The 239,292-nt window shown below is 45.3% G+C and overlaps 1 protein-coding gene across 1 annotated transcript; it reads left to right on the top strand.

Annotated features, from left to right (window-relative positions):
* The first annotated feature begins 16,814 nt into the window (after nucleotides 1-16,814).
* On the top strand, nucleotides 16,815-175,726 carry SFRP4 (secreted frizzled related protein 4). Its single transcript, XM_077269252.1, has 6 exons — nucleotides 16,815-17,360; nucleotides 91,923-92,003; nucleotides 92,193-92,258; nucleotides 150,971-151,169; nucleotides 165,527-165,590; nucleotides 175,025-175,726. Exons 1-6 carry the CDS (start codon nucleotides 16,919-16,921, stop codon nucleotides 175,202-175,204), a joined length of 1,032 nt encoding a protein of 343 aa, XP_077125367.1. The 5' UTR covers nucleotides 16,815-16,918; the 3' UTR covers nucleotides 175,205-175,726.
* Nucleotides 175,727-239,292: the final 63,566 nt, after the last annotated feature.

The raw sequence follows: 239,292 nt of genomic DNA, 5'->3' as shown, positions 1-239,292 counted from the left end.
ATTAATCTTTATCTGCACATTGTGGAATATATATTTACATTCAATATAACTTTTTTGTCAGTGGTGCAATCCCTCCTAGGGCTGTAGTTTGATGTGTCTCCTATATAGGTGCCTCCATTTTCTCAATTTTTGCTTTAATATATACAGCTCTGGCAAAAATTAAGCGACAACTGCAAATTGTTCAGTTTGTCTGATTTTTCATGCTATCCACCATGTTTCACACTGCTTGTTGCGCAAAAATTTAAGCAGTTCTTCTTTGTTTGATGGCTTGTGACTATCCATCATCCTCTTGATTACATTCCAGAGGTTTTCAATGGCGTTCAGGTGGAGAGATTGGGCTGCCCAAGACAGGGTTTTGATGTGGTGGTCTCTTTTATTTTTTGCCACAGCTGTATATATACCGTATATAGTCGAGTATAAGCTGACCTGAGTATAAGCCGAGACCCCTAATTTTGCCACAAAAAACTGGGAAAACTTAACCCCTTCACCCCCAAGGGTGGTTTGCACGTTAATGACCGGGCCAATTTTTACAATTCTGACCACTGTCCCTTTATGAGGTTATAACTCTGGAACGCTTCAACGGATCTTGGCGATTCAGACATTGTTTTCTCGTGACATATTGTACTTCATGATAGTGGTAAAATTTCTTTGATATAACTTGCGTTTATTTGTGAAAAAAACGAATATTTGGCGAAAATTTTGAAAATTTTGCAATTTTAAATCACAGACATATGTCACGCAAAATACTTAATAAGTAACATTTCCCACATGTCTACTTTACATCAGCACAATTTTGGAACCCAAATTTTTTTTTGTGACGGAGTTATAAGGGTTAAAAGTTGACCAGCAATTTCTCATTTTTACAACACCATTTTTTTTTAGGGACCACATCTCATTTGAAGTCATTTTGAGGGGTCTATATGATAGAAAATACCCAAGTGTGACACCATTCTAAAAACTGCACCCCTCAAGGTACTCAAAACCACTTTCAAAAAGTTTATTAACCCTTCAGGTGTTTCACAGGAATTTTTGGAATGTTTAAATAAAAATAAACATTTAACTTTTTTTCACACAAAATTTATTTCAGCTCCAATTTGTTTTATTTTACCAAGGGTAACAGGAGAAAATAGACCCCAAAATTTGTTGTACAATTTGTCCTGAGTATGCTGATACCCCATATGTGGGGGTAAACCACTGTTTGGGCGCATGGCAGAGCTCGGAAGGAAAGGAGCACCATTTGACTTTTCAATGCAAAATTGACTGGAATTGAGTTGGGACACCATGTTGCATTTGGAGAGCCCCTGATGTGCCTAAACATTGAAACCCCCAACAAGTGACACAATTTTGGAAAGTAGACCCCCTAAGGATCTTATCTAGATGTGTGGTGAGCACTTTGACACACCAAGTGCTTCACAGAAGTTTATAATGCAGAGCCGTAAAAATAAAAAATCATATTTTTTCACAAAAATGAAATTTTCGCCCCCAATTTTTATTTTCCCAAGGGTAAGAGAAGAAATTGGACCCGAAAAATTGTTGTGCAATTTGTCCTGAGTACGCTGATACCCCATATGTGGGGGTAAACCACTGTTTGGGCGCAGGGCAGAGCTCAGAAGGGAAGGAGCGCCATTTGACTTTTCAATGCAAAATTGACTGAAATTGAGATGGGACGCCATGTTGCATTTGGAGAGCCCCTGATGTGCCTAAACATTGAAACCCTGTACAAGTGACACCATTTTGGAAAGTAGACCCCTTAAGGAACTTATCTAGATGTGTGTTGAGCACTTTGACCTAACAAGTGCTTCACAACAGAAGTTTATAATGCAGAGCCGTAAAAATAAAAAATCATATTTTTTCACAAAAATGATCTTTTCGCCCCAATTTTTTTTATTTCCCCAAGGGTAAGAGAAGAAATTAGACCACAAAAATTGTTGTGCAATTTCTCCTGAGTACGACGATACCCCATATGTGGGAGTAAACCACTGTTTGGGCGCATAGCAGAGCTCGGAAGGGAAGGAGCGCTATTTTACTTTTCAATGCAAAATTGACTGGAATTAAGATGGGATGCCATGTTGCGTTTGGAGAGCCCCTGATGTGCCTAAACATTAAAAAACCCCACAAGTGACACCATTTTGGAAAGTAGACCCCCTTAGGAACTTATCTAGATGTGTTTTGAGAGCTTTGAACCCCCAAGTGTTTCACTACAGTTTATAACGCAGAGCCGTGAAAATAAAAATTCTTTTTTTTTTCACAAAAATGATTTTTAGCCCCCAGTTTTGTATTTTCACAAGGGTATCAGGACAAATTGGACCCCAAAAGTTGTTGTCCAATTTGTCCTGAGTACGCTGATACCCCATATGTGGGGGGGAACCACTGTTTGGGCGCATGACAGAGCTCGGAAGGGAAGGAGCGCCATTTGGAATGCAGACTTAAATGGATTGGTCTGCAGGCGTCACGTTGCATTTGCAGAGCCCCTGATGTACCCAAACAGTACAATCCCCCCACAAGTGTCCCCAACTTATCTAGATGTGTTGTGAGAACTTTGAACCCCCAAGTGTTTCACTACAGTTTACAACGCAGAGCCGTGAAAATAAAAAATCTTTTTTTTCCCACAAAATTTATTTTTTGGCCCCCAGTTTTGTATTTTCCCAAGGGTAGCAGGAGAACTTGGACCCCAAAAGATGATGTCCAATTTGTCCTGAGTAGGGTTGAGCGAAACGGGTCGTTCATTTTCATAAGTCGCCGACTTTTGGCAAAGTCGGCGTCTCATGAAACCCGATCCGATCCCAGTGTGGGTCGGCCACGTGGAACGCGAACTTGGCGCCAAAGTCGCGTTTCGAATGACGCCTTCCCCGCCATTTTTTTGAGCCAATTAATTGTGGGCAGCGTGATGACATAGGTTCCGGCTCCTGCGGCATCATAGTGCTATGTTACGTTTTCGGACGTAGTAATTTCCGGAGTCAAAAAATAACATATGCCTTGCACGGAGGGGAGAGAGAGAGAGAGAGAGAGAGAGAGAGAGAGAGAGAGAGAGAGAGAATAAAAAAAATAAAATAATTTCATTGACATACATTGGGTTTCGTGTTCCGGGTCCGGAACCCGACTTTACAGTAGAATCGGCCGATTCCATACGATCCGACATCCGAGAAGGTCGGGTTTCACAAAACCCACCTCGATCCTAAAAAAGCTAAGGTCGCTCAACCCTAGTCCTGAGTACGCTGATACCCCATATGTTGGGGTAAACCCCTGTTTGGGCACACGGGAGAGCTCTGAAGGGAAGGAGCTGGAATTGAGATCGGATGCCATGTCCCGTTTGGAGAGCCCCTGATGTGCCTAAACAGTGGAAACCCTCCAATTATAACTGAAACCCTAATCCAAACACACCCCTTACCCTAATCCCAACAGTAACCCTAACCACTCCTCTAACCCAGACACACCCAACCCTATTCCCAACCGTAAATGTAATCCAAACCCTAACCCTATCTTTAGCCCCAACCCTAACTGTAGCCCCAACCCTAGCCCCAACCCTAGCCCTAACCCTAGCCCTAACCCTAGCAATAACCCTAGCCCTATCACTAGCCCTAACACTAGCCGTAACACTAGCCCTAACCCTAGCCCTAACCCTAGCCCCAACCCTAGCCCTAACCCTAGCCCTAACCCTAGCCCCAACCCTAGCCCTAACCCTAACCCTAGCCCCAACCCTAGCCCCAACCCTAACCCTAACCCTAGCCCTAACCCTTGCCCTAACCCTAATTCTAGCCCTAACCCTAGCCCTAACTCTAGTCCTAACTCTAGTCCTAACCCTAGTCCTAACTCTAGCCCTAACCCTAACCCTAATGGGAAAATGGAAATAAATACATTTTTTTATTTTTTTATTTTTCCCTAACTAAGGGGGTGATGAAGGGGGGTTTGATTTACTTTTATAGTGGGTTTTTTAGCGGATTTTTATGATTGGCAGCCGTCACACACTGAAAGACGCTTTTCATTGCAAAAAATATTTTTTGCGTTACCACATTTTGAGAGCTGCAATTTTTCCATATTTGAGTCCACAGAGTCATGTGAGATCTTGTTTTTTGTGGGACGAGTTGATGTTTTTATTGGTAACATTTTCGGACACGTGACATTTTTTGATCGCTTTTTATTCCGATTTTTGTGAGGCAGAGTGATCAAAAACCAGCTATTCATGAATTTCTTTTGGGGGAGGCGTTTATACCGTTCCGCGTTTGGTAAAATTGATAAAGCAGTTTTATTCGTCGGGTTAGTACGATTACAGCGATATCTCATTTATATCTTTTTTTATGTTTTGGCGCTTTTATACGATAAAAACTATTTTATAGAAAAAATAATTATTTTGGTATCGCTTTATTCTCAGGACTATAACTTTTTTATTTTTTTGCTGATGATGCTGTATGGCGGCTTGTTTTTTGCGGGACAAGATGACGTTTTCAGCGGTACCATGGTTATTTATATCAGTCTTTTTGATCACGTGTTATTCCACTTTTGTTCGGCGGTATGATAATAAAGCGTTGTTTTTTGCCTCGTTTTTTTTTTTTTTTTTTTACGGTGTTTACTGAAGGGGTTAACTAGTGGGGCAGTTTTATAGGTTGGGTCGTTACGGATGCGGCGATACTAAATATGTGTACTTTTATTGTTTTTTTTTATTTTATTTAGCTAAAGAAATGTATTTATGGGAATAATATATATATATTTTTTTCTTTATTTAGGATATTTTTTTTTTACACACATGTGGGGAATTTTTTTTTTACTTTTTTACTTTGTCCCAGGGGGGGACATCACAGATCATTGATCTGGCAGTGTGCACAGCACTCTGCCAGATCTGCGATCTGCTGTGCAGGGCTGCAGGCTTACCAAGTGTCTGCTCTGAGCAGACACTCGGTAAGCCACCTCCCTCCCTGCAGGACCCGGATGCCGCGGCCATCTTGGATCCGGGACCTGCGGCGAGGAGGGAGGTAGGAGACCCTCGGAGCAACGCGATCACATCGCGTTGCTCCGGGGGTCTCAGGGAAGCCCGCAGGGAGCCCCCTCCCTGCGCGATGCTTCCCTATACCGCCGGTACACCGCGATCATGTTTGATCGCGGTGTGCCGGGGGTTAATGTGCCGGGGGCGGTCTGTGACCGCTCCTGGCACATAGTGCCGGATGTCAGCTGCGATATGCAGCTGACACCCGGCCGCGATCGGCCGCGCTCCCCCCGTGAGCGCGGCCGATCGCGTATGACGTACTATCCCGTCGGTGGTCATACGGGCCCACCCCACCTCGACGGGATAGTACGTCAGATGTCAGGAAGGGGTTAATGACTCGAGTATAAGCCTAGGGTGGGAAATGCAGCAGCTACTGGTAAATTTCAAAAATAAAAATAGATACCAATAAAAGTAAAATTAATTGAGACATCGGTAGGTTAAATGTTTTTGAATATCCATATTGAATCAGGAGCCCCATATAATGTTCCACACAAAATACACCCCATATAATGCTCCATAAAGTTTATGATGGGCCCCATAAGATGCTCCATACAAAATACACCCCATATAATGCTCCATAAAGTTTATGATGAGCCCCATAAGATGCTTCATACAAAAATATGCCCCATATAATGCTACACAAAGGATGATTGTGGCCCATAAGATTCTCCATAGAAACATTTGCCCCATACAATGCTGCATAAAGGTTGATTATGACCCCATAAGATGCTCCATCGAAACATTTGCCCCATATAATACTGCACAAAGGTTGATTATGGTCCCATAAGATTCTCCATAGAAACATTTGCCCCATATAATGCTGCACAAAGGTTGATTATGGCCCCATAAGATGCTCCATAGAAAAATTTGCCCCATATAATGCTGCACAAAGGTTGTTTATGGCCCCATAAGATGCTCCATATAAAAATTTGCCCCATATAATGCTGCACAAAGGTTGATTATGGCCCCATAAGATGCTCCATAGAATATTATGGCCCATATGCTGAGCAGGCTGTGTCACCGGCACTTGAGATATTCACCTGTACCCTTTCCACCACCGTGCACCGCTGTGTCTTCCAGGTCTCTGCAGCGATGACGTGGTTAGTGCTCGCCCTCTGACCTGAACATCACAGCCAGAGGATGTGGAAGATGGAGCCCGGCGATGGAACGGGGACAAGTGAATATCGCAATGCTCACCCTCCTCCGTCATACTCACCCTCCCGGTGTGGTCCCTGGCAGTTTTACTGATGCGATGGTCTCTGGCGCCGGCAGATTGTTCCTGTGTTCAGTGGTCAAAAGCTCCTCCCCTATGGGAGTGGAGTCACATCCATATTCATTACTTTAATGAGCGGTACCACGTGACCGCTGAACACAGGAAGAGCTGCCGGCGTCAAAGACTATTGGAGAAGCAGGGACATGCAGAGATCGCTCCAGGAGCAGGTGAGTATGAAGTGACAGCTGTCATTCCCCCACCGACCCCCTGGGACAATGACTCAAGTATAAGCACGTTCGGCCTAAAAAAAAAGGGCTGAAAATCTCAGTTTATACTCGAGTAGATACGGTACATATATTTGGCTCAGACTAGCCCATAGGGGAACAGGTGTATCTCTTGGTGGGCTCCTGTTCATCCCTGTGGGCACCCTCATCCTCCTATTTGAGTGGCACAATTCACTACATACAGACAAAGGCAGCATCTCATCATTTATTTAACAAACTGCTTAGTGTATTAGTATATAAATTTGTGGACAGGGGTAATGTAATGCTTGCAGCTGAACAGTTAGCCCCCCCAGAGTCAATATTACTGGTGAGACCTTGGTACTGCAATCTGCCCTGACACTGTATATATTGTGAGGGGAATGATATAAGAGAGTCATTACGTGTCCACCAGGATGCGCATAGAAGCATGCTAAACCCTCTGGAGAGCATTGTAATTATAGCCGCTTATTACATATGACTAGTGTTGAGCATTCCGATACTGCAAATATCGGGTATCGGCCGATATTCGCTGTATCGGAATTTCGATACCGAGTTCCGATATTTTTGTGATATCGGAAATCGGAATCGGAAGTTCCTATAAGTTCCCAGGCGTGTGCGGTGTGTATGGTTCCCAGGGTCTGGAGGAGAGGAGACTCTCCTTCAGGCCCTGGGATCCATATTCATGTAAAAAATAAAGAATAAAAATAAAAAATATGGATATACTCACCCCTCCGACGGACCCTGGCTCTCAGCGGTGCAAGCGTCTGCCTCCGTTCCTAAGAATGCAGTGAGTGTAGGACGTGCGATGACGTCGCTGTCTTGTGATTGGTCGCGTGACCGGCGCGTGACCGCGACGTCATCTCAGGTACTTCACTCACTGCATTCTTAGGAACAGAGGCAGACGCTTGCAACCGGTGAGAGCCAGGGGCCGTCGGAGGGGTGAGTATATCCATATTTTTTTTTTTTATTCTTTATTTTTTACATGAATATGGATCCCAGGGCCTGAAGGAGAGTTTCCTCTCCTTCAGACCCTGGGAACCATCCAGGATAGCTTCCAATATTTGTGTCCCATTGACTTGTATTGGTATCGGGTATCGGTATCTGCGATATCCGATATTTTTTGGATACCGGCCGATCCAATCCGATACCGGCCGATCCAATCCGATACCGATACTTTTGAATATCGGAAGGTATCGCTCAACACTACATATGACATACAGTGAAGGAAATAATTATTGGATCCCTTGCTGATTTTGTAAGTTTGCACACTGACAAATACATGAACAGTCTATAATTTTAAGTGTAGGTTAATTGTAACATTGAGAGATAGAATATCAAAAACAAAATCCAGAAAATCACATTGTATAAATTATATAAATTTATTTTCATTTTGCAGTGAGAAATAATTATTTGATCCCCTACCAGCCCTTAAGAGTTTTGGCTCCTACAGACCAGTTAGACACTCCTAATCAACTTCTTACCTGCATTAAAGACAGCTGTCTTACATAGTCACCTTTATAAAGGACTGAAATCCACAGACTCAATTAATCAGTCAGATTCTAATCTCTACAACATGGGCAAGACCAAAGAGCTTTCTAAGGATGACAGGGACAAGATCACAGATCTGCACAAAGCTGGAAAGGGCTACAAAACCATACGTAAGACGCTGGGTGAGAAGAAGACATCTGGGGCACCATGCAAAATCACATCTTGTGAGGTATCCGTGATCGTGAAGGTGAGAGATCAGCCTAAATCTACAAGGGGGAAATTGTTAATGATCTCAAGGCAGCTGGGACCACAGTCACCAAGAAAACCATTGCTAACACATTACGCCGTAAAGGTTTAAACTCCTGCAGTTCTCGCAAGGTCTCCTGCTCAAAAAGGCACTTGTGCAGGCCTGTCTGAACTTTGCCAATGAACATTTGGATGATTCTGTGAGTGACTGTGAGAAGGTGCTGTGGTCAGATGAGACAAAAATTGAGCTGTTTGGCATTAACTCAACTCGCCATGCTGGCAAGAAGAGAATTACTGCCTATGACCCAAAGAACACCATCCCCACTGTCAAGCATGGAGGTGGAAACATTATGTTTTGGGAATGCTTTTCTGCTAAGGGCACAGGACTACTTCACCGCATCTATGGGAGAATGCGTGGAGCCATGTATTGTAAAATCCTGAGTGACAACCTCCTTCCCTCCACCAGGACATTAAAAATGGGTCGCAGCTGGGTCTTCCAGCAAAACAATGACCAAAAGCATACAGCCAAGGCAACAAAGGAATGGCTCAAAAAGAAGCACATTTAGGTCATGGAGTGGCCTAGCCAGTCTCCAGACCTTAATCCCATAGAACACTTATGGAGGGAGTGGAAGCTCGAAGTTGCCAAGAGACAGCCTCAAAATCTTAATGATTTAGAGATGATCTGCAAAGAGAAGTGGACCAAAATCCCTCCTGACATGAGCGCAAACCTCATAATCAACTACAAAAATTTCTGACTACTGTGCTTGCCAACAAGGGTTTTGCCACCAAGTATTAAGTCTTGTTTGCCTAAGGGATCAAATACTTATTTCTCACTGCAAAATGCAAATAAATTTATATAATATATACAAAGTGATTTTCTTGATTTTATTTTTGATAATCTAATTCTCAATATTAAAATTAACCTAGCCTTAAAATTATAGACTGTTCATGTCTTTGTCAGTGGGCAAACTTACAAAATCAGCAAAGGATCAAATTATTATTTCCTTCACTGTATATAAATTAGATACTTATTTAAATTAAATACCGTATATACTCGAGTATAAGCCAAGATTTTCAGCCAAAAAAAATGGGCTGAAAGTGCCACTCTCAGCTTATACTCGAGTCATGGTCGGCGGGTGAGGGGGAGCGATGACTGCCAAATACTCACCTGCTCCCGGTGCTCCTGACGCGGTCCCTGCATGTCCCACAGTCTTCGTGCATGGCAGCTTCTTCCCCTGTTCAGCGGTCACTGGTACCACTCATTAAAGTAATGAATATGGACTCCACTCCCATAGGGGTGGAGCCACATATTCATTACTGTAATGAGCGGTACCATGTGACCACTCACTACAGGAAGAAGCTGCCACGCCTGGAGACCGTGCATGGAACCCTCCGGTATAGATAGGCTCAGTCTGTGTGCTTGTAAGGCACTATAAGGATAAAGTAAATTGCTATGAAGGTCCCAAGATTGCGGTATGGTAGGTGCTCAGTGAGCGGTGAAGTGCCTTGCTTACCTAGTGATTTCCTGTACCGGACGCGGCATCCACCGAAATCACTAGGTAAGCAAGGCACTTCACCGCTCACTGAGCACCTACCATACCGCAATCTTGGGACCTTCATAGCAATTTACTTTATCCTTATAGTGCCTTACAAGCACAAAGACTGAGCCTATCTATACCGGATAACCAAAGGGGTATGTTCACTCTTATTTTCCTCCTAAGGTGTTACCACATAATCCTATAGCCTGAGACCTTTTATACATATTCATAGGTAATTTGCCCAAAAAGATCCGTTCACTTGTCATCTCTTTGAGAGATGGTAGGTTTTCGGCTTCCTTCCCTCACTTAATGCACAAAGCATAAATTACCTCTCACCACTAACGGTCACCATCAAAAAGCCTCCTCCACACTACTAGTGCATGATTATTAGAACGTTCTTCCATATTGCATCTCACAATGGACCGATATGGTCAATTCTGTAGCAATTATATGTCTATTTACTTAAACATATTATTAGACCATTGATTATATGAGTTTATTGTATATACTTTATTTATTTTGTTATTATTTATCATCTTGTTTAGTACATTGAAGAAGGTCTATGACCGAAACGTCTGGTGTATGTACTCTCTTATTAAAATCACATTTGCATCGTATCACGTGTGTGCCAAGTTGTTCTACAAGGATATACAGTTTGGGCACCTACTTGCGCATCACTCCCAATAGTAGTGCCTACGGCTATCTACCTCAAACAGGAGATAGGCTGCAAGCATCTCCCATAACAGTAAACAGGGTGCAAGTGACTGGTCTGCGGGACTCAGGGAGTTTGGTAACTCTAGTGAGAACTACCATTCCCCATCCGCTGATTCCTGGAAAAAGGGTGGGCGTCCGCTGCATATATGGTGACGCTAAGGACTATCCTGTGGCCCAAGTGGTCTTCAACACAAACTGTGGCACAGAGTCCCATGAGGTCAGTGTGGTCAAGGACATATTGCACCCTATTATAATAATGTGGCATTTTGTATTATTTTGGGACTTGCGGAGAAAAGGGAGAATGTCTGGCTGTCCAGACAACAGTCAGGTTGCTCCCAAAGAAACCTTGTCGCAGGCGAGAATTACAGGTTTCCATTTTGTGTACTTGTTGGCGATGAGGATGAGGCAGCATGTACTGAGGCCAACTTCCCTGAACTGGAGGTGTCCGGGGAAAACTTTGGAACCACCCAACTCAGGGACCTAACTCTTAATGGGGAATTTGAAAATATTACTGTATTAAATGGAGCCGAGGCCAACAATTGGTTCCCTCCTTTTGCTGTAATTGGGGATCTGCATTATAGAATAACCAAGCCAAGCGGTAAGGTAATAGAGCAGTTACTGGTGTCAGAGCCCCATAGATGCAGGGTATTAGACATGGCTCATTCCCATGTGTTGGGTGGTCCCCTGGGTTCAGATAAGACCCAGGAGAGCATTCTGCAGAGAGTCTACTGGCCTGGGTGTTAACGAGAAATACTGAGCTACTGTTGTTCCTGCTCCACGTGCCATCTGACCCCCCCAGTGGCCCACTTCCGCTGTCCTCTGGTACCGTTGCCCATCATCGATGTCTCATTCGAACGAATAGTGATGGACCTGGTTGGATCCCTAGTAAAGTCTGCAAGAGTATTTTAATGTTATTTGGGAGCTCCATAGGGTACACACCCATATTAGTCCTGATTGACAAACCCAGGACTATTTTTTGCATACTATGGTATCTGTATCTGAGATTTTGTATCCTAGTGCTGAAACCAGATGGGGAATGGCGATTTTGCATTGACTATGGGCAGCTGAACGAGGTTTCTCAGACCGATGCCTACCCGATGCCCCGGGTTGATGAATTAATTGATAGGCTAGGGCCGGCTCTGTACATTACTACCCTTGACCTCACAAAAGGGTATTGGCAAATCCCCATGTCCCAGGGCCCCAACGAGAAGACTGCGTTCTCTACACCAAATGCATGCTTCCAATACACAAGAATGTCGTTCGGGTTACAAGGCTCTTCAGCAACATTCCAGAGAGCCATGGACCAGATCCTAGCTCCGCACAAGAGGTATGCAGCGGTCTACCTGGACGATATTGTAATCTTCAGCCAGGATTGGGAAAGCCATCTGAGAAAGGTCCAGGACGTATTTGATGCTCTATGGAAGGTGGGGTTTTCCACAAACCCGAAGAAGTGTGCCTTGGGAATGGAGGAAGCGATATACTTGGGCTATGTTGCAGGCAGGGGCGAAATAAAGCCCCAGATAAACAAAGTTGAGGAGATCCAGGGCTGGCAACAACTACTCTCAAAGAAGCAGGTCACGGCATTCCTGGCATTGTGGGCTATTACCATCAGTTTATCCCAAACTTTGCTATGGTAGCTGCCTCTCTGACAGACCTACTTAAAGGGACAAAGTCGGCTACGGCTAAGTGGTCTCCAGAAGCTGAGACGGCCTTCCAGGAACTGAAGCTGGCCCTTTGTAAACAGCCGGTGCTGATAGCACCCGATTTAAAGATGGACACGTCCAGGCCGAAGTGTCGGATGTTAGGCTGGGTGCTGTATTATCTCAAGAGGTGAACGGGGAAGAGCACCCCATAATGTATCTTAGCCGGAAGTTGTCATCTTGTGAGAAAAACTATTTCATAGTGGAAAAGGAATGTTTAGCCATCAAGTGGGCCTTGGCCTCTCTAAGGTACTATCTCTTAGGCAGGAGAATCAGACTAGTGTCAGACCATGCCCCACTGAAGTGGATGAGGGAAAAGAAAGGGAACAATGCCCGAGTGACCAGGTGGTTCCTAGCACTTCAGGATTTTAACTTCCATGTGGAGCATAGGCCAGGGAAACTGGATGGCAATGTTGACACTATGTCGAAGATCCACTGTTTATTGGCAGAAGGTTTGGGCAGAGGGGGAGAGTATGTAAGATAGCTGCCAGACATGTCCTTGAAGTGAGATATGTGTCATTGCGGCTATTAGCTGTGGTGATGTGAGCTTAGAAGTAGGCTCCAGCACCTATAGTGCTGAGAGAGTTATTAGGCCGTTCCAGGGACTGGTTTTATGAGCAGTCATAAGAGATGGGTGGGAATAACTGTTCACCTATCCCAACCCTAGGGGCGTGGTTTGGCTAATAAAATGGAGGCCAAATGTCTCATTCAGTATATGTGGCTGGAGGAGTGGAGACTTTCAGTGTGTGTTCTAAAGACACTGATCTGATTGGGCGAATCCGCAGTACTATGTTTAGTACTACTGTTTATTTTTCTGCTTGCTTTTCACTTTGTGCCGGAAAAGGCTGTTCGTTTGTTTTCTATCCAGAGTGGTTTATGCCATTTTAATAAACTTGCTTGGACATTTCAGCAATACCTCTTCTAGTGCCTACCTGAACTGCAGCCGAGTGAGTACAGAACCCTACAAATGTTAGTACTTATTTAATTTAATTTGTTACCATAGTGTTGTATATTAATACCTTCATGTTTTTAATATACAGATATATCTTGAAAAAGGCCATGATGAGCTGAATCATCGATTCATTCTTATCTGAATTCATTTGGGTCTAATTCATTTTGTTTTGCTTTATCATTAATAAATTCCTATTTTGAGTGCCAAAATGTTCAATTCATTTAATCTACTGAACAATTTAATTCAGAGCACCACTGACACAGTGAGCATCCCATTGCCAATTATATACAGTTATATGAAAAAGTTTGGGCACCCCTATTAATCTTAAGCTTAGTGTTTTATAAAAATTGTTTTTTTGCAACAGCTATTTCAGTTTCATATATCTAATGTTTCTGCCTTGAAATGAGGTTTATTGTACTAACAGAAAATGTGCAATCTGCATTCAAACTAAATTTGACAGGTGCATAAGTATGGGCACACCTTTTTAAATACTCCTACTTACTTTTTACTGACTTACTAACACACTTTTTTTGGTTTTGTAACCTCATTGAGCTTTGAACTTCATAGCCAGGTGTATGCAATCATGAGAAAAGCTACATAAAGTGGCCACTTGCAAGTTGTTCTCCTGTTTGAATCTCCTCTGAAGAGTGGCATCATGGGCTCCTCAAAACAACTGTCAAATGATCTGAAAACAAAGATTATTCAACATAGTTGTTCAGGGGAAGGATACAAAAAGCTGTCTCAGAGAACTTACCTGTCAAATTTCCACTGTGAGGAACATAGTAAGGAAATGGAAGAACACAAGTACAGTTCTTGTTAAGGCCAGAAGTGGCAGGCCAAGAAAAACATCATAGGCAGAGAAGAAGAATGGTGAGATCATTCAAGGACAATCCTCAGACCACCTCCAGAGAGCTGCAGCATCAACTTGCTGCAGATGGTGTCACTGTGCATCGGTCAACTATACAACGCACTTTGCACAAGGAGAAGCTGTATGGGAGAGTAATGCGAAAGAAGCCGTTTCTGCAAGCACGCCACAAACAGAGTTGGCAGAGGTATTCAAAAGCACATTTGGAAAAGCCAATTTCTTTTTGGAAGAAGGTCCCGTGGACTGATGAAACCAAGATTGAGTTGTTTGGTCATACAAAAAGGCGTTATGCATGGCGGCCAAAAAACACAGCATTCCAAGAAAAACACTTGCTACCCACAGTAAAATTTGGTGGAGGTTCCATCATGCTTTGGGGCTGTGTGGCCAATGCCGGCACCGGGAATCTTGTTAAAGTTGAGGGACGCATGGATTCCTCTCAGTATCAGCAGATTCTTGACAATAATGTTCATGAATCAGTGACAAAGTTGAAGTTACGCAGGGGATGGATCTTTCAGCAAGACAAAGATCCAAAACACCGCTCCAAATCTACTCAGGCATTCATGCAGAGGAACAATTACACTGTTCTGGAATGGCCATCCCAGTCCCCAGACCTGGATATCATTGAACATCTGTGGCATAATTTGAAGAGGGCTGTCCATGCTCGGCAACCATCAAACTTAACTGAACTGGAATTGTTTTGTAAAGAGGAATGGTCAAAAATACCTTCATCCAGGATCCAGGAACTCATTAAAAGCTACAGGAAGCGACTAGAGGCTGTTATTTTTGCAAAAGGAGGATCTACTAAATATTAATGTCACTTTTCTGGTGAGGTGCCCATACTTATGCACCTGTCAAATTTTGTTTGAATGCAGATTGCATATTTTCTGTTAGTACAATAAACCTCATTTCAAGGCAGAAACATTACTGTGTCAAACAGTTATTAGATATATGAAACTGAAATAGCTGTTGCAAAAAACCGCTCCGGCGGTGAGCCCGCATCAAAGCCGGGACATGTCAGCTGTTTTGAACAGCTGACATGTGCCCGCAATAGCGGCGGGTGAATTGCGATTTAACTAGTTAAATGCCACTGTCAAACGCAGACAGCGGCATTTAATTAATGCTTCCCGCCGCGTGGCCAGAAATGCGCTCATCGCCGACCCCTGTCACATGACCGGGGGTCAGCGATGCTTCTGCATTGTAACCATAGAGGTCCTTGAGACCTCTATGGTTACTGATCCCCGCTAGCTGTGAGCGCCACCCTGTGGTCGGCACTCATAGCACACCTGCATTTCTGCTGCATAGCAGCAATCTGATGATCACTGCTATGTAGCAGAGCCGATCAAGTTGTGCCAGCTTCTAGCCTCCCATGGAGGCTATTGAAGCATGGCAAAAGTTCAAAAAAAAGTAAAATAAAATGTGAAAAAAATAAAAAAATATAAAAGTTTAAATCACCCCCCTTTCGCCCCATTCAAAATAAAACAATAAAAAAAAAAATCAAACCGACACATATTTGGTATCGCCGCTGTCAGAATCGCCCGATCTATCAATAAAAAAAAGGATTAACCTGATCGCTAAATGGCGTAGCGAGAAAAAAATTCAAAACGCCAGAATTAAGTTTTTTGGTTGCCGCGACATTGCATTAAAATGCAATAATGGGCGACCAAAAGAAGGTATCTGCACAAAAGTGGTATCATTAAAAACATCAGCTTGGAACACAAAAAAATAAGCCCTCAACCAACCCCAGATCACGAAAAATGGAGACACTACGGGTATCAGAAAATGGCGCCATTTTTTTTTTTTTTTTTAGCAAAGTTTGGAATTTTTTTTCACCACTTAGATAAAAAATAACCTAGTCATGTTTGATGTCTATGAACTCGTAATGACCTGGAGAATCATTATATCAGGTCAGTTTTAGCATTTAGTGAACCTAGCAAAAAAGCCAAACAAAAAACAAGTGTGGGATTGCACTTTTTTTTGCAATTTCACCGCACTTGGAATTTTTTTCCCGTTTTCTAGTACATGACATGGTAAAACCAATGGTGTTGTTCAAAAGTACAACACTTCCCGCAAAAAATAAGCCCTCACATGGCCAAATTGATGGAAAAATAAAAAAGTTATGGCTCTGGGAAGGAGGGCAGCGAAAAACGAACTTGGAAAAACAGAAAATCCCAAGGTCATGAAGGGGTTAAACTGGTGCAATACATTTCATTGACATTTTTATGTAAATTAGGATCACTGCAACCTTTACAGCACACTGTAAAATACGCAAGTTTTGAAAGGTAAATGTGCGGCTTGTGAACATAACTTTACAATTACACCTATTTGTTAAAAAATGTCCTGCGGCGACCGGGTGTATTTGATGCACATGCTTTAGCTATTCATCTAGATTTCACTATTTCTGTGTGATAGAATAAGGTGCAACAAGGGCATAACAGCAGCTGTAAGTCCCTCTAGTGTTACTTGAAGGAACTGTACACTGTTCCCTGTGTGGAGTCTAGGGGACAAGGAAAGGACTCAGGAGCTGATCTTGGATCTCTGTCATTAAAGAATGGTTTTATTGTTTTATTTTTTTTAGCCCTCCTGCTGCTGCTGCTGCTGCTACAAGAGCGGGAATAAGTGAAACAGACACTGATTTCTTTGCTCAATGCAAAATTTCACCACCAGAAAAGTTGGGAGGAGGAGACTGTAATTGAACTTGGAAATGAAGTGAAATGTAGTGATGTCGTCCAGGGATGGAAGGAAAAGGATGATGTAACGGAGTCTGGCAAATAAATGAATTATGCAGCCATGTAAGAAATAGATGTGCAGCACGTCACTTGTGGCCCTGCTATAAAGGTGGTTATCTCCAGTGCAGTGTGGCCAGCTGGTGGGAAGAAGTTCTCCACTTCTAATCTACTGCTGAGAACAGCCTGACATCACAAAAGGCAACCTGGCTGTAAGTGCACTAGATCCTCTTCCATCATGATGCTACTGCTTATAACTGCCCTCTGTTTAATAGTGATGGGCACTGGGGTCCATCCAGCTCCTTGTGAGACTGTCAGAATTCCCCTGTGTAAAGATATGCCTTGGAATATTACCAGGATGCCCAACCACCTCCACCACAGCACCCAGGAGAATGCTATACTGGCTATTGAACAGTACCAAGAACTGGTAGACATCAACTGCAGTCCTGTGCTAAGCTTCTTTCTTTGTGCCATGTATGCACCTATCTGCACCCTGGAGTTCCTTCATGATCCTATTAAACCATGCAAGTCGGTATGCCAAAGAGCCAAGGATGGATGTGAACCCATCATGAAGAGATACAATCACAGCTGGCCAGAGAACCTGGCATGTGATGACCTACCGGTATACGATCGTGGTGTGTGTATTGCTCCTGAAGCCATAGTCACTGATATTCCAGAAGGTAAGTGACCTACAAATTCCTCATATGAAAAGCTACAAATCATCGCTTTCACTTCTTTTAGTTATTGCCTGCACTAAACAAAATACAGTTTGTATCAAATATTTTAGATGCACTGTGTATTGGTTTATGTATACATTTTTCGCAGTTATTGTTTTGGACAACACACGGAGCCATAGAGCTTCGTTGAGCTATTCACGGTTCCAAGTGTAAAGTCTGTGAGACTTGGAGCATGTTCTTTTCCAATCCGATTTTGAGGCTCTGAATAGGACATACATATGGGTCTGTGTATTGTGCTGGGAAGAAAATATCACACAGCACACCAACACCTCACATATGTGTGAATGAAGCCTTATACTAAGGCCGGGGACACACTTAACGTATAAAAAAACGGTCCGTTTTTCACGGCCGAGAATCGCACAAATGTTTCAAAAACAGTGATCCGTGTGCAGTGCGAGGATGCGATTTCCTCGCATCAAATGATCCGTGTGACATCCGTGTGACATCCGTATGGCATCCGTATGCCGAGATTTTCTCGCAAGCTTGACATCTAATGGATTTATGTGCTCAAATGTTCGGGAAAACATATATACAGTATATATATATATATATATATATATATATATATATATATATATATATATATATATATATATATATATATATATATATATGTCATTGAGACACATATATATATATTCTGTATTTAGATTTCATTCAGCGCGATATCTGTGAAAAGCCGGCAATTCAATTGCCGGCTTTGCATTTCTCCTGCACAAACCCGACAGGATATGAGACATGGTTTACATACAGTAAACCATCTCATATCCCCATTTTTTTTGCATATTCCACACTACTAATGTTAGTAGTGTGTATGTGCAAAATTTCAGCACTGTAGCTGCTAAAATAAAGGGTTAAATGGCGGAAAAAATTGGCGTAGGTCATTGACCTACATTTCCTTCAGTCGCGGTGATGCGCCCCCTGGTGGATGTCCTCATATGACCTGGAGCGTGGGAAAAAGTTCCCAGGCTGCAGTTCATGAGAACATCCAGCAGGGGCGCATCACCGCGACTGAATGTAAGTACAGATCCTGCTTTCCTTTCAGCACCCGGGGATTACAGGCACCAGCGAGTGGTTTATCGCAGCTCTGCCTGTAATATTAGTTAACCCCTTCAGATGGATTACTTCGTGGGACGTGATAGGACATCAGAGAGGGTATGTATATTGTGTGTTTATTGTTTTGCCAAGCGAGGGTCTGAAAATGGAATGAGAGAGCAATAAATTATTAAAACAACCGCTGTGTTTATTTCATTAAAATACTTTTTAATCATGTGTGTGTGTGTTTTTTAACCCTTTCAAACAATTGGATTAATAATGGATAGGTGACATAATTGACGCCTCTCCATTATTAATCTGGCTTAATGTCACCTTCCAATAGCAAGGTGGCATTAACCCTTCATTACCCCATAGCCCACCGCTACAGGGAGTGGGAAGAGAGTGGCCAAGTGCCAGAATAGGCGCATCTTCCAGATGTGCCTTCTCTGGGGTGGCTGGGGGCAGATGTTTGTAGCCAGGGGCGGGCCAATAACCATGGACCCTCTCCTGGCTATTAATATCTGCCCTCAGTCACTGGCTTTACCATTCTGGCGGAGAAAATTGCGCGGGAGCCCACGCCAATTTTTTCCGCCATTTAACCCTTTATTTTAGCAGCTACAGTGCTGAAATTTTGCACATACACACTACTAACATTAGTAGTGTGGAATATGCAAAAAAAATGGGGATATGAGATGGTTTACTGTATGTAAACCATGTCTCATATCCTGTCGGGTTTGTGAAGGAGAAATGCAAAGCCGGCAATTGAATTACCGGCTTTTCTATAGAACACCGCTGCGTATTTCTCGCAATGCACACGCATGGTCCGTGTGTAATCCGATTTTTTCTCGCACCCATAGACTTTCATTGGCGAGTCTCGGCCGAGATACGCTGACAATCGCAGCCTGCTGCGAGTTCCCTTGGATCCGAAATACGGTGGAGAAAATATCGAATGATGGGAGCTGAACCATAGATTAACATTGGGCCGAGTGCTATGCGATTTTTTATCGCATAGCACTCGTCCGTATTACGGTCTAGTGTGACCCCGGCCTAAATCTCTAAATCTGTGACATGCTGTTGATGTGTAATATGGTGCAGGGTTGAGTATGTCACCACGGAACAGACAGACCAACTGTTGAGGGGGATTTAATAACAGGGACAATATTCTCCTCATAGGGAGAAAACAGTAGAATATAAACTGAAAAGATAACGGTGCAAAATATAGGGGAAGCAGTATAGCAGTAGTAAACAGAATTTTCTTGGGAAAACATTTATCAGTCTGATGAGGGCTTGCTTGTAGGGTCGTCTTCTCCAACGTAGGCACTGAGAAACAGCGGCACTTGTCGTCCCTCTGTTATTCGTGAGCTGTGTAGTCTCTAGGAACCCGCAGCCTGGGGGTTTCGGGAGTTAATGTGATAGACAGATGGGATGCTAGGCAAACGGGGTCCCCTCGGCTCTGAGTCTTTAGCTTTAACAGCACAGCCTATCCTGGGAGAACGATGCTCAGGCTATTATTAAGTCTCTTAACAGGAATCAGGGGCTCTGCACTGATACCGTGGGTACCAGGGGTCACAGTCTCTGCACGGGCCACTGTCTCTGCACGGGTGTCAAGGCGCCCTTCTCCAGTCACAGCAGAGTCTGCTTTCATGTACTCACAAGTTGCAGTCTTTCTGGGCAATCTCCCTGCATTTTTCCTCTGACAGGGAGCCCGGAGCGCAGCTGCATCCTGCCCTGACCACGGCATACGCTGCTCTCCCACTTGCACGCGCGCCTTTCCCGCTCTCTGCCCGGCTTCCTTCCTGTCCCGGTCTTTTTGTCTGCCCCCCGGGGAACTTGTAGCACAGCTCAATGGTTCCAGGCACGGAGCAAAGTAGGTAACCGCCCTCGGACTCTTCTTGTGTTCCACCTCCTTACAGATGGATCAGGCTGCAAGTTCAATCTGTCAGGTTTCACTCAAAGGTTGCTGACATCTTTAAATGCTTTTTTTTACGTACATTTTTACAAATACAATATCTTTGCAGTTTGTTTTACTAAATAAAATAAGTTTGGCTTTTACAGCTAATCTAAGCTCAAATGTAAAAGAAAAAAACTCCGAAATGAAATTGGATTTGAATTTAGGATTTAGCACAGATCTTGTTAGTGCAGTCTGAATTGTAGTGTATACGGAGGGATGCTGCAAAAGACAAAGGGTAGAACATTTAAACAAAAATCAAATCCTTTTTCTTTTTTTTACATTTATTCAATATAACAAGCAAAAGTATTTAATTGTATCCTCAACTTTTAAAAACCTATTGGTAACATCATATGCACAGAATCCCTTAGATGCAGCATTCAATCATTACGGTGGCATGTAAAAGGGATGTCCGGGCCTTTAACATTGACCTATCCTCATGATAGATCATCAGTATCTGATCGGTGGGGATGCAACACCCATCATTCCTGGAACTGCTCAGTTGTGGAGTTGCACATCACATCTCTGTCAACGGAATAGTGGCCATGGTCAGTACCTGATCACGGCCACTATACAGTCAACAGAGCAGCGCTGTGCAGCACGCAACTCAGCGGTTCCTGCCTCTGACAGTGGGAGCAGCTGATTGGTGGTGATTTGACACCCAGAACTCCTGCCAATCAGACATTGATGATTTATCCTAAGTCCCAGACAATCACTTTAAGGCTACTTTCTCATTAGTGTCGTTCGACGCACGTCGCAATACGTTGTTATGTAGACAAAACGCATCCTGCAAAGTTGCCCACAGGATGCGTTTTTTCTCCATAGACTTTCATTAGCGACGCATTGCGACGGAGTGCCACACTTCGCAACAGTCGTGGGACGGTTGCGTCGTGTTTTGGTGGACCGTCGGCACAAAAAAACGTTACATGTAAAGTTTTTTTGTGTGTCGTGTCTGCCATTTTCGACTGCGCATGCGCAGTCGAAACTCCGCCCCCTCCTTCCCAGACATAACAATGGGGCAGCGGAAGCGTCGAAAGACTGCTTCCGCTGCCCACGTCGGGCATTACTTTCACAACGCGCGTCGGCACGTCGGGCCGGCGCATAGCGACAGCCCCGTGCCGACGCTAGTGTGAAAGAAGCCTTAGCAGTTAGAAACAGGAGTGTGTGTCATTTCCATTGTCCATTGCCCCTAACTTGCCATGTGTTAACAGGATGACAATGATGTTGGCAGCCTTGCGGCATGGTGCTTTGAGGCATCAGGCTGCTGTGGCCATGGTTGGAGCATGGTGCCACATTTTTAAGGCTATAAGAAGTTAGGGACCACCTGACAGGTTCACCGTGACGTGGTGTAAATGGGGTTTCACCTAACATCTATGTGCATGCCCCAAAACACCTTACATAGGAACCCCTTAGTGTGTGTACATAGTTGCTTTACTGTTGTGAAGACCTTCGGACTTAGCACTGGCATCATTTATGCAGCACTGGACCCCTTTAACTTTTTCACAAAGAAATCATATGGCTTTGCAAAAATGAAGTTTTGTTTACTGAAACTAGAACAAAAAGTTGTGTGAAAAATTATTTTTAGTACAAAGATAACACAAGTAAAAACAAAATGAAGTTTTTACATGAAGGCCTTTATTAAGGAAAAAAGAAATCCAAACCTACAAGGCCCTGTGTGAAAAAGCGATTACCCCCTAAATCTAATAACAGGTTAGGCCACCCTTACCTGCACTAACTGCAATCAATCATTTGCAAAACCTTGAGTCTTCTACAATGCTCTGGAGGAATTTTAGCCCATTCATCTTTGCAGAATTGTTGTAAATCACCACATCGGTTCCCAAACATGAACCACCTTTTTAAGGTCATGCCACAGCATCTTAATCGGATTAAAGTCAGGACTTTGACTAGGCAACTCCAAAATCTAAATTTAGTGTTTGTTAAGCCATTTAGAGGTGGACTTGCTGGTGTGTTTTGAATCATTGTCCTGCTGCATAACCCAAGTGCGTTTCAGCTTGAGGTCAGGAAAAAGATGGTCGGACATTCTCCTCCAGGAGTTTTTGGTATATAGCAGAATTCATAGTACCTTTTACCACAGGAAGTCTTCTGGGTCCTGAAGCAGCAAAACAGTCCCAGACCATCACACTAACACCACCATATTTTACTGTTGGTATGATGTTCCTTTTCTGAAAAACTGTGTTACTTCTATGCCAGATATAATTGGACATACACCTTCCAAAAAAAGTTTAACTTTTGTCTCGTCAATCCACAGAGTATTGTATTGTCCCAAAACTCTTGGGGATCATCAAGATGTTCTCTGGCAAAACTGAGACCAGCCTTTATCCTCTTATTGCTCAGCAGTGGTTTTCGTCTTGGAGCTCTGCCATGTTGTCCGTTTTTGCCTAGTCTCTTTCTTATGGTGAATACTAACTTAACTGAGGCAAGTGAGGCCTGCAGTTTTTTAGCTGTTGTTGTGAGGTCTTTTGTGACCTCTTGAATGAGTCATCGCTGACCTCTTGGAGTAATTTTGGTCGCCCGGCCACTCCTGGAATGGTTCACCACTGTTCCATGTTTTCTCCATTTATGGATAATGGCTCCCACTGTGGTTTGCTGGAGTCCCACAGCTTTAGAAATGGTGTTATAACCTTTTCCAAACTGATAGATCTCAATCACTTTGTTTCTCATTTGTTCCAAAATTTCTTTGGACCGTGGCAGGATGTCTAGCTTTTGAGGTCTTTTGGTCTTCTTCACTTTGTCCTATTTAAGTGATTTCTTCATTGAGAACAGGTGTGGCAATAATCAGGTCTGCGTGTGACTTGGGAATTTGAACTCTGCTCCCCAAAGATGTGATAAACTACAGTTAATTTAAGTTTTAGTGGGGGGCAATCACTTTTTCACACAGGGCTCTGTAGATTTATATTTCTTTTTAACTTAATAATAAAGACCTTCTTTTAAAAACTGCATTTTGTTTTTACTTGTGTTATATTTGTCTAATATTTTAATTTGTGAAACATTTAAGTATGACAAACATGCAAAAGAATAGGAAATGAGGAACAGGGCAACACTTTTTCACACAACTGTATATAGCAGGAACAATGCTTGTCTTTTTCTTCTGTACAATACAGGGTGCAATCTTTTTGGTTTTGGATGGCGGCACATTATTTGTGAAGAACGTTACTTATGCATAACAAGCTTCGCTGGAGGCCTTGATCTTCCTGATACAGGGACACACGGGTCAATGTGTTATGCTGTGCCTACTTCACTCTAGCTGCATTCTTGTGAACACTAGCTACCACTTTACCGATGTGACCAGCCTGACCAAACTTGTATTCCTTCATGCTGATCTCCAGGTCAGGGCTCATTTCCACTGGCGAGGAAAACGGACGAGTGCAATCCGATAAAAAATCGGATTGCACTCGGACCAATGTTATTCAATAGGTGTCTTTTCATTTGCGATTTTTTTTCCTCTGCCGAAATCGGACTGAGAAAAAAATCGCAGCATGCTGCGATTTGCTGCGAGTCTCGGACGAGACTCGCCAATGCAAGTCAATGGGTGCGAGAAAAAAATCGCACAGCACTCGCACCATGCGAGTTCTGTCCGATTTTTACGCACCGGTGTCCTTTGAAAAGCCGGCAATTCAGCGCGGTGTACAGTAAAATCACACTGACAGGTTAGAATAGACTAGATATATACACATAGTATGTGTATATATACATATATATATGTCAGTGAGACACCTATATATGTATATTTATATTTAATGCAGCGCTAGATAGCATAAAAGCCGCTAATTCAATTGCCGGCTTTTGCTCTCTCCTTCACAAACCCGACAGGATATGAGACATGGTTTACATACAGTAAACCATCTCATATCCCCTTTTTTTTGCATATTCCACACTACTAATGTTAGTAGTGTGTATGTGCAAAATTTGGCCGCTGTAGCTGCTCAAATAAAGGGTTAAATGGCGGAAAAAATTGGTGTGGGCTCCCGCACAATTTTCTCCGCCAGAGTGGTTAAGCCAGTGACTGAGGGCAGATATTAATAGCCAGGAGAGGGTCCATGGTTATTGGCCCCCCCGTGGCTAAAAACATCTGCCCCCAGCCACCCCAGAAAAGGCACATCTGGAAGATGCGCCTATTCTGGCACTTGGCCACTCTCTTCCCACTCCCTGTAGCGGTGGGATATGGGGTAATGAAGGGTTAATGCCACCTTGCTATTGTAAGGTGACATTAAGCCAGATTAATAATGGAGAGGCGTCAATGATGACACCTATCCATTATTAATCCAATTGTTTGAAAGGGTTAAAAAACACACACACACACACACATGATTTAAAAGTATTTTAATGAAATAAACACAGCGGTTGTTTTAATATTTTATTGCTCTCTCAATCCATTTGCTGACCCTCGCTTGGCAAAACAATAAATGCACAAGATACATACCCTCTGTTGAACCGTCACGTCCCACGAGGTAATCCATCTGAAGGGGTTAAAATAATTTACAAGCAGGAGCCCTGCAAATGCAGCTGTGTGCTCGTGCTTGTAATTCCCCGGAGAATGAAGGAAATGTAGGTCATTGACCTACGTTTCCTTCAGTTGCGGTGATGCGCCCCCTGGTGGATGTCCTCATATGACCTGGAGTGTGGGAAAAAGTTCCCAGGCTGCAGTTCATGAGAACATCCAGCAGGGGCGCATCACCGCGACTGAATGTAAGTATAGATCATTCTGCTTTCCTTTCAGCACCCGGGGGATTACAGGCACGAGCGAGTGGTTTATCACAGCTCATGCCTGTAATATTAGTTAACCCCTTCAGATGGATTACCTCGTGGGACGTGATAGGACATCAGAAGGTATGTATATTGTGTGTTTATTATTTTGCCAAGCGAGGGTGTTGCTGATGGATTGAGAGAGCAATAAATTATTAAAACAACCTGTTTGTTTCTTTCATTAAAATACTTTTTAATCATGTGTGTGTGTTTGTTAACCCTTTCAGACAAATGGATTAATAATGGATAGGTGTCATAATTGACGCCTCTCCATTATTTATCTGGCTTAATGTCACCTTACAATAGCAAGGTGGCATTAACCCTTCATTACCCCATATCCCACTGCTACAGGGAGTGGGAAGAGAGTGGCCAAGTGCCAGAATAGGCGCATCTTCCAGATGTGCCTTTTCTGGTGTGGCTGGGGGCAGATGTTTTTAGCCACGGGGGGGCCAATAACCATGGACCCTCTCCTGGCTATTAATATCTGCCCTCAGTCACTGGCTTTACCACTCTGGCGGAGAAAATTGCGCGGGAGCCCACGCCAATTTTTTCCGCCATTTAACCCTTTATTTTAGCAGCTACAGCGCAGAAATTTTGCACATACACACTACTAACATTAGTAGTGTGGAATATGCAAAAAAAATGGGGATATGAGATGGTTTACTGTATGTAAACCATGTCTCATATCCTGTCGGGTTTGTGAAGGAGAAGGAAAAAGCCGGCAATTGAATTAGAGGCTTTTAAGCTATCTAGCGCTGCATTAAATTTAAATATACATATATAGGTGTCTCACTGACATGTATATATGTATATATACACATTCTATGTGCATATATCTACTCTATTCTAACCTGTCAGTGTGATTTTACTGTACACGGCGCTGATTTGCCGGCTTTTCAAAGGACACTGGTGCGTAAAAATCGGACAGCAATACGGATGTCATACTGATGTCATACGGATGATGCGATTAAAAATCGCATTGCACTCGCATTGCACTCGCATGACCCTCGCATGACAATCGCATACGTTACATCAGTTTTTTCGGTCCAGATTACGGACCGATTTGTCTCTCGCCAGTGGAAATGAGCCCTCAGACTAACACTGTGATCTTCTTTAACTCTGCCAAACTAAGTGCCCCAACTTGCCTGCTTAGATGATACTGTAACCACTGTCTGATTACTTGTTGAATAACTTGCTCCCTTGCAAAGGGGGTAGCTAGAGATTCAGCGCTTGAGGAAGGGAAACATCTGAGTGACATAAAATACCCCAAAATGACACCATACTAAAAACTTTACCATCAAAATGCTCAGAACCACATTAAAGAAGGTGCTTCACAGGAAGTAAAGCATAGTGGAAGGAAAAAAATGAACATTTTACTTTTTTCACAAAAATATTACTTGAGCCCATTTTTTATTTTTTTTTCACAAAAAAACCAGGAGAAAATTAACTACAAAATGCATGTTTTTTCTCCTGAGCATGCTGATACCTGATATGTGAGGGAAAACGTCTGTTTGTGCACATGGCAGGGCTCGGAAGAGAAGGAGCACCATTTGACTTTTTGAATGTAAAAATGACTGGAGTCAAGAGAGAATGCCATGTCATATTTGGAGAGCCCCTGATGTGCGTAAACAGTGGAAACCACTAGTGATGACCGAATAGTGAAATATTCGGATTCGGGAAAATCTGCACAAATAATTTCTAATATCCGTGTATTCATACTGAACAACGAATCCAATGCAAGTAAATGGGAAAGCCAAATATTTTTCTGCTGGACCCAACAAACAGGTCAGGGGGAGTAGGAAAAAAGCAGAAATTGATGGGAAAGAGCTAAAATTAAATGGGAGCAGCATGGAGAAGATGCCTGCATGCCTTTCTGATTCACATATGCAGACCTCTCAACCGCCCCAGATCCAGTGGGGGCAGTCCTGATTTTGACAGTCTCCCCTGCGGTCACGGGTGGTACATTAGTTTTCCTGCACTGCAATGTCAGCCTCAGCCTCATCGGGACTGCCCTGCTGGATCCGGGACGGTTGGGAGGTCTGCTCATCCCTCCTCCCGCAGAGCACCACACCACATATATGGCTGTTCTGTGCACACAGGACCTGTGTTGAGGTCACAGGAGGGGAGGAGTCAGGGGTCACATTATCGGGGCCTCCGTGTATGCATGCAGGACTCTGCTGGTTGTCATGGTGCTGGATGAGGGTAAGTTTATGTGTGGAGCCAGGAGGTGTTTACAGTGTGGATGTAGCAGAGCCGTGTGTGTACGAGGTGTATGGAGCGGAGCCGTGTGTGTACGAGGTGTACGGAGAGGAGCCACGTGTGCAAGGTGTATGAAGCAGAGTCTTGTGTGTGTGCGAGGTGTACTGAGCGGAGCCACGTGTGTACGGACCGCAGCCGTGTGTGTGTGTACGAGGTGTACAGAGCGAAGCAGCATGTGTACGAGGTGTACAAAGTGCTTCCGCGCGTGTATGAGGTGTGCGGAGCACAGCCGCGTGTGTACGAGGTGTACGGAGTGCAGCCATGTGTGTTGTGAATTAGACTTTTTGGCTCCCTCTTGTGGTCACTAGTGGTATGACTCTGGGATTGTCTTTTTTCTGTTTGGCACTCACCTGGGTCTTTAGTCCAGGGGTGTCGCTATATTAACTTCCTGGATCCTTAGTCCAGTGCCTGGCATCGTTGTAATCAGATCCTTCTGTTGCTCCTGTCTGCTGGTCCTGGCTCTTGCAAAATTAAGCTAAGTCTTGCTTCTTTGTTTTTTGAGTTACTTGCTTGCTACTATTTTTGTCCAGCTTGTACTAAATGTGATTTCTGACCTTGCTGGAAGCTCTAGGGGGCTGGTGTTCTCCCCCCGGCCGTTAGACGGTTCGGGGGTTCTTGAATATCCAGCGTGGATATTTTAATAGGGTTTTTGCTGACCATATAAGTCATCTTACTATATTCTGCTATTAGCTAGTTGGCCTCTCTTTGCTAAATACCTAGCTCATTCTTATGTTTGTCTTTTCCTCTTACCTCACCGTTATTATTTGTTGGGGGCTTGTATCCAACTTTTGGGGTCTTTTTCTCTGGAGGCAAGAAAGGTCTTTCTTTTCCCTTCTAGGGTTAGTTAGTTCTCCGGCTGGCGCGAGACGTCTAGAACCAACGTAGGCACGTTCCCCGGCTACTTCTATTTGTGGTGCTAGGATTAGATATATGGTCAGCCCAGTTACCACTGCCCTAGGAGCTGTTTTTTTGTGTTTGCAGACTTGGTATTGATTCCTGAGACCCTCTGCCATTGGGGTCATAACAGTATGCAAGGCCAACATTGAATGTTTTATGCATTGCAGAAGTGGGATATAAGAAAGGAAATTCTGAATTTTTTTTTTTTTTCCTCTCTTCCTCCCCTTTACCTCTGAGTGGCTTGAGCTTGCTGCAGACATGAATGTCCAGACCTTGATTACAAGTGTGGACCAGCTTGCTGCTCGTGTGCAAAGCATACAAGATTTTGTTACCAGTAGTCCTACAGTGCCTACAAGTAGTATTCAACCCCCTGCAGATTTAGCAGGTTTAAAAAGATGCAAATAAGTTAGAGCCTTCAAACTTCAAACAAGAGCAGGATTTATTAACAGATGCATAAATCTTACAAACCAAAAAGTTTTGTTGCTCAGTTAAATTTTTATAAATTTTAAACATAAAAGTGTGGGTCAATTATTATTCAACCCCTAGGTTTAATATTTTGTGGAATAACCTTTGTTTGCAATTACAGCTAATAATCATCTTTTATAAGACCTGATCAGGCCGGCACAGGTCTCTGGAGTTATCTTGGCCCACTCCTCCATGCAGATCTTCTCCAAGTTATCTAGGTTATTTGGGTGTCTCATGTGGACTTTAATCTTGAGCTCCTTCCACAAGTTTTCAATTGTGTTAAGGTCAGGAGACTGACTAGGCCACTGCAACACCTTGATTTTTTGCCTCTTGAACCAGGCCTTGGTTTTCTTGGCTGTGTGCTTTGGGTCATTGTCTTGATGGAAGATGAAATGACGACCCATCTTAAGATCCTTAATGGAGGAGCGGAGGTTCTTGGCCAAAATCTCCAGGTAGGCCGTGCTATCCATCCTCCCATGGATGCGGAACAGATGGCCAGGCCCCTTGGCTGAGAAACAGCCCCACAGCATGATGCTGCCACCACCATGCTTGACTGTAGGGATGGTATTCTTGGGGTCGTATGCAGTGCCATCCAGTCTCCAAACGTCACGTGTGTGGTTGGCACCAAAGATCTCAATCTTGGTCTCATCAGACCAGAGAACCTTGAACCAGTCAGTCTCAGAGTCCTCCAAGTGATCATGAGCAAACTGTAGACGAGCCTTGACATGACGCTTTGAAAGTAAAGGTACCTTACGGGCTCGTCTGGAATGGAGACCATTGCGGTGGAGTACGTTACTTATGGTATTGACTGAAACCAATGTCCCCACTGCCATGAGATCTTCCCGGAGCTCCTTCCTTGTTGTCCTTGGGTTAGCCTTGACTCTTCGGACAAGCATGGCCTCGGCACGGGAGGAAACTTTCAAAGGCTGTCCAGGCCGTGGAAGGCTAACAGTAGTTCCATAAGCCTTCCACTTCCGGATGATGCTCCCAACAGTGGAGACAGGTAGGCCCAACTCCTTGGAAAGGGTTTTGTACCCCTTGCCAGCCTTGTGACCCTCCACGATCTTGTCTCTAATGGCCTTGGAATGCTCCTTTGTCTTTCCCATGTTGACCATGTTTGAGTGCTGTTCACAAGTTTGGGGAGGGTCTTAAATAGTCAGAAAAGGCTGGAAAAAGAGATAATTAATCCAAACATGTGAAGCTCATTGTTCTTTGTGCCTGAACTACTTCTTAATACTTTAGGGGAACCAAACAGAATTCTGGTGGGTTGAGGGGTTGAATAATAACTGACCCTCTGAAAAGACTTTTCACAATTTAAAAAAAAAATAAACAAAGAAATAACATTCTTTTTTGCTGCAGTGCATTTCACACTTCCAGGCTGATCTACAGTCCAAATGTCACAATGCCAAGTTAATTCCAAATGTGTAAACCTGCTAAATCTGCAGGGGGTTGAATACTACTTGTAGGCACTGTATGTCTGAACCTAAAATACCTATTCCTGAACTGTTTTCTGGAGACCGATTTAAGTTTAGGAATTTCAGGGATAATTGTAAATTGTTTCTATCTCTGAGACCCCGTTCATCTGGAGACTCAGTTCAGCAAGTTAAAATTGTTATCTCTTTTTTACGGGGCAACCCTCAGGATTGGGCTTTCTCGCTAGCGCCAGGAGATCCGGCATTGGCAAATATTGATGCGTTTTTTTTTTCTGGCGCTCGGATTGCTTTACGAGGAACCCAATCTTGAGGTTCAGGCAGAAAAAGCCTTGCTGGCTATTTCTCTGGGCCAGGATGAAGCTGAAGTGTATTGCCAAAAATTTCGGAAATGGTCCGTGCTTACTCAGTGGAATGAGTGTGCTCTGGCCGCAAACTTCAGAAATGGCCTTTCTGAAGCCATTAAGAATGTGATGGTGGGTTTCTCCATTCCTACAAGTCTGAATGATTCCATGGCGCTGGCTATTCAAATTGACCGGCGTTTGCGGGAGCGCAAAACCGCTAATCCTCTGGTGGTGTTGTCTAAACAAACACCTGATTTGATGCAATGTGATAGAATTCAGACCAGAAATGAGCGGAAAAATCATAGACGTCAGAATGGGTTGTGTTTTTACTGTGGTGATTCTACACATGTTATATCAGCATGCTCTAAACGCCTAACAAGGGTTGTTAGTCCTGTCGCCATTGGTAATTTGCAACCTAAATTTATTTTGTCTGTGACTTTAATTTGCTCATTGTCCTCTTACCCTGTTATGGCGTTTGTGGATTCAGGTGCTGCCCTGAGTCTTATGGATCTGTCATTTGCCAAGCGCTGTGGTTTTGTTCTTGAGCCGTTGGTTAATCCTATCCCTCTGAGGGGTATTGATGCTACGCCATTGGCGGAAAATAAACCGCAGTTTTGGACACAGGTAACCATGTGCATGACTCCTGAACATCGGGAGGTGATTCGTTTTCTTGTTCTGCATAAAATGCATGATTTGGTCGTTTTGGGTTTGCCATGGTTACAGACTCATAATCCAGTCTTGGATTGGAAGGCAATGTCTGTGTCAAGTTGGGGCTGTCAGGGTATTCATGGTGATTCCCCGCCGGTGTCTATTGCTTCCTCTACTCCTTCGGAATTTCCTGAGTATTTGTCTGATTATCAGGATGTGTTCAGCGAGTCCAGGTCCAGTGTTCTGCCTCCTCATAGGGACTGTGACTGTGCCATAGATTTGATTCCAGGTAGCAAATTTCCTAAGGGTAGACTATTTAATCTGTCTGTACCTGAGCATACCGCAATGCGTTCGTATATCAAGGAATCTCTGGAGAAGGGGCATATCCGTCCTTCCTCTTCCCCTCTTGGTGCGGGATTCTTTTTTGTGGCCAAGAAGGACGGATCTTTGAGACCTTGTATTGACTATCGGCTTTTGAATAAAATCACTGTTAAATTTCAGTATCCTTTGCCTTTGTTGTCAGACTTGTTTGCCCGAATTAAAGGTGCCAAGTGGTTCACCAAGATAGATCTTCGTGGTGCGTACAACCTTGTGCGCATTAAGCGAGGAGATGAATGGAAAACCGCGTTTAATACGCCCGAAGGTCATTTTGAGTACTTGGTGATGCCTTTTGGGCTCTCTAATGCTCCTTCAGTGTTTCAGTCCTTTATGCATGATATTTTCCGGAAGTATCTGGATAAATTTATGATCGTTTATCTGGATGATATTCTGTTTTTTTCTGATGACTGGGACTCGCATGTAGAGCAGGTCAGGATGGTGTTTCAGGTTTTGCGTGAGAATGCTTTATTTGTTAAGGGCTCAAAGTGTCTCTTTGGAGTACAGAAGGTTCCCTTTTTGGGGTTTATTTTTTCCCCTTCTGCGGTGGAGATGGACCCAGTCAAGGTCCGTGCTATTCATGATTGGACTCAACCCACGTCAGTTAAGAGTCTTCAGAAGTTCTTGGGTTTTGCTAACTTCTACCGTCGTTTTATTGCTAATTTTTCTAGCATTGCTAAACCTTTGACGGATATGACCAAGAAAGGTTCTGACGTTGCTAACTGGGCTCCTGCAGCCGTGGAGGCTTTCCAGGAGTTGAAGAGCCGGTTTACTTCGGCGCCTGTTTTGTGCCAGCCTGGTGTCTCACTTCCCTTTCAGGTTGAAGTGGATGCTTCTGAGATTGGGGCAGGGGCCGTTTTGTCGCAGAGAGGCCCTGGTTGCTCTGTGATGAGACCTTGTGCCTTTTTCTCGAGGAAGCTTTCGCCTGCTGAGCGGAATTATGATGTTGGCAATCGGGAGTTGTTGGCCATGAAGTGGGCATTTGAGGAGTGGCGTCATTGGCTCGAGGGTGCTAAGCATCGTGTGGTGGTCTTGACTGATCACAAAAATTTGATGTATCTCGAGTCTGCTAAACACCTGAATCCTAGACAGGCCCGCTGGTCATTGTTTTTCTCCCGTTTTGACTTTGTGGTCTCGTATTTACCAGGTTCAAAGAATGTGAAGGCTGATGCTCTTTCAAGGAGCTTTGTGCCTGACTCTCCGGGAGTCGCAGAACCAGTTGGTATTCTTAAAGAGGGAGTTATCTTGTCAGCCATTTCTCCGGATTTGCGACGTGTGTTGCAGAGATTTCAGGCTGGTAGACCTGACTCTTGTCCACCTGACAGACTGTTTGTTCCTGATAAGTGGACCAGCAGAGTCATTTCCGAGGTTCATTCCTCGGTGTTGGCAGGGCATCCGGGAATTTTTGGCACCAGAGATGTGGTGGCTAGGTGCTTTTGGTGGCCTTCCTTGTCACGGGATGTGCGGTCGTTTGTGCAGTCCTGTGGGACTTGTGCTCGAGCTAAGCCTTGCTGTTCGCGTGCCAGCGGGTTGCTCTTGCCCTTGCCTGTCCCGAAGAGGCCTTGGACACACATTTCCATGGATTTCATTTCAGATCTCCCGGTGTCTCAGGGCATGTCTGTCATCTGGGTGGTATGTGATCGCTTTTCTAAGATGGTCCATTTGGTACCTTTTCCTAAGCTGCCTTCCTCTTCCGATCTGGTTCCTGTGTTCTTTCAGAATGTGGTTCATTTGCACGGCATTCCTGAGAATATTGTGTCTGACAGAGGATCCCAGTTTGTTTCCAGGTTCTGGCGATCCTTTTGTGCTAGGATGGGCATTGAGTTGTCGTTTTCGTCTGCCTTTCATCCTCAGACTAATGGACAAACGGAGCGAACTAATCAGACTCTGGAGGCTTATTTGAGGTGTTTTGTTTCTGCGGATCAGGATGATTGGGTGACCTTCTTGCCGTTGGCTGAGTTTGCCCTTAATAATCGGGCTAGTTCCGCTACATTGGTTTCGCCATTTTTCTGCAACTCTGGTTTCCATCCTCGTTTTTCCTCGGGACATGTGGAGCCTTCTGACGGTCCTGGGGTAGATTCTGTGGTGGATAGGTTGCAGCAGATCTGGAATCATGTGGTGGACAACTTAAAGTTGTCACAAGAGAAGGCTCAGCGTTTTGCCAACCGCCGCCGCGGTGTGGGTCCCTGACTTCGTGTTGGGGATTTGGTATGGCTGTCTTCTCGATTTGTTCCTATGAAGGTCTCCTCTCCTAAATTTAAGCCTCGCTTCATCGGTCCTTACAAGATATTGGAAATCCTTAATCCTGTGTCCTTTTGCTTGGATCTTCCTGTGTCGTTTGCCATTCACAACGTGTTCCATAGGTCTTTGTTGCGGCGGTACGTTGTACCTGTGGTTCCTTCTGTTGAGCCTCCTGCTCCGGTGTTGGTTGAGGGCGAGTTGGAGTACGTGGTGGAGAAGATCTTGGATTCTCGTCTCTCCAGGCGGAGGCTTCAGTATCTGGTCAAGTGGAAGGGCTATGGTCAGGAGGATAATTCCTGGGTGGTTGCCTCTGATGTGCATGCGGCTGATTTAGTTCGTGCCTTTCACGCTGCTCATCCTGATCGCCCTGGTGGTCTTGGTGAGGGTTCGGTGACCCCTCCTTAAGGGGGGGGTACTGTTGTGAATTAGACTTTTTGGCTCCCTCTTGTGGTCACTAGTGGTATGACTCTGGGATTGTCTTTTTTCTGTTTGGCACTCACCTGGGTCGTTAGTCCAGGGGTGTCGCTATATTAACTTCCTGGATCCTTAGTCCAGTGCCTGGCATCGTTGTAATCAGATCCTTCTGTTGCTCCTGTCTGCTGGTCCTGGCTCTTGCAAAATTAAGCTAAGTCTTGCTTCTTTGTTTTTTGAGTTACTTGCTTGCTACTATTTTTGTCCAGCTTGTACTAAATGTGATTTCTGACCTTGCTGGAAGCTCTAGGGGGCTGGTGTTCTCCCCCCGGCCGTTAGACGGTTCGGGGGTTCTTGAATATCCAGCGTGGATATTTTAATAGGGTTTTTGCTGACCATATAAGTCATCTTACTATATTCTGCTATTAGCTAGTGGGCCTCTCTTTGCTAAATACCTAGCTCATTCTTATGTTTGTCTTTTCCTCTTACCTCACCGTTATTATTTGTTGGGGGCTTGTAACCAACTTTTGGGGTCTTTTTCTCTGGAGGCAAGAAAGGTCTTTCTTTTCCCTTCTAGGGTTAGGTAGTTCTCCGGCTGGCGCGAGACGTCTAGAACCAACGTAGGCACGTTCCCCGGCTACTTCTATTTGTGGTGCTAGGATTAGATATATGGTCAGCCCAGTTACCACTGCCCTAGGAGCTGGTTTTTTGTGTTTGCAGACTTGGTATTGATTCCTGAGACCCTCTGCCATTGGGGTCATAACACGTGTGTGTACGAGGTGTACGGGGCGCAGCCGCATGTGTACGAGGTGCATGGAGTGCAGACACATGTGTACAAGGTGTATATATAAACCTATAAGAACACACTAGGTTGCGGGATAAAGTGAGAAGTATAAATATGTCCGAAAATCCACAACCAAGCGGTAGAGGTATCAAAAACAATTTTATTAAAGTGTCAAATACACAGAATTGTAATAAATACACTTGGACAAAAGAAGGTGATTGGAAAAAGACAGGCAACAACACCAGCATAGAAGATGTAAACTAAATGCTGGGAAAAGACACAAAAAAATCCAGGCATCCTAACTACACCAACACGCCGGAATATGCCCATAGGTCAAATGATGAAAAAAGATACACAGATGGGCAGCCCTCCAGGAGAACATCACAACATGAAATAATATATAGTAAACCCATAGAGGTAGCCCATCAGAATAAAATATCTTGTAAGAGATGTATAACTGTATTCAAAAAGATACAGGGCATGGAGATGTACATGTCACCGGCACACCCAAGTCCTAGGAAAAATACATGCATGCTGCTAATGATACTATAACATTACCTTGGGACATGCCGGTGACAAAACGCCGGCGTGGTGGGAGCAGGAAAGGGCCTCAAGTGTGTACAAGGTGTACTGAGCACAGCCGTGTGTGTACGAGGTGTACGGACAGCAGCCGCATGTGCACGAGGTGTACGGAGCAGAGTCGCATGTTTACGAGGTGTACGGAGCGCAGCCGGATATGTACTAGGTGTACAGAGCACGGCCATGTGTGTACAAGGTGTACGGAGCGGAGCCGTGTGTGCAAGGTGTATGGAGCGAAGTTATGTGTGCACTAAGTGTACGAAGCGGTGCCGCGTGTGTACGAAGCGGACGCTATGTCATGTCGGACGCTATTCACACTAGGGCGTGCGACAGACAGCGGTAATTCCACATTCGTCCACTATACGTTCTGTTGCGCTGGCTAGACTTTATCCAGGTTGTCCGGGATTAATCTAGGTGGTAATCGGGTTGGAGGCTGCGTCACGCCCGTGGCCTTTAAATAGTCATTCTGGACTTTGGGCGTCGCCGATTATAGCTTGTGTCTTGTGCCTGGTGATCTCAGTCTGGAGTAGTGGTCTAGGAGAAGAAATATCATATCTGGTGGTGTATTATCCTTTGTCATATTTCTCCTTCCTATATTTGTATTTGTTTTGCCCTGTGCACATTTTAGTGTTTTCCTGTGTGTCTGCGGCGTGGTGCGTTTTTAGTTTTCCCTGTCTGTGCTTTCTGTAGGGGTTGGTGTGCGGTCTAATCACTGGGTGGCGGGTGGAGGTTTCAGCATAGGACTGAAACAGGAGTCAGGGTCAGGCCTGGTGGCCCAGACAAGCACACCAGTGTAAATTCTGGGAGAGGGACAGACAAGGTTTTCCCTAGTCTGAGGGATATCGCAGGGGCCCGGGTAATCAGCTGTAGTCTACCCAGTACCCGTATGACTAGCTGTGTCGGATCGGAGCAGATATTGCTCCTCGCTCTGACTGGCACAGGAGACACGGAGAGGTCTTTATCTGTGGCGTACCAGAGCTGCAGCAATGTGAGCAGTCAGCGGTTCAGCGCGGCTGGATGACATCATACTGCACTGCGGGAGTGCGTGTGTGTGTGTTTGTGTGTAGTGATGGAGAAGGCAATGATGGGGTGGGGTAACCATATGTGGCCATTATACTGTATGCAGTATCATGTGGGGCCATGATACTGTACCCAGCATCACGTGGGGCCATTATACTGTACCCAGCATCATGTGGGGCCATTATACTGTACAAAGCATCATGTGAGGCCATAATACAGTATGCAGCATCATGTGGGCCCATGATACTGTATGGAGCATCACATGGGGCCAGTATACTGTACGCAGCATCATTTGGGGCCTTTATACTGTACGCAGCATCATGTGGGGCCATTATGCAGTATGGAGCACTGTGTGGCCATTATACAGTATTGAGCATCATGTGTGGCCATTATACAGTATGGAGCACTATGTATGGCCATTATACAGTATGGAGCATCATGTGTGGCAATTATACATTATGGGGCACTATGTGTGGCCATTATACAGTATGGAGCATCATGTGTGGCCATTATACAGTATGGAGCACTATGTGTCACCATTATACAGTATGGAGCATCATGTGTGACCATTATACAGTATGGAGCACTGTGTGGCCATTATACAGTATTAAGCATCATGTGTGGCCGTTATACAGTATGAAGCACTATGTGTGGCCAATATACAGTATTGAGCATCATGTGTGGCCATTATACAGTATAGAGCATAATGTGTGGCCATTATACAGTATTGAGCATCATGTGTGGCCATTATACAGTCTAGAGCATAATATGTGGCCATTATACAGTATGGAGCACTGTGTGGCCATTATACAGTATTGAGCATCATGTGTGGCCATTATACAGTATGGAGCACTGTGTGTCCATTATACAGTATGGGCACTATGTGTGTGCATTATACAGTATGGAGCATCATGTGTGGCCATTATACAGTATGGAGCACTATGTGTACCCATTATACAGTATGGAGCACTGTGTGGCCATTGTACAGTATGGAGCATCATGTGTGGCCATTATACAGTATGGAGCACTGTATGGCCATTATACTGTATGAAGCACTGTGTGGCCATATTTTTTTGTTTATAATTATTGTTTATGAAACAGTGTGATCAGCAGTTCTAAATGGGTGTGGTTGGGGTGTGGATATGGGTGTGACTAGTTGTGAAATGGGTGTGGTAAGAGGTGTGGCCTAAAATTTGCTGCGTCGCGCTGTGCGCGCCACAAACTTTGTCCCTCTTTCCCTTCTTCAAAAGTTGGGAGGTATGCATATGGTATCTGGGAATTATGTTGTCAGACTATTGTGCCGGTTTTACGGATTTTTAAAAGACCTACCAAACTAATCCCAAAAAATGTTTTAAAAGGAAAAATGCTAAGAAACTTTTTTCATTCATAATTACATGTATGTAACACTAAATAAAGATTGGAAAAAAATAAAAAACAATGATACCTCCCCTTTAGCATTTGTTCACAAGGAGCATTTGGCTTTAGTTTTTCTTTCAACATGTGTGAGGGCTCTCACTCCTACATTCAGGGCCATATTTGCCACTAGGCACTTGAGGGCACGTGCCTAGGGCAGGGCAATGCGGGGGGTGGCACCTGAGCAAGGTTTTTTTTTTAAAATTTAAGTCCTGGGTCACCTCGCGACCGACCGCCCCCCAGCCCCCCGTGCCCACCCGCCCGCCTGCCTGCCGGCCTGCCTGCCTCCCACCACCCTCCTTGAAGACGTCATACTCACCCTGCCTGCCCTAGCGATGCCTGGTCTCAGAGCCTGCAGCTCGTCCTGAGTGAGCGGTCATGTGGTACCGCTCATTAAGGTCATGAATATGGGCATATTCATGACCTTAATGTACCACATGACCTCTAACGCAGGAAGAAGGTGCTGCGTCGGGAGTCAGGAGAGAGCCAGAGGGATATTCGGCATGGCCGCGCGGTGTGGGAAAGGTGAGTATGAGGGACGGGGGGGGACGGGGGGATGAAGGAGGACGGGGAGCCGAGCCATGCAAGATGGGAGCTGGAGCGGGGGGTTGAGAGATGAGCCATGCATACAGGGGAGGAATATGAGCCATGCTTACAGGGGGGGAATATGGGCCATGCAAACAGGAGAGGGGGGACTATGAGCCATGCATAAAGGAGGGGGGGGATATGAGCCATGCAAACAGGAGGGGGGGAATATGAGCCATGCATACAGGAGGGGGGGAATATGAGCCATGCATACAGGAGGGGGGAATATGAGCCATGCAAACAGGAGGGGGGAATATGAGCCATGCATACAGGAGGGGGGAATATGAGCAATGCATAAAAGGGAATATGAGCCATGCAAACAGGAGGGGGGAATATGAGCCATGCATACAGGAGGGGGATATGAGCCATACAGGAGAGGGGGAATATGAGCCATGCAAAGAGGAGGGGGGAATATGAGCCATGCATACAGGAGGGGGGAATATGAGCCATGCACACAGGAGGGGGGAATATGAGCCATGCATACAGGTGGGGGAATATGAGCCATGCATATGGGATGGGAGGGGGATGAGCCATGCATACAGATGGGGGGAATATGATCCATGCACGGAGGGGGGAATATGAGCCATGCACACAGGAGGAGGAAATATGAGCCATGCATACAGGAGGGAGGGGAATATGAGCCATGCATACAGGAGGGGGAATATGAGCCATGCATACAGGAGGGGGGAATATGAGCCATGAATACAGGAGGGGGGAATATGAGCCATGCATACAGGGGGGAATATGAGCCATGCACACAGTAGAGGGGAATATGAGCCATGCATACAGGTGGGGGAATATGAGCCATGCATATGGGATGGGAGCGGGATGAGCCATGCATACAGATGGGGGGAATATGATCCATGCACGGAGGGGGGAATAAGAGCCATGAATATGGGATGGGAGGGAGATGAGCCATGCATACAGGAGGGGGGATATGAGCCATGCATATGGGATGGGAGGGAGATGAGCCATGCATACAGGAGGGGGATATGAGCCATGCATACAGGATGGGGGGAGATGAGCCATGCATACAAGATGAGAGGGGGCATTATACAGTATTGAGTATCATGTGGGGTCATTATACAGTATGGAGCATCATGTGTGGCCATTATACAGTATGGAGCATCATGTGTGGCCATTATACAGTATAGAGCATCATGTGTGGCCATTATACAGTATGGATCACCATGTGTGACCATTATACAGTATAGAGCATCATGTGTGGCCATTAAACAGTATAAAGCATCATGTGTGGCCATTATACAGTATTGAGCATCATGTGTGGTCATTATACAGTATGGAGCATCATGTGTGGCCATTATACAGTATGCAGCACCATGTGTGACCATTATACAGTATAGAGCATCATGTGTGGTCATTATACAGTATTGAGCATCATGTGTGGCCATTATACAGTATTGAGCATCATGTGGGTCATTAAACAGTATGGATCATCATGTGTGGCTATTATACAGTATGGAGCATCATGTGTGGCCATTATACAGTATGGAGCATCATGTGTGGCCATTCTACAGTATGGAGCATCATGTGTGGCCATTATACAGTATTGAGCATCATGTGGTGCCATTATACAGTACTGAACATCATGTGGGGTCATTATACAGTATGGAGAACCAAACAAGAACTAATTTTAAACAATATCTTTATTTAAACGTATTTAGGATAAACATACCAACACAACCCCTTAAAAAACCCTTCTGCATAAGACAGGGTTAACTATCTGGTCTGCATATATACGGGCAGAGGGATGGGGTAGCTATCTGAGATCTAAACCTACACGTCCCTATGGTGCCCCCTACCTAACTGCGGAGGTTGGCACCCTCTTGAACGCAATATGGCGCCCCCGCTCCTCGACGGCTGACCCTCAATGCCCTATGGGTCCCTAGTGCACAGTGCGTTGTGGACACCTCACACCTGCCCACTCCTAGGGCCAAATATTGTAGACAGTTACCAGATATGATATTTCCACCAAATAACACAATGACAGATAAACTCACTGCCTCTCAAGGCTCAATCAAATACACATGACACACTTAGCCGTCTGTTCTAAGCCTCCTTCACTGGCTATCGCACCCTTAAGCGTCCCTATCAACTTTGCCCTGCCTCACAGCGGAGGTTGGCACCCTCTTGATCGCAAAATGGCGCCCCCGCTCCTCGGCGGCTGTCCCCAGGATGCCCTAAACAGGTCCCTAAAGATAATTGGGCCCGCTGAGGGGAAAGTGCCTATGGGGCTGTGCTGGTGGACTACAATATAAGCATTAAATTATCATATCAGCAGGAGATACATAGTGAATCAGAACATGCTATATGTCAACTCTGTTATTAAATTATTCACACAAGGCCAAGAGAGATGCAGTCTTATCTATGTACTAAAGACACATATATACAGTAATATCATTGTTATTTTAGAATATATATATGGTGAAAAAATCAAAATAATAATAGTTAAAAATCTGTTGCACTTATCTGTGCCCAGATCTCGCCTCTACGCGTTTCCCCCCCATGATATGGTTCCTCAGGAGGCACATGGGAAAAAAACCGTGTGTGACCACATCGGTGATATGCTGTGCCTGGTTGCAGGTGCCATTCTACAGTATGGAGCATCATGTGTGGCCATTATACAGTATGGAGCATCATGTGTGGCCATTATACAGTATGGAGCATCATGTTGTGCCATTATACAGTATGGAGCATCATGTGAGGTCATTATACAGTATGGCGCATCGTGTGTTGCCATTATACAGTATGGAGCATCATGTGTGGCCATTATACAGTGTTGAGCATCATGTGGGGCCATTATACAGTATTGAGCATCATGTGGGGCCATTATACAGTATTGAACATCATGTGGGGTCATTATACAGTATGGAACATCATGTCTGGCCATTATACAGTATGGAGCATCATGTGTGGCCATTATACAGTATGGAGCATCATGTGTGGCCATTATACAGTATGGAGCATCGTGTGTTGCCATTATACAGTATGGAGCATCATGTGTGGCCATTATACAGTATGGAGCATCATGTGGGGTCATTATACAGTATGGAGCATCATGTGTGGCCATTATACAGTATTGAGCATCATGTGTGGCCATTATACAGTATGGAGCATCATGTGGGGTCATTATACAGTATGGAGCATCATGTGTGGCCATTATACAGTATTGAGCATCATGTGTGGCCATTATACAGTATTGAGCATCATGTGGGGTCATTATACAGTATGGAGCATCATGTGTGGCCATTATACAGTATTGAGTATCATGTGGGGTCATTATACAGTATGGAGCATCATGTGTGACCATTATACAGTATGGAACACCATGTGTGACCATTATACAGTATAGAGCATCATGTTTGGTCATTATACAGTATTGAGCATCATGTGTGGCCATTATACAGTATGGAGCATCATGTGTGGCCATTATACAGTATGGAGCATCATGTGTGGCCATTATACAGTATGGAGCATCATGTGTGGCCATTATACAGTATGGAGCATCATGTTGGGCCATTATACAGTATGGAGCATAATGTGGGGTCATTATACAGTATGGAGCATCGTGTGTTGCCATTATACAGTATGGAGCATCATGTGTGGCCATTACACAGTATTGAGCATCATGTGGGGTCATTATACAGTATTGAGCATCATGTGGGGTCATTATACAGTATGGAGCATCATGTGTGGCCATTATACAGTATTGAGCATCATGTGTGGCCATTATACAGTATTGAGCATCATGTGGGGTCATTATACAGTATGGAACATCATATGTGGCCATTTTACAGTATGGAGCATAATGTGTGGCCATTATACAGTATGGAGCATCATGTGTGGCCATTCTACAGTATGAAGCATCATGTGTGGCCATTATACAGTATTGAGCATCATGTGGGGCCATTATACAGTATTGAACATCATGTGGGGTCATTATACAGTATGAAGCATCATGTCTGGCCATTATACAATATGGAGCATCATATGTGGCCATTATACAGTATGGAGCATCATGTGTGGCCATTATACAGTATGGAGCATCATTTGGGGCCATTTTACAGTATGGAGCATCATGTGGGGTCATTATACAGTATGGAGCATCGTGTGTTGCCATTATACAGTATGGAGCATCGTGTGTTGCCATTATACAGTATGGAGCATCGTGTGTGGCCATTATACAGTATGGAGCATCATGTGTGGCCATTATACAGTATGGAGCATCATGTGGGGTCATTATACAGTATGGAGCATCGTGTGTTGCCATTATACAGTATGGAGCATCGTGTGTTGCCATTATACAGTATGGAGCATCATGTGTGGCCATTATACAGTATGGAGCATCATGTGTGGCCATTATACAGTATGGAGCATCATGTGGGGCCATTATACAGTATGGAGCATCATGTGGGGCCATTATACAGTATTGAGCATCATTTGTGGCCATTATACACTATGGAGCATCATGTGTGGCCATTATACAGTATTGAGCATCATGTGAGATCATGATACAGTATGGAGAACTGGTGTGGCAATTATACAGTATGGAGCACTGTGTGGCCATATTTTTTTTTGCTTATAATTATTGTATATAAAACAGTGTGATCAGCAGTGCTAAATGGGTGTGGTTGGGATGTGGATATGGGTGTGACTAGTTGTGAAATGGGTGCGGTCAGAGGCATGGCCTAAAATTTGCCGTGGCGCACTACGCGAGCCGCCAACTTTATACCTCTTTCCCTTCTTCAAAAGTTGAGAGGTATGGTACCGCATTTGCCAGATCACGGCAAGTGCCGCAAATCTCATAGGGAATGAGTGAGCCCGAACGCAGTGTTGCCGTAAGTGAGCCGTTACGCGGCAGATACGGAAAAACTGCCGGATCTGCTGCAAAAGGCTACTTTCACATCAGCGATTTCTGCCAAAGTCACTGCCGATAGTGTCATACTCACCAAAGTGGGCGGCAGCACTAAAAGTGCCTAGGGCAGCAGAAAGTCTAAATACGGCCCTGCCTACATTTGGGAGGTCCCTCCTTCATTCAAAAAAGTTAGCAAGATAGTGGAATACATATTCCCCATCATTTTACAATGCCATTTCAAACATGCCTATTTGAATTTTAGGCTTTGCCTGTCACAACCACACCACCATGTCTACTGCCATGTCATTATGCGGACCTCACTTTTAATTTTCAGAGGGCCACCATGTGCTGTGAAACCTGCATTTTGTTAGGTAGACAGTTGTTTTTTGCCATCGGATCTCAATGGAACCACTGTCATAGCGGGTGAAGCCGCTGTAAGGTAAAAACGATACAGGAGTTGGGGGAGCTGTATGATCAGTGTCAGTAAATTGGATTCTAGCAGACACCAAATCATTAGAATTAAATTCTGAATACAGTGTATGCAAGCGAGTTATGGTCAGTCTGTCAGGCCTGAAACCCATGTCAGGAACATGTACAAGCCCCATTTTACTTGGAAGCAGCCTCCTCAAGGGAAAGAGACAGGAGTGCCATTGACCAATCTGCACAAGACCAAGCACTTCTAGAAACTACCCAACCAGGCAGAATGTATCTTTTGCATGGTTTTGAGCAGCAATGGAGTAATTACAGGATATGTCCCAGAGAGTGTCGAGGTCTGTGGAGTGTATTATACAGGTGATAGGCAGTGCTACAGAGTTCAGGTAAAGGCCTTAGCATGGCAATGACCTTGTTCCAATATGTGTAAGGCTGCAGCCTGAATAGTTCTGTGGAGAGTATTAACCCAGTCTCTTAGACGTGTTTAATATGTACAGAAACTGGTTATACAGCACCATCATTTCTTTGTAAGTGTAAGGAGGTTGCTTTCCCTGCTCCTTGCCTGGAACCACTTAGTCAGACAGCTGGGTTGTTGGGGGGAAGACTTTCTGCCCTGGACAGAGGGGACCAGGTGACTGCTGGGAAGAGAGTGGGGTGTGGTCAGAAAAGAGTGGGAGAGCAGAGAGAAGGCAGCGCGCCATAGAGAGGGCAGGCTGCAGCGCCGTGCTCCCCTAAAGGTAGTGCTCCCCGTGAGGGCACTGAGGCTGAGATACCCACCAGAGTGAAGGCTGGATGTGAGGGTGTAGACTCGGAAGCCTCCTGAATCAGAGACAGTGACTTGGGTGCAGCCCTGGTGACCGCAGTGACAAGCAAAGATCCCTGAGTGTGATAAGTAACTGCCCAGTGTGTGTGTGACATCATTACTACAGAGAGACTGTCAGCCTGGTGCACAGAGACTCACAGCAAAGTGGCTGTGTGATTTCCTGCTTGCAGCTTCACTGGGAGAAAAGTCTTAACCCTGGAGTTTCCAGTAAACAGAGAAGAAACTTCTATTCCCTGGTCCCCGCAGTATCAGTACAGAGACTGTGATTCTTGGTGAGAGACTTAACAGTGTGGAGCCCCGGATTCCTGGCTGTGCTGTAAAAGCTAAAGACTTCATCTTGTGAGTACATGAAAGCGGACTCTGCTGGTGACTGTACCCACACTGGAATTAGGACCCTTCAGTCAGGACCTCCCTGGACTGATAAGTTACAAGAACACTCATTAACCCTTTTGTTCTCGCTTAACTGTTTACTGTTTGATTTACCTCTATTAACCCCCTGTTTACTCCCTGCGAGGAGAATCTTACTCCTGTTAATAAATTCCCCTCAACAGTTGGTCTGTCTGTTCCGTGGTGACATACGCAACCCTTCACCCTATTACACTAGGACCCAAATTTAGAAAATGTAAGGAAGCAGCACATTAATAAAGAGGCAGAAGTCTCATTTAGGAGCCTGGAAAAGTCAGCAATGGCCTTGGGCCAGCACTGTATAATGTAAAGTGCTAACGAATATGTATTCCCTATCTAACTAACAATTAGGACAACTGAATGCTGGTCTGGGTCAACAAACTGGACTTGGTTGCTGACTGTTGTGTCTGTACAACTGCAGGTTGTTGACAGAAGGCATCAGCGTCTCCTTCCTGGACAGCAGAGTGGGAATTATGTAATACAGGGGAAGGGCCCTTGGTTTCACCGTCAGACACTGATTTTGTATCCAGGCGTTCTGCCCACCTACTGGGGTGCTGTGTATATGAAGAGTATATGGCATATGCTATTAGAGGTATTATGTTGAATTTCCCTTTACTAAGGGATGTGTGGGTAAGATTTTTGAACTAGCAGCATATATATAGAGCATGCTTCATTTCGCATATTATAATTCTGTGTAAGGCTGAAACCTAAAGAATTTTGTGTAGCATATTAAGGTAGATGTACCAAAAAGTCCAAGTGCAAAACCAAAAATCAACATCAGTCTACCAGATGCATGCTTAAAGAGACCGTGAGAAGGGCAACACAATAAACAAATTATAATAATAGGATATATAGAGATTGAGAGTAGAAATTTGACCATTGCACAAGGTTTCCAAAAATTAACTCAAGGGGTCTGTATCATACACACTGAAAGACGCTGTGATGGGGACATCACAATATACTTTACAGTTATTACAAGAGGTATATAAAAAAATCATAATTTTCTTTTGGTTTAATAAATTGTGTGTCTTTATCTAGCAGTTGTACGACTGGCGCAAAGCCTGCAGAGATACGCAAACATGATTATTTATGTCAAATTTTTGTGAGTCTGCTTTTACCATGTGTAATAAAGCTGATATCTTTAAAAAAAATTCCACACATTGCTATTGAATTTGTACATAACACGTCTGTGAGGGTATTTGTCAAAAATAAAGACAGGATTTTTTTTTCCATAAGCATAAATCATTCAATATGAGAAAGGGTGAAGTTAAGGGATGTGAATGTGATTGTGCCTGCCAAGGATGTGTTACAGATCAGAAGGAGAATGGCTCTTGTTCTAGTCAAAATGTGGTCAACGTGCTAAACCACTGACGAACCCAGACAAGTGTGAGGATGTTGTGGGTTGGATGGCAGACAAAGGCTCCAGTGTGTTGACAAGCAGCACCACAAAGTCTTTCACAAGGTCCAGTCTCAGTAGGCAAGAGGCTGGGCCTCTGAATCCTCAACCTGATCCTCCTTCCTCCCACCATCAAGAGTCCCAGGAGACATATGACCCCCAACTCTGGCCACTCTGAGGAACTGTTTACATTCCCTTGTATTTTATCAGGCCTCTCAATGTGCACCATTAAAGAGGGTCATTAGGAGGTGGAATGCAGTGATGCCCAAACATTTGAGCACCCACGGCCAGGAGAAAGCCACGTTGGGAAGGTCATTTCATGTCTGAAGAGGTGGAGGATAATCATGACGCATAGTTGCCATCAAGCGAGCCTAAAATCACAACTCAGGAGGAGGATCAGATTGAGGAATTGGAAAGATGACGTCGTCGATGATGAGGCCACTGATGCAACCTGGCACCATGGCACAACTAGCGAGCACAGCAGTGCAGACAGGGATGGATGCATAGCACAAAAACAGGCAAGAAGAGGTAGTGGTTTGATCAGAGGGAGAACGTGGTCAACTGTTCCACAGGGCCCCCAGCATTTGGCTAGGTAACAGGAAAAGGGTGCGTTGTTCCCCTGTATGGCAGTTATTGTCTGAAATTCCTTCAGACAAAACAACTGTAATTTGCAGCATATGCCAAATCAAGCTAAGAAAAGGCAAGAAAAATTGCCAACCTGAGAACCACCAGCATGCAAAAGCACATGGCAACCAAGCAACCCAGTAGGTGGGCGGAACACCTGGGTACAAAATGTTTGTCTGATGGTGAAACCACTGCCCCTTCCCCTGTGTTATGGTCTTCCCATTCTGTTGTACATGAAGCAGGTGCTAATGCCTCCTGCCCACAACCTGCAGTTACACATACACAACAGTCAGCAACTACATCCAGCTCATTGTCCCTGCTCAGCGTTCACATGTCCCTGCCCCAGACGTTTAACAGAAAACCAAAATATCCACCCACCCACAGGCCAAAATGCTGAACATCTACATTGCCAGATTGGTAGCCCTGGAAATGTCGTTTCGACCTGTGGGTACTCAGTCTTTCCGCAACCTCTTGACGGTGACAACCCCTTGGTACTCGATTCCCATCCGACACTATTGCTGTCAACACGTTACATAAGCAAGTGTTACACAATATCAGCCATGCTCTGGCCAATGCAGTCACAGGGAAGGTCTACTTTACCACAGACACATGGACAAGTTCTTGTGGACAGGGATGATACATTTCCATTAGGCACACTGGCTGAATCTGGTGGAGTCTGGAACAGAGCCAGAGGCTGGGACATCACACATCTTACCCACACCAAGAATAGCAGGCCCAACTTCCATCAGGGTTTCAGTCTACTCGTATTACAGTTCCTGTCTCTCTTCCTCCTCCTCCTCACCAAAACTAGCCTCTCCATCACTCCCCGGCTGGGAGGTGACGAAGCGGCAGCTCACTGTGCTAAAGTTCATCTGTTTAGGTGATAAAGCTCACAAGGCAGCCAAGCTGCTGAAGGGAATAAAAGAACAGACCGATCACTGGCTCTCCCTGCTGAACCTCTAACCAGACCTGGTTGTGTGTGATAATAGATGTAACTTGGTGGAGGCTTTAAAGCTCGGCAAGCTGGTAAACTTGCCAGACCTTGCCAAAGTACAGCTTGTCAGCGCACATTTCCAAAAGTCATCTCAGGCTTTTGCCAGACTAGCTTTGCTGCAGCAGCCCTTTAATTTGCCTCATCACCAACTGATTTGTGACCTGCCCACAAGCTGTAATTTCACCTTTCATAATAATAATAAATAATAATTATATTGCTATAGCGCCAACATATTCCACAGCCCTTTACATTTTAGAGAGGACTTGTACAGATACCAAAAGGAATGAGAGTTCTGCTCACAAGCTTACAATCTATGAGGAAATAGGGGAGACACAAAATGTGGATGGTAACAATTACTTTCATTGTTTTGACCAGCCATAATGTAATACATCGGGTGTTCATGTAATGCTTCATGAACCGGTTACCAACCAGTATGTGCAAAAGTAGAGACACAGAGGGCTATTAAATGCATAAAGTGTGTGAGAACATGATACAAAGATCCTGGTTATGAAGAAAATTTAGAATGGGCAACATAGGGACAGTTAGATAAATGTGCTGAGGCGGTAGGCGGTTCATATATTGGCAAGGATAAGTGAGCAGCAGAGAGTAGCATCTGAATTCCAGCATCTCAATGCCCATCAGAGTAACACTCAGCCCCAACACATAACAATTGCTGAGTGGGTGTGGATCGATGACATATGTGAGGTTCTTCAAAAATTTGAGTACTGCATTAAGATGGTGAGCTTTCATGATGCTATTGTCAGCATAACCATCCGCAGTTCTGTCTATTAAAACGTTCACTGCAGAATCTCAAAGAGGAACCTTTAAATGCTGAGCAGGTGGTTATAGAGCAAGATTTTACAGTGGCTGATACCACACAGCAAAGCCTCACACATTATTCTCAAGCTACATTGTGTGATGATGAGGAACAGGCGGTGGAGGAACAGGAGTTTTGGTTTGTGCTACAGAGGGGACTCCCAATCCCAGCTGCATGCCTGTCCAGCGTGGATGGCCTGAGAGGGGGGAGGAGACTGTGTGCCGTGAGGAGGAGAGGATGGTTAGTGTTCTTCCTGGTGAGGACACTGAACTTGTGACTCTTTGTAGTCACACATGGCAGGGTTCATGTCCAGATGCCTTTCCCAAGACCCTCGCATGAAAAACATTTTGCCCAACATGAAATACTAGCTGTGCACCTTTCTTGACCCATGGTACAAGGAGAAATTTCCTTCTCTCATGTTGGAGGCAGACATGCCATTCTCAGTGCATTCATGCCAAAGGGCCATTGTGGAAGACTTGCTAAAAAGATTACCCTCAGACAACACTGCTGGCAGAGGTACTGGCTCTTTTCAACCACAAGGATTAGAGGGCAGGGCCACACACACAGGTGCAACTCAGGGTGGGAAATGTCCACCAACCATTTTTATGAGACGGTCATATCAGCAGGACCTATTTGTGGTTGTAACTGTGACAAGGAGGAAGAAGTTGACCAAGATGGTGAAGGACTACCTAAGTGACCATACCAGCATCCTTCCTTATTCTTCAGTGCCCTTTAACTATTGGTTGTCCAAGCTCCACATTTGGCCCAACCTCTCCTTGTGCACCTTGTAGGTGTCTATTGTCTGAGTGGGTTTTTAGATTGGCTGGTGCAATCATAACGGATAGGCGCACATGCCTGTCAATGGAAAATGCAGACAAGCTGAGTCTTCTAATATTGAACAAGGACTGGATTTCCTCCAACTTTGTAAGCCCTACGGATGACAGCAACATAATGTAAAAAGCAGCCCCAAATTTTTTTGGGGAAGTTGTCTTAACATCCATTCCTTACCATCCAAACCTATTTTGTTCAGGAAATCACCTCCTCCTCCCCTTCCTCCTGCTTCTGCAGCAAGTACTTTGTGGTCATGAATGTATACCCCACATGGTTAATGTTTTGTACTTTGTGAAAAATTGGCATGTAGGGAGTACAAGTTCTACCATTGTGAAGCTTAATAATTATTGTTGGCGTGATGTGCGCCCACACTGCTTAGGTGTTCATGCACTTTCTTCTCCTCTTTTTTTATTCCTCTTGTATATTTGTCACTTACTGCTGGTGCGCATGTGCGCCTGCCCCTGGCGGCTGGGCTCCGGTGACGGCGTCTTTTCTGGCTTTGCTATTCCTGTGCATGGAGTCCCGGTCACATGTTTTTGTGGGCGATGCTTCGTGCGTGGACTGGCTGATCCGGTGACACCCTCATTGGCCCCTGCTTCCGGGAGTGTCGGCGTCCACATGCGCCGCACATATGCAGCTATTTGATTCTTACCCTATGATAGGGCAGTGCGGTGTATATAAGGTCCTGGCTACCTTTGGATGCCATCCCCGGAAGAAGGCACAGCGCCAAAATGCACGTTGGGGACAGTGGCACCTTTGAGCTCCAGGTACCGCTCAGGTATGTTTACAGGTCATCCTAGTTCACAAGCTTCTTTTTGCTCCTCTTTCAGCTGCAGCATACAGCCTCACTGTGTTTATTATGTTTTGGTCCTGGTACGTTCTGAGACTTTACAATGATTGGTACAATGCATAATGTGTATACATACCAGTTGGAGCTCTTAGAGTTTTTTCTTATACATATCTGAGGGTATCTGCCTCTTTTCAGGTGCCGCCTTTTTTGGCCCATTTTTGTCACATCCCTATTAAGTTTTTTCTGTCTGTTACTTTTATATAATTATGAATACAATTTTATTATTGGTTGTTTTGGTGCTCATTTCCATATATGATTTCTATGTAATATTAGCACTTACCTGTTTGATTCGTTTTACACCCCCCTTTTTGCGTAGTAGGTGTGAGCCTTTTATTATTGGTTTTTAATATTGAACAAGGACTGGATTTCCTCCAACTTTGTAAGCCCTATGGATGACAGCAACAAAATGTAAAAGCAGTCCCAAATTTTTTGGGGGAAGTTGTCTTAACATCCATTCCTTACCATCCAAACCTATTTTGTTTAGGAAATCACCTCCTCCACTTCCTCCTGCTTCTGCAGCAAGTACTTCATGGTCATGAATGTATACCCCACATGGCTAATGTTTTGTACTTTGTGAAAAATTGGCATATAGGGAGTACAAGTTCCACCATTGCACTGTCGATTGCCTTACTGACACACTCCAACAGCAAAGTAATGAAAATTGCCACTGCTAAATTGTCATGTAAGATTATCTCTACCCAAATTGCACCAGTAGCACAACTGCTAGGTAAAGATGCACTATTTTTTAAACCAATAGAAAATTAGGATTTTTATTTAGATCGCCTTGATGACACACTCCAAATGCAGAGTAATAAAGATCATTGCCACTGCTACATTGTCACGTAAGATTATCTCTACCCGGATTGTGCTAGTCACACAACTGCTAGATAAAGATAAGCTATTTATTAAACCAATAGAAAATTAGGATTGTTTTTGCGATCGCCTTGCTGACAGACTCTAAATGCGAAGTAATGAGGATTATTGCCACTTCTAAATTGACACGTAACATTATCTGTATCTAGATTGTGCCAGTCGCACAACTGCTAGACTCCACCTGTGGAGTAATGAAAATTATTACCATTGTTAAATTGTGATATTTGATTATCTCTGCACGGATTGCAGCAGTTGCTTCGTCAAAGCTCAGGCGAAACGCGCGTCGGGCGGGTGCGGGCTGCCACAGGACCTCATATATGGTTAAGTATCTTATTTCCTTATTTAGCCTTTTACTTTTTACTCTTAAGTTTGCTTTATGGGCCTCTGTATCTACAATTACTGGAGTACATCACTGACTCATATTATGTTACATGCCAATTGCATTTTGCTGGTGCATGGATAATTTCATTATGCTGTGACTATACTCTATTAGACATTATGTTGTCATATGAATAAATCAAACTATACCAGTATATTGATAGATATATTTGGTGATATATGAACAAGAAATTTGACACTTAACCTTAACATATAGATATTCATTTATTGATTTAACTAGTCCTTTAATATACACATGAGAAACATAGCATATTCAATTTATTACTTACTATTGTTGTAATTGGATATTATATTGTCCGGACTGGTTTTAAGATTTACCATCATTGGTCTTTGTGCGGCTTCGCACCTTTTTTCCACCTGTTTGTTCTTGTTTTCCCTTTTGTATATGTTATATGGAATTTTATGATTGTTAATAAAGAAACTTGTTTAATATTATTTTGAGTTGTGCATTATGTTGTAGGTTTAAATTTTCAGCTCTTAAAAGAGCTGTTTGGAATGAATAACGCTTACTATAAGCTTCTATCACTCTCCCTACACTCCTTTCACTCTTTCTATGCTCAAACTGCGCTCTCCCTCCAGCTGCAATGTGCGTAAGATGGCGCCGGCAGCCTTTAAATATCTCCTATGATGCTGGGAGGTCAGCCAAACACAGTAATGCCACTTCAAATAAAGCGCCAAACATGCTTGGTGGGTCACTCGAGTATACTGAGGCAAATACCTAAGTATTCGCCAAGTAGCAAATAGCCCGAATACCGTACTATTCATATGTGCCGAATGTATTCGTTCATCACTAGCAACCACCCACAAGTTACCCCATTTTGGAAGCTGGACTCCTCAAGAAATGTATCTACGTGTAATTTCTCCTGCGTACATGGATACTCCATATGTGGTCGAAAACTGCTTTTGAGGCACAGTGCAAAGTTCAGAAGGGAAGAGGCGCCATATTAGAGTTCAGATTTTGCTGGAATGGTGTAAGGGTGCCATGTCACATTGGCAAAGCCCCTGAGTTGCCAGAACAGCAGAACCCCCCTTAGGTTACCTCATTTTACAAGCTAAAGCCTCCCAATGAATTCATCTATGCGAGCAGTGAGCATGTTGACACCATATGTGCCTCACAGAATTTTATACCATTTGGGCGAGGAAAGAATAATTACATATTTACCACTAAAATGATGTTTTAGCCCCAAGTTTTTAATTTTTATGAGGGCAAATAGGAACAAATTGACCTCAACTTGTTGTGAAATATTTCCTGAGTTGGTCAATATCTTACATGTAATCTGGAAGTACTTTTCAGGCACAGTGCAAAGCTCAGAAGGGAAGGAGCACCATATTATAATGCAGATTTTACTGTTATGTTTTGCGAGTGCCATGATCCACTGAGAGAGCCCCTGAGCTGCCAGAACACCAGACCTCCACATAAGTGACCCCATTTTATAAACTGCACCTTCCAATTAAATCATCTACAGGTGCAGTGATCATATTGACACCACAGGTGTGTCACAGAATTTTATACTATTGGGTAGTGAAGTAAAAATATATTTTTCCCACAAAAATGTTTTAGCCCCTGATTTTGCATTGTCATCCAGGAAAATCTGGAAAAATGGCACCAAAATTTGTCATACAGTTTCTGCTAAACATAGAAATACCCCATATGTGGCTGCACAGTCTTGCTTAGTCACATGGCAAGACTCAGGAGGGATGGAGCACTGTTTGCCTTCTGGAGCATAGGTTTTCCTAAAATAGTTTGCAGACACCATATGCAGAACCTATAAGTGCTAGAGGAGCAGAACTCCCTACCCTCCCTCAAGTGACCCCATTTTGGAAATATAACCCTTTGGGACTTTATATACTGGTGTAGTGATGTTTTGACTCCAGAAACAAGCAGCAGTGGATGTTGCTGAGTGAAAATTGTAAATCTGCTAATGTAGTGCCCATACATTGTAGTGCCCAGTACATTTCAGTACCAAGTACATTATGCCCAGCTCGTGCTTCTGGAAGCATGCACCCATAAATTAGGCGGGCTCTCATAGTTACTAGTGTTGAGCGATACCGTCCGATACTTGAAAGTATCGGTATCGGAAAGTATCGGCCGATACCGGCAAAGTATCGGATCTGATCCGATACCGATACCCGATACCAATACAAGTCAATGGGACTCAAGTATCGGAAGGTATCCCTGATGGTTCCCAGGGTCTGAAGGAGAGGAAACTCTCCTTCAGGCCCTGGGATCCATATTAATGTGTAAAATAAAGAATTAAAATAAAAAATATTGATATACTCACCTCTCCGACGCAGCCTGGACCTTACCGCTGTGAACCGGCATCTTTCTTTGCTTAAAATGAGCGCGTTCAGCACCTTCCATGATGTCACGGCTTCTGATTGGTCGCGTGCCGCTCATGTGACCGCCACGCGACCAATCAGAAGCCGTGACGTCATCCCTCAGGTCCTAAATTCCTAGAAGGGAATTTAGGACCTGAGGGATGACGTCGCGGCTTGTGATTGGTCGCGTGGCGGTCACATGAGCGACACGCGACCAATCAGAAGCCATGACGTCATGGAAGGTGCTGAACGCGCTCATTTTAAACAAAGAAGGCTGCCGGTTACCAGCGGTGATGTCCAGGGGCCTCCGGACAAGTGAGTATATCAAAATTTTTTTTTTAAATTCTTTATTTTACACATTCATATGGATCCCAGGGCCTGAAGGAGAGTTTCCTCTCCTTCAGACCCTGGGAACCATACACTGGACACTTCTGATTCCGATTCCCGATACCACAAAAGTATCGGATCTCGGTATCGGAATTCCGATACCGCAAGTATCGGCCGATACCCGATACTTGCGGTATTGGAATGCTCAACACTAATAGCTGCAGAAATGCCAAACATGTGGATGCTAAATGTGGTTTAGGCACACTGGGGCTCAGAATTGAGGCATTTGGATTTAGGAGCCATTTATCTTTCCCAGAGCCTTTGCTCCACCAGTATCGTGGAATCCCCCTTTATTTCCATTAACAGATGACTGGAGACTTGCTTTTTTTGTGGATTGATTTGAAACTTTTATTGGGAACATTTTATATAACATTTTGGATCATGTATACCCTGTGCTCTACGCTGAGCACTTTCATCAGAGTTTCAATCTAAAGCTTCGATTAATGTAATTCAGATGAAACCCCTGAGGGATTAATTCACTGTAATTAGGCAGCAGAGCTATTCTAGACTCCATCTGGCCTCTGCTAAGCTTTGTCCTTCTTTTCAGAAGAGCACAAATCTGTGGTTTACCTCACTTTTATGTTCAATTCAAAAGACTAACTTTGCCAGATCATAGGCCTGACGACGCCCACAGTGCCTCCATCTGCCTCATCAGAGGGAATCTTCTGCCATGGGTTACGTCTGAATCATGTATTTCAAAGATTTACAGGGAAATCACGTGTGTAAGAGCTTAGTGTGGAGCCCAGAATAAATGTGAGCCAAGCCTTACTGCTACCTTTGGGAGGCAGAATGAACAAATAAACAGCAGATGGAGAAGTGGTTTTATTTTGTTTTTTTATTCCTCACGTGATATAAGTGATCAGATGACTTTATTCTTCTGGTCGATGTGATTACAGCGATACTAAATTTATATGTCGTTTTTTATGTTTGGCTGCTATCACACACTAAAAGACGCTTATTTTTGCATCGCCATATTTGAGAGCTATAATTTTTCCATATTTGTGGAGACAGAGTAATGCGAGAGCTTGTTTTTTGCTGGACTAGTTGACGTTTTTATTGGTACCATTTTCGTTCACATAATGTTTTTGATCGCTTTCTATTCTGATGTTTGGAAAGCAGAATTAACAAAGCAAGCAATTCATGAATAGTTTTTTATGCCATTTTGTGTGTGGTAAAATTGATAAGGAAATGTTATTATTCAGGTCAGTACAGATAGGGCGAAACCACATTTTTTTAAATGTTTTGTTGCTTTTACGGAATAAAAACTATTTTCTAGAAAAAATAATTATTTTTGTATTGCTTTATTCTGAGAGCTATAACATTTTTATTTTACGCTGTTGGAGTTATACGGCTGCCTGTTTTTTGTGGGACAAGATGACGTTTTTCTCTATACCATTTTTATTTACATTTGTCTTTTTGATTGTGTTTTATTCAACTTTTTGTTTTTGAAAAAGCATAGTGTTTTGCCTCTTTTTTAATTTTTTTTATGTTGTTCACTGAAGGGGTTAACTATTGTAGCAGTTTTTTAGGTCAGGTTCCATAGAGGCGCCGCAGATGTGTTCGTTTTTTAATAAAAATATGTATTTATGGTTATAATGTTCTTTTTTTAAATATGTGATCTGTTTCCCTCCTCTCTGGTCTTCTAAAGCACATGCTGACATAGGGGATTATTCTGCACATGCTGTGTCCTAAATGAGCTCCATGTTGTTGCCATAAATAAATAATTACCCCTCACTGTGCTACATGCACAAGAAATGAAATGATCCCTGCACTGTACCTTTAATGATGCATAGCATCCACACTATCCTCTATAACATATTACATGCACACATCTCCCCGTATCAACTATGACCGCTCCACCCCGCACACCATCCCCCATATGTATTGTGAGTGCCACACTGTTCTCTTATATATACTTTGAATTCCATACTGTCCACCCTATATACCAGAGGTGTCAAACTGCATTCCTCGAGGGCCGCCAACAGGTCATGTTTTCAGGATTCCCTGTATTGCACAGGTGATAATTTAATCACCTGCACAGAATGATTCCAGCACCTTGTGGAATGCTAAGGAAATCCTAAAAACATGACCTGTTGGTGGCCCTCGAGGAATGCAGTTTGACACCTCTGCTATATACCATAACCACAATGTCCTCCCTTATGAATTATACACACCACTCTATCCTCTCTTATGAGCTATACCCGCCACACTGTCTACCCTTACTAACTTTGCCTCTACATTGTCTCTGGAGTGCCCGCCGGGGCCGTGAGGATACTTGGTACCGGGCCGGTTCTTAAAGGGATGTGTGTGTCATCTTAAACAGGTAACTTCTTCTTCCCTTTATGGAAGGCACTTCGTACTTAAACGTTACATAACCAAAATAATACAACTTGGAATATACTATTACTCTCTATAAAACATTAACCCCTTTACCCCCAAGGGTGGTTTGCACGTTAATGACCGGGCCAATTTTTACAATTGTGACCACTGTCCTTTTATGAGGTTATAACTCTGGAACGCTTCAACGGATCTTGGCGATTCTGACATTGTTTTCTCATGACATATTGTACTTCATGATAGTGGTAAAATTTCTTCGATATAACTTGTGTTTATTTGTGAAAAAAAAGTAAATTTGGCGAAAATTTTGAAAATTTCACAATTTTCCAAATTGGAATTTTTATGCCCTTAAGTCACAGAGATATGTCACACAAAATACTTAATAGGTAACATTTCCCACATGTCTACTTTACATCAGCACAATTTAGGAACCAAAATTTTTTTTTGTTAGGGAGTTATAAGAGTTAAAAGTTGACCAGCAATTTCTCCTTTTTACAACACCATTTTTTTTTAGGGACCACATCTCATTTGAAGTCATTTTGAGGGGTCTATATGATAGAAAATACCCAAATGTGACACCTTTCTAAAAACTGCACCCCTCAAGGTGCTCAAAACCACATTCAAGAAGTTTATTAACCATTCAGGTGTTTCACAGGAATTTTTGGAATGTTTAAATAAAAATTAACATTTAACTTTTTTTTACACAAAATTTATTTCAGCTCCAATTTGTTTTATTTTAAGGGTAACAGGAGAAAATGGACCCCAAAAGTTGTTGTACAATTTGTGCTGAGTACGCTGATACCCCATATGTGGGGATAAACCGCTGTTTGGGCGCATGGCAGAGCTCAGAAGGGAAGGAGCGCCATTTGTCTTTTCAATGCAAAATTGACTGGAATTGAGATGGAACGCCATGCTTGCGTTTGGAGAGCCCCTGATGTGCCTAAACATTGAAACCCCCCACAATTGACACCATTTTGGAAAGTAGACACCCTAAGCAACTTATCTAGATGTGTGGTGAGCACTTTGACACACCAAGTGCTTCACAGAAGTTTATAATGCAGAGCCGTAAAAATAAAAAATCGTATTTTTTCACAAATTATATTTTTGCCCCCAATTTTTTATTTTCCCAAGGGTAAGAGAAGAAATTGGACCCCAAAAGTTGTTGAGCAATTTGTCCTGAGTACGCTGATACCTGATATGTGGGGGTATACGACTGTTTGGGCGCATGGCAGAGCTCGGAAGGGAAGGAGCGCCGTTTGACTTTTCAATGCAAAATTGACTGGAATTGAGATGGGACACCATGTCGCGTTTGGAGAGCCCCTGATGTGCCTAAACATTAAACCCCCCAAGTGACACCATTTTGGAAAGTAGACCCCCCTAAGGAACTTATCTAGATGTGTTTTAAGAGCTTTGATCCCCCAAGTGTTTCACTACAGTTTATAACGCAGAACCGTGAAAATAAAAATTATTTTTTTTTCACAAAAATGATTATTAGCCCCCAGTTTTGTATTTTCACAAGGGTAACAGGATAAATTGGACCCCAAAGGTTGTTGTCCAATTTATCCTGAGTACGCTGATACCCCATATGTGGGGATAAACCACTGTTTGGGCGCATGGCAGAGCTCAGAAGGGAAGGAGCGCCATTTGTCTTTTCAATGCAAAATTGACTGGAATTGAGATGGAACGCCATGCTTGCGTTTGGAGAGCCCCTGATGTGCCTAAACATTGAAACCCCCCACAAGTGACACCATTTTGGAAAGTAGACACCCTAAGGAACTTATCTAGATGTGTGGTGAGCACTTTGACACACCAAGTGCTTCACAGAAGTTTATAATGCAGAGCCGTAAAAATAAAAAATCGTATTTTTTCACAAATTATATTTTTGCCCCCAATTTTTTATTTTCCCAAGGGTAAGAGAAGAAATTGGACCCCAAAAGTTGTTGAGCAATTTGTCCTGAGTACGCCGATACCCCATATGGGGGGATAAACCACTGTTTGGGCGCATAGCAGAGCTCAGAAGGGAAGGAGCGCCATTTGACTTTTCAAAGCAAAATTGACTGGAATTAAGATGGGACGCCATGTTGCGTTTGGAGAGCCCCTGATGTGCCTAAACATTGAAACCCCCCACAAGTGACACCATTTTGGAAAGTAGACCCCTTAAGGAACTTATCTAGATGTGTGGTGAGCACTTTGACCCAACAAGTGCTTCACAGAAGTTTATAATGCAGAGCCGTACAAATAAAAAATCATATTTTTTCACAAAAATTATATTTTCGCCCCCAATTTTTTATTTTCCCAAGGGTAAGAGAAGAAATTGGACCCCAAAAGTTGTTGTGCAATTTGTCCTGAGTACGCTGATACCTGACATGTGGGGGTATACGACTGTTTGGGCGCATGGCAGAGCTCGGAAGGGAAGGAGCGCCGTTTGACTTTTCAATGCAAAATTGACTGGAATTGAGATGGGACACCATGTCGCGTTTGGAGAGTCCATGATGTGCCTAAACATTAAACCCCCCAAGTGACACCATTTTGGAAAGTAGACCCCCCTAAGGAACTTATCTAGATGTGTTTTAAGAGCTTTGATCCCCCAAGTGTTTCACTACAGTTTATAACGCAGAACCGTGAAAATAAAAATTATTTTTTTTTCACAAAAATGATTATTAGCCCCCAGTTTTGTATTTTCACAAGGGTAACAGGATAAATTGGACCCCAAAGGTTGTTGTCCAATTTATCCTGAGTACGCTGATACCCCATATGTGGGAGAGAACCACTGTCTGGGCGCATGGCAGAGCTCGGGAGGGAAGGAGCACCATTTGGAATGCAGACTTAGATGGATTGGTCTGCAGGCATCACGTTGCATTTGCAGAGCCCCTGATGTACCCAAACAGGAGAAACCCCCCACAAGTGACCCCATATTGGAAACTAGACCTCCCAAGGAACTTATCTAGATGTGTTGTGAGAACTTTGAACCCCCAAGTGTTTCACTACAGTTTATAACGCAGAGCCGTGAAAATAAAAATTCTTTTTTTTTCCACAAAAATTATATTTTAGCCCCCAGTTTTGTATTTTTCCAAGGGTATCAGTTGAAATTGGACCCCAAAAGTTGTTGACCAATTTGTCCTGAGTACGCTGATACCCCATATGTGGGGGGCAACCACCGTTTGAGCGCATGGCAGAGCTCGGAAGGGAAGGAGCGTCATTTGGAATGCAGACTTAAATGGATTGGTCTGCAGGCGTCACGTTGCATTTGCAGAGCCCCTGATGTACCCAAACAGTAGAAACCCCCAAAAGTGACCCCATATTGGAAACTAGACCTCCCAAGGAACTTATCTAGATGTGCTGTGAGAACTTTGAACCCCCAAGTGTTTCACTACAGTTTACAACGCAGAGCCGTGAAAATAAAAATAAAAATTTCCCACAAAAATGATTTTTACCCCCCCAAATTTATATTTTCCCAAGGATAACAAGAGAACTTGGACCCCAAAAGTTGTTGTCCAATTTGTCCCGAGTACGCTGATGCCCCATATGTTGGGGTATACCCGTTTGGGCACACGGGAAAGCTCAGAAGGGATGGAGCACTGTTTTACCTTTTCAATGCAGAATTGGCTGGAATTGAGATCGGACGCCATGTCGCGTTTGGAGAGCCCCTGATGTGCCTAAAGAGTGGAAACTCCCCAATTCTAACTGAAACCCTAATCCAAGCACACCCCTAACCCTAATCCCAATGGTAACCCTAACCACACCCCTAACCCTGACACACCCCTAACTCTAATCCCAACCCTAATCCCAACCGTAAATATAATCCAAACCCTAACCCTAACTTTAGCCCCAACCCTAACCCTAACTTTAGCCCCAACCCTAACCCTAACTTTAGCTCCAACCCTAGCCCTAACCCTAGCCCTAACCCTAACCCTAGCCGTAACTCTAGCCCTAACACTAGCCCTAACCCTAGCCCTAACCCTAACCCTAACCCTAGCCCTAACCCTAACCCTAACCCTAGCCCTAACCCTGGCCCTAACCCTAGCCTTAAACCTAATGGGAAAATGGAAATAAATACATTTTTTTAATTTTATTATTTTTCCCTAACTAAGGGGGTGATGAAGGGGGGTTTGATTTACTTTTATAGCATTTTTTATAGCGGATTTTTATGATTTGCAGCCGTCACACACTAAAAGATGCTTTTTATAGCAAAATAGTTTTTGCGTCTCCACATTTTGAGACCTATAATTTTTCCATATTTTGGTCCACAGAGTCATGTGAGGTCTTGTTTTTTGCGGGACGAGTTGACATTTTTATTGGTAACATTTTCGGACACGTGACAGTTTTTGATCACTTTTTATTCTGATTTTTGTGAGGCAGAATGACAAAAAACCAGCTATTCATGAATTTCTTTTGGGGGAGGCGTTTATACCGTTCCACGTTTGGTAAAATTGATAAAGCAGTTTTATTCTTCAGGTCAGTACGATTACAGCGATACCTCATTTATATCTTTTTTTATGTTTTGGCGCTTTTATACGATAAAAATTATTTTATAGAATAAATAATTATTTTGGCATCGCTTTATTCTGAGGACTATAAGTTTTTTATTTTTTCTTTGATGATGCTGTATGGTGGCTCGTTTTTTGCGGGACAAGATGTCGTTTTCATCGGTACCATGGTTATTTATATCCGTCTTTTTGATCGCGTGTTATTCCACTTTTTGTTCAGCGGTATGATAATAAAGCATTGTTATTTGCCTCGTTTTTTCTTTTTTCCTACGGTGTTCACTGAAGGGGTTAACTAGTGGGACAGTTTTATAGGTTGGGTCGTTACGGACGCGGCGATACTAAATATGTGTACTTTTATTGTTTTTTTTTTATTTAGATAAAGAAATGTATTTATGGGAATAATATATATTTTTTCTTTATTTAGGAATTTTGTTTTTTTTTTTTACACATGTGGACATTTTTTTTTTTACATTTTTACTTTGTCCCAGGGGGGGACATCACAGATCGCTGATCTGACAGTTTGCACAGCACTCTGTCAGATCGGCGATCTGACTTACAGTGCTGCAGGCTTACCAAGCGCTTGCTCTGAGCAGGCACTCGGTAAGCCACCTCCCTCCCTGCAGGACCCGGATGCCGCGGCCATTTTGGATCCGGGGACTGCAGGGAGAGGAGGTAAGAGACCCTTGGAGCAACGCGATCACATCGCGTTGCTCCGGGGGTCTCAGGAAAGCACGCAGGGAGCCCCCTCCCTGCGCAATGCTTCCCTGTACCGCCGGCACACCGCGACCATGTTTGATCATGGTGTGCCGGGGGTTAATGTGCCGGGGGCGGTCCGTGACCACTCCTGGCACATAGTGCCGGATGTCAGCTGCGATAGTCAGCTGACACCCAGCTGCGCTCCCCCCGTGAGCGCGGCCGATCGCGCTGGACGTACTATCCCGTCGGTGGTCATACGGGCCCACCCCACCTCGACGGGATAGTACATCCAATGTCAGAAAGGGGTTAATATTACTCTGAATAAGATATTGGCATTTTTCTCAATAAACAGCAGTTACTTCTTATAATTTATAAAGCATTCTCTACTAAGTGCAGCAAAACATTTCCTATCAAATACTATAAAATAGAACATTATTTCATATAACAACAAGTAAATTAATATTACAATATTCGATCAAGTTACTTTCCATCAGATATAGCAGCAAACCAGTTCAACAGATTTTTAGTGAGATCCCATGCTGGGTGTCCTTCTCACTATTCTTAGTGCAATATGGGGGACCCGTCTCAAACCCCCAACTTGGGCATGACTACAAGGCAAAGCTGGTCTCCACGTCAGACTACTTCTTCAGCCACGCCAGACGGTTTTTGTTCTTTGGTCAGTTGTATAAAATAGAGTCCCATACACACTCTACTGAGGTAGATGTAAAACCCATAAGGAGCACATTATGATGTGCTAACTATGTACAATAAAATATCTTGGATCATTCACCGTTCATGACCTCACTGTCTTTTTAAACTTTAATAACGTTAATAAACATACCAAACCAGGTAACTGCAAAAATAAGAAAAAAGAGCAGCACATTTAGCACATAGAGAGTCCGGGTGCAAAGAGAGCTCCCACAAGCATATACCAAACCTTGTATGTAGTAGTCCAAAAAACAGGAGCAGCACACCGCTATTTGTGAATAAGAAGCTGTTTTATTTAGCCCATGATGGCGACATTTCGGTTCAATATAGTGAACCTTTCTCAAGTCAGCTTGACACTGACACCGGTTTTGATAACTGGTACAGTGAAAGAGTGGGAAATAAGAAAAAAATGTTTTCTTTAATTCTTTTTTCATACTGGTGCAAACACCCATAGACTTTATTGGGTGCTTTTGCTCTGATTTACGGAGCCACTCACAGTAAGCTGTGAGTCTTTTTCTCATGCCAAATTGAAAAAACTCAAAATATGGACTGCCCCATAGTATAACAATGGTATAAGTGCTGTTCGATAAAATATTGCATAGCCCTTGGCCGTTGTTAGGGCTGGCGGAACTTACCGAGTAAATATAGAGATGTTATTTGGTGCGTTCGCAGCCCGGGGTCCACCGTGCAGGAAAATAACCTGCTGCTGGCAAACGGCAGCACTATATGGTGGTAGAAGCGATCTCTGTTGCTTCACAGAGTCGCTATAAAGAAAGGACTGTGTCCTGTTAAACTCCACAGGAATACACAGTAACTGCTGAGCAGATAGCAGCTTGTGGTCACGCAGTCAAGGAAGCAAACATACAATCTCCTCACCAGAGGAGCCGGTATTCTATGTGGCTTATTTCAGCCGGGGCCCTGAAACCATACACACAATCTCCTCATCAGAGGTGCCGGTATTCTAAGTGGCTTATTTCAGCCGGGTCCCTGAATCCACACAAGCGTGACCACATTGGCACAAAACTCATAACATGCATTGATACTAGCGCATGGCCGTGCGGCCATGCAAACCTTATATAGCTGCAGCAAGTACAAGACCTTCCTAGAAGGACCAATGAGAGGCTGCCACAGAGCCTGAGCACCTTCAGGACCTTCCTGGAGAACCAATGGGCTTTGCTGCAGTATCCAAGCATGTGACCCTCGATCTCCAATGAGAGATCTTATCCTGGGCATGCTCAGAAGGAGAAAAGCAGGACTTAGTCCCAAAAGCATCTGCTCGCTGCTGCCCAGCACTGGCTTCAATGTCAGAAGCTGGAAAAGCAGCAGTAACCCTTTGCACAGAGTCAGACTGAGCGAGACGCTGGGACCGACGTCTCAGCTGAGCAGGCTCCACTGTGGCAGGAGAAGAATGGGAGACCGCAGCGGAGATGGCCTGAGATTCCCCCTGTGCAGAGGCAGGAACTCGACCCCCAACATCTACCCCGCCACGCTCGAAGGCAGCAATGACCTGCGGAGCCTGAATGTGCTCAGCAGGCCCCCAGGACCTGTCCTCAGGACCATAACCCTTCCAGTCCACCAAATAAAATTTTTTGCCACGTACCACCTTGCACCCCAAAATAGCATTCACCTCGTAATCGTCCGTAGACGAACCCGATGTCCTGGCAGATGACTCGGAAACAGAGACATGTGTACGGGTTTCACGAGGGTCACCTGAAAGGTGTCGGTGATACCCAGGCGTGGTGGAAGGGCTAAACGGTAGACCACAGGGTTAACCTGTTCGAGGACCTTGAAAGGGCCCAAGTAGCGAGGTGCAAACTTAGTGGACTCAACTCGCAGCCTGATGTTACGGTACCTGCGGATGCTGACCATAGTTAAGGAGGAATGGGGTTTGTCCAGTGGAGTCGGCTACGGCGTTGTTCAGCGCAAACTCCGCCCATGGTAGCAGGGAAGCCCAGTCATCCTGCCTGGCTGAGACAAAATGTCGCAGATATGTGACCAAGGTCTGGTTGGCCCTCTCTACCAACCCATTCGTCTCAGGATGATATGCGGAAGAGATTCAACTCGATGCTGAGAAGACGACAAAGCTCTCTCCAGAACCGAGATGCAAACTGGGGACCCCGGTCACTGACAATTTTGTCCGGCATACCGTGTAGGCGGAAGATGTGTTTTATGAACAACGCTGCCAAGGCCCGTGCAGAAGGTAGCCGTGGAAGCGGCACCAAATGCACCATTTTAGAAAAATGATTGGTGATAACCCAAATGATGGTACAGCCACGAGACTTGGGCAAACCCACCACAAAGTCCATCCCGACCATCTCCCAGGGCCTGTCTGCCACTGCCAAGGGATAGAGTAACCCAGCTGGCCGTTGTCGAGGAGACATATTTTTGGCGCAGGAGACACACGCCCGAATATAATCTCACGGACCATATGTGGCCACCAGTACGTCCTCGCCAGCAGCTCAGATGTCCTCTTTGTCCCAAAGTGTCCACCCACCCTGGATGAATGAGCCCAAGAGAGAACCTCCGGTCGCAAATTACTGTGTACAAAAGTCTTGCCCGGAGGCATAGACTCTAGCGAAACCGGAGCTACGGTTCTCAAGCTCTCAGAAGGGACAATAAGCCGAGGCTCCCCTTCCTCCTCCTCAGATGACACAACGGAGCGAGAGACGGCGTCAGCACGAATGTTCTTCTCCCCAGCGAGATAATGGAGGGTGAAGTGGAACCGGGAGAAGAACAAGGACCATCTGGCCTGACGAGAATTTAGCCGCTGGGCTGTTTGTAAATAAACCAAATTTTTGTGTCCGTGAAGACCTGGAAGGTAAAGCGAGCCCCCTCCAAAAGATGTCTCCACTCCGAGAAGGCTAACTTCATTGCTAGCAACTCCCTGTCCCCGATGGAATAATTCCTCTCCGCTGGTGTGAAGGTCTTGGAGAAGAAGAAGCAAGGATGCTTCCGACCTTGAGCATCCTTTTGGAAGAGGACTGCTCCTGCACCAATGGATGAGGCATCCACCTCCATTATAAACGGCTTATCAACATCGGGACGATGTAGGATGGGAGCGCTAGCAAAATGAGACTTAATAGAAGAAAAAGCCTTGGAGACCCCTTCAGACCACAATTTGGGATTTGCTCTCTTCTTGGTGAGGGCTACCAAGGGAGCTACCAAAGTTGAGAAGTGGGGAATGAACTGACGATAGTAATTTATGAACCCCATAAAGCGCTGCACCGCTTTAAGAGAATGGGGTTCTTGCCAGTCCATCACAGCCTGTAGTTTGGCAGGATCCATAGCTAATCCCTGGGCGGAGATGATATAGCCCAGGAAAGGTAAAGACTCCTGCTCAAACATACACTTCTCCAACTTTGCATAGAGGGAGTTTGCCCGTAAGAGGTCGAAGACTCTGAAAACATCTCTCCGGTGGGAGTCAATATCTGGAGAGAAGATGAGAATATCATCCAGAGAGACTACGACCGAGGTGGAGAGCATATCCTGGAAGATATCGTTGACAAAGTCTTGGAAAACGGCTGGGGCATTACGGAGCCCGAAGGGCATCACCAGATTCTCATAGTGCCCATCCCTGGTATTAAACGCCATCTTCCATTCATCCCCCTCACGGATGCGAATCAGGTTATAAGCACCCCTCAGATCTAATTTGGTAAATACCCTTGCTCCCCGTAGCCTATCAAAGAGCTCAGAAATCAGGGTCAACGGGTATTTATTCTTAACGGTGATGGCATTAAGACCCCTGTAATCTATGCAAGGACGTAATTCTCCGTTCTTCTTCTGCACGAAGAAGAACCCCGCCCCTGCAGGTGACACTGACTTCCTAATGAACCCTCTTGCCAAATTCTCCTGGATGTATTGGGACATAGCCTCCGTTTCCGGGAGAGAGAGGGGATAGACCCATCCCCGAGGAGGTTCTGCTCCAGGCAAGAGATCAATATGACAGTCATAGGGATGGTGAGGCGGAAGGGTCTCCGCAGCCTTTTTGGAGAAGTCTGCATAGGACCAATAGCACCTGGGAAGGGAAGAGAGATCTGCGGGTATCTCAGTAGAGGAAACCTGAACGCACTCCCTCACACATCTTCCCTTACATGAATCACTCCAACCCAATATCCTCCCAGAGGTTCACTCAATATGTGGGGAGTGGGAACGGAGCCAGGGTATTCCCAGCAGAATCTCGTCCATTCTCTCGGGAAGAACAAGAAGGGAAATAATCTCCTGTTGGGAAGGGGACATAGATAACTTGAAAGGGACAGTCTGGTGTGTGATTTGTGAGGGAAGTGTCGACCCATTCAATACTCTAACAGTCACCGGTTTGGCGAGCATCACCAGAGGTATTGCATGGCGCAGGGCAAAAGCAGAGGACATGAAATTCCCCTCTGTTCCAGAGTCCACACAAAGCTCGACTGTTAGAGAGGATGAGCCTAACATGATTGTCCCTTTGAAGGATAGCTTGAAGGAAAACGCCGCTGTGTCTAGTGAACCTCCTCCAATGGTTACTAGATGCGATCGTTTACCCGACCGCCGTGGACATTTATTTGCATAATGTCCTTGTTGTTGGCAATTTCTACAAACCACGGGTACTCGAGTGGTCTGAGACTTAGGTCCCGCTCGAGAAACCTCCATGGCCTCATGGGAGTCGGACGCCTGAACGGAAGATTCTAGAGGTCTGGCGAAGGTGGGAGCCAGCCGAAACCTCTGCCTACACTGGGTCCGCTCTAACCTCCGCTCGTTAAAACAGAGGTCGATGTGGGTAGATATAGTAATGAGCAAAAGGGGGGAAAAAAACACTCCGCACTGCTGTTATAAGTTAGACCCTTAAGTCTCCCTTGTATTATTGCCAATTGCCGCTTCAGCCTAAAAAATGGAGCAATTCTACCGGGGTGCTGCTTTATAATAGTCCATAAATAGTATCAAAAAAGAAAAAAGATGAAGCGCACTCACCGGTGGTGAATCCAAGTCTTTATTCCAAGTCTTTATTCGGACATAACTTAATGTGCTGCAGGGAGGGTGGTGAACACACGGACGACAGCTGTTTCGTGCTCAATGCACTTCAACAGGTCCTGTGACGGGAGGAAGTGAGGTTGGTTTTTTACCTGTGAGATCTTCATTACCCCTCCTTCTTTCTCGCACATCACTGTGGCTAAATAGCCACAACGGAAAACATGTGAAATAACAAGTGCAATAACAAAATACATATAAAATGATTAAAAATGATAAAAAATCATAGCACAATATAACCAAATATTTACAGAAGTTAAACATCTAAACTTATTACAAAAAAACGGACATATCAATTTTTTCGTTGAAACCAAGTGGACCTGATGCATCCGCACGCAGGATCCACTTGGCTTCCTGTCTAAGCAAGATACGATGAAGGTTTCCTCCCTGCTGAGGTAAAGAAACTTTTTCCAAACCTGCGAAACATAATACCTGTGAATTCCCTGCATGTTCCTCTTTCATATGTTTGATAAGGCGGGGTACCCCCTTACCCGTGCGTATTGAGTTGAAATGTTCTCTAATACGCACGAATAACGGGCGAATTGTTTTCCCCACATAAAAAAATCCACATGGACAGAACATAACGTAAACCACATGCGTGGTTCTGCATAAAATGAAAGAACGCACGGTGTGAACTATCGGACCTATTTTGATAAATTTACCTGTTAAGTGGAAACTGCAAAAATTGCAGTGTCCACACTTGTAATTACCGTTAGGAATTCCAGTCTCTAACCAATTATTATGTGGAGATGTAATCCTATTACGTACCAGGCAATCCCTAATATTCTTGCTACGGCGGCAAGCGAACAACGGACCCCTTTCTGCTATCTCTTTTAAATCAGAATCTTGACCCAGAATCTGCCAGTTTTTTCTAATCGCTGAAACCAAAGCCTTAAGAGAAATATGGGAATGTACGGACGTGGTGGTCCGTGGAGCCGACAAGGGTGGTAATATTGTGTTACTCACAAGGGATTATTACATGAAAGAGGCAAAAAAACAATTATCTGATACTGACACGTATGAGGCTTTAAAAGGAGATCCTACATTTAAGATCCAAACCTCACTACATTCCTTCTTAAGAGATTATGTGGAGAAAGGTATTTTATCCAAAAAACAAGCGGAAAAATTATTCCCGGAATTTCCGAGGAAGCCTCACTGGTATCATATTCCAAAATTACACAAATCCCTAGTAGAGCCCCCCGGACGCCCCATTGTGTCCGGGGTAGGTTCTATTACAGAACCTTTGTCGGCTTACACGGACTGGCTACTACGCCCATTGTTAAAAGATGTTCCTTCATTTATAAGAGACACAAAGGATTTTTTGAAAACCTTAAAAGGATTTGATTGGCAAGAAAGTTTTTCTCTCGCCTCAATAGATATTGAGAGCTTATATACCAGGATTCCACAAGACCTAGGTATAGAGGCCATAAAAGAGGTGTTGAATTATACCCCCACAGATAAAGGTACAGTCTCTTTTATACTTGAAGGGTTAACATTCATTTTGAAAAATAATACATTCCAGTTCGACCACACATGGTACAGACAGATAGAGGGTACTGCCATGGGTACACCAGTCGCATGTACCCTGGCTAACCTCTTTCTGTCTGTATTTGAGAAACGTTACATCTACTCTTCTAGTAACCCGTTTTTAAAGCATATCAAATTCTATGTGAGGTTCGTGGATGACATGTTCATGGTGTGGGACGGTGACCACACGTCCTTTACACAATTTGTGGAACATCTGGGGCAATCGAACAACATGAACATGAAATTCACCTCTAATTTTGGGGGAGCTGAATTGATTTTCTTGGATGTGGGTTTGAAGGTTAGTCCAGAGGGATTAAAAACTGAAGTACATCGCAAGCCATTTGCATCAAATTCCCTCTTACATTTTGACAGTGCTCATCCTTCATACACCAAACTGGCTTTACCATATAGCCAATTTTTAAGGGTCAAAAGAATAAATAACAGCGTGACAGGCTTTCAAAAACAATCTGAGGAATTATATCGCAGGTTCGAAAGGAGAGGTTATCCTCAAATGGTTCTTAATGAAGCCCTAAAAAAAGCAACAGAGATGACTTTTTATAAAAAGAAAAAAGAAAAAGAACAGAAAAAATTCGTTTTTTGCTTTAAATTTGGTCCAATGGATACACAAATTAGAACCGCGATTAGAAAAAACTGGCAGATTCTGGGTCAAGATTCTGATTTAATAGAGATAGCAGAAAGGGGTCCGTTGTTCGCTTGCCGCCGTGGCAAGAATATTAGGGATTGCCTGGTACGTAATAGGATTTATCAAAATAGGTCCGATAGTTCACACCATGCGTTCTTTCATTTTATGCAGAACCACGCATGTGGTTTACGTTATGTTCTGTCCATGTGGATTTTTTTATGTGGGGAAAACAATTCGCCCGTTATTCGTGCGTATTAGAGAACATTTCAACTCAATACGCACGGGTAAGGGGGTACCCCGCCTTATCAAACATATGAAAGAGGAACATGCAGGGAATTCACAGGTATTATGTTTCACAGGTTTGGAAAAAGTTTCTTTACCTCAGCAGGGAGGAAACCTTCATCGTATCTTGCTTAGACAGGAAGCCAAGTGGATCCTGCGTGCGGATGCATCAGGTCCACTTGGTTTCAACGAAAAAATTGATATGTCCGTTTTTTTGTAATAAGTTTAGATGTTTAACTTCTGTAAATATTTGGTTATATTGTGCTATGATTTTTAATCATTTTTAATCATTTTATATGTATTTTGTTATTGCACTTGTTATTTCACATGTTTTCCGTTGTGGCTATTTAGCCACAGTGATGTGCGAGAAAGAAGGAGGGGTAATGAAGATCTCACAGGTAAAAAACCAACCTCACTTCCTCCCGTCACAGGACCTGTTGAAGTGCATTGAGCACGAAACAGCTGTCGTCCGTGTGTTCACCACCCTCCCTGCAGCACATTAAGTTATGTCCGAATAAAGACTTGGAATAAAGACTTGGATTCACCACCGGTGAGTGCGCTTCATCTTTTTTCTTTTTAGATATAGTAATGAGCTCCTCCAGTGTGGCGGAAATCTCCCTGGTGGCCAAGGCGTCCTTCTCATGGTCTGCCAGTCCTTTCCGGAACACCGGAATAAGGACTTTATCCGGCCACTTCAGCTCAGAGACCAGAGTCCGGAATTGGACGGCGAACTGGCTGACTATGGATGAACCCTGTGCTATTGCCAGCAATTGGAGCGCAGTATCGTGGTTGACACGAGGTCCCAAAAAGACCTGCTTCAGAGCGTCCAGGAAGAGAGGAGCTCTCTGCACCACACGATCATTACGCTCCCATAGTGGCGTTGCCCACTCCAATGCCCTGCCCGACAAAAGGGATAAAATAAATCCCACTTTCGCCCGTTCCATAGGAAAATGTGCAGCCAGGAGCTCAAGATGTATGGAGCACTGACTCACGAATCCCTGACATAGCTTACTGTCACCAGCAAACTTGTCTGGAAGCGGGAGATGGGATAAAGTCGAAGCAGGGGTGGCAGAGGACAAACTGGCTGCAGCTACACTGGCAGCCTATTCTGACTCATGGATATGTAGAACGCAGTGGTGCCTGGATAGGCCTTTATTTTGGGCGCTTCCGTATTGACCTGTACTCACGTTCATACCGATTTATCAGATAGCTTAACTCAGCCACGATCTCATGTAAGAAGACTCCAGGAAAAGAGGATTGCTTTAACTGAAATTCTTGTATTATGATGAAAGTAGCAGATAAAAAGGAATATTCAACAGAGGACATGTAGTAGGATGCATACAGATAGAGGAATGATGACAAAATGGAGAATAAGGGCGTGAACAACATACATCACAGGACTACAGGGAGAGAGTTGGGACAAAATACAGGGAAAGGCAAACTTCTGCCTAGAAAGAGGGATTGAACACAAGCAATGCAAATATTAAATGATTTCTCAAGTCGAGGGACATGACACTCCCCGTCTGAAATCCTTGGATTTCACGATGTCCGCAATTCTTCGAAGTCGTTCGAACCTGAAAAAACAAGAGGAAGAAAACATGCATGCAATAATAAACATCAAAGATTTTAAAGTCCAAACTCGTTGTTGTCGACACGTAGATGAAACCAAAAGATAAGTCCAAATATATTAAACCCATCTTCAGATTGGGGAAGCCGCAAACATGCCAACTCTTCCACCAACCCAGAATCCAATGAGAATGTTAACAGTTCAATAAACTGGGGAATGAAGAGGAATGCTCCCCGCCGTGAGCAACGTCCAGGAGCATGTTCAGTTCATGTGATGTCCTCCTTTCGTAGAAGCAGCACGAGTTCAGTGACCGGGCGGAAGAAGGTTCGGGTAGAGCCCCCTTTTGTCACCTTAACTTCTACCTTACGAGTCTTTCCGTCCTCACTGGGTAAGACCTTGGTAATAAGTCCCATTGGCCAGTCATTACGATGAGCCTCTTTATCCTTTAAGAGAACAAGGTCTCCTTCTTGGAGATTGGGACTGGGAGTCTGCCATTTGTGACGGTTTTGAAGCAAGTGCAAATATTCGGTCTTCCAGCGATGCCAAAACACATTAGCCAGGTGTTGAACTTGTCTCCACTGACGTTTGTAAATGTCCTTGTTATTGAAATTCCCAGGTGGGACTGTAGTGGCTCCAATCTTCTGTGTAAGGAGTGTAGCTGGAGTAAGTATCGTTGGAGCATCGGGGTCGGATGACACTGGAACCAAAGGTCTAGCATTTATTATGGCTGACACTTCTGCGAGGAAAGTGACCAGAACTTCATGAGTAAGAGGAAGTTTATGGTCCAGCAACATGGAGTCAAGGATCCTACGTGCAACTCCAATCATGCGTTCCCAAGACCCACCCATGTGTGAAGAGTGTGGAGGATTGAATACGCAAGTGCATCCATTGTCGGACAAGAAGTTGTCAAACTGCAGTTCCTTGCAGGCTCCTACAAAGTTTGCGCCACAGTCTGACCGGAGTTGCTTGGCAGGTCCCCGGATGGAAAAGAATCTTCTTAGGGCATTGATGAAGCTGGAGGTATCCATAGATTCAATTACCTCGATGTGAACTGCACGGATACTGAGACAGGTGAATAGGACAGCCCACCGCTTACTGTTCGCGGCTCCTCCACGGGTTTTCCTGGTAACAACCGACCATGGCCCGAAGACGTCTTCACCAACATATGAGAACGGTTGGTCCATGCTTAGTCGATCTGCTGGGAGGTTCGCCATTTGTTGATGTTGGTGTTTTCCTCGTAACCTTCGATACTTGACACATCTATGGAGAACTGAGGAGACGCACCTCTTCATTCCCATGATCCACAAGCCAGCAGACCTGATGGCACCTTCAGTAAGATGTCTGCCTTGGTGCTGTACTCGTTCGTGATAATGCCGAATCAACAGAGTAGTGACGTGATGTCGACCTGGAATGATGATAGGGTTCTGCTCCTTATCGTATAGGTTTGATTTACTTAAACGTCCACCCACTCTTAGAAACTTGAGATGATCGACTACTGGTGGCGCAGGTTCAGCATGATTTCTGTCAAAGATGTTCTGCATAAAGTCAATGAAATGCTTCTCCATCTCTGGTTTCCTCTTTAGGGTACGCTTTAAGGATGAGAACCTCGCAGTTGCTTGCTGCAGGTTGTTCGGCATCCTCGATCTTGGGAAACGAAAGGGTAAAGGAGCTACCCAACTGTTGGAGTCATCTTGAACAAATTCTTTATCCAAAACCTTTATGAATTCTTTATCTTCCCTTGTGGGTGCCAACTTGTTGTCATTACTTGTGGAAACGAACACTGATGACCCGAGGTTTTCATCCCAGGGCTGGTGCGTGTTCATGTTGTTGAAGGATTCCTGTTGCCACTTGGTGTTGCTCACTTTCTCTTTCACCCAGTAGTGATGTGGGCATGGTTGGAAATGGGTGCTGCGACCATTTGACAAGATGTGTGTCTTGTAAGAGGAGATGTTGTTAGGTCTCTTCATCTTGTGTATGCAAACATTGCCTATGATTACCCAGCCTAGATCTAAGCGTTGGGCAAATGGTGCATCGTGTGGTCCGTTAATTTGCTGACGTACCTTGTGCAGCCGGAGAATGTCTCTGCCCAGCAGAATCAGGATATCTGCATTGTTGTTGAGGGCTGGTATCTTGTTTGCTATCCTCTTGAGATGTTGGTGATGAAGAGCAGCCTCTGGCGTTGGGATCTCTTCTCGATTGGACGGAATCTGGTTGCACTCGACCAGTGTAGGTAACGGTATCTCGACGGTGTTCTCGAGAGATGTCGCTGTAAGACCACTGGCCCTTCTCCCATAAACCTCTGTAACACCACTGCAGGTACCTAAGGTGTAAGGGTAGGCATTTCCCTTTAAGTTAAACATATCAAAGAGTTCTGACCTTGCAAGTGATCGGTTGCTCTGATCATCCAGAAGGACGTACACCTTCACGGCTTTCTCTGGGTGACCGTTGGGATATACGTTCACCAGGCAAATCTTCGCACAGGACTTGTCCCAGAGGTCTTCTCCGCAGACTTCTGTACATGAAGAAGATATTGTGGTATGGCTTGCAGTTTGAGCTGCGTCCTCCCCGCCATGGCTCGTGGTGGGGGAAGGAGTAAGTGTAGAGTCAGGACGGAATGGGTGGAGTGCTTGTACGTGGTCCAAACTGTCACACTCCATGCACTTAATTGTAGTTTTACAGTCTTTAGCAAGGTGTTCAGTAGAATCACAACATCTGTTGCATACCCCGAACTTCTTTAGAAGCTCCTTGCGTTCTTGGAGCGGTTTCTTCCTGAAGCCGATGCACTTTTTTAAGGGATGTGGCTTCTTGTGATGGGACACTCACGATTTGGGTTCTCTATCTTTTCACCCTTGTTACTCTTGTCTGTGGGTGATGTTGGTAAGGGAAGAATATCCGTCTTCTTCACTGACACTGGACCCCTGCGGTTTCTGTCATTCGAGCGTGCGCTCACGTATTTAGAAGGAGGTGAAGCTGGGCCACTGGATTCTTCGTAGGAAAAGCTTGGGTCGTTCTTACGCTCTGCCACATCTTTTATAAACTCACAGAAGTAGGAGAACGGAGGAAATGACACTTGATGGTCTTTCTTGTATTTTGACCCTAGTGTAGTCCACTTTTCTTGTACATTGTACGGTAGCTTGGAGATAATGGGATTTACTCCACGAGCAGTGTCCAGATAGCTGAGGCCAGGTAGGTGGGTGTCTGCCTTGGCCAGATGGAGCTCTAACAGCAAGTCACTGAGCTCCAGGAACTTTGAACTGTCTTTGTTTGATATCTTTGGAAAACTCTGTAGTCGCTTGAACAGTGCGTCCTCTATGGCTTCTGGACTGCCAAAGTTTTTCTCTAGTCTTTCCCATGCAGCCATGAGACCAGCCGTTGGATTACTGATATGTACAGATCTGAGTCTCTTGACACGCTCGGTGGATTGTGGTCCTAGCCATCTGATTAGCAGGTCCAGCTCTTCGGCAGCAGTGATGCCGAGGTCACTAGTTACGGTTCTAAAGGCATTTTTCCAACCTCTGTAATTTTCAGGTTGGTCGTCAAACCTTGTGAGACCGGTTTTAGTAAGTTCGCGGCGAATCATGTACCTTGCAAAGTCGGACATGTCTGTTCTTTCTGACTTAGGATGCACGAATGTAGGTTGAGCGGTGTTGTACATAGGAGTGGAGACGTCTTGGCCTTGAAACATGGGTAAGTATGGAGTGGCATATGCATTTAGTCCAGCAACCGGTTTGGTGGGTATAGTCTCTGCTACATGCGGAGCTGGCACTGTGCGGTTGTCGAGAGTATAATGACCTGCCGGTATATTGGGTTGCGTGTAGATAATAGCCTGTGGAGTTTGATGAGATGCATGGTCTTGGCGCATACTGGAATACGAAGGAAGTTCAAGTTTGGGAGCATTGTACTGACCTTGAGTGTAGGGTTCTGTAAGTGGATCGGCATCCTGGTGTCCTGGAGAAGCATGAACGCCATCAGGAGTGTTAGTGATGATCTGCGGTTCACCATTTTGGCTTAGCACGTAGTCTCTTGTGCGTTCAATAGGGTCCTCCGCCTCCACTTCACACAAACTGATGTTGTCTCTTTGACTCCCACTGATAGCTCGTTCCAGGATCCTTAGCTCTGCCATGGCTGTTGCGTGCTCACATTCCTTCTCCAGAACTTCCTTGCGTGCTGCATCCGCATCCATTTCTGCTCTCTTTTGTGCTGTGGCTGCATCCATTTCTGCTCTCTTTTGTGCTGTGGCTGCATCCATTTCTGCTCTCCTTTGCGCAAAGGCAGCTTGTATCTTAGACATTTCTGCCTTAGCACGTGCTCTTATAAGCTGCTCGCTGAGGGTGGAATATTTTGAAGAACTTGACCTAGATGAGCGTTTAGAGTGCTTGGACGATTTGGATGAGCGTGTTGATGCATCTGGTGTTCGTGCAATTTTAGCCTCTATCTTGGTTTTAATGTCACGTACGGTGCAGTCCCTTTCAGAATTAAGCTGCTGGAAACTTTGCAATTCGTTTAAAGTCTCTGGCAGATTCAGTTTTTTCAGGAGAGTAATGTATTGGTCAGTCTTCTCCATATACATTTGGTATGCTGTGCATAATTGTTCTAGAACTCCCTCTAGTGGTAACTCATGAGAAGCAGGCCTTGATACAGTGTCTATGTGACTCAGCACTTTCTCCCACAGTGAAGACACATCACTATATACAACACATTTTTCAGTCTCTAAATTCTCCATGACTTTCCATGTAGGTTTGACTGTACGTTTTTCCCTTTCACTAGCTGGTGGATGGGGATCTGGGTCTCTTTCCTGTGTTTGTAAGTCTGGTAGGGACATTGTATTCCTTGCTTCAGACATGATTTGATTGCAGGCAGGAAGAGTGGATGATGAGGGTTATACTTCTCACTGTTTATCTGCGGTGTGTGCTTCTATGCACGCTGGGGTCTGGCTGGAAACTGGGTTACTATCTATCTGGGAAATGTCCTTTTCCACTGAGGTTCAGCACAGACCTTGAGTTACTGTCTCTGAAGGCAGGCTATTCCTTTTTACTATTCTGACTCATGGATATGTAGAACGCAGTGGTGCCTGGATAGGCCTTTATTTTGGGCGCTTCCGTATTGACCTGTACTCACGTTCATAGGAATATTCAATAGAGGACATGTAGTAGGATGCATACAGATAGAGGAATGATGACAAAATGGAGAATAAGGGCGTGAACAACATACATCACAGGACTACAGGGAGAGAGTTGGGACAAAATACAGGGAAAGGCAAACTTCTGCCTAGAAAGAGGGACTGAACACAAGCAATGCAAATATTAAATGATTTCTCAAGTCGTGGGACATGACACAGCCTGAGCAGCGACTGCGGTAACATCTACAGCTGAGGTTGTGCGCTCAAGAGCCGCCAACCTACTCTCCAGCTGCTGGATGTGTAAGGAGTTAAAAGCACCAGAAGAGTCTGGGGGCGGTTACCTTCTCGGCTCTGTGCCCGGAACCTTTGAGCTATGCCGCAGGTTCCCTAGGGGAGAGACTTGTAGACTGGGACAGGAGGGAAGAAGCAGCCTGAGAGCAGGAAAGGGACGCATGCAGGGGAGAGAGCAGCTTGCAGAGCAGCGTGCAGAGCCGGGTGCAGCTGCGCTCCAGAAGAGAGAGAGAAAGAGACTGCCCAGAAAGACTGCATCTTGTAGAGACTGCCCAGAAAGACTGCATCTTGTAGAGACTGCCCAGAAAGACTGCATCCAGTGAGTACTTAAAGCGGACTCTGCTGTGACTTTATGGGGGCGCTTTAAGACCCGTTGAGAGACTACTACACCCTGGCCCCTGACTCCTGGTACAGAGACTTAACAGTGCAGAGCCCCTGTTTTCCTGGTACAGAGACTTAACAGTGCAGAGCCCCTTGTTTTCCTGGTACAGAGACAACCGTGCGGAGCCCTGATTTTCTGGCTGTGCTATAAAAGTTAAAGACTCAGAGCCTGTGCATACCACATTAACTCCCGAAACCCCAGGCAGCAGGCTCTCAGAGACTACTCTGCTCACGGACCACAGAGGGACGACAAGTGCCACTGATTCTCGGCGCCTACGTTGGAGAAGACGACCCTCCAAGCAAGTCCTCATGAGACTGATAAGTGTTCTTTTCTCAAGAAATCCTGCTTAATTCTGTTTTATTGTTTAACTCCCGTATCCTTGCATTGTTTTATTGCTAGTTATTTTCCATTGCTTCCTCCCTGCGAGGAGAACCTAATTCCTGTTATTAAACCCCTCAACTGTTGGTCTGCATGTTCCGTGGTGACATACTCAGTACCTGCACGTTATTACATTTGGCGTAGTCGGCAGGATGTCACACGGTAGTGCGGATAGGGCAGACCAAGCAGCGGGGGAAGTTCCCAGGTCTAGCATTTCCCTGGGAGCCATGTTGAATAATTTGCCAAGGTTCACTGGGAACAATGTAATGTTGTAGAGTTGGACAGAGCGTATCCGGGGAATGATGCGGATGCACCCCATGACACCAGCCCTGGAGGCAGAAATTGCATTGATGGCTCTGGAGGGGGAGGCGCAGGATTCTGTCATGCATAGGTCCCACCGGGAGAGAGATACCCTGGACAAAGTGCTGCGCATACTTGAGGAAACGCATGGGGACCCCACTGACGTAGGGGAACTTCGCATGCGACTGTTTCACCGGGTACAACGGGAGGGGGAGACCGTGACCCAATTCATGAACGCCCTACAAGAGCTTCACACTGCTATCAGACGAAAGGACGGTGTAGGGGTAGGGTCAGTTGATGTGGTGCTCAGAGATCAGCTAGTGACAGGACTGCGTGACGCAATGATGAAACAGGCACTGCGAGAGCGCATGCGAGTAAAGCCAGACATGACTTTCTCTGAGGTTGGCAGTGAGGCGCGTGTGCGAGAACAAGAACAGGGAGTGACGGGGCTGGTAGGAAGGGTGCAGAGCGGGGAGGTAACCACCACCGCAGGCAATATTCCCCAGTGGGTGGAGGACCTGAGAATGGAGATTAGACAGGTCCATGAAGAAATGGCGGCCTCCAGAAGAACTCTGGCAGAGGGGCCCGGCCCTCTGGTGCGAGACAGAGAAGCTGCCCCCCGAAGGGAGGGTGAAACTACCAGGAGGAGAAGCCCTCTTACATGCTACACTGTCATGATTCTCAATGGCGAGAGAACATAGCCCAGCATATATGAGAACTAGCTCTTGGAAGATGGAAACTATACTGACCATGAACTAAACCTGCCGCACAACTAGAAGTGGCCGGGTAGCATGCCTACGTTTTTTTATCCCTAGATGCCCAGCGCCAGCCGGAGAACTACCTAATCCTAGCAGAGGAAAAGACAGTCCTGGCTCACCTCTAGAGAAATTTTCCCAAAAGGCAGACAGAGGCCCCCACATATATTGGCGGTGATTTAAGATGAAATGACAAACGTAGTATGAAAATAGGTTTAGCAAAATCGAGGTCCGCTTACTAGATAGCATGAAGACAGAAAGGGCACTTTCATGGTCAGCAGAAAACCCTATCAAAACACCATCCAGAAATTACTTTAAGACTCTAGCATTAACTCATAACACCAGAGTGGCAATTTCCGCTCACAAGAGCTTTCCAGACACAGTAACGAAACAGCAGCTGTGAACAGGAACAAAATGCAAAAACACACAAGGACAAAAGTCCAACTTAGCTGGGAGTTGTCTAGTAGCAGGAACATGCACAGAAAGGCTACTGATTACATTGTTGACCGGCATGAAACTGACAGAGGAGCAAGGTTATATAGCGACTCCCACATCCTGATAGGAGCAGGTGAACAGAGGGGATGATGCACACAAGTTAAATTCCACAAGTGGCCACCGGGGGAGCCCAGAATCCAATTTCACAACAGTACCCCCCCCTCAAGGAGGGGGCACCGAACCCTCACCAGAACCACCAGGGCGATCAGGATGAGCCCTATGAAAGGCACGGACAAGATCGGAGGCATGAACATCAGAGGCAGTGACCCAAGAATTATCCTCCTGACCGTATCCCTTCCATTTGACCAGATACTGGAGTTTCCGTCTGGAAACACGAGAGTCCAAGATCTTTTCCACAACGTACTCCAACTCACCCTCAACCAACACCGGAGCAGGAGGCTCAACGGAAGGCACAGCTGGTACCTCATACCTGCGCAACAATGACCGATGAAAAACATTATGAATCGAAAAGGATGCAGGGAGGTCCAAACGGAAGGACACAGGGTTAAGAATCTCCAATATCTTGTACGGGCCGATGAACCGAGGCTTAAACTTAGGAGAAGAAACCCTCATAGGGACAAAACGAGAAGACAACCACACCAAGTCCCCAACACAAAGCCGAGGACCAACACGACGACGGCGGTTGGCAAAAAGCTGAGTCTTCTCCTGGGACAACTTCAAATTGTCCACCACCTGCCCCCAAATCTGATGCAACCTCTCCACCACAGCATCCACTCCAGGACAATCCGAAGATTCCACTTGACCGGAGGAAAATCGAGGATGAAACCCCGAATTACAGAAAAACGGGGACACCAAGGTGGCAGAGCTGGCCCGATTATTGAGGGCGAACTCCGCCAAAGGCAAAAAAGCAACCCAATCATCCTGATCCGCAGACACAAAACACCTCAAATATGTCTCCAAGGTCTGATTAGTCCGCTCGGTCTGGCCATTAGTCTGAGGATGGAAAGCAGACGAAAAAGACAAATCTATGCCCATCCTAGCACAGAATGCCCGCCAAAATCTAGACACGAATTGGGTCCCTCTGTCAGAAACGATATTCTCCGGAATACCATGCAAACGAACAACATTTTGAAAAAACAGAGGAACCAACTCGGAAGAAGAAGGCAACTTAGGCAAGGGAACCAGATGGACCATCTTAGAGAAACGGTCACACACCACCCAGATGACAGACATCTTCTGAGAAACAGGCAGATCCGAAATAAAATCCATCGAGATGTGCGTCCAAGGCCTCTTCGGGATAGGCAAGGGTAACAACAATCCACTAGCCCGAGAACAACAAGGCTTGGCCCGAGCACAAACGTCACAAGACTGCACAAAGCCTCGCACATCTCGTGACAGGGAAGGCCACCAGAAGGACCTTGCCACCAAATCCCTGGTACCAAAGATTCCAGGATGACCTGCCAACGCAGAAGAATGAACCTCAGAGATGACTCTACTGGTCCAATCATCAGGAACAAACAGTCTACCAGGTGGGCAACGATCAGGTCTATCCGCCTGAAACTCCTGCAAGGCCCGCCGCAGGTCTGGAGAAACGGCAGACAATATCACTCCATCTTTAAGGATACCTGTGGGCTCAGAATTACCAGGGGAGTCAGGCTCAAAACTCCTAGAAAGGGCATCCGCCTTAACATTCTTAGAACCCGGTAGGTAAGACACCACAAAATTAAACCGAGAGAAAAACAACGACCAGCGCGCTTGTCTAGGATTCAGGCGCCTGGCAGACTCAAGGTAAATTAAATTTTTGTGGTCAGTCAATACCACCACCTGATGTCTGGCCCCCTCAAGCCAGTGACGCCACTCCTCAAAAGCCCACTTCATGGCCAAAAGCTCCCGATTCCCAATATCATAATTCCGCTCGGCGGGCGAAAATTTACGGGAAAAAAAAGCACAAGGTCTCATCACGGAGCAGTCGGAACTTCTCTGCGACAACACCGCCCCAGCTCCGATTTCAGAAGCGTCGACCTCAACCTGAAAAGGAAGAGCAACATCAGGCTGACGCAACACTGGGGCGGAAGAAAAGCGGCGCTTGAGCTCCCGAAAGGCCTCCACAGCATCAGGGGACCAATCAGCAACATCAGCACCCTTCTGACACAAGGAATTAGACCGCAAAACCTGAAAAACCCTCCTGACCTGCTGGACATGAGAGTCCCAGTCATCCGAAAAAATCAGAATATCATCCAAATACACAATCATAAATTTATCCAAATAATCGCGGAAAATGTCATGCATAAAGGACTGGAAGACTGAAGGGGCATTTGAAAGACCAAAAGGCATCACCAAATACTCAAAATGGCCCTCGGGCGTATTAAATGCGGTTTTCCACTCATCCCCCTGCTTGATTCGCACCAAATTATACGCCCCACGGAGATCAATCTTAGAGAACCACTTGGCCCCCTTTATACGAGCAAACAAATCAGTAAGCAGTGGTAACGGATATTGATATTTAACCGTGATTTTATTCAAAAGTCGATAATCAATACACGGCCTCAAAGAGCCGTCTTTCTTAGACACAAAGAAAAAACCGGCTCCTAAGGGAGATGACGAAGGACGAATATGTCCCTTTTCCAAGGACTCCTTTATATATTCTCGCATAGCAGCGTGTTCAGGCACAGACAGATTAAATAAACGACCCTTAGGGTATTTACTACCCGGGATCAAGTCTATGGCACAATCGCACTCCCGGTGCGGAGGTAGTGAACCAACCTTGGGTTCTTCAAAAACGTCACGAAAGTCAGACAAGAATTCAGGAATCTCAGAGGGAATAGATGATGAAATGGAAACCAAAGGTACGTCCCCATGAGTTCCTTTACATCCCCAGCTTAACACAGACATAGCTCTCCAGTCGAGGACTGGGTTATGAGATTGCAGCCATGGCAATCCCAGCACCAAAACATCATGTAGATTATACAGCACCAGAAAGCGAATAACCTCCTGGTGATCCGGATTAACACGCATAGTCACTTGTGTCCAGTATTGTGGTTTATTACTAGCCAATGGGGTGGAGTCAATCCCTTTCAGAGGTATCGGAGCCTCCAATGGCTCCAAATCATACCCACAGCGTTTGGCAAAGGACCAATCCATAAGACTCAAAGCAGCGCCAGAGTCGACATAGGCGTCCGCGGTAATAGATGACAAAGAACAAATCAGGGTCACAGATAGAATAAACTTAGACTGTAAAGTGCTAATTGAAACAGACTTGTCAGGCTTCTTAGTACGCTTAAAGCATGCTGATATAACATGAGTTGAATCACCACAATAGAAGCACAACCCATTTTTTCGTCTAAAATTCTGCCGCTCGCTTCTGGACAGAATTCTATCACATTGCATATTTTCTGGCGTTTTCTCAGTAGACACCGCCAAATGGTGCACAGGTTTGCGCTCCCGCAGACGCCTATCGATCTGAATAGCCATCGTCATGGACTCATTCAGACTCGCAGGCACAGGGAACCCCACCATAACATCCTTAATGGCATCAGAGAGACCTTCTCTGAAAATCGCCGCCAGGGCGCACTCATTCCACTGAGTAAGCACAGACCATTTGCGGAATTTTTGGCAGTATATTTCAGCTTCATCTTGCCCCTGAGACAAGGACATCAAGGCCTTTTCCGCCTGAAGCTCTAAATGAGGTTCCTCATAAAGCAACCCCAAGGCCAGAAAAAACGCATCCACATTGAGCAACGCAGGATCCCCTGGTGCCAATGCAAAAGCCCAGTCTTGAGGGTCGCCCCGGAGCAAGGAAATTACAATCCTGACCTGCTGTGCAGGGTCTCCGGCAGAGCGAGACTTCAGGGACAAAAACAATTTGCAATTATTTTTAAAATTTTGAAAGTGAGATCTATTCCCCGAGAAGAATTCAGGCAAAGGAATTCTAGGCTCAGACATAGGTGCATGAACAACAAAATCTTGCAAATTTTGTACCTTTGTGGCGAGATTATTCAAACCTGTAGCTACACTCTGAAGATCCATTTGAAACAGGTGAACACAGAGCCATTCAAGGATTAGAAGGAGAGGAAGAGAGGAAGGCTGCAGTATAGGCAGACTAGCAAGTGATTCAATTAAGAGCACACTCAGAACTAGAGGGAAAAAAAAAAAAAAAAAAAAAAAATTGTAGCAGACTTCTTTTTTCTCTCCTTTCTCAGCCAGTAATTTAACCCTTTTTTGGGCCGGTCAAACTGTCATGATTCTCAATGGCGAGAGAACATAGCCCAGCATATATGAGAACTAGCTCTTGGAAGATGGAAACTATACTGACCATGAACTAAACCTGCCGCACAACTAGAAGTGGCCGGGTAGCATGCCTACGTTTTTTTATCCCTAGATGCCCAGCGCCAGCCGGAGAACTACCTAATCCTAGCAGAGGAAAAGACAGTCCTGGCTCACCTCTAGAGAAATTTTCCCAAAAGGCAGACAGAGGCCCCCACATATATTGGCGGTGATTTAAGATGAAATGACAAACGTAGTATGAAAATAGGTTTAGCAAAATCGAGGTCCGCTTACTAGATAGCATGAAGACAGAAAGGGCACTTTCATGGTCAGCAGAAAACCCTATCAAAACACCATCCAGAAATTACTTTAAGACTCTAGCATTAACTCAGAACACCAGAGTGGCAATTTCCGCTCACAAGAGCTTTCCAGACACAGTAACGAAACAGCAGCTGTGAACAGGAACAAAATGCAAAAACACACAAGGACAAAAGTCCAACTTAGCTGGGAGTTGTCTAGTAGCAGGAACATGCACAGAAAGGCTACTGATTACATTGTTGACCGGCATGAAACTGACAGAGGAGCAAGGTTATATAGCGACTCCCACATCCTGATAGGAGCAGGTGAACAGAGGGGATGATGCACACAAGTTAAATTCCACAAGTGGCCACCGGGGGAGCCCAGAATCCAATTTCACAACACTACACTTGTGGAGAGTCCGGCCACATAGCTCGATGGTGTCCCCGGCGGAGCCGACCATCCCCGCATCCTCCTTTAAACTAGGTGGCTCTGGGCTTGAGGGGCGCCGCTCAGAGCGTGAAGAACAGATAAGGAGGAGTAAAAGTCCCCACAGCCTTGTTTCCACGTGCCCTCTGGTCTGGGCAGAAATCAATGGAAGAGCAGTGCGATGCTTGATAGACACCGGCTCGCAAGTGACCACCATGCCTGAGAGATATTTCCACCATCACTTCACAGAGGCGCTACGGCCCGAATGGGGTCCTGTGATCAAACTTATGGCGGCCAATCACTTGCCCATCCCGGTCGCAGGGGTGGTATGGATGAACATAGAGGTCTGCGGAAAAGACCTCGGGACGAGAGGAGTGGCATTGGTGGATGGAGAGGTAGTTAAAGACCATACCGTGACCCTGGGCATGAATGTGTTAAAAGACCTCGGAAGCCTCGTTTTCAACGAGTCCCCGGAACAGTTCCTACAACAATGGAGCGACCAAACTCCCCAGAGAAGGGTCTTCCAACAACTGATACGGACCGCCCAGGTCCGGGAAGCATACAGCGACGGAAAGGAACTCGGCAAAGTCGTCGTCCCCGCCTCAGTCAATCGAGTGTTGCCCCCTGGACAGACAGTGCTTCCCCTGCCTGTATGAGCTGGCATCCCGCTGGAGGGAGTCGAAGTCCAAATTGAGCCCAGCAGAGCCGACCAGCTGCCGTCAGGAATATTGGTCCACGGTCCCTGGCTACCGTGCGGGATGGAACTGTCCTTGTGCACTGCATCAATTTGGGGGAGACAGATATAACTTTGCCCCCTAGAAGCAAAGTCGCTCAAGTCCTGGGCCTTCCAGACGAATTGGTCCCCACTGAGGCAGTACAGCTGACAGCAAGGCCAGAAGATCCGTGGCTGGTGACCGTCAAGGCGGAGGCAGCTCCGGACCCCAGGTTAATGCAAGAAGGGCGCCAGATACTGGAACGCATGAGGGCGGAGCTCTCGGAACTTACTCCGCAGCAGGTACCTCAGGTAGAAGCTGTATTGGGGAAATTTCAGGATGCGTTCGCCAAAGATGAAGATGACTTTGGACGTACCACGGCCATTACCCACGAGATACCCACCGGGGATGCGGTGCCAATCCTGGAACGGTACCGCCAAATACCTCCACAGATGTACCAGGAGGTGAAGGGAATGCTGTCACACATGCTGAAGAAGGGAGTTATACGTGAGAGTCAGAGCCCGTGGGCTGCCCCTATCGTCTTGGTGAGAAAGAAAGACGGGTCCCTGCGGTTCTGTGTGGACTATCGGCGGCTCAATGCTTGCACAGTGCGGGACTCGTACCCACTGCCCAGGATAGAGGAGTCCCTGACGGCACTAGGGAATGCCAGATATTTCTCCACGTTAGACTTGGCCAGCGGCTACTGGCAGGTGCCCATGTCTGAGCAAGACCGAGCCAAGACGGCCTTCATCCTTCCGATGGGACTGTATGAGTTTGACCGAATGCCCTTCGGCCTAGCAAACGCCCCAGGAACATTTCAGCGACTCATGGAGAGATGTCTGAGAGACCTGAACTTTGAAGCCACTTTGATCTACTTGGATGATATCATCATCTTTGCCCCCACCTTTGAGGAGCATCTGCAGAGATTAGAGCAAGTTCTGAGTCGGCTACAGAAGTATGGCTTGAAAGTGAAACCCCAGAAATGTCACCTCTTCCGTACCGAGATTGAATACTTGGGACATGTTGTCTCCGCTGAAGGGGTGAGGCCTTCCCAGGAGAAGATCGCTGCGGTACAAGAGTGGCCAACTCCAAAAACGGTGAAAGATGTGCGTGCATTCCTGGGACTCACGGGATACTTCAGACGCTTTGTAAAAGACTTTACCCGCCTTGCTAATCCACTCCAGGAGTTGTTGAGGGGAGTGCCCTCTTGCGCCAAAAACAGGAACATACAGTGGGGGAAGCATCAGGAGGAGGCATTCTTGGCTTTGAAGAAGGCATTGACGGAGGCCCCCGTGCTGGCCTACGCTGACTTCACACAACCGTTCATCTTGCACACTGACAGGAGCCTGCAGGGCCTCGGGGCTGTACTGTCGCAGATGCAGGACGGGAAAGAGCGCGTCATCGCATACGCCAGTCGGTCTCTGCATAACTCAGAAAGGAATCCAGAAAATTACAGTTCATTCAAGCTGGAGTTGTTGGCGCTGGTGTGGGCAATGACTGAGAAGTTCGCGGAATATCTGGCTGGCTCAGAAGTTCATGTACGCACCGATAACAATCCGTTGGCCCATCTCGAGAATGCCAAGTTAGGCGCCTCTAGAACAACGTTGGGTAGCCCGAATGGCCAAGTTCCGATACAGAATTTCGTATAAAAGAGGAGCTGAGAATGTACATGCGGATGCCCTCTCTCGAGTAAACTATCGCAAACCAGCACCCAGCCAGGATGAAGAACTGGAAGATGTAGAGGTTCCAGGTTTTGGAAAGACTGCCAGGACGGTGGCAGCGGCGCGGGAAATTGAACAGGAAGAGGCCTGTGTGAATTTGCTGGAGCAGCCCCGCGATGAGTGGGTCCGAGTACAACAGGAGGATCCGGAGCTAGCTCAGTTGAGAAGGTGGGTCGTGTCTGAACAAATGCCCAATCGACGTGAGAGGAGGTCCATGTCACCTGAAGTACTGAAGATGCTACGCCAGTGGGAGAGGCTCGAGTTGCGGGATGGTATCCTGTACCGGAAGGTATTCCTGCAAACAGAACTCAGTCTTGTATGGCAGACAGTGATTCTCTCGTCCATGATAGACCAGGTGGCTAAGGAAGCACATGAGAAAGGAGCACACTTTGGGCCAGAAAAGACTTTCCAGTGGTTACAGCGCCTATTTTATCACCCCCACTTAAGGAACACTGTGGATAAAGTATGTCGGCAATGCAGAAGTTGTGAGCTGGTCAAACCACCAGAACAAAGAGCTCCCACAGAGACGGTGAGGTCTTCTGGCCCCATGGACCTACTGGCAATAGATTACTTGACAATTGGACCAGCACATCAAGGCTATGAGCATTGTTTAGTGATGATACACCACTTTACTAAATTTGCCGTAGTGACGCCCACGCGGGACCAAACTGCCGAGTCTGCGGCTCACGCAATCTGCAAACACTTCATTCAGGTGTACGGGTGTCCCAAGCGCATCCATTCTGATCAAGGGGCCTGCTTCCTCGGAAGAGTGATGGAGGAGCTGCACCAGCTGTACAAAATAGATAAGTCCCGGACCACCCCTTATCATCCACAGGGGAATGGGGCTTGTGAAAGATTTAACCGCACTCTGATTCAAATGCTGAGGACTCTGGAGGAGGACCAGAAGGCGAAGTGGACTGAGTCCGTCCCTGAATTGGTGTGGGCATATAACAATCGTAAACACAGCACTACCGGATTCACCCCCTACTCTCTGTTCTTTGGCCGACCCGGGAAGGGACTGGCAGAGCTGGCGCTGGAACCCGAGGAGGACTACCCACGGACGGGGGTGTACTCCTGGGTTCAAGAACATCATCGTCGGCTGCGGACAATTCAACGTCTAGTGCAGGACCGGCTACAAGAATTGAAGCATCCCCAGGTAGCTCCTAAAAAGGGGACAGCCCTGTGGCCTGGAGACCGAGTCTTAGTGAGGGAAAAGCGCCCACACAACAAACTGGAGTACCGATGGGAGAAAAGGCCGTACCGAGTGAAGCGGCGGCTCGGCAACGGGGGTCCCGTTTATGAGGTCCAGCCCGAAACGGAAGAAGGGACTCCCACCCGCACGCTGCACAGGAATATGTTGCGTCCATGTTTGTCTCGAGATCCTGAATCAGTCCAATTGGCTCCAGCACCCCCACCGGCTGCGCCAGTGATCAATGTAGATGTGGAAGATGAGGAAGACTTCGAATCTCCTCCAGTGAACCCAGGAACAGGGCTGGTGCCAGATTCTACCAACGTATCGGAGGAAGCCTCGACTCCTCCCACAGCAGCTGACACCACCGCCCCTGCTGGTTTTAGACGCTCTGAACGTTCAACGGCTGGTGTACCCCCTGTTTGCTACAATCAAGATGAGTTCATCTGGCAGCAGATTGTGCAAGGACTAGAAGATTGCCAACAGGAGCTCCTGAAGATCTCGCCTGTGGAATGGCGAGCAGAAAGAGGGGGGGAATGTAAGGAGTTAAAAGCACCGGAAGAGTCTGGGGGCGGTTACCTTCTCGGCTCTGTGCCCGGAACCTTTGAGCTGTGCCGCAGGTTCCCTAGGGGAGAGACTTGTAGACTGGGACAGGAGGGAAGAAGCAGCCTGAGAGCAGGAAAGGGACGCATGCAGGGGAGAGAGCAGCTTGCAGAGCAGCGTGCAGAGCCGGGTGCAGCTGCACTCCAGAAGAGAGAGAGAAAGAGACTGCCCAGAAAGACTGCATCTTGTAGAGACTGCCCAGAAAGACTGCATCTTGTAGAGACTGCCCAGAAAGACTGCATCCAGTGAGTACTTAAAGCGGACTCTGCTGTGACTTTAGGGGAGCGCTTTGAGACCCGTTGAGAGACTACTACACCCTGGCCCCTGACTCCTGGTACAGAGACTTAACAGTGCAGAGCCCCTGTTTTCCTGGTACAGAGACTTAACAGTGCAGAGCCCCTTGTTTTCCTGGTACAGAGACAACCGTGCGGAGCCCTGATTTTCTGGCTGTGCTATAAAAGTTAAAGACTCAGAGCCTGTGCATACCACATTAACTCCCGAAACCCCAGGCAGCAGGCTCTCAGAGACTACTCTGCTCACGGACCATAGAGGGATGACAAGTGCCACTGATTCTCAGTGCCTACGTTGGAGAAGACGACCCTCCAAGCAAGTCCTCATGAGACTGATAAGTGTTCTTTTCTCAAGAAATCCTGCTTAATTCTGTTTTATTGTTTAACTCCCGTATCCTTGCATTGTTTTATTGCTAGTTATTTTCCATTGCTTCCTCCCTGCGAGGAGAACCTAATTCCTGTTATTAAACCCCTCAACTGTTGGTCTGCCTGTTCCGTGGTGACATACTCAGTACCTGCACGTTATTACAGATGTACTGCTGTAGTAGCTGATCGTCCGCCATTTACCAGCCAGACCCTGGCGCTAGTATACTGTTAGGGCTGGCGGAACGCACCGAGTAAATATAGAGATGTTATTTGGTGCGTTCGCAGCCCGGGGTCCACCATGCAGGAAAGTAACCTGCTGCTGGAAAACGGCAGCACTATATGGTGGTAGAAGCGATCTCTGTTGCTTCACAGAGTCGCTATAAAGAAAGGACTGTGTCCTGTTAAACTCCACAGGAATACACAGTAACTGCTGAGCAGATAGCAGCTTGTGGTCACGCAGTCAAGGAGGCAAACATACAATCTCCTCACCGGAGGAGCCGGTATTCTGGGTGGCTTATTTCAGCCGGGGCCCTGAAACCATACACACAATCTCCTCACCAGAGGTGTCGGTATTCTAAGTGGCTTATTTCAGCCGGGTCCCTGAATCCACAAAAGCATGACCACATTGGCGCAAAACTCATAACATGCATTGATACTAGCGCATGGCCGTGCGGCCATGCGAACCTTATATAGCTGTAGCAAGTACAAGACCTTCCTAGAAGGACCAATGAGAGGCTGCCACAGAGCCTGAGCACCTTCAGGACCTTCCTGGAGAACCAATGGGCTTTGCTGCAGTATCCAAGCATGTGACCCTCGATCTCCAATGAGAGATCTTACCCTGGGCATGCTCAGAAGGAGAAAAGCAGGACTTAGTCCCAAAAGCGTCTGCTCGCCGCTGCCCAGCACTGGCTTCAATGGCAGAAGCTGGAAAAGCAGCAGTAACCCTTTGCACAGAGTCAGACTGAGCGAGACGCTGGGACCAATGTCTCCGCTGAGCAGGCTCCACTGTGGCAGGAGAAGAATGGGAGACCGCAGCGGAGATTGCCCGAGATTCCCCCTGTGCAGAGGCGGGAACTCAACCCCCAACAGCCGTGTTATATGCTAATGTGAGCGAGCGCTAATATTTACTATTTGTGCTAGTATTGTGAATTAGTTTTGTAAATGAATTATATCATATTACTATATAAGACAGTAAATATGCAAATTGCCTCTTCTGAGAAAAAGAGGACTTAACTCTGTAGCGCCACCTGTTGGAAGTAGCGATCCTACAAGTCACAATCAACCCTCTAACGAGTCGTGCAATATGACTTAGGATAGAGCCCGAAACACCGTGTGCAAATTGAGATACTGATTTGTCTTTTATCCTAAGTCATATTGCACGACTCGTTAGAGGGTTGATTGTGACTTGTAGGATCGCTACTTCCAACAGGTGGCGCTATAGAGTTAAGTCCTCTTTTTCTCAGAAGAGGCAATTTGCATATTTAATTTCCCAGAGGAGCATTGTACGGCAAATAAGCCTCCTTACCTTGACAAGCCAGAGATGGTATGTCACTCTCCATAAGGAGAAACGATACCCCTTAGACCCCAGTCCAGAGCCTCTCACCTAGCCAAATCAGTTCTCATGCTTCGCACTGGCGAGGGCCAACAGCCCGAAACACCGTGTCTGCGAATTGAGATACTGATTTGGCTTTTATCCTAAGTCATATTGCACGACTCGTTAGAGGGTTGATTGTGACTTGTAGGATCGCTACTTCCAACAGGTGGCGCTATAGAGTTAAGTCCTCTTTTTCTCAGAAGAGGCAATTTGCATATATTAGACAGGTCAGTAGTTGTCTCAGAAAAAAGCATTATTTATTTTTATTTATTTATTTAACTCACTTATATTGCGCCATTAATTCCACAGCACTTTACAGACATCATCATCGCTGTCCCTATTGGGTCTCATAATCTAAATTCTCTATCAGTATGGCTTTGCCTTTTTATATTTATTGCCATATGAAACATAAAACCCAGAGTCATATGGTTAAGTTCATCTGTACAGAATTTCAGTTGCGCAAGTCAAATCACTTAACCTTCTGTATATTTGCAAGTGTGTGATAATAAGAGGTAATGAGCGGAAATTGCTTCAGCACCTGTTTAAATAACTGGACTCGTGAAAAAGGGAAGTTGTTTGGACCATCGGTTATTTTTTGTTTGGTTTGGCCACCACAGACACATCACATTAGATCTTTCTATGCACTGGAATCATTTCTATAGTTGTGAAACTTAATTAAAAGGAAAAAAAATCCTTAATAAAGCAATAAAGTAATAGAGCCATCAAAAGCACACGTTTATTTAATACTGCTCAAAGCATTTATACTGCAGATGTGGAGAGACCGTCTTATCCGGTTCAAGAGGTGTATTTAAAGACTCAAGTTTCTTCTGGTGTGTTTGGCACAGTGCTGGTATTTTCATTGGCTAATCTTGTCTTGTTCTTTTTAGATATAAAGTGGACAGAGTTTACACAAGATGTCATAATCCCAGAAAAACCAAGGGTGAATCATTGCAAAAGTTTAAACATGGGTAAAGTCTGTATTTTCTTATGATAACAGATCCTGTACAATATCTTGCCCTCTGGAGGACGTACAGTGCTATTTTGTTGCTTTTTAAAAAAATAAAAAATACTTTTTTTGGTGTTATTTCCTTCTTTTGGATTTAGCTGGTCAAATTTTATCTTTTTTACTGTAAGGATTTGTTTGCTTTCTTTTACAGATCACTGCAAATGTAAACCAGTCAAACCTAGCCTGAATATGTATTTGTCCAAAAATTACAGCTATGGTAAGTGACAGCAATGTATTGTGCTTATAGCAGCAAAACAAAGACTTTATTTTACACCGTCCGATTTTCTGCATATATAAGAAGTCGGTCAGTGCATGTTTTCTTTCTTTTCTTTTGCACAATGATCGCAAGGGTGTAAAGCTGTAGAACTGTACAGTTGTAGTGTTAAAAGAGCTGTACATGCTGTGAATGAGCAATAAGGTTCAATTCACAACGTGCTATATAATCCTGTGCAGCCTATAGAGTTCAATGGCTTAGAGGGAGCCAGTCATCATAACCACAAACTCTGTTTACCTAAATCTTCAGGTAAATCCCATTGAAATCATGCCTGCCTTAATGGTGCAGCGCTACAGGGAGAAAATGAACTTCTATACCTCCTGTGGATACTCACTTATATTGATAAAGGAGGTACAAGGAGCAATTACAGTCACTGGTCACTATACAGTGAGCCCGCCTCTACTCACCGGTACTTTGACGGCCTGTGTGTGCAGCGAGTATGTGCAGAGCAGTCAAAGTGACCCTGACAGTTTAGGTTACGTGCAACCGTTGAGTATTTGGTAACTTTTTTACCTCAGTATTTGTAAGCCAAAACCAGGAGTGGTGCACGTGGTTCTATTATACCTTTCCTCTGACTGTTCCACTTCTGGTTTTGGCTTACAAATACTGAGGTAAAAAACTCACCAAATACTCAATGTGTGCACATGGCCTAAAGAGACGGTCAAAAAACTATTATACAGTATTTGCGATAGATTAGTCCCATGCACCACTCCATGCACATTTGGTGCAACCCTCCAAAAGGTTGTAGCAATACAGAAAAATCCAGCAACCAGGGCACCAGGCATCCTAGTTTCTGTACAAATAAAGTTACCAAAATGAGGACATCTGGTGCCTCGGTTCCTGGATTTCTCGGTGCAAAAAAACTATTATTGTTTTTATTATTAATATTTTGTGATCAGGCAGATCATTCTGTTGCTAGAGAATGACTGGAATTTCCCGTACAGGTGCCTACGGGAGAAAGTTACTTTCCTAGGCCTGTAGTTCAGGCCAAACATAGGACCATGAATTTTATAAGCAGGGCAGTGGCCTTGATATAACTATCCATTTGCGTTTCAGGGTCTGATAGCGATGAGTCAATAAAATGTATGTCACATTTTTAGAACCTTTGTGAACCCAATGAATTTGCTTGATGCAGATTGTCTAAAATGACCTCCATTTAATGCAATACACAGCACATGAAGCTATATTATAAGATAGGGCCTGGATCCCCCCAGGACTTTTTCGGGTAACCCTTTATGCACTCAGCACCTTTTGAGTGCAATACAACTGTATCCAGCGGATTAGGGATGATTAAAGGAATTGCCGTTGCTTTTCCTTCATTTGACCGCATTTGCCACAGCGTCCCTTGGGCATGGGCTATTTTGCTTTCTATCTTATAATATAGCTTCATGTGCTGTGATAGGACCTAGGTTAATTTTCATCACCCTACCAATTTATAACTTGATAACTTGGTTATTTATATATGTCATTTAGTGATTACCTTTGTGTGTACAGAGTGGTGATATGTGGTTGTGGACAGCTGGCAGCATAGGATATTATTGTGCACTATGTTAATTTATTCATTGTAATGCTTGCCAGTCTACTTTGTGTCCAATCAAATACCTCTGTACGTGTTGACACTAAAGGTTATATTCTACTGCCGGATCAGTTTGTACTTATATGGATGTTTGTACCTTTGTACAAATATATTTATTGTTTCCTGGGGGATCTCAGTCAGGTTCTTTGGCCTTGTTTGGCCTTTTTAAATGGTTTTAAATTGTGTGTTTTTTCTTTTTGCCCCTGTATTTTGTATTGTTTATAATAAAGTATATTATGACTGGTTGATCCCACTGGTGTGCATATCTTTTTTTCTTCTTTATTTTCTGTTTTTTTATATGCACGTGGTTGATCCCTGCCTAAACAATCTGTTGCGGTGCCCGCTCTCTCTCCTTTGTTTGTATGGCAGAGCCACAGGGCTGGCAGGAACGGCAGAGACACAGTGCAGGTAGGTGTGTATGAAGGAACAGGTAGCGACCTGTTCACACAGGAGGTGCAGGAACGGATATGTAGTATGCAGGAACAGGTAGGGACCTGTTCACACTGGAGGTACAGGTACGGATATGTAGTATGAAGGAACAGGTAGGGACCTGTTCACACAGGAGGTGCAGGTAAGGAAAAAACTGAAATGAATGAAGTATGAAGGAACAGGTTGGGACCTGTTCACGCAGGAGATGCAGGAACGGAAATGGAGCGCCCCCATGGGGCCGTGGGGTACTCGGTACTGGGTCCTGCGGTTCACAGGGGGATGTCACGGTGGCTGACCCGGTCCATGGCCCTGGGACGTCCATGTAAAAGGGTAAGGTCTTTAAAGGGGAAATGTTCATGATGCCACCTGTGGTATTCGGTTAGGGTGACCGACGCTGCTTTAAGGGGTCCACTGGGGTGATGTTATGGCAGCTAGATGGTATACCTTCTCACAGGTGAAGTATGTCCTCAGGGCTTCCCAGTATGTAGATGGTGGATGGTGAATGGTGAGAGGCACAGAGAAGAACGAGGACACAAGGTTGCAGTCTCTACCTTTACTGAAGGCTTCAGCACCCACAGTCCAGAGCACCAGATCACAGGGCAGGCATAGTCCGGCTGGTTTGGAGGCAAGTCCAGAGTTCCCTTGTCCGGTGGAAATCAGTAGCCTTCCTCTAGCGCTGCAGTGTTGTAGTCCTTTACTGCTAAGCTTCTCATAAGGTCCTCACAACTGTTGTAGATGTTATATCTCTCTCTCTGTCCCCTGGATAGGATAGGACAATCCAGTATGACTGGTGGCTTAAGGCAGTTTATAGGGACTCTATCATGCCCCAGCCTCTAAGGGTTGCCACCGTGTCTCCTGGATGTAGGGCGGACAGGTAACGTGAAATTAGCTGTCCTGCCGGTCTCTGGAGCAAGGCATAAGGGGTCGTTGCTCTCTCGGTGTTCCGGCTACCGGGATTCTGCGCCTCAGAAGGAGGCAGCCTGTCGTGATTCTCAATGGCGAGAGAACATAGCCCAGCATATATGAGAACTAGCTCTTGGAAGATGGAAACTATACTGACCATGAACTAAACCTGCCGCACAACTAGAAGTGGCCGGGTAGCATGCCTACGTTTTTTTATCCCTAGATGCCCAGCGCCAGCCGGAGAACTACCTAATCCTAGCAGAGGAAAAGACAGTCCTGGCTCACCTCTAGAGAAATTTTCCCAAAAGGCAGACAGAGGCCCCCACATATATTGGCGGTGATTTAAGATGAAATGACAAACGTAGTATGAAAATAGGTTTAGCAAAATCGAGGTCCGCTTACTAGATAGCATGAAGACAGAAAGGGCACTTTCATGGTCAGCAGAAAACCCTATCAAAACACCATCCAGAAATTACTTTAAGACTCTAGCATTAACTCATAACACCAGAGTGGCAATTTCCGCTCACAAGAGCTTTCCAGACACAGTAACGAAACAGCAGCTGTGAACAGGAACAAAATGCAAAAACACACAAGGACAAAAGTCCAACTTAGCTGGGAGTTGTCTAGTAGCAGGAACATGCACAGAAAGGCTACTGATTACATTGTTGACCGGCATGAAACTGACAGAGGAGCAAGGTTATATAGCGACTCCCACATCCTGATAGGAGCAGGTGAACAGAGGGGATGATGCACACAAGTTAAATTCCACAAGTGGCCACAGGGGGAGCCCAGAATCCAATTTCACAACAGTACCCCCCCCTCAAGGAGGGGGCACCGAACCCTCACCAGAACCACCAGGGCGATCAGGATGAGCCCTATGAAAGGCACGGACAAGATCGGAGGCATGAACATCAGAGGCAGTGACCCAAGAATTATCCTCCTGACCGTATCCCTTCCATTTGACCAGATACTGGAGTTTCCGTCTGGAAACACGAGAGTCCAAGATCTTTTCCACAACGTACTCCAACTCACCCTCAACCAACACCGGAGCAGGAGGCTCAACGGAAGGCACAGCTGGTACCTCATACCTGCGCAACAATGACCGATGAAAAACATTATGAATCGAAAAGGATGCAGGGAGGTCCAAACGGAAGGACACAGGGTTAAGAATCTCCAATATCTTGTACGGGCCGATGAACCGAGGCTTAAACTTAGGAGAAGAAACCCTCATAGGGACAAAACGAGAAGACAACCACACCAAGTCCCCAACACAAAGCCGAGGACCAACACGACGACGGCGGTTGGCAAAAAGCTGAGTCTTCTCCTGGGACAACTTCAAATTGTCCACCACCTGCCCCCAAATCTGATGCAACCTCTCCACCACAGCATCCACTCCAGGACAATCCGAAGATTCCACTTGACCGGAGGAAAATCGAGGATGAAACCCCGAATTACAGAAAAACGGGGACACCAAGGTGGCAGAGCTGGCCCGATTATTGAGGGCGAACTCCGCCAAAGGCAAAAAAGCAACCCAATCATCCTGATCCGCAGACACAAAACACCTCAAATATGTCTCCAAGGTCTGATTAGTCCGCTCGGTCTGGCCATTAGTCTGAGGATGGAAAGCAGACGAAAAAGACAAATCTATGCCCATCCTAGCACAGAATGCCCGCCAAAATCTAGACACGAATTGGGTCCCTCTGTCAGAAACGATATTCTCCGGAATACCATGCAAACGAACAACATTTTGAAAAAACAGAGGAACCAACTCGGAAGAAGAAGGCAACTTAGGCAAGGGAACCAGATGGACCATCTTAGAGAAACGGTCACACACCACCCAGATGACAGACATCTTCTGAGAAACAGGCAGATCCGAAATAAAATCCATCGAGATGTGCGTCCAAGGCCTCTTCGGGATAGGCAAGGGTAACAACAATCCACTAGCCCGAGAACAACAAGGCTTGGCCCGAGCACAAACGTCACAAGACTGCACAAAGCCTCGCACATCTCGTGACAGGGAAGGCCACCAGAAGGACCTTGCCACCAAATCCCTGGTACCAAAGATTCCAGGATGACCTGCCAACGCAGAAGAATGAACCTCAGAGATGACTCTACTGGTCCAATCATCAGGAACAAACAGTCTACCAGGTGGGCAACGATCAGGTCTATCCGCCTGAAACTCCTGCAAGGCCCGCCGCAGGTCTGGAGAAACGGCAGACAATATCACTCCATCTTTAAGGATACCTGTGGGCTCAGAATTACCAGGGGAGTCAGGCTCAAAACTCCTAGAAAGGGCATCCGCCTTAACATTCTTAGAACCCGGTAGGTAAGACACCACAAAATTAAACCGAGAGAAAAACAACGACCAGCGCGCTTGTCTAGGATTCAGGCGCCTGGCAGACTCAAGGTAAATTAAATTTTTGTGGTCAGTCAATACCACCACCTGATGTCTGGCCCCCTCAAGCCAGTGACGCCACTCCTCAAAAGCCCACTTCATGGCCAAAAGCTCCCGATTCCCAATATCATAATTCCGCTCGGCGGGCGAAAATTTACGGGAAAAAAAAGCACAAGGTCTCATCACGGAGCAGTCGGAACTTCTCTGCGACAACACCGCCCCAGCTCCGATTTCAGAAGCGTCGACCTCAACCTGAAAAGGAAGAGCAACATCAGGCTGACGCAACACTGGGGCGGAAGAAAAGCGGCGCTTGAGCTCCCGAAAGGCCTCCACAGCATCAGGGGACCAATCAGCAACATCAGCACCCTTCTTAGTCAAATCAGTCAATGGTTTTACAACATCAGAAAAACCAGCAATAAATCGACGATAAAAGTTAGCAAAGCCCAAAAATTTCTGAAGACTCTTAAGAGAAGAGGGTTGCGTCCAATCACCAATAGCCTGAACCTTGACAGGATCCATCTCGATGGAAGAGGGGGAAAAAATGTATCCCAGGAAGGAAATCTTCTGAACCCCAAAAACACACTTAGAACCCTTCACACACAAGGAATTAGACCGCAAAACCTGAAAAACCCTCCTGACCTGCTGGACATGAGAGTCCCAGTCATCCGAAAAAATCAGAATATCATCCAGATACACAATCATAAATTTATCCAAATAATCGCGGAAAATGTCATGCATAAAGGACTGGAAGACTGAAGGGGCATTTGAAAGACCAAAAGGCATCACCAAATACTCAAAATGGCCCTCGGGCGTATTAAATGCGGTTTTCCACTCATCCCCCTGCTTGATTCGCACCAAATTATACGCCCCACGGAGATCAATCTTAGAGAACCACTTGGCCCCCTTTATACGAGCAAACAAATCAGTAAGCAGTGGTAACGGATATTGATATTTAACAGTGATTTTATTCAAAAGTCGATAATCAATACACGGCCTCAAAGAGCCGTCTTTCTTAGACACAAAGAAAAAAACGGCTCCTAAGGGAGATGACGAAGGACGAATATGTCCCTTTTCCAAGGACTCCTTTATATATTCTCGCATAGCAGCGTGTTCAGGCACAGACAGATTAAATAAACGACCCTTAGGGTATTTACTACCCGGGATCAAGTCTATGGCACAATCGCACTCCCGGTGCGGAGGTAGTGAACCAACCTTGGGTTCTTCAAAAACGTCACGAAAGTCAGACAAGAATTCAGGAATCTCAGAGGGAATAGATGATGAAATGGAAACCAAAGGTACGTCCCCATGAGTTCCTTTACATCCCCAGCTTAACACAGACATAGCTCTCCAGTCGAGGACTGGGTTATGAGATTGCAGCCATGGCAATCCCAGCACCAAAACATCATGTAGATTATACAGCACCAGAAAGCGAATAACCTCCTGGTGATCCGGATTAACACGCATAGTCACTTGTGTCCAGTATTGTGGTTTATTACTAGCCAATGGGGTGGAGTCAATCCCTTTCAGAGGTATCGGAGCCTCCAATGGCTCCAAATCATACCCACAGCGTTTGGCAAAGGACCAATCCATAAGACTCAAAGCAGCGCCAGAGTCGACATAGGCGTCCGCGGTAATAGATGACAAAGAACAAATCAGGGTCACAGATAGAATAAACTTAGACTGTAAAGTGCTAATTGAAACAGACTTGTCAGGCTTCTTAGTACGCTTAAAGCATGCTGATATAACATGAGTTGAATCACCACAATAGAAGCACAACCCATTTTTTCGTCTAAAATTCTGCCGCTCGCTTCTGGACAGAATTCTATCACATTGCATATTTTCTGGCGTTTTCTCAGTAGACACCGCCAAATGGTGCACAGGTTTGCGCTCCCGCAGACGCCTATCGATCTGAATAGCCATCGTCATGGACTCATTCAGACTCGCAGGCACAGGGAACCCCACCATAACATCCTTAATGGCATCAGAGAGACCTTCTCTGAAAATCGCCGCCAGGGCGCACTCATTCCACTGAGTAAGCACAGACCATTTGCGGAATTTTTGGCAGTATATTTCAGCTTCATCTTGCCCCTGAGACAAGGACATCAAGGCCTTTTCCGCCTGAAGCTCTAAATGAGGTTCCTCATAAAGCAACCCCAAGGCCAGAAAAAACGCATCCACATTGAGCAACGCAGGATCCCCTGGTGCCAATGCAAAAGCCCAGTCTTGAGGGTCGCCCCGGAGCAAGGAAATTACAATCCTGACCTGCTGTGCAGGGTCTCCGGCAGAGCGAGACTTCAGGGACAAAAACAATTTGCAATTATTTTTAAAATTTTGAAAGTGAGATCTATTCCCCGAGAAGAATTCAGGCAAAGGAATTCTAGGCTCAGACATAGGTGCATGAACAACAAAATCTTGCAAATTTTGTACCTTTGTGGCGAGATTATTCAAACCTGTAGCTACACTCTGAAGATCCATTTGAAACAGGTGAACACAGAGCCATTCAAGGATTAGAAGGAGAGGAAGAGAGGAAGGCTGCAGTATAGGCAGACTAGCAAGTGATTCAATTAAGAGCACACTCAGAACTAGAGGGAAAAAAAAAAAAAAAAAAATTGTAGCAGACTTCTTTTTTCTCTCCTTTCTCAGCCAGTAATTTAACCCTTTTTTGGGCCGGTCAAACTGTCGTGATTCTCAATGGCGAGAGAACATAGCCCAGCATATATGAGAACTAGCTCTTGGAAGATGGAAACTATACTGACCATGAACTAAACCTGCCGCACAACTAGAAGTGGCCGGGTAGCATGCCTACGTTTTTTTATCCCTAGATGCCCAGCGCCAGCCGGAGAACTACCTAATCCTAGCAGAGGAAAAGACAGTCCTGGCTCACCTCTAGAGACATTTTCCCAAAAGGCAGACAGAGGCCCCCACATATATTGGCGGTGATTTAAGATGAAATGACAAACGTAGTATGAAAATAGGTTTAGCAAAATCGAGGTCCGCTTACTAGATAGCATGAAGACAGAAAGGGCACTTTCATGGTCAGCAGAAAACCCTATCAAAACACCATCCAGAAATTACTTTAAGACTCTAGCATTAACTCATAACACCAGAGTGGCAATTTCCGCTCACAAGAGCTTTCCAGACACAGTAACGAAACAGCAGCTGTGAACAGGAACAAAATGCAAAAACACACAAGGACAAAAGTCCAACTTAGCTGGGAGTTGTCTAGTAGCAGGAACATGCACAGAAAGGCTACTGATTACATTGTTGACCGGCATGAAACTGACAGAGGAGCAAGGTTATATAGCGACTCCCACATCCTGATAGGAGCAGGTGAACAGAGGGGATGATGCACACAAGTTAAATTCCACAAGTGGCCACAGGGGGAGCCCAGAATCCAATTTCACAACAGCAGCCTGTGTAGAGCTAGTCCCCTTCTAATATCCTCTCCTTTGCTATGACTTCTTTGCACGCTCGCTGCAATACAGTTCTGCTTTCAATGTCTATTTCCAGGAGCTGCAGCTCTGAGGGCATGCACAGCTCTGTGTCCTTCTCCCTCGATCTCTGACAGGATCCCACCCCTGCCAGGGACCAACTACCTGATCAAAGCTCAGTCACCAACTAACTAACTTTCCCTACAGGTCACCAGTTTTATCAAAGTGTGGGGAGTGACCTAATAAATAGTAGCAAGAGCTCCCCCTGGTGACCTGGAGTGTGAAATGTGTTGCATGTTTGTGTTACCTGGATGCAGTTGTCCTTCTTTGCCTCCAAACGTAACATCACTCTGCCCTAGAGGAAAATGACATTACTGCAATGACCAAGACCCTGGGGCGCTGCAGAAACAAGCCAGACGGAAAGGAGAATGAAGGAACAGGTAGGGACCTGTTCACACAGGAAGAGAACCGCAAGGCTGCGGATAGGAGTGGTAGAGCAGCAAGAGATTACTGCAGCAGCAGAAGCTAAGCAGAGCGGAACCACAAGGAATGTGGAGAGGAGATTACTGCAGCAACAGGAACAGAGCAGAGTAGAACAGAGCAGAACCACAGGAGAGCGGAGCAGAGGTAAAGCTGCAAGAGAGCGAAGCACAGGAAAAGTCACAAGAGCCGCAAGAGTGCAGAGCATAAGCAAACAGAAAGGACACAAGGAAAGACACAGCAGGGAAGGAAGCCACAGACAAGGAGACAGAGGTAGGACAAAGTTCAGACAAGGTAATGGAACAATACAAGGTACAAGAACAAAGACACAGAGACCAGGATATTCTGCCTCCTGGAGGGAGGACAAACCTAAACAAGGCAAAGCAAGGACACAGACACAGAGAGCAGGATATACTGCCTCCTGAAGGGCAGACCAACAAGAACAAGGCAAGGCTAAGAGTAGAGCCTCCAGAGATGGAGGAACACAGAGCAAGGCCTGGCAACCCAGAAGCTAAACACTGAGTTTACACATTGCACAGGCCCAGTCCACTGGGTGGAGCTGCACTAAATACTGGAGGCCTCTTGGTAATTGGTCAGGAACAGATTAAACAGGTGCACCTGATTCCTATAAGAACCAGAGAGTTCAGTCGCCGCCCCCCTATGCACACAGCCAGGAAGCATGCAGAGAGCAGAGGCACAGAATATGGAGCTGGCAAGAAACAGAAACCACATCATGACCTGGAACAGTTGTACCAGTTTGGATGGCTGAGCTGTCAGTAACGTAACTGCATCTCAGACACACTGAGGGATGGAACCGTGACAGGTTTGTAATATTTCAAAGCCAAAGTCAACTGTGCTGCCTCTCCTCCCACAAGAATGGTATGTGTAATTTTTATTCATCTATGCTTTCTAATCATGCAGGATATTAGATCTGGAGATCTAATCTTTCTGTCATATATCTCACACACTGATAAAGTTGCTCTAAGCTGCGGTAAGGATGTGTTCTTCTTTCCTTTGAGCGTTGATGATTGCTTATTATTGGTTAGTATCATAAAAGGATAAGAATTACACACTCCCAGTAAAAACTGTTTGTTAGCACCCTAAGTTAACCCATTAGGTGACATATACTTTGTTTGCTAATATCCCTGCAAAGAAGAGGCAAAACAAAAACAATCAAAAACGTTTTGTTCCTCTCTGCAGCCACTATTAAATTGTGTGTTCAGTTCAACTTGAACATTTTGTGAATGGTCCTCTTTAATGTGTAGTTTGTAAAGAAAAAGAATATAGTAGAAAAATTCATTTGATAGTGAGGGAGCGATAGAACGGGCAGATTTTTGTCACAATTGACATAGTGTGGCTGTATTCCAATTACATATAGTTTTTTTCATGCTTCATGCCAAGGCAAACCACCAATATTACAAAAAGAATTATAAAGCAAACCACTGTCACAAACAGTACTGATTTTTCTTCACCTATTACAGTAGTCTAATTTGATGTATTTACACACCGCCCCAATATTGTGGACTGCTGATTGTTCTACTAAGCTTTTCTTGGTTGATTCTTCTTGGGAAGAGGGAACGGTGTTTAAAAATACAAAAGTGAAGTACGAAAAATACGATCATTTGGCTGTGCAACTGTTTGCCTCACAGAGTGTGCATGTCAAAACCTGCAGATTTGTTTGCACTCACGTTTAAGTAGTATAATTTGACATATCGTATCCTGCGGACTATAAGACGCACTTTCCCCACCCAAATTTGGTAGGAAAATGGTGCATCTTACAATCCAAATGTAGCTTACCAGGAAGCCCTGCGCTGGGAGGAGGGGTGTTGTGAATTCCGTTCTCGGACTCCCTCCTGTGGTCATGAATGGTACTTTGGTTAGTTCTGCTCTTGGACTCCCTCTGGTGGCTTCGAGCGGAACTGCTGGTCACTAAGGTTGGCTTTATCAGCTGCCCTCGTTTATTGCTATGCTGGCTTCCCTATTTAACTCCACTCAGATCGTTACTTCATGCCAGCTGTCAATGTTTCAGTATTGGTTCAGATCTCTCTTGGACTTCTCTGAGGACCTGTCTACTCCAGCAGAAGCTAAGTCTTTGCTAGTTCATTTGTTGTTACTGCTTCCTGAATATATTTGTTAGTACTGCTAAATTCTAGTCCAGCTTGCTATCATGACATTACCTTGCTAGCTGGAAGCTCTGGGGGTGCAGAGTGGCACCTCCACACCGTGAGTCGGTGTGGGGAGTCTTTTTGCTTACTCTGCGTGGCTTTTTTTGTAGTTTTTTGTGCTGACCGCATAGTTCCCTTTTCTTTCCTCTGACTATTTAGTTAAGTCTGGCCTCCTTTGCTAAAACCTGTTTCATTCCTGTGTTTGTGACTTTCCTCTTAACTCACAGTCAATATATGTGGGGGGCTGCCTTTACCTTTGGGGAATTTCTCTGAGGCAAGGTAAGGCTTCTATTTCTATCTTTAGGGGTAGTTAGCTCTTAGGCTGTGAAGAGGCGTCTAGGGAGAGTTAGGTACGCTCCACGGCTATTTCTAGTGTGTGTGATAGGAGTACGGTTTGCGGTCAGCAGAGTTCCCACTTTCCCAGAGCTAGTCCCGATTTTGAGTTTACTCATCAGGTCATTCCGGGTGCTCCTAACCACCAGGTCCATAACAGTACAGCTGGACCACAAAGTGTTAATGCATCTCAAAAGAGGGATAAGAGAAGTTCTGAACCCATTTTTTTTTCTTTGCAGTGTGTTTTGTCTCTCTTTTCCCCTTAACCTCTGGGTTGTTCAGAACTCAGGTGTAGATATGGATATTCAAGGTCTGTCCTCTTGTATGGATCAACTCACTGCAAGGGTACAAAGCATTCAAGATTATGTAGTTCAGAATCCGATGTTAGAGCCAAGAATTCCAATTCCTGATTTGTTTTCTGGGGATAGATCTAAGTTTCTGAATTTCAAAAATAATTGTAAACTGTTTCTTGCTTTGAAACCCCACTCCTCTGGTGACCCCATTCAGCAAGTAAAAATTATTATTTCTTTGTTGCGTGGCGACCCTCAAGACTGGGCATTCTCCCTTGCGCCAGGAGATCCTGCATTGCTTAATGTAGATGCGTTTTTTCTGGCGCTTGGATTGCTTTATGACGAACCGAATTCAGTGGATCAGGCAGAGAAAATCTTGCTAGCTTTGTGTCAGGGTCAGGATGAAGCGGAGGTATATTGTCAGAAGTTTAGAAAATGGTCTGTGCTTACTCAATGGAATGAGTGTGCCCTGGCCGCAATTTTTAGAAAGGGTCTTTCTGAACCCCTGAAGGATGTTATGGTGGGGTTCCCCACGCCTGCTGGTCTGAATGAATCAATGTCCTTGGCCATTCAAATTGATCGGCGTTTGCGTGATCGCAAGCTTGTGCACCATTTGGCGGTGTCCTCTGAGCAGAGGCCTGAGCTTATGCAATGTGATAGAACTTTGACCAGAACTGAACGGCAAGAACACAGACGTCAGAATGGGCTGTGTTTTTACTGTGGTGACCCCACTCATGCTATCTCTGATTGTCCTAAGCGCACTAAGCGGTTCGCTAGGTCTGTCACCATTGGTACTGTACAGCCTAAATTTCTTTTGTCTGTTACTCTGATTTGCTCTTTGTCATCCTACTCTGTTATGGCATTTGTGGATTCAGGCGCTGCCCTGAATTTGATGGACTTGGAGTTTGCCAGGCGCTGTGGTTTTTTCTTGGAGCCTTTGCAGTATTCTATTCAATTAAGGGGAATTGATGCCACGCCGTTGGCCAAGAATAAACCTCAGTACTGGACTCAGTTGACCATGTGCATAGCTCCTGCACATCAGGAAGATATTCGCTTTTTGGTGTTGCACAATTTGCAGGATGTGGTCGTGTTGGGTTTGCCATGGCTACAGGTTCATAATCCAGTATTGGATTGGAAATCAATGTCTGTGTCTAGTTGGGGTTGTCAAGGGGTACATGGCGATGTTCCATTGGTGTCAATTTCTTCTTCCACTCCTTCTGAAGTCCCTGAGTTTCTGTCGGATTACCAGGATGTATTTGATGAGCCCAAATCCAGTGTCCTACCCCCTCATAGGGATTGTGATTGTGCTATAAATTTCATTCCTGGTAGTAAGTTTCCTAAGGGCCGACTTTTCAATTTATCTGTGCCAGAGCACGCCGCTATGCGGAGTTATATAAAGGAGTCCTTGGAGAAAGGGCATATTCGCCTGTCTTCATCACCGTTGGGAGCAGGGTTCCTTTTTGTGGCCAAGAAGGATGGTTCTCTGAGACCTGTATAGATTACCGCCTTCTCAATAAAATCACGGTCAAATTTCAGTACCCTGTGCCTCTGCTGTCTGATTTGTTTGCTCGGATTAAGGGGGCTAGTTGGTTTACCAAGATTGTCCTTCGAGGGGCGTATAACCTTGTGCGTATTAAACAGGGCGATGAATGGAAAACAGCATTTAATACGCCCGAGGGCCATTTTGAGTACCTGGTAATGCCATTCGGGCTTTCAAATGCTCCATCTGTGTTTCAGTCCTTTATGCATGACATCTTCCGAAAGTATCTGGATAGATTCATGATTGTATATTTGGATGATATTTTGGTCTTTTCGGATCATTGGGAGTCTCATGTGAAACAGGTCAGAATGGTATTCCAGGTCCTTCGTGCTAATTCCTTGTTTGTGAAGGGGTCTAAATGTCTCTTCGGAGTTCAGAAGGTTTCCTTTTTGGGCTTCATTTTTTCCCCTTCTACTATCGAGATGGATCCTGTTAAAGTTCAGGACATTTATGATTGGACTCAACCTACATCTGTGAAGAGCCTCCAGAAATTCCTGGGCTTTGCTAATTTTTACCGTCGCTTCATCGCTAATTTTTCTAGTGTGGTTAAACCTTTGACTGATTTGACAAAGAAAGGTGCTGATGTGGTGAATTGGTCCTCTGCGGCCGTTGAGGCTTTTCAGGAGCTGAAACGTTGTTTTTCTTCGGCCCCTGTGTTGCGTCAGCCAGATGTTTCGCTCCCTTTTCAGGTCGAGGTTGATGCTTCTGAGATTGGAGCAGGGGCTGTTTTGTCTCAAAGAAGTTCTGATGGCTCTGTGATGAAGCCATGTGCCTTCTTTTCTAGAAAGTTTTCACCTGCTGAGCGTAATTATGATGTTGGCAATCGGGAGCTGCTAGCTATGAAGTGGGCATTCGAGGAGTGGCGACATTGGCTTGAGGGAGCCAAGCACCGCGTGGTGGTCATGACGGATCACAAAAATCTGACTTATCTCGAGTCTGCCAAGCGGTTGAATCCTAGACAGGCTCGATGGTCGCTGTTTTTCTCCCGTTTCGATTTTGTGGTCTCATACCTTCCAGGTTCTAAGAATGTGAAGGCGGATGCCCTTTCTAGGAGTTTTGTGCCAGATTCTCTGGGAGTCCCAGAGCCGGCTGGTATTCTCAAAGAGGGGGTAATTTTGTCTGCCATCTCCCCTGATTTGCGGCGGGTGCTGCAGGAGTTTCAGGCTGATAGACCTGACCGTTGTCCAGCGGAGAAACTGTTTGTCCCTGATAGGTTTACTAGCAGAGTTATTTCTGAGGTTCATTGCTCGGTGTTGGCCGGTCATCCTGGGATTTTTGGTACCAGAGATTTGGTGGCTAGGTCCTTTTGGTGGCCTTCCTTGTCACGGGATGTGCATTCTTTAGTGCAGTCTTGTGGGACTTGTGCTCAGGCTAAGCCCTGCTGTTCTCGTGCCAGTGGGTTGCTTTTGCCCTTGCCAGTCCCGAAAAGGCCTTGGACGCATGTTTCCATGGATTTTATTTCAGATCTTCCTGTCTCTCAAAGGATGTCTGTCATCTGGTGGTTTGTGATCGCTTTTCTAAGATGGTCCATTTGGTACCCTTGCCTAAATTGCCTTCCTCCTCTGATTTGGTGCCATTATTTTTTCAACATGTGGTTCGTTTGCATGGCATTCCGGAGAACATTGTGTCGGACAGAGGTTCCCAGTTTGTCTCTAGGTTTTGGCGGTCCTTTTGTGCTAAGATGGGCATTGATTTGTCTTTTTCTTCGGCTTTCCATCCTCAAACCAATGGCCAAACCGAACGAACCAACCAGACTTTGGAAACCTATCTGAGATGCTTTGTTTCTGCTGATCAGGATGATTGGGTGACCTTCTTGCCATTGGCTGAGTTCGCTCTTAATAATCGGGCTAGTTCTGCTACTTTGGTTTCGCCTTTTTTTTGCAATTCTGGTTTTCATCCTCGTTTTTCTTCGGGGCAGGTTGAGCCTTCTGACTGTCCTGGTGTGGATTCTGTGGTGGACAGGTTGCAGCAAATTTGTACTCACGTAGTGGACAATCTGACGTTGTCCCAGGAGAAGGCTCAACGTTTCGCTAACCGCCGTCGTTGTGTTGGTCCCTGACTTCGTGTTGGGGATTTGGTTTGGTTGTCTTCTCGTTATGTTCCTATGAAGGTTTCTTCTACTAAGTTTAAGCCTCGTTTCATTGGTCCTTATAAGATTTCTGAAATTCTCAACCCTGTGTCATTTCGTTTGGTCCTTCCAGCTTCTTTTGCCATCCATAATGTGTTCCATAGGTCGTTGTTGCGGAGGTACGTGGCGCCTATGGTTCCCTCCGTTGATCCTCCAGCTCCGGTGTTGGTTGAGGGGGAGTTGGAGTATGTGGTGGAAAAAATTTTGGATTCTCGTATTTCGAGACGGAAGCTTCAGTACCTGGTTAAGTGGAAGGGCTATGGTCAGGAGGATAATTCCTTGGTTGTTTCCTCCGATGTCCATGCTGCCGATTTAGTTCGTGCCTTTCATTTGGCTCGTCCTGATCGGCCTGGGGGCCCTGGTGAGGGTTCGGTGACCCCTCCTCAAGGGGGGGGTACTGTTGTGAATTGCGTTCTCGGACTCCCTCCTGTGGTCATGAATGGTACTTTGGTTAGTTCTGCTCTTGGACTCCCTCTGGTTGCTTCGAGCGGAACTGCTGGTCACTAAGGTTTGCTTTATCAGCTGCCCTTGTTTATTGCTATGCTGGCTTCCCTATTTAACTCCACTCAGATCGTTACTTCATGCCAGCTGTCAATGTTTCAGTATTGGTTCAGATCTCTCTTGGACTTCTCTGAGGACCTGTCTACTCCAGCAGAAGCTAAGTCTTTGCTAGTTCATTTGTTGTTACTGCTTCCTGAATATATTTCTTAGTACTGCTAAATTCTAGTCCAGTTTGCTATCATGACATTACCTTGCTAGCTGGAAGCTCTGGGGGTGCAGAGTGGCACCTCCACACCGTGAGTCGGTGTGGGGAGTCTTTTTGCTTACTCTGCATGGCTTTTTTTGTAGTTTTTTGTGCTGACCGCATAGTTCCCTTTTCTTTCCTCTGACTATTTAGTTAAGTCTGGCCTCCTTTGCTAAAACCTGTTTCATTCCTGTGTTTGTGACTTTCCTCTTAACTCACAGTCAATATATGTGGGGGGCTGCCTTTACCTTTGGGGAATTTCTCTGAGGCAAGGTAAGGCTTCTATTTCTATCTTTAGGGGTAGTTAGCTCTTAGGCTGTGAAGAGGCGTCTAGGTAGAGTTAGGTACGCTCCACGGCTATTTCTAGTGTGTGTGATAGGAGTAGGGTTTGCGGTCAGCAGAGTTCCCACTTTCCCAGAGCTAGTCCCGATTTTGAGTTTACTCATCAGGTCATTCCGGGTGCTCTGTTGTGAAATTGGATTCTGGGCTCCCCCGGTGGCCACTTGTGGAATTGTACTTGTGTGCATCATCCCCTCTGTTCACCTGCTCCTATCAGGATGTGGGAGTCGCTATATAACCTTGCTCCTCTGTCAGTTTCATGCCGGTCAACAATGTAATCAGAAGCCTTTCTGTGCATGTTCCTGCTACTAGACAACTCCCAGCTAAGTTGGACTTTTGTCCTTGTGTGTTTTTGCATTTTGTTCCTGTTCACAGCTGCTGTTTCGTTACTGTGTCTGGAAAGCTCTTGTGAGCGGAAATTGCCACTCTGGTGTTATGAGTTAATGCTAGAGTCTTAAAGTAATTTCTGGATGGTGTTTTGATAGGGTTTTCTGCTGACCATGAAAGTGCCCTTTCTGTCTTCTTTCTATCTAGTAAGCGGACCTCGATTTTTGCTAAACCTATTTTCATACTACGTTTGTCATTTCATCTAAAATCACCGCCAATATATGTGGGGGCCTCTGTCTGCCTTTTGGGAAAATTTCTCTAGAGGTGAGCCAGGACTGTCTTTTCCTCTGCTAGGATTAGGTAGTTCTCCGGCTGGCGCTGGGCATCTAGGGATAAAAAAACGTAGGCATGCTACCCGGCCACTTCTAGTTGTGCGGCAGGTTTAGTTCATGGTCAGTATAGTTTCCATCTTCCAAGAGCTAGTTCTCATATATGCTGGGCTATGTTCTCTCGCCATTGAGAATCATGACAGTTTGACCGGCCCAAAAAAAAGGGTTAAATTACTGGCTGAGAAAGGAGAGAAAAAAGAAGTCTGCTACAATTTTTTTTTTTTTTTTCCCTCTAGTTCTGAGTGTGCTCTTAATTGAATCACTTGCTAGTCTGCCTATACTGCAGCCTTCCTCTCTTTCTCTCCTTCTTATCCTTGAATGGCTCTGTGTTCACCTGTTTCAAATGGATCTTCAGAGTGTAGCTACAGGTTTGAATAATCTCGCCACAAAGGTACAAAATTTGCAAGATTTCGTTGTTCATGCACCTATGTCTGAGCCTAGAATTCCTTTGCCTGAATTCTTCTCGGGGAATAGATCTCACTTTCAAAATTTTAAAAATAATTGCAAATTGTTTTTGTCCCTGAAGTCTCGCTCTGCCGGAGACCCTGCACAGCAGGTCAGGATTGTAATTTCCTTGCTCCGGGGCGACCCTCAAGACTGGGCTTTTGCATTGGCACCAGGGGATCCTGCGTTGCTCAATGTGGATGCGTTTTTTCTGGCCTTGGGGTTGCTTTATGAGGAACCTCATTTAGAGCTTCAGGCGGAAAAGGCCTTGATGTCCTTGTCTCAGGGGCAAGATGAAGCTGAAATATACTGCCAAAAATTCCGCAAATGGTCTGTGCTTACTCAGTGGAATGAGTGCGCCCTGGCGGCGATTTTCAGAGAAGGTCTCTCTGATGCCATTAAGGATGTTATGGTGGGGTTCCCTGTGCCTGCGAGTCTGAATGAGTCCATGACGATGGCTATTCAGATCGATAGGCGTCTGCGGGAGCGCAAACCTGTGCACCATTTGGCGGTGTCTACTGAGAAAACGCCAGAAAATATGCAATGTGATAGAATTCTGTCCAGAAGCGAGCGGCAGAATTTTAGACGAAAAAATGGGTTGTGCTTCTATTGTGGTGATTCAACTCATGTTATATCAGCATGCTTTAAGCGTACTAAGAAGCCTGACAAGTCTGTTTCAATTAGCACTTTACAGTCTAAGTTTATTCTATCTGTGACCCTGATTTGTTCTTTGTCATCTATTACCGCGGACGCCTATGTCGACTCTGGCGCTGCTTTGAGTCTTATGGATTGGTCCTTTGCCAAACGCTGTGGGTATGATTTGGAGCCATTGGAGGCTCCGATACCTCTGAAAGGGATTGACTCCACCCCATTGGCTAGTAATAAACCACAATACTGGACACAAGTGACTATGCGTGTTAATCCGGATCACCAGGAGGTTATTCGCTTTCTGGTGCTGTATAATCTACATGATGTTTTGGTGCTGGGATTGCCATGGCTGCAATCTCATAACCCAGTCCTCGACTGGAGAGCTATGTCTGTGTTAAGCTGGGGATGTAAAGGAACTCATGGGGACGTACCTTTGGTTTCCATTTCATCATCTATTCCCTCTGAGATTCCTGAATTCTTGTCTGACTTTCGTGACGTTTTTGAAGAACCCAAGGTTGGTTCACTACCTCCGCACCGGGAGTGCGATTGTGCCATAGACTTGATTCCGGGTAGTAAATACCCTAAGGGTCGTTTATTTAATCTGTCTGTGCCTGAACACGCGGCTATGTGAGAATATATAAAGGAGTCCTTGGAAAAGGGACATATTCGTCCTTCGTCATCTCCCTTAGGAGCCGGTTTTTTCTTTGTGTCTAAGAAAGACGGCTCTTTGAGGCCGTGTATTGATTATCGACTTTTGAATAAAATCACGGTTAAATATCAATATCCGTTACCACTGCTTACTGATTTGTTTGCTCGTATAAAGGGGGCCAAGTGGTTCTCTAAGATTGATCTCCGTGGGGCGTATAATTTGGTGCGAATCAAGCAGGGGGATGAGTGGAAAACCGCATTTAATACGCCCGAGGGCCATTTTGAGTATTTGGTGATGCCTTTTGGTCTTTCAAATGCCCCTTCAGTCTTCCAGTCCTTTATGCATGACATTTTCCGCGATTATTTGGACAAATTTATGATTGTGTATCTGGATGATATTCTGATTTTTTCGGATGACTGGGACTCTCATGTCCAGCAGGTCAGGAGGGTTTTTCAGGTTTTGCGGTCTAATTCCTTGTGTGTGAAGGGTTCTAAGTGTGTTTTTGGAGTTCAAAAGATTTCCTTCTTGGGATACATTTTTTCCCCCTCTTCCATCGAGATGGATCCTGTCAAGGTTCAGGCTATTGGTGATTGGACGCAACCCTCTTCTCTTAAGAGTCTTCAGAAATTTTTGGGCTTTGCTAACTTTTATCGTCGATTTATTGCTGGTTTTTCTGATGTTGTAAAACCATTGACTGATTTGACTAAGAAGGGTGCTGATGTTGCTGATTGGTCCCCTGATGCTGTGGAGGCCTTTCGGGAGCTCAAGCGCCGCTTTTCTTCCGCCCCAGTTTTGCGTCAGCCTGATGTTGCTCTTCCTTTTCAGGTTGAGGTCGACGCTTCTGAAATCGGAGCTGGGGCGGTGTTGTCGCAGAGAAGTTCCGACTGCTCCGTGATGAGACCTTGTGCTTTTTTTTCCCGTAAATTTTCGCCCGCCGAGCGGAATTATGATATTGGGAATCGGGAGCTTTTGGCCATGAAGTGGGCTTTTGAGGAGTGGCGTCACTGGCTTGAGGGGGCCAGACATCAGGTGGTGGTATTGACTGACCACAAAAATTTAATTTACCTTGAGTCTGCCAGGCGCCTGAATCCTAGACAGGCGCGCTGGTCGTTGTTTTTCTCTCGGTTTAATTTTGTGGTGTCTTACCTACCGGGTTCTAAGAATGTTAAGGCGGATGCCCTTTCTAGGAGTTTTGAGCCTGACTCCCCTGGTAATTCTGAGCCCACAGGTATCCTTAAAGATGGAGTGATATTGTCTGCCGTTTCTCCAGACCTGCGGCGGGCCTTGCAGGAGTTTCAGGCGGATAGACCTGATCGTTGCCCACCTGGTAGACTGTTTGTTCCTGATGATTGGACCAGTAGAGTCATCTCTGAGGTTCATTCTTCTGCGTTGGCAGGTCATCCTGGAATCTTTGGTACCAGGGATTTGGTGGCAAGGTCCTTCTGGTGGCCTTCCCTGTCACGAGATGTGCGAGGCTTTGTGCAGTCTTGTGACGTTTGTGCTCGGGCCAAGCCTTGTTGTTCTCGGGCTAGTGGATTGTTGTTACCCTTGCCTATCCCGAAGAGGCCTTGGACGCACATCTCGATGGATTTTATTTCGGATCTGCCTGTTTCTCAGAAGATGTCTGTCATCTGGGTGGTGTGTGACCGTTTCTCTAAGATGGTCCATCTGGTTCCCTTGCCTAAGTTGCCTTCTTCTTCCGAGTTGGTTCCTCTGTTTTTTCAAAATGTTGTTCGTTTGCATGGTATTCCGGAGAATATCGTTTCTGACAGAGGGACCCAATTCGTGTCTAGATTTTGGCGGGCATTCTGTGCTAGGATGGGCATAGATTTGTCTTTTTCGTCTGCTTTCCATCCTCAGACTAATGGCCAGACCGAGCGGACTAATCAGACCTTGGAGACATATTTGAGGTGTTTTGTGTCTGCGGATCAGGATGATTGGGTTGCTTTTTTGCCTTTGGCGGAGTTCGCCCTCAATAATCGGGCCAGCTCTGCCACCTTGGTGTCCCCGTTTTTCTGTAATTCGGGGTTTCATCCTCGATTTTCCTCCGGTCAAGTGGAATCTTCGGATTGTCCTGGAGTGGATGCTGTGGTGGAGAGGTTGCATCAGATTTGGGGGCAGGTGGTGGACAATTTGAAGTTGTCCCAGGAGAAGACTCAGCTTTTTGCCAACCGCCGTCGTCGTGTTCGTCCTCGGCTTTGTGTTGGGGACTTGGTGTGGTTGTCTTCTCGTTTTGTCCCTATGAGGGTTTCTTCTCCTAAGTTTAAGCCTCGGTTCATCAGCCCGTACAAGATATTGGAGATTCTTAACCCTGTGTCCTTCCGTTTGGACCTCCCTGCATCCTTTTCGATTCATAATGTTTTTCATCGGTCATTGTTGCGCAGGTATGAGGTACCGGCTGTGCCTTCCGTTGAGCCTCCTGCTCCGGTGTTGGTTGAGGGTGAGTTGGAGTACGTTGTGGAAAAGATCTTGGACTCTCGTGTTTCCAGACGGAAACTCCAGTATCTGGTCAAATGGAAGGGATACGGTCAGGAGGATAATTCTTGGGTCACTGCCTCTGATGTTCATGCCTCCGATCTTGTCCGTGCCTTTCATAGGGCTCATCCTGATCGCCCTGGTGGTTCTGGTGAGGGTTCGGTGCCCCCTCCTTGAGGGGGGGGTACTGTTGTGAAATTGGATTCTGGGCTCCCCCGGTGGCCACTTGTGGAATTGTACTTGTGTGCATCATCCCCTCTGTTCACCTGCTCCTATCAGGATGTGGGAGTCGCTATATAACCTTGCTCCTCTGTCAGTTTCATGCCGGTCAACAATGTAATCAGAAGCCTTTCTGTGCATGTTCCTGCTACTAGACAACTCCCAGCTAAGTTGGACTTTTGTCCTTGTGTGTTTTTGCATTTTGTTCCTGTTCACAGCTGCTGTTTCGTTACTGTGTCTGGAAAGCTCTTGTGAGCGGAAATTGCCACTCTGGTGTTATGAGTTAATGCTAGAGTCTTAAAGTAATTTCTGGATGGTGTTTTGATAGGGTTTTCTGCTGACCATGAAAGTGCCCTTTCTGTCTTCTTTCTATCTAGTAAGCGGACCTCGATTTTTGCTAAACCTATTTTCATACTACGTTTGTCATTTCATCTAAAATCACCGCCAATATATGTGGGGGCCTCTGTCTGCCTTTTGGGAAAATTTCTCTAGAGGTGAGCCAGGACTGTCTTTTCCTCTGCTAGGATTAGGTAGTTCTCCGGCTGGCGCTGGGCATCTAGGGATAAAAAAACGTAGGCATGCTACCCGGCCACTTCTAGTTGTGCGGCAGGTTTAGTTCATGGTCAGTATAGTTTCCATCTTCCAAGAGCTAGTTCTCATATATGCTGGGCTATGTTCTCTCGCCATTGAGAATCATGACAGTGCTCCTAACCACCAGGTCCATAACAGAGGGGGTGTCTTGGCGGTTGGCTTCATGAAAATGTTGTCAGTGCAGGCAGAAGGGAAGTCCCCGCTCTACGCATTGCTCTCTTGATGGTCGACTTCAGTAAAATGACCATTGGAGGCGGCGCATGCGCAGATTGAGATCTTGGCTTCCTGATGCTCCCCCACCATCGCCCCCCAGTAAGCTAAATTCAGACTATAAGATTGATCCCAATTTAACACATTAAAAAAATGTTTTTTCCTATTTTCTCCTCCATTCCATCTTCTGAACATCCAGTCATGCGTAGAGCACCTCTAATTTCCATCAACACATAACACGGCATCCCTGCTAACTTGAGAAATCCAAACTGGCCAGGTCACTGGGCTCCGCCACACCCCACGCCACATGACCCATATGACCCATGTCATCGCAGACTATGTGGTTTGGCTTAAGTGTGAGTTGATATTCAGTGTCTTTGGATTCATGGAATTTCAAAAGGAGTGACTTGTATCAACTCACTGATTATATTAACTTGTTTATATTACTGTTCTGTGCCATTAGTATTGGCCTTCATTTTTTACATTTCCATCTAGTGTACATCTTGTCACATGTATACAATCTTTGAACAGCCATTTGCATACTGCTGTGCTGGATGTTTGCATGTTGAACATTTGAAAGCCCAGGTACTTGATCTAAACAAGCAACTTGCAACACTTAAATTCATTGAAAATATGGAAAGTAATTTTGCTGCTCATTGAGCAGGTACTTGATGGGGTAGATTTAGGGGAGAATAGTACCGTTGAGCTGTTGGTCAATGAGACAACTAGCTGAAAGGCAAATGAGTAGGGGAGGCTAGACCTCATCCGGCATTCTCAACAAGTTTACAAAGTTGGATGATGAAGTGGGTTTCTGTACAGGGTTAGCATTGCTGCTGCAAGATACATCCTCTAAAATCCAGGGGAGTGTCTGCTCCAGTAAGGCGGGAAGTCAGGACCCAGCAGCAATGCAATAACACCAGCAGCCACCGGGGGATGAAAAATGCATTAACCCCCGATGACCAGAAAGGAAAAAGGTTTTAATCAGGGGAAAACCAGATCTGCCACAGAGCCAAACATGGATCGTGACAGAAATGATCCCACTTCTGTGCTTACTTAAACAGCTCACAATTAAAGTTGAAGATTTGCATGTGGACGAGGTGGGAATGGAGGGAGACATGAGACAGGGTGACACTACCCAGCCTAGCTTCATCTCATCTGTTCAGCATGGATTGGGTAACAAGGAGGAGGTGGAGGCTGAGAAGGAACAGGAGCTGGTTGCTAGCAAAACAGAGGTTAGTACCCTCACAACCTTCATCATGCCTCTCCTACATGGATGGGCTGAGGAAGGGAATGAGGAGGAAGAGAGGGAACAGGAGGAGGAGATGGAGAGTTATCATCATGGTGGAGAAAGGGAAGTGTTGGCTATAAGGAGCTTGGACATGTGAACAACATTTTGTACTGCAGCCTTTCCCGTGACCGTCATGTTATGTCATCTTGGCCATAAAAGAATACTGGTCATTCACCCTGCTAGACCCAAGCTTCAGGGAGAAACCTACATCTTCTAACATGGTGGTATACCAGAAGGTCATTGTGGAAAATATGTCGAAAAAATTCCCATCAGACAGCGCTAGCAGCAGGGGGCAAGCTTCTTTGCTCAGCCAATGACGAGAGGTGAGGGAAACACACACCAAGTACAGCAGAGGCAGGGGTACATTGTCAAAGGCCTGGGCCAATTTCATGACACCCTCCCCGCATCCAGGCCTTGATGATGGTGAATGATTGACAAGGAGGAGTTTTTAAAAATGGTCTATCAATTCCTGGCTGACAAAACCAGCGTACTCTCGAGCTCATCTGCCTCCTTCAACTATTGGGTCTCAAAGCTGGACACCTGGCATGAGCTGTCACTCTATGCCTTGGAGATCGTGTGCTGCCCTGCCGCTAGCGTCTTGTCTGAGCAGGTTTTTAGTGCCGCTGGGGGGGTCATAACAGACAGATGATCAAATGATCACAGCCTGGATTAGCCCTGATTTTTCCACACCACCAGATGACAACAGCATATAAAGTGTTTTTAATCTTCAATGTTTGAATTAGGCCCCCCGGTTGTTGCCTTGAAGGGTGTACCTTGAAGGGTGGTGTTGCCTTGAAGATGACTCTCCTTATAATTAATTTCTGGCTTTGCACTGTGTGCAGAACCTTTATGAGTGTAGAAGTACCACAGCTACACATTGTTCACAATATTTGAATGAGGTACTACAGTTGGTTCCTTGAAGTCTGTATGGATGACCCTGCTTGTAATTTTTGTCAGGCTTTGCACTGTGTGGAGCTTTTTTGAGTGTAGGAGTACCACAACTACACTTTGTTCACAATATTAGAATATTTGAATGAGGTACTGCAGTTGGTGCCTTGAAGGGTGTATGGATGACCCTGCGTATAGTTTTTGTCAGGTTTTTCACTTAGTGCATAGTCTTTGAGTCTAAGAGTAACAGTACATGACAATTTGAACAGAATGTATATGAAACCCTCATTTATGTCTTAGGGTGTATCTGAGTTTCTCTTCCATCTGTTTTTTGGCAGTTCTTGCTTCCTTCATAAATTACACTGAAATTTCTATTTTTTTTTTATAAAAATTACAATTTTGGTTTAGTTTTTATTATTTTAAACAATTTTTTAATTTAGCTTTATATGCAAGTCATTACACAGGAAATAATATTTCTTAACATTTATTTTCCTGTAAACTCCAATTTATCTTCGATTTTAAATGTTTTATTGTCAGTTCTTAAAGTGGAGCAAAAGTGTGACACCATTGTTCTCAGCAGCGATCTTTGAGTAAGGGTACTGTCACACAGTGCCATTTTGATCGCTACGACGGTACGATTCGTGACGTTCTAGCGATATCGTTACGATATCGCAGTGTCTGACACGCAGCAGCGATCAGGGACCCTGCTGAGAATCGTACGTCGTAGCAGATCGTTTGGAAATTTCTTTCGTCGCTTGATCACCCGCTGACATCGCTGGATCGTTGTACATACTTACATTCCGGTGTCTGTCCTCCGGCATCTCAGCTTCTCTGCACTGTGAGCGCCGGCCAGCCAGAAAGCGAGCACAGCGGTGACGTCTGACGTCACCGCTCTGCTTTCCGGCCGCTGTGCTTACACAGTGCAGAGAAGCTGAGACGCCGGGGGACAGACACCGGAATGTGAGTATGTACTGTTTGTTTTTTTTACGTTTACGCTGGTAACCAGGGTAAACATCGGGTTACTAAGCGCGGCCCTGCGCTTAGTAACCCGATGTTTACCCTGGTTACCCGGGGACTTCGGCATCGCTCCAGCGCCGTGATTGCAACGTGTGACCGCAGTCTACGACGCTGGAGCGATAATCATACGATCGCTGCGACGTCACGGATCGTGCCGTCGTAGCGATCAAAATGGCACTGTGTGACAGTACCCTTAGATATGCTTCTAGGGATCTTCCCCATGCTGTTCTCCTTCCATTCAGAACTTTTTTCATCCATTTCACCAATTTCACTGCCCTGCAGTCCTCCTTGTAGGATCTGTCAGAAAGGTGCTCTGGTTTCCCCTTGACTTCTACTATATTTGTTACTCAAAACCAGCATCCGAGCATTAGGAATTGCTTGGTTTGAGTAATGAGCATCCAATCATTTTAATGCTCACTCATCCCTAGTATGGACTGTTTGATTATATTCTGCCTACTTCCTAAGAAGAAACAGAAGGTTAGTGCAAAGTAAAGAACAGAAATAGTAAAGAGAAAAACCATAACTTGAATATCACTGACTAGACAAATGTAAACAACTACAGCCAGAATAACAGAACCTAAACACCTGAAAAAAGATAAGTCTACTGTGGTTCCACTGAGAGAGAAATCAACCACAAAACACAGGCTCAAGGGTTTAAACTCGGAAGCATGACACTTCATTGTCGTTGAGCAATTTCTTTGCCAATCTCGATGTATGCTTCAGGTTGTTGTCCTGCTGGAACACTATGTCATATTTTTCATATTTGCAAGGAAGGTAAGGATCCAGCTTCAGTTCACAAAATCCATAGTTTTATTGTTTCTTTTTAAGACATTGCAAGCACTTCTGCATACATCATAGCATAGGTGTGAGTTGGGGATAAAGGGTGTGAGGAAAGTGTTTTGAATACTAGCTACGTTCTTAGACGTGGCTAAAACTTTAGGGATTTTGTGGACTGAAGCTGGATCCTTAACTTCCTTGCAAGTATACATTGACATCTGGCAAATATGTGGTCCTGTGATTCCAACACTGAAACTCACAGGGAGTTTCCACCAAGGATGAGCTGATATTGTCTTTTTTTCAAAAACTGTGTATCCTTTTCATATCCATAGTACTCCAGAGTACAAAGTAACTTGTCTTCTGGGATACTCACATAGAGCTCTGCATTGAGACACCATCGATCCGGGTCAACTATCCAATGTCTTTGGCTGTGAAACAACCCCATATCACAAGGCTTCCTCCACCGAACTTGACGGTTACTTCAAATTCTCAATCCATTAGCCCCATTTTCTTTTGTTTCATGTCATGGCATTCACATTATGCAGTTTGGCAATTTTCTTGGCCGAAAGACCGGTATTGATGAGCAAGATGATGCTGTTTCTCTTTTCTTGTGAAATTTTCTTTACGGCTGAGCCTCGCTTTGAACCAGTGACCTTTTACTTGGAAATCAACCAAACAGCACACTGAGTAATCAGAGAATGTGAGAATAGGTTTTAATTTGTAGTGTACAGAAACAAAAAGATTTTTCCACCACGAAGAGCAAAACAGTAAAAACCGTAACATGACAAAAATCTGCATAACTAATCATATGCAAAATAGTTGCAAGTCAAATTTATATATGAGATAGCCAAAATGATTATCTATAAAATGATGGTAGTCTCACTATCAAAGCAGTAGTGGATGGTGAGATATGAAGCCTGAAATTCAAATATTCAAAACATTGTTACTAGTGTTGAGCGATACTTTCCGATATCGGAAAGTATCGGTATCGGAAAGTATCGGCCGATACCGTCAAAATATCGGATCCAATCCGATACCGATACCCGATCCCAATGCAAGTCAATGGGACGAAAATATCGGAATTAAAATAAACCCTTTATAAACTTGTAGGTTCATTCTACATGAAGGAAAACAACTAAGAATAATGTAGGATGTATTGGGGGACGTGGCGGAGATATTAAAGGGACAGAGGTTTAGCCCAATGTAATAGAATAGCAGGATTTTTAATTTTTTTTTATGAAGTTCGGCGTTAGAAAGAATTTGACTATGTTATTTTTTTTTTTTTTATGTCAGATATTGATGTTTCACTACTTCCACGCCCTTCACCTTCTTTTTTACTTCTCCCACGCTTTCTTCTTAATTATCCTCATCATCAGCTTCTTTGACATCAACTTCTTCACCTTATTCATCTTCTTCTTCATCTTCTACCTATTATTTTTTGGGTTACATTGTTCATATTCTTTTTATTTTACTATTATCTTCATCATATTCAACTTCTTCATCATATTCTTATTTGTGACAGGCATTCCCGTAGTTGTTATCTATAAAAGTTTGAAGATTACACCTTCCGTTCTGCCTGTCACAAACCAGTTACATTTGTCCGCGTTCAGTTTGGCCTGCAGCATCAGGCTTTATCCAGGGGCACCACGAGGAGGAACGGACTCACCCCCATACACTGCTTAGTCTTCTTCTGCTTATAATTTACATAATATTTTTTTGCTCTGATATTTTGTGTTATGCTTAATGTCCTTCTGCTCTTTGTTCTGCAGCCTCTTGTTCTTCTGCTTCTCGGTCTTCCAGGTCGTCGTCGTCTCCAGGGTCGTCGTCTCCGGGGTCGTCGTCATCGGGGTGGTCTCCGGGGTCGTCGTCATCGGGGTGGTCTTCAGGGTCATCGTCTCCAGGGTCGTCGTCATCACGGTGGTTGTCGTCTCTGGTGTCGTCGTCATCTTAGGGGTGTTCTTCCGGGTCATCGTGTTTAGTCTCTTGAACTTGGAAATGTAGCAGAAGGTACAAGAAGGCTGAGAAAATGCCGAGAACCAGCTGATGGAACTGGAACTCGGATGGCTACCCGAAGGTCCAAGAGCCAATGGAACTACCGAGGACCAGCTGACGTTACTGGAACCCGGTTACTAAGCAGGAGGTACCCGTGCCTGAAAGCACTACCAAGGACCACCTGACGTTGGTGGAACTCGGATACCCAGAGGGAGGCACCTAAGCCAAAGGCTCTGCCCGGAACCAGCTGACGGTACTGGAACCAGGATGGGGAGCAGAAGGTACAAGAGCAAAAGACACTGCCGAGAACCAGCTGACGGTGCTGGAACCCGGATGGGTAGCCGAAGGTCCAAGAGCCAATGGAACTACCGAGGACCAGCTGACGTTACTGGAACCCGGTTACTAAGCAGGAGGTACCCATGCCTGAAAGCACTACCAAGGACCACCTGACGTTGGTGGAACTCGGATACCCAGAGGGAGGCACCTAAGCCAAAGGCTCTGCCCGGAACCAGCTGACGGTACTGGAACCAGGATGGGGAGCAGAAGGTACAAGAGCAAGTGTCTGCGTGGCTTTTGCAGGACACGATGCCGGCTGCACAGCAGGGGAACAGCTGGCGGTGCTGGACCCCACTGACACATTGGCGAGGTGTTTTTCTCTGTGCAGCTAGCACATCTGGGCCCCAACTGGCGGTGTGTTAGAGCCCAGGGACAGCAGGAGGAGGAGCAGGAGGAGGAGGAGCAGGGGGAGGGGAGTGTAGGCCGAAGCCTGCACTGGCGGCAGCTTTGGGTCTGTTGTGTCTGCGTGGCTTTTGCAGGACACGTTGCCGGCTACACAGCAGGGGAACAGCTGGCGGTGCTGGACCCCACTGACACATTGGCGAGGTGTTTGGCTCTGTGCAGCCAGCACTTCCGGACAGCAACTAGCGTTGTTGGAGCCCGGGCTCTGCAGGTGGAGCAGAGTGTAGGCCGAAGCCTACTTGAACCGATTTCAAAGGTCACCTTTAACCCCCCCTCAGGGGTTAGAAAGTAGAAGAGCCACAGCTTATGCAGCAGTAGTGCTGCACAAGTCAAAGGTTGCTCTTTTAATTTTTCTCCTTGCACACGCTGAATGAAACACGTATAACATTTAGCCCTTTATACAGTCAAACTGTGTTGGAGGCGCGAGTTCCCTTTGTAATGAGACGCAGCACAGGTGTCAAGAATCCCACCTTGGTGCTGGGTGCAGCCTCCCGAGCGTTGTTATTTGCTGTACAGGAGTCTGCGCTGTCGTGTTATCCCCTGGCCTAGCGCCGTTAGCGCTGCCCATCTTCTGGCATCATGTAATGTCGGCCGGTGCGGTTCGCGATGACCATGAATCCCAGCCCCACAGTGTCTTAACATTGTTAAAACACTGCGGGGCTGGGATTCAGGGCCTGGCGCAGCACATATGTTGGCCTCTCACACTCGGGTCCTTACACCCGCTTCAGACTGTGCGGCGTCATCTGATCCCTTATCGCATGCCACGGCCATGAAGCCGCACAGTCCGAAGAAGGCGGAAGGAGAGGAGGGACAGGCGAACTGATGCACTGATCCTGCCCATGAATCACACCCTCGCAGTCCCAATAAATAAGACACCGAGGGGCGTTGTGTGGGTCAGGGCGGCCGCAGAGGCGCAGCCAGCCAAACAATGATGCCAGAAGACGGGCAGCGCTACCAAGGGGGTTGCAGCGTGTCATTACAAAGGAAAGTCACACCACCGGGACGGTTAAATGGTCAGTCACACAGAGGACACATTTCAGACGTGTTTTCAGTTCCACATGTGCGAGGAGAATACGTTTCTGAGCCACCTTGCACACATGCAGCATTACCGCTGTACAAGGTGGCTGGATAACGTAAAAACGCCTGGGGGAGGGGGGACAGGTTCCCTTCAATTTCAGTTCTTGTGTCTGCGTGGCTTTTGCAGGACACGTTGCCGGCTGCACAGCAGGGGAACAGCTGGCGGTGCTGGACCCCACTGACACATTGGCTGGTGTTTTTCTCTGTGCAGCTAGCACATCTGGGCAAAAACTGGCGGTGTGTTAGAGCCCAGGGACAGCAGGAGGAGGAGCAGGAGGAGGAGGAGCAGGGGGAGGGGAGTGTAGGCCGAAGCCTGCACAGGCGGCAGCTTTGGGTGTGTTGTGTCTGCGTGGCTTTTGCAGGACACGTTGCCGGCTACACAGCAGGGGAACAGCTGGCGGTGCTGGACCCCACTGACACATTGGCGAGGTGTTTGGCTCTGTGCAGCCAGCACTTCCGGACAGCAACTAGCGTTGTTGGAGCCCGGGCTCTGCAGGTGGAGCAGAGTGTAGGCCGAAGCCTAATTGAACCGATTTCAAAAGTCACCTTTAACCCCCCCTCAGGGGTTACAAAGTAGAAGAGCCACAGCTTATGCAGCAGCAGTGCTGCGCAAGTCAAAGGTTGCTCTTGTAATTTTTCTCCTTGCACACGCTGAATGGAACACGTATAACATTTAGCCCTTTATACAGTCAAACTGTGTAATGGAGGCGAGAGTTCCCTTTGTAATGAGACGCAGCACAGGTGTCAAGAATCCCACCTTGGTGCTGGGTGCAGCCTCCCGAGCGTTGTTATTTGCTGTACAGGAGTCTGCGCTGTCGTGTTATCCCCTGGCCTAGCGCCGTTAGCGCTGCCCATCTTCTGGCATCATGTAATGTCGGCCGGTGCGGTTCGCGATGACCATGAATCCCAGCCCCGCAGTGTCTTAACATTGTTAAAACACTGCGGGGCTGGGATTCAGGGCCTGGCGCAGCACATATGTTGGCCTCTCACACTCGGGTCCTTACACCCGCTTCAGACTGTGCGGCGTCATCTGATCCCTTATCGCATGCCACGGCCATGAAGCCGCACAGTCCGAAGAAGGCGGAAGGAGAGGAGGGACAGGCGAACTGATGCACTGATCCTGCCCATCAATCACACCCTCGCAGTCCCAATAAATAAGACAACGAGGGGCGTTGTGTGGGTCAGGGCGGCCGCAGAGGCGCAGGCAGCCAAACAATGATGCCAGAAGACGGGCAGCGCTACCAAGGGGGTTGCAGCGTGTCATTACAAAGGAAAGTCACACCACCGGGACGGTTAAATGGTCACACAGAGGACACATTGCAGACGTGTTTTCAGTTCCACATGTGCGAGGAGAATACGTTTCTGAGCCACCTTGCACACATGCAGCATTACCGCTGTACAAGGTGGCTGGATAACGTAAAAACGCCTGGGGGAGGGGGGACAGGTTCCCTTCAATTTCAGTTCTTGTGTCTGCGTGGCTTTTGCAGGACACGTTGCCGGCTGCACAGCAGGGGAACAGCTGGCGGTGCTGGACCCCACTGACACATTGGCTGGTGTTTTTCTCTGTGCAGCTAGCACATCTGGGCAAAAACTGGCGGTGTGTTAGAGCCCAGGGACAGCAGGAGGAGGAGCAGGAGGAGGAGGAGCAGGGGGAGGGGAGTGTAGGCCGAAGCCTGCACAGGCGGCAGCTTTGGGTGTGTTGTGTCTGCGTGGCTTTTGCAGGACACGTTGCCGGCTACACAGCAGGGGAACAGCTGGCGGTGCTGGACCCCACTGACACATTGGCGAGGTGTTTGGCTCTGTGCAGCCAGCACTTCCGGACAGCAACTAGCGTTGTTGGAGCCCGGGCTCTGCAGGTGGAGCAGAGTGTAGGCCGAAGCCTAATTGAACCGATTTCAAAAGTCACCTTTAACCCCCCCTCAGGGGTTACAAAGTAGAAGAGCCACAGCTTATGCAGCAGCAGTGCTGCGCAAGTCAAAGGTTGCTCTTGTAATTTTTCTCCTTGCACACGCTGAATGGAACACGTATAACATTTAGCCCTTTATACAATCAAACTGTGTAATGGAGGCGAGAGTTCCCTTTGTAATGAGACGCAGCACAGGTGTCAAGAATCCCACCTTGGTGCTGGGTGCAGCCTCCCGAGCGTTGTTATTTGCTGTACAGGAGTCTGCGCTGTCGTGTTATCCCCTGGCCTAGCGCCGTTAGCGCTGCCCATCTTCTGGCATCATGTAATGTCGGCCGGTGCGGTTCGCGATGACCATGAATCCCAGCCCCGCAGTGTCTTAACATTGTTAAAACACTGCGGGGCTGGGATTCAGGGCCTGGCGCAGCACATATGTTGGCCTCTCACACTCGGGTCCTTACACCCGCTTCAGACTGTGCGGCGTCATCTGATCCCTTATCGCATGCCACGGCCATGAAGCCGCACAGTCCGAAGAAGGCGGAAGGAGAGGAGGGACAGGCGAACTGATGCACTGATCCTGCCCATCAATCACACCCTCGCAGTCCCAATAAATAAGACAACGAGGGGCGTTGTGTGGGTCAGGGCGGCCGCAGAGGCGCAGGCAGCCAAACAATGATGCCAGAAGACGGGCAGCGCTACCAAGGGGGTTGCAGCGTGTCATTACAAAGGAAAGTCACACCACCGGGACGGTTAAATGGTCACACAGAGGACACATTGCAGACGTGTTTTCAGTTCCACATGTGCGAGGAGAATACGTTTCTGAGCCACCTTGCACACATGCAGCATTACCGCTGTACAAGGTGGCTGGATAACGTAAAAACGCCTGGGGGAGGGGGGACAGGTTCCCTTCAATTTCAGTTCTTGTGTCTGCGTGGCTTTTGCAGGACACGTTGCCGGCTGCACAGCAGGGGAACAGCTGGCGGTGCTGGACCCCACTGACACATTGGCTGGTGTTTTTCTCTGTGCAGCTAGCACATCTGGGCAAAAACTGGCGGTGTGTTAGAGCCCAGGGACAGCAGGAGGAGGAGCAGGAGGAGGAGGAGCAGGGGGAGGGGAGTGTAGGCCGAAGCCTGCACAGGCGGCAGCTTTGGGTGTGTTGTGTCTGCGTGGCTTTTGCAGGACACGTTGCCGGCTACACAGCAGGGGAACAGCTGGCGGTGCTGGACCCCACTGACACATTGGCGAGGTGTTTGGCTCTGTGCAGCCAGCACTTCCGGACAGCAACTAGCGTTGTTGGAGCCCGGGCTCTGCAGGTGGAGCAGAGTGTAGGCCGAAGCCTAATTGAACCGATTTCAAAAGTCACCTTTAACCCCCCCTCAGGGGTTACAAAGTAGAAGAGCCACAGCTTATGCAGCAGCAGTGCTGCGCAAGTCAAAGGTTGCTCTTGTAATTTTTCTCCTTGCACACGCTGAATGGAACACGTATAACATTTAGCCCTTTATACAGTCAAACTGTGTAATGGAGGCGAGAGTTCCCTTTGTAATGAGACGCAGCACAGGTGTCAAGAATCCCACCTTGGTGCTGGGTGCAGCCTCCCGAGCGTTGTTATTTGCTGTACAGGAGTCTGCGCTGTCGTGTTATCCCCTGGCCTAGCGCCGTTAGCGCTGCCCATCTTCTGGCATCATGTAATGTCGGCCGGTGCGGTTCGCGATGACCATGAATCCCAGCCCCGCAGTGTCTTAACATTGTTAAAACACTGCGGGGCTGGGATTCAGGGCCTGGCGCAGCACATATGTTGGCCTCTCACACTCGGGTCCTTACACCCGCTTCAGACTGTGCGGCGTCATCTGATCCCTTATCGCATGCCACGGCCATGAAGCCGCACAGTCCGAAGAAGGCGGAAGGAGAGGAGGGACAGGCGAACTGATGCACTGATCCTGCCCATCAATCACACCCTCGCAGTCCCAATAAATAAGACAACGAGGGGCGTTGTGTGGGTCAGGGCGGCCGCAGAGGCGCAGGCAGCCAAACAATGATGCCAGAAGACGGGCAGCGCTACCAAGGGGGTTGCAGCGTGTCATTACAAAGGAAAGTCACACCACCGGGACGGTTAAATGGTCACACAGAGGACACATTGCAGACGTGTTTTCAGTTCCACATGTGCGAGGAGAATACGTTTCTGAGCCACCTTGCACACATGCAGCATTACCGCTGTACAAGGTGGCTGGATAACGTAAAAACGCCTGGGGGAGGGGGGACAGGTTCCCTTCAATTTCAGTTCTTGTGTCTGCGTGGCTTTTGCAGGACACGTTGCCGGCTGCACAGCAGGGGAACAGCTGGCGGTGCTGGACCCCACTGACACATTGGCTGGTGTTTTTCTCTGTGCAGCTAGCACATCTGGGCCCCAACTGGCGGTGTGTTAGAGCCCAGGGACAGCAGGAGGAGGAGCAGGAGGAGGAGGAGCAGGGGGAGGGGAGTGTAGGCCGAAGCCTGCACAGGCGGCAGCTTTGGGTGTGTTGTGTCTGCGTGGCTTTTGCAGGACACGTTGCCGGCTACACAGCAGGGGAACAGCTGGCGGTGCTGGACCCCACTGACACATTGGCGAGGTGTTTGGCTCTGTGCAGCCAGCACTTCCGGACAGCAACTAGCGTTGTTGGAGCCCGGGCTCTGCAGGTGGAGCAGAGTGTAGGCCGAAGCCTAATTGAACCGATTTCAAAAGTCACCTTTAACCCCCCCTCAGGGGTTACAAAGTAGAAGAGCCACAGCTTATGCAGCAGCAGTGCTGCGCAAGTCAAAGGTTGCTCTTGTAATTTTTCTCCTTGCACACGCTGAATGGAACACGTATAACATTTAGCCCTTTATACAGTCAAACTGTGTAATGGAGGCGAGAGTTCCCTTTGTAATGAGACGCAGCACAGGTGTCAAGAATCCCACCTTGGTGCTGGGTGCAGCCTCCCGAGCGTTGTTATTTGCTGTACAGGAGTCTGCGCTGTCGTGTTATCCCCTGGCCTAGCGCCGTTAGCGCTGCCCATCTTCTGGCATCATGTAATGTCGGCCGGTGCGGTTCGCGATGACCATGAATCCCAGCCCCGCAGTGTCTTAACATTGTTAAAACACTGCGGGGCTGGGATTCAGGGCCTGGCGCAGCACATATGTTGGCCTCTCACACTCGGGTCCTTACACCCGCTTCAGACTGTGCGGCGTCATCTGATCCCTTATCGCATGCCACGGCCATGAAGCCGCACAGTCCGAAGAAGGCGGAAGGAGAGGAGGGACAGGCGAACTGATGCACTGATCCTGCCCATCAATCACACCCTCGCAGTCCCAATAAATAAGACAACGAGGGGCGTTGTGTGGGTCAGGGCGGCCGCAGAGGCGCAGGCAGCCAAACAATGATGCCAGAAGACGGGCAGCGCTACCAAGGGGGTTGCAGCGTGTCATTACAAAGGAAAGTCACACCACCGGGACGGTTAAATGGTCACACAGAGGACACATTGCAGACGTGTTTTCAGTTCCACATGTGCGAGGAGAATACGTTTCTGAGCCACCTTGCACACATGCAGCATTACCGCTGTACAAGGTGGCTGGATAACGTAAAAACGCCTGGGGGAGGGGGGACAGGTTCCCTTCAATTTCAGTTCTTGTGTCTGCGTGGCTTTTGCAGGACACGTTGCCGGCTGCACAGCAGGGGAACAGCTGGCGGTGCTGGACCCCACTGACACATTGGCTGGTGTTTTTCTCTGTGCAGCTAGCACATCTGGGCAAAAACTGGCGGTGTGTTAGAGCCCAGGGACAGCAGGAGGAGGAGCAGGAGGAGGAGGAGCAGGGGGAGGGGAGTGTAGGCCGAAGCCTGCACAGGCGGCAGCTTTGGGTGTGTTGTGTCTGCGTGGCTTTTGCAGGACACGTTGCCGGCTACACAGCAGGGGAACAGCTGGCGGTGCTGGACCCCACTGACACATTGGCGAGGTGTTTGGCTCTGTGCAGCCAGCACTTCCGGACAGCAACTAGCGTTGTTGGAGCCCGGGCTCTGCAGGTGGAGCAGAGTGTAGGCCGAAGCCTAATTGAACCGATTTCAAAAGTCACCTTTAACCCCCCCTCAGGGGTTACAAAGTAGAAGAGCCACAGCTTATGCAGCAGCAGTGCTGCGCAAGTCAAAGGTTGCTCTTGTAATTTTTCTCCTTGCACACGCTGAATGGAACACGTATAACATTTAGCCCTTTATACAGTCAAACTGTGTAATGGAGGCGAGAGTTCCCTTTGTAATGAGACGCAGCACAGGTGTCAAGAATCCCACCTTGGTGCTGGGTGCAGCCTCCCGAGCGTTGTTATTTGCTGTACAGGAGTCTGCGCTGTCGTGTTATCCCCTGGCCTAGCGCCGTTAGCGCTGCCCATCTTCTGGCATCATGTAATGTCGGCCGGTGCGGTTCGCGATGACCATGAATCCCAGCCCCGCAGTGTCTTAACATTGTTAAAACACTGCGGGGCTGGGATTCAGGGCCTGGCGCAGCACATATGTTGGCCTCTCACACTCGGGTCCTTACACCCGCTTCAGACTGTGCGGCGTCATCTGATCCCTTATCGCATGCCACGGCCATGAAGCCGCACAGTCCGAAGAAGGCGGAAGGAGAGGAGGGACAGGCGAACTGATGCACTGATCCTGCCCATCAATCACACCCTCGCAGTCCCAATAAATAAGACAACGAGGGGCGTTGTGTGGGTCAGGGCGGCCGCAGAGGCGCAGGCAGCCAAACAATGATGCCAGAAGACGGGCAGCGCTACCAAGGGGGTTGCAGCGTGTCATTACAAAGGAAAGTCACACCACCGGGACGGTTAAATGGTCACACAGAGGACACATTGCAGACGTGTTTTCAGTTCCACATGTGCGAGGAGAATACGTTTCTGAGCCACCTTGCACACATGCAGCATTACCGCTGTACAAGGTGGCTGGATAACGTAAAAACGCCTGGGGGAGGGGGGACAGGTTCCCTTCAATTTCAGTTCTTGTGTCTGCGTGGCTTTTGCAGGACACGTTGCCGGCTGCACAGCAGGGGAACAGCTGGCGGTGCTGGACCCCACTGACACATTGGCTGGTGTTTTTCTCTGTGCAGCTAGCACATCTGGGCCCCAACTGGCGGTGTGTTAGAGCCCAGGGACAGCAGGAGGAGGAGCAGGAGGAGGAGGAGCAGGGGGAGGGGAGTGTAGGCCGAAGCCTGCACTGGCGGCAGCTTTGGGTCTGTTGTGTCTGCGTGGCTTTTGCAGGACACGTTGCCGGCTACACAGCAGGGGAACAGCTGGCGGTGCTGGACCCCACTGACACATTGGCGAGGTGTTTGGCTCTGTGCAGCCAGCACTTCCGGACAGCAACTAGCGTTGTTGGAGCCCGGGCTCTGCAGGTGGAGCAGAGTGTAGGCCGAAGCCTACTTGAACCGATTTCAAAGGTCACCTTTAACCCCCCCTCAGGGGTTAGAAAGTAGAAGAGCCACAGCTTATGCAGCAGCAGTGCTGCGCAAGTCAAAGGTTGCTCTTGTAATTTTTCTCCTTGCACACGCTGAATGGAACACGTATAACATTTAGCCCTTTATACAGTCAAACTGTGTAATGGAGGCGAGAGTTCCCTTTGTAATGAGACGCAGCACAGGTGTCAAGAATCCCACCTTGGTGCTGGGTGCAGCCTCCCGAGCGTTGTTATTTGCTGTACAGGAGTCTGCGCTGTCGTGTTATCCCCTGGCCTAGCGCCGTTAGCGCTGCCCATCTTCTGGCATCATGTAATGTCGGCCGGTGCGGTTCGCGATGACCATGAATCCCAGCCCCGCAGTGTCTTAACATTGTTAAAACACTGCGGGGCTGGGATTCAGGGCCTGGCGCAGCACATATGTTGGCCTCTCACACTCGGGTCCTTACACCCGCTTCAGACTGTGCGGCGTCATCTGATCCCTTATCGCATGCCACGGCCATGAAGCCGCACAGTCCGAAGAAGGCGGAAGGAGAGGAGGGACAGGCGAACTGATGCACTGATCCTGCCCATCAATCACACCCTCGCAGTCCCAATAAATAAGACAACGAGGGGCGTTGTGTGGGTCAGGGCGGCCGCAGAGGCGCAGCCAGCCAAACAATGATGCCAGAAGACGGGCAGCGTTACCAAGGAGCTTGTTGCGTGTGTCAATACAAAGTCAAATCACACCTGAGGGACGTTTTAATGGTCACAGAGGACACATTTTAGACGTGTTCACTTCAACATGGGCAAGGAGAATAAGTTTCTGAGCCACCTTGAACACATGCAGCATTACTGCTGTTCAAGGTAGCTGTAAAACATAGAAACACCTGGGGGAGGGGGGACAGGTTCCCTTCAATTTCAGTTCTTGTGTCTGCGTGGCGGTCGCAGGACACGTTGCCGGCTACACAGCAGGGGAACAGCTGGCGGTGCTGAACCCCACTGACACATTGGCTGGTGTTTTTCTCTGTGCAGCTAGCACATCTGGGCAAAAACTGGCGGTGTTAGAGCCCAGGGTCAGCAGGAGGAGCAGGGGGAGCGGAGTGTAGGCCGAAGCCTGCACTCGAGCAAGTTGAAAGGAAACCTTTAACCCCCCCCCCCCCAGGCGTTTGTAGCTGAAAGAGCCATTGTGTACAGCACTAATGCTGGAAAAGGTAAACTTAGCTCTTTTAATTATGGTCCTTGTACATGCGGAACCAAACATTTATGAAATGTGTCTCCTCACAGCGTTAAACCGTCCGGTAGGTGGAACTTTCCTTTGTTGTGTGACGCAGCACAGCCATCATTTTTACCCCCTTGGCGCCGTGCGCCCCCTCCTCAGCGTTGTTTGAATCTGTCCCGGAGCCTGCGCTGTTAGGTTAGCCCTTGGCCATGCACACATGTTGCGCTGCCCGTCTTCTGACCTCATTTGGTGTCAGGCTGGCTGCGCCTGTGCGGGTGCGCTGGCCGAGATCCCGCCTCGCAGTGTCGTCTAATGTAATCCCACCGCGGGCCTGTGATCCGTGCCCGTGCGCAGTGCATATCCTCTCCTCTCACTCCCCTCCCTACGGCTTTTTCAGACTGTGCGGTGTCACGGCCGTGGCATGCTATTAGGGACCAGCTGACATCGCACAGTCTGAAGAAGCCGTAGGGAGGGGAGTGAGAGGAGAGGATATGCACTGCGCACGGGCACGGATCACAGGCCCGCGGTGGGATTACATTAGACGACACTGCGAGGCGGGATCTCGGCCAGCGCACCCGCACAGGCGCAGCCAGCCTGACACCAAATGAGGTCAGAAGACGGGCAGCGCAACATGTGTGCATGGCCAAGGGCTAACCTAACAGCGCAGGCTCCGGGACAGATTCAAACAACGCTGAGGAGGGGGCGCACGGCGCCAAGGGGGTAAAAATGATGGCTGTGCTGCGTCACACGACAAAGGAAAGTTCCACCTACCGGACGGTTTAACGCTGTGTGGGGACACATTTCATAAGTGTTAGGTTCAGCATGTGCAAGGAGCATCACGAAAAGAGGCACTTTTTCCCTTTGCATTATTACTGCTGCACAAGGTGGCTCCTTCAGTAACAAACGCCTGGGGGGGGGGGGGGGGTCAGGTTCCCTTACATTTAACTTGTTGTGTCTGCGTGGCGGTCGCAGTACACGTTGCCGTATACACAGCAGGGGAACAGCTGGCGGTGCTGAACCCCACTAACACATTGGCGAGGTGTTTGGCTCTGTGCGTACAGCACTTCTGGACGGCAACTAGCGGTGTTGGAGCCCAGGGACAGGTGGAGGAGGAGGAGGTTGGAGGAGGTTGGAGGAGGTAGGAGGGATTGCCACACACACAGCAGGGGAACAGCTGACGTTACTGAACCCCAATAACAGAGGAGGGACTGTTGACTGTGCATACAGCACTTCTGGACGGCAACTGGCGGTGTTGGAGCCCAGGGACAGGTGGAGGAGGAGGAGGTTGGAGGAGGTTGGAGGAGGTAGGAGGGATTGCCACACACACAGCAGGGGAACAGCTGACGTTACTGAACCCCAATAACAGAGGAGGGACTGTTGACTGTGCGTACAGCACTTCTGGACGGCAACTGGCGGTGTTGGAGCCCAGGGACAGGTGGAGGAGGAGGAGGTTGGAGGAGGTAGGAGGGATTGCCACACACACAGCAGGGGAACAGCTGACGTTACTGAACCCCAATAACAGAGGAGCGACTGTTGACTGTGCGTACAGCACTTCTGGACGGCAACTGGCGGTGTTGGAGCCCAGGGACAGGTGGAGGAGGAGGAGGTTGGAGGAGGTAGGAGGGATTGCCACACACACAGCAGGGGAACAGCTGACGTTACTGAACCCCAATAACAGAGGAGGGACTGTTGACTGTGCGTACAGCACTTCTGGACGGCAACTGGCGGTGTTGGAGCCCAGGGACAGGTGGAGGAGGAGGAGGTAGGAGGAGGTAGGAGGGATTGCCACACACACAGCAGGGGAACAGCTGACGTTACTGAACCCCAATAACAGAGGAGGGACTGTTGACTGTGCGTACAGCACTTCTGGACGGCAACTGGCGGTGTTGGAGCCCAGGGACAGGTGGAGGAGGAGGAGGTTGGAGGAGGTAGGAGGGATTGCCACACACACAGCAGGGGAACAGCTGACGTTACTGAACCCCAATAACAGAGGAGCGACTGTTGACTGTGCGTACAGCACTTCTGGACGGCAACTGGCGGTGTTGGAGCCCAGGGACAGGTGGAGGAGGAGGAGGTTGGAGGAGGTAGGAGGGATTGCCACACACACAGCAGGGGAACAGCTGACGTTACTGAACCCCAATAACAGAGGAGGGACTGTTGACTGTGCGTACAGCACTTCTGGACGGCAACTGGCGGTGTTGGAGCCCAGGGACAGGTGGAGGAGGAGGAGGTAGGAGGAGGTAGGAGGGATTGCCACACACACAGCAGGGGAACAGCTGACGTTACTGAACCCCAATAACAGAGGAGGGACTGTTGACTGTGCGTACAGCACTTCTGGACGGCAACTGGCGGTGTTGGAGCCCAGGGACAGGTGGAGGAGGAGGAGGTAGGAGGAGGTAGGAGGGATTGCCACACACACAGCAGGGGAACAGCTGACGTTACTGAACCCCAATAACAGAGGAGGGACTGTTGACTGTGCGTACAGCACTTCTGGACGGCAACTGGCGGTGTTGGAGCCCAGGGACAGGTGGAGGAGGAGGAGGTTGGAGGAGGTAGGAGGGATTGCCACACACACAGCAGGGGAACAGCTGACGTTACTGAACCCCAATAACAGAGGAGCGACTGTTGACTGTGCATACAGCACTTCTGGACGGCAACTGGCGGTGTTGGAGCCCAGGGACAGGTGGAGGAGGAGGAGGTTGGAGGAGGTTGGAGGAGGTAGGAGGGATTGCCACACACACAGCAGGGGAACAGCTGACGTTACTGAACCCCAATAACAGAGGAGGGACTGTTGACTGTGCGTACAGCACTTCTGGACGGCAACTGGCGGTGTTGGAGCCCAGGGACAGGTGGAGGAGGAGGAGGTTGGAGGAGGTAGGAGGGATTGCCACACACACAGCAGGGGAACAGCTGACGTTACTGAACCCCAATAACAGAGGAGCGACTGTTGACTGTGCGTACAGCACTTCTGGACGGCAACTGGCGGTGTTGGAGCCCAGGGACAGGTGGAGGAGGAGGAGGTTGGAGGAGGTAGGAGGGATTGCCACACACACAGCAGGGGAACAGCTGACGTTACTGAACCCCAATAACAGAGGAGGGACTGTTGACTGTGCGTACAGCACTTCTGGACGGCAACTGGCGGTGTTGGAGCCCAGGGACAGGTGGAGGAGGAGGAGGTAGGAGGAGGTAGGAGGGATTGCCACACACACAGCAGGGGAACAGCTGACGTTACTGAACCCCAATAACAGAGGAGGGACTGTTGACTGTGCGTACAGCACTTCTGGACGGCAACTGGCGGTGTTGGAGCCCAGGGACAGGTGGAGGAGGAGGAGGTAGGAGGAGGTAGGAGGGATTGCCACACACACAGCAGGGGAACAGCTGACGTTACTGAACCCCAATAACAGAGGAGGGACTGTTGACTGTGCGTACAGCACTTCTGGACGGCAACTGGCGGTGTTGGAGCCCAGGGACAGGTGGAGGAGGAGGAGGTTGGAGGAGGTAGGAGGGATTGCCACACACACAGCAGGGGAACAGCTGACGTTACTGAACCCCAATAACAGAGGAGCGACTGTTGACTGTGCATACAGCACTTCTGGACGGCAACTGGCGGTGTTGGAGCCCAGGGACAGGTGGAGGAGGAGGAGGTTGGAGGAGGTTGGAGGAGGTAGGAGGGATTGCCACACACACAGCAGGGGAACAGCTGACGTTACTGAACCCCAATAACAGAGGAGGGACTGTTGACTGTGCGTACAGCACTTCTGGACGGCAACTGGCGGTGTTGGAGCCCAGGGACAGGTGGAGGAGGAGGAGGTTGGAGGAGGTAGGAGGGATTGCCACACACACAGCAGGGGAACAGCTGACGTTACTGAACCCCAATAACAGAGGAGCGACTGTTGGGACTGTGCGTACAGCACTACCAGGCAACAACTAGCGGTGTTGGAGCCCAGGGACAGGTGGAAAAGCAGAGGAACACAATGTAGGCCGAAGCCTGAGAAAGTCGAAAGGGAACCTTTAACCCCCCCCCAAGGCGTTTGTAGCTGAAAGAGCCAGCTTGTGCAGCACAAAAGATGCAAAAGGAAAAGGTGGCTCTTTTCATCATGCTCCTTGCAAACACAGAACTAAACACTTATAAAATGTGTCCCCTGCAACCGTAAAACCGTCCCGGAGGTGGGACTTTCCTTCGTAATGTGACGCAGCCCAGCCGTCATTCCTACCCCCCCGGCGCCGCGCACCGGCTCCTCAGCGTTGTTTTATTCCGTCCAGGAGCCTGCGCTGTTATGTTATCCCGTGGCCAGGCACACTTAGCGCTGCCCGTCTTCTGGCATCATTTGGTGTCTGGATGGCTGCGCCTGTGCGGCCGCGCTGGCAGAGAGCCCGCCTCGCAGTGTCTTCTGATTTAATCCCACTGGGGGCCTGGGATCCATGGACATGCGCAGTGCATATCTGAACCTCCACCTCTCACTCATCTCCCTATGGCTTCTTCAGACTGTGCGGTGTCACGGCCGTGGCATGCTGTTAGGGACCAGCTGACACCGAACAGTCTGAAGAAGCCATAGGGAAATGAGTGAGAGGTGGAGGTTCAGATATGCACTGCGCATGTCCATGGATCCCAGGCCCCCAGTGGGATTAAATCAGAAGACACTGCGAGGCGGGCTCTCTGCCAGCGCGGCCGCACAGGCGCAGCCATCCAGACACCAAATGATGCCAGAAGACGGGCAGCGCTAAGTGTGCCTGGCCACGGGATAACATAACAGCGCAGGCTCCTGGACGGAATAAAACAACGCTGAGGAGCCGGTGCGCGGCGCCGGGGGGGTAGGAATGACGGCTGGGCTGCGTCACATTACGAAGGAAAGTCCCACCTCCGGGACGGTTTTACGGTATCAGTGGACACATTTTATAAGTGTTAAGTTCTGCGTGTGCAAGGAGCTAAACAAAAATAGCTACCTTTTCCTTGGGCAGCATTACTGCTGCACAAGGTGGCTCTTTCAGTAACAAACGCCTTGGGGGGGGGGGGACAGATTCCCTTACATTTCAGTTGTTGTGTCAGCGTGGCGGTCGCATGACACATTGCCGGCTACACAGCTGGGGATCAGCTGACGTTACTGAAACCCAATAACACTGGGTCGTATGTTTTGACTGTGCAGACGGCACGTCTGAGCCTCAACTGGCGGTGTTGGAGCCCAGGAATTTAAGTTCAGGTGGTAGAAAGATGAACACAACAGGAGACCTGGATAACGTATACAGTGACCTAATTATTCAATCAGGAGGAGGAGTGGCAAATTCCGGCGAGATCCAGGCCTTGTTCATTTTCAGGAAAGTAAGCCGGTCAACGTTATCGGAGGATAGTCGCATGCGACGGTCAGTTAGTACACCACCTGCAGCACTAAAGACACGTTCCGATAATACACTGGCCGCAGGGCAAGACAGCACCTCCAATGCATACTGGCTTAGCTCTGGCCATGTATCCAGCTTTGAGACCCAAAACTTGAAAGGGGAAGAGCCGTCTGGGAGTACAGCAAGAGGGCAAGACATGTAGTCTGTCACCATCTGACGGAACCGTTGCCTCCTGCTGACTGGAGCCGTCTGTGATGGTGTAGACTTTTGTGGCGGGCACAGAAAACTGTGCCACAGTTCGGCCATACTGGTCTTGCCTTGGGCAGAGGCACTGCTTCTGCTCCCTCTTTGTGCAGAGCCTCCACCACGGCCTGGACGCACTGAGCTGCTTTGGAATGCACTAGCAGCACTTCTCTCAGTTGGAATGGAGAAGATGATGGAATTGACCAGTGTGTCTTGGTACTCCCGCATTTTTCGCTCCCGGTTCAACGGTGTGATGAGGCTTTCTACGTTGTCCCGGTAGCGAGGATCGAGGAGGGTGAACACCCAATAATCAGACATGTTGAGAATGTGGGCGATGCGGCGGTCGTTTCTCAGGCACTGCAGCATGTAATCCACCATGTGCTGCAGACTGCCAACTGCCCAAGAAACGCTGTCCCCTGCTGGAGGCGTGATCTCTGCCCGCTCGTCATCACCCCACCCTCGCTGTACACACTGAGTACTGGACAATTGTGTAACTCCCTCCTCTGGACGGATGTCTTCCTCCTCCATTGACTCCTCCTCATCCTCCTCACAAACGGTCCCCTGCCTACGCGTTTGTGAGGAACCACGTGGCGCTGACTGTCCAGAAGATGATGGAAATGGTGAATCCTCATCCTCCACCTCTTCCACAACATCATCCCTTAGCGCTTGCAGTGATTTTTCAAGCAGGCAGATAAGGGGGACAGTCATGCTGACTAGTGCATCATCTGCACTCGCCATCCGCGTGGAATAATCAAAGGGACGCAAAACCTGGCAGACGTCATTCATAGTGGCCCACTCTGTGGTTGTGAAGTCTGTACGGCGCTGACTGCGACTTTTTTGCGCCTGAAGCAGCTGGTACTCCATTACAGCTTGCTGCTGCTCACACAACCGCTCCAACATATGTAACGTGGAATTCCACCTGGTAGGTAGGTCACATATGATGCGATGTTCCGGCAGGCGGTGTCGGCGCTGCAGAGCCGCAATGCGCGCTTTTGCCGTGCTGGAACGCCGCAAGTGAGCACACTCTAGACGGACCTTGTGCAGCAGTGCATCAAGATCCGGATAGTCCCTCAAAAAGCTCTGCACGACCAAATTGAGCACATGTGCCAGACATGGGATGTGAGTGAGGTTGCCGAGGCCCAGAGCTGCCACCAGATTTCGGCCATTATCACACACTACCATGCCTGGCTGGAGATTCGCTGGCACAAACCACACATCGCTCTCCTGCTTGATGGCATTCCAGAGCTCCTGCGCTGTGTGGCTACGATTCCCCAAGAAAATTAATTTCAAGACGGCCTGTTGACGTTTGGCCACGGCTGTGCTCATGTCGGTCGTAACAGGTACACGTTCATCACGGGTCCATGTGGAGGTGGACTGTGACGGCTCCTGCAGCGATGATTCTGAGGAACTGGTGTAAGAGGAGGAGTCAATGCGTACAGAATGGATTCCTGCAATCCTTGGAGTGGGCAGGACACGTCCTGCGCCACTCGCACGGTCTGTACCCGGCTCAACGACATTAACCCAATGGGCAGTGAGGGAAAGGTATCGCCCCTGTCCATGTTGACTGGTCCACGCATCGGTGGTGAGGTGGACCTTGCTACTGACGGCGTTCAGTAGCGCGTGTTTTATGTGTCCCTCCACATGCTTCTGCAGGGCAGGGACGGCTTGCCTGCTGAAGTAAAAGCGGCTGGGCACATTGTACTGTGGGACTGCCAATGACATCAAGTCACGGAAGCTGTCAGTCTCCACCAGCCTGAATGACAGCATTTCCAGTGACAGAAGTTTGGCAATGCCTGCAGTCAGAGCCTGTGCTCGTGGGTGGTTTGACGAGAAAGGCCGCCTTTTCTCCCATGCCTGTACTACCGATGGCTGTAGACTGGGCTGGGAGTGTGTGGATGACTGGGAAAGTGGCGCTGCGGGTGGAATTACAGCGGGTCTCTGGACAACAGGGGCAGAGGTTCTTCCACGGCGATCCTGGGAGGACGCCGAACCAGCTGCGTGTGAGGTAGAGGAAGAGGCAACACGAGCTGAAGAGGTGGTAGCTGCCGCTGTTGGTTGGCCTACCTCTTCAGTGTGTTTTTCTAACTCCGCCGGGTGCCTGTTGCGCACATGTTTCCACATGTTGGAGGTATTGAGGTTGCTGACATTTTTCCCTCTTTTGACTTTTTGATGACACACGTTGCATCTGACATAGCAAATGTCATCTGCAACTGTGTCAAAAAAGGACCAGGCACTGCAAGTCTTGGGAGCGCCCTTTTTGGCTTTTGGAAGAGACATGCTCCTAACGGGTGCCAAAGCGGAGGCTGCAGGATCCGCAGTCTTCCCCCTCCCTCTCCCTCTTTGGGCCGTACGGGGAATCTCTTCCTCAGAGCTGCTCCCACCACCTTCCTGTCCCTCACGCCAAGATGGGTCGAGGACCTCATCATCTACACTACCCTCTGCCCCCAACTGCTCCTCCTGGGTAGTCTCAGCAGCAGAGCACGCACCAGTAAGTGGCACCTGAGTGTCATCATCAGCTGATGCGGCCTGCGATGTGGTGACCGGAGCCACTGGCCCACCCGCCTCTTCAGAGGAAGACAGAAAAAGCTGTTGGGCATCACTGCACCCTGCCTCTTCTTCCATTTCTCCAATGCTGCTTGGCTGGCCCCCTGTTTCCAAGCCAAGAGATTCAGAGAACAGAAGTAGAGACGGCTCCTGTCCTGGGCTCTCTGTCTGCCTGGGCAATTTGGCAGGTGGTGAAGAGACAGATGGCTGCTCTCCAGTGCTCTGTGTCTGAGAGGATGTGGCACTAATGGAAGTTGATGCATTAGCTGCCATCCATCCGACAACAGCTTCAATTTGTTCTTCACGCAGCAGCGGTGTACGGCGCTCGGACACAAAGCTTCGCATGAACGACTGTTGCCTGGTGAAAGTGGGTGCTGATGAGTCACCGGTGCCCGCAGCAGGCACAGAATCCCCACGTCCCCTCCCTGCTCCGCGACGGCTCCCACGCCCCCGTGCCTTACTCACTGCCTTCTTCATCTTGGTTGACTGATAAAGATAAGCAGAAAAGTACTAACGGATTTGTGTGCTTATTCCTGAGCAACTCCTCCTAACAGGTATAAGAAGCACTAATTATCTAAAGTGTGGACTAGACTTTAATATGAGCTAATGTGGCCTACAGAAATGTAAAGTGGTGTAACTGGTGTGTTTGGTGAACTTTATTATTTATTTATTTTTTGGGGGCTGAACTGACAACAGATAGAGCTGCAGTCACACGGAGACCGTGCAGACAGACGTAAACGGCGCTACAAGGCCCAAAAACCCTCCTCTACTTTATCCTATGTAGTGTTTTTCCACAAATTAGCTGGAGACGGGTGGAAAGACACTAATAGGATTTTTTTGAATAAATTAGCAGCAGACTACACTATTTGGAAAAAAAAGAAAATTGATTTGGCGGTATGACGCAGTGAAAAACCCTGAGCTGGAGACAACCAGGCTATAGCTGCTCACAGATTACAGGGCGAGCTGCAGTCACACGGAGACCGTGCAGACAGCCGTAAACGGCGCTGCAAGGCCCAAAAACCCTCCTCTACTTTATCCTATGTAGTGTTTTTCCACAAATTAGCTGGAGACGGGTGGAAAGACACTAATAGGATTTTTTTAAATTAATTAGCAGCAGACTACACTACTTTGAAAAAAAAGAAAATTGATTTGGCGGTATGACGCAGTGAAAAACCCTGAGCTGGAGACAACCAGGCTACAGCTGCTCACAGATTACAGGGCGAGCTGCAGTCACACGGAGACCGTGCAGACAGCCGTAAACGGCGCTGCAAGGCCCAAAAACCCTCCTCTACTTTATCCTATGTAGTGTTTTTCCACAAATTAGCTGGAGACGGGTGGAAAGACACTAATAGGATTTTTTTAAATTAATTAGCAGCAGACTACACTACTTTGAAAAAAAAGAAAATTGATTTGGCGGTATGACGCAGTGAAAAACCCTGAGCTGGAGACAACCAGGCTACAGCTGCTCACAGATTACAGGGCGAGCTGCAGTCACACGGAGACCGTGCAGACAGCCGTAAACGGCGCTGCAAGGCCCAAAAACCCTCCTCTACTTTATCCTATGTAGTGTTTTTCCACAAATTAGCTGGAGACGGGTGGAAAGACACTAATAGGATTTTTTTGAATAAATTAGCAGCAGACTACACTACTTGGGAAAAAAAAAAAAAAAGGAACAGTATGAGGCAATGAACCACCCTCCCTGAACTGAATACAACCAACTATGGATGGCCTATGTGGCTGCACTCAGACTGGAGACTGGGCTGCACTCACACACACACACACACAGACCCTGCAGATCGCTGTGAAAACAGCGCTACAAGGCAAAAGCAAGGTGAATAGTAGGTGAACACAGCGGTTGCTAAATTAGCCTTTGGAAAGCACAAAGAAGCAAATCGCTATCTCTAAACTGTCCCTCAGTCAGCAAACAGCGTCCTGTCACTAACTGAATTCACAGCAGAGTGATCGCAAAATGGCGCCAGCGACTTTTAAACTGCATCATGACATCATTACACCAGCCAATCACAGCCTTGCCAGTAGTTTCATGCCCTCCATGCTAAACAGGATGTGCCCACACTTGGAATCAATCTCATTGGCTGAATTTCTGCTTTTTGAATCTTAGAACTTCCGATTCCGGTATCCGATACGCGGCAAGTATCGGAATCCCGGTATCGGAATTCCGATACCGCAAGTATCGGCCGATACCCGATACTTGCGGTATCGGAATGCTCAACACTAATTGTTACCCTTTTGATGGTCTGTTTATGTCGAATTTGACTTGTGCAAAATATAAGTAGTTTGTGACATAGACATTTTGTGTAGCAGACAGTTATTTTTTACTTTAATTTTGTATGTTTTAAACACAATTCTCATCTTCCCAAATAGCAACACAAATCTGAAACGAAACCGGCCTAATAAATGTGGCACTTCCAACAAGTATAGGAACCCACAAAAGGAAAAGGAAGCAAAATGCCGCTACATATTAAAATAGTAACTTTTATTAATTCATGATAAACATTTAAAATATTTGAAAAGGGGTGAAGTGGCAGAGAGACCTCACATATCCAGGTAACAGAACCAATATCACTAGTTTTAGCTGAAAGGTATGTGCGCTCATATCAAGTAGCAAAGGATTATTTATCAAAAAGCTATATATTATGATTAGTGATGAGCGAATATACTCGTTACTAGGGTTGAACGAAACGGGTCGGCCATTTTCAGAAGTCGCCGACTTTTGGCAAAGTCGGGTTTCATGAAACCCGACCCGACCCCTGTGTGGGGTCGGCCATGAGGTCGGCGATCTTCTGAATCTGGTATCGGAATTCCGATACCGAGTTCCGATATGTTTGCGATATCGGGAATCGGTATCGGAATCCATATTTAAGTGTAAAATAAAGAATCAAAATAAAAAATATTGATATACTCACCTTCGGACGCGCCCTGGTACTAATCGGCAGGCTTCCTTCCTAAGAATGAGCGAGTGAATGACCTGTGGTGACGTCGCGACTTGTGATTGGTCGCGAGCGGTCACATGGACAAGCCCCGACGTCATCTAAGGTCCTTCACGCGCTCATTCTTAGGAAGGAAGGCTGCCGGAAAGAAGCAGGGCGCGTCCGAGGGTGAGTATATACCTAATAGGAATATACTCACCCTCGGACGCACCCTGCTTCTTTCCGGCAGCCTTCCTTCCTAAGAATGAGAGCGTGAAGGACCTTAGATGACGTCGCGGCTTGTCCATGTGACCGCTCGCGACCAATCACAAGCCGCGACGTCACCGCAGGTCATTCACGCGCTCATTCTTAGGAAGGAAGCCTGCCGATTAGTACCAGGGCGCGTCCGAGGGTTAGTATATCAATATTTTTTATTTTGATTCTTTATTTTACACATTAATATGGATCCCAGGGCCTGAAGGAGAGTTTCCTCTCCTTCAGACCCTGGGAACCATAGTATCCCATTGCACTGCATTGGGTTTCGTGTTTCGGCCGACCCCGACTTTTTTATAGGATCGGCCGATTTCACTTGACCCGACTTTTGAGAAAGTCGGGTTTCGTGAAACCCGACCCGATCCTATAAAAATAAAAGTCACTCAACCCTACTCGTTACTACTGTTGAGCATTCCGATACTGCAAATATCGGGTATCGGCCGATATTCGCTGTATCGGAATTCCGATACCGAGTTCCGATATTTTTGTGATATCGGAAATCGGAATCGGAAGTTCATATAAGTTCCCAGTCATCTTCGGCGTGTGCGGTGCGTATGGTTCCCAGGGTCTGGAGGAGAGGAGACTCTCCTTCAGGCCCTGGGATCCATATTCATGTAAAAAATAAAGAATAAAAATAAAAAATATGGATATACTCACCTCTCCGACGGCCCCTGGCTCTCAGCGGTGCAACCGGCAGCCTCCGTTCCTAAGAATGCAGTGAGTGTAGGACCTGCGATGATGTCGCAGTCTTGTGTCGCGTGACCGGCGCGTGACCGCGACGTCATCGCAGGTCCTTCACTCACTGCATTCTTAGGAACGGAGGCAGACGCTTGCACCGCTGAGAGCCAGGGGCCATCGGAGGGGTGAGTATATCCATATTTTTTTTTTTTATTCTATATTTTTTACATGAATATGGATCCCAGGGCCTGAAGGAGAGTTTCCTCTCCTTCAGACCCTGGGAACCATCCAGGATCGCTTCCGATATTTGTGTCCCATTGACTTGTATTGGTATTGGGTATCGGTATCGGCGATATCTGATATTTTTTGGATATCGGCCGATTCAATCCGATACCGATACTTTTGAATATCGGAAGGTATCGCTCAACACTACTTGTTACTCGAGATTTCTCGAGCACGCTCGGGGGTCCTCCAAGTATTTTTTAGTGCTCGGAGATTTCGTATTTCTTGCCACAGCTGAATCATTTACATCTGTTAGCCAGCATAAGTACATGTGGGGGTTGCCTGGTTGCTAGGGAATCCCCACATGTACTTATGCTGGCTAACAGATGTAAATCATTCAGCTGCGGCAAGAAAAACTAAATCTCCGAGCACTAAAAAATACTAGGAGGACCCCCGAGCGTGCTCGAGATATCTCGAGTAACAAGTATATTCCCTCATCACTAATTATAATATCTAATAAAGTATCACTGTGGTCTGATAAGTAATTTAGATTCCCATAAATTAATCAGTGATCATTGCCACAAGATACATAAGGAAGTTTGCATATAGAAGTCAGTCATACAGTAGAAACATAGAATAATCTACAGTAGTTAGAGAAACTTAGAGGTCCATTATCAGTAATTTGCTCTGCTCAATGGTATTCATTAAAGAGTATAAACATGTGGAGTCCAACCCAGTATTATCCTATTGGCTAGTATAAGAGTTAGATTAAACTGGTACAGGGGTATATAGATCTCAACATACTTCACATAGAGATACTCATCTGTACAGCATGGATGTAATGAAGACTGGCACCACAATGCGCGTTTCGCGTTAGCTTCTTCGGGGGAAAAACCGTATGTGTTTATGTTGAGATCTGTATACCTCTGTACCAGTTGGATCTAATTCTTGTACTCAGGGCCAGCATTAGCACCCGTGGGGCCAATTGTGTATGGGGCCAATTATAAATGGAGCAGTATATGGGGCCAATTAAATATGGAGCAGTATATGGAGCCAATTATATATGGAGCATCTTATGGGGCCAATTGTTTATGGGGCCAATTATATATGGAGAAGTATATGGGGCCAATTATATTTGGAGCAGTATATTGGGCCAATTATATTTGGAGCAGTATATGGGGCCAATTGTATATGGAGCATCTTATGCTGCCAATTGTATATGGAGCCAATTATATTTGGAGCAGTATATGGGGCCAATTATATATGGAGCATCTTATGGGTCCAAGTACATATGGTGCAGTTTATGGGGCCCATTTTATATATTGAGCACCTTATGGGTCCCATTCTGTTTCGAGAATATATGTGGCCCATCATATACTGGAGCATTATATGGTGTCCATCATATACTGTATGCAGCACTATATGGGGCCCATTTATTGTATGACTATGGGCTGTTCATTATGCTATGTGGATGACTATGGGCTGTGCATTATACTATATGGATGAATATGGGCTGTGCATTATACTATATGGATGACTACCTACTACCTGAAAGCCAGTGTGGTTTCCGTGCTAAACGTGGAACAGTAGATATGGTCTTTGCACGTCAACTTCAGGAAAAGTGCCAGGAGCAATACAGTGACCTTTATGTGACTTTTGTTGATTTGACCAAGGCGTTCGCCACAGTCAGTAGAGACGGCCTGTGGAAGATCATGGCAAAATTCGGCTGCCCGAGCAAGTTCATCTCAATCGTCCGGCAGTTCCAGTTCCATGATAGTGAAGGTTCTGAATGATGGAGACGAATCTTCGGCTTTCCCAGTAAAAAACGGCATAAAACAAGGCTGTATGCTTGATCCAAACCTGTTCAGTATGCTATTCTCTGCAATGTTAAGTGATGTATTTAACAACTGTGAAGATGGAATCCAGGTTAGGTACAGGACTGATGGCATGGTATTCAACCCAAAATTCCTGAAGTCGGTTGCAAAGGTGCATGAGACTGTTATCTGTAAATTATTATTTGCTGATTACTGTGCACATAACGCTAGTACGGAACAGCAGATGCAGCATGAAATGGACTGTTTTTCCGCAAGCTTGTGACAATTTTGGTCTTGAGATCAACAGTAGAAAAACTGAAGTAATGTATCAATCTGTTCCAGGGAAACTATACAAGGAGCCACGTATCACAGTGAAGGAGCAAAACCTCAAAGCAGTCGATAACTTAACCTACGTAGGCAGCATACTTTCTCATGCAGTAACCATAGACGCTGAGGTTAATAACAGAATTTCCAAAGCCAGTGCTGCTTTCGGGAGACTGCATAAGAACATCTGGGAATTAAGGGGACTCAGCCTTACCACCAAGCTGAAGGTCACTGTGGTCCTCACCACATTTCTCTATGCTAGCGAGACCTGGACAGTCTACAGCCGGCATGCTAAACAGCTTAATCATTCTCACATCCGCAGACTCCTCCACATCAGGTGGCAAGACAATGTCCCGGACACGGCAATTCTGGAACAAACTAGGCTCTGCATCGTCTACACTCTCCTGTTGAAAGTCCAAGCCAGGTGGGATGGGCATGTGGTCAGAATGCCCGACAGCCAACTACCAAAACAACTGCTGTATGGAGAACTGTGCCAAGGAAAGCGAGCAGTTGGGGGGCAGAAGAAGCGCTATAAAGCCTGCTTTAAGTTATCTCTCAAAAACTTGGAAGTCAACATCAATGAATGGGAAGAGCTTGCCCTGGTGAAATTGGCAGAATCTGGTGTACTGACTACATTTGCTTCCTTATGTCCAGTATGTGGGCGAACATTCAGGGCCCGGACTGGCCTCATCAGCCACCTCCGGACCCATAACTACTAATTATCTTCTAACCCTGAAGCCATGGTCATCTTTGACTACGAAGGATGAACATCATCATGGATGACTATGGGCTGTGCATTATACTGTGTGGATGTCTATGAGCTGTGCATTATACTATATGGAACATTATGGGCTGTGCACTATATTACGTGGATGACTATGAGCTGGGCATTATACTTTATGGGTGTCTATGGTCTGTGCATTATAGTTTATGGATGACTGTGGGCTGTGCATTATATTTTATGGAGGACTATGGGCTGTGCTTTATTATTTATGGAGGACTATGGGCTGTGCATTATTCTTTATGGAGGACTATGGGTTGTGCATTATACTTTATGGATGACTATAGGATGTGCGTTCTACTTTATGGAGGACTATGGACTGTGCATTATACTATATGGAGAACTATGGGCTGTGCAGTATGTTATATGGAGGTCTATGGGATAAATTATACTATATGGAGGACTATGGGGTGTGCATTATAATATAAGGAGGGCTATGAGCTGTGTATTATACTATATGGAGGACTACAGGGAGTGCATTATACTTCTGCTTTGGGGTCCTATGCCTTTTATGTACAACCCTGGTGAGTATAATGGTTTATTTTTTTCTATACATTAAAGAATAGCGGCAGAGCGGGGGATGTATAACAGGATGAGGGGCATATAACAGGATGGGGGATATACTGTATATCGAGAGGATGGGGCCACGATGAGGGACATACATACTAGGATAAGGGACATATTTACCAGGAAGGAGGGCATATACATATATATATTTATACATTTCTTCAGGGTGGGGGGCCTGGTCCAAATCTTGCATCAGGGCCCTTCAGACTCTACTTATGCCACTATTTTGAAAGGCTATACTTTAACCCCTTAACGACCGCCGATAAGCCTTTTAACCATGGCAGTTAAGGGTATTTAAACCACAGCTGTGAAAAAAAGTGTATAACGCCCCCCAGTGTCAGACTTTCTCCGGGGTCTTGGCTTCCGGGGGTAGCCGAGACCCCAGAGAACATAATTTGGGTCGGTTTTTACCTACCCGATTTTGCAATTGCCGCTATTAACCGTATAGCCGCAACCAAAAAAAAGTCTGATATGCCATTTAATTTCTCTCTCCTCTGATGTAATCACACATCAGAAGAGAGATAAATAGGGTACCCGATCCCCCCCGGTACCTCATGGTGCTCCTCTGCCCTCCTGCTTCCCCCCATGGGCGACGCCATCTTTTCCCAGGAAGAAAATGGCGCTTCTTCACTTCAGAGCTCTGCCATGTGCCCAAACAGTGGTCCCCCCGCACATATGGGGTATCAGTGTACTCAGGACAAATTGCACAACAACTTTCATGGTTCAAATTCTCCTGTTACCCTTGTGAAAGTAAAAATTTGGGGATGAAACGATTATTTTTGTGGAAAAAATATGTTTTTTTATTTTCATGGCTCTACGTTATAAACTTTTGTGAAGCACTTGGGGGTTCACAGTGCTCAGCACACATCTAGTTAAGCTCCTTGGGGGTCTAGTTTCCAAAATGGTGTCACTTGCGGGGGGTTTCTACATTCCACCAAGTCTGCATTTTAGACATCACTACTTCCCTTCCAAGCCCCGATGTGTGACCAAACAGTGGTCCCCCTTATATATGGGGTACCGGCGTACTCGAGACAAACTGGACAACTTTTGGGGTCCAATTTCTCCTGTTACCCTTGTATAAATAAAAAAATTGCGGGCTGAAAAATCATTTTTGAGGGAAAAAAAAGATTTTTTGTTTTCACGGCTCTACGTTATAAACTTCTGGGAAGCACTTGGGGGTTCAAAGTGCTCACCACACATCTAGATAAGTTCCTTAACCCTGCTGTTCTGTTTAGATTTCACATACACTTGTACTGTTCCCGGTCATTTTTGACCGTCCTTATAAAATAATCACTTTTAGCTAATCTAAGTGGTTTTTTTAAACAGTTTTTGCACTATTATATTGCTTGTGAAGATGGTTGTTCAAATACCAGAAAAAAAAATAAATACAAAGCTTGTTTTATATTTTTTTTATATCCAAAAGGGAACATGGTATTTTTTCGATTTTTGTAAAAATTGATTATTTTTGCAGATAAAAAAAAAATCTTGATCTAAATGTTAACTATAAGTAATAATATCAAACATTATGTAGATATACTTTTTTCAAAGGCAAAAAAAAAAAAAAAAAAAGCTTTTTTCTCTATAAAATGGCAAAAAACGTTGTTTTTTATACACTTATACTGTTCCCGGTCATTTTTGACCGGACCTAACAAAGTTGTGATTTGTACCTAATTCAAGTGTTATTTGATTACCTGTTGCATTGTTTTACTGTATGTGAACATGGTTTTCAATAATCAGATGAAAAATTAAATCAAAAACTTTTATTTTTTGAATCAAATAAATTAACATTTTTGCAATATTTGCTTCATATTGCACATAAAAACTTTTCTTTATTCTAAACTATATACAAACTTTTCAAAAAAAAAAAGGTTTTTTGTCTGACGTCTGAACCTCTGCTCACTCTGTGTTGTCTCCAGCTGAACTGAAACTCTACACTGCTATGTTATCTGTCTACAGATAAGATCAGAGCAGACACCACCCTGCAGCAGGAAAAAGCTCACAGTACAACACTTTAGGTGAATTCTGCTTAGGACAGCATTGCACAGTGTAATACTGTACAACCAGCAAACACATGGAAAATCAGAAAATCATGATTTACAATATGAAATGTTGACAACTGAATGGAACTAGATCTATATGAACAGCAGGGTAAATAAAAACCAGTGAAATAAATTGCGCATAGCTATACTGGAAGCGAATCCGTCGGCTGTATCGCAACTTGAAAATGTTGGTATGTGTAAATCTGTTCTGACCAAAAGTAGTCAGATACATTGATAAATAGTAGTAGATGCAATATATAGTTCAAAATGAGGTGATAGCACCTTTATTTTTGTCAAAAATTGTCTGGAGAGCTGAATAAAGGCCTTTCGGTCATTTTTGACCGAACAGTACAAGTGTAAAAAAAATTGTACCAAATAAAGTAAACAAAAATTAAAAAAAAAAAAAAATTCCCACAGAGAGTACCCCCCTAATGACGAAAAGTCAGGGAGCCTCAAGTCTCAGAATCACACGCTGAATTTTTATAACATTATAGAATTTCAAAAACGGTCATTTTTGACCTAACAGAACAGCAGGGTTAAGGTGTCTAGTTTCCAAAATAGTGTCACTTGTGGGGGGTCTCCACTGTTTAGGCACATCAGGGGTTCTCCAAATGCGATATTACGTCCGATCTCAATTCCAGCCAATTCTGCATTGAAAAAGTCAAACAGTGCTCCTTTCTCTTCCGAGCTCTGCCATGCGTCCAAACAGTGGTTTACCCCCACATATGGGGTATCGGCGTATTCAGGAGAAATTATTTTTAGGTTAATTTTTTTTGGTTCGTTTTCTCTTTTTACACTTGTGAAAATAAAAAAAATTGGTTCTGAAGCAAAATGTTTGTAAAAAAAAAAAAAAAGTTAAATGTTATTTTTTTCCTTCCACATTGCTTCAGTTCCTGTGAAGCATAGAAAGGGTTAATAAACTTCTTGAATGTGGTTTTGAAGTTTTAAAGTGACTTTAAATGTGAGATGGTCCCTAAAAAAATGGTTTTGTAAATTTTGTTGTAAAAATGAGAAATCACTGGTCAACTTTTAACCCTTTTAACTTCCAAACAAAAAAAAAATTATTTGTTTCCAAAATTGTGCTGATGTAAAGTAGACATGTGAGAAATGTTATTTATTAACTATTTTGTGTGACATAGCTCTCTGATTTAAAGGCATGAAAATTCAAAGTTTGAAAATGGCAAAAGTTTAAAAAAAATTGCCATATTTCCGTTTTTTTTCATAAATAAATGCAAGTAATATCAAAGAAATTTTACACCTATCATGAAGTGAAATATGTCATGAAAAACATTCTCAGAATCAGCGGGATCCGTTAATGCTTTCCAGAGTTATAACCTCATAAATTGACAGTGGTCAGAATTGTAAAAATTGGCCTGGTCATTAAGCTGCATATTGGCTCTGTCACTAAGGGCTAAAATGACATGGCGATTTCAAATATGATTTTTTTATTATTTCTTTATTTGAATGAGGATAAAGGGATTTGCATTTTTATATATATTTTTTATATATATATTTAAAAAAAAAACCTTTTTATTTTTATTTTTGTCCAGTTGAGCCTTTCATCGTACATTCAAAATCACTGTCTCCTTTGATGCCCAGACTGTCACTGAGCTTTACAGGAGTGCCAAGATAACAGTGATGAAGGCCTTCAATAGGCCTCTAGCTGCCATGCTAACTCATCAATGCCCTGTGTTCATGTTACCGGGGCTGATTGGAGCTGATGTGCATGCAGCAACTACTTCTTTTAAATACTACCATCAGATGTTTACAGCAGCATCTAAATGGTTAACAGTAGACGTCATTTACAACTCCTGATGGCATAAAAAATACACAATATCTAGAAGCATAATTTCACTGTTTTCTTTTCTAGCAATCCATGCAAAAGTAAAAAGTGTCAGTAGAAGTAATTGCAATGAAATTACTACCGTGGTGGAAGTGAAAGAGACATTGAAATCTTCAACAACTATTCCTCGATACCAAGTGCCTCTTATCACAAACTCATCTTGTCAGTGTCCACAGTTACTTCCTAGCCAAGATGTACTTATAATGTGCTACCAATGGCGTTCAAGGTGAGAAATGTAACATCTTATCAAAAAAGTTGTGCACAAAAGTCTTTGTAGCTAAACAATACGTTGACCTACCGTAGTTTATAACTATTTTAGTTTGTTGGAGTCCTGCCTCTAAGTGGCTAATCCAAAATTAAACAGCTATATAAATACCTTTCAATGTACAATTATTATTATTGTGATTACAAAAGGATTATTGTAAGACTGTCATGAATATTCTATATCCAGCCATTCTTCAAGCGGTATGTGTTAAAGGAAAACAATTTTTAGGCCCATGCAGACAATCATATTATGGCTTAAATGGGTTTCCATGTAGTCGACAACCGTTACTAAAATACTATATTCCCTGGTTGTCATAGAAAATGATCTGTGTACCTACAGAGAGATACATATCAGTGTATGCATAATTCCCATTCAATGGATGTTTCCAATAAAAGTGCTCTCTTTTGCTAGCTGAACCATCTCTGTGGCCAGCATACTAAGTTTATCTTGTTTCTCCTTTCATTTTATGTAATTCTATATACTGTACTGTTTTGTCTCCTTTGTAAAATCTTTTGTATATTTTTTATAAACCCTGCCTATCGTTCTGGATTTAATATAAAATGTAATAGTTCTGTTCCTTTTGTTCTGTAAACCACACTCCTGAAAGCATGTGTCTAGTTGGCCTGTATAAAAGACTGGTGGTGGTAGCTAATAATAGTTCTTTGATTATTGTGGAGTTAGCAGTGACCATACCGGAGTATATATATAATCCATGCTTTGGAAATGGAGGTGCATCTACCAAACGTTCACTGTTAGTTCTCCAATAACCAGCCTATTCCACTAATTTTCGGCCAATCTTGTAAATGTTCTGATGATAGGGGGTAGCAGAGGTCAGTTTGTGACAAAAAAGTAACAGTGGGGTGGTTCAGCATGACTCCCAAAACTTCAATCTTTGACAATTGGGGGCAATGATGGGATCTGCGTGATCTCTCCAGTGTCATCCTTTGACAATTGGTGGCAGTGTCTTGTGAATTCCGTTCTCGAACTCCCTCCTGTGGTCATGAATGGTACTTCGGTGAGTTCTGTCCGTGGACTCCCTCTGGTGGCTGTGAGTGGAGCTGCTGGTTCTGAGATTCCTTCTCCAGCTGCCCTCGCTTAGGGCTAGGCTGGATTCTCTATTTAACTCCACTCAGATCGTTATTCCTTGCCAGCTGTCAATGTTCTAGTACTGGTTCAGATCTCTCCTGGATCTTTCTGAGGACCTTTCTACTTCAGCACAAGCTAAGTTCCTGCTTGTTCTATTGTTACATATGGTTTTTCTTGCTAGTCTTAGTCCAGCTTGCTATCATGAAACTACCTGGCTAGCTGGAAGCTCTGGGGGTGCAGAGTGGCACCACCGCATCGTGAGTTGGTGCGGGGGTGTTTTTTGCACACTCTGCGTGGTTTTTGTAGCTTTTTGTGTTTACCGCAAATATCCTTTTTCTATCCTCAATCTGTTTAGTTAGTCTGGCCTCTCTTTGCTAAAACCTATTTCATCCTGTGTTTGTGATTTCCTCTTATCTCACAGTCAATACTTGTGCGGGGATGCTTTTACCTTTGGGGAAATTTCTCTGAGGCAAGTGAGGCTTTGTTTCCTTTCTTTAGGGGTAGTTAGCTCTTAGGCTGTGAAGAGGCGTCTAGGCAGAGTCAGGCACAGTCCACGGCTATTTCTAGTTGTGTTGATAGGAGTAGGATTTGCGGTCAGCAGAGTTCCCATTTCCCCAGAGCTCGTCCTGATTCCGTGTTTAACTATCAGGTCATTCCTGGTGCACCTAACCACCAGGTCCATAACAGCAGTGGTGGGATTTGCATGATCTCTCCAGTGTCATTCCTTGACACTATTGTAAAATTACAATAATATATACTCATGTCCTCCCCTGTTGTCATTCCAGCCATGTCCGCACCGAGTCTCCCAGCACTTGTGTGACATTATTATGCCATGTTGGCACTGCAGCTTATCAGTGGCAGCGAATGGGCTGCAGAATTCACATTTCCTTTGAGTATCTGTTAATTTTATCTCACATTGGGGAATATATTACCATATTTAAAAAGGGGTTGTCTGGGTAATGGACAACACCTTCAGTGCTGGAGACCTATATTGAGAGAAGGATCCGATCTAATACTGTGTTAGGAGTCGAGTTCCCGCCGCTGCACAGGGGGAATCTCGAACCATGTCTGCTGTGGTCTCTCATTCTGCATCAGCCGCAGTGGAGCCTGCTTGGTGGAGACGTCGGTCCCAGCGTCTCGCTTAGTCTGATTCTGTGCAAAGGGTTACTGCTGCATTTCCAGGCTCTGCCATTGTAGCCTGTACTGATCAGCGGCGAGCAGACGTCTCTGGGACTAAGTCCTGCTTTTCCCCTCCTAAGTATGCCCAAAGGAAGACTTCTCAGTGGAGGTCTGGGGTCACATGCTCAGGTACTGCAGTAGCTCCTATTGGTCCTTTAGGAAGGTCCTGAAGTTGCTCAGTTACTGTAGCAGTTATCATTGGTCCTCTAGGAAGGTATTGAACTTGCTGCAGCTATAAAAGGTTTGCATGGCCGCACGGCCGTGTGCTAGTATACACTTGTTTATGTGTATGTGTTGTGAGTGAAAGTCGCTCTTTAATCATCCCCTCCCTTGTGTTTGAATGCTCGCGTAAGGAGGATGATTGTAATCTAGCGCCCGACTTGTTACCAACACATGTTCACAAAAAGCGTCTATTACTGTGACCGCCAGTGCAGCGCCATGCGCTATCTCCGCGCTTTCCTAGCCCAAGTCTGGGTGGTTAGTGGTGTCCGCCAGTGCGGCACCGCATGCACTCTCATGCTACTTAATTATTATTTCTGTTACGTGCGGTACTGTGGCCCTGTGACGCAACAAGGTTTGCTTCTTTCACACAGGGTGAAGCTAACCTGTGTGTGTATCCTCATTGTACCACCATATAGTCCGTCATTGCTTAGCAGCAGGTTCCATCTCTGCACGGTGGACCCTGGCTTATTCCTTTTCTCTAATTATTTTGTGCGTTCCGCTAGCCCTAACATACTGTAATAACAAGAACGCTTTCCTAAATTAATTCTTAGGAAAGGTCATTCTGATATCACTGGACAGATTCCCATTATATCCTTGGCCACTAATGTTGGGCGCAAAGCCATAAAACATTTCTATTTGTGAAACCTTAATGCAGTTGTCCAGTCAATAAAGAATATTTTGAAAAGGACTCGGACAGCTATAAAATAAAAAAAATAATCGATATTCACCATTATGATCAACTGTAACTTGTATTCTACTGTTTACATGGTCTCAGCTGGTCACTGCCTCCCACTGTTGTCTTAACACACGAGAAACATCACGTGTTGCCCGCTCAGACAATCACTGCCTGAGAATGGGTCACTAACACCAAATGACCTAAATGGGTCAGTAACACCATTTCTAGTGAATCAAAATAGAAACCAAGAAGCAGATATTAGTTGGACCAGGTAATTGTAAGAACTAGATCCCCTTTAAAAAAAATATTACCTGCTGTACAAGCCATTTCAAAGATACCTGGATTCCTTACTTGTCAGTTAAGCAATCTTTTTATCTCCATACTTAATCAATGTACGGTATTTATTGACTTTAATTTACCTCCTCTACCATTCTGGTGACTGTGGAGGCCAGGTCATCTGGTGTAGCACCCCATCACTCTCCTTCTTGGTCAAATAGCCCTTACACAGCCTGGAGCTGCTTTTTTCTTATAATACAAATTCTAACAGTCTATTCAGCAGGGCTATCAGCTGTGTATCCACCAGACATCTGCACAACACAACTGATGGTCCCAACCCCATTTATAAGGCAAGAAATCCCACTTATTAAACATGACAGGGCACACCTGTGAAGTGAAAACCATTTCCGGTGACTACCTCTTGAAGCTCATCAAGAGAATGCCAAGAGTGTGCAAATCAGTCATCAAAGCAAAAGGTGGCTACTTTAAAGAACCTAGAATATAAGACATAATTTCAGTTGTTTCACACTTTTTTGTTAAGTATATAATTCCACATGTGTTAATTTATAGTTTTGATGCCTTCAGTGTGAATGTACAATTTTCATAGTCATGAAAATACAGAAAAGTCTTTAAATGAGAAGGTGTGTCCAAAACTTTTGGTCTGTACTGTATATGGAGTGCCCTTTGAGGGACATCCAATAAAAGGCAAAGTTTGTTTAGTGTTCGTGACGCCACCTGTGGTATTCGGTCAGGGTGACCGACGCTGCGGTGAGGGGTCCGCTGGGGTGATGTTATGGCAGCTAAATGGAATACCTTCCCACAGGTGAAGTGTGTCCCCAGGGCTTCCCAGAAGTGTAGGTGGTGATGGTAGACGATGTAAGGTGCAGAGAATAATGAGGACACAAAGTTGCAGTCTCTTTACCTTTACTGAAGGCTTCAGCATCCACAGTCCAGGGTACTGGCCACAGGGCTGGCAGAGTCCGGCCGGTCCGAAGGCAAATCCAGAGTCCCCTTATCCAGGTGGAAATCAGTAGCCTTCCTTCTAGCGCCTGTGTGTTGTAGTACCTCCCTGCTGAGCTTCTCAGTAAGGTCCTCACAACTATATGTTCTAGATCTTATTTCTTCCTCTCTGTCCCCCAGATGATATGGATAGGACAAACCCGTATGACTGATGGCCTGAGGCTTGTTTATAGGGACCCTAGAGACGCCCCGACCCCCACAAGTTGCCACCGTGTCTTCTTAGGTATTAAGGTCGGGCAGCCAACTTGAAATTGACTGTCCTGCCGGTCTCTGGAGCAAGGCTTGGAGACAGTTGCTCCCTCGGTGTTCCGGCTACGCGCCTCAGAAGGAGGCAGCCTATTACAGGGCAGAACTCCTTCTGGTGTTATCTCCTTGTGCTATGACTTTGTGTCTCACCCTCTACAACACAATTCTCTTTGTGTACTTTCTGTCTGCAGCTCCGATGTTCCTCCTTTTCCATCTGTCTGCCTGACAGGTGTTGCCTGGGCAAAGCCCAGTCAGCTTCTCTCTAACTTCCTATCCAGCCCACCAGTTTTACCCTTCTGTGAGGAGTGCCCTAGTAGATAGGAGCAAGGCTCCCCCTGGTAGTCTGGAGTGTGAAGTGTGGTGTATGGTCTGTGATACCTGGAAAGAAGAGCTCCATTATTGCCTTCAGACATAACATCACCCTCCATGGTGGAAGAATGACATTACTGCAACGACCAGGACTCTGGGGCGCTGCACATATATGTATATATATATATATATATATATATATATATATATATATATATATATATATATATATATATCTATATATATAATTGTCTAAGGGTTTTTCCGTCTGTCTGTCTGTCTGTCTGTCCTGGAAATCCCGCGTCTCTGATTGGTCGAGGCCGCCAGGCCTCAACCAATCAGAGACGGGCACAGCATGGCAACGATGATGTCATAATGGAAATCCCGCGTCTCTGATTGGTCGACGGGCACAGTATCGACACAGTATCGGCACAGTATCGACGTAGATGTCATAATAGTTGCCATGGCGACGATGATGTCATAAAGGTTGCCTCGACCAATCAGCGACGGGCACAGTCTGCCGCGAATTCTGGAATCATCATTGTCCATATACTACGTGGACATGCATATTCTAGAATACCCGATGCGTTAGAATCAGGCCACAATCTAGTATATATATATATATATATATATATACACTCACCGGCCACTTTATTAGGTACACCATGCTAGTAACGGGTTGGACCCCCTTTTGCCTTCAGAACTGCCTCAATTCTTCGTGGCATAGATTCAACAAGGTCCTGGAAGCATTCCTCAGAGATTTTGGTCCATATTGACATGATGGCATCACACAGTTGCCGCAGATTTGTCGGCTGCACATCCCAAAGATGCTCCATACAAGGCAGGATGGATCCATGCTTTCATGTTGTTTACGCCAAATTCTGACCCTACCATCCGAATGTCGCAGCAGAAATCGAGACTCATCAGACCAAGCAACGTTTTTCCAATCTTCTACTGTCCAATTTCGATGAGCTTGTACAAATTGTAGCCTCAGTTTCCTGTTCTTAGCTGAAAGGAGTGGTACCCGGTGTGGTCTTCTGCTGCTGTAGCCCATCTGCCTCAAAGTTTGACGCACTGTGCATTCAGAGATGCTCTTAGGCCTACCTTGGTTGTAACGGGTGGCGATTTGAGTCACTGTTGCCTTTCTATCAGCTCGAACCAGTCTGCCCATTCTCCTCTGACCTCTGGCATCAACAAGGCATTTCCGCCCACAGAACTGCCGCTCACTGGATTTTTTTTCTTTTTCGGACCATTCTCTGTAAACCCTAGAGATGGTTGTGCGTGAAAATCCCAGTAGATCAGCAGTTTCTGAAATACTCAGACCAGCCCTTCTGGCACCAACAACCATGCCACGTTCAAAGGCACTCAAATCACCTTTCTTCCCCATACTGATGCTCGGTTTGAACTGCAGGAGATTGTCTTGACCATGTCTACATGCCTAAATGCACTGAGTTGCCGCCATGTGATTGGCTGATTAGAAATTAAGTGTTAACAAGAAGTTGGACAGGTGTACCTAATAAAGTGGCCGGTGAGTGTATATATATATGTATATATTAGAAAAAAAGGGGGAAACAGCACAGCAAGGTTTGAGAAAGGATTGTATCCGAAACGTCGCCACGCTATTTGGGCAATAAACATCACTTTTTTTCTGGAAGTCTGCTGTGCTGTTTCCCCCTTTTTTCTACTGTTGTAAGGAGCCTTCTGAGATTGCTGGCTGGGGATGCGCACACTCTGTTGAGGTACTGTGTTTGGTGATGTTCCAAAAATTTTTTTCTCTCTCTATATATATACTCTTTATATATGCAATACATAAACATAAGCTATTATATGGATGCAGGAGTATAATCAAATACTCTACAAGTCCTTAGCTGTACTTTTCATCATCTAATCTCAGGGAGTGAGCTTTGACAGGAGGTACATTACTAACCCAGAATACTTTTAGTTCTTGACTAAATAAATCTTATTTTTTAGTCCATAACAACTCTATAGCAATTGACTTATTCTCAACCTTATGCCAACATGCTAGAAAACTCTGTGAGACACAAATCCAAACAAGAACTGGATAATTACACATTTATAACTGTCAGATTTTACATCTAAGGTTTTGCAAAGGTCGAAAGTAAAACTTTATCTACAGATGATTTTCTGTGGTGTCAGCTCTGCAATTAATTATAACTGTATGAACAATACCATTTTAGTGAAGTGTTAATATTGATCTGTTTGACAATTTAGAGAAATGTTTTTTTTTAATCTGGTATTGGGGTTATTCCACAAAACACATTTATCACCTGACCACAGGATAGAGTCATAGAATGTTTGGAAGAACCTCCAGGGTCGTGGTGTCCAACCCCCTGCTCAATGCAGGATTCATTAAACCATCTCAGACAGATGTCTGTCCAGCCTCTGTTTGAAGACTTCCATTGAAGGAGATAGGTGATATATTAATGATCTATAAGGAACACACCACTAGAATTCCACTAATCACTGGAACTAGCCTTCCATTGTGGGAGAGTTTCAATGGAGTTTTGGTTACACATGCACACTTATGCTACATTTAACTTCCTGGCTCAGCTCCACCATTCTAATGATCATTAAGGTCCCAGTGATGTAGTTTTCAGTGATCATACATTGAACACCTTAGTTTGCTTTTCTTGGGATTTCCACCAAACATTAGAATAGGCATTTGAAACTCACTTTCTTTGGGAAACTTTAAATAAGGGGTGGTGGTCATACATGTACACTATCTGTAAATTGTAATCAGCAGTACCTTTTGACAAATGTCTATTGTCAGTTTTAAAGGGCTGTCTAACAAATACAACTATTTTAACCCCTTAACGACCGCCGATACGCCTTTTAACGGCGGCCGCTAAGGGTACTTAATCCACAGCGCCGTTAATTAACGGCGCTGTGGAAAAAGTGAATAGCGCCCCCCAGAGTCGGATTTTCTCTGGGGTCTCGGTTGCCGAGGGTAGCCGAGACCCCAGAGAACATGATTCGGGGGGTTTTTACCGACCCCCGAGTTGCGATCGCCGGTAATTAACCGTTTACCGGCGGTCGCAACAAAAAAAAAAAAAACGCGATTTGCCGTTTAATTTCTCTGTCCTCCGATGTGATCGCACATCGGAGGACAGAGAAATGTGGTCCCCGATGGCCCCCAATAGCCCCCCAATACTTACCTACCTCCCCCGGTGCTCCTCGTGTCTCCCCATGGGCGCCGCCATCTTTTTTCCGGGAAAAAATGGCGGGCGCACGCGCAGTGCGCCCGCCGCCCGGCACCCGGATGTTCTTTGGGGTCTCAGCTGCCGGGGGTAGCCGAGACCCCAAAGAACATGATCGGGGTCGGTTTGCACCGACCCCTGCTTTGCGATCGCCGGTAATTAACAGTTTACCGGCGACCGCAAAAAAAAAAAAAAAAAAAAAAGCGATCAGTTATTTCTCTGTCCTCTGATGTGATCGCACATCAGAGGACAGAGAAATAGGGGGATTCGGGGACCCTATCATACTCACCCGGGGTCCCTGGGTCCTCTTCTGTCTTCTCCTGCCAGCCGGCTTTTTCATCATGGCGGGCGCATGCGCAGTGCGCCCGCCATCTGCTGCCATCTGCCGGCCGGCAGGAGAAGACAAGTTGGGGCTAAAATTAGGGTTAGGTTTAGGGTTAGGGTTAGAGTTAGGGTTAGAGTTAGGGTTAGGGTTAGGGTTAGGGTTAGGGTTAGGGTTAGAGTTAGGGTTAGGGTTAGGGTTAGAGTTAGGGTTAGGGTTAGGGTTAGAGTTAGGGTTAGGGTTAGGGTTAGGGTTAGAGTTAGGGTTAGAGTTAGGGTTAGGGTTAGGGTTGGGGCTAAATTTAGGGTTAGGGTTAGGGCTAGGGTTAGAGTTAGGCTACTTTCACACTAGCGTTTTTTGGCTTCCGTCGCAATGCGTCGTTGGAGAAAAAACGCATCCTGCAAAAGTGCTTGCAGGATGCGTTTTTTCTCCATTGGCTTGCATTAGCGACGCATTGCGACGGATTGCCACATGTCGCATCCGTCGTGCGACGGATGCGTCGTGCTTCGGCGGACCGTCGACACAAAAAAAACTACATGTAACTTTTTTGTGCGACGTGTCCGCCATTTCCGACCGCGCATGCGTGGCCGGAACTCCGCCCCCGCCTCCCCGCACCTCACAATGGGGCAGCGGATGCGTTGAAAAAACAGCATCCGCTGCACCCGTTGTGCGGCGCTTACAACGCTAGCGTCGGTACGTTGGCCCGACACACTGCGATGGGCCGAGTACGACGCTAGTGTGAAAGTAGCCTTAGGCTTCTTTCACACTTGCGTCGGTACGGGGCGGTCGCAATGCGTCGGCCCGATGTACCGACGCACGTTGTGAAAATTGTGCACAACGTGGGCAGCGGATGCAGTTTTTCAACGCATCCGCTGCCCAGTCTATGTCCTGGGGAGGAGGGGGCAGAGTTACGGCCACGCATCCGCGGAAATGGCGGACGCGACGTACAAAAAAAAGGTTACATTGAACTTTTTTTGTGACGACGGGGGCTAAAGTTATGGTTAGGGTTGGGGCTAAAGTTAGGGTTGGGGCTAAAGTTAGGGTTAGAGTTGGGATTAGGGTTAGCGTTTGGATTAGGGTTGGGATTAGTGTTACGTTTGGGATTAGGGTTGGGATTAGGGATAGGGTTGGGATTAGGGTTAGGGGTGTGTTGGATTTAGGGTTTTGATTAGGGTTATGGTTAGGGTTGAGATTAGGGCTGTTTTGGGGTTAGGGTTGTGATTATCGTTAGGGTTGTGATTAGGATTATGGATCGGGTTGAGATTAGGGTTAGGGCTGTGTTGGGGTTAGGGTTGGAGTTAGAATTGGGGGGTTTCCACTGTTTAGGTACATCAGGGGGTCTCCAAACACGACAGCCAATTTTGCGCTAAAAAAGTCAAATGGTACTCCCTCCCTTCTGAGCTCTGCCGTGCGCCCAAACAGTGGTTTACCCCCACATATGGGGCATCAGCGTACTCGGGATAAATTGGACAACAACTTTTGGGGTCCAATTTCTCCTGTTACCCTTGTGAAAATAAAAACTTGGGGGCTAAAAATCTTTTTTGTTGGAAAAAAATATATTTTTTTATTTTCACTACTCTGCATTATAAATTTCTGTGAAGCACTTGAGCTTTCAAAGTTCTCACCACATATCTAGATAAGTTCCTTAGGGGGTCTAGTTTCCAAAATTTGGTCACTTGTGGGGGTTTCTACTGTTTAGGTACATTAGGGGTCTGCAAACGCAACATAACGCCCGCAGACAATTCTATCAAAGTCTGCATTCCAAAATGGCGCTCCTTCCCTTCCGAGCTCTGCCGTGCGCCCAAACAGTGGTTTACCCCCACATATGGGGTACCAGCATACTCAGGACAAATTGGACAACAACTTTTGGGGTCCAATTTCTCTTGTTACCCTTGTGAAAATAAAAATTTGGGGGCTAAAAAAATCTTTTTTGTGGGAAAAAAAATATTTTTTACTTTCACTACTCTGCATTATAAACTTCTGTGAAGCACTTGGGCATTCAAAGTTCTCACCACATATCTAGATAAGTTCCTTGGGGGGTCTATTTTCCAAAATGGGGTCACTTGTTGGGGGTTTCTACTGTTTAGGTACATTAGGGGTCTGCAAACGCAACATAATGCCCGCAGACAATTCTATCAAAGTCTGCATTCCAAAATGGCACTCCTTCCCTTCCGAGCTCTGCCGTGCGCCCAAACAGTGGTTTACCCCCACATATGGGGTACCAGCATACTCAGGACAAATTGGACAACAACTTTTGGGGTCCAATTTCTCTTGTTACCCTTGTGAAAATAAAAACTTGGGGGCTAAAAAATCTTTATTGTTAAAAAATATATATTTTTTATTTTCACGACTCTGCATTATAAACTTCTGTGATGCACTTGGGCATTCAAAGTTCTCACTACACATCTAGATAAGTTCCATGGGGGGTCTAGTTTCCAAAATGGGGTCACTTTTGGGGGGTTTCTGCTGTTTAGGCACATCAGGGGCTCTCCAAACGCGACATGGCGTCCGATCTCAATTCCAGTCAATTTTGCATTGAAAAGTCAAATGGCGCTCCTTTGCTTCCGAGCTCAGCCATGCGCCCAAACAGTGGTTTACCCCCACATATAGGGTGTCGGCGTACTCAAGACAAATTGTACAACAGCTTCTGGGGTCCATTTTCTCCTGTTACCCTTGGTAAAATAAAAATTTGGAGGCAAAAAGATCATTTTTGTAGAAAAAATGCGATTTTTTTATTTTCACGGCTCTACGTTATAAACTTCTGTGAAGCACTTGGGGGTTTAAAGTGCTCACCACACATCTAGATAAGTTCCTTAAGGGGTCTAGTTTCCAAAATGGTGTCATATGTGGGGGGTCTCTACTGTTTAGGCACATCAGCGGCTCTCCAAACGTGACATGGCGTCCGATCTCAATTCCAGCCAATTCTACATTGAAAAAGTAAAACGACACTCCTTCTCTTCCAAGCTCTGCGGTGCGCCCAAACAGTGGTTTACCCCCATATATGGGGTATCGACGTACTCAGGAGAAATTGCACAACAACGTTTGTGGTCTAATTTCTCCTGTTACCCTTGTGAAAATAAAAATTTGGGGGCAAAAAGATCATTTTTGTAGAAAAAATGAGATTTTTTATTTTCACGGCTCTACGTTATAAACTTCTGTGAAGCACTTGGGGGTTCAAAGTGCTCACCACACATCTAGATAAGTTCCTTAAGGGGTCTAGTTTCCAAAATGGTATCACTTGTGGGGGGTTTCCACTGTTTAGGCACATCAGGGACTCTCCAAACGCGACATGGCATCCGATCTCAATTCCAGCCAATTCTGCATTGAAAAAGTCAAACGGTGCTCCTTCAATTCCAAGCTCTGCGGTGCGCCCAAACAGTGGTTTACCTCCACATATGGGGTATCGACGTACTCAGGAGAAATTGCACAACAACTTTTGTGGTCTAATTTCTCCTGTTACCCTTGTGAAAATAAGAATTTGTGGGCGAAAAAATCATTTTTGTGAAAACAAATGCGATTTTTTATTTTCACGGCTCTACGTTATAAACTTCTGTGAAGCACTTGGGGGTTCAAAGTGCTCACCACACATCTAGATAAGTTCCTTGGGGGGTCTAGTTTCCAAAATGGTGTCACTTGTGGGCGGTTTCCACTGTTTAGGCACATTAGGGGCTCTCCAAACGCGACATGGCGTCCGATCTCAATTCCAGCCAATTCTGCATTGAAACAGTCAAACGGTGCTCCTTCACTTCCAAGCTCTGCGGTGCGCCCAAACAGTGGTTTACCTCCACATATGGGGTATCGGTGTACTCAGGAAAAATTGCACAACAAAATTTGTGGTTAAATTTCTGTTTTTACACTTGTGAAAATTAAAAAAAATGGTTCTGAAGTAAAATGTTTGCAAAAAAAAGTAAAATGTTCATTTTTTTCTTCCACATTTTTTAGTTCCTGTGAAGTACGTAAAGGGTTAATAAACTTCTTGAATGTGGTTTTGAGCAGCTTGAGGGGTGCAGTTTTTAGAATGGTGTCACACTTGGTTATTTTCTATCATATAGACTCCTCAAAATCACTTCAAAGGTGATGTGGTCCCTAAAAAAAACATGGTGTTGTAAAAATGAGAAATTGCTGGTCAACTTTTAACCCTTATAACTCCCTAACAAAAAAAAAAATTGTTTCCAACATTGTGCTGATGTAAAGTAGACATGTGAGAAATGTTATTTATTAACTATTTTTTGTGACATATCTCTCTGATTTAAGGGCATAAAAATACAAAGTTTGAAAATTGCAAAATTTTAAAAATTTTCGCCATATTTCCATTTTTTTCATAAATAATCGCAAGTAATATCGAAGAAATGTTACCACTAACTTGAAGTACAACATGTCACGAAAAAACAATCTCAGAATCAGCGGGATCCGATAAAGCGTTCCAGAGTTATAACCTCATAAAGTGACACTGGTCAGAATTGTAAAAATTGGCTCGGTCATTAAGTACCAAATTGGCTCTGTCACTAAGGGGTTAAAGATGGACTCGCGATGAGACTAAGATAAAAAATACATATGCATCTTCTCAATATATGCTACTGCTAGTATACCTCATTGGTCCCTTGCTTCCGTTTCCAACCCCCTGTCAGATGATTTTAGCAAACAAATCCATGCTAATGACTTTCAGCAGTAGTCGTGCTCCACCTGAGCTGAAAGAACCAGCAGAAACACTTTTTCTTCAAGGTCAGACAGAAAGCAACCACAAAAAACAATCATGGATTGCTGAAATGGTCAATTGACACTGCCAACAAAAGAGGCAGCCAAGGAACACTGTTAAGAAGAAGTGGCAAGGGTTTGATTGGTACCTCCATAGATCCAATTTTTAAATATTTCATAGTTTAATTGTTTTATCATTGAAAGAAGATCCAAGTCCATTGAGATCTAATTGTCACCTAACATTTTAATCTGGAGGAAGGCAAAAACCCCAAGGGGCAGATGCTAATTGTTCCATCTTTGGGAAGAATTTCCTTCCCAACCCCATATATAACAATCAGACTAGTTCCCTGGATCAAATCAGTTTACGCATTCCCTTAAAAATCTTTATTGCTCTGCAACAGCTCTGGTTCAGCTATGTCCTTCTTATATACTGGATCCCAAAATTGTACACATTATTCTAAGTGTGGCTACACTAGTGAGTAGTGAATAGAGGCAAACCTTTGTTATTGAGCACCTGTGCCTCTTTTAATGTGTCTGAAGATTTAATTTGCCTGGCACTGGTTGGTTTGCAACTAAACTTGAGTTTGTTGTCTGTCAGTGCACCTTAGGAGAGTTTTATCCAATATTTTACCGCTTAATACATAATTATACATTTTATTCCTCACAACAAATGCATAACCTTACATTTATATACATCAAACTTGAATTGCCATTTTCAGCCCAAGTTTCAATATTGCATAAATCTATCTGTAATATTAAGTTATCCTCATTTGTGTTGATTACTTTGCAAAGCTTAGGATCGTCTGCATCTAATCTATAAGCCTTCAACAAGGCAAATAATAAATATGTTAAAACGAAGAAAGCCCAATACTGACCTCTATGTAGTAAATTTATTTAAAGTAGTGGACCCCTATAAGCTACTAAATTATGTACACAGATGTCTGTAATATATTTTTTTAGGTTCCTCGCTTGACCTTCACCGTTTCTGGATATTTTGCACTTAGAGTATGCTTAAATAAAATTATATTTAGGTATGATATGTATGTCAATCATTATATTTAATTTCTAGGATGATGCTTCTTGATGGCTGTTTAGTTGAAAAGTGGAAAGACCAATTAAACAAGAGATTCAAGGTAATGTTACTGGCTTTATAAAGTAAGGGTAATCCTGACATTTTGCATGACATGTCAGTTGTCCCAGTGTTACAGAAATTCCTGCATTAGCAGTTCTAATGCCAGAGACTAAGGCTACGAGCATCCTAGTGCCATTCCCTCAGTAGAATCTTACGTAAGAGGTTAAGTATACTGTAACATACTGTTAGCAGGTATCTCCTCCAGCACTTATCATCAATGTTGAATCTCCCACCTTTACAAGAGAAAAATCTATACAAGTTTGGTGTCACCATAATTGTACTGACCTAGAAATCTGGTTGACTTGTCATTTTTCCCATACAATGGACACCATAAAAAATGACATAGCATTTTTTCATCATTTCACTGCTTTTGAAACTTGCTTTGTATTTTAGGCAAACAAATATATATATATATATATATATATATATATATATATATATATATATATATATATATATATATATATATATATATATATACAGTATATATATATATATATATATATATATATATATATATATATATGTTCTTTTTTTCCATCTTTTATATTTAAAAAATTCCAAAAAAAGGAAAACGAGCTGATGTAAAAATGTGGGCTGCCTGCATGGTTAGTGCCTAATGACTACATAAAGAACGGAAAAACAACAATTGGAGGGCAAAAACTGAGATCAGATAAACACCAAGAGGAAAATGACAGTATAAATTGCCAGTAAAAGACTAAAATTGATTATAACAATAACAAGAGGAAAATATTAAACAGGGTTGCTTCTGACCAAGCAGGGACAGCGTATTACATGTGACCAGAAATCACATGAAGTACATATGAAACCTGATTATAGCTAGGCTGATAATGCCAATATACAACATATTCCAAATTATTATGCAAATTATATTTTTCTCGGATTTTCCTAAATGGTCGGTGCAAATGACAGTCTAATAAAAGTCATCATTACCCATTAGATTATACATCGAATTTTATTTTAGAAACCTCCCAAAGATAACAGTATAATCTCCAAAATTAATAAAAACTCAAAATGCACTGTTCCAAATTATTAGGCACAGTAGAATTTCTAAACATTTGATATGTTTTAAGGAACTGAAAATGCTCATTTGTGGAATTTGCAGCATTAGGAGGTCACATTCACTGAACAAAAAAAGCTATTTAACTCAAAAACATCCTAACAGGCCAAGTTATATGTAAACATAGGAACCCTTCTTTGATATCACCTTTACAATTCTTGCATCCATTGAACTTGTGAGTTTTTGGAGAGTTTCTGCTTGTATTTCTTTGCATGAAGTCAGAATAGCCTCCCAGAGCTGCTGTTTTGATGTGAACTGCCTCCCACCCTCATAGATCTTTTGCAACTTTTTATTCTCATTAGTCGATTTTTATTCTCAAGTGGGAGAATTCCTTGATGTATGTACTTTGGATGCATTTACATTTTTGTATGACCTCTCATTTATATACAGTACATACCAAAAGTTTGGACGCAACTTCTCATTTAAAGGTGTGTCCAAACTTTTGGTCTGTACTGTACTTTATGCACTTTGCACCATGCACTCCCATTTATTTTCATTCCCTTACATTTGTTCCTTTACACCAAGTCACATCCTTCATTATTTTTTATTAAATTATACTTCAATAACATATTTTCACCATGTATTATACACTTTCATCTTATTTATCTTCACCTTATATCACCCCTACTCCCATTTTACAAACGTATCCTGGACACTTGCCCTCATTTTCAGCACTTATATACCTCTGGACTCCTTCCAGCAGCACATATGCCACGCTGCATCAGTCACCAACGATCGCGCAAGTGGCCTCTTGAGGAACCTCTGCGCACATGGCTGTCTCCATGACGGCCCGTGTTAGGTTGCATTCCATGGCCGCAAGCCTGATGAATGTCCTTTTCCAGGTAAATGATGTCAGCTGCGCATGTGCCATACATGCCTCAAGCATCCTTTTTTTCGCTCACGTGCATTTATCACACCATACTGTGACCAATACACCTCTCTGCTTTCCTGGTCCTGATTCGCTGCCTGTGGTATTTAAGACTACTCACCCCTCCCCAACACATGCCTCGTGACAAAGAAGCGAAACGTGCGTTGGGGCAGCGGGGATGCCGTATAAACACAAATATCTAGTCATGTAAGTGGCTTTTTTATATCTTTTCTACCTGATATGTTGCACTATTGGGAACATTGTATCCCTTGTGCTTATTATATTGGCATTATCAGCCTAGCGCTAATCAGGTTTCATATGTACTTCTTGTAATTTCTTGCCACATGTAATATGCTGTCCCTGCTTGGTTAGCCGCAACTCTGTTTAATATTTTCTTCTTGTTATTTATTTGATTTTATTGAATAATAATAGACTTTAGTCTTTTAGTCTGGCAATTTATACTGTAATTTTTTTGTTGGTGTTTATATGGTTAGTACCTAGTAGCACCATCTTTTGAAAGTATAACAGCATGTAAACGTTTTTTGTAGCCAGCCAAGAGTCTTCAATTCTTGTTTGAGGGATTTTCATCCATTCTTCCTTGGAAAATTATTCCAGTTCTGTGAGATTCCTGGGTTGTCTTGCATGCACTGCTAACTACTATTTTGAGGTCTAGCTTCAAATTTTCAATGATGTTCAGATCAGGGGATTGTGTGGGCCATTGTAAAACCTTCAGCTTGCACCTTTTGTGGTAGTCTATTGTGGATTTTTTGTTTAGGATCCTTATCCATTTGTAGAAACCATCCTCTTTTCAACTTCAGCTTTTAGACAGATGGTGTTATGTTTGCATCAATAATTTATTGAAACTTCATTGAATCCATTATTCCCTCCCGTATTCATGAAATGTTCCCCACGCCATTGGCTGCAACCCAACCCCAAAGCATGATTTATCCACCCCTACATAGCGTTCCAGTGCGGTCGGCGGGCACGTTAAAACGCCACATGCGGACGCATCCACATACAACGCATGTCCCTGCATACCCAATGTTAAAGATAGGTATGCAGGATCCATGCAGAAGTAGGCAGAGTGCAGGCGGAGCTTAACCGAGGATGTATGCAGCCATACGCAGACCAGCCAAACGCAAGTGTGAAACCAGCCTTAGATGTTCTTTTCCAGACTTCTGACACTGAATTTTATGGTAAGTATAAAGATTTCTTTTTGATGACTGTCATAAAGGCTATATTTGTGCTGGTGTCTCTGAACAATAGTATAATGTACCATAACTCCAGAGTCTGTAAATCTTTCTGAAGGTCTTTTGCAGTCAAGCAGGGGTTCTGATTTGCCTCTCTAACAATCCAACGAACAGCTTTCACTGAAATTTTGCTTGCTTTTCCAGACCTTATCTTGACCTCCATTGATCCTGTTAACTGCCATTTCCTAATTACTTTTCAACCTGAGAAAAGGGAAGTTTGCAATTTTTTTATAGCCTTCACTCCTTTGTTTGCCTCTTTTATTTTCATTTTCAGAGTGCTAGGCTGCTGCTTAGAATAACCCATGGCTACTGTTTTTTGACACAAGGTTAGAGGAGGCTGGGTTTTTATAAACCTGGGAAATTTGAATCACCTGGCCTTTACTAACGATAATGGGGAATAAGCTATAATCTTAACAGGCTAATTAAGGTCTGAAACCTTGGTCAAAGTTATCTAAGCAAATTCCCATGGGCGCCTGAACTTTTGCATTGACCCATTTTCCTTTTAGTAGTAATTTTTAAAATGAAGAAAAAAAAAGACACACACACACACACACACACACACACACACACACACACACACACACACACACACACACACACACACATATATATATATATATATATATATATATATATATATATATATATATATATATATATACAGCTCTGGCAAAAATTAAGAGACCACTGCAAAATGTTCAGTTTGTCTGATTTTTCTCTTTATATCTATATATCTATATATTTTTGAGTAAAATGTAAATTGTTCATTTATTCTATAAACTTCTGACATGTCTCCGAATTTCCAAGCAATACATTTTGTATTTTTTTTTCTGAAAAGGAGAAATAGTCAAAATTAAAAAAAAAAAAAACCCAAGGGCTTTCAGACGCAAAAAAACTAGTTCATAATCTGGATCAACATGTTAGGGCATGTTAGGTTAGGCTATGGGTTGAACTAGATGGACTTAAAGTCTTCCTTCAATTTTAAAAACTATGTTGCTATGTTACTATGTAATCATTTAGAAACAACAATACTAATGTTTTAACTCAGGAGGAGATCAGAAATCAATATTTTGTGGAATAACCATGATTTATAATCACAGCTGTCATGCATTTTGGCGTGCTTTCCAACAGTCCTTCACACTGTTTCTTGTGCAAAAATATAAGCATTTCTTCTTTGCTTGATGGCTTGTGACTATCCATCATTCTCTTGATTAGATTCCAGAGGTTTTCAATGGGGTTCAGGTCTGGAGATTGGGCTGCCCATGACAGGGTTTTGATGTGGCGGTCTCTTAATTTTTGCAAGAGCTGTATGTAGCGACCGATGTTACAGCCAGGGGCCGCTGTATGTGCTCCTCAGGATACGCATGGAGGAGTATCTGTAATAGTGATAAGGAAACAGTGTCCGGCATAATTGTAAATGGCCGGTATGTGTCGCAGAGGTAGTCTGTGCTGTAAGCCTGTGTAGTATTGTTGTTCCACTGTAGTCCCACAAGTATTTGTATAGTTTGCAAAGGGAGGCTTGCAGTGTTAGTTTGAGTGCAGGGCGGGTCGTACTAACCACACACACCTCCCACCTATGGGAGTGGTTACAACTACATAATGTGACCAGGGTTTGGGTCACATGGTTGAGAGTGTATGGATCTGTTTGGTCCATGTGCAAGGTCCTGAGTAGCCTATGTTTTGGGAGTGATATCTCCCTGAATAGCATGTGGTGGGGCTTCGGCACTGAGTAGCCTGTGTGTTGGACGGTCCCAGCTGGGGATGGACATCCTGAAGAGCGCACGGAGAGGCCATGTACCTACAGAGCCTGGGACGGCTTCTGTGTTGAGGAAGCCAGGACTGACAAGGAGTCAGCATGAGGAGCGGAGCTCCTGGAAGGTAACTCTGGAATTGGGGGGTTGTAATATATGGGCGAGAAGTTTATCTGCTACATGAACAGACTGGTGGTCATGACATGTTCGTGGATGTAATATAATGAACTTTACGCTATGTGGTGTATGTGGAGTTAATAAATCAGTATATTTGGTTTACGTGAGAAAACTGCCCCTGTGTGCTTTAATCCCGTACCAAGTAAGTGTGCCCCAACACACTCAGGTAGCGCTATCCCACAATATATATATATATTGTAAGGCTACGGTAGCACCATACGCAGTGAAGAAGCAGTTACCCACAAAGTTGAAACACAAAAGTCTCTTTAATGTGTTACTTCACACATAAAGATGTATAGCATTTTATACTACACGTCATCACAGTTCAATACACACAGTTGCATCTCGTCTCAGTGCCTGTTTCATAGCACTATACATCATATGGCTTTTAGATTGCAGTCCCTAAACATGCCGGACCTCTCCTTGTCCAGTATCCGTGGGGCGACAGCACACCATATTACAGTCTCCAAACACAGCTTCACATGTTGCAGACACTACACTTGCCAGTCCTCCTCTGACTAGTTCCCGTGGATGTCCTGCACCGCTGTATCTCAGACTCTTTACTCACACAGCCCAGGATATCCTCCGGATAGCAGCTGGGCACCATATCCACTTGTTTGCAAATGTTACACATGCCAGTCCTCTTTTGGGTACAGGACTGTCCACATCCGACTCTTTCGGGCACAGGACATCCACCTCCGGTTCACCTCTGGGCACAGGACTGTCCACAACAAAGACCAGTTACCAAGGACGACTTGCGTTGCTGTGTACTCTGCGGGTGCCAGGCTATTCAGCTGCCATAGCTGCTAGCTCCGCTGGCCTGTGCCTCCTTGCACTCAGCCAGCGCTCTGCAGGCCTCTGCTCTGCACACCAGCACACACCAGACTGACATTAACGTTGCACCTGACACACCCATACTCCTTACTGCAGGGTTTTTAACAAACCTGTGGCTTTAAGCCACATGGAAAACATGGACCGGAAATCCATGATTGCCATGTACACCTATGGACTTCATCCGTCTCCATGCACAACCCTGGGGAGAACAGCGACCCCTACCTGTAACACGGGTCACTGCCTCACAATATGTATATATATATATATATATATATATATATATATATATATATATATATATATCTATACATATAATTGTCTAAGGGTTTTTCCGTCTGTCTGTCTGTCTGTCTGTCTGTCTGTCCTGGAAATCCCGCGTCTCTGATTGGTCGAGGCTGCCAGGCCTCGACCAATCAGAGATGGGCACAGCATGGCGATGATGATGTCATAATGGAAATCCCACGTCTCTGATTGGTCGAGGCCGCCAGGCCTCGACCAATCAGCGACGGGCACAGTATCGACGTAGATGTCATAATGGTTGCCATGGCGACGATGATGTCATAAAGGTTGCCTCGACCAATCAGCGACGGGCACAGTGCCGCGAATTCTGGAATCATCATTGTCCATATACTACGGGGACATGCATATTCTAGAATACCCGATGCGTTAGAATCGGGCCACAGTCTAGTATATATATATACACTCACCGGCCACTTTATTAGGTACGCCATGCTAGTAACGGGTTGGACCCCCTTTTGCCTTCAGAACTGCCTCAATTCTTCATGGCATAGATTCAACAAGGTGCTGGAAGCATTCCTCAGAGATTTTGGTCCATATTGACATGATGGCATCACACAGTTGCCGCAGATTTGTCGGCTGCATATCCCAAAGATGCTCCATACAAGGCAGGATGGATCCATGCTTTCATGTTGTTTACGCCAAATTCTGACCCTACCATCCGAATGTCGCAGCAGAAATCGAGACTCATCAGACCAAGCAACGTTTTTCCAATCTTCTACTGTCCAATTTCGATGAGCTTGTACAAATTGTAGCCTCAGTTTCCTGTTCTTAGCTGAAAGGAGTGGTACCCGGTGTGGTCTTCTGCTGCTGTAGCCCATCTGCCTCAAAGTTCGACGCACTGTGCGTTCAGAGATGCTCTTAGGCCTACCTTGGTTGTAACGGGTGGCGATTTGAGTCACTGTTGCCTTTCTATCAGCTCGAACCAGTCTGCCCATTCTCCTCTGACCTCTGGCATCAACAAGGCATTTCTGCCCACAGAACTGCCGCTCACTGGATTTTTTTTCTTTTTCGGACCATTCTCTGTAAACCCTAGAGATGGTTGTGCGTGAAAATCCCAGTAGATCAGCAGTTTCTGAAATACTCAGACCAGCCCTTCTGGCACCAACAACCATGCCACGTTCAAAGGCACTCAAATCACCTTTCTTCCCCATACTGATGCTCGGATGGAACTGCAGGAGATTGTCTTGACCATGTCTACATGCCTAAATGCACTGAGTTGCCGCCATGTGATTGGCTGATTAGAAATTAAGTGTTAACAAGAAGTTGGACAGGTGTACCTAATAAAGTGGCCAGTGAGTGTATATATATAATTTTGTTTGCCTAAAACATTAAGGAAATGTGTCTTCTTCAACTTTATGCCTATTAGAAATAATCTAATCTTCAACTTTCTTAACTGTTCACGAAAACAGTAATTTTGACCAGGGGTGCCCAGACTTTTACATGCCACTGTATATTGTGGGATAGGTTGTGTTTAAGGATAGCTTTACTTAGGAAGGTCGTTGTTCCATCTGTATCATGTTTGTTCTTGTGGTAGCATGTTGACTTTATTATAAGTCATGGCTATAAGGGTTTTTTTTTTATACAATGTTATACTTTCTGCTGTTTTTTAAACAAGGTTTGGTTTTATTTTTATGTTAGTTATGGGTCATTAATAAATAACCGTGTTAATACTTTTCTAAGAATATTATGGATGTACCTTTATCATATGCTGGTGTATCTTGTTTCTCTTTCTAAATTGTCAATTTTCGCTTTTGCCCTTTTGTTTTTTCTTACTCTTCTTCTTAAAGGCATAATTTTATTACATTTTTTATTTACATAGCCTTATAGTGGCATTTTATTGTTGGACAAGTAGTTGACTCGTTTTACATTATATAATAAATACAATGTACTTGAAATGAAAAAATAATTCCAAAAGCAGTGAAATGGTGAAAAAAATGCAATTCTGCCATAGTTTTGTGGCTGAAGATCTAAATAATTTGGGGATACCTCCCACCCTGCTGTTTAGGGAAGACGTCAATTCTCAGGGATATATTCAAACATACGGTTTTTATTCAATGCGTTTCAAAGTGTTGAGCATTTCTTCTTCAGGAAATTACTAAATACAAGCATTAGTCCGAAAGAAAAAATGGGTCCTTTGGTGTGTGTGATGCGTTTACGGTAGATACCTTCAGGTTCTTCCCTGATACAGTCTGCATGGCACTGGACCCATGATGAGGAAACCAGACAGATTGTTAAAAGCAAAGTCCATTTTACTAGTCAAAGAACCGGCATACAAAGGATAGTAGGAATTACACTTTTTGACTTCTGCACCAAACAGAGGCATGTTCTTGATGGTTACTGGTGACGGCACAATGCTTGCGATAAACATTGCTGACAGTTTACAGTTTAATCATAGGACCTCCATATTACTAGTGTAGCACCACCCAGGTCGACGTGTTTTTCTGTGGAACTGCAATTGGACTAGTCTATCCTTGAGAACAGAAGTAAGGGACATTCTCCCACTATCTTCTTCCTATACTTGCCCAGACTCACTGACACTGTATCACTGACTGCAGTTCTCAGACCTGTCCAGCACAATGGCCAATCCCACAAGTCTCTTCGAGATGTTCTTCTCTTCTCTCACTGTAGGTCCCCCAACTTGCCTGTGCCAGTTAGAACACTGCCACCAATGAGGTTTTGTTGAGGACATTTGTTTCCTTTGTCAGTGATTCCCACAGACATCCAAGAATGATCTTCTTTCCTGAGGATATCCTGTACTGCTTTCCTTGCTAACACTCAATCCTTAACTGCCTGAACTTCCAATTTCTGTCACTAACCCATAATTCCCAGTCTGGGCCAGACTTACAATTAACCCTGTATACAAACCCCACAGAGACTGTGCCACAAAAATGACTATTAAATCAACACTGCCATACTGACCTATAAACATACTACCATGTTACAGTATATTATAAAATACATTCACACATTGTAAAACAACAGAGTAGCCCTAAGGGAATGCAGGATCCTCCAACCACCATCTCACATAAATATAAAATACTAGGATAAAACACCAGTATATGTATTTTACTATTAGAAATGAAAGTTTAAGTTTTAGTTAGATTAGTTATATCCTGGTGTTGTGGTTTGTATGGTGTCCACACAATTAATTATTTCATTTTTATAACTGTTTAGAGATGGGAGCAGACCCTACAGGAGCAGCATGTGAAAACGGCACAAGAAAAAATTAAACATGCAGGGCGAACTGGTCGTAGTGGGAACTCAAAAATGAACTTAAAGAACACTCACCCACCTCCGGGGATCTCCAAAAAGAATGTTAAAACCAAGAAGGACCAGAAAGATAAGAGAGTATAAGTTGCTCTATGTTTCCACAAAAGGACATTTCATTTGCATGGTGAGAGTCACTAGCTGGCTACAGTGACAGAACATATTATTCCTAAACCCATTCACCAGGACAAATAGCATGCAGAATCCTGCATTGACTTTTTATTTGCTGCACTTTAATTACCAATGTTGGCTTTTTTCATACTTTGACCACTACAGCCCATATGTTTAGGGCTTGTATTGAAGACAATGATACGTTTGCAACAAGGTAAATTGGTTGCAAATGTGGGGGCAAATAATTTGCACCATATTTATAAGTAACATTCTTCTTCAAAATATTTTCTTTTATATTTATGGTGCAAATATGTTATCTGTTTCCTCCTTTGACATTGCTTTTATAAACTGAGTTTTTTGCACTTGTGCTTAAGCATGTTGATATGTTCACACAGGAAATTTGTGTCCCATATTACAGTTTTATTACTATTGCACTTCAGGCTGGACTCTGTTGTTTAAATATATTTAACAATTATGATAATAAACTTATTAAACTGTAATATGACTCTTCATCATTAGATGGGCATCTTTCTATAATTATTTATTATTATTATTATTTATTGTTATAGCGCCATTTATTCCATGGCGCTTTACATGTGAGGAGGGGTATACATAATAAAAACAAGTACAATAATCTTAAGCAATACAAGTCATAACTGGTACAGGAGGAGAGAGGACCCTGCCCACGAAGGCTCACAATCTACAAGGGGTGGGTGAGAATACAGTAGGTGAGGATAGAGCTGGTCATGCAGCGGTTTGGTCGATCGGTGGTTACTAGTGTTGAGCATTCCGATACCGCAAGTATCGGGTATCGGCCGATACATGCGGTATCGGAATTCCGATACTGAGAGCCGATATTTTTGTGATATCGGAATCGGAAGTTCCCAGTGTATGGTTCCCAGGGTCTGGAGGAGAGGAGACTCTCCTTCAGGCCCTGGGATCCATATTCATGTAAAAAATAAATAATAAAAATAAAAAATAGGGATATACTCACCCTCTGGCGCGCCCTGGTTGTAACCGCTGCAACCGGCAGCCTCCGTTCCTAAGAATGAGCGAGTGAAGGACCTTCGATGACGTCGCGGCTTGTGATTGGTCGCTCACGCAACCAATCACAAGCCGCGACGTCATTGCAGGTCTTTCACTCCCTGCATTCTTATGAACGGAGGCAGACGCTTGGACCGGTGAGAGCCGGGGACGCTGGAGGGGTGAGTATATCAATATTTTTTATTTTTATTCTTTATTTTACACATGAATATGGATCCCAGGGCCTGAAGGAGAGTTTCCTCTCCTTCAGACCCTGGGAACCATCCAGGATACCTTCCGATACTTGTGTCCCATTGACTTGAATTGGTATCGGGTATCGGCGATATCCGATATTTTTCGGATATCGGCCGATACAATCCGATACCGTTACTTTCAAGTATCGGAAGGTATCGCTCAACACTAGTGGTTACTGCAGGTTGTAGGCTTGTCGGAAGAGGTGGGTCTTCAGGCTCTTTTTGAAGGTTTCAATGGTAGGCGAGAGTCTGATGTGTTGTGGTAAAGTGTTCCAGAGTAGGGGTGATACGCGAGAGAAATCTTGTATACGATTGTGGGAAGAGGAAATAAGAGGGGAGTAGAGAAGGAGATCTTGTGAGGATCGGAGGTTGCGTGTAGGTAAGTACCGGGAGACGAGGTCACAGATGTATGGAGGAGACAGGTTATGGATGGCTTTGTACGTCATCATGGTTAGGGTTTTGTATTGGAGTCTCTGGGCAATGGGGAGCCAGTGAAGGGATTGACAGAGGGGAGAGGCAGGGGAATAGCGGGGGGACAGGTGGATTAGTCAGGCAGCAGAGTTTAGAATAGATTGGAGGGGTGCGAGAATGTTAGAGGGGAGGCCACAGAGCAGGAGGTTGCAGTAGTCAAGGCAAGAGATGATGAGGGCATGGACTAGGGTTTTTGCAGATTCTTGGTTGAGGAATGTACAGATTCGTGAAATATTTTTGAGTTGAAGTCGGCAGGAAGTGGAAAGGGCTTGGATATGTGGTTTGAAGGAGAGATCAGCATCAAGGATTACCCCGAGGCAGAGAGCTTGTGGGACTGGGGAGAGTGGGCAGCCATGTTCTGTAATGGATAGGTTCATTGGGGGGTCACGTGAGATGGGGGAAAGATGATGAATTCTGTTTTGTCCATGTTAAGTTTCAGAAATCTAGCGGAGAAGAAAGATGAAATAGTGGACAGACATTGAGGGATTCTGGTTAGTAGGGAGGTGATATCTGGTCCAGAGATGTAGATCTGTGTGTCATCAGCATAGAGGTGATACTGAAAGCCATGAGATTCTATGAGCTGTCCCAGGCCAAAGGGGTAAATGGAGAAGAGCGGGGGCCCAAGGACTGAACCTTGTGGGACTCTGACAGATAGGGGGTGAGGTGAGGAGGTGGTGTGTGAGTGGGAGACGCTGAAGGTCCGGTCTGTTAGGTATGATGAGATCCAGGATAGGGCCAAGTCTGTGATGCCAAGGGATGAGAGGGTCTGTAATAATAGGGAATGGTCCACTGTGTCAAAGGCAGCCGACATGTCGAGGAGGAGGAGGACAGAGTAGTGTCGCTTGCTCTTGGCGGTTAAGAGGTCATTGGTTACCTTAGTTAGGGCAGTTTCAGTGGAATGGTGTGACCGGAAGCCAGATTGTAAGCGGTCAAAGAGGGAGCAAGAAGAGAGATGGGAGGACAGTTCAAGGTAGACGTGTATAATAATTTAGTCGTTTCTTATACTGTATGTTTGAAAACAGTTTAAAATATTAGTGACTCTTCAGCTAGTAGAGTTAAGTTGTCTAACCGATGTGGACATTGCAGTAGTCATGTGGCATGTAGGTCATTGATCCCGAATCACTTGCTACTTCTGCAATGAAACATCAATTGAACACATCTATGTTGTTTGCTTTTGCATCAAGCAAATGGATTTTTGGAATCCTGCTTCCAATAAATGGAAAATGCGTATACATTTTTGTAACTATCTGCTGCATGTGAAAATGCTTTAGCTCCAGACATTTTCATGCCCTGTATACAAATAATTATGTTATTGTAGGAGTGTGCTCATATTTGCCACTGCAAAGCTCAGCAGCATTAACGCTAAGACTATGTTCACAGTCAGCATAAAAGTTATGTTGTGGAAACAGCCAAAAAACCCACACAAAAATCTGCAACAAATCTTACTTTTGTGCATCATTGCAGATTTTAGTGTAACGATAACCATGGACTTCACAATGTACTGTATATTGCAATGAATGAAATCTGCTGTTAGAATTATGGGCCTTTACATAACAGCAAGTGAATATCAAAATCCACAACACACTTAGAATCTGCAGGATTATTTTAACCCCTTAATCCCCAAAGTTTTTTAGGTTTTCGTTTTCCGCTCGCAGATACGTTCTTTTGATCGCCCGTTATTGCATTTTAATGCAATATTGTGGCGACCAAAAAAACTTAATTCTGGTGTTTTGAATTTTTTTCTCACTACGCCGTTTAGCGATCAGGTTAATTCTTTTTTTTATTGATAGATTGGGTGATTCTGAACGTGGTGATACCAAATATGTGAAGGTTTGATTTTTTTTAATTGTTTTGTTTTGAATGGGGCGAAAGGGGGGTGATGTGAACTTTTAAACTTTTTTTTTTTTTTCATAGTCTTAAAAACATTTTTTTTTTGCTTTTGCCATGCTTCTATAGCCTCCATGGGAGGCTAGAAACTGGCATATCCTGGTCGGCTCTGCTACATAAAGGCGATGCTCAGATCGTCCTTCCGCGTAGTTCCGAGGACTAGAGTTGAGCGACTTTCATTTTTTTAAGATCGAGTCGGGTTTTGTGAAACCCGATTTTGTCCAGAGTCGAGTCGAGTGCAGTCGGCCGATTATCGCTAAAAGTCGGGGATCGACCGAAACACGAAACCCAATGCAAGTCAATGGGGAAGCATAGTCGGCAGTGAGTGGAGGCCAGGAAAACACCTACAGTGCCCATTTTAATGCCAAAAACATCCATTCTTGTTTCTGAAGCTTGTCAATCTTAATTAACTTTATAATAATAGTTGGGCATAGGGAATTGGGGGTCATTTGGCAAAAGTTGTGGGGGGAGTAGGGCCGGCTCAAGTTTTTCGTGGGCCCAGGAAATGCGGACTACGTCACGGCGGTGTTGCAGGGAAAGGTAAGTATTTCAACGTTGCAAGTGCTGTGATCCTGAGCAAGCAGGGGGGGCCCACTCGTTCGCATTGGCACTGGCACAGGGCCCCTCAAAGTACAGCGATGTGTGTTTGCATGGCGGGGGCGCCTCCCACCAGCAGCGACACTTTTGCGTACTCTGAGGGGCCCTGTGCCAGTGACGTCGCCAACGAGTATGCCCCCCCACCTGATGAAGGAACCTGCACTTTCATCTGCACCTTCCTCTCTGTCCCTGTGTAAGGTGGTATAACATGCGGGAAGGGGAACCTTACTTTCAGCAGGGTCAGATTCTGGCTGTGTAGAGTATAAGGGGAATGTAGTGGTCTAGGTCAATGTACCAGCAGACTCATCTAGCAGTGGCTGGGCAATGGGCAGGATGAGGAGGAAACAGATATAGGGCCAAAGAATAAAGTAGGCTAAATGCAGTTCAAAATTGGTAACAGGACTAAACAGGCGGCATTGCTTTGTTCAGTGGAGTAGCAAACCCAAGAGCAGCAGACACTGTTTCAAGGGCATAACCACACTAGTAGGCCAAATGCAGTTTAATATCTGATAGTATAGGGCGAAAGCCAGAATGTGGAAGCTCAGCTTTGTTCAGTTGAGGACAACAACAGGCAGGGGCAGACAGACACCTTTAGTAGGCCGGAACAGCCAATTTTTTAAAAAAACAGCAGTTAGTAAGAGGCAGAAGGTAGAAGCTCAGCTTTATTCAGTTGAGGACAACACCAGGCAGGGGCAGACATTCACCTTTAGTAGGCCGGAACAGCCAATTGCATTTTTAAAAATGGTAATTTGGAACAGAAGGTTGAAGCTCAGCTTTATTCAGTTGAGGACAACACCAGGCAGGGGCAGACAGACACCTTTAGTAGGCCGGAACAGCCAATTTTTTAAAAAAACAGCAGTTAGTAAGAGGCAGAAGGTAGAAGCTCAGCTTTATTCAGTTGAGGACAACACCAGGCAGGGGCAGACAGACACCTTTAGTAGGCCGGAACAGCCAATTGCATTTTTAAAAATGGTAATTTGGAACTGAAGGTTGAAGCTCAGCTTTATTCAGTTGAGGACAACACCAGGCAGGGGCAGACAGACACCTTTAGTAGGCCGGAACAGCCAATTGCATTTTTAAAAATGGTAATTTGGAACTGAAGGTTGAAGCTCAGCTTTATTCAGTTGAGGACAACACCAGGCAGGGGCAGACATTCACCTTTAGTAGGCCGGAACAGCCAATTGCATTTTTAAAAATGGTAATTTGGAACAGAAGGTAGAAGCTCAGCTTTATTCAGTTGAGGACAACACCAGGCAGGGGCAGACATTCACCTTTAGTAGGCCGGAACAGCCAATTGCATTTTTAAAAATGGTAATTTGGAACAGAAGGTTGAAGCTCAGCTTTATTCAGTTGAGGACAACACCAGGCAGGGGCAGTCAGACACCTTTAGTAGGCCGGAACAGCCAATTTTTTAAAAAACAGCAGTTAGTAAGAGGCAGAAGGTAGAAGCTCAGCTTTATTCAGTTGAGGACAACACCAGGCAGGGGCAGACAGACACCTTTAGTAGGCCGGAACAGCCAATTGCATTTTTAAAAATGGTAATTTGGAACTGAAGGTTGAAGCTCAGCTTTATTCAGTTGAGGACAACACCAGGCAGGGGCAGACATTCACCTTTAGTAGGCCGGAACAGCCAATTGCATTTTTAAAAATGGTAATTTGGAACAGAAGGTAGAAGCTCAGCTTTATTCAGTTGAGGACAACACCAGGCAGGGGCAGACATTCACCTTTAGTAGGCCGGAACAGCCAATTGCATTTTTAAAAATGGTAATTTGGAACTGAAGGTTGAAGCTCAGCTTTATTCAGTTGAGGACAACACCAGGCAGGGGCAGACATTCACCTTTAGTAGGCCGGAACAGCCAATTGCATTTTTAAAAATGGTAATTTGGAACAGAAGGTAGAAGCTCAGCTTTATTCAGTTGAGGACAACACCAGGCAGGGGCAGACATTCACCTTTAGTAGGCCGGAACAGCCAATTGCATTTTTAAAAATGGTAATTTGGAACAGAAGGTTGAAGCTCAGCTTTATTCAGTTGAGGACAACACCAGGCAGGGGCAGACAGACACCTTTAGTAGGCCGGAACAGCCAATTGCATTTTTAAAAATGGTAATTTGGAACTGAAGGTTGAAGCTCAGCTTTATTCAGTTGAGGACAACACCAGGCAGGGGCAGACATTCACCTTTAGTAGGCCAGAACAGCCAATTGCATTTTTAAAAATGGTAATTTGGAACAGAAGGTAGAAGCTCAGCTTTATTCAGTTGAGGACAACACCAGGCAGGGGCAGACATTCACCTTTAGTAGGCCGGAACAGCCAATTGCATTTTTAAAAATGGTAATTTGGAACAGAAGGTTGAAGCTCAGCTTTATTCAGTTGAGGACAACACCAGGCAGGGGCAGACAGACACCTTTAGTAGGCCGGAACAGCCAATTGCATTTTTAAAAATGGTAATTTGGAACTGAAGGTTGAAGCTCAGCTTTATTCAGTTGAGGACAACACCAGGCAGGGGCAGACATTCACCTTTAGTAGGCCGGAACAGCCAATTGCATTTTTAAAAATGGTAATTTGGAACAGAAGGTAGAAGCTCAGCTTTATTCAGTTGAGGACAACACCAGGCAGGGGCAGACATTCACCTTTAGTAGGCCGGAACAGCCAATTGCATTTTTAAAAATGGTAATTTGGAACAGAAGGTTGAAGCTCAGCTTTATTCAGTTGAGGACAACACCAGGCAGGGGCAGTCAGACACCTTTAGTAGGCCGGAACAGCCAATTTTTTAAAAAAACAGCAGTTAGTAAGAGGCAGAAGGTAGAAGCTCAGCTTTATTCAGTTGAGGACAACACCAGGCAGGGGCAGACATTCACCTTTAGTAGGCCGGAACAGCCAGTGGCATTTTTAGAAATGGTAATTTGGAACAGAAGGTAGAAGCTCAGCTTTATTCAGTTGAGGACAACACCAGGCAGGGGCAGACATTCACCTTTAGTAGGCCGGAACAGCCAATTGCATATTTAAAAATGGTAATTTGGAACAGAAGGTAGAAGCTCAGCTTTATTCAGTTGAGGACAACACCAGGCAGGGGCAGACAGACACCTTTAGTAGGCCGGAACAGCCAATTTTTTAAAAAAACAGCAGTTAGTAAGAGGCAGAAGGTAGAAGCTCAGCTTTATTCAGTTGAGGACAACACCAGGCAGGGGCAGACATTCACCTTTAGTAGGCCGGAACAGCCAATGGCATTTTTAGAAATGGTAATTTGGAACAGAAGGTAGAAGCTCAGCTTTATTCAGTTGAGGACAACACCAGGCAGGGGCAGACATTCACCTTTAGTAGGCCGGAACAGCCAATTGCATTTTTAAAAATGGTAATTTGGAACAGAAGGTAGAAGCTCAGCTTTATTCAGTTGAGGACAACACCAGGCAGGGGCAGACATTCACCTTTAGTAGGCCGGAACAGCCAATTGCATTTTTAAAAATGGTAATTTGGAACAGAAGGTAGAAGCTCAGCTTTATTCAGTTGAGGACAACACCAGGCAGGGGCAGACAGACACCTTTAGTAGGCCGGAACAGCCAATTGCATTTTTAAAAATGGTAATTTGGAACAGAAGGTTGAAGCTCAGCTTTATTCAGTTGAGGACAACACCAGGCAGGGGCAGACAGACACCTTTAGTAGGCCGGAACGGCCAATTTTTTAAAAAAACAGCAGTTAGTAAGAGGCAGAAGGTAGAAGCTCAGCTTTATTCAGTTGAGGACAACACCAGGCAGGGGCAGACATTCACCTTTAGTAGGCCGGAACAGCCAATGGCATTTTTAGAAATGGTAATTTGGAACAGAAGGTAGAAGCTCAGCTTTATTCAGTTGAGGACAACACCAGGCAGGGGCAGACATTCACCTTTAGTAGGCCGGAACAGCCAATTGCATTTTTAAAAATGGTAATTTGGAACTGAAGGTTGAAGCTCAGCTTTATTCAGTTGAGGACAACACCAGGCAGGGGCAGACAGACACCTTTAGTAGGCCGGAACAGCCAATGGCATTTTTAGAAATGGTAATTTGGAACAGAAGGTAGAAGCTCAGCTTTATTCAGTTGAGGACAACACCAGGCAGGGGCAGACATTCACCTTTAGTAGGCCGGAACAGCCAATGGCATTTTTAGAAATGGTAATTTGGAACAGAAGGTAGAAGCTCAGCTTTATTCAGTTGAGGACAACACCAGGCAGGGGCAGACATTCACCTTTAGTAGGCCGGAACAGCCAATTGCATATTTAAAAATGGTAATTTGGAACAGAAGGTAGAAGCTCAGCTTTATTCAGTTGAGGACAACACCAGGCAGGGGCAGACAGACACCTTTAGTAGGCCGGAACAGCCAATTTTTTAAAAAAACAGCAGTTAGTAAGAGGCAGAAGGTAGAAGCTCAGCTTTATTCAGTTGAGGACAACACCAGGCAGGGGCAGACATTCACCTTTAGTAGGCCGGAACAGCCAATGGCATTTTTAGAAATGGTAATTTGGAACAGAAGGTAGAAGCTCAGCTTTATTCAGTTGAGGACAACACCAGGCAGGGGCAGACATTCACCTTTAGTAGGCCGGAACAGCCAATTGCATTTTTAAAAATGGTAATTTGGAACAGAAGGTAGAAGCTCAGCTTTATTCAGTTGAGGACAACACCAGGCAGGGGCAGACATTCACCTTTAGTAGGCCGGAACAGCCAATTGCATTTTTAAAAATGGTAATTTGGAACAGAAGGTAGAAGCTCAGCTTTATTCAGTTGAGGACAACACCAGGCAGGGGCAGACAGACACCTTTAGTAGGCCGGAACAGCCAATTGCATTTTTAAAAATGGTAATTTGGAACAGAAGGTTGAAGCTCAGCTTTATTCAGTTGAGGACAACAGGACAACACCAGGCAGGGGCAGACAGACACCTTTAGTAGGCCGGAACAGCCAATTTTTTAAAAAAACAGCAGTTAGTAAGAGGCAGAAGGTAGAAGCTCAGCTTTATTCAGTTGAGGACAACACCAGGCAGGGGCAGACATTCACCTTTAGTAGGCCGGAACAGCCAATGGCATTTTTAGAAATGGTAATTTGGAACAGAAGGTAGAAGCTCAGCTTTATTCAGTTGAGGACAACACCAGGCAGGGGCAGACATTCACCTTTAGTAGGCCGGAACAGCCAATTGCATTTTTAAAAATGGTAATTTGGAACTGAAGGTTGAAGCTCAGCTTTATTCAGTTGAGGACAACACCAGGCAGGGGCAGACAGACACCTTTAGTAGGCCGGAACAGCCAATGGCATTTTTAGAAATGGTAATTTGGAACAGAAGGTAGAAGCTCAGCTTTATTCAGTTGAGGACAACACCAGGCAGGGGCAGACATTCACCTTTAGTAGGCCGGAACAGCCAATGGCATTTTTAGAAATGGTAATTTGGAACAGAAGGTAGAAGCTCAGCTTTATTCAGTTGAGGACAACACCAGGCAGGGGCAGACATTCACCTTTAGTAGGCCGGAACAGCCAATTGCATTTTTAAAAATGGTAATTTGGAACAGAAGGTAGAAGCTCAGCTTTATTCAGTTGAGGACAACACCAGGCAGGGGCAGACATTCACCTTTAGTAGGCCGGAACAGCCAATTGCATTTTTAAAAATGGTAATTTGGAACAGAAGGTAGAAGCTCAGCTTTATTCAGTTGAGGACAACACCAGGCAGGGGCAGACATTCACCTTTAGTAGGCCGGAACAGCCAATTGCATTTTTAAAAATGGTAATTTGGAACAGAAGGTTGAAGCTCAGCTTTATTCAGTTGAGGACAACACCAGGCAGGGGCAGACAGACACCTTTAGTAGGCCGGAACAGCCAATTGCATTTTTAAAAATGGTAATTTGGAACTGAAGGTTGAAGCTCAGCTTTATTCAGTTGAGGACAACACCAGGCAGGGGCAGACATTCACCTTTAGTAGGCCGGAACAGCCAATTGCATTTTTAAAAATGGTAATTTGGAACAGAAGGTAGAAGCTCAGCTTTATTCAGTTGAGGACAACACCAGGCAGGGGCAGACATTCACCTTTAGTAGGCCGGAACAGCCAATTGCATTTTTAAAAATGGTAATTTGGAACAGAAGGTTGAAGCTCAGCTTTATTCAGTTGAGGACAACACCAGGCAGGGGCAGACAGACACCTTTAGTAGGCCGGAACAGCCAATTGCATTTTTAAAAATGGTAATTTGGAACTGAAGGTTGAAGCTCAGCTTTATTCAGTTGAGGACAACACCAGGCAGGGGCAGACATTCACCTTTAGTAGGCCGGAACAGCCAATTGCATTTTTAAAAATGGTAATTTGGAACAGAAGGTAGAAGCTCAGCTTTATTCAGTTGAGGACAACACCAGGCAGGGGCAGACATTCACCTTTAGTAGGCCGGAACAGCCAATTGCATTTTTAAAAATGGTAATTTGGAACAGAAGGTTGAAGCTCAGCTTTATTCAGTTGAGGACAACACCAGGCAGGGGCAGTCAGACACCTTTAGTAGGCCGGAACAGCCAATTTTTTAAAAAAACAGCAGTTAGTAAGAGGCAGAAGGTAGAAGCTCAGCTTTATTCAGTTGAGGACAACACCAGGCAGGGGCAGACATTCACCTTTAGTAGGCCGGAACAGCCAATGGCATTTTTAGAAATGGTAATTTGGAACAGAAGGTAGAAGCTCAGCTTTATTCAGTTGAGGACAACACCAGGCAGGGGCAGACATTCACCTTTAGTAGGCCGGAACAGCCAATTGCATTTTTAAAAATGGTAATTTGGAACAGAAGGTTGAAGCTCAGCTTTATTCAGTTGAGGACAACACCAGGCAGGGGCAGTCAGACACCTTTAGTAGGCCGGAACAGCCAATTTTTTAAAAAAACAGCAGTTAGTAAGAGGCAGAAGGTAGAAGCTCAGCTTTATTCAGTTGAGGACAACACCAGGCAGGGGCAGACAGACACCTTTAGTAGGCCGGAACAGCCAATTGCATTTTTAAAAATGGTAATTTGGAACAGAAGGTTGAAGCTCAGCTTTATTCAGTTGAGGACAACACCAGGCAGGGGCAGACAGACACCTTTAGTAGGCCGGAACAGCCAATTTTTAAAAAAAACAGCAGTTAGTAAGAGGCAGAAGGTTGAAGCTCAGCTTTATTCAGTTGAGGACAACACCAGGCAGGGGCAGACAGACACCTTTAGTAGGCCGGAACAGCCAATTGCATTTTTAAAAATGGTAATTTGGAACAGAAGGTTGAAGCTCAGCTTTATTCAGTTGAGGACAACACCAGGCAGGGGCAGACAGACACCTTTAGTAGGCCGGAACAGCCAATTTTTTAAAAAAACAGCAGTTAGTAAGAGGCAGAAGGTAGAAGCTCAGCTTTATTCAGTTGAGGACAACACCAGGCAGGGGCAGACATTCACCTTTAGTAGGCCGGAACAGCCAATGGCATTTTTAGAAATGGTAATTTGGAACAGAAGGTAGAAGCTCAGCTTTATTCAGTTGAGGACAACACCAGGCAGGGGCAGACATTCACCTTTAGTAGGCCGGAACAGCCAATTGCATTTTTAAAAATGGTAATTTGGAACAGAAGGTAGAAGCTCAGCTTTATTCAGTTGAGGACAACACCAGGCAGGGGCAGACATTCACCTTTAGTAGGCCGGAACAGCCAATTGCATTTTTAAAAATGGTAATTTGGAACAGAAGGTAGAAGCTCAGCTTTATTCAGTTGAGGACAACACCAGGCAGGGGCAGACAGACACCTTTAGTAGGCCGGAACAGCCAATTGCATTTTTAAAAATGGTAATTTGGAACAGAAGGTTGAAGCTCAGCTTTATTCAGTTGAGGACAACACCAGGCAGGGGCAGACAGACACCTTTAGTAGGCCGGAACAGCCAATTTTTTAAAAAAACAGCAGTTAGTAAGAAGCAGAAGGTAGAAGCTCAGCTTTATTCAGTTGAGGACAACACCAGGCAGGGGCAGACATTCACCTTTAGTAGGCCGGAACAGCCAATGGCATTTTTAGAAATGGTAATTTGGAACAGAAGGTAGAAGCTCAGCTTTATTCAGTTGAGGACAACACCAGGCAGGGGCAGACATTCACCTTTAGTAGGCCGGAACAGCCAATTGCATTTTTAAAAATGGTAATTTGGAACTGAAGGTTGAAGCTCAGCTTTATTCAGTTGAGGACAACACCAGGCAGGGGCAGACAGACACCTTTAGTAGGCCGGAACAGCCAATGGCATTTTTAGAAATGGTAATTTGGAACAGAAGGTAGAAGCTCAGCTTTATTCAGTTGAGGACAACACCAGGCAGGGGCAGACATTCACCTTTAGTAGGCCGGAACAGCCAATGGCATTTTTAGAAATGGTAATTTGGAACAGAAGGTAGAAGCTCAGCTTTATTCAGTTGAGGACAACACCAGGCAGGGGCAGACATTCACCTTTAGTAGGCCGGAACAGCCAATTGCATTTTTAAAAATGGTAATTTGGAACAGAAGGTAGAAGCTCAGCTTTATTCAGTTGAGGACAACACCAGGCAGGGGCAGACATTCACCTTTAGTAGGCCGGAACAGCCAATTGCATTTTTAAAAATGGTAATTTGGAACAGAAGGTTGAAGCTCAGCTTTATTCAGTTGAGGACAACACCAGGCAGGGGCAGACAGACACCTTTAGTAGGCCGGAACAGCCAATTTTAAAAAAAAACAGCAGTTAGTAAGAGGCAGAAGGTAGAAGCTCAGCTTTATTCAGTTGAGGACAACACCAGGCAGGGGCAGACAGACACCTTTAGTAGGCCGGAACAGCCAATGGCATTTTTAAAAATGGTAATTTGGAACAGAAGGTTGAAGCTCAGCTTTATTCAGTTGAGGACAACACCAGGCAGGGGCAGACAGACACCTTTAGTAGGCCGGAACAGCCAATTTTTTAAAAAAACAGCAGTTAGTAAGAGGCAGAAGGTAGAAGCTCAGCTTTATTCAGTTGAGGACAACACCAGGCAGGGGCAGACAGACACCTTTAGTAGGCCGGAACAGCCAATTGCATTTTTAAAAATGGTAATTTGGAACAGAAGGTTGAAGCTCAGCTTTATTCAGTTGAGGACAACACCAGGCAGGGGCAGACAGACACCTTTAGTAGGCCGGAACAGCCAATTTTTTAAAAAAACAGCAGTTAGTAAGAGGCAGAAGGTAGAAGCTCAGCTTTATTCAGTTGAGGACAACACCAGGCAGGGGCAGACATTCACCTTTAGTAGGCCGGAACAGCCAATGGCATTTTTAGAAATGGTAATTTGGAACAGAAGGTAGAAGCTCAGCTTTATTCAGTTGAGGACAACACCAGGCAGGGGCAGACATTCACCTTTAGTAGGCCGGAACAGCCAATTGCATTTTTAAAAATGGTAATTTGGAACAGAAGGTAGAAGCTCAGCTTTATTCAGTTGAGGACAACACCAGGCAGGGGCAGACATTCACCTTTAGTAGGCCGGAACAGCCAATTGCATTTTTAAAAATGGTAATTTGGAACAGAAGGTTGAAGCTCAGCTTTATTCAGTTGAGGACAACACCAGGCAGGGGCAGACAGACACCTTTAGTAGGCCGGAACAGCCAATTTTATAAAAAAAAAGCAGTTAATAAGAGGCAGAAGGTAGAAGCTCAGCTTTATTCAGTTGCAGCTTCTTGGCAATAATATAAAGAAGACGCGACAGGACAACACTCGGTGGATGCCATATCTGTGTTTTCAATGGAAAAAAACCTTTCAGTTAACTACTTGCAGGAGCAAGTTTTTGTAGCTGGTGGACAATTTTTTTAAAAAAAAGCAGTTAATAAGAGGCAGAAGGTAGAAGCTCAGCTTTATTCAGTTGCAGCTTCTTGGCAATAATATAAAGAAGACGCGACAGGACAACACTCGGTGGATGCCATATCTGTGTTTTCAATGGAAAAAAACCTTTCAGTTAACTACTTGCAGGAGCAAGTTTTTGTAGCTGGTGGACAATTTTTTTTAAAAAAAGCAGTTAATAAGAGGCAGAAGGTAGAAGCTCAGCTTTATTCAGTTGCAGCTTCTTGGCAATAATATAAAGAAGACGCGACAGGACAACACTCGGTGGATGCCATATCTGTGTTTTCAATGGAAAAAAACCTTTCAGTTAACTACTTGCAGGAGCAAGTTTTTGTAGCTGGTGGACAATTTTTTTAAAAAAAAGCAGTTAATAAGAGGCAGAAGGTAGAAGCTCAGCTTTATTCAGTTGCAGCTTCTTGGCAATAATATAAAGAAGACGCGACAGGACAACACTCGGTGGATGCCATATCTGTGTTTTCAATGGAAAAAAACCTTTCAGTTAACTACTTGCAGGAGAAAGTTTTTGTAGCTGGTGGCCAATTTTTGTACTGTACCAGTTTTTTGTTGTATGTGTTTTTGTTTTTAATGTTAAAATGTCTGCATTTGATATCTCTCCAGTATTTTCTTTTTTATAAGCAAAATACTGCAGTTTTACATCGGTTACATGGATACACAGGCAGCTTGGTGGTGAGTGGAGGAGTATTTAAAGTAGGGACCGCAGACAGGCTATCAAAGGCCTAAAATAACAAACAATAGGCTCATGGCAGTTTTACAGCGGTTACATGGATACACGGGCAGGCAGCTGGTGATGAGTGGAGGAGTATTTAAAGTAGGGACCGCAGACAGGCTATCAAAGGCCTAAAATAACAAACAATAGGCTCATGGCAGCTTTACAGCGGTTACATGGATACACAGGCAGCTTGGTGGTGAGTGGAGGAGTATTTAAAGTAGGGACCGCAGACAGGCTATCAAAGGCATAAAATAACAAACAATAGGCTTATGGCAGTTTTACAGCGGTTACATGGATACACGGGCAGGCAGCTTGGTGGTCAGTGGAGGAGTATTTAAAGTAGGGACCGCAGACAGGCTATCAAAGGCCTAAAATAACAAACAATAGGCTCATGGCAGCTTTACAGCGGTTACATGGATACACGGGCAGGCAGCTGGTGATGAGTGGAGGAGTATTTAAAGTAGGGACCGCAGACAGGCTATCAAAGGCCTAAAATAACAAACAATAGGCTCATGGCAGCTTTACAGCGGTTACATGGATACACAGGCAGCTTGGTGGTGAGTGGAGGAGTATTTAAAGTAGGGACCGCAGACAGGCTATCAAAGGCCTAAAATAACAAACAATAGGCTCATGGCAGCTTTACAGTGGTTACATGGATACACGGGCAGGCAGCTTGGTGGTGAGTGGAGGAGTATTTAAAGTAGGGACCGCAGACAGGCTATCAAAGGCCTAAAATAACAAACAATAGGCTTATGGCAGTTTTACAGCGGTTACATGGATACACGGGCAGGCAGCTTGGTGGTCAGTGGAGGAGTATTTAAAGTAGGGACCGCAGACAGGCTATCAAAGGCCTAAAATAACAAACAATAGGCTTATGGCAGTTTTACAGCGGTTACATGGATACACGGGCAGGCAGCTGGTGATGAGTGGAGGAGTATTTAAAGTAGGGACCGCAGACAGGCTATCAAAGGCCTAAAATAACAAACAATAGGCTTATGGCAGTTTTACAGCGGTTACATGGATACACGGGCAGGCAGCTGGTGATGAGTGGAGGAGTATTTAAAGTAGGGACCGCAGACAGGCTATCAAAGGCCTAAAATAACAAACAATAGGCTCATGGCAGCTTTACAGCGGTTACATGGATACACGGGCAGGCAGCTTGGTGGTCAGTGGAGGAGTATTTAAAGTAGGGACCGCAGACAGGCTATCAAAGGCCTAAAATAACAAACAATAGGCTTATGGCAGTTTTACAGCGGTTACATGGATACACGGGCAGGCAACTGGTGATGAGTGGAGGAGTATTTAAAGTAGGGACCGCAGACAGGCTATCAAAGGCCTAAAATAACAAACAATAGGCTTATGGCAGTTTTACAGCGGTTACATGGATACACGGGCAGGCAGCTGGTGATGAGTGGAGGAGTATTTAAAGTAGGGACCGCAGACAGGCTATCAAAGGCCTAAAATAACAAACAATAGGCTCATGGCAGCTTTACAGCGGTTACATGGATACACGGGCAGGCAGCTGGTGATGAGTGGAGGAGTATTTAAAGTAGGGACCGCAGACAGGCTATCAAAGGCCTAAAATAACAAACAATAGGCTCATGGCAGCTTTACAGCGGTTACATGGATACACAGGCAGCTTGGTGGTGAGTGGAGGAGTATTTAAAGTAGGGACCGCAGACAGGCTATCAAAGGCCTAAAATAACAAACAATAGGCTCATGGCAGCTTTACAGCGGTTACATGGATACACGGGCAGGCAGCTGGTGATGAGTGGAGGAGTATTTAAAGTAGGGACCGCAGACAGGCTATCAAAGGCCTAAAATAACAAACAATAGGCTCATGGCAGCTTTACAGCGGTTACATGGATACACGGGCAGGCAGCTGGTGATGAGTGGAGGAGTATTTAAAGTAGGGACCGCAGACAGGCTATCAAAGGCCTAAAATAACAAACAATAGGCTCATGGCAGCTTTACAGCGGTTACATGGATACACGGGCAGGCAGCTGGTGATGAGTGGAGGAGTATTTAAAGTAGGGACCGCAGACAGGCTATCAAAGGCCTAAAATAACAAACAATAGGCTCATGGCAGCTTTACAGCGGTTACATGGATACACAGGCAGCTTGGTGGTGAGTGGAGGAGTATTTAAAGTAGGGACCGCAGACAGGCTATCAAAGGCATAAAATAACAAACAATAGGCTTATGGCAGTTTTACAGCGTTTACATGGATACACGGGCAGGCAGCTTGGTGGTCAGTGGAGGAGTATTTAAAGTAGGGACCGCAGACAGGCTATCAAAGGCCTAAAATAACAAACAATAGGCTCATGGCAGCTTTACAGCGGTTACATGGATACACGGGCAGGCAGCTTGGTGGTCAGTGGAGGAGTATTTAAAGTAGGGACCGCAGACAGGCTATCAAAGGCCTAAAATAACAAACAATAGGCTTATGGCAGTTTTACAGCGGTTACATGGATACACGGGCAGGCAGCTGGTGATGAGTGGAGGAGTATTTAAAGTAGGGACCGCAGACAGGCTATCAAAGGCCTAAAATAACAAACAATAGGCTCATGGCAGCTTTACAGCGGTTACATGGATACACAGGCAGCTTGGTGGTGAGTGGAGGAGTATTTAAAGTAGGGACCGCAGACAGGCTATCAAAGGCATAAAATAACAAACAATAGGCTTATGGCAGTTTTACAGCGGTTACATGGATACACGGGCAGGCAGCTGGTGATGAGTGGAGGAGTATTTAAAGTAGGGACCGCAGACAGGCTATCAAAGGCCTAAAATAACAAACAATAGGCTCATGGCAGCTTTACAGCGGTTACATGGATACACAGGCAGCTTGGTGGTGAGTGGAGGAGTATTTAAAGTAGGGACCGCAGACAGGCTATCAAAGGCATAAAATAACAAACAATAGGCTCATGGCAGCTTTACAGTGGTTACATGGATACACAGGCAGCTTGGTGGTCAGTGGAGGAGTATTTAAAGTAGGGACCGCAGACAGGCTATCAAAGGCCTAAAATAACAAACAATAGGCTCATGGCAGCTTTACAGCGGTTACATGGATACACGGGCAGGCAGCTGGTGATGAGTGGAGGAGTATTTAAAGTAGGGACCGCAGACAGGCTATCAAAGGCCTAAAATAACAAACAATAGGCTCATGGCAGCTTTACAGCGGTTACATGGATACACAGGCAGCTTGGTGGTGAGTGGAGGAGTAGTGCAAGGAGTGTCTGTCCCAGTACTCCCAAAATATAAATAGATGTTAATGTCTCGCAAAACAACCAAAACAAAAAAAAAGGTGGCATACTTAGGTACAGGGGTGGGCTCATCTACTGAGTTTCTGACATAGTAATTTGGCAGTAACTATTTAATGGTGCCAATATAGGACACAGACACAGACTACTTTAAGTTGCATCATAGATGTCTACAAATTTGTATTGTCAGTGCCAGACATTGAATGATGTCAGCGAATAGACTAAAGATTGGTGGAGCTGTGCGACATAATTTTGCACGTGGTAGAGCACATTTTGAGCTGGGGTAGGGGGGAACTCTCTTGAGGCCGGCGGGACCGCCCTAGGGCCCCTCATGTTACAACGGTGTGTCTGACGTTGGGTGCGCACCACCACCGCCAGAGACACTACATTGTACTATGAGGGACCCAGTAGCAATGCCGTCAACCAAAAGCGAGCACACCCACCTCTTCAGACAAACAGCAGTCTCACGGGTGCTTGCGCCAAGTCGCGATACCACGGCCCCGTGTGGGGAGTTTTGCCATTTAGGGAGGTATAAACATGTCGTATGCTGTACAATCAGCTGCAGCAAATTAGACATTAGAAAAGTAATTCACAGGCAAGAGCTTTTCATAGGAAAGCTAGGTGTCGGCCGGGCAAGGTGGGGCAAAAGATTTCGAAATCCAGTTGTGGTTCATTTTAATGAATGTTAGATCGTCAACATTTTGGGTAGCCAGACGAGTCCTTTTTTCGGTTAATATTGAACCTGCAGCACTGAATACTCTTTCTGATAGGACACTTGCTGCCGGGCAAGCAAGCTCCTGCAATGCATATTCTGCCAATTCTGGCCAGGTGTCTAATTTGGAGGCCCAGTAATCAAATGGGAATGACGGTTGAGGGAGAACATCGATAAGGGATGAAAAATAGTTAGTAACCATACTGGACAAATGTTGTCTCCTGTCACTTTCAATTGATGCAGCAGTACCTGTCCTGTCTGCGGTCATAGCAAAATCACTCCACAACCTGGTCAGAAAACCCCTCTGTCCAACGCCACTTCTGATGTGTGCACCCCTAACACTCCTAGTCTGCTGCCCCCTGGAGCTCGTGTGAGAACGATCACGTGCGCTGTGTGCTGGGAATGCCTGAAGCAAACGGTCAACAAGAGTTGATTGTTTGGTTGCTAATATTAGTTCCAAGTTCTCATGTGGCATAATATTTTGCAATTTGCCTTTATAGCGTGGATCAAGGAGGCAGGCCAACCAGTAATCGTCATCGTTCATCATTTTCGTAATGCGTGTGTCCCTTTTTAGGATACGTAAGGCATAATCCGCCATGTGGGCCAAAGTTCCAGTTGTCAAATCTCCGGTTGTGATTGGTTGAGGGGCAGTTGCAGGCAAATCTACGTCACTTGTGTCCCTCAAAAAACCAGAACCCGGCCGTGACACGCAACCAATTTCCTGTGCCCCCGGGAAAGGTTCGGCATTAAAAATATACTCATCCCCATCATCCTCCTCGTCCTCCACCTCCTCTTCGCCCGCTACCTCGTCCTGTACACTGCCCTGACCAGACAATGGCTGACTGTCATCAAGGCTTTCCTCTTCCTCTGGTGCAGACGCCTGCTCCTTTATGTGCGTCAAACTTTGCATCAGCAGACGCATTAGGGGGATGCTCATGCTTATTACGGCGTTGTCTGCACTAACCAGCCGTGTGCATTCCTCAAAACACTGAAGGACTTGACACATGTCTTGTATCTTAGACCACTGCACACCTGACAACTCCATGTCTGCCATCCTACTGCCTGCCCGTGTATCCTCCCACAAATAAATAACAGCACGCCTCTGTTCGCACAGTCTCTGAAGCATGTGCAGTGTTGAGTTCCACCTTGTTGCAACGTCTATGATTAGGCGATGCTGGGGAAGGTTCAAAGACCGCTGATAGGTCTGCATACGGCTGGCGTGTACAGGCGAACGTCGGATATGTGAGCAAAGTGCACGCACTTTGAGGAGCAGGTCGGAGAACCCAGGATAAGTTTTCAATAAGCACTGCACCACCAGGTTTAAGGTGTGAGCCAGGCAAGGAATGTGTTTCAGTTGGGAAAGGGAGATGGCAGCCATGAAATTCCTTCCGTTATCACTCACTACCTTGCCTGCCTCAAGATCTACTGTGCCCAGCCACGACTGCGTTTCTTGTTGCAAGAACTCGGATAGAACTTCCGCGGTGTGTCTGTTGTCGCCCAAACACTTCATAGCCAATACAGCCTGCTGACGCTTGGCAGTAGCTGGCCCATAATGGGACAACTGGTGTGCAACAGTGTCATCTGCCGATGGAGTGGTTGGCAGACTGCGTTCTGTGGAAGAGCTGTAGCTTCTGCAGGAGGACGAGGAGGAGGAGGAGGAGGGGGTGCGAACGCCTACAGCCAACTGTTTCCTAGACCGTGGGCTAGGCACAACTGTCCCTAAATTGATGTCGCCTGTGGACCCTGCATCCACCACATTCACCCAGTGTGCCGTGATGGACACATAACGTCCCTGGCCATGCCTACTGGTCCATGCATCTGTAGTCAGGTGCACCTTTGTACTCACAGATTGCCTGAGTGCATGGACGATGCGCTGTTTAACATGCTGGTGCAGGGCTGGGATGGCTTTTCTGGAAAAAAAGTGTCGACTGGGTAGCTCGTATCGTGGTTCAGCGTACTCCATCAGGGCTTTGAAAGCTTCGCTTTCAACTAACCGGTAGGGCATCATCTCTAACGAGATTAGTCTAGCTATGTGGGCGTTAAAACCCTGTGTACGCGGATGCGAGGATAAGTACTTCCTTTTTCTAACCAGAGTCTCATGTAGGGTGAGCTGGACTGGAGAGCTGGAGATCGTGGAACTTTCGGGTGTGCCGGTGTACATGGCAGACTGAGAGACGGTTGGAGACGGTATTGTTTCCGCCGGTGCCCTAGATGCAATATTTCCTCCTACAAAACTGGTGGTTCCCTGACCCTGACTGCTTTTGGCTGGCAAAGAAACCTGCACAGATACTGCCGGTGGTGCGGAAAATGGTGGCCTTACAGTGACGGAAGGGATGTTGCGTTGCTGACTAGCTTCATTGGCCGAGGGTGCTACAACCTTAAGGGACGTTTGGTAGTTAGTCCAGGCTTGAAAATGCATGGTGGTTAAGTGTCTATGCATGCAACTAGTATTTAGACTTTTCAGATTCTGACCTCTGTGTTGTGAATTTGCTTTTTGCTCCCTCTAGTGGTTACTAGTTTTTTGACTCTGGTTTTTCTGTCATTCCTTTTATCCGCACCTGGGTCGTTAGTTAGGGGTGTTGCTATATAAGCTCCCTGGACCTTCAGTTCAATGCCTGGCAACGTAGTTATCAGAGCTAGTCTGCTGTGCTCTTGTCTACTGATCCTGGTTCCAGTTATATCAGCTAAGTCTGCCTTTTGCTTTTTGCTATTTGTTTTGGTTTTGTATTTTTGTCCAGCTTGTTCCAAATCTATATCCTGACCTTTGCTGGAAGCTCTAGGGGGCTGGTGTTCTCCCCCCGGACTGTTAGACGGTTCGGGGGTTCTTGAATTTCCAGTGTGGATTTTGATAGGGTTTTTGTTGACCATATAAGTTACCTTTCTTTATTCTGCTATCAGTAAGCGGGCCTCTCTGTGCTAAACCTGATTCATTTCTGTGTTTGTCATTTCCTCTTACCTCACCGTCATTATTTGTGGGGGGCTTCTATCCAGCTTTGGGGTCCCCTTCTCTGGAGGCAAGAAAGGTCTTTGTTTTCCTCTACTAGGGGTAGCTAGATTCTCCGGCTGGCGCGTGTCATCTAGAATCAACGTAGGAATGATCCCCGGCTACTTCTAGTGTTGGCGTTAGGAGTAGATATATGGTCAACCCAGTTACCACTGCCCTATGAGCTGGATTTTTGTATTCTGCAGACTTCCACGTTCCTCTGAGACCCTCGCCATTGGGGTCATAACAGTTTGCCAGGCCTGTATTAAATGTTTAATGCATTGCAGAAGAGGGATTATAAGAAAGAAGATTCTGAGTTTTTTTTTTTTTTTTTTTTCTTCTTCCCCTTTACCTCAGAGTGGCTATGCTTGCTGCAGACATGAATGTCCAGACCTTGATTACAAGTGTGGACCAGCTGGCTACTCGTGTGCAGGGCATACAAGACTATGTTATCAGAAATCCTAGGTCAGAACCTAAAATACCGATTCCTGAACTGTTTTCCGGAGACAGGTTTAAGTTTAGGAATTTCGTGAATAATTGTAAATTGTTTTTGTCCCTGAGACCCTGTTCATCTGGAGATTCTGCTCAGCAAGTAAAAATTGTTATTTCGTTCTTACGGGGCGACCCTCAGGATTGGGCTTTTTCGCTGGCGCCAGGAGATCCGGCATTGGCTGATCTTGATGCGTTTTTTCTGGCGCTCGGTTTACTTTATGAGGAACCCAATCTTGAGATTCAGGCAGAAAAGGCCTTGCTGGCTATGTCTCAGGGGCAGGACGAGGCTGAAGTGTATTGCCAAAAATTTCGGAAATGGTCCGTGCTGACACATTGGAACGAGTGTGCACTGGCCGCTAATTTTAGAAATGGCCTTTCTGAAGCCATTAAGAATGTTATGGTGGGTTTTCCCATTCCCACAGGTCTGAATGATACTATGGCACTGGCTATTCAAATTGACCGGCGGTTGCGGGAGCGCAAAACCGCAAATTCCCTCATGGTGTTGTCTGAACAGACACCTAATTCGGTGCAATGTGATAGAAAAACCGCAAATTCCCTCATGGTGTTGTCTGAACAGACACCTGATTTAATGCAATGTGATAGAATCCTGACTAGAAATGAGCGGAAAATTCATAGACGCCGGAATGGCTTGTGCTACTACTGTGGTGATTCTACACATGTTATCTCAGCATGCTCTAAACGTATAGCTAAGGTTGTTAGTCCTGTCACCGTTGGTAATTTGCAACCTAAATTTATTCTGTCTGTAACTTTGATTTGCTCACTGTCATCTTATCCTGTCATGGCGTTTGTAGATTCAGGTGCTGCCCTGAGTCTCATGGATCTCTCATTTGCTAAGCGCTGTGGTTTTACTCTTGAACCATTAGAAAATCCTATTCCTCTTAGGGGTATTGATGCTACACCATTGGCAGCAAATAAACCGCAGTATTGGACACAGGTTACCATGTGCATGACTCCTGAACACCGCGAGGTGATACGTTTCCTGGTTTTACATAAAATGCATGATTTGGTTGTTTTAGGGCTGCCATGGTTACAGACCCATAATCCAGTCCTGGACTGGAAGGCTATGTCAGTCTCAAGTTGGGGCTGTCGTGGTATTCATGGGGATTCCCTGCCTGTGTCTATTGCTTCTTCTACGCCTTCGGAAGTTCCGGAGTATTTGTCTGATTATCAGGATGTCTTCAGTGAGTCTGAGTCCAGTGCACTGCCTCCTCATAGGGACTGTGACTGTGCTATAGATTTGATCCCAGGCAGTAAGTTTCCTAAGGGAAGACTGTTTAATCTGTCGGTACCTGAACATACCGCTATGCGTTCATATATCAAGGAGTCTCTGGAGAAAGGACATATTCGTCCGTCTTCTTCCCCTCTTGGTGCGGGATTCTTTTTTGTGGCAAAAAAGGACAGATCTTTGAGACCTTGTATTGATTATCGGCTTTTAAATAAGATCACTGTCAAATTTCAGTATCCTTTACCGCTGTTGTCTGACTTGTTTGCCCGGATTAAGGGTGCCAAGTGGTTCACCAAGATAGACCTTCGTGGTGCGTACAACCTTGTGCGCATTAAGCAAGGTGATGAATGGAAAACCGCATTCAATACGCCCGAAGGTCATTTTGAGTACTTGGTGATGCCTTTTGGGCTCTCCAATGCGCCTTCAGTTTTTCAGTCCTTTATGCATGACATTTTCCGGAAGTATCTGGATAAATTTTTGATTGTTTATCTGGATGATATTTTGGTTTTTTCTGATAATTGGGATTCGCATGTGGAGCAGGTCAGGTTGGTCTTTAAAATTTTGCGTGAAAATTCTTTGTTTGTCAAGGGCTCAAAGTGTCTCTTTGGTGTACAGAAGGTTCCCTTTTTGGGGTTCATTTTTTTCCCCTTCTGCTGTGGAGATGGACCCAGTCAAGGTCCGAGCTATTCTTGATTGGACTCAGCCCTCGTCAGTTAAGAGTCTTCAGAAGTTCTTGGGCTTCGCTAACTTCTACCGTCGTTTTATTGCTAATTTTTCTAGCATTGTGAAACCTTTGACGGATATGACCAAGAAGGGCTCCGATGTAGCTAACTGGGCTCCTGCTGCCGTGGAGGCTTTCCAGGAGTTGAAACGCCGGTTTACTTCGGCGCCTGTTTTGTGCCAGCCTGACGTCTCACTTCCCTTTCAGGTTGAGGTGGATGCTTCGGAGATTGGGGCAGGGGCCGTTTTGTCGCAGAGAGGCCCTGGTTGCTCTGTTATGAAACCTTGTGCCTTTTTCTCTAGGAAGTTTTCGCCTGCCGAGCGAAATTATGATGTGGGCAATCGGGAGTTGTTGGCCATGAAATGGGCATTTGAGGAGTGGCGTCATTGGCTCGAGGGTGCTAAGCATCGTGTGGTGGTCTTGACTGATCACAAAAATCTGATGTATCTCGAGTCTGCTAAACGCCTTAATCCGAGACAGGCCCGCTGGTCATTGTTTTTCTCCCGCTTTGATTTTGTTGTCTCGTATTTACCAGGTTCAAAGAATGTGAAGGCCGATGCTCTTTCTAGGAGCTTTGTGCCTGATGCTCCTGGAGTCGCTGATCCTGTTGGTATTCTTAAAGATGGAGTTATCTTGTCAGCTATTTCTCCGGATCTGCGACGTGTGTTGCAGAGATTTCAGGCTGATAGGCCTGAGTCTTGTCCACCTGACAGACTGTTTGTCCCGGATAAGTGGACCAGCAGAGTCATTTCCGAGGTTCATTCCTCGGTGTTGGCAGGTCACCCAGGAATTTTTGGCACCAGAGATCTGGTGGCCAGGTCCTTTTGGTGGCCTTCCTTGTCAAGGGATGTGCGGTCATTTGTGCAGTCCTGTGGGACTTGTGCTCGAGCTAAGCCTTGCTGTTCTCGTGCCAGCGGTTTGCTCTTGCCCTTGCCTGTCCCGAAGAGACCTTGGACACATATCTCCATGGATTTCATTTCTGATCTTCCGATATCTCAGGGCATGTCCGTTATCTGGGTGATATGTGATCGCTTCTCCAAGATGGTCCATTTGGTTCCTTTGCCTAAGCTGCCTTCCTCTTCCGATCTGGTTCCTGTGTTTTTCCAGAACGTGGTTCGTTTGCACGGCATCCCTGAGAATATTGTGTCAGACAGAGGATCCCAGTTCGTTTCCAGGTTCTGGCGATCCTTTTGTAGTAGGATGGGCATTGATTTGTCGTTTTCGTCTGCTTTCCATCCTCAGACTAATGGACAGACGGAGCGAACCAATCAGACTTTGGAGGCTTATTTGAGGTGTTTTGTCTCTGCTGATCAGGACGATTGGGTGACATTCTTGCCGTTGGCTGAGTTTGCCCTTAATAATCGGGCTAGTTCCGCCACCTTGGTTTCGCCTTTTTTCTGCAACTCTGGTTTCCATCCTCGCTTTTCTTCGGGTCATGTGGAGCCTTCTGACTGTCCTGGGGTGGATTCTGTGGTGGATAGGTTGCAGCAGATCTGGAATCATGTGGTGGACAACTTGAAGTTGTCACAGGAGAAGGCTCAGCGCTTTGCCAACCGCCGCCGCGGTGTGGGTCCCCGACTACGCGTTGGGGATTTGGTATGGCTTTCTTCCCGCTTTGTTCCTATGAAGGTCTCCTCTCCCAAATTTAAACCTCGTTTTATTGGGCCTTACAAGATATTGGAAATCCTTAATCCTGTATCTTTTCGTCTGGATCTTCCTGTGTCGTTTGCTATTCACAATGTATTTCATAGGTCCTTGTTGCGGCGGTACATTGTGCCTGTAGTTCCTTCTGCTGAGCCTCCTGCTCCGGTGTTGGTTGAGGGCGAGTTGGAGTACGTGGTGGAGAAGATCTTGGATTCTCGCCTCTCCAGGCGGAGGCTTCAGTACCTGGTCAAGTGGAAGGGCTATGGTCAGGAGGATAATTCCTGGGTGGTCGCCTCTGATGTTCATGCGGCCGATTTAGTTCGTGCCTTTCATGCCGCTCATCCTGATCGCCCTGGTGGTCGTGGTGAGGGTTCGGTGACCCCTCACTAAGGGGGGGGTACTGTTGTGAATTTGCTTTTTGCTCCCTCTAGTGGTTACTAGTTTTTTGACTCTGGTTTTTCTGTCATTCCTTTTATCCGCACCTGGGTCGTTAGTTAGGGGTGTTGCTATATAAGCTCCCTGGACCTTCAGTTCAATGCCTGGCAACGTAGTTATCAGAGCTAGTCTGCTGTGCTCTTGTCTACTGATCCTGGTTCCAGTTATATCAGCTAAGTCTGCCTTTTGCTTTTTGCTATTTGTTTTGGTTTTGTATTTTTGTCCAGCTTGTTCCAAATCTATATCCTGACCTTTGCTGGAAGCTCTAGGGGGCTGGTGTTCTCCCCCCGGACTGTTAGACGGTTCGGGGGTTCTTGAATTTCCAGTGTGGATTTTGATAGGGTTTTTGTTGACCATATAAGTTACCTTTCTTTATTCTGCTATCAGTAAGCGGGCCTCTCTGTGCTAAACCTGATTCATTTCTGTGTTTGTCATTTCCTCTTACCTCACCGTCATTATTTGTGGGGGGCTTCTATCCAGCTTTGGGGTCCCCTTCTCTGGAGGCAAGAAAGGTCTTTGTTTTCCTCTACTAGGGGTAGCTAGATTCTCCGGCTGGCGCGTGTCATCTAGAATCAACGTAGGAATGATCCCCGGCTACTTCTAGTGTTGGCGTTAGGAGTAGATATATGGTCAACCCAGTTACCACTGCCCTATGAGCTGGATTTTTGTATTCTGCAGACTTCCACGTTCCTCTGAGACCCTCGCCATTGGGGTCATAACACCTCTGCTTAAGCTAGTTGAACATTTTTGACAGATGACTTTGCGCTGATCAGTTGGATGTTGTTTAAAAAAATGCCAGACTGCACTCTTCCTAGACTCGGATCCCTTTTCAGGGATTGCAGACTGAGCTTTAACCGGATGGCCACGCTGTCCTCCAACAGGTTTTGGCTTTGACACGCGTTTTGGGCCAGATACGGGCCCGGCAGATGGAACCTGTTGCGATGTTGATGCCTGCTGCGGCCCCTCCTCCACCTCCGCTTCTGAACTACTGCCGCCTGCACCCTGTTCCCCCAATGGCTGCCAATCGGGGTCAATAACTGGGTCATCTATTACCTCCTCTTCGAGCTCGTGTGCAACTTCGTCTGTGTCACTGTGTCGGTCGGTGGTATAGCGTTCGTGGCGGGGCAACATAGTCTCATCAGGGTCTGATTGTGGATCTGTACCCTGAGAGGGCAATGTGGTGGTCTGAGTCAAAGGAGCAGCATAGTACTCTGGCTGTGGCTGTGCATCAGTGCACTCCATGTCAGAATATACTTGTAATGGGCATGGCCTGTTAAATGTTTCACTTTCTAAGCCAGGGACGGTATGTGTAAAGAGCTCCATGGAGTGACCCGTTGTGTCGCCTGCTGCATCCTTCTCTCTTGTTGTAGTTTTTGCTGAGGAGGACAAGGAAGCGACTTGTCCCTGACCGTGAACATCCACAAGCGACGCGCTGCTTTTACATTTACCAGTTTCGGAAGAGGAGGCAAAAGAGCTAGAGGCTGAGTCTGCAATGTAAGCCAAAACTTGCTGTTGCTGCTCCGCCTTTAAAAGCGGTTTTCCTACTCCCAGAAAAGAGAGCGTTCGAGGCCTTGTGTAGCCTGACGACGAAACTGGCTCCACAGCTCCAGACTTAGGTGGAATATTTTTATCCCCACGACCACCTGATGCTCCACTACCACTACCATCATTACCAGCTGACAATGAACGCCCACGACGACCTCTTGCACCAGACTTCCTCATTGTTTTAAAATCTTAACCAAAGTAACTTTATTTGTTGCTGTCAAACAACTTACACGGTGAGCTATAACTTCAGTATGATTTCAATATCCCTTAACAGGTTGGTGAGACCACAAGGAAAATCAGGCACAATGTTACACACTCTGTTTTCTGTGGCACAAAATCACAGAGATGACACACACGCAGGACTGTCACTCAAGCACTAATGTCAATATTAATCTCCCACCTAATTTATTTATTTTATTTTTTCAGGGAGACTTTAGAAACCAAATAATATTAAAAAAACCAAAAAAATAAATAGCCTTTCTATGGCCCACTGAATGAGAGAGAGAGGTGGCACACCCAGGAGTCAAGACTGGCACACAAGCTGAAAGGGCAATATTACTCTCCCACTGTTTTTTTAAGTTTTTTTTTTTTTTATTTTCAGGGAGACTTTAGAAACCAAATAATATTAAAAAAACCAAAAAAATAAATAGCCTTTCTATGGCCCACTGAATGAGAGAGAGAGGTGGCACACCCAGGAGTCAAGACTGGCACACAAGCTGAAAGGGCAATATTACTCTCCCACTGTTTTTTTATGTATTTTTTTTTTTTAAGGGAGACTTTAGAAACCCAATAATATTTAAAAAAAAAAAAAAAAAAGGCTTTCTATGGCCCACTGAATGAGAGAGAGAGGTGGCACACCCAGGAGTCAAGACTGGCACACAAGCTGAAAGGGCAATATTACTCTCCCACTGTTTTTTTATGTATTTTTTGTTTTTTAAGGGAGACTTTAGAAACCCAATAATATTTAAAAAAAAAAAAAAAAAAGGCTTTCTATGGCCCACTGAATGAGAGAGAGAGGTGGCACACCCAGGAGTCAAGACTGGCACACAAGCTGAAAGGGCAATATTACTCTCCCACTGTTTTTTTATGTATTTTTTGTTTTTTAAGGGAGACTTTAGAAACCAAATAATATTAAAAAAAAAACAAAAAAAAAAGGCTTCCTATGGCCCACAATTAGAGAGAGAGAGGTGGCACACCCAGGAGTCAAGACTGGCGCACAAGCTGAAAGGGCAATATTACTCTCCCACTGTTTTTTTATGTTTTTTTTTTTTTCAGGGAGACTTTAGAAACCAAATAATAAGAAAAAAAATAAATAAATAAATAGGCTTTCTATAGCCCACTGAATGAGAGATAGCACACACAGCAGTGGCACACAAGCCCTGACTGAGGCCAATATTTTTCTCCCACTGATTGATGTAGTGTTTTTGTGTTGAGGTAGATTTTAGAACACAAATCAAGGAAAAAAAAAAAATGCTTTCTATGGCCCACTGAATGAGAGAGGTGGCACACCCAGGAGTCAAGACTGGCACACAAGCTGAAAGGGCAATATTACTCTCCCACTGTTTTTTTAGGTATTTTTTGTTTTTTAAGGGAGACTTTAGAAACCCAATAATATTTAAAAAAAAAAATAAATAGGCTTTCTATGGCCCACTGAATGAGAGAGGTGGCACACCCAGGAGTCAAGACTGGCACACAAGCTGAAAGGGCAATATTACTCTCCCACTGTTTTTTTATGTTTTTTTTTTTTCAGGGAGACTTTAGAAACCAAATAATATTAAAAAAACCAAAAAAATAAATAGGCTTTCTATGGCCCACTGAATGAGAGAGAGGTGGCACACCCAGGAGTCAAGACTGGCACACAAGCTGAAAGGGCAATATTACTCTCCCACTGTTTTTTTTTTTTTTTTTTTTTTTCAGGGAGACTTTAGAAACCAAATAATAAGAAAAAAAATAAATATATAAATAGGCTTTCTATAGCCCACTGAATGAGAGATAGCACACACAGCAGTGGCACACAAGCCCTGACTGAGGCCAATATTTTTCTCCCACTGATTGATGTAGTGTTTTTGTGTTGAGGTAGATTTTAGAACACAAATCAAGGAAAAAAAAAAAATGCTTTCTATGGCCCACTGAATGAGAGAGGTGGCACACCCAGGAGTCAAGACTGGCACACAAGCTGAAAGGGCAATATTACTCTCCCACTGTTTTTTTATGTATTTTTTGTTTTTTAAGGGAGACTTTAGAAACCCAATAATATTTTTAAAAAAAAATAAATAGGCTTTCTATGGCCCACTGAATGAGAGAGGTGGCACACCCAGGAGTCAAGACTGGCACACAAGCTGAAAGGGCAATATTACTCTCCCACTGTTTTTTTATGTTTTTTTTTTTTTCAGGGAGACTTTAGAAACCAAATAATATTAAAAAAACCAAAAAAATAAATAGGCTTTCTATGGCCCACTGAATGAGAGAGAGGTGGCACACCCAGGAGTCAAGACTGGCACACAAGCTGAAAGGGCAATATTACTCTCCCACTGTTTTTTTATTTTATTTTTTTTTTCAGGGAGACTTTAGAAACCAAATAATAAGAAAAAAAATAAATATATAAATAGGCTTTCTATAGCCCACTGAATGAGAGATAGCACACACAGCAGTGGCACACAAGCCCTGACTGAGGCCAATATTTTTCTACCACTGATTGATGTAGTGTTTTTGTGTTGAGGTAGATTTTAGAACACAAATCAAGGAAAAAAAAAAAAATGCTTTCTATGGCCCACTGAATGAGAGAGGTGGCACACCCAGGAGTCAAGACTGGCACACAAGCTGAAAGGGCAATATTACTCTCCCACTGTTTTTTTATGTATTTTTTGTTTTTTAAGGGAGACTTTAGAAACCCAATAATATTTTTAAAAAAAAATAAATAGGCTTTCTATGGCCCACTGAATGAGAGAGGTGGCACACCCAGGAGTCAAGACTGGCACACAAGCTGAAAGGGCAATATTACTCTCCCACTGTTTTTTTATGTTTTTTTTTTTTTCAGGGAGACTTTAGAAACCAAATAATATTAAAAAAACCAAAAAAATAAATAGGCTTTCTATGGCCCACTGAATGAGAGAGAGGTGGCACACCCAGGAGTCAAGACTGGCACACAAGCTGAAAGGGCAATATTACTCTCCCACTGTTTTTTTATTTTATTTTTTTTTTCAGGGAGACTTTAGAAACCAAATAATAAGAAAAAAAATAAATATATAAATAGGCTTTCTATAGCCCACTGAATGAGAGATAGCACACACAGCAGTGGCACACAAGCCCTGACTGAGGCCAATATTTTTCTACCACTGATTGATGTAGTGTTTTTGTGTTGAGGTAGAATTTAGAACACAAATCACGGAAAAAATAAATAGGCTTTCTATGGCCCACTCAGTGAGAGATGGCACACACAGGGATGGCACTGTAGCAGAAATGCCAATCTTAATCTCCCACAAAAAAAAAACAAAAAAAAAAACAGGGACTGTCCTACAATTACTATCTCCCTGCAGTAATCTAAGCCAGGTATGGCAGGCAGCAATAGGAGTGGACTGATGCACAAATTAAATAAAAAGTGTGGACAAACAAAAAAGATAGCTGTGCAGAAAGGAAGGAACAAGAGGATATGTGCTTTGAAAAAAGCAGTTGGTTTCCACAGTGGCGTACACACAGCAATACAGCTATCACGGAGCCTTCTAGGGCAGCCCAATGAGCTACAGCGCTGAGGAAAAAAAAAAAAAATAGCTTCCACTGTTCCTGCACACCGAAGGTGGTGTTGGACAGTGGAAATCGCTACAGCACAAGCGGTTTGGTGGTTAGTGGACCCTGCCTAACGCTCTCCCTGCTTCTGACGAAGCGGCAGCAACCTCTCCCTAAGCTCAGATCAGCAGCAGTAAGATGGCGGTCGGCGGGAACGCCCCTTTATAGCCCCTGTGACGCCGCAGACAGCAAGCCAATCACTGCAATGCCCTTCTCTAAGATGGTGGGGACCAGGATCTATGTCATCACGCTGCCCACACTCTGCGTTCACCTTCATTGGCTGAGAAATGGCGCTTTTCGCGTCATTGAAACGCGACTTTGGCGCGAAAGTCGCGTACCGCATGGCCGACAAGCACAGGGGTCGGATCGGGTTTCATGAGACGCCGACTTAGCCAAAAGTCGGCGACTTTTGAAAATGATCGACCCGTTTCGCTCAACCCTACCGAGGACCCCTCAGGCTGCATGCTGAAAAATGGCTATATACAAGGGAACAGACCATAGCTTAGGTGCTATTTCTTTCTGAGGCCCATTGGGGAACATACGTTGGCATTATAAATGGCATGGCACGGAATGGCAGATTTTTTTCTATCTCACATCTACATGTATTTTTTGGGTAGAGTTAGACAGTATGATTGGTAGAATTTTTGAGTAGATACTATTACTATCAGGGTAATATGGACATTGCTAAGCACCAATAAGTTTGGTTTGAAAGGTGTAATCTTAGAGATGATCAAATCCATTCCATGTGACGCACATTTGAGTTGAATTTTGGTAAATTCACAGGACCCTGGAAATTCGAACAATTTGCAATTTGATTCATGTCAATCTCAAAAGAAAATGGAGCCGCCGTTTTATACATTTCAGAAGACTGCATCAGTCACAGAAGGCTGACGTGACCTCTGGTGCAAATGCACAGGTTTCCCCATAATGCTTTGCAGCTATCACCCAGTATAATGCAACCAATCAGAAGGACCAATCAGAGCTTACAAAAAAGCTCAATCAGGGAATGCAGTAGCTATTTTAAGGTAAATTTAGGATAGTGAGAGTTTGTTAGAGCTCACATCTCGGCAGCTGAAATAGGAAGATAAAGCCTTAAGGCTGCCATCACACTAACAGTATTTGGTCAGTATTTCACATCAGTATTTGTAAGCCAAAACCAGGAGTGGAACAATTAGAAGAAAAGTATAATAGAAACATATGCATCACTTCTGCATTTATCACCCACTCCTGGTTTTGGCTTACAAATACTGATGTAAAATACTGAACAAATACTGCTAGTGTGACGACAGCCTCAAGCATTGGATAAATAATCCAGACAATAAAGAGTTGAATAACTGCAGCAGTGATGTAGTATGAGAATAACTCAGAGATTCAATTGATAAGGAAAGAAAGGGAGAGAAAGGGGCAGTGCCAGACTCAACGTGATTGATCAGTGATATGATGTAGCTGTCATCTGTACTGCTGGATCTGAATTACAATTACACATTTTTTCATAACTCTTAATGTGCTAAGAAGCAGGAACCACAATAGTTTATTGAAAAAAAATCTGAAATCAGTGTCAGACTTAAACTTGTTTGTCACAAGTCAATGTACTGAATTTTTACATTCTTGAGCAATCATTTTTATGAAGTGGGGAAATAATAATAATAACAATCAAGAAAATGTATTATTGCTGCACTAAACGTGATTATGCTGCAATGCAGGTGCCACGGCCAGCGCCTGCCTGCAGAAGCATTTTTTGTCTCTTTAGTACATTAGATGTTCATTATGCAAACTAGGGGACCTGTCAGCAATCTGCATTATGAATATCTAATCAGAGCACTACCTGCAGACCCCATTTCAGGCCCACCTTAGGACATGAGAATCTCATTAACTACAAACTGAAAATAAAGATTAAAGAACAACCATAAGATGGATTTCATCAACCAAGGTATCATTGTAATCAGTATAACAGTGTCGACATGACACTGTGTGTAGGTTACTGTGCACAATCCTGCTGACAGGTTCCCTTTAAAAATTGTTAGGCCTCATATAATGGTACAGCCACGAGGCCCAATTGGCTACTACAAATTGTTTGTGTTAAAACTGTGTTTTACTGGCAAATCAGAAGGCTATATTTTCACTTCGTTAGGCATCACAGTGTTGTTCAGGCACACTATCTAAGAAAATAAATAGTGATTATTAATTTAAAGACAGGTGGTTGACAGCTGTGGGCCTAAGGTTTTGAAACAGCAGGGTACAAGAGGGGAAGGCTACTTACAACATGGGTGGGAAAAAGCAAGGTTGTGATGGAAGGGGGATTTGGCTTGATGTTCGATGTATACGTGGGTTAGGTATTAATGTGAATGAAAGCTCAATTGAACAAACATCGTCTCGTCCCATCCAAAGACCACTGACAACAACTATTACTGGCCGGCCTACTCGACTCCCTTTCTTTTGCAGCCGCACAGCAGTACGCCTTGTAGATGAGGCTCAGAAAGAGCATCTGCTTGAGTGAATGGCTGCATCAATTGGCCTCTCCTCCTCTTCCTCCACCTTAACATCATACACAGTACAATCCTCAGAGGTGGCACCCCAATCACCCTTGTTTCCCCCGTGACAAAATTTTGCAAATCCCCAATTGACTGTGGGGAACCACAGATGGTCCATTCTGAAGATCTGTTCACACTTTGTATTCCCTAGGCATCAGAGGTCTGCTCCAAAGAATCACAGAATCCAGAGGAGGAAAGCATCTGCACCGATACCCAAAATGTTTTCATGTTAGATCCAGGGCCTGACAAAGTAGGGTCTGAGCAGAATACAGACCCTTGTCACCAGACATTAGCCACCAAGGTTGGAGGTGATCCTGATGAGACTCAGATAACAGAGGTGCACGCGGACTGTGCTGTGGTGTCAGGCCAGGTAGAAGAGTGCGTGAATTTCAGGGTGAGGAGTGTAAGAACAGAGAGGATGATGATGAGGTTTTAGATCCCACAAAAGATGACCCAACACACGTTATTTGTCAAATTTGCAAAAAAACTCAGTAGAGGCAAAAATTGCAATAATTTGACACCTACATGCGTGAACAGGCACATGCGCGATCAACATGCCTTAGTGTGGGAATTTCACTGTGCTAAATTGAGGACTAACCGGCTTCGCCAACCACCATCTGCTGCTTCCTCCTCCTCTGTCACCATTCCAAGTGTTCACACACAGGTCTCCAGCAGCAAAAACTGCAATTGTTTACCTACATTGTCGGGGTGAGTGAGAGCCAGTCAGCTTTTACAGAAGCAGACATGACTGCTGCTTTTGTGCCACCTAGCACAACACATCTTTCTCAATCCACCTTAACATCTCCGCTTGCACCTCACTCACAGTCCAGGAGTTTGTCCTGTTCTCTGTACTCCACTCTCTCTCAGCACAACAGCCAGCTATCGGTCACAAAGTTGTACTCTTGTAAAATAATGTTTCCTCCTACACATGGCAAAGCTAAGAGGTTGAACTCCACCACCTCTAGACTGTTGCCACGGAAATGCTGCCTTTCCGCCTGGTGGATACTGGCGGTTTCCAAAAGTTGATGGTCATCGCAGTCAACCAGTACCAGTTGCCCAGTCACCATTACAGCTCAAAAAAGCTGTGTCTGTGCTACCCCAGCATGTCACTGACAACATCACCTGTTCCCTGAAAAAATCTGTCTGCCAGGGTGCATTTCACCACTGACACCTGGACGAGCAAACATGGGCAGGGGCGTTACATCTCGCTGACTGGGCCCTGGGTTACTCTGGTGACTGTGGGTGCAGTGCAAGTCTTTGAATCCCCAAGATTTGCGAGACAAACCTCTGTATCTAACAGTTTCTCCATTGCTTCTGCCTCCTCCACTACCTCTAGGGCCTCCACCTGTGTCCTCAACCTCTCGCCTAAATCAGACATGCGTTCCAACAGTGCAGATAGGATCTCCCCCACTTCTGTACTGCGCAGCTATGGCTCACCACAATCAGGCAGTGTTTAAAGTAATATCACAATCACACAGCTCAATAGTTGTGGACATGTACCCAAGCCAAGTTAGATCAATTGCTGTCTCCACTAAACCTGGAGCCAGGTGTGCGATAATAGTGTAAATCTGGTGGCAGTCCTACACCGTGGCAACCTCACACACGTGCCTTGCATGGCTCACATTCTCAACCTGGTGGTACAGCAATTTCTATGCCACTATCCTGGCCTGGATGTGCTGCTGCAGAAAGCATGGTCGCTGTGAGCCTACTTCTGATGATCGCACCCAGCAGGTCATCGACTTGCATCGCTACAGAGGTTTTTCGGCCTACCACTTAATCGATTGATTAGCGATGTTCCAACATGATGGACTTCCAGTCCGCACATGTTGCAGCAGCTGTGACAGCAGCAACTAGCCCTGTTGCAGTATGTACTTTTGCATAGCCTGGGCCAACGAAGTCCGGATGTGGTGCAAATCACGCTTGCAGAGTGGGCACAGGTGAAGGACCTGTGCACCCTTCTGAACAGTTTTGAAATATCTATTAACCCCTTTCTGCCATTGGACGTACTATTCCGTCCATGTGGGGTGGGCCCTAATTCCCAAGGACGAAATAGTACGTCCAGCGCGATCGGGGGGAGCGCGGCCGATTGCGACCGGGTGTCAGCTGCCTATCGCAGCTGACATCCGGCACTATGTGCCAGGAGCGGTCACGGACTGCCCCCGGCACATTAACCCCCGGCACACCGCAATCAAACATGATCGCGGTGTGCCGGCGGTACAGGGAAGCATCGCGCAGGGAGGGGGCTCCCTGCGGGCTTCCCTGAGACCCCCGGAGCAATGCGATGTGAATGCGTTGCTGCGAGGGTCTCTTACCTCCCATCCCTGCAGGCCCCGGATCCAAAATGGCCGCGGAGCTGCATCCGGGTCCTGCAGGGATTACTTCCGGGTGCAGACCAGGCTCTGGTAAGCCTGCAGCACTGGAACTCAGATCGGTGATCTGACAGAGTGCTGTGAAAACTGTCAGATCAGCGACCTGTGATGTCCCCCCCGGGACAAAATAAAAAAGTAAAAAAAACAACATTTCCACATGTGTAAAAAAAAAAGAAAAAAAAAATCCTAAATAAAGAAAAAAAAAAATATATTATTCCCATAAATACATTTCTTTATCTAAATAAAAAAAAAATCAAACAATAAAAGTACACATATTTAGTATCTCCGCGTCTGTAACGACCCCACCTATAAAACTATGTCATTAGTCAACCCCTTCAGTGAACACCGTAAAAAAATAAAAAAAAGAGGCAAAAAACAACGCTTTATTGTCATACCGCCAAACAAAAAGTGGAATAACATGCGATCAAAAAGACGGATATAAATAATCATGGTACCGTTGAAAATGTCATCTTGTCCTGCAAAAAACGAGCCGCAATACAGCATCATCAGCAAAAAAATAAAAAAGTTATAGTCCTCAGAATAAAGCGATGCCAAAATAATTATTTTTTCTATAAAATAGTTTTTATCGTATAAAAGCGCCAAAACATAAAAAAATGATATAAATGAGGTATTGCTGTAATCGTACTGACCCGAAGAATAAAACTGCTTTATCAATTTTACCAAATGCTGAACGGTATAAACGCCTCCCACAACAGAAATTCATGAATAGCTGGTTTTTGGTCATTCTGCCTCACAAAAATCGGAATAAAAAGCGATCAAAAAATCTCCCATGCCCGATCATGTTACCAATAAAAACATCAACTCGTCCTGCAAAAAACAAGACCTCACATGACTCTGTGGACTCACATATGGAAAAATTATAGCTCTCAAAACGTGGTAACGCAAAAAATATTTTTTGCAATAAAAAGCATCTTTCAGTGTGTGACGGCTGCCAATCATAAAAATCCGCTAAAAACCTGCTATAAAAGTAAATCAAACCCCCCTTCATCACCCGCTTAGTTAGGGAAAAATTTAAAAATTAAAAAAATGTATTTATTTCCATTTTCCCATTAGGGCTAGGGTTAGGGTTAGGGTTAGGGTTAGGGCTAGGGTTAGGGCTAGGGTTAGGGCTAGGGTTAGGGTTGGGGCTAGGGTTGGGGCTAGGGTTAAGGCTACAGTTTGGGTTGGGGCTAAAGTTAGGGTTAGGGTTGGGGTTTGGATTACATTTACGGTTGGAAATAGGGTTGAGATTAGGGTTAGGGGTGTGTCTGGGTTACAGGTGTGGTTAGGGTTACCATTGGGATTAGGGTTAGGGGTGTGTTTGGATTAGGGTTTCAGTTATAATTGGGGGGTTTCCACTGTTTAGGCACATCAGGGGCTCTCCAAACGCGACATGGCGTCCGATCTCAATTCCAGCCAATTCTGCGTTGAAAAAGTAAAACAGTGCTCCTTCCCTTCTGAGCTCTCCCGTGCGCCCAAACGGGTTTACCCCAACATATGGGGTATCATCGTACTCAGAACACATTGGAAAACAACTTTTGGTGTCCAATTTCTACTGTTACCCTTGGGAAAATACAAAACTGGGGGCTAAAAAATAATTTTTGTGGAAAAAAAAATATTTTTTATTTTCACGGCTCTGTATTATAAACTGTAGTGAAGCACTTGGGGGTTCAAAGCTCTCACAACACATCTAGATGAGTTCCTTAGGGGGTCTACTTTCCAAAATGGTGTCACTTGTGGGGGGTTTCTACTGTTTAGGTACATTAGGGGCTCTGCAAACGCAATGTGACGCCTGCAGACCATTCCATCTAAGTCTGCATTCCAAATGGCGCTCCTTCCCTTCCGAGCCCTCCCATGCGCCCAAACGGTGGTTCCCCTCCACATATGGGGTATCAGCGTACTCAAGACAAATTGGACAACAACTTTTGGGGTCCAATTTCTTCTGTTACCCTCGGGAAAATACAAAACTGGGGGCTAAAAAATAATTTTTGTGGGAAAAAATGTTTGTTTTATTTTTTCGGCTCTGCATTATAAACTTCTGTGAAGCACTTAGTGGGTCAAAGTGCTCACCACACCTCTAGATAAGTTCCTTAGGGGGTCTACTTTCCAAAATGGTGTCACTTGTGGGGGGTTTCAATGTTTAGGCACATCAGCGTACTCAGGACAAATTGTACAACATCTTTTGGGGTCCATTTTCTCCTGTTACCCTTGGTAAAATAAAACAAATTGGAGCTGAAGTAAATTTTGTGTGAAAAAAAGTTAAATGTTCATTTTTATTTAAACATTCCAAAAATTCCTGTGAAACACCTGAAGGGTTAATAAACTTCTTGAATGTGGTTTTGAGCACCTTGAGGGGTGCAGTTTTTAGGATGGTGTCACACTTGGGTATTTTCTATCATATAGACCCCTCAAAATGACTTCAAATGAGATGTGTTTCAAAAAACTGACCATCACATCCAAACATAGACTAAGTGTGAACAGGTGCTGAACCTTAGAGTCACCAACTCCTATACAGTCAAGCAAATAAGGCAGCACACTGCAGCACTAAAACATGCAAACATGAAACACGAAAATTGAACTGCATTACTGCACTAGAAATATGAAAAAAGAGAGCATGTAGCGCATAAAAAAGGCCAATTTTATGTGTACCTGGTAGCCACTTTACGGCATCTCTCTTATACCAGGTCCTACGCTTTCCTTTCCTCGCTGAGAATAAACGTCTCCATCTGAATGGGTACCTATGAAAACCTCTTATGAGACTAACATTCTCTCTCTCTGTGGAGGGGTACTGGACCTGTTGCATTTAAAACACCTGTGACTAGGAGGCAGGGTGCTCGGTCAGAAGGCTAAATAATACATTTAAAAAAACTGACCGTCACATCCAAACATAGACTAAGTGTGAACAGGTGCTGAACCTTAGAGACACCAACTCCTATACTGTCAAGCAAAGGAAAGCGTAGGACCTGGTATAAGAGAGATGCCGTAAAGTGGCTACCAGGTACACATAAAATTGGCCTTTTTTATGCGCTAAACGCTCTCATTTTTCATATTTCTAGTGCAGTAATGCAGTTCAATTTTCGTGTTTCATGTTTGCATGTTTTAGCGCTGCAGTGTGCTGCCTTATTTGCTTGACTGTATAGGAGTTGGTGACTCTAAGGTTCAGCACCTGTTCACACTTAGTCTATGTTTGGATGTGACGGTCAGTTTTTTGAAATGTATTATTTAGCATTCTGACCGAGCACTCCACCTCCTAGTCACAGGTGTTTTAAATGCAACAGGTCCAGTACCCCTCCCCAGAGAGAGAGAATGTTAGTCTCTTAAGAGGTTTTCATAGGTACCCATTCAGATGGAGACGTTTATTCTCAGCGAGGAAAGGAAAGCGTAGGACCTGGTATAAGAGAGATGCCGTAAAGTGGCTACCAGGTACACATAAAATTGGCCTTTTTTATGCGCTAAACGCTCTCATTTTTCATATTTCTAGTGCAATAATGCAGTTACATTTTTGTGTTTCATGTTTGCATGTTTTAGCGCTGCAGTGTGCTGCCTTATTTGCTTGACTTCAAATGAGATGAGGTCCCTAAAAAAAAATGGTGTTGTAAAAATGAGAAATTGCTGGTCAACTTTTAACCCTTATAACTCCCTAACAAAAAAAAGTTTGGTTACAAAATTGTGCTGCTGTAAAGTAGGCATGTGGGAAATGTTACTTATTAAGTATTTTGTGTGACATATCTCTGTGATTTAATTACATAAAAATTCAAAGTTGGAAAATTGCGAAATTTTCAAAATTTTCGCCAAATTTCCATTTTTTTCACAAATAAACGCAGGTAATATCAAAGAAATTTTACCACTGTCATGAAGTACAATATGTCACGAGAAAACAGTGTCAGAATCACCAGGATCCGTTGAAGCGTTCCAGAGTTATAACCTCATAAAGGGACAGTGGTCAGAATTGTAAAAATTGGCCTGGTCATTAACGTGCAAACCACCCTTGGGGGTGAAGGGGTTAAAAATGGTTAGTGCTGATGATGCCATCATCAGCATCACTATTCCGGCCATCTACATGCTGGAGCACACTTTGAAGAGTCTGCGTGAAGAGGTGGCTAAGTGCCAGAATTGGCGCATTGATAAGATGCGCCATTTCTGGGGCAGCTGAGAGCTGATGTTTTTAACTTGGGGGGTGCCAATATCCATGGCCTTTTCCCAGGCTATTAATATCAGCCCGCAGCTGTCTGCCTAGCCTTTGCTGGTTCAATTTTATAGGGGAACCCAGGGTCGGACTGGCCCACCGGAGAACCAAAGCTTGCAGTGTTATTGCATGTAAAGCCGGTGCAGCTGCATCGGAGGTGGGGGGGCCTTGCAGGCAGCTAACACTGAGGGCAATCTGGCCTGTTTATCTGGCCCCGAGGGTCCGGGGGGCCCTGGCCAGGTTACCCTCATGTGCGGCAGGCAGGGAGTGAAGCCGGCAGCTCCGCTGCCTACAGGAGAAAATGGCAGCGGAGCCACAGGGATCCATCCTGCTTCCTGCCCAGCACTTCCTGTCTGGTACAGCAGGGCAGCTGGATGACAACATCATTCAGCATGCGGTTGTGCTGAAGAGGAAGCTGCCGGCGACAAAGATGCTGCTGTGTGTGTGTGCACAGATAGGTGTGTGTTTGTGCAGAGAGGTGTGTATGTGTGCATAGAGGTGTGTGTGTGTAGAGAGGTGTGTGTGTGCAGAGAGATGTGTGTGTCTGTCTGTGGGGGAACATGTAGAGAGGTGTGTGTGTGTCTGTCTGAGGAGGAACCTGCAGAGAGGTGTGTGTGTCTACGTCTGTTTGTATTTACAAAAACGCATGCAAGAAAATATGCATGCAAAAACGCATCAAAAACACACCAAAAATGCATAAAAACTGCGTGTATTTTCCGCTGCTTTTTTCTGCCAAGAGATGCAGAAACTTGCAGAAATTTCTACAAGAAAATACCCAACGTGCGCACATAACCTAAGTGGCTTAAGCAAATTCTGTGAGTTGTTTAACACATTTTAGACCAGTCCATGCACCAGCAGATCAGAGCACAAGTCTTTCACTTTGTGAAATACTGGAGAGGATGGGTCAGGAGTATCTGTAGCTCAATATCAATGCCATCGGGAGGGGTTGGGACCCTTTTACATTTTGGTCTTCAAAAATGGAAGAATTACCTTAATGTTGTGAATTCCGTTCTGGAGCTCCCTCCTGTGGTTGCTAATGGTATTTTTGTGAGTTCTGCCCTTGGGCTCCCTCTGGTGGTTTCGAGTGGAACTGCTGCTCCGTTAGGTAGCTGTAGCAGCTGCCATCACTGATCGCCTTGCCTGGGTTTGTTATTTAAACCTGCTCTGGGCTTTAGTTCCTGCCAGCTGTCAATGTCTTAGGTTGGATTTGGTTCTCTCCTTGGATTTCTCATATGGCCTGTCCTTGTCAGCAAAAGATAAGTTCCGCTAGTTCTTGTTTGTCCATTTGCTTTAGACATTATTGCTTTGCAAATATGTCTCTTTTTGTCCAGCTTGTCACTATGTCATATTCAGGCTAGCTGGAAGCTCTGGGAAGCAGATTTGCCCCTCCACACCGTGAGTCGGTGTGGAGTTCATTTTTGTAAACTCTGCGTGGATTTTTGTAGTTTTTAATACTGACCGCACAGTATCCTTTTCTCTCTGTCTATCAAGTTTAGTATTGGCCTCCTTTGCTGAAAACTGATTTCATTTCTGTGTATGTCATTTCCCGCTCCACTCACAGTCAATATTCATGGGGGGCTATCTTTTCTTTTGGGGTTTTCTCTGAGGCAAGATAGCTTTCTATTTCCTTCTTTAGGGGTAGTTAATTCTTAGGCTGTGAAGAGGTGTCTAGGGAGAGTCAGGAACATCCCACGGCTATTACTAGTGTTGTTGTTAGGATTAGGGACTGCGGTCAGTAGAGATACCACCTCCTCAGAGCTCGTCCCATGTTGCGTTTTAGCCACCAGGTCATATCGGTGTGGCCTCTTAACCACCAGGTCATAACACCTTAACTACCCTGTTACGCCTTGGAGCTAATGGTCTCTCTTTTGTATCTGGGTCGGATCTGTAGGGGCTGTCACCATTATTTCAAGGGGAAGAGATTTCTGACCGGAGCAGTTCAGGACACCTGACTGATGGGGGCGGGTCCGACATAAATAGCAGTCTGAGCGGGAAGATGGGACTCTTGGTGGCGAACGAGCTTGTGAGCAGTAAGACAGTTGAATCTCTCCAGACGGACCCACGCCAGCTAGCTGCACCTGTATTCCAGGCTAGAAAAACTGATGACACATTCTACCCTCAGCCCAGAAAGACTTCCGCACTGGGTAGTGACCAAGATAGAGTGCATACCTTTGCTCTGCTCACCACCACGGAGGCACCGCTTAGTCCCATCCTTGCAGTGCCTGCTAAGGACTGGCCCGTGCCTGTGGCTGTGTCCGCTGGACTGTGTGCTTCTACTGTGGCCTTGCCTACTGAACTTTATGCTCCTTCCACTGTGCCACTAACCATCATCTCTACCCCACCATGTATCTGGATCAGGAGACCACGTGCCGAAGGATCCAGAGGATTCGTCATCACAAGGAGTGCATCGCCCTTCTGCGGGACCGGATCGGAGACACTTCGCGCCGCGGCCGAGGGATCTTCCAGCCACCTTCCTCCACTGCACAGAGACTGATAAGTTAACCTGTTATCTTCTGAATTTGACTTTCTCCATCCGCAAGTTCACACCCTTTACCCCCTGCTTGTACTATCACTGTTTGATATATGGAACCTGTTAACCCTTGCTCTGCCTCCTGTGTGTCACTGCATCCTACATACCTGCTAACATACTACATAAGCACTCAGCGCAGAGCGCAGGATAAAAGTGCGCCAAGCCTTACTATGAACTTTAGGAGGTAGAATGAAAAAATCAACAGCATGTGAAGAATTGGTTTTATTTTTTTTTACGCTATTCCTAGTGCAGTATAAGTGATTAGGCGACTTTATTTTTTGGGTTGGTGCGATTACAGTGATGCCAGATTTATAACGGATTTTTATGTTTTGCTGCTGTCACACACTAAAAGATGCTTTTTATTGCAAAAACTAGTTTTTGCATCACCATATTTTGAGAGCTATAATTTTTTCATATTTCAACCGACAGAGTCATGTGATGGCTTGTTTTTTACAGGATGAGCTGACGTTTTTATTGGTACCATTTTTGGGCACATGACATTTTTTGATCACTTTATATTCCAATTTTTAGGAGACAGAATGAACAAAAACCAGCAATTCAGGAATTGCTTTTTGTTTTTTGTTTTTTTATACCGTTCCGCGTCTGGTAAAATAGGTAATACAGCTTTATTCTTTGGGTCAGTCCAATTACAGCGATACCTCATTTATATTTTTTTATGTTTTGGCGCTTTTACACAATAAAAACTATTTTATAGAAAAAATAATTATATATATTCTGAAAGCTATAACTTTTTTATGTTTCTGCTGATGGAGATGTATGGCAGCTTTTTTTTGCAGGACAAAATTACGTTATCAGCAGTGCCATTTGTATTTACATTTGTCTTTTTGATCAAGTTTTATTACACTTTTTGTTTGGCTGTTTGGCAGTATGTTGATAAAGCATTGTTTTTGCCTAGTTTTTTATTTATTTTTTATACTGTGTTCACTGAAGGGGTTAACTAGTGGGATAGTTTTGGGCTATGTGCACACGTTGAGGATTCGTGTGCGGATTTTTCCGCACCGTTTTTGAAAAATCCGCAGGTAAAGCGCACTGCGTTTTACCTGTGGATTAACCGCAGATTTCCAGCGTTTTTTGTGCGGATTTCACCTGCGTTTTACCACCTGCGGATTCCTATACAGGAGCAGGTGTAAAACGCTGCAGAGTCCGCATAAAAAATTAACATGCTGCGGAAAATACAATGCAGTGTTTCCAAGTGGTATTTTCCGCAACATGGGCACTGCGGATTTGGTTTTCCATAGGTTTATATGGTACTGTAAACTCGACGGAAAACTGCTGCGAATCCGCAATGGCCAATCCGCAGCGGATACGCAGGCAAATCCGCAACGTGTGCACATACCCTTATAGAGCGGGTCGTTACAGATGTGGCAATACTAAATATATGTACTTTTTTATTTACATAAATAAATGTATTTATTGGAAAAATATTTATTTATTTTTTCTTTATTTAGGGATTTAAAAAAACGATTTTACACATTCTAATATTTTTTTTTTTTTACTTTTTTTACATTGTCCCAGTATAGGATATTACTATTTTACATCAGATCGCTCATCTGGCACTCTACACTGCAGAGTATCAGATCAGGATCTGACAGGCAGAGAAAGAAGCATGCCGGTGCCTGCTCTCAGCAGGCACTCAAACCCAGAAAAGGACCCCACAGCCAACTTGGTGTCTGGAGTCTCCATGGAGACCATCAGGAATACGCAATTGCATTGTGTTGTCCTGATGGAAGTGCGCAGGGAGCTCACTACTGACAGCGGCTTCAGAGGGCTTAAATTCTCATGATCAGTGCTAGCACTGATCGTGGGCATTGCTGCGGGGTGTTAGCTGTAACACCCCAGGAAGCTGGCTGTTACAGTGGTGTCGCTTTCCTTTCGGAGAGGGTGATGCCATGCCTGGAAGCGAGGAAGATCCCTTTAGCAGGTGGTACATTCATGCAACATGTTCTGATTCCAGGCCAGAAGGGGGAGCTCTGAACCCAGTTTCGGGGGAGCTTCCCCAGATATTTATACTGGCTTGGAGGAGGACTTAGTTAGATGGTGAGAGACAGTCAGTTGGAGGAGAGAGAAGTGAGCAAGAGAGCCGGGGCCATGCAGCCACGTGGTGCTGCAGCTCCAGGCCAGAGAGGAGAAACAGACAGCGTTGTACCTGTAGAACGTGCCAGAGGGGAGAAGCACAGGAGAACTAAGGAGCTGGAAGGGAGCTGCGACTGAGCTCCTTCCATGCTGAAGTGCAAGAACCGAGCACCGGGAGCCCGAGGCTGTGTGGAACTGTATGTCCCATGGCAGAAAATTCTAGATCGTCTGTCCACACCCACACCCGAAGGCACAGCAACACATAGAGCCCAGAGTCAGAATTAGAGACACCTGTAAAAAGGCTTGTGTTGCCTGCCATGCGGGTACTGTCTTAGGACAGGGAGAGAGAGGACCTTGTGTGGAGCAATAGGCAGCAAGGGACTCGCCTTACAGCCCAAGAAGGAAGGCTTTTAGCATCACCTGAAAGGGAGACCCATAATTGCTTCCAGGCCGACCGGACCTTACCATCACCTGTTACCCTGGACTGTGGCTGCTGCATGTCAGTAAAAAAGGTAAACAGACTGCAACCTTGTGTCCTCTAGTTCTTTTTGGAACTATACCATCTTTCCCTACGACATCGGGAGCCCTGGAGACCCAGCTTCACCTGTGGTAAGCCCTACCATCCCTGCTGCCATAACATCACCCCAGTGGACCCCTTTTAGCAGCGTCGATCATTCATGACCAAATACCACAGGTGGCATCACGAACAAACTTTATTTCAAATTACCCCTTTAAAGACCTTTCCTTTAATTTGGATGCTCAGGGCCATGGCCCGGGTCGCTGCCACCTTGACAATCCCTTTATCGATGACTGGTTACCACTAGGCCCTAACGGGGCGCTTCCCAGCTGTCACATACAGCTGACACCCGCACTCGATCGCCGCTGCGCTCAGCATGAGGCCACGCGATCGGTGCGCCATACTAGTACTACTGTTTGCGGGAACGCAATTCCTGCAGAGCAGTACTAGTATGGCGCATGTCGGAATGGGGTTAAACTACTGTGTCTGCAAAAAGCAAGTTGCAAAAATATCTAGTTGACCCGATTCTTTCTGGCTTGCTGTGGTACTTTGTAATGTGACCCCCATTCACTTTCATTTTGCTGCGTTATTGCAACAGCTAAAGTCACTCTTTAGCCCCAGCTTCATAGTCTGAGTTTGCCTCAAAATAAAGGATGGCTAAATATTCAAACAATTTTACAACTCTCCTGTTATAGAAGCACATGCTATAGAATGTCTCTGGAAAAAGTTGTACTAATTAGTGATCACATAAAAAGGGCAAAAGTTAAGTACTCCATTTTGTGTGTTTTATAAAAAATGGCCAAAGGAAAAAAGCCCACAGAAAAAAGCCCACAACTATGAATGCCCATGGGAAAATTCCCCACATGGAAAGTTGCCCACACAGAAAATTGCACACACAAAACAAGAAATTGGGCACATGCCGTTATAGCCAGAGTCCCACTGTACACAAGCTCTGGAGCGATGGAACATATTATAGGTTAAGGGGAGGGTGATTGATAATAATGTCATATTGGTACAATCGTAGGGAGGTGATAATAACTTTATGTCGGTACAGCCAGGGTCCCACTGTACACAGGCTCCGGACCAAAATAACATATTACATGTTGGGGATGAGGTGATAATGTTATATCAGTACAGCCGGGGTCACATTGTACACAAGTTCCGGAATGATATAACATATTACCGGTCGAGGGGGGGAGATGACAACTGTTGTTATTTTGTCCATGTGGGCAATTTTCCATGTGGGCAAGATTGTGCATGGGCAACTTTCCTTGTGGGCAATTTTCCTGTGGGTATTCTGGGCTTTTTTCTGTGGGCATTTTTCCTGTGGGCATTTTTCTTTTGGGGATTTTTCTGGTTACCCATTTTGTCATATTTCTTGTTTTTTGTAGCCTGGTAGTATGCGTATCAGAGCTCTAAAGGAAGAGTAGCAAAGTCTATTAACTCTGAAGCAGAAGAAAAAAAGAAAAACACTGGTACACAAAACAGCAGTCAGCCAACTTGTAAGGTCACTGAGATCGAAAGCTAATAAACTTTACATTTTGGTATTTCTGAAAAATGAGTGATTCCACCAATTTCATGAATTCTAAAGATGTTTCTAAGACAACTACTGATTCTGTCCAAGATGTTTTGGCTACTAATCTGTTTTAAAATAAAGAGGGTTTTGTTGGAAGATAAAAAATGAAAGCAGACAATAAACCATGTAGCCATCCAAATCTCAACATTCTATCAATGTGCTCATGGAACATACAGCTTCAGCTTTGCTTGCCAAATAAAATTGATCAAGATACAAAGTTTATCTTGGATAGAAAATGCTCTAGGCATTAATCAAGGCACCTGAGATCCTGTCCACAAAACTCTGATATGTGTGTATATATATAGTATATATATATATATATATATATATATATATACTGTATATATATATATATATATATATATATATATATATACTGTATATATATATATATATATATATATATATATACTGTATATATATGTATATTTATATATATACAGTGGGGAAAAAAGTATTTAGTCAGCGACCAATTGTGCAAGTTCTCACACTTAAAAAGATGGGAGAGGCCTGTAATTGACCTCATAGGTAGACCACAACTATGAGAGTCAAAATGAGAAAACAAATACAGAAAATCACCTTGTCAGATTTGGCAAGATTTATTTTGCAAAATATGGTGGAAGATAAGTATTTGGTCGTTAACAAAAGTTCATCTCAATATTTTGTTATATATCCTTTGTTGACAATGACAGTGGTCTGTAAGTCTTCACAAGGTTGCCACACACTGTTGGTGGTATATTGGCCCATTCCTCCATGCAGATCTCTTCTATAAAGTAGTGATGTTTTGAGCCTGTCGCTGGACACCAGTGACTTTCAACTCCCTCCAAAGGTTTTCCACGCCAGGACCTTCATATGCTTCTTACGAAGCCATTCCTTTGTTGCCCTGGTGGTGTGCTTGGGATCATTATTATGCTGAAAGACCCATCCACTTTTCATCTTCAATGCCCTTGCTGATGGAAGGAGGTTTGCACTCAAAATCTCATGATACATGGCCCCATTCATTCATTCATTCATTCATTCATTCATGTACACTGATCAGTTGTCCTGGTCCCATTGCAGAGAAACAGCCACAAGGCATGATATTTCCACCCTCATGCTTCACAGTGGGTATGGTGTTCTTTGGATGCAACTCAGCATTCTGTCTCCTCCAAACATGCCAAGTTTTGCTTCCCCCAAACAGTTCTACTTTGTTTTCACCAGACCATATGACACATTCTCCCAATACTCTTCTGGATAATCTAAATGCTCTCTAGCAAACTTCAGATGGGCCCGGACATGTACTGGCTTAAGAAGGGGGACACGTCTGGCACTGCAGGATCTGAGTCCCTGGCGGCATAGTGTGTTACTGATGGTAGCCTTTGTTATGGAGATCCCAGCTCTATGCAGGTCATTCAGTAGGACCCTCCGTGTGGTTTTGCAACTATTGCTCACCGTTCTTGTGATCATTTTGACCCCACGGGGTGAGATCTTGTGTGGAGCCCCAGATCAAGGGAGATTATCAGTGGTCTTGTGTGTCTTCCAATTTCTTATTATTGCTCCCACAGTTGATTTCATCACACCAAGCTCCTTGCCTATTGCAGATTCAATCTTTCCAGCCTGGTGCAGGGCTACAATGTTGTTTCTGGCGTCCTTCGACAGCTTTTTGGTCTTCACCATACTGGAGTTTGGAGTTTGACTGTTGGAGGTTGTGGACAGGTGTCTTTTATACTGATAAGTTCAAACAGGTGCCATTACTACAGGTAATGAGTGGAGGACAGAGGAGCTTCTTAAAGAAGAAGATACAGGTCTGTGAGAGCCAGAAATCTTGCATGTTTTTAGGTCACCAAATACTTATTTTCCACCATAATTTGCAAAATAAATCTTGCCAAATCAGACAAGATGATTTTCTGGATTTGTTTTCTCATTTTGACTCTAATAGTTGTGGTCTATCTATGATGTCAATTACAGACATACTGTAATTACTTTCTCATCCTTTTAAGTGGGAGAACTTGCACAATTGGACACCGACTAAATACTTTTTTTCCCCCACTCTCTCTCTCTATATATATATATTACATGTGTGTTCTATTTTAATCTTAATATATTCTACTATCTCTTCTTGCAGATAAATTGCACAATTAGTACTCGAAGAAGCCATGACTCCCCTATGTGATTTTCTACTGTCTAAAACTTATTACTATATGTCTTGTTCTCAATAAAAATCTTTGTTTTCTTTCTTGTAAGCTTGCTGTGTTGAGGTGGAATTTCAAACCAATCCTGTGAATTTTCAGATGTATTGTACATTAGGGAATCAATTTGTGCGTTTTATTAAAGGTGCTACTGCTTGACTATTTAAAGTGGGAACTTGTGGGAATTGCTATGATTATTGAATAAGCCAGTATTACTGTTGTCAATGGTTGAGGGACTACATATTTTGAAGGGTATGTGACCCCCACAAATTCCTTGGTTTCTGGGGATTTGTCTCTTTAAATGGACGACCAATGGTATTGGCTACCATAAAGTACAAATGCAATATTTTATATTCCTGACACCTCTTTTCTTGGTTGATCAAAAAGCCATTAAACATGTAAAGCTCCTTATACTGAATGACTTCTCGCATTATTCAAAGATTTCCAATTTAGTGACTCGTTAATATTTATCTATCAAATGTTACACTTTTATATACCTAATACTAAACTAATGAACTGAAGCACCCTTATCTATGATGGTGCTATTGTTTCAATAATTTACAACGTATGCGCCAACTACTGTAGTTTTTGGATACTAGATCACATCACTGCTTTGGTGCATGTGGTGACAAATCTATGACATAGGGTTCATCATCCCGAGACTGGCACTCTGTTTTCAATATATGGGCAGATTACTTTCTTAAAGGGAACCAGTCACCCCCCTCAGGCGTTTGTAACTAAAAGAGCCACCTTGTGCAGCACAAATGCTGCATTCTGACAAGGTGACTCTTTTAGTTATGATGCCTGCACACGCTGAAATACTCACTTATAAAATGGACCCGCAGTTGCGCTGCCCTTTGTACTTACAGCGCAGGCACCGGGGACGATAATGAAGCAAGAGGAGGCGGCGCCCGGCGCGCACAGGCCCGGAGTGACGGCTGTGCTGCGTCTGATTAGGAAGGCAAGAGCCGCCTCCCTGGCAGATTCAGGGTAAGAGGGGGCACATTTTATAAGTGATTATTTCAGCGTGTGCAGGCATCATAACTAAAAGAGTCACCTTGTCAGAATGCAGCATTTGTGCTGCACAAGGTGGCTCTTTTAGTTACAAACGCCCGAGGAAGGTGACAGGTTCCCTTTTAAATAAGCCATTGCTTCCAATTTTCTTGATAATTTGTGCTTTGTATCTAATTTTGGAGCAATTAAGCAAAATTACACAAAATTACACAAAGACAAAATATTTTTAAATATTATTGCACGCTATAGCATTATAATGTAACAATATATTAATGATATGCATTGTACTTGTGGCACCCCAGGGTCCTGGTCGTCACAGTAACATTGCCTCCCTCACGGGGGAGGTGATGTTACGTTTGGAGACAAGAAGGGATAACTGTCACAAGGTAAACACAAGCATGTAACATGTTCACACTCCAGGCCACCAGGGGGAGTTTTTGATCCTATTTACTTGGTGACTCCCTATACAGGTCCTTCTCAAAAAATTAGCATATAGTGTTAAATTTCATTATTTACCATAATGTAATGATTACAATTAAACTTTCATATATTATAGATTCATTATCCACCAACTGAAATTTGTCAGGTCTTTTATTGTTTTAATACTGATGATTTTGGCATAAAACTCCTGATAACCCAAAAAACCTGTCTCAATAAATTAGCATATTTCACCCGTCCAATCAAATAAAAGTGTTTTTTAATAACAAACCAAAAAACCAACAAATAATAATGTTCAGTTATGCACTCAATACTTGGTCGGGAATCCTTTGGCAGAAATGACTGCTTCAATGCGGCGTGGCATGGAGGCAATCAGCCTGTGACACTGCTGAGATGTTATGGAGGCCCAGGATGCTTCAATAGCGGCCTTAAGCTCATCCAGAGTGTTGGATCTTGCGTCTCTCAACTTTCTCTTCACAATATCCCACAGATTCTCTATGGGGTTCAGGTCAGGAGAGTTGGCAGGCCAATTGAGCACAGTAATACCATGGACAGTAAACCATTTACCAGTGGTTTTGGCACTGTGAGCAGGTGCCAGGTCGTGCTGAAAAATGAAATCTTCATCTCCATAAAGCATTTCAGCCGATGGAAGCATGAAGTGCTCCAAAATCTCCTGATAGCTAGCTGCATTGACCCTGCCCTTGATGAAACACAGTGGACCAACACCAGCAGCTGACATGGCACCCCACACCATCACTGACTGTGGGTACTTGACACTGGACTTCAGGCATTTTGGCATTTCCTTCTCCCCAGTCTTCCTCCAGACTCTGGCACCTTGATTTCCGAATGACATGCAAAATTTGCTTTCATCAGAAAAAAGTACTTGGGACCACTTAGCAACAGTCCAGTGCTGCTTCTCTGTAGCCCAGGTCAGGCGCTTCTGCTGCTGTTTATGGTTCAAATGTGGCTTTACCTGGGGAATGCGGCACCTGTAGCCCATTTCCTGCACACGCCTGTGCACGGTGGCTCTGGATGTTTCCACACCAGACTCAGTCCACTGCTTCCTCAGCAATCTTCCTCAGGGTCCGGTCACCTCTTCTCGTTGTACAGCGTTTTCTGCCACATTGTTTTCTTCCAACAGACTTACCATTGAGGTGCCTTGATACAGCACTCTGGGAACAGCCTATTTGTTGAGAAATTTCTTTCTGGGTCTTACCCTCTTGCTTGAGGGTGTCAATGATGGCCTTCTTGACATCTGTCAGGTCGCTAGTCTTACCCATGATGGGGGTTTTGAGTAATGAACCAGGCAGGGAGTTTTTAAAAGCCTCAGGTATCTTTTGCATGTGTTTAGAGTTAATTAGTTGATTCAGAAGATTAGGGTAATAGGTCGTTTAGAGAACCTTTTCTTGATATGCTAATTTATTGAGACAGGTTTTTTGGGTTATCAGGAGTTGTATGCCAAAATCATCAGTATTAAAACAATAAAAGACCTGACAAATTTCAGTTGGTGGATAATGAATCTATAATATATGAAAGTTTAATTGTAATCATTACATTATGGTAAATAATGAAATTTAACACTATATGCTAATTTTTTGAGAAGGACCTGTATATATGGTAGTTTGTAGGGAAAGTTAGACAGTTCGTGCCAGGAAGCAGACTGGAGCAGTCTGAGGCAGAAGAAGGTGTACGGAGCTGTGTAGCCGCAGTGCTGCAGCTCCTGGGAAGAGATTATACGAAAGCCGAATATATTGCAGTGAGCGTGTAGGAGAGAGAAGCACAGGAGAGGAACCAGTGGGAGACCAGCCACAAGCAGGCTGCCTCCTTCTGAGGCGCAAATGCTGGTAGCCGAAACACCGAGGATTGTAAGGGACTCCACGACTTACATCAGAGACCGGCAGGACAGCTGAACTGCAAGTTACCTGTCCGCCTTAATACCCAGGAGGCACAGTGACACCTATAGAGCCCAAGGCGTGCTAGAGTCCATATAAACAGGCTCAAGTCACCAGTCATACGGGTTATGTCCTATGCTATACGGGGGACAGAGAGAGAACATCTGTGAGGACCTTATATGAAGCCATAGGCAGTAAGGGACTACAACACCACGGCACTAGAGGAAGGCTTTGATCTCTACCTGGATAAGGGGACTCCTAACTTGCCTCCAAGCCAGCCGGACCCTGCCTGCCCTGTGATCTGGTGCCCTGCACTGTGGCTGCCTGAAGTCTTCAGTAAACCAGGAAAAGAGACAGCAAACCTGTGTCCTCGTTCCTTACTGCGCCATTCACCATCTTCCATCTACACAACGGGAGCCCTGGGGATATACTTCACCTGTGGGAAGTTATACCATCTAGCTGCCATAACATCACCCCAGAGGACCCCTTAAAGCAGCGTCGGTCCCCACTGACCGAATACCACAGGTGGCATCATGAACATAAACTTTATTCCCTTTAAATACCTTGCCCTTTTACATGGGCGCCCAGGGCCACGGACTGGGTCGCAGCCACCGTGACATCCCCCTGTGAACACTGGACCCGGTACCGAGTACCCCACGGCTCTGACGGGTGACTCATACTTATAAATCTTATCTTATTTGTATCTTTACACTAATGAATTCATAATCATATACTTGATTGACACATCCTTATATTTATACTCAGTGTACACGTGTTTCTTCTTGAGAAACATTCTGTGAGGAGCAAAACAATGCCTTTTCACTGGAGTGTTGCCTCTTTTTCTCTTAGAATTATACATAGATATACTCCAATTAAAATACTTGTGAAAAAAACTAGACTTTTATTAACCCAAGTGGCAACGTTTCAGTCCTAACAGAACCATTCTGAAGCAATAAACAAGTGTACACTGAGGGTATGTGTAAGGATGTCAATTAGGTGCATGATTGTGAATTCAATAAAGTAAACATACAAATAATTTATGATACATAAATGCAATTCTTGCAAGTAATATACAGATACATCATAATATGAATAAACAAATACACACTGCTGTAAAAATAAAGGAAACACTTAAACAACACAATGTAACTCCACATCAATCACACTTCTGTAAAAGACTAGTAATTAGTAATTTGATCCCATAATTTTAATTAATCTCACTTCACCAGCTAAGACTATTTAGTGCTGCTACATGACACACAAATCGGATTACAAAAATATTTAAACACAGATTGTAAGTAGAGATGAGGGAATTTGATCGGGTCAGGGCTTATTCGGCTTCCTGGATCGTGCCAGCAGATCAGCTTTTTGGCTCCGCAGTTGCATGTGTTACGGCTGTGTGACAGTCATGACACATGTATGGAGAGCCCAAGAAACAGGCTCTCCATGTATGTGTTGTGACTATGACACAGCTGCCACACATGCAGCTGTGGATCTGAACAGCTGATCAGGTGGTGCGATCGAGGAAGCTGGGTTCCCTCTGCAGCTTATTCAGTAAGTGCTATTGCTTGCCGAATAAGCTCTGACCCCATCAAATTCGCTTATCTCTAGTTGTAAGTATCAAAACAGGTAAAAAGCTAAGGGGGGGGTGAATACTTTCGTAAAGCCACTGTAGATGAGCAAATCAAATTTGTGTCAAATTTGTTGGAATTTGCAAAACCAGTTGAATTCAAACATTTCACAAGATAGCATTAGCTACAAGGCACCCAAAATGCCTTGCAGCTATCACATCATATGGTTCAGCATAGCCAATCACGAGGGGCTATCACAGCCCATATAATCCAGTGGCAGAGAATACAGCAGCCATTTTGTGATGAATCTGTATAGTGATAATTGAAAGTCAAAGCTCACAGATTAGTCATAGCGATATACAGAGAAAGTCATCAAATACTGAAAAAACTCAACAAATATAGCACAGCAGTGAAAAAAATAGTGTATAGTATAAAGAAAAGAGAATAATATAGAAATTCAATTAATAGGGAGAAGAGAGAGAAGAGATTTGTCAGTGATTGGTCAGAATGGTTACAAAGTGGTATGTAAAACTTTGGGCACCAGGGTCAAAATTACGGTTATTTTGAACAGTTAAGCAAGTTGAAGATGAAATGAACTATAAAAGGCCTAAAGTTTAAGATGACATATTCCCTTTGAATTTTAGGCAATACATATTTATATATTTATTAATCTTTACATTTTAAAAAGTTACAAAAAGGAAAATGGTCAGATGGAAAAGTTTGGGCCCCCTTGGAGATTTGTATGCTCAAATAACTTTGACCAAGGTTTCAGACCTTAATTAGCCTGTTAGAGTTTTGTCTTGTTCACTAACATCATTTGGAAAGGCCAGGTGATACAAATTTCCCAGCCTTATAAAAACCCATTCTCCTTTAACCTTGTGCCAAAAAACAGCAGCAATGGGTTCTTCTAAGCAGCTGCCTAGCACTCTAAAAATGAAAATGGTGGAGGCCCGCAAAACAGGAGAAGGCTATTAGAAGATAGCAAAGCATTTTCAAATTTCTCTTTCCTCAGTTCGAAATGTAACTAAGAAATGTCAGTTAACAGGAACAATGGAGGTCAAGATAAGCTCTGGTAGACAAAGCAAAATTTCAGTGAGAGCTGCTCGTAGGATTGCTAGAGAGCAAATCAGAACCCACAGTTGACTGCAAAATACCTTCAGAAAGATTTAGCAGACTTTGGAGTTGTGATACATTGTTTTACTGTTCACAGACACCTGCACAAATATAGCCTTCAAGGTACCTAGCTTTAAGGTACCTTCACACTAAACGACTTTGCAACGATAACAATAGCGATCCGTGACGTTGCAGCATCCTGGATAGCGATATCGTTGTGTTTGACATGCAGCAGCGATCTGGATCCCGCTGTGATATCGCTGGTCATTGCTGAAAGTCCAGAACTTTATTTGGTCGTCAGATCGGCGTGTATTGTCGTGTTTGACAGCAAAAGCAACGATGCCAGCAATGTTTTACAATGGTAACCAGGGTAAATATCGGGTTACTAAGCGCAGGGCCGCGCTTAGTAACCCGATATTTACCCTGGTTACCATTGTCAAAGTAAAAAAAAAAACACTACATACTCACCCTCTGATGTCTGTCACGTCCCCCGGCATCCGCGCTGCTGCTCAGAGCTTCCTGCACTGAATGTGTCAGTGCCGGCCGTAAAGCAGAGCACAGCGGTGACGTCACCGCTGTGCTTAGGGCCGGCGCTTACACAGTGCTGGGAAGCTGAAGGCAAGGGACGCGACAGACACGGCAATGTAAGTATGTAGTGTTTGGTTTTTTTTACATTTACACTGGTAACCAGGACTTCGGCATCGTTGGTCGCTGGAGAGCTGTCTGTGTGACAGCTCTCCAGTGACCACACAGCGACGCTGCAGCGATCGGCATCGATGTCGATATCACTGCAGCGTCGCTTAATGTGACGGTACCTTTATACGTCCACACCATAAGATTCAGCATCAGAAGTATACAAAAGAACAACTGAACAAACCTGATGCCTTTTTGTACAAAAAAAAAAAAAAGTCATGTGGACCAATGAGGTTAAGATTAAACTTTTTGAGACAATGATCCAAAGAATGGTGACGTCACAAAGGTATGTGGATCAATCAATCTGTGGGGCTGTGTTGCAGCCAATGGTGCTGGGAATATTTCATGGGTAGAAGAAAGAATGGATTCAATGAAATTCCAACAAATTCTTCATGCAAATATGACACGATCTGTAAAAAAGCTGAAGTTGAAGAGAATGGCTTCTACTAATGGATAATGATTCTAAACACACATCAAAATCCTCAATAGACTACCTCAAAATGCGCAAGCTGAAGGTTTAACAATGGCCCTCACAGTCCTCTGATCTGAACATCATTGAAAATCTGTGCCTAGACCTCAAAATAGCAGTGGCTTTGTAGGATGGTGCCAGTGCTGTACTCATGGCCAACAGTAATCCCTGTATCACCTGCTGGCCCTTTCCCCTCGGTGCTGCTCCTTTGTGCCATCTTGGTTCTCCTGCTACTGGGTTATTTCCTCTGCAGATGGTTCCACAAATAAAGAGTCACAGTCTGGCTTCATTTTAACTTCAACTCTTTTACACAGCACAACATCATCCAGGGCACAATCAATCACAGCATTTGGCAACGCTTTCCCTTGCCTCTTCTCTCTGCCGCTAAGCCTGTCCCCAGGACAGACCGTATATTCCGGTCCCTTAGTGTCCTCAACTCCCAGAATTTCTGCTTCTCGTGAGGGTGTTCTCTGCCTTTTCGCCCCAGTCCTAAGAATAACGGCCCACACAAAAAACTGCCACATGTTGGATTACTTGCTCCCGCTCTGCTTAGCCTTCTTCCTCAGTGATACAGCCCCAGTCACTCTGCATGGGCTAGCTCTGCTGCTGCTGTACTTTCTTCTGTGTTCTGGCCCCCTGGATACTAGATGCTAGGCCCACTCTTCTTGCAACGTTAAGTGGCACGGTGTCACCCTGGGATAGACAGCCCTAGTGCGCTTACACAGGCACCCCGGCCCCAAATAACTCAAACCGGGAAGACCTCTCTATCTTATCCCACCGTGCCCCTCCTACGTTAACTATTTCCTATCTTAACTGCCTTTAAGCTATAAGGCTAACCCAGCAATGCCCCCATCTAGTGGCCAATTTGAGGTACTACTCCCCTTAACACTGTACCTTCGATTGGTGACCGGCTCGGGGTGCTAACTTTCCCTAACATGTATTAAATGTGCAAAACATATTAAACATCAGTACATGAATGGTAATACACATTATTAGTGTAGCAGTACCAAAAATACAGTAGTGATAATACACCAAATAGTGTAGCAGTATCACATTAAGTAAACATATTATAGGCATAAAATATATCACTATGACACCCCCTACAGCTCCAAGACAACCCAGGAATCTCACAAAACTGGAAGAAATTTCCAAGGAAGAATGGATGAAAATCTCTCCAACAAGAATTGAAAGACTCTTGGCTGGCCACCAAAAGTGTTTACAAGCTGTGATACTTTCAAAAGAGGGTGATACTAGTTACTAACCATGCAGGGTGCCCAAACTTTTGCATTGGACCATTTTCCTTTTTGGAATTTTTAAAATGTAAAAAATTATATTTTTTTTACTTAAATGCAAAGGAATTGTGTCATTTTTAACTTTAGGCCTGTTACAGATCATTTCATCTTCAACTTGCTTAACTGTTCACAAAAACAGTAATTTTGACCAGGGGTGCCCAAACGTTTACATGCTACTGCAGTTCTACTGCTGCATTTCAAATACACATTTTTGTTTGTTATTTATGCAGAAGAATGCCATTAATTTTATTGAAAGAAAAATAATAACTCTGACTGACTAACAAACTGTGCATGTCAAAAATGACTGATTTTTGCACCCCTGTTGTATTAGTTTAATTTGATATACTTACACACCATACCAATACCGTGACCTGCTACCGATGTATTGTTCTTGAATGGCCATATGACTAGCATTTCTTGACAGTTCCTTTTTGGGAAAAGGTGAATTGTGTTAATAGATGCAAAAAAAAAGAAATAAAAAACAAAATACAGACATCTCATTATATGACTGTCTGCTTCACAAAAATATATCACAAATAGTAATGGGTGAACCCCTGGATGCTCGGGTCTAGCGAGTTCGGTTGAACAGTTAAAAAAGGTTCGGTTTGAGTACCAGAACAGTACCTGAACCCAGACCCCATTCACATTCACGTGCAAGACAGTGCGACAAACACTGCCTATGATCAGCGGTAAGATTAATACCACCGGTAGGAGAGCTGCGGTTCCCTCATAAAGTTTTTCCCTCATCTGACAGCATGAGCCCGCAGCTGTGACCGGAGGCAAAAAGTTTACCATTACTAAAAAAAGCAAACTGAGGTGGGTTTCCCTCTATTTTTCATAATCAGACAGGCAAAATTGACAGCTGTGGGCTGCAACCCTCAGCTGTCAGCTTTAGCATGGCTGGTTATCAAGAATTGAGGGGTCCCTATGCCATTTTTTAAATTACTTAAATAAATAATTAAAAAAATGGCATGGAGTCACCCCTGTTTTTGATAACCAGCCAAGCTAAAGCAGACAGATGGGGGCTGGTATTTTCAGGCTGGTAAGGGGCCATGGATATTAACCCCTTAGCCTAAAAATAGCAGCCCATAGCCACCCCTGAAAAGGTGCATCTATCAGATGCGCCAATTCTGGCACTTTGCCTGGCTATTCCCACTTTCCCTGTAGCACAGGCCAGTGAGGTTCATATTTGTGGGGATGATGTCACCTTTGTATGGTTTGCTGACATCAAACCCGCGGGAAAGTAATGGAAAAGTGTCTAACAGATGCCTCTCCATTAATAATCCTATGGTTATACTGTAAATAAACACACAGCCAGAATAAAGTCCTTTATTTGAAATAAAAAAACCACACTTTTACTTTTATTTTTAAATATAACAAACACAGTTATACTCACCTAACGCCCATTCCATTGAAGCCCTCGTCTCCTGTAAAAACATAAAATAATAAACAACAAAAATACTCACCTAACACCCATTCCATTAAAGCCATGGTCTTCTGTAACAAAACAAAAATAAAAAAACAACCATATCCCTTACCTGTCCGATGCCATAATTTATGTCTGGTATGAATAGTTCTCAACATGGAAGGTGCCAAGATATGACTTTTCCGGCTGAAAACCACTGGAGAATGAGCTGCTGTGAGTTTAGAACCAGTAACTAGCGGTGACATCATCAAGGTTACGCAGGACACTGAGGCTGCATTCCTAGCCAGACCAATGAATTGAAGTGACCTCAGTAAGATCACCAATAGCTCAGTGAGAAAAAGTCTCATATTGTAGCGCTCAGCTCAGTGAGTTCACAGCAGTTAACCTTGAGAATTTATCACTGTGAACTTCGGTGAACTCACTGAGCTCAGAGCTGCACCGTGAGACTTTTTTTCCCTGTGCTAGGGGTGATCTTATTGAGGTCACTGAAATTCAGGGGTCAGCTTTCTGACTGTTGGTATTGATCTTACCACTGATTAGAGCCGCCGGTGTTTCTCGTGCTATCATACAGATGACAGCACAAGAAACACCCGATGTTCGGGGTGCCGAACTAGAACAGTAACATGGACAATGTGATGAAGTCCATGTTGGGGGTCCATGCCTGAACAGTAGGTGTTCAGTACGGACCCCGAACTTTACTGTTCAGGTTCATCCATCTTAAATTAGTCAAATTTGACGTATGCGCATGCCACACAAATACTTCAGCCTGTTCCAACTGTGTTTTTTGTGTGTGCCATGTACTTAAAAAGTCTTTTGGGGATGGAAGGAATTGTGGTACATAAAAAGTAACAAAAGTTAATTCTAGTGTAGTAAAAATGGTAAAAACAAAGTGACAATAGCAACAGACAGATTAATGTAAAAGAAAAAAACATACCACAGCATACAGCATACAGCATGTTATGATCTGGTGGCCTAAGAGCAGCATGAGACGTACTCTGGAGAAGGTGGTACCTGTACTGACCGCAGACCCTGAACTTAACACCGCAACTAGAACTAGCTGTGGAATGTACCTATCACTCCCTAGTAGTGTTGAGCGATACCGTCCGATACTTGAAAGTATCGGTATCGGAAAGTATCAGCCGATACCGGCAAAGTATCGGATCTAATCCGATACCGATACCCGATACCAATACAAGTCAATGGGACTCATGTATCGGACGGTATTCCTGATGGTTCCCAGGGTCTGAAGGAGAGGAAACTCTCCTTCAGGCCCTGGGAACCATATTAATGTGTAAAATAAAGAATTAAAATAAAAAATATTGCTATACTCACCTCTCCGACGCAGCCTGCACCTTACCGAGGGAACCGGCAGCGTTGTTTGCTTAAAATTCGCGCTTTAACTTCCTTACGCGAAGTCCCGGCTTGTGATTGGTCGCGCGCCGCCCATGTGGCCGGGACGCAGCCAATCACAGCAAGCCGTGACGTAATTTCAGGTCCTTCAGGATTTTAAAATTACGTTCCGGCGTTGTGATTGGTTGCGTCACGGTCACATGGGCGACGCGACCAATCACAAGCTGTGATGTCACGGGAGGCTGGACACGCGCGCATTTTAAAATGCGCGCGTGTCCAGCCTTCCGTGACATCACAGCTTGTGATTGGTCGCGTCGCCCATGTGACCGTGACGCAACCAATCACAACGCCGGAACGTAATTTTAAAATCCTGAAGGACCTGAAATTACGTCACGGCTTGCTGTGATTGGTTGCGTCCCGGCCACATGGGCGGCGCGCGACCAATCACAAGCCGGGACTTCGCGTAAGGAAGTTAAAGCGCGAATTTTAAGCAAACAACGCTGCCGGTTCCCTCGGTAAGGTGCAGGCTGCGTCGGAGAGGTGAGTATAGCAATATTTTTTATTTTAATTCTTTATTTTACACATTAATGTTGTTTCGATACCGATACCCGATACCACAAAAGTATCGGATCTCGGTATCGGAATTCCGATACAGCAAATATCGGCCGATACCGGATACTTGCGGTATCGGAATGCTCAACACTGCTCCCTAGACATCTCGACACAGCCGGAGGACTAAAACGAGAATCCATAATCTTCTCAACCACATACTCCAACTCCCCATCAATCAACACCGGGGCAGGAGGATCAACAGAGGGAACAACGGGCACCACATATTTCCCCAACAAAGATCTATGAAAAACATTATGGATGGAAAAAGAGGCTGGAAGGGCCAAACGAAAAGACACTGGATTGATAATCTCAGAAATCCTATAAGGGCCAATAAACCAAGGCTTAAACTTAGGGGAAGAAACCTTCATAGGGACATGACGGGAAGACAACCAGACCAAATCCCCAACCCGAAGCCGGGAACCAACACACCGACGACGGTTAGCAAAACGCTGAGCCCCCTCCTGAGACAACACCAAATTGTCAACAACATGAGCCCAAATTTGCTGCAACCTGACAACCACAGAGTCCACCCCAGGACAATCAGAAGGCTCAACCTGCCCCGAAGAAAAACGAGGATGAAAACCAGAGTTACAAAAGAAGGGTGAAGCCAAGGTAGCAGAACTAGCCCGATTATTAAGGGCAAACTCGGCCAATGGCAAGAAAGCCACCCAATCATCCTGATCAGCAGACACAAAGCATCTCAAATAAGTTTCCAAAGTCTGATTAGTTCGCTCGGTTTGGCCATTTGTCTGAGGATGAAACGCAGAAGAAAAAGACAAATCAATGCCCAGCCTAGCACAAAAGGCCCGCCAAAACCTAGAAACAAACTGGGAACCTCTATCGGACACAATATTCTCCGGAATGCCATGCAAACGAACCACATGCTGAAAAAACAACGGAACCAAATCAGAAGAGGAATTCAACTTAGGCAAAGGTACCAAATGAACCATCTTAGAAAACCGGTCACAAACCACCCAGATAACCGACATCCTCTGGGACACCGGAAGATCCGAAATAAAATCCATAGAAATATGCGTCCAAGGCCTCTCAGGGACCGGCAAAGGCAAAAGCAACCCACTAGCGCGGGAACAGCAAGGCTTGGCCAGCGCACAAGTCCCACAGGACTGCACAAAAGAACGCACATCCCGTGACAAAGAAGGCCACCAAAAGGACCTACCAACCAAATCTCTGGTACCAAAAATCCCAGGATGACCAGCCAACACAGAACAATGAACCTCCGAAATCACTTTACTAGTCCATCTGTCAGAAACAAACAGTTTCCCCACTGGACAGCGGTCAGGTTTATCAGCCTGAAATTCCTGAAGAACCCGTCGTAAATCAGGGGAGATGGCAGAAAGAATCACCCCTTCCTTCAGAATGCCGACCGGCTCAAGGACCCCAGGAGAATCAGGCAAAAGCTCCTAGAGAGGGCATCGGCCTTAACATTCTTAGAACCCGGAAGATACGAGACCACAAAATCAAAATGGGAGAAAAACAGGGACCATCTAGGACCGTCTAGGATTCAGCCGTTTGGCAGACTCGAAGTAAATCAGATTCTTATGATCGGTCAAGACCACAATACGGTGCTTGGCCCCCTCAAGCCAATGTCGCCACTCCTCAAATGCCCACTTCATAGCCATCAACTCACGATTGCCAACATCATAATTGCATTACGCAGGCGAAAACTTTCGAGAAAAGAAGGCACACGGTTTCATCAAGGAACCATCAGAATTCCTCTGAGACAAAACGGCCCCTGCCCCAATCTCAGAAGCGTCAACCTCAACCTGAAAAGGAAGAGAAACATCCGGCTGACGCAACACAGGGGCAGAAGTAAATCGGCATTTAAGCTCCTGAAAGGCAGAAACAGCCGCAGAGGGCCAATTCGTCACATCAGCGCCATTCTTCGTCAAATCGGTCAGGGGTTTAACCACACTGGAGAAGTTGGCAATGAAACGGCGATAAAAATTAGCAAAGCCCAAAAATTTCTGAAGGCTCTTCACGGATGGGGGCTGGATCCAATCATGAATGGCCTGAACCTTAACCGGATCCATTTCTATAGATGAGGGAGAAAAAATGAAGCCCAAAAAAGAAATCTTCTGTACTCCAAAGAGGCACTTAGACCCCTTAGCATAGCATAATCACAGTCCCTATGCGGTGGAAGGGAACTGGACTTGGGCTCATTGAATACATCCTGGAAATCTGATAAAAACTCAGGAATTTCAGAAGAGGGGGAGGAGGCAATTGACATTAAAGGAACGTCACCATGAACCCCCTGACAACCCCAACTAGTCACAGACATAGATTTCCAATCTAACACCGGATTATGCACCTGTAACCATGGGAAACCCAGCACAATAGCATCATGCAAATTATGCAACACCAGAAAACGACAATCTTCCTGATGGGCTGGCGCCATGCACATGGTCAGCTGTGTCCAAAACTGAGGTTTATTTTTAGCCAACGGTGTAGCATCAATGCCCCTCAAAGGAATAGGACTCTGCAAAGGCTGCAAGGGGAAACCACAACGTCTGGCAAATTCTAAGTCCATTAAGTTTAGAGCGGCGCCTGAATCCACAAATGCCATGACAGAAAATGACGATAATGAGCAGATCAGGGTCACAGATAACAGAAATTTA

This window comes from Ranitomeya variabilis, chromosome 6 (genome assembly GCF_051348905.1).
Source record: "Ranitomeya variabilis isolate aRanVar5 chromosome 6, aRanVar5.hap1, whole genome shotgun sequence".
In the NCBI taxonomy this organism is placed as follows: domain Eukaryota; kingdom Metazoa; phylum Chordata; class Amphibia; order Anura; family Dendrobatidae; genus Ranitomeya; species Ranitomeya variabilis.
This window is presented reverse-complemented; position numbering and strand designations above follow the sequence as displayed.

What these genes read in the sequence shown, in the direction of transcription:
- SFRP4 (XM_077269252.1), top strand. Translation starts at nt 16,919, where the DNA reads ATGATGCTACTGCTTATAACTGCCCTCTGTTTAATAGTGATGGGCACT. An exon ending in TGCTACCAATGGCGTTCAAG is followed by an intron (nt 151,170 to 165,526) that starts GTGAGAAATGTA and finishes TTTAATTTCTAG; the next exon opens with GATGATGCTTCTTGATGGCT. An exon ending in AATTAAACAAGAGATTCAAG is followed by an intron (nt 165,591 to 175,024) that starts GTAATGTTACTG and finishes ATAACTGTTTAG; the next exon opens with AGATGGGAGCAGACCCTACA.